The sequence below is a fragment of the Notechis scutatus genome, chromosome 5, assembly GCF_049901735.1.
Source record: "Notechis scutatus isolate UNSWTSFEM ecotype Mainland chromosome 5, rNotScu1.2, whole genome shotgun sequence".
NCBI classification, from domain to species: Eukaryota; Metazoa; Chordata; class Lepidosauria; order Squamata; family Elapidae; genus Notechis; species Notechis scutatus.
The window spans coordinates 30,407,806-30,618,081 of record NC_142013.1 but is presented as its reverse complement, the minus strand read 5'-3'; the positions used below and the strand labels follow the sequence as shown (position 1 = coordinate 30,618,081).

Genomic DNA, 210,276 nt, shown 5'->3' with positions numbered 1-210,276 from the left:
AAACGCAGCCCTCCCGAGCTGTTTTCGCAGGCAGAGGATTGCAGGCGGCCGTTTTCACTGGCAGAGCACTTGGGCAGCCACAGGCACTCTGGACACAAGTGATGTTGAGCTGGCCACGCCCACCCTGCCTCCCCACTCCCAGGCTAAACACAACCCTGATGCGGCCCTCAGTGAAATTGAATTTGACACCTCTGGTCTAGACAGTCATTTGTCTGAAATGGTATAGGTCCGTGATGGTGAACTTATGGCAAACTTGCTGGAAGTGGCACACAGAGCCATCTCTCCAGGCACGCCAGTCGTCACCCGTTGCTCTTCTGGGTTCTGGCGCGCACATGCACACCGTCCAACTGGTCTTCGTATGCGTGGAAGCGCCGGAAATCAGATGAGCAGTATATGTACGCCGGGGAGCTACTCTTCCGGTTTCTAGCACTCCCCCGCACACACGCTCCCATTTCGGCACTGGGTGCTGAAAAGGTTTGCCAACACTGGTATAGGTTCTCCTGCTTGAGCAGGGGACTGGACTAGAAGACCTCCAAGGTCCCTTCCAGCTCATTCATTCTATTCTATTTTCCTGAATCGAGTGCACATTGCTCTCGAGTGCGAGTGTCGGACTGTGTATTAATATACACCATACATCTTTTAGTTGGTGGATTACAGGTAAGGGTAGCATATACTCGCTTGCAAGGTTTTGCTAGATTAGAAGTCCTGGTTGGCATATAATGGTATGGACATGCTTGGTTCTACTTGTGCCATGCAGGCCACAATATTCCAAAACCGATTGTTACTATCTGTATATCTAGTGGGGATGGCAGCATTTGGTAGATTTGTAACTGAGATTGTAACTTGGTCCAATTTCCTGTCTTACTAAAACACATTTTTTTTAAAATTTATTTATTTATTTATTTATTTTGATTTGTCAATCGCTTACAAGATAATAGGTATAAGTATATATATAGCTATGAATACATGAAATGGGTACATGTAAGAAAAATAAAAGAAAAAATAGGACAGGGACAGTAGGCACGTTGGTGCGTTTATGCACGCCCCCTACAGACCTCTTAGGAAAGGGGTGAGGTCAATAGTAGACAGCTACCTGATGACAACCACAGTATCAGGAAAATTGCAATTTCAACTAGGAGGGGAGGGGAGGGAAGAGAAGGGAAGGGAAGGGAAGGGAAGAAGGAAGGAGGAAGGAAGGAAGGAAGGAAGGAAGGAAGGAAGGAAGGAAGGAAGGAAGGAAGGAAGGAAGGAAGGAAGGAAGGAAGGAAGGAAAGAAAGAAGGAAGAAAGAAAGAAAGAAAGAAGAAAGAAAGAAAGAAAAAGAAAGAAGGAAAGAAAGGAAGAAAGAAAGAAAGAAAGAAAGAAAGAAAGAAAGAAAGAAAGAAAGAAAGGAAAGAAAGAAAGAAAGAAAGAAAAAAGAAAGAAAGAAAGAAGAAATTTAGAGCTAGTCTAAATTTCACTAATGCTTAAACTGCTGATCTACTATTCCTAAACTGATTTGAAATAAAGCCAACTTGGTAAATCCCTTTCAGGATGTTAACCCTTTCCTCACTGTGGTCAATCAAGATCTCATTGTGGAAACTCTGCTTGCCACTGCTCCTAATGGGTAGATTCCTTGCTTCTTTATTAAGGATTGAAGGGAGGCATTTCTGCCAGCATGCAGATTGAAATGGCTATATTTGTCTACTTGTACAATGAAATGAGGCACATGCTGCTTGTGAGCATAAGGCAAAAAAAAAAAAAAAAACCCACCACCTTTTGATGCATTGCAGAAAAAGATGAACGACAATTGCCCTTTTGGTGGACTGGGAAAGGTGAAGAATGCTGTTGGGCATTCCAGATTTTAGAAATGATCAGTGGCCCGATGGTTTAAATCTTATGAGGAGGAAAGAGAGATGTAAATAAAATTGTTCTGATCTCCTGGAGTGGAACTGATTAATATTTGCCAGGAAGTAAAATGCTAAAATACATATCAGAAAGTACAGTATATATTGATATAATTTTGGTTATAATTGCATATGAAGGCTGGTTGGTAGTACAATAATGTATGATGAGAAAGAATCAGTTACAAATTTTGGAAAACACTGCCCAATTCTAAATGTGCATAAGAGGATGTAGATGATTTTTAAATAATATATATTAGAATTATTTTTGCAATAAATGATAAAAAAAAATTACCATTATAAAATATCTTCGTTTAAAATAGTTTTACAATTTGATTAAAATATTGTTTCCTATCAAGATATTATTTAGCTTTCCTGCTATTTTTCCTTTGAGAAGGAAATTTCTCTTTAAAACACTGTGCCCTAATGTGATTATATTAATGCAAAAAACATATACCCTCAAAACCCCCAATTGCTGTAATTAAGTGAGGATTGTGGATCATTAAGCAACTATTTTCTCATCATTTCCTACCAGCTTCCAATAAGCAAAGTCCACAGGGAAGCCGGCAGGAAATTGCAAGTCCCAGGCAGCTCACAAGCAAGCCAGCAGGGAGATAAGTGGATGCTGCATGAACATGGTGGGACCAGAGGTGGCTGCTAGGCAGGGTGGAAGAGTGGTGGGGATGGGAGTGACTGCTATCCAATAGAGGAGAGTGCTCAGGCTCCTCCAGGGAAAAAAGGCTGCAGGAGGGTGAGCAATTTCTAGAAGCATCTTCCCTGCTCATTAACTTTGCTTGTGGGAAGGCTGCAAATGTTGATCACATGAAAGTGAGATGCTGCAAGTATTGTAAGTGCAAGCCAGTTGCCAAGCAGCGAGACCACAATCACATGATCATGGGGTGCTGGGGCAGCCAGAACTTCAAGGACCTGTCATAAACACCACTACCTCAGGGCCGTTGTGTTGTGGCCTATCAGGCCCTGACCCCTCCAGCAGCCAAATCAGAGGAGATGGGAATCAGGGTCAGCATCAAGGCAATCTGAGAGCTCCAAGTGGGAAGAGGGAATGGAGTTGGCAGAGAGAGAGAGAGAGAGAGGCAGAGGCAGAGCCTGGGCTGTCCATCAGCCTTCAGATAGACAGCCAATAGCCCCCAGGTCTGGAGGTGACTAATGAGGAACAGGAGGAACAGCTAGGTCTAATGCCTGATGCATGGATGAGCAGAAGGCAGAGAAGCGGAGAGCAGTGGAAATCCATGGGCCGGATGGAAGAGCCACCACTGTTAATGAAGCCCCACCCTAACTCTGGAGATAAAAGGCAGGGGACGATGATGAATAGATGTGGTAGACAACTATTCACCTTCCAGCCGGTCGCAGACTTATTAGCCTGTGTTGAAAGAGAAACTTTTTTGCCAGGACTGCTGGTGCTCCTAATAAAGGAATCTTTGAGTTAACTTCAGGGGTTTTTTCATGTTTGGAGAGCTGGGTCAGAACACACTGTAACTTCAAACAGTTGCTGAATAATTTCCTATGGTAGCTATTCACCAACAACCGATGAACAAGATGTAACTTTTCACATGTAACATTTTCATCATATGGCCAGGGCTGCTATTTTTAGCAACTACTCCAGCATCCTGCAGCAAATAGCTGCTGTTTATGGATTTATTTGATTTTATGACAATATAGACAATGTAACTGGACAGGAAGGGAATAAAGAACAAGTAACTCAACTTTTTTTCCTCCCTGCAACCCAAAAAGTATACGTGAACTCTTCTTTCTCTAAATTTAAAGGATAAATAGAACTCCCTGTGTTCTTCTGCACTTTTTTTATTTATTATGAAATATCTATAGTCTACTTGGGTAACCCCAGAAGGCTCCAGAAACCACCCAGAGGATTTTAATAAATCCAAATTATGGATTATTGGAAAACACCAAAACAATCGAAGTAATGATGTCCTATCTAGTATTGTTGTATCAATTTGTCCCACAATTCAAAAATACAATAATCACTGGCAGAAACAGCAATCAAGACAATTTCTATTACTTGAACAGATAATGTAGAATGATACAGCTGCCATTTCTTTTACTCAGATATTGTGAAAGTCTACTAATAACAGCATAAATACAAAAGTTTAAGACTTTCTTTGGAGAAGCTGAAAAGCCTAATATGACCAATAGAAATTCTCCAAATGACAACCTATTTTTGAATCCCAGGTTTCTGCTTTTGTTAATCATTGCCTGTAATATCAATGAATTAGGATATACAGTTGACACTTCATGAAATCAGCAAATCAGGGATAGCAACAAAAGAGAACTAAAATCTTTAAATTTACCAAAATCACTCTACAGAGTGAAAAATATTTTGATTGCATATACAGAAAGGTCTGTTATACAGAATGTGCAATTACCAAACACGAGCAGTATCCTGCCATGACCAATTGATTTCAAAGGATACTGCTAACTGCAGTTCTATCACAGTGCCTCACAGTTTTAGGCTTTTGAAAGTCAACATATAAAGAACACTGAAAGCATAGCTAGGCTATGCTTTTAAAAAAACCATCATTTTCCATTTACAGTTTTATGGTCTGGATAAAGAAAAAAAAAACCAGAATTTTTTTTTCCTATGTAGACTTTGTCCACAAAAGGCACGTTGACACTATGTTGTTAAATACAACATTCTTACTTATATAAGATGAATGTATTTTACTAATGGATGCTACTAATATAGTACAAATAGAGTAAAATACAATACAGATAGTGGTTTTACAGTAACAATAGTTGAATAAATATAAACCATCATATTTAAAAATAGGTTTGCCCCACCATATATCAAATGAGTTCATACTTAAGTTATGAGTTCATAAAGTTTATAAAGTTCATACTCTAGTTCATATTTTAAGCATCATCTGCAACAGCATCATTTCTTCTCCTTTCCTTTCTCCACAAATTCTTGATAATACTGTATGTACCACTTATCAGGAACAATACTGCTATGACAGCAAAATAGCCAGCATAGATCATGAACTGCAAAAAAAACAAAGATGATTTAGTAAATGGAGAAGTTAATGTTCACTGACTTCTCTCATAGCAGTTACAATCATGAGACAAGTTAAAAATAACTTAATTTGCTGTGGGGGGGGGGGTTTAAACACAACTGGAGGAGGGCACCTTTTAGACCTTCTGTCTCAAGAATCATAATTATTAGATTTATTATAGCCGCTCAATTACAGAAGACTCTAGGTGGCTTACAATATCCCAAAACCATTAAAAATATAAGAACAGAGTAACTGATAACAGATAATCAGAGTTAGAAGGGACCTTGTAGGTCACTAGTCTAACCCCCGCCCAAACAGGAGACCCTACACCATTTCTGACAAATGGCAGTCCAATCTCTTCTTCAAAGTCTCAAGAGATGGCGCTCCCACAACTTCCAAGGGCAAGCTGTTCCATTGGTTGATTGTTCTCACTGTCAGAAAGTTTCTCCTTGTTTCCAAGTTAAATCTCTCCTTGTTCAGTTTCCATCCATTATTCCTTGTCTGGCCTACAGGCTCTTTAGAAAATAGCTTGATCCCTTCCTCACTATGGCAGCCCCTCAAATATTGGAAGACCGCTATCATGTCTCCCCTGGTCCTTCTCTTTACTAGACTAGCCATGCCCAGTTCCTGTAACCGTTCTTCATATGTTTTAGCCTCCAGTCCCTTAATCATCCTGGTTGCTCTTCTCTGTACTTTTTCTAAAGTCTCAATATCTTTTTATAATGTGGTGACCAAAACTGGATGCAGTACTCTAGGTGTGGTCTTACTAAGATTTTATAGAGTGGAATTAGTACCTCTTGATCTTGATTGTATCCCTCTGTTAATGCAATTTAGGATTGCATTAGCTTTTTTGGCTGCTGCTGCACACTGCTGGCTCATGTTTAGCTGGTTGTCCACTAAGACTCCAAGATCCCTCTCACAGTTACTGCTATTGAGCCTGGTTTCACCCAGTCTATATGTGTACTTTTGGTTTTTCTTGCCTAAGTGTAGGACTTTACTTTTCTCTACATTGAATTTCATTTTGTTAGATATGGCTGAGTGTTCTAGACTATCAAGATCCATCTTCTTGGGAATCTTCTTGGGTGTTAGCTATTCCTGCCAGCTTAGTATCATCTGCAGATTTGGTAAGTTCCCCTTCTATTCCCCCATCAAAGGTAGCAGCAGCAGAGACGCTCGCTCTTCTCACACCCACCCAGACGGCCCGGGTTGGCTTCACGAAAAGCGGCCGGGATTTGGCGAGCTGCGCGATCCCTGCCGCGCTAGCCGCTTTTGGGGCTCTGACCCAGGCGGTGCGAGCTAGGCTGCCCTGCAGGGCAGCTGAAGGTAGGGAGGATCCGGAGAAGGGTTTGGGGTTTTGCAGACCCCTCCTCCCGGCCGGCAGAACCCCTTTTCCCAGGACGTGCAGCGGCGGTCCGTAATGGCCGCCACAAAGAAGCTGGCAGCCGGGTAAGAATGCGCAGGAGGAAGTGGAGAAAGTGCTTGAAAGGAGAAAGTTTTTCTTGGCTCCTAGGACTCTAAGACATATTTAACAAAATTCCTGAAAAGTATGACTTTCTGAATGATACCTTCGAGAAGAGGAAAAAGCGGCAGTTTAATGGTGCTGAAAGGATAGCTTACCCTCTTTTTCTACGGAATAAAAAAGTGAATATTAAGAAATCTATTTTTTTTTAGGTGAAAACTGGCTTTAAGCGATGAGTGGGAAAAGAGAGGACTAAAAAAAAATATTTGTATGCTAAGACTTTGTTGGAGGAGATGCCTTAAGGATTGAAAGACTAAAATATATTGCAATAAGATTTTAAGAAACAGATTTGGACTTTCTTTTTCTCTGATTGATACTACCCTAGGAGGAGAGAGTGGGAACTCTGTCTTGGTTTGGACTGACTGATAACTTTGGGATTGTCTTATTTTTTCCTTTGGAATATTCTGACTGTTGTAAGAGAAAAGAAAAGAAAAGATTTATAATGGCTCCTTCTATTGAGGAACTGAGAAAAGATTATGAGCAAGCAAAAAAAAAAATGGTAAAGCTGGTTTGAAAGAAGCCTTCCTTTTTTAGAAATGGCGCTTATTAACTATCAACAAACATTGCAGCAGATGAAGACAGCAGAAGAAGAAGAAGGAGAGGAAACCATCTTTAATAAATCTCAGAACTCGACCAAGAGGGAAGGAAGAGGGAAGAGAAGAGAAATAAAGGACTTAAGATTTAAAAAACATTTAAGAAAGGGAAAAACAAGGTGCAAAATCAATATAAGGATGGTAAACAAAAGGGAAGAGGAATACGACAGAGAAGGGAAGCCAGTAAGGCAGAGGCTAGAAGAAGGGGGGTAGAAAGGTTTGTTGGGAGAAGAAAGAAAGGGAAAAGGTGGAGAAAAGCTACAAAGTTTTGAAATTAAATGGGAAAAAAGGAATTTTTTAGGGATAAAGGATAAGTATAATTTCTTCAAAGAGATTTTGCAAGGTACATAAGATGATATGGTAGTATTGTATTAGAAATAGAAAACTTAAATGGCTTAAGAGTTGATAAGAGATTAAAATGTTGAAATGTTAATAATGATTGGTTTTAAAATATAATATGAGGGAGATTTAGAATATTGAGCTTTAATTAAAGAGTTTAATAAGATTATGGGATTGATGTTATTACAAAATTTTCATTATAGTATTTGTTTTTAATATTTAGATCTATTGTTTAACTATGTATTTAATTATTTTGGATGTATTATTCAGTTAGAATGTACCAAGCAAAATCGGATTGGGTATTCTAAAGATTAATTTGATTAATTTAGTCGGGAGATAGAAAGGCATCATACTCTGATTAGTGATTTCAGGAGAAATTTCTTTTTTTTTTATAAGGAATGAGACAAAGGTACAATAAAGAATGGACAAAAGATACAAATATGATGACTCAAATTAAGATGATTAATTAAGATAGAATTAAAAGAGTGAAATATGGGGAGAAGTTAATATAGAAGATTTAGAATGGTAAATAAAATAAGTAATGATATGTAAGATGAGTATGAATACAGTTGAAGTCCATGAAGAAAGAAATACCTGGGTCCAAGTTACTTTCCAAAAAGATCTTTTTTATGTTTTGTGTGTTGTGTATATATGTTTTTTTGGGGGAGAATTAATGAAACCTTGCAGAAATATAGAATGAGAATAATGGTAACTAAGTCAGAAAGAAATAGATGAAATAATAATAATAAAATGGAATAAGAGTAAAGAGAAAGAAAGAGAAAATGGATAAGAGGTTTTTGTATGTTTATATGGAAATGGTTTAAAACAGAATTATAGTTTATCTGACTTGTTAAATTTATAATGGAAAAAGGTTTAAATATGTAATGGATAATGACGACTTGTGTGTTTTGAAAAAAATTAATAAAACTTGTTTAAAAAAAAAAAAAAATAAGGCCCGGCCTTATTTTGTGAGAAACACGGTATTATGTCCACAGTATTTCGCTGGTCTACTAATTTAGTCACTATGTTTAAGAATGAAATAAAATTGGTTTGGCATGATCTGTTTTTAACAAACCCATGCTGACTGCTAGTTACTACTTTACTCGTTCCTAGATGTTGGCAGATCTGTTTTTTTTATCTTTTCCAGTACCTTCCCGGGTATTGATGTTAGGCTAATTGATCTATAGTTTCTTGAGTCTGTTTTTTTTTTCCTTTTTTGAAGATGAGAACCACATCAGCTCTTTTCCAGTCCTCTGGTAGTTCCCAGAGGGGGGAAAATATTAATACCACAATAGGAGCTTTACTAACCCCAAGTCTGGAAACACAGCCAGGTCATAAGTGTTTCCAATATTCTAAGGGAGGGAGAACCTTACATATGTCTTCAGGAATGCTATTCCAGAGGATAGGGGATCTGACAGAAAAGGCACACTTCCTCACTCCCACAAGATAGCAACATTTAATCTGGAGTGCACCCATTCCAGGTGGACAGAAATTATTGGAGATACTTAATCCTGTAGATAATCAGACCCTATGTTATGAAGGATCATATAAGTGATGGCCAATATTTTAAATTGTACCTGGAAGCTAAATGGCTGCTCATGTAGCAGCAGTAACAACTGGGAACATATTAAAGCCTGTTATTGCTGATACCAATACATCTTAGATCAGCTTCTGATTATCTTCAAGGGTAGTCCATATGGAGCTACGTGGGTCATGAGATGATTAGGGCATACATACCTGTTCCTTCCCATGTAGACATGAGTTACATGGGTCAGAATTTGTGATGACAGAAAGCAAATTAGATTGTATTCTGTTTACCTACTCTATAATTTGTTAATGTATTTCCAGGAATGTTAAAAAGGAAACCAAAGCCAAGAGGCAATTCAATTTTAAACTAAACACAAATTATAATTGGTATTATTGCATCTGTTGAACATCCTAGCAGTTCAATATGTCTAAAAATAGACAATCTGATCTTTATTAAGAATATTAAAAAATATCCTAAAATAGAGGGGGTGATGTACTTTTTACCCTCCAAAAGCAACCTATAAGGCCTCTCACATTTTGAAGATACTCAAAGGTAGCCTTTCTAAATGGTGTTATGTTGATATTAGAGAATATGGAGCATACGAGAACTGAAGTCTAACGTCTCTGCAAGGTAACAAGTTATGAAAAGCTGTCCACTCTCTTCCCACCCAATCAAAATTAATATATCTTACCTGTGTAATTATGTCAAGGCCAAGACCTTTTGCATCAACAACTATCAATGTGAGTACTGTCTGCAATGCCAGTGCAATAAAAGTATTAACACCAAATACAAGGGCATAGCGCTCTACACTTAAATTTGTAGCAATCTGGAACCTTCACAAAAAGAAAACAAAGATCAACTTAAACAACATATTTCATTTATCATCTGCAGATGATCATCAAAATGTAACCATATTGGGGGGATATTGGGGGATATATATCATATTATACATATATATATATATATATATATATATATATATATATATTTTCTTAAGTTTTCACAGGTACTTATATGTATGGTATTCAGCTTTGTTCGGGTATTTTCCCACGTCATTATAGTTGTGCTTTTAAAGTTGTAGCAACGTTTTGGCAGAATCTCATCTGCCATCATCAGGCTTCTGTATTGTGTTCGTCTGTGAGTCAGGCTTTCACAGCCATTTCTGTTTTAAATTTGGGGCTAGCCTACTGCTGTGCCAGAATGGTTTTTTCTTCATCCTGATTGGTTGGGAGTCTTGGTCTGTGTTTATTGGTCTTGGAGTTTGCTGTTTTCTGCTTGATTGGTGTTTCTTCTATCTTCTGTCTGTTTTGTAGCTTTTTTTGTCTTGATTGGCTGGCAACATTGTGTTTCCTGTATTGGAGGCTTTTAGTGCGGCTTGGCTCCGAGTAAATGGACGGCTATCATTTATTAGGAAGCTAAGTTTCATCTGGGTGCCTGGTTGGGGTGTGTTTGAGCTGGAGGTATCAGGGGGGATCTGTTTGCCTGGCTTGTGGTGTGGAGATTTTTTTGTTTGAGTGTGCAGGCTTCCAGATAATTGACAGTATGGTGGAGTCATCTCTTCTATTCATGCTTTCAGGTCTTTTTTCAATCTCTATGGCTTCTCTGATAATTCTGTGGCTGGGGTTTTCTATAGTGGCTAGGATTTTGGTGCCATTGAAGTCGATGCTATGACCTGTGGCTTTCATGTGTTGCTACAACTTTAAAAGCACAACTATAATGACGTGGGAAAATACCTGAACAAAGCTGAATACCATACATACATACATACATACATACATATATTTATAATTATTGAGTTCCATTCATTTCACACACAGACCTTTGTGAACCTTAAATAAAACATATGAGGTAGGAGAGTACTGTTTTCTTTCCTCTTTTGCCTTATTTCTGTAAAAAAAAAAAAAACTTTCTACCCAAAAGTTCTTAAGGACATCAATCCCCAAATTGAGAAAAAGGGAAAAGGTAAGAGGGACTAAGGCAAAGTAACCTACAGGCAAAAGAGTTTTCAAATTCTCATGTGTTTTCATTTTATTTTTAAAGTAGGCATATCTGCAAGCATAGAATCTGTGAATAATGAGAATCAACTATAAAAACTATATTTAATTTTACAAACTAATTTTCAGTTTTAGCCTTCAGATATGCAGCACTCCCCATATTTATCTTGACATTTAAAGGGGTTCCTCATCTGCTTCCATAAAAGTTTAGCGTACCAGTCCTATATCTGCTTAGGTTAGAGGTCCCAGAAATGTGGTTCTCCACAAGCAGCGTATTTACAACAAATGTATAAGATACATTTGTTACATTCCCAATTTCCAGCCCCATTTTAAGTAAACAAATTCACTGCTTTTTGTTACTTTGTAATTCACTTGGTGGTGAAACCACTGTGCAAACCTATTTTAGCTGTTTTATAGCTTCGTTGTGACAGAACTGAAGCTTTCAGACAAACACAGTGAATCTACTCCAAAAGCTATATAGCAACATTCCTCAACATGGTATATTCCATATGTACTGGGATAGCATTCTCATTAGATTATTTAGAATTTTGGGGATTTGCAGCCTCATATATGTATGATATCTGAGCAATGGCAAGATTAAAAATTTATAAAATGAGGAAATATGCAAGCAAGTACTTACGTTGCAATTGTAATGAGTAGCATATAGACAATTCGAAATGCCATATAGGAAGCATAGCACACCCAAATGTTAGGAATAGTGTCCATGATATACACAGCTGCAGCAATGAAAAGGGAGAACATAGCTAAGACTATTTCACCCCAAGTAAGAAAAGATATTTTTATGTGTCCCACAGCAAATACAGCCACAGCACCTATAAATGGAAAATCCAAACAAGTTAGAGTGCAAGAATAATTATGTCCAGTATACTGTATATTTTGAATTACTTTTCAAAAGAATATTCCAGGGATCAAAATCAGAAAAAAGAAGTCAGTAATAGCTTTGCTAAGTATTTGCTAGTTAATTTTCGCATGAGCAGAAAGAAGGAACTAGGATTTGTTGAGTCTGCAATTATAGTCATACATTGTGCTTGGATCCAATTTTACAATTTTTGTGGTGGTCGTTAAATAAATGCATCAGTTGTTAAACAAGCCTACTGTTCATTACTGGAAATAAACACTGGGTTGCTACAAAACCACTGTAAATCATGAATACATGACCATGAAGTGCTGCAAACGGCCATTTGCTGAGTACTCAAAATATTGTCACAGGATTGTGGGGGTAACATCAGAATTTCAAAACCAGGTTGTAAGTAACTTTTGGGGGTGGCTGTCATTACTCTTAATGTCAAGGATTATCTATATGTAATTTCAGTGTGGAGTTGAAATGCAACTTCTGTTATATACTTGTTTCCTTTAGCAAATTATTGGTCGCTTATAACAAGCCAGAATTCAGAACAGTTTATGATGATGGGCATCAGAAGTAAGAATAATACAGATAGAGTTGGATTATGTAGGATACTTCCTAATCTAGCTGGTGAAATCATTACTCAAAATATTGCACAGTAAAGATTGTTTAGCCATAACTGTACTGTTTTAGTTGCCATTACATTGAAAATGTATTCACATGAATATGACCAAACTGCTTTGAGTGTATGTGTATACGTATCATCTCCATATAATAGTTCAAAACTATTATGACTAAATTGCTAAAAACAACATCACATGAATTCACTTAACAGCAACATAGTAGAGTGCTCTTAAGACAAAATGCTCTTTATACAAATTAGTAAATATTAGTTTTGACAATTCCAAAATGCAACAATATGTTTCACTGATCAGAAGAAAGCTAAGAAACAGCTTACCCAACAATGTGGAAACAGCTTCCACAGCACCATTATAGATCTCATAGGTCTGAGAAGGCAGCACAATTTCCCACATGCCTTGAGTATAATTGATGACCTGGAAATAGCCACATGTTGACAGGGCCCACCATACAGACCAGCAAACCAGAGGCCAGGAAGAGTAACACTGTAAGAAGTCCTGCCAGAGTTCTTTGATTACCTTCATAATCTTCACCTTTTGCTCCTATATGGATTAAATAAATAATTCAACTAAAATATATGAGAATTGTCTTTTATGTCTATCATAGTACAACTAGAACAGTACTGATCCAAGTAAACTCTGAGAATATTGTTCCTATGGTTCAGAATAAATCATAACAAATACCACAGAGAGTTTTCATTTCTCCTTAGGTATGTGGCAAGTATGAATACTTTTCATTTGTGAATGCTTGTCCACAGAGCAAATCACTCTGACCATTTTTCTGCTTACGGAAGTATGCTCTTAACACTTCTTTTGTGCTTATTTCCATTACTAAATGAAATATTAGGAAGTAACTTTTAGAGCTTTATATTCCAGTGAATGTGGGAATCAATAATCCTGCACAGGGTATGTTGCAAAAGGGGCAGATCCTATATGGTTCCCTCACCCTATGTGTCTTTCTACTGCCTGTTTATTAAATTAAACTATAAGTACAGTAAAAAAAAATGCAATCATTTGATATTACACTGAAGAATATTTCAAGCAATTGTTCTGAAGTTGGTATTCAGTTCATGCATAAATATTTTTTCTATCAGCATCAGACAGGCTCCCAATTATTCCCAAGGCTTTCAGAAGCATACAGTACAATTAACTACCTTCATATCATAAAAATCGATGCAAGCTCAAACATTATTTTGCGTAGTTCTGCAAAAGCTACCTTTCCTTTTACCACCTTAAAAACAAAGCAAGCAATGGTCACGTTTAAATAAAACTGTTCAATAATTCTATAAAAAATCTGAATAACATGTGATGGCTAAGCAATGCTTGATAATAATGGAAATGGTTCACAAGAAAACTATCACCAATTGTTGCAGAAATAATACGCCATCTGTCTTAACTTGGACTACTTAGAATGTGCAAATAATACTTTGCTTCAGCTCGATGTGGGCAAACATTTACAATATAGTTGGATAAGAAAGTTAATAGCACTCTAAATATGATGGATTTTAACAACAAAGTTTGGTATTCATATCACAGATCTCTCCCATATTAATGACCTTGTTGCTAGGTGAATGGTACTTCTCAGTACCTTAATTACTTTCCATAAACGAAAAACAACCATAGTCTCTCTCAAAGAATCACCATGACTACAATGAACATAAAAAATTCAAGTGTTCTTTCCACACTCAGTTCTGTGTAGACCAAAGAGTGATATCTAGAGCATTTTTCACAAAATCCTTCAGTACAGTGGTCTTCATTTAACAACCATTCAGTCAGTGACCAAGTGAATAAGTGGTATTTATAACCAGTCCTTGAAGTTCTGGCTATTGCAGCAACCCTACAGTCATATGATCGTAATCCAGGACACTCGGCAACCTGCTCATATTACTGGCCATTGCAGCATTCTGCAGTTATGTGATTGTAATTTGTGATCTTCCCTGCTAGCTTCCTACAAGCAGTCAATGGGAAAGCCAGAAAGAATTGGAATGCACAATCACATGAGGTCCTTGCCTAATGACCTCTGAAGTCCTCAAACTGCCATTGCTCAGTGGCATGCTTTATGATTTATGACAGCATTGTTTAGTGACAAAAATTCTGATCCCAACTGCTATTCTAACCCAATGACCTTATGTAATATAGAAAGAGCTCATTAAAAACAGCACAAATTTATCATATATTCTGAGTATACAGCTAGTAATGCCATCACAGTTAGTTGCTTGTACATAATTGTAATATTAAAGCAAGAAATGAATTACAATGAATCTAAGAAAAAAGCCAAAAATTTGCATCCACAATTGAATCAGGCAAGTGTTAGGGTTAAAATTAATCCATTTTTGTATGTGGATTAAAAGAAAGCATATAGTGCAAGGCTGTCCAACCCTTTGGCTTGCCTAGGCCAAAATATTAATATTATTTATTATTAATATTAAAGGTATGTTCTTTATCTCAAAATAGAATAAAAGTATAAATGTGTAAATGTCACAGTCCTTCATAAAACATGACAAAATCCTTACTTTGTAGATATGTAGGTTTCTTGGCAACAATATATCAATGGCTTGCTACAACATTCTTCTGGTTTGTTTCCCACCACCCAACTGTTCTATCTTTTCTTCAATCCTGATAAGGAGCATCTGTCTATGGTTGCTCCATAATTATAGAATGAGGAGTTACCAAAGGTAATTAGCAGGCAGTAGACCATAAATGACCAAATATTACATTTAAGTAACATGCTTTCATATTTGGTTTCAGAATATTATCAAAACATTAACAATATTTCTAGCATTCTACATTAAAACAGCAACCCTACACTTCCTGTTAATGGGACAAACAGGCACATTTATTGTTCACATATAAGGTACATCAAATAGAAACACTAAGCAAGAAAAACTGGTCTTGTCTCAATTATACTTAAAATGGGCTTAGATATACAAGCCAAATAAACGCAAAGCAAAGAGACCACAAACTAATTAGCATTGGATATAACATATTTTGTTATACTTCTTACCACTAGAAACTTATGCATTTGGCAATATGAAAACATATATATTATTTTCCAGTGATCATTTTATTTATTTTGCTTGTTCGTACCTTGAAACTTTATTATTTTTTACAAATAACTCAAGGTGGTAAACTTATCCAAGACACCTTCCTCCTTCTCTTTTCTCCATCGCAACAACCCCATGAGGTGGTTTGGGCCGAGAGAGAACAAGGGCTCAAAGTCACCCAGATGGCTTTCATGGCTAAGGTGAGACTTGAACTCACAGTCTCCTACTTTGTAGCCTAATCTTTATTATTATTATTATTATTATTACCTTTATTGTCAAGAGTACAACATGTGTACAATGATATTGGCTGAGCCTCCCTTCGTACACCAATTATTTCATTTTCATAGCAAAAATGCTGAAGCATTGTGTGATTAAGAAATCTAAGAAATCTGTCATACTGGAGTGCAAGTAGAAGGGGGAGGGAGGAAGTGAAAAGCCTTTCTACCTCTGTTCTAACGATGCCAGCTAAGCATATGTAACTGGCAAGATGACCCTTTAATCTACCCCAATTAATCCTTAATGTTATGTTGATTTTCTAATCTGAATGTTATGTTCAAATTTTCATTAAATGATATCTAGATTGCACTGGGCTAAGACTAGCCATAGCTCTCCTAAACTCTTCTTGGAAGAATCTGTTATATAAAGTGTTTCTCCAACAACACGGCCTCCACCAATAGGAAGGCCCAGCATGATTTCTAGGAATGAGGTGAAATTAAGTCCTGCCCCCAAAATGTAGGCCTATTTAATCCATGCGTTTCCCCGCCATTTCTCACATCCTTCGTTAGAACTACACGAGGTGAAGAGAAATGGGGGGGAAGGGCGGGGGGGTGGGGAGAAAATTTGCCTTTAGGAGTGCCCTGCAGGTAGCCTAGGCTAGAATGCCCCGATCTACCGATAGAACACCAGCCGATAGAAGCTCCCCGAAGGCAGAGTCCCCAGCCGCTTTGGGGCGAGGCATGGCTGCCCGTGTCCCCTCGCCATTAGGCAGTGTCTTTTGGGCGATGGAAGCTCCCCAAGGGCAGTCACCAGCCACTTCAATCAGCCAGTAGAAGCGGCCTCAGGGCGAGCACTCACACACACTCCCCTCGCCGCGAGGCCGCTTCTATCGGCCAACGAAAGCTCCCTTGAAGGCAGAGTCCCCAGCCGCTTCGGGGCGAGGCGTGGCTGCCCGTGTCCCCTCGCCATTAGGCAGTGTCTTTCAGGCGATGGAAGCTCCCCAAGGGCAGTCACCAGCCAATTGGATCGGCTGGTAGAAGCGACCTCGGGGCGAGCGCACACGCACACTCCCCTCGCTGCGAGGCAGTTTCTATCAGCCGATCGAAGTGGCTGGTGACTGCCCTTGGGGAGCTTCCATCGCCCAAAAGACACTGCCTAATGGTAAGGGGACACGGGCAGCCACGCCTCGCCCCGAAGCGGCTGGGGACTCTGCCTTCGGGGAGCTTTCGTCGGCTGATAGAAACAGCCTCGTGGAGAGGTATGTGCGTATGGGCCGCTCTAGGTGGGGGAGGAAATTAAGTCACCTCCGAAAAGACGGCCTAGCCGTTTTTTCAGGGCTCAAAAAAAAAATAAGGCCTGGCCTTATTTTGTGAGAAACATGGTAGCTAGGAATCTGCCTTACGAAGTAAATGGATTGCCTTCCCCTCCAACCCCCAAAAATGTGTTTTCCCCAAAGAACTAGATTTTGTGCATATTGGCATATTTTGTTTGCCTATATTCTGAGATCTCCTTGTTTTGGCAAGTAATAGGATCTCACCAACACAAATATGATTAAAATCTCATCACCAGAATTTTAAATGATCAAACAGATGCATCAAAGGGGAACATACTATTGATCAGCGCAAGTTAATCCAATGGAAAACAAGTGCTCAATGGCAGACTGTATTTTCCACATACCCCTCAATGCAAAAGAAGTAGTACTTACTCGCTCCTCTGCAGGACACTCTTCTATATTTAATGGAATCTTCAATTCCACATCTTCCAACCCAGGAACCTTTTTTAAGGCAGGATCACGTTGGATAATTGTTCCATTTTTATAATTTAAAACTTTCATCTCCTTACTGACCTGGAAGCTTGGGTGATGGTGAAAAAAAAAGCTTTTCTGTGGCATGGGCAGAAACCAAGCTATTGCAAAGGCAACAGATACAGAAGTAAGTGACACCACATTCAAACTGAACAGGGACCAGCCTGCAACAGACACTAGGACTTGTCCACAGACAGAGCCCACAGTATAGCCCACAAGGGCAGCACTTCGACAGTAGCTTGTGACTTTCTGGTACAAGTTCAAGTCCACAACACTATAAATGTAAGAGTAGTAAGCAATTTCTGTTGCAGTCACTAATCCATAAAAGAATTCCAGGAACTGAACAGCTAGAATTCCTTGGGAGTAGAGAAGCATAAACCATGTTAATATAAGGCTTAGTCCTTGCAGAAGGATGACAGGCTTGTATCTGAGATAATCTGTGGCCAAGAAGACTGGGAACAGCAGCACTAAATAAGAGTATGTCCATACTGGATAAATTTCATTGAAGACCTACAAAAAAAAAAGGATATTATCTTTATAAAATGGAAATATCTCTCTCTCTCTCTCCCCCTCCCTCCCTCTCTCTCTATATATATATATATTGAATATTGTAGAAATACATTTAAAACAGAATTGCATAGAAATGAACATATAATTGCTAACATATAAACTTTTATTAAAATTTGAAATGAAAAGACGTGAAACAATGGATGACAAAACAGAGTGGAAATTTTGGTTATAATATACAAATTGTACAATGGGAGAATAAGTGGATGAAAGGGCTGAAACTTGTATGAAATGATGTATCATTGGTATTTGTGACCAGAATATCATCTGTATGAAGGAATTTCAAATTTATGTTGGAAATGTGAACAAGACCTTTTATCAAGTTTGATGTGTGTGTGTGTCTGCGTGTGTGTGTATATGTATATGTATGTACATATGTATGTATATATACACACACGCACATGTGTGTGTGTTTAATTAAAAAAAAATTAAACATTAATACATAATTGAAACCAGAAATGTTTCTTTTGACTTTGATTTATATTCCTTGCAGTCATCTGCTGGTAAGCATTCTTTCCTAAAGTCGTTGAGGCCCCCTTGAAAGTTCATCTGTGCCCTCCACTTTTCCATCCTCCACCAATCAGTCAGAGTGGAAGAAGCGTCTTGGATGAGAAGTGAAACGTCCTCAGGAAAAAAAAAGTCCAGTTGCCTTTTGGGGGGGGGAAAAACATCACTTTTGGGTCAATTAGAGAAAAGATCTCACCTGGGTCTCGGTGAGGTTCTTGTCTGGTCCCAACAAGTAAGGTGTGAGAAAAGGTTCCGACGGTCGCAAGTTGGCAAAGAAACCGTAGCCACAAAGCACAGTCGTCGGCAATAGCCAACCAAAACGCCGCGGGGGCCGCCTCGCGCGGCCAGTAAACAACCGGGACCGGAGTCCGTCCAAGACACCCGGCGTTTCCATCTGACGAGCCCCGCAACGGGGCCACTCAAACTCCCGCTTTCAGCGGCAGCTTCCGGTCGGCAGTCACCTTGCCGCCAGACTACCAGAAACCCTACCGGCAACCCACGTGACCAAAGGCACCTTGGCCCTACGCAGTAAACAGTCCCGCCTCCTTGCTTTCGTTGACAACTGCGATTGGGTGGAAGAGACAGAAGGAAGTCCAAATCAGCGGGGTGGAGGGGGTTACTGGTTGATTGCAGAGCAGCCAATTGGATTGCTTAATTCAGGCCACACCGCCGTTGGCTTTATTTTGATAGGGCGTCTCTTCTCTGTTCGTGCCTTTTTAACCGGTGCGGGTTTTGTGTTTTTTTTGCTTCGGAAGGATTGCATTCAGGGCTGTGACATCAGTGGAACTAGTAGAGATGACTGTTTCCAGGCTAGGAAATATCTCACGTGTAGGGGGGTATTACCAGTTGGACAAGCAAACCAGAATCTAAAAACGTGCTCAACCGCTTTTTTAGGAGCGATTTATTGCGATTATTACTTTCAGCTTTCCGCAGTCTTGAGTTCTTTGCCATGCTTTCTTCTCCTGTTCTCACATGTCTAAGTCTGGTGATGGGCAGATAGATGGGATCAACGGCTGAAAGGAAGAAAGTCACGGTGGGTGCAGTTGAAGTATGCCAGTCTGGACTCCACGGGTGGTAGGAAATGTGTGAGATCAAACGCTTAAGTCTTTATCTGGCTTTCCCAGGGAAAAGCAGACAGCCTGGTAAGAGTCTTGTGTGCAGTGGAGTCGATAGTAAAGGAACTTCTGGACCTGAATCTCGGAGTCACTTGGATTGTTTGTGCCTGACCGATAAGTACCAAGCGATCTTGCGTGAATTTTAATAAGCATATAAAAGAAGCAATAATAATGACCATCCTAATCCTAGGATAACTGGTGGGGATGAGAAGAGATAGGATAAATCAAAAGGCCTGCTGCAGAGGAGATAAAATTTTATTACGGATTTCAGAATAGAATAGAATAGAATTCTTTATTGGCCAAGTGTGATTGGACACACAAGGAATTTGTCTTGGTGTAAATACTCTCAATATACATAAAAGAAAAGATACATTCGTCAGGAGTCGAGAATCATAACGTACAACACAATGATAGTCATAGGGTACAATAAGCAAATCATACTAGGAAACGATCAATATAAATCGTAAGGATACAAGCGACAAAGTTACACTCATACAGTCACAAGAGGGAGGGGATGGGTGATAAGGAGCGATGAGAAGATTAACAGTAATAGTAGTGTACACTTTGTAAATAGTTGAACAGTGTTGAGGGAATTATTTGTTTAGCAGTGATGACGTTCAGGAAAAAACTGTCCTTGTGCCTATTTGTTCTGGTGTGCAATGCTCTATAGCGTCATTTTGAGGGAAGGAGTTGAAACAGTTTATGTCCAGGATGTGAGGGGTCTGTAAATATTTTCACAGCCCTCTTTTTGACTCGTGCAGTATACAGGTCCTCGATTGAAGGCAGGTTGGTAGTAATTGTTTTATCTGGAGTCCTAATTATCCTCTGAAGTCTGTGTCGGTCCTGTTGGGTTGCAGAACCAAACCAGAGAGTTATAGAGGTGCAGATGACAGACTCAATGATTCCTCTGTAGGACTGGATCAGCAGCTCTTTGGGCAGTTTGAGCTTTCTGAGTTGGTGCAGAGTATCTTGAATGTTACTCTACATGCATGTACTTCCTAGTTAATGGGATAGCCATTAAAGAAGCATATTGTCTTGCCTCCTAGCTTGCATAGAATAATATAAGTGTGCTTAGGGTTCTTATGGTAGAACAATCAAGTATTACCAAAACTGACCAATGCTGTCCTTATCACTAGCAGGGAAGGCTGCATGCAACATTATAAGGGAGCTTGCTATCTTAATCTACTTCTGCCTCCAAACATACTTGGTAAAATCTTGATTGACAAAAATATGGGTAGCTGAAATCAGTATTTGTGGGCCATTCTGTTGATGATTATAATGTATGGAGGACTTTAATTTGGAATATAAGAGAAGTACATTTTACAGACAAGGGATGGATGGATGGATGGATGGATGGATGGATGGATGGATGGATAGATAGATAGATAGATAGATAGATAGATAGATAGATAGATAGATAGATGATAGATATGGTTTGTGTCTGTGAAACTAAAGGAAAAGGAGAAATTGTAATAGATCTGAATGGAAATGGTCTGATTTCAGGATATAGTTGATAAACATATATATGGAAGTTAAGGTGTAGGTTTAACTATAAACAAAGCAGCAGCCTAACAGGTATGGTCAGATGGGTCAGTGATGAAATACTGTGTCATCACAGCACATGCCTCACTCCCTTTTACGTTAACTATAACATCACTTTATTAGATTTTTATCTTACATTTATTACTTTATAAGTAACTCAAGGAGGCAAACATACCCAATTCTCCTATTTTCTCCATGACAACAAGGTCATGGAGGTAGGTTGGGTTGAGAGAGAATGACAGGCCCAAAAATATCCAGTTAGCTTTCATGCCTCAGGTGGGACTGGAACTCAGTCTCCTGGTTTCTAAGCCAGCACTTTAACCATTATGCTAACCTGGCTCTAACTGCTACTTTCATGAAAGCAGCAGAAGCTTCCAAGTGTCCATGAATGAAAGGCTAAAATATTAGAAGGTGAATGGAAATAACAATAAAGATAATGAAATTATTTGGAAAGAAACTAAAGGAATGCTGAAAGGAGTACTAAATATATCTCTGTTGTAATAGAGGTGATAATGTGAAAGTTTGGAATTTAAGTTTATGCTATAACATTTAGTTTTCAAGAAAAAATGATGAAAAGGTGGTAAATATTGTGAGATTGTAAAACTGGAGAAATGTTAAAATATGGAAATTTGCAAAAATAACCAGGGGTGTGTTTATTTGAGGAATTATTGGGTATATATTGTGTACATTGGGTTTGGATATGCTTATCATTGATTCATTGGAATTGATTCATTTTTGGTAGATGTTAGAAAGTTAATTGAAATGAATGATTATAAATTCATTATATTATTCACTGATTCATTCTTCAGACCCAAGATTATTCATAGAAACTGTTGAAAGGCACTATTAATATCAGCATTTATGCCTCTTATTTAACAGTTACTGTTATCTGCCTACATTAAAAGTTGCCTTTCCTAGCAACTTTAAGTGAACCATTAAATGCTATTGCCTTTTTCAATTTCCCAATCCATCTTATTAGCATAGATGTTTCAGATAATCATCTATGTACCAACCAGGACCAACTTTAACTTTCTAGATCAGCCGAGTTGACCTAGAGCAGTGAACCTTTAGTGAACCTTTTCCGCATTGAGTGACAAAATGGGAGCGCACGCACCAGGGAGCACCAGAAACTGGAAGAGCAGCTCCCCGGCACGTGCATGTGGGAGTGCCGGAAACCGGAAAAGCAGCTCCCCAGCACGCATGCCACCAGGGAGCTGCTATTCTGCTTTCTGGCGCTCGCATGCATGCAAAAACCAGCTGGCCAGCGTTCATGCACGCACCAGAACCTGGAAGAGCAATGGGCAACAACTGGCATGCTCAGAGAGATGGCTCTGCATGCCACTTCTGGCACACGTGGCATAGGTTCACCATCACAGACCTATCAGTATCTGATGAAATTTAATTAATGTAAATATTCTCATTATAGGCCCTCAGAAGAAAGCGCAACAAAAAAATTGAAATGAAATGATATCTATTTGAGAAGAGAAAAACACAAGGAACATGGAACTGGCAAAAAAATAAGATTTTATTGTATTAGAATGTACATTCATGATTAAAGTGGCACTAGAATTAATCATTGTAAAGTCACTTCAGTTATGATATTTTGATTGATATTTTCAAAGCTATTTGAAAGCTATAGCTGAAAATTGTTTGAGAAGGATAGCTTTTTTGATGCTAATACAGTTTTATTATGCTTTTGTTTTTGTTTCCTTTTAAAAAGCAGAGTTAGTAATAAGAAAACTTGAAACATTGAAGTTGCTTGATTTGATAGTCTTCTGTCCAAGCCTTAAAAAACTTCACAACCAAACAGTTCTATCCGGAGTGCAATATATTGATTCCATGTTTTAGGGATGATACGAATGAACCTGGACAATATAGGAGGTTTGAAAAAATGTTTGACATGACCATCAGTGTTAATATTTCCTGTGAAAACCTAAACATAAAACAAAATAATAAATTAGCATCATTTGCAAATGAATGAACATTTCAAACATAAATCCTCAAAATTCCCACAGAATATCACCAGGAAAATTATTTTCTGTCTCAGATCACCTCAGTAACATGTAATTTGTAGGCCTGCAAAATTTAGATCAATAAATAAGCCTATCAAGTTGCCTTATGATTTCAACTATTGTTCCATTAGTTGAAATAAATATTATTGACTACCAATGAGCTTTGTCAAATTCATTCAAATTGTGAAGCATGTATTGTCCTGACTGATGGCACACTCCAAGTGCTTTTAATTGGAGAAATGTCATATACTGGAATTCATGGAAAAATTCAGCCATAGGGAAAAATATGGGACATGGCTTTGGTGATTACAGTCTTTGCAGGCCTTTTTGGCTTCATTAGATTTCTGGGTTGATGCACATTGCCATCATTTTCTCCTTTGTTGGTAAAACAGTTTGAGTTTAAAAAATACTTCATGATAGAATTTAGCCATGCTTGGAATGCAAGCTAAACCAAATTGATTCTGACAATATTTATGAAGCACTCCAGTATTGGTTTGTAGTTTTTATGGTAAGAATATTAGGGCTATGTCCCACAGGAGACATGAATTATAATTAATCTGTGATAAGATTCCATGATGGTAAGGGTTTTTGAGCAGTGATCTTTCCAGGAAACTAGTCTGCAAATCGATCCGCTAACACATCCCACTATTATCAACCACTGTTCCCACTGTACCCTTTGCTTTCTCTGAATTAATAAAGGGACCTCTGATGCCCACCTAATTACAAATTGTACTATGGCAAACTGTAGAGCTGTAACAAAACCAAATGAGATAGTACAGAGTCACTAATTCCCAAAGCATAGATTAAAACCTATAAAAGGGGTCATGAAGATTTTTTTTGGCCTAATATGTCCCCAATATAATGCCATACATATAGTAATAAATAATAAAGTTGGAAGACATAATTTAGGTAACTAAATCCATCAGTAAGATAAGTAATTGGTACCTTTTCCATGGAAGTGCAAACATCCAAATAAGGCTTCCATGTTGAATTGTCATCAGTATAATGGATGGAGAATGTTTTCACATACATTGCTGTAGACATAGATGTGGCTCCTTGAGTTATTATGCTTGTTATTTTTGTAAGATGTTGCAGGTCAATTTGTAGCCATTGGTCTTTGTTGTTTACCTAAAGGATTAATAAAGGTCACCCTATCATGCTACTCTTAGCAGTTGAACCCTAATTATCTACAACCTGCAACTAATTGAGTCATACAGAAGTGCACAGGAAATCTGAACTCATTGACATGCAAATGAAATGCTATTAAAAATCCAAGAGAACACATGAAGCCTATCTACCCTAAATTTAAGCAACACAAACCCAAAGGTGATCTCCAATCATATAGACCAGTGGTTCCCAAAGTGGGCGATGCCTTGGTGGGGCGCTAAGAGGCAAGGGGGCCGGCAGGGGGGCCGTTCGAGGCTCTGCAGGGTCACCCTATTGACTGTTGCATCGCTCAGGAGCCGAATGCGCCTCGGATGTGGCAGCTCTGATGCACCGCATTGTAATGGGCTCCAGGAGGAGGAGGAGGAGGGGATGGAGTGAAGTGCAGTGAATTTGAGTGTGCTGCAAGGGTGCTGCAAGAGCAGGGAACAGCCATGGAGCCGGCTGTGGTGGGGCCTGGAGGGTGTGCACGAGAGGAGAAGGAGGGGAGAGGGAGGGAGGAAGGAAGCCTCCGCCTCAGCTTTCGCTCATTCCTCAGCCAACCTGGATTTCCAAAAACTCCACGAAGAAAGAAAAGAAGCTTCTCACACTCTCGGAAAGCCCTGCATGCTCTACTCTTCGCTATCCTTTTTTCTTCCTTCCTTTTGGAAATCCGGCCTAGCTGAGGAACGAGCAAAAGCCGCGGTGGAGGCTTCCCTCCTCCCCTTCTTCCTCCTCTCGTTCTTCAGCCAGCCCAGATTTCCAAAAGGAAGAAAGAAAGGGACAGCGAAGAGCCCCAAGGAGAGCGCGCAGGGCTTTCTGAGAGAGAGGGAGAGATACAAAGGGAGGGAGAGAGAGATTCGTCTCAATTCAGCTCTGTCTGCTTCACTCTCTGTGTCTTTGCCCAGTTTTGCAAGGATTCAGCAGCGATCTAAGGCAGCAACTTCGTAGCACTATGAGGTAAACCGCCTGACTGTCACTCCTTTTTGGAATGCAAGGTTTCCAGAGACAGAAAGAACGTGGCCAAATGTCCTTACAGTTATTCCCTGGGTGTGGGAGTTGGGAAGAGTGGGGTGGGGAGTGGGGGAGAAGGAGGGAGGAAGAGGCATAGAGAGAGAGAAAGAGAGAAAGTTAGAGGAGAGAGAGAGAAGGAGAGGGAGAGAGAGAGAGAGAGAGAAAGAAAGAAAGAAAGAAAGAAAGAAAGAAAGAAAGAAAGAAAGAAAGAAAATGAGAAGAAGGAAAGGAGGGAGATAGAGGGAGAAAGATAGAGATGGGAGAGGGATGGAGGAGAGAGAGAGAGAGAGCAACCTGTTCCCCATAGAAAACACAGAAAACCACAAAACCTGGGGGGGGGGGTTCCTGTGACTCAGTGGGAGTGACATTGAGTTGCCACGCCCACCCATGTCGTGGGGCTCCCGGTGTTTTGTTTTCTGTGGGAAACAGGTCCAAATGGCTCTTTGAGCGTTTAAGGTTGCAGACCCCTCACCAAGGGGGAGGCAGAGGAAGCGGGGCTTTGACCACATGCCCAATATCCAGGATCCTGCTCAGCTAAGCCCGCCCCTCTTTGTAGTTGCCGTGCCTGACAGCAAGTTCACAGGGTGCCCCTCCTGCCAGCGATGAACCTCCCAAGCTGACCCCCCTCTCGGGGCACTGTTCCCTCCTTCCTGGAGCAGGGCAGGGTTGAGGTAGCCCAGGGCAGGCAGCTTTGCTTTACTTTCCCAAAGTGCTGCCGCTGTCACGTTCTGTCTGTCTGTCTGTCCATCCATCCAAAAGTTCTGTCTGTCTGCCTGCCTTCCTGCCTACCTGCCTGCCTGCCTGTCTTTCTGTCTACCTACTTACCTACCTACCTATCTACCTACCTATCCATCCATCCAAAAAGTCTGTCTGTCTGTCTTCCTGCTTGCTTGCTTGCCTGCCTGCCTACCTACAAATATATCTATCTACCTATCTATCTACCTACCTACCTAGCTACCTGTCTCTCTCTCTCTCTGTCTCTCTATCTATCCATCCATCCATCCATGTTCGAAGCGCTGGCCCCGCAGGCACATTGGGAAAGTAGAGCAAAGCCAGTCTGTGAGGGAGGGAGGCAGGGAGAGAGAGAGAGAGAATTGAAATATTGAAACATCTTTGGCTTCTATTAAACGTTTTGTGGACGAAACATGGTCAAGACTATCAGGAAGCTCTCACATTTTGTTGAGACTTTAAACAGGATCCGTTGGACCAGATCTGCACCCTAAAAAATTACTTTTCCCCAATGTTTTAAAGTGCCAATTCTGAAGAAGGCAAAACCAAAATGTACTGGTAAATTACAAGGAGCACACACACACACACACACACACACACACACACACATCCCTCTAATCCTGCTGGAGCAGGTGATTGGACTAGAATAGATATCTCATTATCTTTCTCCTCCCTCCCCTCCCTCCCTCCCTCCTTTATTTCTTTTTCTTTCTGTCCCTTCCTTCCATCCCCCCCTCTTTCTTCATCTGTCCCTTTTTCTTTCTTTCACTTTTCTCGTTCTTTTCTTCCTTCTCTCTTTCTCTCTCTCTTTCTTTTCTCTCTCTCTTTCCCTCTCTCAGGCTCACCCCATAGACTTGGTGCACTGCTTCGCTCGGACTTGTTTGGGCAAGTCCCTCCAGTGCAGCGGGCTCAATGGGGTGGACCTGCGGGGCTGGCACCTAAAACACGGCAGTGGTGGCACGTTTGAAAAGTAGAGGAAAGCCAGAGGTCGGTAATTTTTGCTGCAAAGAATCACAAAAGCTTCTGGGTTGTGCACAAGAAGGGACACACATGTCAATGCAATTCAGCAACATAAAATAAAAATAAAAATAAAACAAATCAACAAGAATTAGCAAAGCATCTCTGATTAGATTTTATTCACTACTAGAATCTAATCAGAGATGCTTTGCCAATTCTAGTCCAATGACCTTCTCCAGCAGGGTTGGAAGGGAGTGTGTGTGTGTATGTGTGTGCATGGCTGTCAAAACTCCAGAAACAGATCAAGTAGCTCTGGGGAGGCCAGTCATAAATTAGAACACTTGCTAAACAACTGGCCATTAAGTGAGGACCACTTGTATTTGGTTTGCCAGTCACCTGGCCATGCCCACCCAGTCACATGACCACCAAACCACACCTATCCGGTCATGTGACCAGCAAGCCACACCCAGCCAGCAAGCCACGCCAGCCAGTCACATGACCAGCAAGCCATGCCCCACCCAGTCACATGACCCGCAAGCCACGCCCTCAAATTAGGCCATGCCCACAGAAATTTAAATCCCACCCCAGGTGGGGAGCACCGAGGATGAATTTTTAGCACAAAGGGGGTGGTGGACTGAAAAATTTGGGAACCACTGATATAGACCTTACAACTACTGTAGAATTAATGGACTCTCTCCTCCCTCTGTTTTACTTTTCTGTCTTATAAAAATAGAACACATTTAGTGCTCAGAGCACAAATTTCTTCAAGGATGCTTCTTGTATTAATTCTTGCAATATAACTTTATTCTAATCTGAACAATTATCAGTGGAACAAATCATCTCTCAGAGTTGCGGGTGCTTCATCTCTGGAGGTTTTCAAGAAAAGATTGGACAACTATTTGGGATAGAATAAGGACTTCTGCCCTGGACAGAAGACCTAGAAGGTCCCTTCCAGCCTTATGATTCCATGATTTCATGAATACAATAAGCAATCATTTAAAGACTCCTATATCATACAAGAATACCAATCAGAGAGACAGTATTAACTGACATACAACTCTGAAACTGCTGCCACATAATTGGTGAAGTGACTTTACTAGGGAGAAATAAAAGTGTGGGAAGAAATATTAGCCACTGTGTAAGTAACAATTCAACATAATTCAAAATATACTAATCATATCAGCCATGTTCTCTGCTCTCACTTCTCTTTGATTGATTGATGCCACCGCTTATTAGATGGGAACTACCTTAAGCATTTAATTTAATGGAAACCTAACAATTTAAAAGAATTCAATCACAAAAATAATCAGGTAACTTAGTTTGTTTTGTTTTTACCTTTGGTTGCCAAGCATTTGTTCGTCCTTTCAGATTGAGTCGTGCAAGGGATGGTTCCCATGAACTCCACCAAGTCTTCTTATAAGAAGAGGCTGTAATCTCTGAATTCTTGATAGCCCCACTTTCCATTCCCAATGGCACTGAGCAACCTGTTGTAAGTACATATCCTTGTTAGATTTTTCTAATTCTATCATATTCAGGGAAAGATACCAGAAGGTTTGGAATTATATTTCTACAGATGGTTTGGTCAAGTGATTTAATCTCTCCCCCAATATTTAGCGCTTGTATAAAATTGTTTCTCTTTGCACTTTCAATGTTTTTGATAACATTAAATGGAATTGATGCATGTGTCAAACGTCTGTTCATGTCTTACCTTCAACTTCACAACCTAACAGTTCAATGCGGAAAGTAGGTCTGTTGTGGAACTTGGTTGGATGCAGCCTAATATATCTGGCAATAATAGGAGGATCAATGTGGTTTTCTTTTACTGTGGAACCATCTGAATTACCCTCAAAATGCTGAGGAAAAAAAAGGCCAAATTCTGTAAATTATGTCTCATTTTTAAAAAATATATCTTATTAAAAATATTTGCATCTGGAAAATTAAAGTGACTTTTAAGCCTATTCAGTATTGAGCAATTATTGGTTTTCAGTGAGGTTGCATATCAAAACAATCACTGAATTATTTCAGTGGGAACTGAGGATCAGAAAGTTTCTTTCATATTGCAAGAGTTCTGTTACATTTACTTGCTTTATTCTCTTGGTGCTTGTTTATAATATATTTATATGCAGGCACACCCACACACATACATATATTCAGATTCAGATTCCTCATTGTATCATATAATCTGTCTAATGTTCATCACAAATAATTTGGTGTTTAAAACAGCAATGATACATCATCTGTAAACAAATGTACACAGGTATTCTTATCCACATTCAACATACCTCTAATGTCATCGCAAGCATTCTTTATACATTTGTCAATAAATACATTGGTATTAAAGTACCTTAAATCATACATGTTGTTCCCAGCTACAATTCTCCTTTCAATATTTTTTTTAATTATTTACAAGTTAAAAGAAGGAAGAGAAGAAATTAACTGCCTATAATTTACATTCTTTCCTACCCACTAATTAAATATTTTCCAGTTTTTGCACCTCTATTTCTCATTAAAAATTAATCTGGATTTAGAAACCTACTTCTGCAAAAAGAAAACAAAATGAAAAAGGACAAGACAACAAATATAAGATTTTTATCAATTTAAGAGATGTATAGAGAATATATAATTTTCATACTATTCTCTTTCATATGTTAGCTTTTTCAAGGATAAAAACTCTTAACATTACTTATACATATTTTCAAGCAGAAAAAAAGAATGAGGATTTCAGATAGAGGAAACATGCAAACCATTTGTGTTTCGGAATGTCTTCCTTTAAAAGTAATCCAGTTTTGCCCATCTTTGCTGTAGGTAACAAAATATTCCACAGTATACAAATGTTTCAGTAGTTGCATGGCTCCTTGGGTCTGAATGCCTGTGATGACAACTTGTCTTTGTAGGTCTATCTATACAATAACAAGAAAAATTATGAATCGATATTATCCCAGTTTCATTTCTTCGGTTAAAAGATATTCTGTACCATACTGGATGGAAATACAGGATTGGTTCAAGAACTCTGTCTCAGATAAATGACAAGAAGGTTTGCACCTTCTCTATCAATTTACAAACACAAAACATACTGAAGGTTGAAATCTTTGATGGTAGAAGAACATTCTAATGTAAGCCAATATATGGCATACAAGACAAATGGTATGTTTTACGCTAGTCTTCACCCTCTTGTCTAAGACTACTGGTATTCTCAAATTAAAAGCAGAGCCAACCAGAATGCTCTTGATCTGAAATACAGTGATGTGAAAACTGGATTCATGTATGACACTAAGCCATGGTATGTCAAATTTTATATTCTTTTAATTGCTAAACCTTTGTAATTTCACAATTACATATAGAATGTGTGAACCTACAAACTATAGCATAACACAATGTAGGAACCACATATAAAATTGATTGTATATATGAAATAATATGCAGAATCTGAATATCTTTGTGGCAGTCATGTTTCCTTTCACAAAGAAAATCAAAATAATCAATGATTCATTATTTATGCAAATTAAAATATAACACTCATATTATTGTACAGCTTTGATAAATGTTTGCAGAGCTAATAAGGAAGACTAAACCAATACACTAAATAAGTAAATGACTGATTATGGTCAGAGCTGTAGAGATGAATGTAATTAAATTAAGTGCATATCAAGATTTTGCTTTCTAATTCATCCGCTCTCCCAAGCGGGAAATCAATTTTCAAATATTTCTTATCCTGTACATTTAATTCACAATCTCCCCTAATTTAAGGTGACAAAAGCAACATGTTAATATTAAAATGTTAATATTCTTAATAACTCAAGAATAGCAATACATTCCAAGATGATTTCCACAACCAAATCACATTGTGATGTTGCAATAAACTGTTGTATCGGTGACAATAGATTTATTGTAGAAGGAGGATCGTGTACAGAACGAAACAGAGATCAGCCATTTCAAAAATGGTTTCTTGTTTCTATACACAAAAAAGCATTTACTTGCTTTTAGCTTGGCTTCTTAATTCCATGCCTGGGGGAATAAGATAAAAATTTATTTCCCTAGAATTAAATTCCTTACTTAAATTTAGTGCCTCTAAAATCATATTAAAATTGCATTTAAAAATTTAACAACACTAAAAATCAGATTAAAATTAGAGGAATGTGTCACTTTTATAGTAAGAAAAGAGTTAAATATAGGTTCTAATCATCTCTTTAAACACTGAGAGGTTACACCTTACAGCCCAAATTTGAATCAGTATACTGTATACATAATATACTGTATGTATTTGGTGTTTTGCCTTTCTCTTTTTGCAATCATTTAAAACTCAGAAATAGGACTTGATCTTTTGAGCAGTGATATCACTCTGTTTATAATTTATATTCCTAAATTATCTACATTCACCATGTGGAGGCACTTGCTTATAGTTCTCGCTTAGTAACCACAATTAGATCTAAAATTCCATCACTAAGCATCATGGTTGCTAAGCAAAACATCGTATAATTGCAATGACCATATGATATCATTTTATTTTGGTCATTAGAGAAACATCATGTGACCACAACTTGCAATTTTATTGCCAGCTTCTCTATTAGTCAGAAGCCAGTTGTGAAGTGCACAAAAGGCATTCACGTAATTGCAGGAAAACAGACACAAAGAAATCCCACTAGTTAAGAAGCACCTGAATGTCAGTCGTGACAATGGGGACACCAGTGGTCAGCAATACAAGGAGTAGTTGTAAAATTACTTTTGCAGTGTCATTGTGACTCAGAAAGGTCACTAATCATTAAGCAAGAAGTTAAATTTTCAACTCTAAGATAAGGTTATGTCTTTTAAATGCTTGTCTTTTCTACCCTTATAAATGTGATGGATGGAAATTAGTTTTCTCCTTCCTTGTACCCATTTTTTAATTTATATGTTCTTAATTTGTGTATTTGAAATTTTTCAGTTTTGCTATTTGTACAAATTTTGGGTTATTACACAAAAAATGTTTTCAAATATATTAAATAAATAAAATACTATTTACTCCCTTCCAGGCAGGAATTCTGTCACAATTTCAGATACCTGCATTTTTCTAGCATTTATAAGGTTATATGCTTGTATTACCTGATTAAATTTACATGACCTTTGTCTACAGAGTGAGCAGTTCCTATTCCTCTCATAGCTTTTTTTTTTCATTAAAAAAAGAAACTCCAGAAGAAATAAAAAGTGGGACGAAATTGCACTGTATGTTCAAAATATCCGTTATCAGTTTAAAAATCCGAGTGATCTTGGCAATGCTTTTGAGAGCCTCTGGATCAAAATGAGTGAAGGAACAAGAAATTAAGGCTGTTGTTAGTGCTTAATATCAGGAGCCCAATGAAGAAGTTATAAATGATCCTTTTCAAAAAACAAACTGTAGATATTTTTGAAATATCTACAATTTGATTTGATAGACAGAACTATCTTTGATTTGATATTAGCCAGTAAGGAAGATGGAGGCCATATGCCTTCTTATTTCTAAACCAAAACATTTTTTACATGTGTTCCTGTGAAAGTTGGTTCTGATATAGTTAAGAGCAAAAGGGCAAAAATTAATGATCATGACAGTTAACATTAGAAACAGGTGGAAGCTATTCCTCCTGTCCAGAAAAGAGAAAATTCAAGCCCATTACATAGGTGGAAGTAAAGAGGCAAGAGTACAAATATTGATTTCACTATAATTTGGGCTTATATTTGATACATAGCAGTGTCCAGAATTCTGTAATTAGCTTCATTCATTTTTTACTAATCTTGTCCAAGATTACTGTTCTTGAATGCCTGCTCTCTTGTGCTTCCATTTCTAATGCTGAGAGAAGCCTAAGGCTCCTCAGCTGATGAATGCAACAAGCTTAAGTCATTTTTCTTGGGGTTTCCTCCCTTATGCATCTTAATTCATACCTGGATCCATGGATGTTCATGTTCCTTCTTTATGATGCTCCAAGCATTATATTTTCCAGGATTATTCAGTCTTGCTAGCTTAGGCTCCCAATATCCTGTACAGAAATATGGAAAATACATTTTGCAGAACAATGTCAACAAGTTATGGTTGCTTTCCATGGTGACTTTTGTTTTTTACTAAAACAATTGTAAAATATATTATTTTCATAACATGAAATATTTGTAGTTTTTAATTTATATTTATTTGTATCCCACTTTTATAATTTTTACACATAACTTTAGGCAGCCAATGTACCTAACAATGGTTCCTTCTTCTATTTTCCCCTGCGGAACCACCCTGTGAGGTGGGTTGGGCTGAGAGAGGATGACTGGCCCAAAGTCAAATATTGGAAATTATCGATTATCAAGTATCTGTTATAAAAGAACTGGAACCAAGAAGTAAAAACAAAAAAAATCTGAAAATGTTCCAAAAATAGTTTGAATACTGCATGCTAGGGGCCCAGTATATACTACTAATTAATGTTCTTTCCCCTTCCTCTTGATATTATGAGACAATTATTTCTTGTACCATACAAATAAAATGAAAATATGCCCCAGGTGTAATTTAATAATAATCTATAGAATTTGGTGTTCATTAGAGCCACACAATTCAGTAGATGAACTTCTGGATATAGAATTTCCGAATAACAAGATTTTTGTCACAGCAGCTTTAAAATTCAACCTACCAACATGACCTGAAGCACTGATCTGTGAGTCTTGTATTATCCCACTTGCCAGTCCCATTGGTAATTTACAATCTGCAGAGGGAGAAAGAGGCGGCATCGAAGTGTTTTATTAACTTTTCCTAAATTCTGTCATTAAGCAGAGTACTCCTATTAAACCCAACAGGAGAGAAAGTTATGATTTCTATACTGACTGTTTTCTAGTCTTGCTTATTGTACTCTATGACTATTATTAAGTGTTGTACCTTATGATTCTTGACTCTTGATGAATGTATCTTTTCTTTTATGTATACTGAGAGCATTTGCACCAAGACAAATTCCTTGTGTATCCAATCACACATGGCCAATAAAGAATTCTATCCTATCCTATCCTATCCTATTCTATTCTGTTGTACCTAGCTTAATATGCCCAGCTAGGAAGAGGCAAAGACACAAGCAGATTATATAGTAATGATATTAAAATGGGATATGTACCTTCCCCCAATCTTCAAAATATTTGTAATGCCTGCTAACTGGGGAATGTGCCAGTGATGTCATCTACATGCTATTCATAATAAATAAATAAACAAACAAATAAATAAATGCAAACTTGGGATCTCAGAATAGGCCCCCACCCTTTTTTTTTTTTTTTTGTAGCACAAATTTGTAATGAAGCTGATGTGCCTTGTAAAATTAGTATGGTTAAACTCTGTTACCTTTGTCAATGACAGTAAAGAGAGCCTGCATTCCTCTTTCCCGATTTTCACCAACTTCTGTTTCTAAAAGCCATGTGCCAATTTTGGATGGTTTCATTTTGATGGAGGTGAATGTACCTTGAAAGCAGAGAGGAGACATGCTCATTTTTTAAAAAGGTTAAAATTCCAAGAATTTGAATCATATAGTAATATGGTGAATAGGACAGCATGTTCAACTTAACCAGAGATTAGACAGAAAATTCAGGTTTATAAGTATACTTAAAGTTAATGGAACAAATTGTTGGTTGATACAAGTGGAATTTGGGGAACGTCCGTCCAGGAAGATATGCCCTATATGTTACAATAAGGGTTCTACAGCACTTGTCCCTTAAATATTTTCAGTCTTCCAACATTGGACAGGAGATATTGTAAGAATGAAAACTGGATCTCTATCAGAGGTGGTATTCAACTGGTTCGCACCTTCTTGGGTGAACTGGTAGCAGTTATTTGCCATGGGTCGCCGAACTGGTGGTGACCCCTGGCTGGCCACGCTCCCAACCCGGTCGCCTGGTCGCTCACTTGCGATCGCTTTGCTAGCTTTCCGTTCCCCACGTCCTCTTTCTCCCCAGGGGAAAGGAAGAAAGGCATGGATGCTGCAAGTATCGCTTTCCCCTTGTGAGTTAAAGTGTCTGGAATGAGAAAGAGTGTGGTCTGACAGAGGGGGTGGGGGTGAATCGAGCTTTGGAGCACTTTTGCAACATAAAAGAAATGCATTTTGGAAGCAGCAGGTCCTTTAAAAACTTCTCCAAGGATTCCCCATGGACGCTGAAAGTATAGATTTCCCCGTGTGAGTTTAAAGTGTCTGGAGTGAGAAGGAGTACAATCTGATGGGGTGGGGGAATCCACTCCAGCCTTGGAAAAATTTAAAGGAGCTGCTTCCAAAATGCTTGTCTGTTAAGTGCTCTCTCTCTCTGTGTGTGTGTGTGTGTGTGTGTGTGTGTGTGTGAGAGAGAGAGAGAGAGAGAGAGAGAGAGAGAGAGAGAGAGAGAGAGAGAGAGAAAGAAAGAAAGAAAAAGGAAGAGAGATAGAGAGATAAAACTTTGTGCTATTATTTTTAATTGTTCCATAATTTATCATGTGTTAATATTTTACACTGTCCCTACACCTAGAGTGATTTTTCTGCCTTTCTTTTGCCCAGGGCTACCACATATTTGTCAGGGTTTACATGCATTCAATGTCAATAGTCCAGAGCATAAAATACACATGTGTTTAACAAGAGTTGAAAAGGTACCTTGGAGGTCTTCTAGTCCAACCCCCACCTCAGGCAAAAAACTGAGGATGCCAAACTCTGAGTAGAAATCATGGGAAAGGTGTCAGAATAATACTTAGAAGGGACCTTGGGGTGAACCCTATACCATTTCAGAGAAATGGCTGTCCAGTCTTTTCTCAAAAACTTCCAGTGATTGAGCACCCAGAACTTCTGGAGACAGGCAGTTCCACTGGTTAATTGTTCTCATTGTCAGCAAGTTTCTCCTTAGTTTTAGGTTGCTTCTCTCTGTTCAGTTTCCATCCATTGCTTCCTGTTTGCATTCTGCTTCTTTGGAAAATACATTGTCCCACGCCCACCAAATAAGCCACACCCACAGAACCGGTATTAAAAAATTTGAATTCCACCACTGATCTCTATACAGTCCTAAATCCTAATTTATTAGTTTCTCTATTTATAAAGGTTTATTTTACAGCATAAACAAGTAGAATAAGCCTCTCTCCCTCTTATTCACATGAATATGTTGTCCCATAGGCAGCCATCAAACCTTATTAGAGCTCAAGTATTCTGGGAATAGCTGAATGCTTTTATGATTATTATTTCACATATGTGAGAAGTTTTGTATTGCTAGCCATAATTCTCTCAGATTACCTAGATGGAGAATTGAGTGTCTTAGCATATCTGGGAAGCTACTGGAAGCAAAGTTCTTTGTAAATTTACAACGAACAAATTGCATTGCTTAAAGTTTTAATAATACTTTCATAGAGAGATGGCCAAGTACATCATAAAGAAAATGTATCTTACAAAAGTTAAGGTGCTGTCATTTTGCACATTTCACTATTTCAGAAGTTCAAACATTTGTGTTAATTTTAATGCTATTAAAATTCCAATGTACTGCAGCTGTATAATGTTACTTCAAAAGAATACCTTAAATGAAGAGTAACAGTGTTATGTAATTAATGCTATTATATTTAAAGAATATCCTATTTCCCTTAAGATTGTTTACAACCTGAAATGCATTGTGAATTCCACACTGTTATTATATTTATTTTCCATATTTATTTTGTTCAGTTCAAGACATTATACATAATACTCTTATCTCCTGTTTGGCTAATATATTTTAATGAATGCTTTATATCTATATTCAATGCAACTACTTAGAAATGTTTGAAGTCATTTCAGCAAGAAACACATGTGTGGATCTGAATTTATTTACCAGGAAGAAGAGGAAGGACTCCAAGTTGATTATCTTCCATTCCCTCTTCAGTGAATGTCTGACCATGAAATTTAACAACATGGATATCTTTGGGCCCACCCATGTTCAGCAAATGCCAGTGGACATTCTCATCTTTGTACATCTTCAAGCCTTGCAGCTGATAGGGGATCCCATTAATTGCTAAAAATAAAAATATGACCAGATTAAACAAAAAGCATTGCAGTTCAATTTAATATAGCAGACATCAGATTAAAAATCTAATAGCATGGTGAGAATTTGGAGAAAGCCTATTTTTTTTCTCCTAGTTCTCATTAAGTTTTCAACTGCTTTTAAGTATAGTAGTGCAAGGAGAGATGGAAAAAATATTTATTTTTAACTGTTATATTCACAAATGTCCAGCATGGATTAGTCTTAATAAAATACAACACAAATCATTAAAAAAATAAACCAGATTAAATAAATGTAGGCACAGTAATACCAGAAAGATGAATTACAAATTCACTTTGCATTTTTTTTGTAATAACCTGGAGCCACCTTCTAAACTTCTAAAGAGTATGATATAGCCAAATTGGGAAATTCCAGTGGAAGTACAGTAGATTTATAGTTTAAATATGTATTTTATCAGAGCAAATTATACAAAGCTTCTTGAAAAATCAGTTGTGAGAATCGTGATTTTGACTGATTTTTCCTGCTTGAGCAGGAGGTTAGATTGGAAGACCTCAAAAGTCCCTTCCAACTCTGCTATTTTAGAATTGTGATGCAGCTATAGAAAGGAAGATAAAATAACTGAGCAAAACAATTTAGACTTGAATAGTTCCACAGCTGTTTGTGCTACAGTCAATAAGATACTGGATTAAAAGGAGGAAGACCCAGATTCTAGTCTACCCATTCACTCCACTATGCAAGCTTTGAGCCAGTTATTCTGACAGACCAACATACCTCAACAGATTGTTATCAGAGTAAAATAGATCTTATACTGTGCTTTGATATAACTACCTATCAAATAAAAATACACTAATATAGTTGTGTTAATAAAAAAAAGTTGAAAATCTCAGTCATAGAACTCTTAACATAATATTTGGGAACTTTATCATTATTAGTTGGATTCCACCTTTTATATAAGAGATAATGGAGCATGGTGGCTCATGTGGTTAAGACTCTGGGTAGGAGGTTAGCAAGCCTGCATTTGAGACCAATGTTGTTGTGTGGTAAAATCTTTAACTCCTGCTGGGAACATGAAGAGAGCCTCCAAGTGGGCATCCCCAACAGTGATGACAAGTGCTTTGGTGGTTCTGACACAAGCATTATGCTATAGGAGTTCAAGGCACCATTCAAAGCAATCCCTCCTGTTCCCATCCTCCATACCTTCCCTGTAGGACTGAGCCAAAATCATCTTTAGGAATCAAAGATATATCTTTTGTGCCTCTCATCAAATAGCATCTCTGAAATTTTATTTAAAGAGAGAGCAAGGATAATTATAGAATCTAGGAAGCGGAAAAGAATATTATCTGTATACTATAACGTAGTTGAAAATGTATGGATACAAAGTTGTTTTATTTAGATACAAAGACTAGAAGAGAAAGTAAGATCTAATAGATTTGATATTAACACAAGCAACCAGTTAACAATTGAGCTGATTGTTTTTAACAATGAATAAATACAGGTCTATACTATTATTAGGATAAGAAAAATAGAAAAAAATATAAACAATTATTATAAAGAGTTGTGACGCAGTGGTTAGAATGCAATATTGCAGGCTAACTACATTCCACTGTCAGGAGTTTGATCCTGACTGGTTCAAGATTGACTCAGTCTACCATCCTTCTGAAATCAGTAAAATGACCCATATTGTTGGGGGCAATATGCTGACATTGCAAACCACTTAGAGCATGAGTCTCCAACCTTTTGGACCTCAGGGACCACCAAACTCATAATTTTAAATCCCGTGGACCACTAATATGAATTTTGACTGACGGTGGCTTGCTGACATTGGTGGGAAAGTCGGTCAGACTTTCATCCCGGAGCAGCTACTCCACCAACCGGGTGCACCGGCCTGCCATGGACTGGAGGAGCTGCTCCAGGATGACCAAAAGGCCAGTCCTGTGACTACTACAGCTCTGGAATATGGGACTGACTTTCCCACCAATGTCAGCAAGCCACCCTGGGGCGGATTTCCCTCCCCCGCCATTGGTCTTACCTTCCAGTTGCAGCTCACGTAGCTCTACTCAAGGTTTGCGCTCAGTCGAAGGGTGGGGGCAGCGGGTAGGTGGGCCATGTGAGCAGTGCAGCCTTGTGTTCCAACACAGCCAGGATTAATTGCTTTGGGGGAGTGTTTTTTGGGGGGGACATTTCTCTGTGGACCACCATCCCTGGCCCACTGGTTAGCAACCACTGACTTAGAGAGTGTTGTAAAGCACTATGAAGCAGTATACAAGTCTAAGTGCTATTGCTATAAACATAAAGATAACATTCAGTATTATGTTGCCATTAGCATGAAAATGATTTATCGTAAGTGGAAATCTTATATAAGAGAAATGAAAATATTTCTACCAGGAAATGTGTGGCGAGATTGGACTCCTATAAGTTTCTCTGCACGAGTCCTTTTGTCAGATTTTGCAAAGTACCAGCTTCTCTCCTCATCAAAGACCATAAAAAACAAGACAAATTCCCTTATGTCTATTGTCTTGTTGTACTTGTCAATCATGCCTTTCTGGCAGATCAAAATAGGTCCAATTAAGCCAGAGTGAATATCTTTTTCCTGCAAAATATATTTCAATGTGATTTAATTTTTCATGTTAAAAAAGAAATACAAAAATGAACACTAGTAATATTTAGTAATATTACTAAAATGAACATTTAGTAATAGCATATAATTAAAGGTAAAAATAATCAACCCAAACCCAGTATGAAAAATAATTATTTGGTGATACAAACAAAAGTACATATATTTAATCTTAAAGAGAAATAAACATGAATATTCAATCAATGTTTATTCAAAACAATGTATTAAAAGAGATTATCTGTTTGGAAAAATGTTATTAATATAGCTACTAAATGTTATTAATATAGCTATTAAATTTCTCCTTCATTAGAGTTTTCAAAACTATTTGACCTACCAAAAAAATGATCAGAATCTAGGGAAAAGAATACAAAACCACAATTCATGACCCTACAAACAATACTGAAAAAAATGGTGATCTAAACAGAAATAATTCTTTTTCATGAAAGAAATTGCAAATCTAAGATAATAAGCAAAATGCATATGCTAGAAGATAGATAAGCATATAATCTTTAAGGTTAATTAAAATGTTTTTATTAAGTTTTCTTAATAAAGATTATTAAGTTTTCTTTTTAACAATATTCTATGACATTTATCTTACCGGATTTACACCAGAGTAATAGGCCCATGATTTACATTTTTCTGTATTGTCTGTTGGTCCTGACCGTTGGGGGACATGCCAGACATATGTGTATGTGCCGTTTGGCATGATAGCCTCATCCTTTTTGAACAATTCAGGAGACTGGTCGTCATAGCTTCTGCCTTCAGAAGATTTATCATAGAGAAGGCCATGAGCATGAAGTGAGTATGGTCTAGAGGCCAAATTTTTGAACTGAACCTAGCGAGTTGAACAGTCAATGATTAATACAGAGTTAAAAAAAACAAAACCTATACACAGAAGAATTTCAACTGTTTGCAGTTTTGTAGCCTGAATTTCTGTCAGAGATTGTAGAGTGTTTCAAAGGACTGAAACTGTAAACAAATTATTTTATCAAATATCATTATACAAAATACATTTCTTTTTTATTTTATTTACTTTTATTATTTTTTGAGTGTTTATTCTGTATACACTCAAAATGACCAATCAGGATAAACAAAGATCCAATCAAGAGCCAATAATACCAAAGTAACCAATTAGTATCAAACATAAAAAATCAATCAGAGACCAACCTTTACCAACCTGCCCCAGTCCAAAATAAGCTCCTCCTCAATTGTCTGATCTACACAATAGACCACCTTGCTTTTGAAGATTTCACCACAGTTGTTGGTGAAGCATCAGGAAATCTGTTATCTGCACCTCAATCACAAACTCTGATGCGCAACAATGTCAAACAGACACTGGTTGGGAAAGCCTACACCAGTATATTAAATTAAAATAACTTTTTCTTTGGATCCTGCCATCTAAAGCTATGTGTGACCCTTGCCTCAAAACAGTTTATGTACCTGGCCTACAGGCGCTTTAGAAAATAGCTTGACCCTTTCCTGTGGCAGCCCCTCAAATGATAGTGGCCTTCCAATGTTTGAGGGGCTGCCAGAGGGAGGAAGGGGTCAAGCTATTTTCTAAAGCACCTGTAGGCCAGACAAGGAATAATGGATGGAAACTGAACAAGGAGAGATTTAACCTGGAAATAAGGAGAAACATTCTGACAGAACAATCAACCAATGGAACAGCTTGCCCTCGGAAGTTGTGGGAGCACCATCACTTGAGACTTTCAAGAAGAGATTGGACTGCCATTTGTCAGAAATGGTGTAGGGTCTCCTGCTTGGGTGGGGGGGTTGGACTAAATAACCTACAAGGTTCCTTCCAACTCTGATTATCTGTTATCTATTACCTCATAAGCTGCATATACAATATGTTATTAATTTCACTGGATCTCTCTATATGCGAAAATATTCTATTGAGGCAGTCCTGATTTAAGGACCACTCTTTCAGCCAGCATTCAGTCTTACAAGGTAGTCCTTGTAGTAGCAGCTATCGCAGCATCCCCACAATCATATGATCATAATTCAGATATTTGGCACCTGGCTTGCAATTATGACATCACAGGGTCCCATGGCTAGGTAATTACCATTTGCAACCTTACCTGCCAGCTTCCCACAAGCAAAGTCGGGGGTGGGCTGGAACAAGGTTGCAAGCGGTAAGCACTTGCTCTTAATAACAGTGTAGGGTTTGCTTAATGACACAACCGTGGACTGCCAGAACTGCATCCACTAAGCGTCAGGGTCATATGATTTCAGATTTTATGACCAAGACTCAGCAACGGATATACCAGCCCCAATTAATGTTGTTAACCAGCCCCAATTACTGTTGTTAACTGTACAAGGTTGACTCAGAGTATTATTCAGATGGTACTAAAAATATCTGATATTATATTGTACTTCTGTATCACCATACACAACAGTAGTCGATTGAATTTCCTGAGTGTTGAACTTCTGCAGTAAGAGCTACGCTAAGAGAGATGAGGGAGGGAGGAGGGAGGGAGAGAAAGGGAGGGAGAGAGATATGAAGGAATGCAAGATTTGCAAAAGTACAAAAAAATTGAAAATTTATGACATAATCTGGGGAGGAACAAGAGAAAGAGAGAGAGAATATAATATCTTAAATATTTAAACATTTAAAAAAATGATATTTAAATATTGTTGTAAATATCATATGAATAAGATAAATTAATAGAGGTCTAATTTATTATTTCCTATTTTGCTAGATGGATGCATCTAGATTTTATAAAATCTGCTGATATAACTTTCCAGGTCTCTTAGAGTTAGAGGCCTGTTCTGGCAGTTCTTCCATTTTACATCTAAAATGTCCATTGCACTCTAGCAAGTGCTTCCCTCCTCCTTCCCTAGGGCTTCTCAAATTGGGGACTGAGCTCGATCACAGGTTCATTCAAACTTCAAAGCAGTCTCTGACGAAAGCTCAGAATCCCTGTAACAGAATGGGTCTGCGAAAAAGAGAAAAGAAGCTAAGATCCCCAGCTTCTTACATTTCAAGATGTGTTTCCAGTATTTTAGTTGGCCCTATTTCTGTTGGTGTTCATTCCAAATAATGTGGAGAGCACTATTTGGATTCCAGTACTGTCCATAGTAAATATTTGTTACATTCTTTGTATAAATAATTTAATTACTTAACATATAGTTGTAAGACACAAAAATTGGAAATAGGCTTTTTAAAATCTGAAATTGATTCTATTTATCAAAGTTCAAACATTTTTCGTGTTTAATGTTGTTAAAAATTCAAATTACTCTTTTATTAAAATATTTTGAACATAGACTTACTTCGATTACATCATCCACCTCAGCCCTAATGATAGGACCCAGTATACCAAGATGCTTTTCATATTCTCCTCCAGTGCTAGGTGTCTGGAAAGTATCATCAAGATAACTTCGGAAAATAGCTTTTTTGAATGTGGTCTTGGCTGGGTGACTTCTCACTTGACTAAGAATATGGAAGATTTGGAGAGGGGAAAAACTGTGAATTTTTTAAAATTTGAATATATTGTATATCAAGCACTTGGTGTTTTTGTCCACCTATCAATACTTCTCTAGGATCTGGAATGGGCAGGTGTATATTATGATTACAGTTGGTTGTGGTCAGCCAGATGTTTAGACTGAATTTTGCATTTTTGTCCTTATTAATATTATGGTTCATCATACTATCAGTCAGGTGTTTAGTCTGGATTTGGCATTTTTATTTTTGGTTACCTATTATTAGTATTATTATAGTTTGTCTTAATGTATTATATGAACCCAGCCATTATAATGTATAAATCATAGATTATGAATTATTGTAAGTTGTATGAATCCAGCCAATTGCAAAACAATCAGGTCCATTGTCAGCAGTGACATGCTCAGATGGTTCTATTGTTGAAGTGACTACTCCTTTTTTCTTTTTGCCTATGGTTTGTATGTTTATTTTTATAATATTTATCTTTGAATGTGGATTTTTATTTTTATATATATTGATTTTTGTTGTTTTCTATGACACTCAGAGTCATTTTGTGAGATGAGCAGCTATACAAATTTTACTTCCTTGACTAACAAAGACTAACTCTTTGATAAACATAAACATGAATCTCAGCTAGAGACAATACCCTGTTCCTCTTAGTGAATTTTTAATATCAAGAAAATATTGAATTGATATTTAGCATTTTATTTTTCTTAATGCTAGAAATTAATAAACACTTATTAAACTTACAGTTTAATAAGTTAGACCCAAAGTGCTTTTGGTGGTGGTAATATAAATCAATGTCTTGCCCATTTACAAGGATCTTGTCAGTATGACATCATGTCAAAAAGTTGTCCAGCCTAATTTAACTCTTAACAGGAATTTTAAAGTTATTTAACCAGCTTAAATAACTCCAAAGCAAAACAAAAATCTTATCTCTTGAAGCAATATATTCATTATTAAACAACTAATTGAAAGGTTCTCCTATTTTTTTAATCTGAAATTGCTTCACTATTATTCATACATGGTTCTCAGTCCAACCAACCATTACTCTGGCAAAAGAACAGGAGTTGATAGGTGAGTAAGCCATAATTTTCCTCTGATCAGCACAGTTTTCTTTCAGGCACAAGGAAATGAAGGCAAGTTCTGGGTAATGGCAGCAAGTGTGATGTTATATTCCACACTCATCAAGAAAATATTATTTTTCTGCTTCCAGAAAGCTCCAGGCCTGATATTACCTCACTGATAGGAGGTTTCATAGTCTCTTACCAGATCTGCACTTCTGTTTGGAGGTCACCTGATTGACTGATTAATGATCATTTATGTGTTTGAGTTGGTGTTGACTTTCATTACCACATAGATTTTCTCCATGAGATCTTCCAAAAATGCACCGATCACCAATATAAGCGTCCATCTATGTTGTCATGTTTACTTTCTTTTTCACTTTTCCCAGCATTTGAGTCTTCTCCCAAGAACTAAGTCTTTGTGTAATGTGTTTGAAGTAGGAATGCTTCGGTGGTCGAGAGGAGAGGAGAGTCTCCTCGTCTGACCTGAAGAAAACCCCTCCATCCGAACTAAAAAGAGAACTGCCAGCATGGTTGAATCGAAGCCAGGAAGGCAGCTGAGACGGAAGTGAAAAAGAAAGGAAAGATCTTGTAACAGCGTGCTTAGTCTTGGTAAGAATCACTCCAATTTCTGCACTCCAATTTCTTGGAAAATGGGACTCAAAGGAGGAAATTAGCTGCGATTAATGATTGGGAGTGACTGTCAGATTTAGTAAAAAAAAAAAAGATATTGCAGCTAGAAGTAACTTTGAAAGTAAAGGACAGATTGGATTGGTTACCCAAATTCCTGGACTGTATTTTTACTACTACTCAACTTGAAGAACTTTAGGAAACTATTGGAAAACAATCTTATTCAGAGACATATTGATTGTAGTTAAAGTGTTTTAATTCAGCGAGTTTTGCTCTCTTTCAATAATCCAGCGTGCTTTTGAGCATCTTATTACAGCCTATTATTTACAGAGTAATAACAGCAGCCATCAGAGCAATAAATTCCTCCCACCCAGTAAATAACAGCTGCTAGTAAAACAATTAACCCTTTCCTTGCAGACTCTCAATACTATCTCATTACTTTAATCAAACACTGATTAATTCATTACCTCAAAACTTACAACTTTTCTACCTCATTACCTATATCAATGATTAGATAATCAATTTCTATAAAATAATTTATTAATGGTTTAATTGATTTATTGTTTTAATTGATTAGTGTGATTAGAGCGTTTAGTGCAAATGGTGTGATTACTGATTAGTTTAAAAGATCAAGATTCATGTAATTTAATTGATTAGTAAAATTAGTGATTTAGTGAATTTAATTGAACAGTGTGATTAATAATTAGTGTAATTAATTGATTAGTGGTTAGTGTAATTAATTGATTAGGCTGATCGTTGCTTAGCAAAATTATTTGACTAGAGAGATTATTGCAATTGGTTGATTGGTGTGATATTGGCTATATTGATTACCCAAAATTCATTAAGTAATTTAATCAATGCACCATCTTAACAAACCTCCCATGCCAAGAAAAAAATCCAATGCCAAACCACAACCTAAAGAGAAAGTAATCCCCACCAATGAACCACAAGACTCCTGCACATGCCTTAAATGCTATAAAACTCTAAAGGATAATGAAAATTCCATCAAATGTTCTCTATGTAACAAATACGCTCATCATGACTGCTTGGGATTACCCGAGCAAATGATTCAATACCTAGAATCATCCAATGAGTTTCCATATCACTGCAAATCATGCAGACCCAAACTGGATCTGTTTGACAGAGTTGATACCATAGAAACCCGAATAACATCCCTTGACTCCATAGTAGCATCCCTCGATGCTTTAAAAGAAAGATTATCCAACCTTGAAAAAAAAGACACAATGCAAAAACCTGAACATCCAATAGCTACAAACCACATCTCTACCCAACTACCACAACCCAATCCACAACCCAATCCACTAAAAAAACATAAATCAGACAACTAACGGTATCCCAATCCTCATCAGAGAAGCTGTTGAGCGTGAACGGAAATGTCCAAATGCCATCTTATTTGGTCTAGAGGACATCAATGACAATGATGACATCACAACTGTCCAAAACATCATCAGTGATTATCAAGCATCAACCATCTCCCCTGATGAAATGCTTGACATTTCCCGCATTGGCCGAGAGCTCAAAAACAGAGACGGCTCTGTGGCCCCATGCTTCTGCAGGGTCATTTGCAAAAATGAATCAAGCAAACGTAAATTCATTTATACTATAAATTCACTTGCCAAGACCAACACCAACCATAAGAACCTCCGTTCTTGCCCTGACCTAACCATACAGCAACGTGCCCGCTCCCATGTACTCCGCACTGAACTCAAAAACGTCTAGACAATGGAGAGAAGGACCTGTGCATTGACTACCATGCTGACTGTATCAAAAGTAAGTCACACAATCTGCAACTCAGCTTTAACCTTCAACCACAACCCTACCTCAACCAATCCACCATCACCCAAGACTAGGCACGCACGCCCCTAATTACCTCAATTCCAACTACTGCTGGCCTTAAATGCAAGCTACTCAATGCAAGAAGCCTTGTGAATAAAATACCTGAATTTCTCCTCTTACTAAATATGGCTAAATTCGACATCATATTTGTCTGTGAAACATGGCTCAATGCATCTCTCCCTGACTCCATTACCACAGTAAGAGACTATCATGTTTACCGATCAGATCATGAAATCCATAGAGGAGGTGGTGTTGCTATCTTCTATAAAAAGTCCTTACATCTAAAAAACATCCAAGTTACCCAGGAGCTTGCTCTTCCTGAGACCATCATCTGTGAACTATCCTTAAATATCACATTTTGATTCTTACTATGTTACAGAGCACCTGATTATGACATCGAACATGTACACAAGCTAAATTCACTACTAACATGGGCAACATCCTGCCCACACGCTTTTATCTTTCTTGGTGACTTCAATCTACCTCATATTGACTGGACTCTAAACGAATGTACAACTGAACCCATACACGCAACCTTCTACAATTCTGTCACAAATCTGGGACTGGAACAACTAGTAACCAACTAAACAACTGCCTCGATCTCATCTTCTGCAATAGTTTGAATTTAATTTACGGAATACAAACTAAAGAAACCTTTTCCAACAATGACCACAATATGATTGACTTTTGTCTCAACATACGCCCACATAAAAAACATCACAATGACGTAATCCCCAATTATAACTTTAAAAAAGGCAACTATGATCTTATAGAGAATGATCTCTCATCCCTTGATTGGCAACTTCTATTCACTGGATGCAATACTGTTGAAGACCATTACAACATTTTTTTACTTGAAGTCAAAAGAGTCATCAAACTATATCTACCAACAACAACTCCCAAAACAAAACAAAACAAAAACAGATTACCCATAACAATAAGGAAACTTCAATCCAAAAAGAGATCACTCTGGCAGAAAAATAAATCTGGTCACGTGGCCAACTTCAAAAGCCGATACAAAAATTTATGCCATCAGATAAAGACTGAATGCACCAATTATCACATTAAACAAGAGGAAAACCTTCTACGCACCAATTCCATCCGCACTTTTTACAATTTTGTGAACAACAAACTAAAAGACTCAAGGTCCATCCCACCCCTGATAGGACCTAATGGTAAAGACTGCAACGACGACACCATTAAAGCCAACCTCTTTAACACATTATTTGGCTCAGTATTTGTAAACAGCAATGGATCATGCCCAGTATTTCCTAGTCAAACCACAGACAACTACAATGATCTAATACATATCGATTTTACAGATGACAATGTTGAAAAAGCACTACACAATCTAAAACCATCTCTATCTATTGGACCAGATGGAATATGTGCCTACTTCTTAAAAAAGCTATCCACTGCCATAGCCGAACCTCTCTTTGAAAAATCTTTCAGGACCAGCTCCTTGCCAAAACTATGGTCACAACCCACGGTCATCCCCATCTTCAAAAAGGGAGACTCCAGCCTAGTTGAAAATTACAGACCAATCTCCTTATGCTGCATCACCTGTAAAGTCATGGAATCAATTATTAACCAATCCATTATCCTCCACTTAGAGACAAACAACCTACTCTCTAATAAACAATTTGGTTTCAGAAAAAAAAACTATCCTGTAATCTGCAACTCTTACACTGCAAGAACATATGGACTACACAACTCGATCAGGGCAAAACAATAGACGCAATCTACATAGACTTCTGTAAAGCTTTGATTCAGTGGTACACGACAAACTACTCCTAAAACTAAAATCTTATGGTATCTCTGGACAACTGCATAACTGGATAGAAGCATTCCTGTCAAACAGACAACAAATGGTCAAAATTGGGAGTGTCCTATCAAATTCTATACCTGTCAATAGTGGTGTCCCCCAAGGCAGTGTTCTAGGACCAACTCTCTTCATACTCTACATAAATGACCTCTGTGATCATATTAAAAGCAACTGCGTTCTCTTCGCTGATGATGTAAAGCTGTTCAATACCATAGACAATACTGCTACCCTTCAAAAAGATATTGGCTATGTATTAGAATGGTCAAACAAATGGCAACTTCAAATTTCAACAAATAAATATTCTGTCTTACATATTGGCAAAAAAAATCAGAAAATAAAATACAAGCTGAATAGTTAAGACCTTGTTGATAATCCAAGCTTTGTAAAGGACCTTGGAATACTCATCTCTAATGATCTAAGTGCTAGAGCCCACTGTAGCTACATAGCCAAAAAGGCATTAAAGAGTTGTTAACCTAATCCTACGTAGCTTTTTCTCTGGTAATATCACACTACTAACTAGAGCATACAAAACATTTGCTAGACCAATACTCGAATACAGCTCATCAGTCTGGAACCCACATTACGTATCTGATATTAGCACAGTTGAGAAAGTCCAGAAATATTTCACAAGAAGAATTCTCAACTCCTCTACTCATTATAGAATACCTTATGCCACCAGACTTGAAATTCTAGACCTAGAAAACCTTGAATTACGTCGTCTTTGGTCTGATCTAAGTATGGTATATAAAATCATACATTGCAATGACTTACCTGTCAATGAATACTTCAGCTTCAACCATAACAACACTAGAGCAAACAATAGATACAAACTCAAGGTAAACCGCACCAAACTTGATTGCAGGAAATACGACTTCAGCAACAGAGTGGTCAATGTCTGGAATACTCTAGCTGACTCTGTGGTTTCTTCCCCAAACCCCAAAAACCTTAGCCTTAGACTGTCTACTATTGACCTCACCCCTTTTCTAAGAGGTCTGTAGGGGGCGTGCATAACCGCACCAAAGTGCCTACCGTCCCTGTCCTATTGTTTCTTTTATTTTTCTTATATGTACCCATTTCATGTATTCATAACTACCGTATTTGCCGGCGTATAAGACGACTGGGCGTATAAGACGAGCCCCCAACATTTCCACTCAAAATATAGAGTTTGTTATATACTCGCCGTATAAGACGACCCCCACTTGGAGGCATGTTTTTCAGGGCAAAAAGTCATACGCCGGCAAATACGGTAAGTTGTAACACTTGGGGTATTCTGGATATAATTCTTGATTGACACCCCCGCCCCTTTCCCCCAAACTTACAAAGCCACCAAAATGCTTTAGAGAGGCAGCTTCGCCTTTCTCAGGCTGGCACTCAATTCCTCTCCCTTTCTTTGTGACACCGTTGAGCGATCTGCTTTTTCAGGGAAAATAAATAAATAAAAATAAAACTGGACGAAAAACAGTCGAGTTGTTTCTTAATATCTTTCCACCTCCCCAACCAATTTGTCTCCAAGGGTGCACCACACTGATTGCGACATTAATTATTTCAGAGAGAGAGGGTGGGGGGAGAAATCTTTGCTTCCTACTGTGGCTTTTTCCTGCGCATCGTTTTTTCCCTTGGCTTTGTGGTTGTTACTTCTTACAGGGAGGGATAATGAAATACCCACGCTGGGAGAAAGCGGAAAGGATGTCTATTTTCCTGCTCACTAACTTTCCAGAAAGCGTCGAGTTCCTACCCCGAGACTTGCCAAAAGTCCAGTTCATTCATTTGCTACCTTTCTCCAATGAGATCCAGATCTGTTTCCACAACGCGCTTAGGATCTTATCTTATTATCTTATTATTATCTTATTAGCCTTGCTCGGTCCGTCCAAGAGAGAAGAAGGCAGACGGTTTTGCGCTCAGGGAGAAAGGAAAAGAGCCTCTCGCTCACGCTGCACACTGCCCCCCTCCACCCCAGCAACACTTAGGAAAAGAGTTACACAAGCATCCTTTCCAGAAGTGAATGGGGGGAGGATTCGAGCAAAGGCTGAAACCGGGAAGAGAAAAATTCCCAAAGAAAATCGCAACGAGCAGCATCCCATTCCTGGGAGAAAACAAAAAAACAAAAAACACGAACTCTTCCCGAAGCACAAAAGCAAGGATGGCGCTTTCTCAGCATTGAGCTGCGTCGCTGCTCTCCCACCCCTCCACTCGTCCCCACGTGCGGCGAAGTTTCTGCCACTGGGTGGGGGGGTGGAGGGGGATGGAAGGAGGTGAGGGATGGGGGCAAAGCCTGGAGCCTGCCTGTCCGCTCGCACGAGCGGAGTGGGTGGGTGGGTGGGTGGGGAGGAGGAGGAAGAGAGACTCCGGCTGGGCTTGAAGGGGCTTCGCAAGTTGCGGAGCTCCACCCCCGTCGCTCTTGCACCGAGTGACAACAACGTATTTGCCGGCGTATAAGACGACCTTTGTTATATACTCGCCGTATAAGACGACCCCCCCACTTGGAGGCATGTTTTTCAGGGCAAAAAAGTCATCTTATACGCCGGCAAATACGGTATGTATATACTTATACCTATTATCTTGTAAGCGATTGACAAATCAAATAAATAAATAAAATAAATAAATAATTTGAGCCTGGTCATTTGTTAATTCCATTCCATTACTGACTTTGCCATGTGCAGACACTGCCATCCTGCTACTACTATATAATGCTTTTCCCCCAGTCTTTGATGTAGCTTGTGTCTGTACTTGGGTATGAGCACAAGTCCACCAGGGAAATTGGATATAATAATGCTTGTGGTTGCCTCTTTGCAATTTCTTGTTTTCTTTAACAATTCTAAGAATATACCTTTTTTTCTTAATGTTTTCTTCACTATAAATATATTTGTCTTTTTCAATTCTTTTCCTGCTTTACAGTTCTGATTCTTCTATTTTCGAAAAAAGCTTTTGGCTGGGATCATACAACAATAGTTTATAAATTGTGGTGCCTGGATTCATAAAACACTGTTGTGGTTCTTACATATTGGGGTTTGGGGCTTCTTCAGATTTAGCTCTAGTGTGTTCCCATGCCATTTGTGTTTGACTGCTGAACAGATAATTTCTAACTAAACCATGATGTATTCAAAATTCCAAAAAAGCAATACCAAAAACACAAATACTAAAAAAGAGTATATTTTCATAACACACTATCCAAAAACTTCAGCTAAAACATATGCACTACCATAATAGCAATTTTAAATAGTTAGGTAAAACTATTTTGAGATTATAGAAAATAGAATTTTCAATCTACAATAAACCTCAAATACATTTTTTTAAAATAAATTAAAATGAGGTTGTGCTGAATTTAGATGACATTATAAACGTAAGATTTTGGAAAGGCTTTGGAAAGGCTTTTGGCATGGGATAGAAAAGGAACTTGGAAATCATCAATCCAGATTGGATTCCATAATTCTACATTTGTTGTCTTTCTGTGATAACATCTGAACAGTCCAGTTCTTCATATCTGGCTCAAGTTTTAATAGCATTTCATTATAAAAAATTACACTTGTTCATGGCTAATAGATTCTTTTAACGTCTTAGCTTGTTATTCAGTGGTGGGATTCAAATTTTTTTACTACCAGTTCTGTAGGTGTAGCCTGGTGGGCGTGACAGGGGAAGGATATTGTAAAATCTCCAGTCAGAAGTGGTATTTGCCGGTTCTTTGAGCTACTCAAAATTTCTGCTACCAGTTCTCCAGAACTGGTCAGAACCTGCTGAATACCACCTCTGATGTTATTGTTAAACCAGCAATATGAAACTGAGCAATAATTAAAAATAAATAATTCAGTCAAACCTTTTTCTGATTGGTGAGTAGTCCCACAAAACTTCTTCTGCTGCAATGTAGTACATCCTTTTATTTCCGCTGTTGGTAGTACGCAGGTAGTGTCTAGCTATGTCGTCAGGATTACGTGCACTATTACTGTCAATTCGAGGATCTGTGGTATATGGATTATCATAATACATTAACTCGTACTCAAATGAACCGCTGCTACTCTTATCATTGTCTGTATTATCTATCTCATATTCCTGATAGTCACCATCTTCCACTGGAAGACCTATTGTAACAAGCTTGTCCTGTTTTCGTGTCAATTTGGCCTCATTTAACAATTTTGTGTGGTTGGGTTTATTAGAAAGTTGGGAATGATTGAGATTTCTAGGTAACTCTAGATGCTTGGAAGCCCTTGGAGTTAAAACTTTTGGCTTTTTTTTCTTTCGTTGGATTTTTATAAAAGATTGAGATATATTGATAGTGCAGTTCTCATCTTTCTGGGAATCATGTTTGTTAGTAATTCCTGGTTGGCCCAACTCAAGTTGACCATTAGAGTTATCTGTTTTCTCTTTTCTTTTTCCAGGGAACATGGCATTTTCTTGATAAAATGAGGCATTTCTGCTGCTGTTCTGGAATTTATTGTCAACATCGTTAGTGATATCTGCTAATGTATCGTAATTTTCTTTCTTCCATTCCATGTCTGTGTTTTTAGGAAGGCATTTCTGTCTCTGGTGAGATGAACTGTTCCAAGTCTTTGTAGTCTTCAAAATTGTTGTAGAAACAAAATTATCTAATGTGGCATCTGAAGTCAAATTTTCAGGTTGTGGCATTATAGAAGGTACAGAAGCAAGGTTTACCTCAGATCCATTGTTTTCCACTGTTTTTTTATCATCTGAAATTGTATTTGTTATAACTTTGGAAAACTCAACATTTGCTGCTGCTGTTGCTTCTTCTTCTTTATAATCATAATCATAATCATATGAAAAGTAATTGGCTTTTGAGTTATCTGTGGTAGAGTCATTTTCTGTACTAGAAAGAAATTTCATGTCCTCACTTGTGATGTTGAAAGCAGAAAGATTTCTCTTTTGTTGTACATAAAAAAATAGAGCATGCATCTCTTTAAGAGCATGCAAAGTTGCTTCTGTCAGAATTTGTCTTTCTCCCTGTTTATCCCAAATATCTTTTTCAAATGTATTTTCTTCTTGCTCTTTCAGGGAAGGGATTATTTCAGGGGACATTAAATCTTCTATATCTTTGCTCTGAAGACCTCTGCCTGCTTTTAAATATTCAGCAGCAAGCATTTGCTTGTAGCTATCTGAAATCTGAGTAATATTCTCTTCATTTTGGCTTTTCTTAGATAGCAAGATGCCAATCATTGCAGTGATATTTGAAATTAAAATTTCTCCTGTCGAAGATGTATAATTAGCATAGATTGTCTCAGATGCATTTACATAAGAGTTATTCTGAGTTCCCAATTCTTCATTACCACGCATAGCATCAGTGCTGTTTATCAACACTAGATGAGTGTTTAAAGATAGCTCACCAGAAGTATGGGCATCTTCTTCTAAAGCTAGAGCTGTGAGATTCAATTCTTCTTCAGCAACTGACCCATTAAATGATCGAAGCCCAAGCATTGAAGCTATCATTAGCTGTTCTTCATCATCCTCTGTCTGTTCATTGCTTGACTCTTTTTGATTATCCTCATCATCTAATAATCCTAATTCTTTTGCTATCTTATCCATTTCTGAGTCTGATACTACATTTCTGGGGTCCTTTTCTTTCTTTTTTACTACTTCTGAAGGACCGCCACTGATAATGTTGGCAACAATACCACCATAATGTTCTTCCTCTTTTTCATTTCCCTCGTCTTCATCATCATGTTTGGCATCCAAAAATCTCAATCTCATGCCATTGCTCATCTCACGGGAGCCCCATGATGACAGAAGCCAGGTTCCTACAAATGGAAAATAATTCATATTAGATAGACCACTTGTTTGCTTATACCTGATTACTGATGTTAGTTCTGCAATCCATTAACAATGTTAGTATAGACTAAATTAGTATGGTGAAGCCAAATTGACTAGGAATTGTGAGAGAAGTCCAGAATTACTAGAGAATACTAGGATAGGAAGGGCTTTCTAATATGCCATGGTAATATAACAGATACAAAAAATAGAGCTATAAACACAACAACAATCACAAACATATGATACCCATGACCACCTTTAAGACAGTAATGCACAAGATAGAGATTCAGAACTGCTTCTAGCTCTGATTTTTCTTTTCCTTTTAAGCTTTGCTACTGTTTTATTTTGAGGAAAGATATAAACTCTATACTTAGACATTATATCTGTATGGAACTACTTATTATTATGTAGAATAACCTAGCTACCCTTCTCTTTTCTTGAAGCTCAAACTTGGATGTCTTCAGAACTATGCATCTCCTGGCCATAAAGGACTTACTAAAAAGCAACTTAAAATTAAAATTGAACACGAAGTGATCGTTGATTCCAGGAGCCGGTCTTTGGAACTTTGCTGTCATATGTGATCTGGACAGATTCAGAATCTGAATCTTAAGGTTCATATTCACAGCTTGGACATTACTCCTGAATGAACAGTGATATTGTAAAACCAGAGCACACATATGGTATTAAGTTGTATGGTTCAGTTGATAAAGCCAGGCATGTCATTCATGGAGAATGGTTTGGCATCATTAATACATGAACTGATAACCACAAAGTTGGATTATGAAATAAATTATTTAGGGGGTGGCCTGGAAACTCCACTGGCCTGGAATTCAACAATACAGGAGATAAGTGACACAAAGCACCAAGTTGAATCACTTGCACTGGCTACTGACTGTTTTTCAGGTTTAATTCTATATACAAAGCTCAGGCCCAAATTACCATATTATCTACTGCATCTCAATTGATCATCTTGAGTGCCACAAACATTTAATATAAATAACTAATTCTATTTTCTCCATAATAGATCAGGTATTCTGAGGTCGCCCCCTTGTCTCCTTTCTCCTTAGAGTTAGGAGAAGGCTTGAAACATATAAACTCAAGTCCTTCAGCACTTTGGAAATGTTATACTTGTGGTTTTTAAAATGCTTTTTCTTCCAATTATTAGACTAAATGTTATTGTCAATAGATATTTTTCAAGCTCCCATAAAATGGGAATAATAATTCTCTATGGTTTTTTTAGGCTATTTGATAGAATTTGTGCTTTTCTGTACAATGAATTTTATAAAGTTTTTAATAATGTGACAAGCAATTCTGAGAGCTCAATTATAGAACTATCTATACAGTCTGAAATAAAAAATCAAGCACAGAACTATTGTTGTTTACCTAGATTGTCCATTGTTACAGTAGCTGATTCACCACTCATGGGGAAAAGATTTAAAATATCTTGATGTTTTCCCTTGGATAAGAAGGTGTGACCAGAAAGATGTACTGGAACAATCTCATCCACTGTACCTACGCTGGTGAGGTGCCATTCAACAATTTCAGACTGACGAAACCCCAAAACATCTGTTCTATCTGATGCATAGCCATTGAGTGCTAAAATAAAATTCAAAATGCAATTAGGAGTGCAATCTTAAGAATAGCTACTCGAACAATGAATCTCAATAGTTAAACAGAAGCTATTCCAAGTTAAATGTCTTTAGAATCAAAGACATAAAATTAATATTGTAAAAATAGCATATTTTCCATTTTTATTTTTAATATTCATTTAATCTTAATGATGTTGAGTAAACACAAAACAAAATAGTGACCTAGGTTACTACTCACTGTACATAACATTGGACTTGTAAAATTTAGGGTCATCTTTCTTAACAGTGGAAGAATTGCTACAGTATTTCTTGATATTGTCTTCCAAGTACCAGCTCTTGTTTTCATCAAACACTGCGAAGACTGCATGCTGTTCCACATCAGCTTTATCCTGCACAGTGATAGTAGAAAATAGATCTAGTTCAACTGATAGAATGATATGCCATTTGACATGCACTTCCTTGTTTTTAAAAACAACAGCATAACAATATAATGTATAACATTCAAATGAAATAAAGCTGGAATGAGCAACAAAAGGGGATTATTTGGAAATAGATAAATAAAATAATTATGTTGTATACAGAGATAGCCTGAGTATTATTATCGATGTCTTTGTATATCCATATTATAAGCAAGGCTTTCTTTGTCCAAGGCAGACTGTTCAGATTGCATTTGAAGTAACAGATTATATGAAAGCTGATTTGGGTTTAAGTGTACACTTGGGAGTGCTGTTGGGGTACAGCTTTCCCTGTTGCTCACAGCATTCCTGAATCAGCTACTAGATTCCATTGCTAGGTTGGCAGTAGGGTGTTGTGGTTAGCCAGAAGCAGGTGCAGATGGCTGAGGAGAGTGATGACTCTGATGAGGGGCCAGGACTATCAGGGAGTGAACTGCTGCCTTCAGAGATTGTGGGGGCTGGCAGCAGTGATGAGGAGGTTCCTGAGGAGCCTGTGCCAAGGGCATGTGCACGAAGGATTACTCGGAGGAAAGAACAATTACAGCAGCACAGGCAACTCGGGAGTAAGGCTGCAAGGTAAAGGGCCCTCCGTCAAAAGGATAAAAGCCAGGTTTGCAAAAGCGTTCTTTGCAGACAGCAAAGAAGTTCTTAAACTCAACTTGTGGACATCTTAGTTCGTGTTTGGAGAATTTTGTAAATTAGTTCTTATCTCTGGGTTTTTGGCAGCCTTGACAAACAACTTGGCAAGGCTCTTTCTTGTCGGAGCTAATTAGTGGAAAGCAGCCTTCAGAACAGAATTCATTATTAAACCTTAAAAGGTGGGGGCTGCTGCCTTTGTCTGTGTTTGCTCTTTGGGAACCCGGTTGGGTCAGAACATAGGGTTCTCAAGGCTGTTGGTGCATGGCAACTTCAATATGCCATCTAGGGACACTGAAACAAGGGCAGGTCAGGAATTCATTGGTTCTATGTCAACTGTTAAGATTGATCTGGCAATGGAGGACATCAACACCTGTCCATTGCCATGACATACTCCCTAGTTGCAAGGAGTCAAGACCCAGTCAATCAACCCACCCAATCAGGATTTATAGATCCAGTGGGGTTTCAGAGAAAGTTTGGGGCTTTTTCTGAGTATCATGTAGGCCTCAGCTAGAGCCTTGAATCATATCATGCCTATGTGGCCTCCTCTGGGTGTGCTGATCTTGGGGTGCACCTTGGTTTAATAAGAAGCTCTAGGAAATGAAGCACTAGAATAGACTCCTGTAGTGCTGTTGGAGGAAGATTCGGAGCATGACCAATAATGTAAAAGTCTGTATTAGCAATTATTTATTGGTGGTAAAAGTTCTTCAATTACAATTAAACAATATATTTTATCAGGACCTTGAAAACACACCTTCTATGTAGTAGTGCCTGCCCCCTGGAATTAGGTTCCCCCTAAGATCCAGGTGGCCCTTATTCTGCTGTTGTTTAGAAGGGCCATAAAGACCTAGATCTTTACCCAGGCTTTGGTGAGGGAGAGGAATACCTCATTACACTTGCCGTCTCTTATCTTTACCTTTTAAAATTATTACATTACTATAAAATCATGGTCTGGGGAGCTTGACAATTCATATTGAAAGCCATATTGAAAAGGAAGACAGAAGCAATCTCAAACCCCGGAGTTCCCCAGTAAATGGTAATGGTAGAGCCATACTGCCCCTGAATCTAAGTAAGTTGTGTCAATGTGTCATCATTTTGTTCCCTCAATTGAAACAGTTGACAATACCTGTACCCCCTTGCTGTTGAGTGCCTTGCGTTTACAAACCAGAAGTGGCCCAATAAGTCCTGAAGCAATATCTCTTGTCATGTCCACAGCACTATGATATAATTTAGTAATGCACTGAGAATCCTTTACGGTAGGTTCATCTGTATCCAGCACAGTCCATTTATATGTGTAGACCTGTCCTGGTTCAACTGCTTTGCCATGAGTTATATTCTCTAAAATATAATGGCAAAAAAGATCATGTAAAGCATGGGTAAGGAACTGAAAATCTCTAGTTGCTGCTCAATTTTCTATAGAGAAACTACAGACTGAATGGTCAGTAGTGAAGCATGTTCTCAGTTGTACTTTGACAGCACATGGAGAATTATAGTTCTTTACCATAAGCAAGTAAAGTAAAACTCTATGCAGACCAAAGAATGAAACAATTTGGATCTTGTTATTACATTGTCTTCCATTGGATTATTACATAACAACTTAATTACTTAATCATTTTGTTTTCTATACCTATTTTTATGGATGTTATTTCTTTTTTAACATTTATATTATGCACAAGGGATCACCCCTCATTTTATTTTCACAATGAAAAAATTATGAAAGTAGGTTGAGTACAGGTAGGAGTTTGGTTTATATTTCATTCTAAACTAGTTTGTTTTGATGACAAAACGTATCCATTGCAATGTACAAACCAAGTTTATCCAATCAATTAGATTTTAGCAAAATATTACTAAGGGAACCATGGCTTAGCATAGTAGTGTTCGAACCCTGTTTAGTAAAAAGTCAACCAATGAGCTGCATTGTCTATTGATTTAATGGAATATGGGAAAGACCTTGGATGATTGGCTCCAGAGATGCTGCCTAGAGAACAGTTAAATAAGAAACAGCATAGCATAAAGTGGACGGTGGGGCAAAAGGCTCAGAAGACTTCCTAGTTTCTTGGGCTATAAAAGAGATGGGGAGGGAATTGTATTTTCATACTTTCAAGATTCTGTTAATATAGTTTCACAATAAAGTAGAATTAGTTCATCTGGTCATGTCTCCTGTCTGGTCTAGTTAGTAAGGACACCTGGAGGCTCAATTCTCATTCCATTCCAACAAAATGCCAGTAAAAGCAGTTCAAAATTAGAACCAGCTACAAAACAGATGGTAAGTTCCTTCATTGGATGTATTCATGTGGAGGGTAGGCAGCTGTCTGCCAGAGAGAGTTGAACAAGGATTCCTGCTTTGAGCTTTAAGGGGCTGCTCACCAGAATGATCCCACTTCTCTTTCTGATTCTTAGTACATTGTTTATAATTAATTGAAAAACTCTTAAAATAGATTTCCATTTTCTTTTTATTATTTAAAAGGGAGACAACAGCAAGACCAGACTTTTGCTGAGCCTATTGGGAAGCCACACAAGTAATCAGAAGACAGCAGAGAGGGAAGGTAGAAATAATTCCTAACCAACCTTTGGGATCTGAAGGATAAATAGCTCCTTCTGCATCTTTTGAAACAGAAACTCCATGCACATAAATGCTGTAAGGTCGACTGGCCAGATTTTTGAATACAATCTGTTCAAAATGGAAACCCAATATGTTTAGCATCACAATACTGCTGGTTTTTATACAAAATTTAGCTAACATTGTCATCCCTTTTATATGCATCCCCATTTTCTAGTAGAACAATGAATAAATAAATTATAGTAAAAGTATGCAGCATAAGAATAGAACACAGACAGGATTTCAAAAATGATTTGGGAAAATGCTTTGCCTATCTTGTGAGTGGAATACCTATTAAACAAACTCATTCTTTCAGACTTTCACACAAACTTAAAAAAAGTTAATATGACTCTTAAACCTTCTAAAAAGTTGTGCTGCTTTAACGGATAATAGGTACTACACTTATACAAGTTCTTCCAAATTGTTTTGGACATGAGTACAGACTTATTAAATACCACAAACAATCTTTATGACTAATTAAAAATATATAACCCAAGATGAGTCAAGTTGTACCATGTTAAACATCCGTGAAAACCATGGTTTCAAAGGAAAACCCTAATGAAGTCACAGTTCTTCTCCCAAGTTATTTATTTGACATCCAGAGAGAGGAGCTCTTATATTAGTGGTTGGTATCAAATAGCAAATCCAATGGCTGGAGTGTACCAAGAAAAAAATTCTATTAGGATCATGCTTTTTTCTATTAATAGGTTTTTAAAATAAAAAGCATATATATACATATACATATACATATACATATACATATACATATACATATACATATACATATACATATACATACATACATACATACATATTTGTGTTTTATATATATACATACATAAGTACCTACAACTATTTCCTTTCCAAAAGAATGCTAGTAGAAAACTCTGATATTAGGGTTCTTATATGCTTAGTTGTAGAAAAATAAAGTAAAATTGCCACAAAATGAAGTGTAAAGCATTTCCTGTTTAATTAGGTTTTCATTATAAATACAAAGTTGCTTGCAATGATTAATTATATTACAAAAATATATAATTCAATGTATAATTCAAACTCAGTTAAAGCATCAACAATTGTAGATTTTATTTATGACATTTTCTTCCACAGTGTTTTGTCTGAACAATTATGATTGTACAGACAATATTATATGTGAATGCAGAATATGCTTCTCCTGAAGAGCTTCAGCTTAGGGAAAATTGAGGTAAAATTTAAATGATACTGGAAATTCTTTAAACAAGAGAATTTACTTTACATTTTATATAAAAAGAACAATTGTAGTGTATTACCAGTGCCTAAAACAGGTATGTGTATAATCCAGAACTCCCCAATGCCTGGTAAAGCTTTTATGGTGTTTCTCATTAGTCCTGAGTCTTAGTAGATTTTATAAGATTATGTTGAAATATATCATTGTTTTGTTTTAATTTAGACAGTTATTATTTTTATATAGGCAGTTTATAGCATGATCCAAACAGGGGTGGGATACGACAGGGTTAACTACCGGTTTGGGATTTACGAGCTTCCCTGCACGCTGGGAGCTGCGCGCCTGTAAATCGTCATCAGCAGTCTGCATTCAGAGAAGCAGCCTTTGAAACAGCCCTCTTTTCCTGCTTTTTTAACTGCAGCTGTGCCTTGTTCGGCAGCTGAAGTTGAAAAATCAGGAAATAAAGATCAGGTAATAGCCCGGGTGGGTGGGGGGGCAAAAACATCAGCAGACATAGAACCGGTTCTATGTCTGCTGCTCTTCAGAGCTACCGGTTCTACAGAGGTGGACAGAACTGGTAGAAATCCTCCCCTGGATCCAACCATTTCTGTGACATTATAAGTATCCAGGCTTTACTTTGCCACAGATGATGCCAGATATCACTAGTGTAAAATTTGTGTGAAATATCTACTCAATATTTATTTATTTATTGCCTTTGTTATATTTGGCAAAAATATACCATCCTCTTGCTATTTTCCCCACAACAACAACCCTGTGAGGTAAGTTGGGCTGAGAGAGAGTGACTAGCCCAAGATCACCCAGTTGGCTTTCATGGCTATGGTGGGTTTAGAACTCACAGCCCCTCACTCTAGCCTGGTGAATTCACCATTAGACCAAACTGGGTCTCAGAGTGACCAAACTGAATTGATAGCTGATCCTCACTTAATGATGGTAATTGAGAGTGGCAATTCTGTTGCTAAGCAACAAAGTTGTAAAGAACAATGTCACATGACCATGATGACTTACACAGTAATTCTAGTTGCCATTGATAAGTGAATCCCACACAATAGTTAAATGTGATATGGTGTGGATTGCCTCACAGCTGGTTTGCCCTTTGGCTTTGCATATTGGAAGCCAGTAGTGAGGTCACAAGTGGAAATCATGTGCTCTTGGGATACTGCATCATCAGCTGGTTGCCAAGTGCCTGAATTGCAATCATGTGACCATGGGGATACTGCATTGGCAACCGCTACAGCGATGGTCATAAGCCCCATTCAGCAGTAACATAACTTCAAACAATTACTAATAAAAATGGTCACTAAGCGAGGATCACATGTACTTTATTTGAAGTGAAGGTACTGAAACTCATTCACTTGAATTTACTGTTACCAAGAATAAGACATGAATAACATATGCAGGATAAATACCATAGATATTGAGCAGATAAACTAAAGGCTTTTACAGATAAAGTATTCTGTCAGTGGAGAAATCCACAAGAAACACATGGTTAAAATTATAGAAATTAAGTCTTAACTTTCATAGAAATAAATATGAAAAGTTATTCTTATCCAAGTTCCTTTACTTTTCATTGATAGTTGAATAGCTTAGTCTTGATATCAGTAAAGATTATGTATGCATTAGATAAGCAAAATATATTTAAAGCTAATTCTATTACTGTGTGCAAATGAAATAAAATGGGATTGTAATCTACTTACTTGTTCATCAATACTTACACTTATTGTGTCTCTGACTTCAGCTCTGATAACAGGGCCCAGAATTCCACGTTCTTTGGGCCAAATGGCATAGGTCGGTTTACTGAAACTGCTGTCTTTATATTGCCTGAAAACTGCCTTTTTGTATTTCTTGCCAATAAAATTTGAAAAATTATCCAGATACTGAGCTTTGTATCTTCTTTAGAATTGAGAAAAGAAAAAAAAAATAGACATTAGTAAGATTTCTTATATAGAAACACACACACACCAAAAAAAGCCCCAAATCTTGCATGAGTGGGTAAATCAGTGTTTACAAATCTACATGATAAACAACCAGCATATGTAAAATGTAGTTTAAAAAACCCAGAAAAAGTTGTATACATAGATGTCCAAATAAATACAGAATCAGGTGATGGATCTTAGACCCTCTAATGCTATTGGGTGATGGCACTTTCATTCCTGACTCTGGTCAGACACTTCTCTTATTATCAATAACCCTTGGCTATTCTGACAGGCTTGATGGGTACTGAATTCCAACTTTATTGTTTTAATTGGCTGCAGTAACATTCTCTTCAGTTTCTTGTGATGTTTTTACATTTATGTCAACAAACTCAAAAATAATTCAGTCACCTCCTATATTTGAAAATTTGAGTACTTCCAATAACACACTGCATACTTAATCCAGGACAAGGAAATCATGGAACAGTTTGCCTTCGGAAGTTGTGGGAACACCATCACTTCAGACCTTCAAGAAGAGATTGGACTGCCATTTGTCAGAAATGGTGTAGGGTCTCCCATTTGGGCAGAGGGTTGGACTAGATGACCTATAAGGTCCCTTCCAACTCTGATTATCTGTTATCTGTTAGCTTCAGAATAAAAATGAAAAAGTGCTAAAGAATAGGATGCTTTAATCTTCCTCAAATATCTTCTTTTTCTTTTCAGAATTGCTCTCCTCCCAATGTACAAGGTTTTAAAAACTGAAATAGTAGCAAGAGATTCTTTCTGTGACAATGTAATATCTTGAAAATCTCAAAGATCTTTTGGAAAAACTTTGTGACAAAGAAATTTTATTTATTTATTTATTTATTTATTTGATTTGCCAATTGTTTACAAGATAAGTATAAGTGTATACATAGTTGTGAATACATGAAATGGGTACATATAAGAAAAATAAAAGAAGAATAAGAGAAACAATAGGACAGGGACGGTAGGCACGTTGGTGCGCTTATGCACGCCCCTACAGACCTCTTAGGAAAGGGGTGAGGTCAATAGTAGACCTAATTCCTAAACTTAAGAAGTGAATGAGATGAGGGTTTATTGGAAAAAGAATGGAACTATGACAGTACTGTGAATGAATTTCTATTATGAATTTTTCATTCTTTCATTCTGCCATTTTGTTTTCCCTGCATAATTGTATGAAAATAGAAAGATTAATTAAAAATGTAATATGATATAATATGAAATGACTTCTACATACAGCATAACAATAAACATTTACTTTATGGAATTAAGAAGCAAGAGAGAGATTCATACTTTATAATTTAACATGATGAAAATGTGTTTCCCTTAATTTAAATGGTCTAGAGCAGCGGTCCTCAACCTTTTGGGCACCAGGGACCAGGTCCATGGAGAGAAGTTTTTCTGCAGACCAGAGGGGATGTGGTTTCGTGTGCAGCTTGTATTCATGGGGCTTCACTTGTTTGCATGGTCCAGTTTCTGGCATGCTGTGACCTGGTGCCAGACCATGGACCTGTGGTTGGGGATCCCTGGTCTACAAGGCCTTAGTTTGGGATAAATCCTATGAATTTTTATGAAATCTTTTCATCTATTTAACCACATTCAGTCAAGTTACCTATCAACACTTCTAGGAATTTCTGGAGCATAATCCCAGGTGATTTCTTCTGCAGCAATGAAATATTCCCAGTTCTTAATCATCTTCAGTTCTCTAAAGGATAACTTTCTTGTTAAAGTATCTGGATTTCCACAGTCTTTGATATTTAGATAACCATACATCCCAGCTAAATTAATAAGTAGATGGGACAAGAGTAATAAAATATATTAAAGGTTATAGTACACACATATCTATTTGCTCTTCATGTTGCCTTTCGGACTGTTTAGATTAAAAATAAATATTTCCCAATTTTAGTATATGTGCTGCTGAAGTGAGCACTAAAAATAAATATTTCCCATTTTATATTAAAAATGTATGTTTCCAAGAAGCAACAAGAATTTTTTTTCTCTTAAGCCCACAAAAAGATATCTATGAATGATACATAAATTCTTATACATTTAAACAAGTTGTGTACATATAGAATTGCAGGTCTATGTTCCAAACTACTTTTGACAGCTTAATTTTTGTGTTAAGAGACCCTTTCAGTGACTTGATGTATGCTCACAAAAAAGTATCTTCCAGCAAAAAGCAATTGCATATAAACCAGGTTTCAGGTTATAATAGCTATAGGTATAATTTATTCTTGAGATATGGAAAAAAGTAGAAGATAAAGCAGGCACCCTTAATTTGTTCCTTCTAATGTGTTGCACTCTAACTCCCTTCATCTCAATTCATCTACAACTGGAGATCATAAGTTAATAGTCAATAGATCAAGCATGTCTTCTCTGGTGCCACATCTCCTTATGGAACATGTCTCTCAAGATTTGAATGACCAGGAATACCCTGAAGAACAGATTCTGGTCTAGTATGTTTTGTAAATCTGTTTTAGTTATGGGAGTTACTTGCTACCCATAGTGTTTTATTGATATTTTATTTTGTGCTCTCATGTTCTATTAGTCACCCTAAGTCTTTTGAACAGTGAAAAAATTGATTGATAGATAAATAAATAAATAAATAAATGCCATTATTCAGTGTCTCTAACATTTTCTTTTGTACAATCAAAATTATATATATATATATATATATATATATATATATATATATATATATATATATATATATATATATATATATTATATATATATATATATATATATATATATATATATATATATATATATATATATATATATATTCTTAAGTTTTTCGCTGGTACTTACATGTATGGCATTCAGCTTTGTTCGGGTATTTTCCCGTCATTGTAGTTGTGCTTTTAAAGTTGTAGCAACGTTTGGCAGAATCCTGATGATGGCAGATGAGATTCTGCCAAACGTGTACTGCTAGATACTTCCAATCTTACGTGGAGAAAACAATAACAAAGATCCATATATATATATATATATATATATATATATATATATATATATATATATATATATGTATGTATGTATGTATGTATGTTGTCCGTATATATATATATATATATATATATATATATATATATATATATATATATATATATATATAGTGTTGGCATTCAGTTTGTTCAGGTATTTTCTACATCATTATAGTTGTGCTTTTAGATGAGCATCTGCCGAATTACTGCCATCATCAGCCTTCTAGTGTGCCTATCACATCACTATACAGAAGCCTGATGATGGCAGATGATACATATACATATACATATACATATACATATACATATACATATACATAACTATATGACGTGGAAAATACATAACATAGCATAATGCCATACATACATACATACATACATACATACATACATATATATATATATATATATATATATATATATACATACATATACATATATATGTATGCATGTATGCATGTATGTATGTACATGCACACATACACATAATCAGTATCTGAGGGTTTAAAAGAGAGAAGGTGGTATTACAATTTAGGGTTGGAAACTGGTTTCAGAAAACTGGGTGAAGGCAGGAAAAAGAGATAGGCAAGCCTAAAATGAAAAAAAATAATCAAAGTAAGTACAGTGAATGTGATTAGTCTTTCTATATTTATTATTTTTTCTCTTTCTAGCATCATCCTAGAGCAAAAATAAACCAACATAGTCCACAACCATAGCTTTAGGGGGATATGAAATGCTATGGTTACAGATTCTAGGCATGTAGGATATGGTTAGGTATGGCAATTGTCATGGAACATAGTTCCTGCTGTTCTGGAATCATTTTGCAAATTGTACCTCCCATTCATGCTACTGTCTTTGCGATATGATGATTTGTATGAGTTCTACACAAGAGAATGAATTTTTAAGTGTAATTATACAGCTTGCCTGCTAATAAAGAAAACCTTGCCTTGTAGATGCTTTGCAACCAGAGAAGATATTAGCCATTTTCCTGTCCTGCTCACTGACATTTTGGCTGTTACTGAGGCACCTCCGATAAGGTTGATGGTTGACACTTTGTAATGGTTTTGTTCCAAGGTTTGTCCATTGAAGTGAACAGAGAAGATCTCAGGACTGGAACTCATTCCTATCAAATGCCAGCTAATATGATCATAAGCACAAGCCTGAACATCTGGAAGAAAAGAACAGCTGCTGTAGTTGTCATAGAAATGCCTGTAATTTCATTCTAATCAATAATATGGAAGAGGACATACCAGGCAATGTTCCATTGGCAAACCCATTAATTGTGTATTGTAGTGAGGGCTTTCTGTACCAGTTCTTGCTTTCATCAAACACAGAAAACATCAGCACATATTCTCTGTTGAAGAGTTTTTGTGTACCATTTGCATTCAGGCTTCCTAAAAAAAGAATAGGACAATGACAAGATGGAATAAATGATCAAATACTACAATAACTTCTTGAATAACAAATATATTTTAAATTGTCAGCCTCTAGTGCAACAAAACCTTTCACTATGCCACCTAACTCTTAAGGGAATTGAGGATCAACATGTAAGGCATCCAGAAAGTATCCATGATATCAATCACTCCAAGTCGTTATCTCTCCAATTGATTTATTAGAAACAGATCTGGCATGTCAAAACCAATTTCCCAAATGAAAGTTTTTTCCGTTACACAGAATCCACCTTCTCTCCTCCCTTCTCTCCTCCCACTTCTACACTTCATAAATCATGAGAACCATTTAACTGCAACTGGAAATTCTTAATACAACATACAGAATAACCTTGAACTTTTCAACTCCTCTCTCTAAAAAAATGTGGCAGCTGAATTTCAAAGCTGACACAACATAGATTAAGGATAAGTAAAAGGTTACCAAGGTTACCTATTACAAGATTACCTATTACAGAGATGGGCAACCTTGGCTACAGGCCCTTATTTCTGGTCCTAGAGCCCCCAAGATTATACTACAAAAAATCAGCAAATTGTCTTGTGCTTTAAACAAATAATTATAACGCCTGAAAGGCGAACATTGAATTTACTAATTCTATTAACTTGGTTAATTATTTTGTTTAAAAAATTCATATCATCAGCTGTAAAATCACAAAAGTAAAATCACAACTGAACTAAGGGACAAAGTATATTGTCTGTTGCAGATGCCATAAATTCTCTCCTCTCCAGCAGCACAGAAATAGTCCCTATCCATCTTTGATGACAGATATAGAGACCGGTAGCATTTTCAAGATTAAACAGCTTTATTGAGGTTTATGTTCTTATGAGTTGTGTGAAGTAAGTTGCACACTTAATTCTGAAGGTGGTACTAGGTTCCATTTCATCATTGTTGCCATACATTTATATGGTTCTTACTGCCATCTCTATATGGAGACCTTCTTGGGTACAATGTAAGCTTTTGAAAACTAAGTAGCAGAATTTCCAATTATGTAATAGCCTTTATAATTCTGCCTCAATCTTTGTCAAAAAAAACATCAACAACCCTATGAAACATAAACATTAAGCGGATAGAAATACAAAAATGAACAGAAAAATAGCATATTACAGATTAATCTCAGCAATGATCAACACTTGAAACAGGCTGCAGGTTCTTTACACATTTTGTTACCTTCTTTACATATCAGCAAAGCACCAATGAGACCAGAATTAAAGTCTCGCACCATGTTTACATGTGAGTAGTAGGCATAAGTGAGACAGGGAGGATCAGCTTTCTTTGGCCCAATTTCTGCAGTGATATTCCACACATACTTGAACGACTGGCCTGGAGGCACAGCATCATCCAGTCTTTCCACATCTGATGTTCCATCAGAATATGAAGAACCTACAATGGCAAAGGAAAGAGGCTATCATGGTTCATTACCAACAATCATCATCATCATCATCATCATCATCATCATCTTTTAATGACCCCCATAATCCCTTGTGGGTGGAATCTGGGCAACTGAATGGAGCTGAGTGATTACTGGCCGGAAGTCCTTCCTGTCACCAATACTGAGTTATATTCAGCAGATATATTCTCCTCATGCCTAGACAGAGAAATATCTGCCTCTACCCAGGATCGAACTCACAGCCTCCTGATTGTGAGACGAAGCTCCACCTCTAGGCCACCGCACCACTCATTCATTACCAACAATGCCATTGTAAAATAAATGCATATGCAAGTGAGTGGACATGCATACACTTGCTAATTCTATTACAGATCTGGTTGAAAATTGGGTCCTTCTTAATCCATATTTCTTAAGATCTTAATCCATATTTTAGTTCTCCTATATCTCACTGCTCCTCTTTTTTTTTTGCTACTCATGAGTTCTATATGTGCACAGTCCAAGAGCTCTTCCATTTGGCTCCACTTCTACTCTTCAACCTCTTCAAACTATTTTAAATAATTTTATTTAAATATTTAAAATATTTAATTATAAATGTTTATGATTAATACAGTATAAACATCAAATGTTTAAAACTATTTAATATTTATAATTAATAGTCAAGTCTTAGGATTATCCTCACTCCTGCAAACCCAAAAGAGACATAAAATATTCTGGGCTGATTTAGTGACCTTCCTTCAGCTGACTAATGAGACTGCAAAAATATAATTCCTTGGTGTTCCTTGGTGTTTTTATATAAAAACCAAATAAGTTGTTGGTGTGCCCTTCCATGTTTACAGTACATGTTGAATATTTTTGTCTAATTTTGTGTGTGAGAGATGGCAGAACAAACCTGAAGTTTTTTTTAAATGAGGCAAAACTGACTGAAAGTGGAAGTGACTTTGTGGGCTGGGCAAAGGGATGCTACCTAGGGAGTGATCAGATAAGAGGCAGCAGCCCACAGTCGCAGCATCTCTTAACTTCAGTTCCGAAGATCATACTCAAATACCATTAGACAACTTGATGGAGAGCCAGCAGAGTCGCAAGAGGATCAAATGAAATGATCTGGGTCTGGGAAACTCAAAGTTGCTTTTCCTACCAAACGTGGGAACTGGAATACCCAATTTTGCTGTAAGAGGCTTCACCTAGATTGAAGGCTCACAACCAGGGGTGGGCTGCTGGGGGTTCGCAGGGGTTCGGAAGATCCTCAGTCTAAGATTCTGTTCAGTTTGGAGAACACCCAAATCCCACTCCTGGCTGGCCCCACCCACTCCACCACACCCCTCCCAGGAGTTCCCATGCAGCCCCCTTTGGATGCAGGTAAGTGGAGGGCGCGTGTAGAGCAGAGGTGGTATTCATCCGGTTCTGACCAGTTCTGGAGAACCGGTAGTGGAAATTTTGAGTAGTTCGGAGAACCGGCAAATACCACCTCTGACTGGAGATTTTACAGTCTCCTTCCCCTGTCACGCCCACTAAGCCAGTAGTAAAAAAAAGAACCAGTAGTAAAAAAAATTGAATCTCACCACTGGCATGGAGGCTCGGGGAGGGAGAAAAACTGCCCTCCCAGAAGTTTGGGAAGGCTGGAAATGGGCCCGTTTTCGGCTTCAAGAGAGCCTCCGGAGCCTGGGGAGGCAATTTTCGCCCTCCCGGAGGCTCGAGGAAAGCCTCCAGAGCCTGGGGAGGGAAAAAAACATCCCCTCATCCTGGTGCAGGAGGCCAACTAGACCATGGCCACCATGGCCACACCCAGCAGCTGGACAGAGAACCCATTGCTAAAATTTTTGAAGCCCACCCCTGTTCACCCCCCCAAAAAAACATTCAAGGATACAACTCTGCTAAGCTACATATTTTGAAAGTATTAACAAACCCCTGAACAAGGAAGAAATAATGAAGAAAACTATCCACAGGCAGTCCTTGAACTTATAACAGTTCATTTAGTGACTGTTTGAAATTACAGTGTCACTGAAAAAAGCGACTTACAAATGTTTTTCAACACTTATGACTGTTGTAGCCTCCCCATGATCACAGAATGAAATTTTGGATACTTGGTAACTGGTTCATATTCATGACGGTTGCATGTCCCAAGATCACGTGATCACCTTTTGCAACCTTATGACAAACCAAGTCATAAGAGAAGCTGGCTGAGGAATTCTGGGAGTTGAAGTCCACAAGTCTTAAAGTGGCCAAGGTTGGAGACCCCTACACTAAACAACCATATCACTAAATTAATAACGGCAGTGATTCACTTAACTTTGACAAGAAAGATTGTAAAACTGGGCAAAATTCACTTAACTCTCACTTAGCAACAGAAGTTTAAGGCTCAATTGTGGTTGAGGCTTCAAAGCATCCATAAAGTAGTCAAATTCTATGCCTCAGAAACATTTAGGTGTCTGCTTCTGTCATTGCCAGCTGTTGCCCACATGCACAATCCTAACCACGTTTACTTAGAATTTAACGCCATGTTTCAAATCTACCAAAGATAGAAATGATCAGGATATTCAGACAATATTATGGCAGTGTTTACCTTCTGACCATTTGTTGTACACAGCACTCTGCGGGTGAATGCTCACAGGCTTAGTAGCAAAATTCTTGAAATAAATTATGAGGATGTCTCCCACTTCTCCACGTAGTGTTGGCCCTAGGAGCCCTGCTCAAAGCACATTGATAAATGATTTTAAAGAGAATAATTAAATATAAAAATGATACTTGAAAGAATATTTGTTTTCTTTTTCTTATGGCTTGAACATAAACTGACTGCAGCAAAGGTACAGAAAGGGAAGTGAGAAGTCTTCCTGTAAAATTAATTAGCTACGGTTTAATAGCAAATAAATACCTTAATATTTTCTTCTGAGCAGGGGTTTATTTATTTTGTTCTCTAGCTATCCATCCCTATCTCCCCCCAAGAAGGTCATCATGGCACTTATATTCCAAAATAATCCACCTGACAAATTATACTCAGGCAAAGAGATAGTGGCTTAGCATTTCATCTGTAAGATGCACATTGGCCTATATGCATGAATGGAGAAATTGAGCAGCCACATAAAGAACGTAGCTGGATGAGTAGACCCAAGACTTTAACTTGCTTCCTTTGTCCGCTGCTTTAACTAAACGGGTAGTCCTCGATTTACATCAGTTCATTTAGTGACTGTTCAAAGTTACAACGGCAATGGAAAAAGTGACTTGTGACCATTTTTCACACTTACAACCATTGCAGCATCCCTGAGGTCATGTGATCAAATTTATATGCTTGGCAATTGATTCATATTTATGATAGTTTCAGTGTCCTGGGGTTATGTGCACAGCTTTTGCGACCATCTGACAAGCAAAGTCAATGGGGAAGCCAGATTCACTTAACAACCATGCTACTAATTTAACAACTGCAATGATTAACTGAACAAGTGTGGCTAGAACAGGGGTCTGCAACCTGCGACTCTGGAGCCACATGTGGCTCTTTCGGCCCTCTGCTGGCTGTTGGCTGATCCCACCACTGGCTGGCCCTTCCCCTCCCTCCCCGTCACTCCTCGCCTGGCCTGAGAAGGTAAGGGTGATGGCAGGGGATGAAGACTCAGTCCATATTCCAGAGCAAGAGGTGACTGGGTGGGAGTGAGTGATGTCGAGTTGGCCATGCCCGCCCAGTCACCCCGGTTGTTAAATTATTGGCTCCCAGTGTTTTCTTTTCTGTGGGAAACGGGTCCAAATGGCTCTTTTAGTGTTTATGGTTGCAGACCCCTGGGCTAGAAAGGACGTAGAATGGGGCCAAACTCACATAACCAATGCTCACTTAACAACATACATTTTGGGCTCAATTGTGGTTGTAAGTCGAGGGCTACCTGTATTGAAGAATGTGTGACCAATTTCATAAATAAATTAAACATATTTGTTCAGACAATACAGATATCAAAACTGAAGACACAAGAGATTTGTCTAGACAACATTAGCTACTAGATCAGGGATGTCAAACTCAAGGTCCACACACTGCATCTGACCTGCGGGGTGCTTAGGTATGGCTGTGGGGCCATCCTGGAAACAGCTAAGGGCCGACCCGCTTTGCCTCTACTGGCCCTCCTGAGCTCTTTTTTTGTTGACAGAGAGCAGCAGGACATCAAGCTGGCCATGCCTACCCTGATCATGCCCACCCCAGCCACACCCACTCACCCCCCCTGAGATAAAACACAACCCTTATGCGGCTCTCAATGAAATCGAGTTTGACAGCCCTGTACTAGATCATAGCAAGCTTTTGAAATCCCAGCTAAACCCAAAGTTGCAGCCACTGCACCAGTCTCAAGCAGGACAGCATTCCCATGCAACATTATAGGTTTATAAACATAGAATGATACTTCAAACTTTGTTGGTCTGTCCATCTATTTCAGCTTTGTCAGCGGTATTGCTGAGAGGTAGGATGGTTAAGATCAGGAGTGTTAAAGAAACTGAAGGCTTTACTTTAGTGCCTCAAGAACAGCTTCGACTACTAATTGTAGTGAAAAATCAATATGTAACAAACAACAGTAAATGTCAACTTTGTTGTACAAAGGATGAAACAATTGACCATTTGATCAGTGGCTGCAGCAAAATTTCACAAACTGAATACAAGCATTGACAGAATTATCCATTGGAAATTTTGCCAGAGGCTTGGATTTAAACATAGTAAAAACTACTCGGACAATCAAGTTGAGAATTGCAGTTCATTTGGGTTCGCAATCATAGGTACACTATACATTGAATATAGTCTGAAAATATTGCCTTTACCTGAGAGCTCATCTCTTGGCTTTTCTTGTTTGAAATCTAGTTCATATTCTCTATAGACAATTTTTTGAAACGTACGATCTGACTCTGATAATCTGAAACCATACAAAATAATTTAGTAAAATAATATATTCCAACTCTTTGGCTGAAAATTCACTATGCTAGTTAAGCACATTCCCATACATTATCAATGTCTTTATAATGCCCTTGACCCAATGCAGTGAATGAACCAGAAATACTGTAATGGGGTTTTTCACTGACAAGAGGAAATATTTGGGGAAAAGGAATCCTAAATGGATCAGGCCATGTAAATATCTGGACTTTCAACAATACCTTGACATTAATCTACATCATGCCATCCACTTACACAGTACCTTTAAACACTACTTTGCATTGTGACAACACTTTAATGAAATTAGCTGATGGAATGTCCTATTAATCATCTATATATAGAAGTCAACCCGCTGATTGATGCAAACTCATTTATTAACAGCTGTTGAGACCAGTAATATTGTAAAGAGACTCTCATACCTAGAAATCCTATCAAGGTACACAAGAATTTTTGGATCAGTCAGACATATAGCTATATAGGAGAAAAGAAAGAAGACAGAATAGATGCCAAGTAAAAATGGAATGGAGCGTCTGTGAAAACAGTAGGAATGAAAAAAATATATTCAGAACTTTAACACAAGAACTGGAATATTGAAATTTAACATGCAGCATAACATTAATAAAGCTGAGAGGATAGAATGCTGGTGAGAAGACTATAGTAAGCTAGATAAATGGTGGGAGTATTGGATAAGGAGTTATTGCAAAGCATGTAGAGATTAAAGGGCAAAGAGTAGAGAGGTTGTTAAGCAAATGAAAACATTTGGCAATGGTTAAAGAAAGAAGGATAAAAGCAAACCATAATGTATCTCCTAAATCAAATGGTAAAGCTTCTCCTGAACAGTGCTTATCATTGTTCATTTAAAATGGTTCCCTTCTACAGTTGTTGAGTTATATCTACAAAGTGGTGCACCGAGATAATAAAAACATACATTGGAAATCACAGAGCCAAATTGTCACTGTAAAAAAATGGAATATCCAAGCCTCGCTACTTTAACTATTCCAGTTGAAGATAAGCTTGAATGCTCTGCCTAATATAATTGCAAGCTTCAATGCTCTGCTTAATATAGTACAGCAATTGTTTCAAACTGGAAAATATGACCTATAAAGGAAAATGCTAAGCAATACCTCTTAGTCAAAGCAATGTGAAAGTCATAGCATATCCCCTCTTGAAATGAATCCAAAGCCATCTAATCGATTAGCTCTTCTTTATTAACTGGTTGTGTTCACAAAACACTTTATTTGCTTAATTGTAGATTACTAAATAAGCACCACGGTGGACTAAACTTGGCTTTCCAACCACACAGGTTGGGTTCCCAAAGCTTCACATTGCTCACTAAACAAATCTTCTGAATATTTCCCCCATTACATTCCTTATCCTGCCCCCTAATTATTGTTACCTGGATAGCTCCTCAGGTTGGAGGTTGTAATCCCAGTCTTCCAGCTGAGCAGCTATACGGTACTCCCTGAGCTGAGCTGCATTCACTTGGTAATACTTCAGCCCTGACCAACCCAGGAACATCAGTAGAAGACATTTGGGGACAGGGCTCACACTGTATCTTCCCATTGATGCTAATGTGCTGAAAGATACACGGAAGTCAGTTCTGCCTGCAGCAACTTGCCACTTCCCCACAGAAATGTATTCTGTGGCTGGTGTTGCAAGGGACAGTGGCTTCAGTGACGCTGTGCTCTTTTCCTCCTCCCACAACTGAGATAAGCAACTTCTGAATTTGTTTGGTGTCTTGATTCCCTCTCTGCTGAGACAGGCTGAACAATTTAGGGCAAAGCAGGTGACCTGCTTGGACTATTTTCCGTGTGGATAGAAAGAGATTAGGAGCAGGGACAAAGGCAAAGGCTAAAGCTTGTGAGGATGAATACCTGAAAACTTAAAACACCAGGACAGCACATCATTCAGGAATGTGAGGAACCAATAAAGGAAAGATCTGGCTATTTCTGCTAATTTGGAGGTGGGAGATAATGTCCCCAGAAGCTTAATGTATAAAATATATTTTATTGCACCAATTATCTTTTTATCTCACCCTTCCCGTCCTCCTTATTAATATCCTGCCTTTGTTTTGTTAAAGTAGCATACCTGATGCTTTTTTCTCCTATTTGCAAAGTGTTCTGAGCAACTGCTTAAAATACTGTACAGCTTTGTGAAATTGACTTAAGAAAGAACTCAGAGCTATCTTTCAACCAACCTGCTAAATTCAGAGACAACACAGCTTCATAAAATTTGTTGGTTTTGACCTTTAAAACCTATGTGCCATGGAGACAGGTTACCTATGGAACTATCTTCTTTCCCATTACATCAACCTGTCCAGTGGTGGTATTCAAATTATTTTACTATCGGTTCTGTGAGCGTGGCTTGGTGGACGTGGCTTGGTGGGCATGGTAGGGGAAGAATATTGCAAAATCTCAATTTCTACCCCAGTCCAGGAGAAGGATACAAACCTGCTTTCCAGCTCTGTTCTTCTGCTCAGGGCAACAAAAGAAGACCCAGCCAATCAGCTGGGACTCAGGAGGCAGAGAATAGATGGGGGCAGAGCCAACCAGAGGTGGTATTTACCAGTTCTCCGAACTACTCAAAATTTCTGCTACCAGTTCTCCAGAACCTGTCAGAACTGGCTGAATACCACCTCTGAACCTGTTCCACCTGGTCAGGCAGAGAACGTAAGTTACAGACTCAATTAAAGAATTTCAACTGGCAGAGTCCACAAAAAGAGCCTTCTCTGCCTGCCCTTTAGAATATTTATTTATTTATTTATTTATTTATTTGATTTGCCAATTGTTTACAAGATAATAAGTATAAATGTATACATAGTTGTGAATACATGAAATGGTTACATACAAGAAAAATAAAAGAATAGGAGAAACAATAGGACAGGGACGGTAGGCACGTTGGTGCGCTTATGCACGCCCCTACAGACCTCTTAGGAAAGGGGTGAGGTCAATAGTCCCCACCCCTCTCCCTGAAGTGAGATGGGCTTCCACTCTCGTGGCCTTTCAGAAGAATTTGAAGATCCGGTTCTGCCAACACACAGGACTGCCAACACAGAGGAGCAAGCAACCTTGAGATTGGGTGCTTTGAAGGCCCTCAGCCCACTTTTTTTAAAAAAAACATAATCCTAATTTTAATTATTCCTACTATGTTTTAACTGCCTCCTTTTACAAATATAGTTTTCATATGGCTTTTATGTTTTTAATTGTACACTGTCTAGAGTTGCTCTGAGAGATGGGTGGTCTTTAAATTTGATGAATAAATTAAATTAATACCTAATTTGTGACTTATTTATAACTGCAGGGTAATTTAATGTTTTAATCATTCATTTATCAACAAAGTTGAAAATTATGGCTTCCCTAACTTTGGTTACCTATGGTATGTGCTTCTGGATATATGAATATACTGTATATTCTGTCAATGTAATCATCAAGTTTACTTCACTGAATAATGAACCTCTTCACAGAAAAAGACAATTAAGTTATGCTTTCTAAGGTGTTTAGAAGCCAGTTCAAGCCATGTCCTTGGGCACATCATGTTCTATGCAAAGAAACTTTTAACTTTTATTTTCTTTCCTCCACCCCCATTTTAACAAACAAAAAAGTTAATGTTTGCCGGTAGCAAATAATCCAGATCTTTGGGGAGTATATAAATAGAGAAAGTGAACACAATAAATTGGCTCAAATAATCTGCACAAAAAACAATCACTTCTATAATTTTCATGCACAAATATTATCAAAAGACTGGAACTCCTAAAAATTGAAGGTAATTGTAATTGGCAAGATTTTTGGTAGTTTTTCAAAATAGAAGACATGGTTAATGTGTGCTGTTATAATAACGTGTTTACTGAACAAAGAGGAAATAATGAAAATCACAGAAGTTGTTGTTTTCATGTGGGGCACCACTGAAATATTTTATTTTTTTATTTATTTTGATTTGTCAATTGCTTACAAGATAATAGGTATAACTATAAACATAGTTATGAATACATGAAATGGGTACATATAAGAAAAATAAAAGAAACAATAGGACAAGGACAGTAGGCACATTGGTGCGCTTATGCACGTCCCCTACAGACCTTTTAGGAAAGGGGTGAGGTCAATAGTAGACAGTCTAAGGTTAAAGTTTTTGGGGTTTGGGGAAGAAACGAGAGAGTCAGGTAGAGCATTCCAGACATTGACCGCTCTGTTGCTGAAGTCGTATTTCCTGCAATCAAGTTTGGTGCGGTTTACCTTGAGTTTGTATCTATTGTTTGCTCTAGTGTTGTTATGGTTGAAGCTGAAGTATTCATTGACAGGTAAGTCATTGCAATGTATGATTTTATATACGATACTTAGATCAGACCGAAGACGACGTAGTTCTAGGTTTTCTAGGTCTAGAATTTTGAGTCTGGTGGCATAAGGTATTCTACGAGTAGAGGAGTTGAGAACTCTTCTTGTGAAATATTTCTGGACTTTCTCAACTGTGCTAATATCAGATACATAATGTGGGTTCCAGACTGATGAGCTGTATTCGAGTATTGGTCTAGCAAATGTTTTGTATGCTAGTGTGATAGTGATATTAGTAGTGTGATATTACCAGAGAAAAAGCTACGTAGGATTAGGTTAACAACTCTTAATGCCTTTTTGGCTATGTAGTTACAGTGGGCTCTAGCACTTAGATCATTAGAGATGAGTACTCCAAGATCCTTGACAGAGTTTTGATCATCAGCAAGGTCTTGACTATTCAGCTTGTATTTTATTTTCTGATTATTTTTTTTGCCAATATGTAAGACAGAGCATTTATTTGTTGAGATTTGAAGTTGCCATTTGTTTGACCATTCTGATACATAGTCAAGATCTTTTTGAAGGGTAGCAGTATTGTCTATGGTATTGAACAGCTTTACATCATCAGCGAAGAGAACGCAGTTGCTCTTAATATGATCACAGTGGTCATTTATGTAGAGTATGAAGAGAGTTGGTCCTAGAACACTGCCTTGGGGGACACCACTATTGACAGGTACAGAATTTGATAGGAAACTCCCAATATACAGGTACTAAACCCCAACATGTGAGAAAAGATTAGCTGTATTTCTTTTGATACTCTTTTAAATGTGTTAGCCTACAACTTCTCTCATTCCTCTGCCACTATGGCATTGCTATCTACTGTAGGTTGATGAGGGATGTAGTTCAGCATTTCTTCAGGGCACTATATTAATTACAACTGAAGCAGATTATTATCCAGATTATTATCCCATATGCAACTGGTTTGGGCCATTGCATTATTGTGCTCACAATACTAATATCTGTATAATTTTTATTTTTATTCATCTGAACAGTCTGTAGGGCAAGAAAGAAACAAGGCAAGGTAAAGTCTAGAACAATATAATGCAACATTCAGTCATGGATTACATATATTGCTGAATTTATCTTTCCAGAACCAAAACTATTGTGATCTATCCCTTACGTATCAGTAGCCTAATTTTATCAGTAACTTTTTCCATAAGCAATTGAACATACTGTAGCATGCCGATTGATCAATGAAAGATTATCTAAAAATGTTCACTTTTTGAATATTTGTTATCTTAGTAAACAACAGTAAAAATTTTATAAACTCCTTTGCTTTTTGAATTTAAAAAATGTGATAATCCAAACTCTGGAACACATTTTTTTCAGTTATTATTTTAACTTATTTGAATATTGTGTTCCACTGAGATGCAATATTTTCTTAAGTCCACCACACAGCGAAAAATATTCTCTTAAGATTATAACTGCTCCAACATTGTGATGAATTATGAGCTGTTGGTGCTAAATGCCAGCAATGTACCATCTTCAGTGCATCTCTTCTATAGGATAGGATTACACCTTATTTTCAAAGTTCATCTCTTGATTTGTTTAACTAAATCTGTATCCCAAGCTTCTTTTAAATCTATAAGGCAAGGGGGAGGGGGAATAGCTGTCACTTACTTCCAATTTTAATAATGTATACATTTTTGAGATTGTTTTTGGGTTTGGAAGAGTAATTAATGATTAATTGTTCAAAAGCAGTTAATGATCTCAACTTTTTAATAATCACCTTACTCAAGGATTTAAGCAGGAATCTTGTTAGCCAAGAGAGATTGGAACCTATTTGTAATTTACTCTTATTTACCATGTAATATTTTACTATTATAGAATTACTACTACTGCAACTGAAATATCTCCAAGGCTTCAGTTGTGTTGATCTGTTCATGTCCATATCATAACATCTCAAGCTTCACATCTACTGGTGATATTTTTGAAAGAAATTAAAAATAATTGATTTTAATTTTTGTGAGTGGATGAAGGAATCAATTTAAATATTCCTAGGTGGTTTAAACAGCAACTCTATTAGAGGTACTTGAAGTATCTGAGTAAATTAGGAATTGTAGACTCATTCTATTGGACCTTAAGATATTTGAGGAAGGATGAAACTATTTGAAATCCTCTTCCCTTTTTTGAAGAAGTAGATATTTAAACCCAATCCAATAATTGGGTTTTTGTCAAGGCCTTTCTAACAATGATGTAAATCTGTCAATATATGTCTACTTCTGTTGTATATACTCCATTTATAAATGCCCCGTGACAAAAGGAACAATTTTTCATCATCCTACATCAAGATAGATATATAGCTGGTAAAATATATATAGAATGGTATATGTTTTATATATGTTATGTATAGATATTCTATCTAAGTAAGGTGGTTGTTGGTTTGAGAATAACTCCCTCTTTTTCTTCTAGCAGCAAGGCGAGGCTGTAAACATAATTTCCTGAAATCCTTCCCAGTATTCTTTTTTATGATCTCATTTCCTAACTTTATAGTATACAGCAATTTTGGGGGAAAGGTTTGCAGTGCAGAAAAAGGAGGTAGAACTCAATTTGAATATATTCGCTTCTGATGTTTATCTATAGCTATTTTGTTTCCCTGAAATGCAATTGATTAGAAATCACAGAAATTTCATTATCATATAAGTTATCAACTATACCCATTAACTGCCCGATTATCCAGTAATTTTTTGAAGAATCTGAGCAGTTCTTTTGAAAGAAATTTAAATGGGTATTTGAATATTGCACGTTCCAGAACAATGGGATAAACTGCATTTCAGCATTTTATTCCAATTATATATATATTATCCATCTGTTTATAACACATTTATTCCTACTAATTTTAAAATCCTGGGTAGGTAGGAAAGTTAGAGTAAGAACTTGTCTTTGTCTAGATCTTATTTCATTGTCTCACAACTTCCAACACTTTGAAACAGATTTATCTCCACTTATAGATGTTTCCTGTAGTGGGGAAGGAGGATGGAGGAAATTAAAAATAAAACTCCAGTACATTGGAACTGCAGTTTTAGCCTGCTGGGCCTGTCACAATATTGTTTGATAATGAAATGATTCATTTCTACGTTTGTACTGTTCTTTAGAAATACTTTCAGTCATCTACTTCTACTATATCTGCTACTGGATCCTATGTATTTAGATTTCCATTGTTCCATCCAGTCAGGCTAATAAGAACTATAAGAATATAAGATTCTAGTGTGCCCTGTTTGGCCCTGCTTACATAAAATTCAAAGTTTATTAAAATTTTGTTTACTAAATTAATCTAATTAATTTTACATCACATTGGATTAAAATATAGTAGCCTAATGGACTTCAGATTTCTAAATGGTACTTTTGCTTTTAAATATACTAGAACTGTGATGGAGAACCTATGGCACACATGCCGGAAGTGGCACACAGAGCCATCTCTACTGGCACGTGAACCGTTGCCCCAGTTCAGATCCATTGCGCATGTGCGCATGCCTCCCACCAGCTAGCTGATTGTCAGGTATCTGCCACACATGGGGGGCGGGGTGCACACAGATGTGTGCGCATGCACAGAGGCACGGGGGGATCATGTGTGCATGTGCAGGGGTGGGGGAGTAATACATGTATTGCATTATGGGTGCAGGAATGCGTGTGCACGTTCAGTATGCGACGACGAAAAGATTAGCCATCATTGTACTAGAACATAAAAATTCATTAAGAGGAGTTAAATGCAACCCTAAATCAGAACTTTTGATGTAAGGACCAAAATTGAACACAGTCCCTATATATTCTTAATTAATGCATTTCCCAGGAAATGGAGAATGGGAAAAGGAGTCATTTGCTGCTTCTCTCATTAGAACAATTGGAAGTTTTTGACTCCTGATTCAATCATATAGAGATTTACCTGATGAGTTTAATTCCTGCTTTCCCCATTTTTACAATTAAAAATATGTACTGATATTAACTTAATATTTTCAAAATTCTTCTAGTTTAACTGCATAAACTAGAAATTTTTTTGTTATTTTTTAATTCATTTTTTATATTTTTGAACCACCCATCTACCTCAGAGTGGAACACTGGGACTCTGTATAAATTGTATAAAAGTGTGCATACATTAAAACTGCTTAATTATAAACTTAGATTAAACATTTTAATTATCAGCTTTAATTACTATTATTTTAATTATATAATTATTTTACAGAAATATATTACAACTGATATAATTATGTTTTAATTATTCTTTGCATTATGTAAAAGAAAAGCACAATTCTATAACCAGAGCACAGGAATGAAAAAAGTGATTTATTGTTTTTACACATAAAGATCTTTATTAAAAAGTAAGGCTGATAAGAGGAATTTTGTTTTGATGAGAGTGACACATTATAGAAGTTGCACACAATGGTGGATCAACAAATCAGTGATGTTGGGTTATTCTTTTTAAAAATTAGAACCAATATTTACGATAAGCTTTATTTCCAGTAATTACATTGTAAAGTGTCTTGTGTAATCATACTCTATTGTTGGAATGACGGCTTGTACAAATTTCAAAAAAATCAGAAGGTACCTGAAATTTAATTAAGGAAAATAAACCTAGTATAGTACTAGTTTCACATCCTCTCCTTTGAAATGCAAAAGAATAATGCTAAAAAGACACTTTCCTTCTTCCAAAATCAAATACCAGTTTATCTCTCCTTATCTGGATCTTTCCTAGAATCCAGTCTGATATAATGGTTTAAGACTAATACATTATGTAGCATGTCTTAGTCTGCAGATAATCCTCCTTAACAATTAGTTTTTGTTACAGTCATTGTTACTACTGAAGACAGGAGGAATTTGCTGATCATCACAAATGTTCTTTTGAGTCTTCTATCCCATACCTACCATTGTTTTTGCTAATGCTATTTAAAAACAAATATGCATTAATGTTCTTGTCAACAGATATAAGTGTTTTTTCCATCATATAACTAAAAGTATGTGAAAAACAAATCCACTTTTTCTAAAGTTACCTCTACCTTCATTTACTTCTAGCCTTTGAGTGAAACAATGCAACTAAAACTTGAAAAAGTTAGCTATTGAGAAGAGTTCAAGTCCTGCCTAAGCCATGAAAACTGGCTTGGTGACCTTGAGCCAATCACTCACACCCAGCCCAACTCACCTCACAGGGTTGCTGTGGGGAAAATAGGAGGAGGAAGATGTGTTGGATATGTTTGACATCTTGAGTTATTTGTAAAAATAATATTTTTAAAATTAAAATTAAAATAAAGACAGCAGTAGATAAATGGAAACAGAAAAGTTAGAAATGTATGCCTTGTGCTTTATCTGGCTAAATAAAAAAATAAATTGTTACTGAGCCCTTTAAATTATTCCCTTTGATAGTTCGATTGTAAGAAGGATACATATGAACACCAAGTTCACCCCCACCTTCTGCCACAGTCTCGATTATTTTCTTCATCACTTCTGCATGCCTGAGAAAGTGAAAGTGAGAAAGTGAAAACATGTTCCATTCACCTAATTTTTAAAAAGCATTTCAATTATACCAATTCCATCAAGTTGCTCTTTTCATTGCCAATTGCAGCAAACCTTCATCAGATTATTTATTTATTTATTTGATTTGATTTGTCAATCGCTTACAAGATAACAGGTATAAGTATAAATATAGTTATGAATACATGAAATGGATACATATAAAAAAAATAAAAGAAACAATAGGACAGGGACGGTCGGCACGTTGGTGCGCTTATGCACGCCCCCTACAGACCTCTTAGGAAAGGGGTGAGGTCAATAGTAGACAGTCTAAGGTTAAAGTTTTTGGGGTTTGGGGAAGAAACCAGAGAGTCAGGTAGAGTATTCCAGACATTGACCACTCTGTTGCTGAAGTCGTATTTCATATTATCATAGAAGGAGAAGGATAGGGGATCAAACCATTTCACCAACTGTGTTAAAAGATTAATATAGTATCCCTTATTTTAATTGCGATGCTTCTGGCACAAATTGGCACAAATAAAGAGACACCTTCAGTGTGCATAGTGGAGTTATTATTTAAGAATTAGTTTTTAATTTCAAGATTTAGTGTCTGACCTTGTTCCCCTCTCTGCCCTTTTTCTTTCCCTGGTATACATTTCAGGCTATAAGGCTGAACAAAGCAACTGTCTTTTTAAAAATTGCTTCCTCACGCTACTTCTCAGAAAACCCTGTCATGTATTTCTTGAAACAGGAAACACAGAAGGTCAAGCTAAACAGAAACAACAAAACTAGTACAACCAGATTGACATGCTGCAATCAATAATATTAATGACAAAGTGAAGCTGGAAACTTAAACAACTCTGCACTTCAATGAACCTAGGATTTTCCTGAATAAAGAATTACAGATCCAAACTGCTGGAATTTCAAAATACAAGCTTTGATTTCAAATCCTGCAGATTACACTTCCCTGATGATCCAAGAAGAATTGTCAGGAAGCATACTACGGAAATGATTGCCACACCTTTTAGACTAATATTCTAAAGCCAAAGGAGCAAAGGACTTGTACAAAATATATACTAAGGCAATACTGAGCAAGCTTTTTATACTTTTTCTCTGGTGTTACTGGTAATTTTCCTTAGTTCCTTTTTTGCTATATTGAGTGCAACATGTCTACAATATTTTCGCATGGCCTTTGCTTCTATTTCCAAGAAATTTATCTTGGACGGTAGTTGCCTGTAGGTCAATCCTTAAAAAAAAATAGTACAGATCTCCTAAACTGCAAAAAACAACAACCAACCTATGGCAGATCAGAATAAAGTATATTTATCTAGCATTTAGTTCTAAATGGCAAACGTGCTGAGACAAATTCCAAATTAGAAGAGCAATAATATCATTCTGCATCTCCAAATGTATTGCTTGTTTTTAATGAATTCTACTGTGCTTTTGGTTTGTTTCAAAAATGAAAAAGCAAGGAAGCTGTCTTCCTCTTTTATTCCTTATTTTTAAAATATAAATACCAAAATTGGACCAATGTTGCAATACTTAGGTTGCAATTTTACGCAGACACGAGCCATTTTTCATTTCCTTCCCCTCTTGAAAATGCACTGATTCAATCTCTATGCACCGATCCTATATAACAGGTGGAGACTTACAGCTATTTAGCATGGTTAACCATCATATAAAATCTGGAGGATTTCGGGTTCAAAACAAGCTGCTTGTCAGCCCTGAAGCCATTTTTTAAGTTGGAGCCATTTGGGGAGCATCTTCAGGGCTGCCACAGCAAGACCGGTTGGAGCTGTGAGGACCTAAGAGGGGTGACAGAGATAACTGGGGATGTGTAGCCAAAACAACATTCTTTCCCATGGGAGCTAAGGACGCTCTGCCAGATGTTGGAGATGGGTGGACCAAAGCCAGCTAGGATGGTGGCTGCGACCTGGTTGGACCATGTGATGGAGGTGTGACCTTTGGTTTGATTTGGGTGGGAAGATCTTGGGTCCTTCAGAGTTGGGTTTTCCCCAGATGTGCCAATATGACATGCCTAATAAATTTATACTTTAAGGAATATATCTGCCTTAGAGTTTTGATTCTGTTGGGTGTGTTAACTGGAACCCTGACACTGTTTGCATGAAGTTATTTTCCATCACAATAGAGTCCACACTTTCCATCATAAACCGTTGTGGTCATTAAGCGGGTCACTAGTTAACGTAATTTAATTTTACAACCATTTTTACAAGTCACAAAGCAAGTCACTGAAATCAAGTGAATCACATGGTAAGCAAATCATATGGTCTTTAAATAAATCCATTCCCCTGAATGGACATTTTTCCCCCAGAAACCAGCAAAAAATAGGCTGGTTGACAGGCACTGAAGTATGATTATATGACCACAGTGTGTGTGTATGTGCAGCAGTCATAATTTTGAGGACAGGTGCTAAGTAATTCTCTTTTTTGGAGGGGGAGCTGTTTTAACTTTGAATAGTTGTTAATTTTGTGAGGACTATCGATAAAGTTGACAAACAGCTTTTGTTGCTAAAAGATAATCAAACAGAGAAAAGATACCATTCTAGAAAATGAGTATAGCCATTTCTTTAAAAACAAGGATTGAAAAAAAATACCTGCATGGATGAACTGAGCACATTGGAGGTGGAGGAAGATGGGGGTGATTTTCAATTGTGACAGTCTTTTTGACATGATCTTGACTAATATCTTCATACATACTGTCTACATTTAAAGGCTGCCGTTGCTAAAAAGAAGACAACATAGCTCAGATTCCTCTTTAAATATACACAGAAACATAAAACTAGCAAAATTGAACAACTGTTTATAAGATTGGAAATACTGTCTGGTAAAATCTCAAGCTCAGCACAGAAAGGAGGATGAAGAACATAGAATCTGTAGAATCTATTTAATTTTCTCGTGTACACTTTGCCCTTTCCTGTGATTCAACACAATTATGTAAACTGAATGGGTTTTATGTTTTATGATCAATGAAAGATTTATGATTGATGAAAAATTTAGATTTTCGTGATGCAGCATTTTGGTTACTTTTAGAGGTATGTAAAATGTTTCAATTCAAACCACATCAAACATGACCGATCATGACATGCTTTTTTCTAACCCTATAGAAGTGTTTTCAATCGGAAAGTGTGGTTTGCATTCAAACAGAGCTGCTTCAAAACACCTTGAACCTGGTGAGATTCCATCTACCAAATTGCAGTCAGCCAGCAGTCAGCAGAAGTAGCTTGCAGTACTGCACTCTAACCACTGCGCCACTGAGGCTCATTGATAACACCATGGTTATGGAAATGCCAAGATCATTAAATAAATCAATGGTTCACTATGGGTGAGGTTTATGCCAAAAGCCGGAAGTGCTGGTTTTCAGCAAAACCAGAGTAAAACATGGTCATGTGACCACAGGACACAGTACATGACCATAAATGCAGTTGTGTTGCTGAATGCCTGAAGTTTGGTCATGTGATTACAAAGGAGGCCTGACTGTTGGAACTTTGAATTCAGGTCATAAGGTCCCTTTTTCAGATTGGTTGTAAGTGAGGACTATCTGTAATCAATTGTGAATTTGTTTCATTACTGAATATCTACGTTTCCAAATAAGAAGGAAAATTACCTCATCATAGCCAAATAACCAAAGCCTGGGTGTTTGGTAGTATTTGTCATATGTAATATAAAGGTCATAAGTCCTAGTTTGTAGAATAGCTTCTTCTCCACTTCCAACATCAGTTTTAGTCTTGGCAGCTTCCACTATTTTTCTTGTGTCTAATGTTGCCTGTTGAAGATTTAAAAAAAAACAATCATTCAAGTTCAGTGTTTACTGCCGTCAAATGGTACTGCTGAAATATCATATTATATTATTTCCTTTTAACCCTATGTCACTTTAAAGAATATTCTGTTGAACTCCAAAGAAACATTATTTAATAAATAGATCATACTTACATCATCTGTCTCTAACAGTCCACTCTCCTCATATTCTGAAAGGACAATTTAAAAAAAATCACATCAGTATTTTTGTTAACCTATCTCAGGATAGGGAGCAATGTTTAAAAATTAATCCCTTGGAATTAAACAAATATCCTAATATCTACATGTATGAGAGATAACACATATCAAGAACTTATTGTAATCTGTTTCCTCCCAGCTGCTACACTGGAACATTCTTGGTCAGAAAGTAGGAAGAAACCGGAAAAAATCCAGAGAGAAAAAGACACAATCACAACAATGCTTAAGACCACAGGGGAGAAAGGCAGGGAACTGAGGACTTTTACATTGCTTCTCATGAGTTTCAGAACAAAACGAAATAGGAAATGGTTGTTCATGCCATGTCTCTTTGATTAGTCCCATTAAAAAGAAAAGAAACAAATTGTTCCACATTATACAGGCAGACTTGCCTTAATGGCAGGCTACATACGTATCTTCATCATTTAATGATTGCAATTCTTTAATGGAATATTCTTATTTGGCAAAAGCTTTCTCTTTGTCTAGGATAAATGTTCTGGTTTCTCCTCCTCCACCAAATTTGTCTCACTGTTGAGTATGTCATCAATTTGTTTACTTCCAGATTGTTTAAGTTCTCTCTCTTCCCCACTTTTCTGGCTTGCATATTTCAAAAGAAGACATGTTTCTTAAAAACAAAGTGATGAGCGAAATGGATTAAAACATGCCCCATTACACAATATTGAAAGAAAGCAACAATAGCAAAACAAAGTTTGGTTTTCATTTGTTTAATATGATGCAATATGTCTCCCTGCATATTAAATGTACCTTCCATATCAGCTGCTTCTCCTTCATCATCATCATCATCTTCACAAGAAACTAAGCGTTCTGATAACTTTGTATTGTCCTTAAAGGGCATGAGGGGGAAAAAAAAAAAGCACTTTCAATGATCAACAGATGCCCAGGCTAGAATGTTCATATGGTGAATTCAAGTTATGAAAAAATTCAACCCTAATAAAGTTAAACTTAATGTGGATTTTTAAAATCATTTCATTAGATATGCCATATTGATCATATGAAATATAATCCCAGGTTGTGTCCGAAAACACCTTTATGGTATCCACTTAAGAAGCTATAATATGCTTAAGTGGATACCATAAAGGTGTTTTCGGACACAACCTGGGATTATATCTATGAATAGATATGGCAGATAAATGGCAGACAAATAGTTGCCATATCAGTTCCTGTTGGAAAATCATCAAGGAGAATCTAAAATCAAGGAAAAAGAACTATTCATAGCAGAAGGATGTAATTGTCAAGGGATTTAAAATGAAAAGTCTTACAGTATGGAGCAAAGTAGGTTAGATTTTTTTTAAATAAAATTGTGTACTGATGTTGAACATGTAATTGTTAAAATGTATAAACGTTTGTTGAAATTTGAAACAGAAGATAGAGAACATATGATAAATTGAGCTAAGAATTTTGGTTATAATATTTATAGGGATCAATAGGAAAATATGTTCTTAAAAGAGCTGAAATTTACATTGTATTATTACCTCAAATATATTTTTTATAAAACTATGTACTGTTCGTACATATTACCAGAGACATTGTCTAGAATATATAGAGGCACTTCAAATATATGTTGGAAATGTGAACAACATGAAGAGACATTTTATCATGCTTGGTGGACAAAAAAGCTAAAAAAATTAGATCCATACTTTGAAACAGAGGATTTTAAATTTCAATATTCAATTAAAACCAGAACTTTTCCTTTTAGGATTAAAAGAAAAAAGCTATGGAAGATTATTTCAGTATAATAGCAGTGAGATTACAATATGTAGAAATAGAAAGATTTGACACTACCCATAATAAATAAACTTGTGACATGGTTTTGACGATTAGACAGGATAAATTATAGAAAGAAGATAATATGTAATTTTAGAGAGAGAGAGAGGTCAAAATATATTTGTATTTTTAATTGCTATGAAGAATACTGGAAGCTACTTCTTTATACGTTTTTTCTTTTCTATCTTTAACTTTTTCTTCTCATACTTTTTCCTTTTTTCAATTTCTTTCTTTTACCTTCTTTAAAAGTATTAATTATCCACATATTTTATATGCATGTATAAGACAGAAAGTACAATGCTGAAATAAATTTACTCTAGTATCAAGAACAAGGGTAAAAATATGTTTCTGGTACAATTATTGTATAACTATCATCTGCAAAAATTATGAATTCAGTAACTTATTTAAATATTGTTTGCATTAAAAATTCCTCTTTATGAAGAAGGGTTATTTCGGTGAGTACGCTATATGAAAAGCTCTCTGAATCAGTTAAGTAAATCAATTAATACCTTATTTTCCACTGTGATTTCCTTAATGGCTTCTGTTACTCCTGTAATACCTGTTGGAAAAATTAATAGTCAGGAGTATGGATAAACCCAATGCTAATTTGTAATTCTGTAAATACTTATCACTTTACAAACCAACCATTTTGATAGCAAACTTGACTCTGAATTTTCAAGGTTAATATACAGTATTTAAGAATTCAGTGAAGAATGCCAAAATGAAAATGTGTTCCATAGTTGCACACCTCAACACTTCAGGTTCATGAGAGTAATGGTCACAATGTCAACATAACATAAGCTTAACATATAAGATAAATGCATAAGAAAAAAAAACTAAATTACCTGCATTGTGAAATGTGTCCACCCATCCGCCATCTCCATCATCCTCTTCTATAATAGCTTCTAGCTCATCTGAATATTCCATCTGTTTACATCGCTTGTAACATGGCACTACATAAAAAGTATCTTGTGTTCATTCATAGAATAGGAAATAAAATTCTACAACATTTTAGGACTGTGCTTTAAGTGCAGCAGCCTCTATTGTTGATAAATGTATTTCATGTTGGTTAATATAGGCAGTTCCTGGGTTACAATCCTAATTGGACTGGAATTTCTGTCACTAAGTGAAATGGTCATCAAACATCATGCGACCATGCCACGTAACAGAAGTCATGGACCATCTTCTGAAAAGGCTGTCCCTGAATAATGGAGTCTTAGACAACTATCATCAGGTCTCCCTTGTTAGGCTGTTTAGTGAGACAGTGGTGGCAGACAAACTTCACAGCATACTACATGAAATGGATACAGATCTTCTTCAGATGTGGTTAGTCAAAGTTTTGAAGAGTAAAAAAAAAGCTATTTTATTGAATATTCTGCCTTGAGAGCAATAGCATACCTCCATTTCTTCTAATCCAGCCAAATATATAAAAAACAAAGTATTGCCTAATGATGTTCAAAATATACTGTGCTCTCCATAATTATGTAGCTATAAGAAATATTTGATGAGAAACCTGGATATAAAAGCACAAACCCAGACATACCATTTTTAGTAACCAAAAACTGCTTATCCGTTGGGAGGTACGCCTTAACTTTTAATTCTTCTCCAGTACCCCTTAAAATGTAAACACAAACAATAATAATAGCAACAAAACAGCAAATTATTACTTGTTCAGAACCTTTAAGTTTCTGCGGAAGTTGATATAAACACAGTACAAACAGTTTTAAAAAATAGTTAGTTATTTGCCTTGGAAGATGGAAGTGATGATAACTCTAGAGTTTAACTAACAGACAATTGCAGTTTAATAGTCAGTGTGAAATTTTACATTACACCAATATTTTCAAAATGTTATTAAATGACAACTAAATCTGCAGTTATGTATGAAAGTAAAGCATTATGAATTTGGAGTCAGAACAGTTGTAATTATGTGGCCTTTTTGTCTTATAATTTTTATAATCCTAAATAACATAAAGCTATAAAACATGATAATCACACAGGTAAGAAACCAAAAGCCAAATTTAATTACACCAAAGAAGGAAATATACTGTGTTAGAATTCAGATGATCCTCTCTCTGTTAACCTGTAACTTACTGTAAGAAATACATGCATCTTCATATAGTGAACATACCTAAATGCTCTTAAGAACCAGATTCTGCAGAATTTTACCTACCATTGCCAAGTAGGACAGTGGTGAACTAAATGGTCTCCAGCTGCTATGAACTGCCAAAACAAAACAGCAAATGTTGAGATAGACAGATAGACAGACAGACAGACACACTTTTTATCAACCTTATTATGATGAATTGTACCTATGCAGATTAAATGTCAAATCACACCCACTTCATTCATTTGTTCAGTTCACAAGCAATATGGCTCTTACAACAATTCCTGAAGATGAACAAATGAAAATAGTTTGTCTGGTTTGTGCTAACAGATTATAAAATTATCTACCCAGTTTACATAGACATACTTTTCTTCAAAAAATGATTATATTCCAGATTTTTTTAAAGCTCTGGGATATAATTATAATTATTCATTATTAATATAGTATTATTAAAGCAGTAATAAGGTCATTGAAATATATTAAAGTTATATTAAAGATCTAGGAAAATTATAGAGACCTCTGTTTGGGCCCTAAAATCAAAATATAAAGGGTAAGATACCTGAAGAGCCTCTCTAGAAGCTGTTGTATCTGAGATAAGAATAAATCTGGTAGATCGTAATTCAATTGGCCTCTGCATTCTTAAGAACCAGTATTTGTTTGAAAAAGTGATCCTTCAGATCAGAAATGGGCCATCAACTGTCCATAGCCAACATTTATTTTAATGTGTTTATTTGGCCAGCCCTCATTTAACCTTCACACAGATAGTCATAAAAAGTTATAAAACACATTTTACATCTAAATTATGTAAGATTGTGTTGCTTATGTAATAATTCTAATCATTGGGCAGATTTAGATCTTATTTTTCATGAAATAATGGTAACCAGTATAGTGAAAATAAAACTACACTTTAGTGATTTATCCTCTTGATTTCAAGCACATATCTGAGGCTGTGAGAATTAATTTGCGACATCCGATTATTTGTCCTAAAATCCTCTTCCTCAGCAGTTAGAGAAATAGGGTTCCTTAACAAGTAAGTTTCCCTTTTTTCAACTGCAGAGGGAAGGAAGAATAATTTTATTTAGCCTTCTTCCTTAAGTGTGCCATGTATTTTTCAGTATAAAAAGCTGCACACTGATTAATGTTTAATAAAAGTATTGAAACACATTTTGAGATACTGTACATTCTCACAAGTACTTAAGTATCTTTTAGCCTGATACCATAAAGCTTCCAAACAAGTTTTTTTTTCTTCCATTTTATACAAATTGCCTAGTAATTCCAAATAGCTGGTAGCATTATTTTAAGAAACAGCCCTTCAGCTTTTCACCTCTAGAATCCCCAATGAAGTATATAGAAGTAAAATCTTCCTCAGGTAAACCTCAACAATTGATGATTTCATGATGTCCATAAAATTGTCATCATAGCAATAGAAAAATAAGTGGCAGCTGCTTTTTCCAATATGGCTTTCCAACTTTCTTTGACCTCCTGTCTTAAAACTTTTTGGAAGTATCTACACAGGTTACATGGTAGGCCTATTTAAACCATGTTATCTTCCTATGACTACTACTAAATAATGTAAAACATAAGCAATTCCAAGTATGTTAAATGGGATGTTATTCCAGCAAAGGCCTACATCTACAACATTAGCTGTAAACCTTAGACCTTAGTAATGTCATCATTCTAGACAGCATTAATAGGAAGTAGCAAAACCTACCACGGGAATTCCATTTTATTGTTTTTCAAGGTTTACTTCAACAAATAAGTAAATCATTATATACATACCTCCTCAGGAGTGATAACTCCAGTTTCTTTAAACTTTGATTCCTAAAGAAAAAAAAGATGTCTGTAAACAATTAAAATCAAAGGCTTTAAGATAATGAAAAGAAAATGATAATGTTTTTAACCTGTACTCATTCTATCTGGCCAAATATTTTCTTAGTTTAACTTTGTAGCAGTCTTTACTTTGAAATTTTTTCCAATAGCCCTTCTCTATAATGAAACACATAAAACAAAGTTATCCAAACATACTTGAACCAGAAATAAATTAGCTTTTTGTCTAAGAACCCAGGCAAACAGCAGCAATCACTGCTTTTATTGATTATATAACACATATTAATGAAAAATACATATGACAATTTAAGTTTTTTCACAATGAGAGAATGCTACTTTTAAATTTAAACAAAAACCACTTTCCAGGCTTTACTGCTGTTTTTCTAACTATCCATATTTCTTGAAATTTTGGCTGAGAAGTAGAGTAGACATTTCACAGTTTCAGGTCAAAAATATCTGCTCTCTTGTATTGCCACATAATGAATCTCTGAAAATGCACCATGCCAAGAAAGTGACATTTGATTTTAATGACAGGAGAGATAGATAAGCATATATAAGATAAATATTTTCTATTATCCAAAAGAACTATTTCACATTACAAAAGACTTCTTTATTTTTCAAATAATAGTATGGTAGAAGATTCTAGAGATACATTTGATAGAGAAGAAAAATATGTAGACAACCATTTGTTGCTGAACTACAACTTTCAACATTTCTCACCATTGGCCACCTAGGAGTGCATAGGTTTTAGTACATTTGGAGGGCACCAAATCCCCAATTATGTTTTAGAGCTACTAATAAAAATGAAGTACTTGAGGAATTCTATTGAGAACTGCAAAGTTTGTAAAGGGGGGGAGGACCTAATAAAGTTTGTGAGAAAGTTAAAGGGTAAATGTTTGGTTTTGATGTTTCAAATTTATTTAATTTGTCCCTAAGGCAAACAAAAGAATAAGAGCAGTTAGCAACAATATACAGCAGTACAATAACACATCCACAGTAAAAGTTAAGATCAATATTAAAAATATAATATAGAGACATTCACTATACAATTACAGTATGTTATCTCAGTCATTTTAGCCCTCTCCACTGAAACAATTCCATTTGTAACTATTTCAGTGGGGGGTCATTCCTGATATCCAGCAAGAAACTGTTCCATAGTGTGAGTGTAGCCACCAAAATAAAGACAGCCTTCTTTTCACACTAATAGTGTGTGCAGTGTGTGTATTAAAGATTTCTCCCGAGACACAAATCCCAGGCAGGTTGGTTTTGGCTGGAGTTTTTACATTTAAGTTCCACCTTACTTTGTTTTTTCCTATATCTTTATTGTTAAAATATTGAAATATTGTACTTTGCTACTTAAATAAGCCTTTTTCCCCTCCACTTATCTACCCATTGTACAAGAATCAAAACATTTGTTAATGTTTGAATTAAACTGTGAATTATTAATATATTCAAAATAATTCCCTTAATTGTACTTGTTGTAATTTTGGTCCATATTTAAAGAAACATAAGATGAAAGCATAAATATCTTAACAAGGACTGTGACACAAGAACGAGTAGATAACATTGATGTGCTCACACATTCATGCCATATGCTCACTCTAGAAATATGCATCTTTCTCCACTATTGTATCTTGTGACAAAATCCTGTGATGCCAGCAATGCCTTTAGAGGATTCTGAACTAGAAAATGTTCCTTTATTTTTCAGCAGAAAATGCAAATTTTAATTTTGCCATCGTGTGCATTTGCCTATCAGACTCACTTTTACAGTCATTATTATTTTTATTTTTCCTAGATATAACTACTGCCTTATCACTCTTCTTTAGACACAGTTTCAGTTTGGAAAAGTAGCAAGACCCTTGCCACTATTATAAAGGATAATTGAGCAAAATGGTCTTCCCCCTGAGACACAAAGAGTTAGAGAAATACTCAGACATAAGGAGCTAGTTACTTTGGGCCACAGATCCACGGCTCCTGGACTCCAAGTCTAGTTGGGGAACTCATATTCCTCCAAAGTGGCTCAATTAGAATTCCCAGATTTTTAAAATTTCGTATTTTCTCTTCAATTGCCTGAAATTCTGCAAACTGTGGTCCATCAACAGCTGAAGCCACAGATTCACCACCAAGAATTCAAAAAGTTTGAGAGCTCTCCTCGCTGGCAGAAGAAGCATCTTTCCAAATCCTAGCATTTTTCAGATCCACGCATTATTATTCCTGACCCCTCTCCAGCCTGCAAAGGGACGATACGATCGAGACAAAAAGTTTAGGAACAGTGAATCCGACGGTTCCCTTTTGTCCTCTCTTGCAAAACCTTTACACAGGCTTCAAAACTACTGCTGTCCAAGTCTATCAGACTCCCATTTCCACAATCGGCCCAGGGATTATGGGCTCATTAGTCCAAATCGAAGTGGGCTATATCAGGTAATAGATGTGTCACTGCCTGAGGCTCCTCCCCTCCCCATTTTGTGCTCGGTAGGCGGGGCCTCACCTTTAACACAGGTGTGAGGTATTCGGCCACCTCCAGCGCCTTTCCCTTCACCGTGTTGATGACGTTCTGCATGGTGCCTTGCTCTGCCGGGGGGACAGAGAGGGGTAAAGTGCCTGTCACCAAAAGCGGACCCACAAATTCAACTGCGCCGTCGCTCTTCCCTCCTTTAGCCTTTCCTTCCGGGAGCTGAGAGCCACCAAGCGCTCCCCCCGCTCCCCGCCCACTACCTTCAATGGGGTGTGTTGGGAGGGGGGGGGGGGAAAGAAGCAGGGAGTCATGTGAATTCTCTTGACACGTGACCTACTAGCTATCCGCCCCGCCCCTTTTTTTCGCCCGGCGGCAACCGCCGAATCTGCGCCTGCGTAGAAATAGCCGAGTTTGCGGCTGAATCGCGTCATCCATAGATCTACGTAATTTGTGCTTTGTTTCCTCGGCTTGTGCGCCACACGGGATCATGGTGGTAACTCTAGATTGACACATTCTGTCATTTTTAAAAGTAAGTTCATGCTTAAACCGGTATCCGAACAGCTCTCGGCGGCACTCCTTGTCCCTTTTCCAAAGTATTGAACGCGATACTTTTCTTAGCTCTATGGATGCCGGCTCATTCGAGTCACTGCGCATGCTTCTCCGCCGGGTGCATCGTGGGAGAAAGGAGGCGGCTGAGAAGTGCCGGCTCGCCTTATCGACTCTGCGCGTGCGTGCCTGAGCGGCAGGTAGACTCCTTAGGCAGGGGGCGATGCCAGGAGAAGATCCGTAATTGTCAGGTAACCGAGCCTTTAGCTGTGGGCTTAGGCAGAGGGGATCGAGCGCTGCTCCTATAGGGCCATAATTTTTAAAAGCCTGCTCTTTGGGGAGGAATTACAGCTCCATCAAGAAGGAAAATGGGAGCTCCGTCGTTTGACTCTGGCTCAGTTGTATGGGTTTCCAGAATCCAAAGTCAGAAAAAGGCGGTTTTTTTGGCAAACCATTGCATGTGCCGAGCTCGTGGTAGCGCTTCCAGTTGTGTTAGATTTCAGCCTCTGTTAACTTCCAGTTGGGGTAGACAGCTTTGCATCTGGAAGGCAAAGAATTGGTGCAGGATGTTTTACAGTGGCTAAGGCTTGGTTCACCCATATGAAACCATCGTTTGATTAACTAGCATTTATTTGGTTGATTAATGTACATTTCACTTGGTTTTCACTGTGCATATGCTAAGGTGTGGGCTGTGTAGTTAGCTGTCTTTATTGAATAAACCAAATGTATCTGACAACCCACTGTTAGAAATAGTGTTAGGTGGGATGGCTTGGTATCTCAATTGCCTAAATATTGCATTTCATTCACAATGATATTTGCAAAGCACTGTGGTACAACAAGGATGTGCTATGCCTCTTCACTACCATCTTCATGTTGGATCTTATATTGGCTGCTGCTTTTAGACAGCCTCAAGGAATTCACACCTGGAATATAAATTGACACTGAGCATAAATTATTACATACTACCGGTATTAATTATAAAAACCTATTGAAATTATACAATATGTTCTAGGTACACAATTAACTAGAATAAGTCTAACTTGTTGAGTTTTGATTCTGTTATTGATAGTGGAGAAGTAATTATATTGAAACCCTTGTGTTAAAGAGATTAGTACTTTTATTTCAGTTGATTTTTAAAAGTTGCTATAAAGATGTGGAGAGATTGCCTTTTGAGCTTGACCTCCCTTTATTATATGCTTGGCAACACATATAAGTGAAACGTGCATGAACAGTACGGCATGCAATTCTTGCTTTTTAAAGAATGGAAGTTTATGCTTTTTTTGCACTGACATTTAAAGTAACTTATAGAATGAAAAAAGGCATACATGTTATTGTCAGCAAAGTCACACAAGCTAATATTGATTACTTTTGTATGTGGTTCTAATAACAGAATCTTGCAAGTCTGAATGCATTTCTCTTCCTCCTTCTGTCCCTTTATCTTTGTGCAAACTAAAGAGGGTCTTGTCTAAAACGCTTAGTCAGATTGCAGATCTGGTCTGGACTTAAGTTTCCTTTACCTGACCATTGTCTTCGCTGCAGTTATTCCTTCTGCCTATTGATAAACTCTTCCCAAAAGCAAAACAAGACCTGTTATTGTCATTAAAGATATTTAAGGCATAAATAAGATTTTCCAGCTCTGTCTCAAAATCTTGGTAGAAAAGTTAGCTTCTCCAAACAATGAATAGTTGAGCAGTTGTATCATTTACTTTAGAATGAAACAAGCAAAGAGATATAACTGAAAAAGATTTTTTCTGTTAGATTATTTTAGCATATTTAAATATGATGCACAGTGAAACCAATTCTTAATTTCCTTTTAAACAAAAACTAATATTTCTACTCCACTATTGTGGAAGGTAATACCTACAATTGATAATAAATTTCAAGAGAGTATTGTGGTGTGCTCAGTTGCTTCAGTTGAAATGTATTATTCAGTAAAGACTAAATATAAGATTCATCAAGGTCAGGGAACATTTTTATTAATGTTATGTTGCTAGTACTATATTTAAAGGGTTTACTAAAATAGTACTCAAGCTTACCATAAAGGCCACTAATTGTATATTTAATGCCTTAGAAAAAAACATGCATTACAAAACTTGCTTTTATGCAGTTTGTGAAGAATCAAGCACTAAACAGCTTTCTGAGTAGTCTAAAAGTAATAAATGTTATTTTAAAGGATGTACCTGATATAATATTTTGCTTTGTGGTTCAAAGTGCACTGACAACACAGCAACACCATGGATTCCAAATGTTGCAGTCAGTCTGCTCGATGGTCCAAGTCAGCCATTTATACACTGCTCCTAGGAGGTACCTTTGTTACATTGGGTTCAAGTCGTATCCTTTTGATGAAATACTCTGCCAATGAAGGTATGTTGGAATGCTTATTTCTATATAGATACTACCAGAATTTGTTGGCATGGTGTTTACTGGGTCTGTGACATGAAGTTAAAATAATTAGGTTTTGTAGAGTCTAGATTGCTTTTCAAAAAAAAAATTAAATATGAATTTGGTTCCCAGAGCCATTTTAGAAAAGAATACATATTTCATATAGTCAGAAACTCTTTTATGACATCAAATACCACACTGAAGCAATTTCTGCCAGTAATAAAAAGTGAAAAAACATACAGTACTACACAATTAAGATCAGAACACAAATTATAGTGCAAAGAAGCCTCAATTTTGAATCTCATTCCTTTAACCCCTTATTTACCATCAATCAGAATTGAACTGGAAGAGACTTTGGAAGCAGGGGTGGGATTCTACTAGTTCGCACCTATTTGCTAAAACCGGTTGTTAATATTCTAAGCAGTTCGGAGAACTGGTTGTTAAAAGAAATTACTGGCCTAATCCTGTAAGGAAGGCAGGAAGGAAACATTCTGGTGTTGCTTACAGAAACTGCCTCTCCGTTAACCCTTATTACATTCTTGGCAGGACTAGACTTCCTGTCTCAGGAACCTTTCTGGAGTTTTTTCCCCCTCCTTTGCTGGTACTTTGCTTGTGTGGAGTGACCATTCAAAGTTACAATGGCACTGAAAATAGTGACTTATGACCATTTTTCACACTTACGACTGTTGCAGCATTCTCCACAGTCATGAGAGGCCAGGCGAGGAGATGCGATGTGAGTGATATTGAGTTGGCCACACCCAGCCAACATGACCACAAAGCCATATCCACCCAGTCACATGACCACAAAGCCATGCCCACCATCTAAGCCACGCCCACAGAACCGGTTGTTAAAAATTTGAATCCCATCCCTGTTTGGAAGTCTTCAATTCCCTGCTCAAGCAGGAGACCCTATTACCATTTCAGAAAGGTGGCTATTCAGTCTTGTCTTAAAAACCTCCAGTAATGAAGCAGCCACAACTTTTGAAGGCAAACTATCCCACTGGTTAATTGTCATCACTGTTAGAAAGTTTCTCCTAAATATTAAAAATATTATTAATATTAAAATATTTTAAAAATATCAAATATTTTTCAAAAGAAGAAGATATATAATTCTTTCTTTTTTATGAAAAATTATTATCTGGAAACAAAAGTGGAGGTTTTCTTAAATACATCTAATTGAATGTACATTTCTTCATTGGCTGCCTATTATAGTATTTTTACTTTATTTAAAGTTAATATTTGCAGTATTCACGTGAGTTCTCTAAATATTTTTCAGATAATAAATATGATTATCTTCCTGCAACTGTGAATGTGTGCTCAGAATTAGTTAAGCTTGTACTTTGTTTGATAATGGCTCTCTGGGTAATCAGAAAAGGTAAGCTGTTAGAGCTAAATTATTATGATGTTTAGGTTTGAAGGATAAAGTATATGTAATTTCTAGGGAGGATATTTTCTTTGGGGAGGCTGGAAATCAACAAATAAAGGGGAGGTAAAGTATATTATGAATTATTTCTGGAAAAATGAAATGAGGAATAGGAACAATAATTAAGTTGGAGAAATTAAAAGGCATATTTTGAATATTGTATTGTATTTTGTTGTGACAGAATCACATTAATGAATTTACTTGCAGAAGTAATGTAACTCCCAAATTCTGCAGATGGTTGAGGAAACCTGTATAGAATTTGAAATACTAAATTAAATTAAATATGTTGCTTAAAAATGTCTGGTGTAGGTACGTGAATATAATTTATTTTAATGCTTAATGTTTTTTTTCATAACTTGATTTTTAAATGATTAAATTTAAAATATTAAGAGTATTAAACTATATTTAAATTATTAAGAAAAAATAATTTTAAAAATTAAAGAAAAAAAAGGTTATTGGAATAGAGAGTGTTTATTAGCCTTCCACTTTACTGCACAAGATTTAACACACAAATTAAACATAAATTAAACATAAATTATGTTTAATTTACAAAGAAAAAAGAAAATTATAGCGATCAGAGATTATACAAATCTTCTTAAGAAAGCCTAAAGTTCCATATCTGTGTTTAATAAGGAAGCTTCCAACTATAAATTTCTTAAGGAGTTTGTCGATAGTGCTTTGTTCTTTTTAAAATCAACAATAATCATATGTGATGAGGACAGTGTAGATATGTACTGATAATTAAATACATTGAACTATTTTTCTTCTTTTTCTTTTTTAGGAGGATATTCCCATAGTGGATTTGGCTGCAGCTCTTGGAGGCAATTGTATAGCTACCTAAAGTGGTCAATTCCAGCTTTTCTTTATTTTTTAGATAATCTGATTGTCTTCTATGTGTTGTCCTATCTTGAACCAGTAAGTATCACTTCAGAAATGTAGAATGGTCTTTATGTGTTCTAATGGAAAGAGAATATATTATTACCATCTTAAGTGCTTATATCAAATTTCAGTCATTTTAGGAAATTATAGGTAGGATTGCTTCCAGCCGAATAAAAGTTCAGTAGTTGAGTTGATATTTTAGAGGTGTTATGTTCAGTATAAGCTATAATATAAACAGAACATAAATTTCATGGGCTAAATGACTGTATTCAATTCTTATGTTTTGTCTGTGCTTTCATAAATCTTTCAGACAAGAAATCTATATTGCAAAGGGGTTTTGCAATTGTACATAAGTTTGTGTAAGAAGCATAACATGTAAGTAATGCCAAGGAAATTAAAGTAAATGTTTTAATTAGAGCCGGGGTGCAAAACCTTTAGCTGACCAGAATCCATTGAACATTGACTTGCGAGTGAGAATAGGTAGTCCTTGGGTTATGATAGTTGAGATTGGAATTTCCATTGCTAAGTGAAGTGGTTGTTAAATGAACCATTGCATGACTGCATTGTTTAGTGACGGAAGTTCCTGTAGTCCTAGTTGCAGTTGTTAGGCCAGGACTGTGCCATCGTTAAGCCAGGATCTCATGCTTCTCCTTCCCTCCCATGATCCTTTCTGCTTCAATTCTACCACCTACATATCTCCTTCCCTTCTCTGCCAATTTTGCTGCCTTGTACTCTCACCACTTGCCTCTGCCATCCCCAGCAGGTGGCAGGATTAGGCAGCAGAGTGCACAGTGGCCAAAAGGGCGGAGGTGAGGCAGAGATAGATTGGGGCAGGCAGCGGTAGACTTGAAGTGCACTCAGCAGTCATAAATGCAAGCAAGCTGCCAAACATCTGAATTTTGATCATGTGACCACAAGGGCCTTGCAACAGCGGGAAGTCTGAAGACAGTTTATAACTACCATTCATTCAGCCCTGTTGTAACTTTGAATAGGGTTGGATATAGTTTTGTTTATTACGATGGGAATGAATGCTGGCTGCTTTTAGTATGACTCAGGCTGGATTTCCATTTGTAAAAGAAAACAACCCTTTGACCTTTTCTGGTACTTTCCATCCATTCCCCCACATCACATGTCCATAACCACAGGTTTGCCCTAGAGTAGCTTTGTGAGGAATCACTTCTAATTTGGATTAATCAAAGGATGGGAAACTATTTCTCACATTCTTCTCACTTTCTGTTTCTACTCAAATGGGAATCAAGATTATCTCTATAGAATACCATATAGTGAAAGTCATAAACTGAACCAATTGTGATTATCTCACCAAATGTTCTTTCATTAATTAGAATCTACCGTACAGGAGGAAATACATGAAAAGAGTATCTCTTTTCATTTATGAACACCTCTAATGGCAAAGAACCTTCCATGGACAGAAAGAAAGTGTTAAAACACTGGTCCATAATTTGAGGAATAAATGTTAAGGTTTTGTTTTTCTGCTTGATTCTGTGAAATAAAGGAATGATTGCTTTCAGGACCTCTCTAGACAGCCGGTTCATTTTTTTTAAAATAAAAGTGCTGTTTAGCTCAATAAAATCTGGTTCCACAACCAATACGTATTAAGGAAGTTGCTAATGGATATCCTATTTGTAGGCTGCATTTGACTTGTAACCTAATATTTCTTCTTCTAGGCCATGGCAGTTCTATTCTCAAATTTTGTTATCATAACAACAGCTCTACTGTTCAGAATAGTGCTGAAGTGAGTAATTATGGAAACATAATTTTTTTTTGTCATTTCTCTTTTGTCATTTCTTTGTTTCCTCAAAATTCTCTTCTGAAGCAATTTTAAACAAGACTCTAAAGGTAATGAAAATTAAAAGCACATCCAAAATGATTAATAACATAACCACTATTGTCATTTATTTGTTAATGAATACATAGCTATTGAATTTGGTGTACTTGCTACGGGTTTTTTTTTTTTGTTAATGATTCAGAAGGCAGCCCTAAACATGTTAATCTTATCAAACTGGGTCATACTTGTATTCACTCCCCCCCAAATGGTTGTTTTTAAAGACATTATATTCTAATTTTTACTTATGTGGTGTAGGATATTATTAGAAGAACAATAGCTGTCCAGAGTTGTCTAGAACTGCAAGATGGACAGCATATAAATTTAATAAATAAATAAATAAACGAAAGAACATTGGCACAGCTTCAATAGAAACAAAATAATTCAGTGTGCAGAGTGAATCATCCCGTTAAGTATAAGAGGCATCGTAAGCTTTTAGATTTCAGTATTATTGTCCAAAGAATTTTTCTTGATGCAATACTAAAACAGACTGCTGCCTTACCAAAGAAGTTAACTCTTTTCCCCTCATACTCATTACTTGTGCTTCTCTGAATCAACTTACATCATCTTTTCCTCTCCATGCAGGCGGCAGGTCTCCTGGGTGCAATGGGCCTCTTTGCTGATTCTGTTCCTATCTATTGTAGCTCTGACTGCAGGGACAGGAAGCAATAAGCATAGCTTGGCTGTGCATGGATTTCATCATGACATTTTTCTCAGTCATTCAAACAGTTGCCTACAGTATACCAAGTCAGAAGAAGAATGTTGGGGAAAAGAGAACTGCACTCTTAGATGGTCCTTCCCTGCCTTTAGCTGGAATGTCACAACTACAGCAGGACCCATGAAAACAGTTCGTCTTGGACTGGGACATCTGCTCATACTACTACAGTGTTTTATTTCAGCGTTAGCCAACATCTACAATGAAAAAATACTGAAAGAAGGAGGCCAGTTCAGTGAGAACATCTTTGTGCAGAATACCAAGTTGTACCTCTTTGGAGCTATGTTTAATGCTCTGATGCTAAGCCTGCGCCCCGAAAACAGGCGCCAGATAGAGTATTGTGGTTTTTTTTATGGTCACAACATATTCTCCATGGCCCTTATTTTTGTCACTGCCTTCCTTGGGCTCTCCGTGGCCTTCATTCTGAAGTTCCGAGACAACATGTTTCATGTTTTGACTGCACAAGTTACAACAGTGATCATCACCACCGTGTCAGTTTTTGTATTTGACTTTAAGCCTTCCATGGAGTTCTTCTTGGAAGCACCTGTAGTTCTTTTGTCTATATTTATCTATCACTCCAGCAGCCCTCATTCTACGGAACACACTGTTCAGTGGGAAAGGGGCAAACATAATGGAGGTACATGGGAGCGCTGTAGTGGGGTAAGGTTTGAAAGGTTTCCTTTATAGACATTCTGTGTTATAGACTGATTTCAATGCACACCTCTGATTGTAATGTGAATATAAATGTTTGCTGTTATTGTCAAAATAGCATTATGCTGCTAGTAGGTAGTCCTTGGTTATGATTGTATGTCGAGTTATCCCTCAAACTGAAAACAACGCTAAAAAATAGTTTTGACTATTTTTGAACTTAAGATGGTCTCAGCGTCCCTATGGTCATATAAACATGATTCCAGCACTTGACAACTGGGGCATTTTTACAGTGGATGCAGAGTCCTATAGTCACAGGGTTGCCATTTGCAACCTTCACAGCTGGCTTTCAACAAGCAAAGCCAATGAAGAAGCTGGCAATAAGTCTCAAGTTGAGTTCACATGACATCACACTTAGTGACCGTAGGTGATTCACTCAATGGCTGCAGTGGAGCTGATGTAAATTGGTTGTGGTCTTGTGATGTTTCATTTAATAACTGTGTCACTTAGTGAAGGAGTAGTCAGATCCATCTGTGGTTGTTAAGTGAGGATTTCCTATAAATGTGTGCTGCTTTGTTTGCTTTATTTGTTTGCTTATTAGAGTGTGTCCAAATGATATGCTAACGTTTACAGTTCGCTATGAATGTGTCCAATTAAGTTATGGCCCTGAGTAGCTCTTAGAGAAATCTCTGCATATAACTGGATGCACTCACAACAAACTATAAAGGAAAGTTATTCTATGTTGAAACATGTTGCTGGGCAGTCCTGGTGAAGCCGTTCCTGGGCTCCTAGAATGTAGTAGAAAACGCTGCTGTTTTGTTCTGCCTATTTTGGAAAATTGTTCTTTTTGGGGAAACAATAGAGAAGCACTTCTGTGTGCTGACCCAAAGAGCTAGTGCTCTTTGCAATAAAGGATGTTTATTCAGAAAACTAGAATGGAAAACTAGAATGTGCCCTTGCTGGAAGCTGCTTAGTCTGACTATGATATCCTACTATGAGCCTTTTCTTTCCTTTGCATTTCCTATATTTGTGTTTCCTAATCACTTCACACTAGATTTGGGATGTGCAGCTCTTTAGGTTCCAGAAACATTTGACATCATGATATAAATCAAGGTATTTTGGGACATTCCATTCTGTCGCAGGTTTTCAACTTAGAATCTTAGTCTCCCAAGAAATTTACAATGATATAGTGTGGTTTTAGTGGACATTTTTAAGGAATATTTTGTATTTTTCAGATACATTCCTTATTAACATTAAAGTGTTTTTTGGAATAGCTTTGAATGTATAGTCCTTTTTTTAATGCATTTGTGGCTATTTGCTTAGCTTTCTATTAAATTAAAATGATTTTTTTTTAAAGATTGAACACCAGAGGGCACAATTGACAAACGAGGTGCACTTAATGATGTATTCATGGGTATGCTTCAAGCATCATTTAATAAATATGTAGATTGGATGCAAAAGTTAATATATTAATGTATGTATGTGTGAAAGTAAATACATATAATTTTCATGCGAATTTGTAAATTCATTAAGCCTAAAAAGAAGCAATATTCTTTTTACTAACTTTCTTTGGCTTTACTTGAAAAGATACAGAATTGGACTTATTTGGTTTCTCTTTTTTCCAAATTTTTGCCTGGTGCCATTGCAAAAATTATGTAATATAGATTTAATAAATGTATTTGACAAACATTTGGCAAGGTCAAATTCCTAGTCTTTCTACATGGGTAAATACTTTGCATGGCATATAAAATACATAACAATTCTTATGAAAGAAGAATAAAACATCTCAAAGTGACTGATTAGGAAGGGTTTAATATTGTGCAGATGGTATACATTGTAAGATCAGGCCTTCAGAGTCCACTAAATTGTATTTATTAGTTATGACATGGTTGTATGATAAGGATATAAAAATTGTAGCACATGGCTCATGTATGGCTCACCAGCAACTTTTTTTTTGCAAGCCCCAGGTCATTATACTAAAATTAACAGAACTGCCTTGGGGTAATTTGGAGCGATAATTTAAGAACTCTCCCAGTTAGGATCCTGGTAGAGCTTCTGGTCAACTATCTCCGATATAATTAACAAAGGTAACTTAATTGTAATCCAGTTCCAATGAAAGAAACACTATTATAGGATACAGACTAATGAAGTTCTACTATTGCAATTACTATACGGCCTATACCAAAAGTAGCTATGCTTCAAATTATGGTAAACATTAGACAAATGATGTAATCTATTCGTTTTAAGGACTTGTTTATTAATTTTTCATTATCTTCCCTCTATTTTCTGTAGGATGGAGAAGAACTTGAGAGACTCACCAAACCAGGCAGTGATCATGATTCAGATGCGGAGGCCTTATAGCAAATGGTGGTCACGTCTAAAATTTGGGGGAGATTGCCTTGGATATTCATACCAAGTAGATAATGGGAAGAGGGCTTTGCCAATTCACAAAATATCTCCTATGAGTAACATAATCAGGCAAAAAGCACCAAATTACTAGAATGTAACCAGCGGTCCTCCACCCACCCCAGCCATTCACAAGTTTTCTGTTCCAACTCTTCCATCTGGTTGTGGAAGGTTCTTTCCCAGCATAGAATATGAGGGCAGGAAACTTTTTCACAGTGGAAGCGGTGGAAATCTCTTACTGTTTTTACTGAGGTGGGATTCAAAAAAATAAAATAAAAATCAAGTTCTGCTAGATGATATTTTAATTGCTCACCAAACAAAGGATATTAGGGTGGGATTAGAAAAATCAGCAGAGATTATAATTTCTCCTAATCCTCATGACTATGCACTAATAGTGTTGAAGACCATATACCTTGAGTATTAAATGCAATTGGAATTTTGTGGAGATCTACACATTCTTGTCAAATGGACGATGGCAGGAGGGTTTGCTTATTTACAAATTACTATTCATATAATTCACTGATTCACATAAAGCACTGATTTACTATAATGCTGTCAAAATATTAATTGCTGGGAATTATTGAGGGGCAATCATTGCCCTTCTGATAGTAGACTTCCCATAGGCAACTAGTTGGTCATTGTTGAAAATAGGTTACTGGAATAAGTAGAGTTTTTATGTGATCTAGGAGAACTGTTCATGTTTCTGTGTACTTGATCTTCTAAAATGAAGATTTATTTTTGTAGCAAAAGTCATTGGAATTCAGAGGATTCGGCTGCAGAATTTTGAACCATGTATTTTGAGACAGCTGCTTTTTTTTCCCCACCTCAAATTAAAGAGGCTGGAGTGCTAATGCTGAGATATCTCAGTTCAAAGATGATGTGAGAGAGGAACTTATTGATGGAACTATGAAAGCTATCTTTTTGTGAAAATCCAGGTGCACAGTGCTCAAAATATTGCATACCACAAATACAGAGATGAAATGATAACATTTTTTATATGTAAAATGTGCTTTACCCTTTTAAGCTTTGAAAAATATTGTTGCCATCATGCATTGTATGCCTTAGGTACCATATAAGTCATCAGTCCTTTATATGACTACCCCTGTAATACCCAGTGTTAACATCTGGATATGTTTGAGCCTCACAATTTCAGTAATCATTTGAATATGAAAACCAATATTTGGGCATATAGCATTTCTTCTAAATGCCTTCATCATCACAAATCAGATGAGTTATCCAGCTGATGGAGCCATGAAATGAATAGGAAATTAGTAACATTACCTTCTAGCCCTTTTGCATATTTCTGTACTATTTGGGTACTATTTTTACTTTTGCTACATGAAAATAGATAAATTGTGCATTTAAGCATAAAATTTAAATTACTTCTTTCAAAATATACTAATACAATCATCCTTCTAGGATAATGCAAAACACAGTCCAGAAAGATATATTGTTCCAAGTATTTATTCATTCTTAGCTGGTGTAGCTAATGGGATGAAAGGAATTACACTCCTAACATCTGGGGATTTTGTGATAAATGTTTCTACTCCTAATATAAACCATGTAACACTGCATAAAACTGCATTTATCTTCTTTTACATGCATGTTTTTCACAAGCTATGTGCTTCAAATGAATTACTTTGCCTGGTGAATAATTGATGTGCAACTATCCCAAGTTGGTGCTATACAGATATTCCATCTTTTCTGACTAATTTATCTAGTGACTATCCTTGATGGTGAATTACAATCCAATAATATATGCAAATCAACATTTTGTAGAAGAATTTGTAGGGCATATTGGCCAGGAAAATTTGTAATCCAGTATTTCTAATCTTGCCTTTAAGCGGACATATCTAGGTTATGTACTAGAAATGTCAATTCCTTAAAGAAATGTTACCTACCCTATAAATATTTCCTTAGCTTTCAGCTTGGAACTAGAAAATTGGAATACCTCCCAATCCTTGGGTTGTCTCTGATGTTCAGTCTTTTGTACACATTCATGTTTGTGTTAAGTTCCATAAAAGACAAAAGAAGTACAGGCATAAATGCAGTGCAACATAAAAAATTTGTGCTGACATATATTTAAAGCTGTAACAATGCATGCAACATTTTCTATGGATATGATAGAGAAATCTTTGTTTTTCTAGCATTGGTGATTCCGTTTTGGAATGGAAATGTATAAAGAAAATAGTACGATTGTATTCAAGACATTTAGCAACTATGAAATATAGAGAATTCTAAATTATATTGTGTAAAATAATGCTTGAATTGTGATGTGAAGTTTCACTTCAGTTTTATATTTCAAGTTTAAGATTCATTTGTAAAGATGCCTGCAAGGGCAAGAGTTAATATTGCAAAATTATTGGTAGAGGAATGTTTTAAATGCTAGGCAAATATTCCAATCAGGGTTATTGTGTTGATATAAAGTTGTTCTATTATTTGCTTACATAACATTTAATTGATATTTTTCTGTAATGTAACCACACTGGAACCTGGTAAAATGAAGCATCCCTTTGATCCTTATGTTTATAGCATTTGTTCAGAAATACTGTTTGAAGTAAGGACTTCTTTTACCACCTTTGTTGATGCAAGTATCCATTGTGCTTTTATATTTTGGAAGCCTTGATAGTTTCTGAAGAAGTAGTTCGTCATTCTAACATAACAGTGTTCCTTAACAGCAATTGTTTAAATACAATTGCAAGACAAACTTTGCCTAACTTACCTACTAGTGCCCGGAATAAATTAAAATTTGGGGAGAGTGGGGGGTTGAGTTTCAATTGTTCACTAGACCAGAAAAAAACTAGGTAAATAGATATCAGTTTTATGCATACCAATAGAATTAGAGACAGAAAAATTAATACATTAGTTACCAATATGGACTTTCCATAATTTAGAAAACTGATAAAATACATATTTTTAAAAGTTGGTAATATCACACATATATACTTATGCTTTCAGTAATGTATGAATTTGTGCTAAGCTCTTAATGGAGCCTTTTAAGGGACATCAAACTGTTGCCCAAACTAGGTAACTCTACCCAACTTCAAGGCCTTGGATACCCTAGAAGTACTTGATTAAGCATTCCTGACCTAATATATACATAGGAATTTTTTTTATATTTTTTTTTGGCAAGGGCCTACATCGCTGTTGGGTTGGACATGGAGTACTTGAATGATTTTCCTCCTGTGAAAATGACTTGAAAGGGTGTTTTCTAAATAGAATATAAAGATATGGAAAAAGTTAAATATTCATCTGTTAGCCAGTCTTCTTCAAAGGATTCCCCTTTTGCATTCATGTGGCCTGGCAGAATCACTTAGGGAACATATATTTGTCCACTAAATATGTGGTTTGTCTGTGTTTGAGAAAGAAATCTGCTTTGTTTGGCTTACGTGGAATTTAACAAGAAATTTCTTGAAACAAAATTTTGAAAGTTTTTTGCATTAGTAGTATGTAGCTTTTTTTTTTTTTTTGCAAATATCTAATAACAGAACAAAAATAAATCAAAACCAAGACTGTCTAAGCTGCTGTTGAGCATTATTTTCAGTTGTGTCGTTTGATTGGTTTGGTCTTACTTATTTTAACATTACAATTATTCTTAGCATGATGTTTTCAGGAAATTGTAAAATCACTAGTTTTAGATTACATTGCACTTAAAGATACAAAACACAGAGAAAACGAACTTAACCATTTTGGAAAAATTCCTCTCACAAAACATTTGATAAAACTGCCTAGCATGTTTTGCAAGTTAACTGATGTTGGCAGTGATGGTAATGTATGTGTAGCTGCTTTTGAGGCTTTCTTCCTTTGATATTGGAGGATGGAAAAACTAATTGGATCCAAGTATAGGACACCACAGATTGAAGAACATTTGAATTCCAAGTTAAACTACAGAAATTATTTCCTTTTCTTCTTTTCTACATAGGAAATAGAAACTGGGACAATACTATTTTTTACTTTGAAACTGCTGGCCTTTAGGCCTCATGGAAGTTGCAGCAATTGCTATGACATATTAGGAAAAGGTTTTTCTGACATCCTAAGTTTTTTTTCTAATTGAGAAGAGTATATTGTATCTGTATAGAGGAATGTTATATCTGTTTCTACTTGCAGTTTGAATTGATACATTCAAAGTATAGATTGATTATTTATTTCTACTTCACCTTCATTATTTTTACAAATAACTCAAGGCGGCAAATATATCTAAAGCAATCCCCTCCTATTTTTCACAACACAACAATCCCATAAGATGGGTTGGGCTGAGAGAGAGTGACTGGCCCAAATTTGTTAGGCAAAATAATATCTAACATTAATGCTGTTGCATTAGGATTCTGTGGCTTTCCTTAAATATATTGCTAGCTAAAAAGCTGAGATATCTTTTTAATCAGTAATATACTGAGCCATGATGGCACGGTGCTTAGAATACAGTATTGTAGTCTAACTCTGACCACTGCCAGGAGTTTGATCCTGACTGGCTCAAGGTTGACTCAGCCTTCCATCCTTCTGAGGTTGGTAATTTTGGGGGGCAATATGCTGACTCTAAAGCGCTTAGAGAGTGCTTGAAAAGTGCTATGAAAGTGTATATAAGTTTGTTGCTTTTGCTAAAGCCAAATCTTTCTCCTATATTTTCACTCAGAGTCATAGACTGTATTTAAATTGATAGCTCTAGAAACGCTTCAGATTGGTAATTGTCATACAGAGATGGCATATTATGAACAAAATCATTTTAGTCAAAGCATTTTTAAAAGTCCTCTAGAAATCATTTTCTGTAACCTGTAATAAACCCTCCTGAAAAACTGCAGTGTGAAGATCATATTCTACAACACAATTCACTATTTTTCGTCTTCAATAAAAATTCACAGTTTTCAAATATATATTTCCAAGAACTGATGTCCATTGTATATGTTATATCCTACCTACCATACAATAATCACCATTATAAAGGAGTGTCTTATTCTATATATACATAGCACAAGGAAATACCTCAAATTAAAAGGGCTCTAAAATATAAAGGAGTCTTTATTTCATAAAGCATCAGTGAAATTAATTTCACCTCTTTCAGTTCATGGAAATGTGTGTTACAGAGAAGGCCAAAATTTTATACACTCCCTTGACTGAACACTAAAGCAATAGAAAATGTTCAGGCAATCATGAAGCAATTTCCACATGTGGCCTTTTGTGACTTGAAAGACTAGTAGGATGCAAGCAGTCAAAGGCTAAATTGCTACTTTCTGTAGGGATATCCATGGTGGTAACTTTCATGATGATGATAATCATCTTGGTAACCTTCCTGATAACCTTGGTGATAACCATGGTAGCCATACTCTGCATATTCATCTTCTGGGCATCGCATGCCAAGTGACTGCTGAATGGCCATCTCCTGCCGTCGAAGTTGCATAGAGTCAATTAAATCATATACAATCACCATGGACCACATTGGGGAAGGATACCAAGATTTGACATTCCCATCTTTGCCAACCAAAAGCATGGAAAAATATTCAGGACTGATCTGAAAATAATTGCGGATGTCTTTCACCAAATGAATGGGGACGTCTTCTCTGTCCACACTGGAGCTCCCTAGGGAAGGTCAGAATTGGGAAAAGTGTTAACCTCTTCAGATCGACAGATAAGTTGGTCTTGAAAGCATAACATATTTCATCAATTGTATATATTTTTTACTATTTAAGATAATTGCTATTGCTGAAAATGACCTGGAATTGGATTAGTTGTAGCAGAAATGCTTTTTGATGCTAGAAGGAATATTTCATGATCATATCATCAAAGAGAAAATCCCCCCTTTTTAGTGTTTTGAAATAAAGCCGCATTAAGAAGACATTTTTCCCGTAGCCAGTGCAGTGCAATGGGAGAAATTTCCCTTTATCATGTCTAATTTCCTACAGAATTTCGGTGTAAAACAATCATGCTATAGGTTTTTAAAATGCAAATTTTCCTAATACTATATATTTCTTATATACAGTATAATATATCAAATTATATTTATAATTATACTCAATTATATTCGTCTATGGTTCTCATGTAGAAGTGGTGATGCTGACAGTATTTAAAAAACATGTTGTATAGGACTATGAAAAGTTCCAGAATTCGCAGTAATAGCTATAGTAACAAAACATGGTAGAAGTTGATCTGATGTGTATGGAAGAAATTTTAAAAACCTGCTTTCAAAAACATGTTTAGTGGAGTACTATCTGCTGTTTTGATTTGGAAGCAAACAAACAAACATCCAACAAAATCTAATAATACATATATCTACAAAAAGTAATGGAAAAATAAATGTCAGTACAAACAGCAATAACACTGGGCTTCAATTGGGGCTCACAACCCAAAGACCTAGGGAAAGATGACACCAGAGGTGGTATTCAGCAAGTTCTGACCAGTTCTGGAGAACTGGTAGTGGAAATTTTGAGTAGTTCGGAGAACCGGCTAATGCCACTTCTGACGAGATTTTACAGTATCCTTCCCCTGCCATGCCCACCAAGCCATGCCCATAGAACAGGTAGTAAAAAAAATTGAATCCCACTACTGGATGACACTACTATGCATTTATATGAGGTTACTAATAATATTGTACTGCCTAATCTGAAGAATAATCCATTATTTCTAAATATACACAAATAATGATTCAGCATAAAGAATAATAGACATCATGGTTGTGTTTGGCAATTTAGGACAGTCAAAATCTGAAAAGGATTTCTTACCATTGATTGGATATAGTTCTAGAACACCACCAATCTCTTCTCCCATGCCTAACAACTTGAGGATAATTATATGTCGCAGACCTATAGAAGAAAGGCATCAATTTCTGAATAACAGCTTGATGGAAACAATTGTGATATTGCAAAATATACAATTATAGAATTAAATGCAAAAATTTTGCAAAATATTACTTCAAATATATAATCATAATTTTTATGCTTCACATGTGTGTAGCCTACTGAACATATAGTATCTTGAACTACTTCAGGTACTTCCCCAATCCTGGAGTCTAACAAAGCTAGATACCAGTAAATAGAACTCATGTAGATATGTTATTATTATTATTATTATTATTATTATTATTATTATTATTATTATTATTATTATTATTATTATTATTATTTTAGAAACTCCGTATCAGACATGCTCAAATCACTACCAAAAAATACAAAGGGAAGTCAGTCCATTCTACTATTTTAGTAGTTTACAAGGATACCATAATTTGACTAAATCTTAAGTGAGAAAGGATAGTGGAAAAATTTGTATTCATGATCATTAATTTTTTTCTCTTCATAATTCAGAGTCTGAGATTAATCCTGGAGATGTTTGCTTTGTAAGAATCTAATATGAAACAATCCTATAGATGTCTACTCAGAAATCAATTCTTAGATTTTCCAGGGCAGGATTGCAGTTTGAAACCATCATTTGATCATGATTGTTCACTAAGACCTGAGAAAAAGGAGGATTGTAATTTATCAATCGGCTGGTTTCCAAAAGGAAGAAAATATGAAATTGGCCACATGGACTTTTGATTTGTTAGTGCCATGATCTCACTATTTGGAAGGATCTCAAAATGGTCCAGAAGCTTAAGAAATTCAGCATAGTGGAATTTCTTTTTACACGCATAACTAAAGCCCCAAAAAGAAAACGGAAAGGGGGCAATTATTATTACAGGTAGTCCTCAACTTACAACAGTTCGTTAATCACAGTTCAAAGTTACAGTGGCATGGAAAAAAGAGACCCATGACCATTTTTCACATTTATGATCATTGGAGCATACCCAGGGTCACCTGATCAAAATTCAAACTCTTGGCAACTGACTCATATTTATGATGGTTACAGTGTCCTGGGGTTATGTGATCACCTTTTGAAACCTGACAAGCAAAAAAACTGAGGAAGCCACTCAACAACCGCATTAGCAACTTAAGAAGTACAGTTATTCATTTAACAATTGTGGCAAGAAAGGGCATAAAATGGGGCAAAATTCACTTAACAACTGCCTCATTTAGCAACATAAATTTGGGGCTCATTTGTGGTCATACATCGAGGACTACCTGTAATAATTTTTAACCCACCTTTATTATTTTTATAAATACAGTGGACATACAGATGAAACTCGAAAAATTAGAATATCGTGCAAAAGTCAATTTATTTCAGTAATGCAACTTAAAAGGTGAAACTAATATATGAGATAGACTCATTATGTGCAAAGCAAGATAGTTCAAGTGGTGATTTGTCATAATTGAGATGATTATGGCTTACAGCTCATGAAAACCCCAAATCCACAATCTCAGAAAATTAGAATATTACATGCAATCAATAAAACAGGGATTGTACATAGAACAATATCAGACCTCTGAAAAGTATAAGCATGCATATGTACTCAGTACTTGGTTTGGGCCCCTTTTGTAGCAATTACTGCCTCATAATCATCTCAATTATGACGCATCACGGCTTGAACTATCTTGCTTTGCATGTAATGAGTCTATCTCATATATTAGGTTCACCTTTTAAGTTGCATTACTGAAATAAATGAACTTTTGCACGATATTCTAATTTTTCAAGTTTCACATGTATATAATAGTCCTTCCTTCTCATTTTTTCCCCATGACAACAAACCTATAAGATGAGTTGGGCTGAGAGATAATGAGTGACACAAGAGTGAGAGATAATAAGGGGTTAGGGTTAGGGTTAGGACTAGAACTCACAGTCTCCTGGTTTCTAGCCTGGTGCCTTAACCACTGCACCAAACTGGCTCTTATTACTTACCAAAATTGCACGCTTGCCCATTCAGGGCTGCAAGCTGTTGTGAATAAGCCCAGTCTTCCTCACTGGGAGAGGACATTACCAGTAGTCTCCTTCTCCACCGGAATCTGGAATGAAAAAGAGACACACTAAAAGATGTCCCCACATTACTAGGTAGAATCCATCAGCTAATCATTACAGCTTTCTGTGTAGCTTCTGCCTATTTGTGACAGACACTGAGCAACCAACAGTGCTGAAGATACTGGCAAATTCAACATCTGTAGCCCTGGCCATAATGGTCAATGATGAGGGATGCTGGGAATTATTCAGCAACAGCTGGAAGCTACATTCTCAAAAATGCTTTTTCCCCCTTCAGTTCTGATGGTGTGGGATGATGAACCAATGAAGCTTCTTGGATGAGAAGCAAAACATTTTCTTCTTCTTCCTCAAGGAAAAAACAGTCCAGTTGCCTTTTGAAGGGAACAAAAAAGCACCTTTGAGACAACTAAGAACAGAATGACTGAGAATCTCCACAGATGTCTGAGAACTGCAAGTTATCCACTCTTGTGTAGTAGAGGATGAAACAGAATCTATTTAAGGGGAGGGAAAACCCACATTTTGGCTTCAGCTGGCCTTAATACGTTGTTGAAAAACTCTCCTGCCGGTTTGCTTTATTAATTTATATCCAGACTCTTCATTCCCCTGAACTGCATCAAAAAGATTGGAAAAATTGGACAACTGGAGCCCTGCTGCTTTTTACATGCATGGAATTGCATCTAAGACATATTAAAAAGAGGAGAAGGCTTTGAACACTTGTTTGCACACAACATTTTGAAGCCAGTGATCATTGCTACAAACCCCCTGGGAACACCCCAACACTTGCACCTTAAGTTCATCCTCTTGAAGTACTGTTTTCCATTACTCAGCTTTTGTTGGACTTTCAGAATTCTTCTAACCAACAAAATACATCACGTAAGCTTGAATTCTGTCCAGTCTTGCTCTATACCTTATATCAACACATTTGGGGAGAAGAGTTTTGTATCCAAAAATCTGACTCATTCTGGAGAGTGGGAAGTTCCCTGAGGATGTGCTCCAGCATGAGTCTGAAAGCTTAGAAGAATAAATCTCTGGTACCGATGATTGACTCAGATTGGATCCTGCAACATTATCCTACATTTACAAAATGATTTACTGCGACTGGGAGGAAGTAAGCTTAAGCGATGTTCTCATTAGGTATTTATTTCTGAATATATAGGCTTTTTTGTTTTAAGGGGAAAAAAACCTCAAACTCATCAGCTGGTGGCAATTGCATTCTAACATTTTCCTCATTTTATATTATTAAAAGAAAATAAGATCTCTGAGGTAGCTTTCGGAAATACCTGGACAAAAAGTTTTCCAGGGATTGTTTCTTATTTTCTTTGCAAACAATGCCTTCCCGTTTCTGTTTTTCCATTTCTTTGATACGTGACTGGAAAGTATCTATCAGATCAAACACAGATTTCATGGCAATAGGCACTTCATAGTATTGCTATAAAACAAAGAATTAAGATGAGTTTTAATTGCAAATAAATCTCTTGGCACCTCCCAACAGATAATGACTTATGAATACAAGCAGTTTAATATCATGATCCAAAAGTGTATATAGCAATAATATTAGCTGTTCCTGGTCAGCTCTAGACAGTCCATGAGCAGTAGTTTAACTGGGAGCTTTTTGCATGGCATCTTGAATTCCACCAGGAAAGAAATATATACAGATAGCCAGAGGTGGGATTCAATTTTTTTAACAACCGGTTCTGTGGGCATAGCTTAGTTGGTGGGCATGGCTTGGTGGTCATGTGACTGGCTGGGCGTGGCCAACTCAACATCACTCACATTGAGGCATGCATCTCCTCGCCTGGCCTCTCATGACTGTGGGGATGCTGCAACAGTCGTAAGTGTGAAAAATGGTCATAAGTCACTTTTTTCAGTGCCATTGTAACTTTGAATGGTCACTCCACATAAGCAAAGTACCATCAAAGGAGTGGGAAAAAACTCCAGAGACATTCCTGAGACAGGAAGTCTAGTCCTACCAAGAATGTAATAAGGGTTAACGGAGAGGCAGTTTCTGTAAGCAACACCAGAATGTTTCCTTCCTGCCTTCCTTACAGGATTAGGCCAGTAATTTCTTCTAACAACTGGTACTCCAAACTGCTTAGAATGTTAACAACCGGTTTTAGCAAATAGATGCGAACCTGTAGAATCCCACCCCTGCAGATAGCCTTATTTGTTTTGCTAAAGGCGACGTGGTGAAAACCTTAATGACATTGTTAGATCTTTCTGTGGTATTTTAGAATTGTATATGCTGTAAATGTGTCAGCCTGGTACACAAAGGTGCTTTTTAAAAGGCAATTGGACTTTGTTTTTCCTTGAAGACATTTTGCTTCCCATTTAAGAAGCTTCTTCAGTTCTGAACTGAAGTGAGCTGAAGGTGCTTCTTGAATGAGAAGCGAAATGTCTTCAAGGAAAAACAAAGTCCAGTTGCCTTTTAAAAAGCACCTTTGGGACAACCATGGCCTGGATGACTGAAATCTCCATAGACGTTTAGCCTGGCACAGTATTTTCAAATGAAATGAGACATTTAAAAACATTATTCCTGCAACTCCACTTTCCTCTTGAAAAACAACTCAGTTTTATGCTTTGTACCCTGAACCATATCTCTCATAAAACTCTCCTTTCAGCCCTTCTCACCTCTATTCTTAGTTGGTCACACTAGTTAAAATATCATAGTAAATTGTAATCCAGACCATCCACAGAACATCTCGACTATTCATTACTTTTGCTAATATACTTCCTCCTACCTGGGCCTTCATATCAGAATCTGTCAACACCATAAAGAAGTCATTATAGGTCATTCCATATTCTCTTCTCAGCTCATTAATGAGATTCTGGTCCACCAGGTCTTCATCCTCTATCACCTTCATAGGATTCTCATTATCTTAAAAGAAAACAAAATGGGGATGAGCAGATGTCTGTATCGTCCTCTTCAAAGATACCTATCAGATTTCACATTAATTTTCCTTAATGCCAGCAATAATGGTAAAAGTTTGCTACCTTCTTGTCAAGCAAGTGTGAAAATTATTCCTTAGATACTACTAATAGGCAAACCAGAAGCTCAAACAATAGTGCAAATCATAATGGTATCAAGTGAAAGACAGATACAGATATAGACAAAGCAATATTATAGATCATAGAGTAAAGAATCTATGAACTTATCTAGGGAAGCAAAAAATGAAATATGGTGGAATCCAGACTGTCTCTGATGTGTATCTTTCTTTAAAAGAAAACTTATTAGAACTATCTCTGTTGTGAAAACTAGGCAGCTCTTCCTCTCCATCATTAAAAGAGGAGGGCTGCATATCTTTTAGCTATGTTATGCCCTCCCAAGAAAAGAGGTTTGGATTTCCGGTGGTGTAACATTAAAATTAACTGAGATGTATCATCCAATGGCATGTTTTTCATTCTCTTTCTCTAAAGATCTGATTTGGTATTTTTAATAATTCTTTATACTTTAGATATCACTGAAACATTTTAAGTATTTTTGTATATGCAGCACAACTTAAAATCAAGAATGAGCAATTCAAAAATTTACCCAGAAATGGAGTTTGAGAAGACTGGAGGGATCACCACATCCATAGGTAAATATGCTAAATTCCAAGATCTGTTTAAACCACTTTCCTTATTTGTGCATTTATAAATATTAAATTAATCATGACATGGTATGTGGTTTTGTTCATTCTTATATAGCGATAAAATTTGTTCTCATAAAAGAGATTTCAAGAAACTATTTATTCTAATAAAAACTTCTCATTATTCAATTACATTCATTCTTAGGTTTCCTAAATGGAAAATAATTCAAGCATATTATTCTCCTGTCTGTGACTCTCAAAGCAAATGAACAGACTTGCTACAAAATGAATGTATTTCCATGCCATAATACTGATGGCTGTATGATGTGTGGTTGTTTTTTAACCTAAACAAATTAAAGACTCTCATATACTAATCTTTTGTTTGTGTGTATGAAAAATTGTTTATGTGTCACAATCGGCTATGTTTACATACTGCCCTCAGCCATGATTCATATAACTTCAAACCAAGTTACATGGTTTATGTAATGTATAGATTCAGGCTTTCCCTTCACACACCTTATAGTTTCATTTTGTAAAACCACATACAGTTTTAAACATTGTTTATTGAATTAGCCAGAAAAAAACTGACTTCATCTTGTTGCTTTTTGAAATAATACCTTGGTAGTTACTGTTGTTGTTATTATCTATCTTTTATGGGATACCTTAACTGGTATATTCCCACAACCCCAGCATGAGACAATGAGAACTCCTACAATCTGTCACATTGGCAATGGAAAAAGTACAAAGGAAATTGTCTATATATAATATATCCTCTTAACCATAGCTTAGAAATTTCAGTGCTCCTTGGCATATGGACTAATCTCACAAAAGTTAAGCAAAAGCAAGCCTTATAAAAAGATGGAATTATACAATGGATCAAATATAAAATCTCCTTTTAACTGAAATGAACACAAATAGAGTCAATGTCCAAGGCAGGCTTCAGGATCATGCTGATTTGCTACAAATAGTTTAATTTCCTTTGAGAAACAAGAGATGTTTTAATTTTATAATACAGATTAAAAAGAGCACTCTATAAAGTTAGTGATTTCACACCAAATCTGAACAATGACTCAATAACATTCAATAACCAAACACACTTAGTGCCACACATTTAAAAAGAAATAAAAGAACCCAAGCTTACCTTCCAGCCAGACAGCTATCAAGTTTAATAAAAATAAAAGACCCTTGAAACAGTTCTTTTTATTACTTTTCCCCCCAGAAAGTTCATTTTAATCAAAAGCTGAAGGAAATCACTCCTAGAGCATTCATTTTTCCTGCCCCAATCCACTTTTTCTTTTGGTTCTCCTTGGAGTTCTCCCTTTGTTTTTAACGCTATCTCCAGCCCAGAGAGAGGTTGGGACACTTGTCTGTGTCCTATGTGATGGGGGGCACATCACTCTCCTGTAAATGTCTTGACTCTATATCTAGCCAATGGACCATGAATATTTTAACTTGTCTGGGTTGCTAGCTAACCTTTACAGCACAAGCCCAGCATCCCAGTTCTTTGTTCTCCTTTTTGAGTTTGTTGGACTAAAAGATAACAAAATTAGTGAAACTCAAAAGCAAATCAGGTCATAACTGGGAGGGACAGCTGTAGGAGAGGAAACAGAATTTTTTTTTTTGCTCCTTTCCCCTGGTAGAAAATCAATGCACGCTCTTCAAATTCACAAAACAGCTTCTTTGGATCCATACTAATACTTTTAAATTTATCAATCCATCAGAAGCAACTAACAATTTTTCAACACTAAAAAGAAAGCAATGAAATTTAACATTTGTATTATGTCTATACAGTATGAACTTTCTAAAATAAAAATGTTTGTAGCCCTAAAGTATCACAATACTTTAGTTGATAAGAAGGAAAGTGGTTACGTAATTCTTACACGTAATAAATAAAACTAAGAAAAAGTAAGGCAAATCTTTCTTTGAATCACAGAGCTTGTTTAGAAACAGACTTTTTCCTGCATTTTCAATTAATTGTCAAAAACTATTGAATATATACTCACCTTGGCAGTGTAAGCATACACTCCCCCTTCACCTAGTATTGCGTGCAAATAGTCTCACAAGCCCATCGAGTTTCAGGATTGGGGGGAAATTACCCTAGTAGAAGTCTTTGTAAAAAGGCTTTCTTGCCCTAGATATCCATGCTGATTACTGGACAATGAAGGCATTGCTAGTAGAAGCTAATTTAATTTTGAGGACAGAACAAATGGGATGGTTTTCTTCTGCTCCCTTTCACTGTTGTCTGGCCCTTCATACAAGTAAAAAAATTAAGTAAACCTCAATTATATAAATAATTAGATATAAAAATATGGCTAATCACATATTTTATGAGCTAAAGAATTTTGAATCTATTTTGTGATTAATCACACTTTGGAACTTTCAGTTGTTTTACTAGTTTGTAAATTATTAGAGAGATACTCAATAAATCTGAATATAATGCTTAGGGGAAAAAATCCAAAGGACATACTGGAATCACCTGTATACATATAAAGAGGGAATACAAATACATAAGGGAATCATGTTATCTAAAAAAGGGTTCTTGTATTCTTCCCAACCAGAGTTGGGTTTATTTATTTATATGCTTGATTTATACAACTGTCCATCTCACATTTGTGATTCTTGATGGCTTTCCACACACACACACCCCAATCCCTTTATATGCATACATATATTTATATATTTCATGGTTGCTAAACTCCTTGAGCATTCTATGTAATAAAATTAAACCAACCTAGCTGGAAATGATCGATCTTCATATGACTGTTGTTCATTGTGCCAAAGATGGTGATAATTGAAATTTTTCTAGTCGCCATTTTGCAAAAGCTCTCCAAATATTCATCCCTCTGTTGCACATACATGTTGTTGTCAGCTTTTGGTGTTGTGATCAGCTAATAAAATGACAGAGCATTAGTTTCAGAAAACTAAACACAAGGTCCAATAGCTCATATGCCACCCATCAAGGCTTTTCCTTTGCTTGTATTTTAATAGTGATAAGAAACAATATTTTTTTTTGAAATTTTAGATAAAATTTGTGACAAGTCAATTCTCATATCATAATGCTCTGCAAGAATCAGTTCTGGGGAGAAAACACAACTAGACACAGTGAGTCTAATGCCAGGAACCAGAAAATGAATGAAAAGTTTATTAGCTTATCATTCCTAAACCAATAACATGCCCAAAAAGTAGTCAGTATCCAGAATATAGGCAAAACCATTGACTGTGGAATTGGACATGGATGGGGAGGAACAAAAAAATATGAATTAAAAGACAGTATTGAGACAGTTACAGTTACTGGCTGTCTAGAGCAATGGTCCTCAAATCTTCTGGGCATCAGGGACCACCACTTCCTTGGAGAGAGGTTTTTTCCACAAGGACCGGAGGGGGCATGGCTTCTTGTGCTGCCTACATCCCACAGAGGGGGCTTCACTTGTTTGTGGGCCCTGGTTTCTCATATGCCGCAGACCCGTGCCAGTCCACAGACCGGGGTTTGGTGACCCCTGATCTAGACAACATATAAGGCTTCCAAATAAAGAAGACAATAGGCCAGTGATGACAAACCTATGGCACGCATGCTGGAAGTGACACACAGAGCCATTACTGCCGGCATGTGAGCTCTCGCCCAGAGCAGGTCTACTATGCATGTGCGCGTGCTGCCTGCCTGACAGCTGATTGTCGGGTATCTGGCATGCATGCGCGGGGGTGCATGGGAGAAGCACACGCATGCGCAAAAATGCACAGAAATGCATGGCACACTTGCGGGGGATCGCGCACACATGCGCAGGAGGTATGGGGGGGCTGCGTGCATTGATTCTGGGTACTGGAATGGAAGCGCAAGCGTGCACACAATTTTCATCACAGGAGCCCAAAAAGGTTAGCCACCACTGCAATAGGCCATTTTCTAACAATAACAGCTTTGGTAAATTCTTGAATTCCAACATATCTTAGACAGAAGCATCTATCAGTACATATTAAAGTATCAAATTTTATTTTATTTTGGAAACAGAAACAGCTCTTAGGAAGATGTTAGGTAGTTCAAAGTCATAAATATAAGTTCAATTGTTAATTTATGTTCTCGTAACAAAGTCTGTAAATTAGGTTCGGCTGAGAAATGATGCTTTGCAGATGAATGCATATTTGAATCCAAAGTTTCCTGGGCCAACATTCTAATCAATAACATGATAAAATGCTTTGATAGTTTGTTAGCTATGTGTCTAGTACTTTAATAACCTTATCATATAGTGAGAAAATACTATGGCATCAAGCAAAACATCTTTTCTTTCAGAATATTTGTATAGTTCAGAAGTGGTATTCAGCAGGTTCTGACCAGTTCTGGAGAACCAGTAGCAGAAATTTTTTTTCTGAGGATTTTTTTTTTCTGAGGATTTTTTTGAGGATTTCAGAGAACCAGCAAATACCACCTCTGACTGGCCCCGCCCCCGTCTATTCTCTGCCTACTGAGTCCCAGGTGATCGGCTGGGTCTTCTTTTGTTGCCCTGAGCAGGAGAACGGAACTGGAAAGCAGGTTAGTGGGGTGGGGAGGGAATGGGGATTTTACAGTATTCTTCCCTGCCACGCCCACCAAGCCACGCCCACCAAGCCATACCACGTCCACCAAGCCATTCCCACAGAACTGGTAGTACAAATTTTTGAATCCCACCACAGGTACAGTTGATAGTGGATTATAAGTGTCCTCCTAAATAGAATTTTTGATGCATTTGAATTTATGACATATTGCAAACCTACATGGTAAAAATGGTCAGTTTGAAAATACACAGAAAAGGAGCCCTTTTGAATTTGTAGAATTTGGATCTTAATAGTTAATTAAGCACATTTGTCTCTAGAAATTATGCCTGATTATTTTTTTCAACTAGAGTCCAGTTGTAAAAGCAAGCTTGTTTGAAGCTAGCATTGTTTGCTTGCCTGATTATTCCCATGATGAAGCAAGGAAATATGACTTGATAAAAGCCTTGAATTTCTATCACTGAAATACAAACTATAACTATAGTTTAGAATGTTACATTGATGAATGTATGACCCACTTTTCTTTAAGAAATATAAAATAAATAAAATTTATTCCTTTTTATATCATAATCCAGTTAGGGTAGACCAATTTGATTTACACATACCTTACTAAACAAAAGGTATGTGACTGGTTAGATCTGCTACAAAATCTGAATTGCAAAAATCCAGATAGCCACTGGATGGCAGTCATGCAATGAAGTATGTGTTATGTCTTTATTGCCGTTCTAGATTTTTCAGCCCATATTTAGTAGACCTATTTCTGGATGAACATATTATATGAGTCCACATATATGGGGTTACAAACCAAAGACTTTTGTTGTACAAGTGCAGAAAAATATGAATTATTTAATAAACCATAGTTAAGTTAGAGTTGCTACATCAGGAACCTTGAGATAGCCACCCTAAATTACATAAATCACGGAAATTTACTGTCTGTACCCAGTCAAAGAATAATTATTTCCCTTTTAATGAGTTGTCTTCCTTATTCCAGATTATTTTCAATGAGTTGCTATTTCACTCTGCGAAATATATAAGTAAATTTTTAAAAGGAATGATAGTAGTTAGGGTATGATAATGGAGCTCTTCTTTAAAATCAAAAGTTTTAAATCAAATATAATTATTTCTGAAACAAGCATACTTTGATTTAAAATGGTCAGTGGGTTAAATTTATTTGGTAAAAATGCTGCCTGGCTATGAATTTCTTTTATGTTTATGTATTAAAAAAGCACCTTCAAGATTTCAGACTGTACTTCCACACCACAGAGTAGCAAACAAATATAACTTGGCCAAAGTAGAATAAACGAGCCTAAGGCAAAACCACAGACACAAACAGGAGAGGGGAAAGCAAAGCCAGAGTTTGCAAATGACCTCATATGTTATCTACAAGCATCATTATTATATCCAGAAGTCGGTAGTCTGAGAACTGAGTAATATCAAGACCGTCTTTCTCCTCATAAAAGAGCAAACTTGGATTGGTTGGTCATGCCTTGGACCCATTCTTCAAAAAGCACCTCCCCACTTCTCTGCCAACGTGAGCTTCTTCATAAGCACCCATGGGAATCAGAATACACTTCACCCAAATATGTTAACTCTACTCTGGAGAAATGCAACTGGATATTTTTAACACATTAAATAGTTAACAGACATACACAAGCAGACAAAACCCACGTACACATATATACTTTAATAAAATTACTCCCTTAGATTTTCAACGTGTATCTCCCAACTAATGGTTTTTTTTGAGGGGGGTGGCAAGTCAGGCTTCAGAATGAGGGAGTTGGCTGCAACTATCACCATTTTTATTTTCTAATTCTAAGGATTCCTCCGGGGTTCATATAGAATAATATTGTACCTGTATTCCAATGTTTTTTTTTTAAATTAGCAAGAAAGAGATACAAGAAATCCAGAAGGTTTATTTGTTAGTGCACAAACCACTAACAAAATATGGCAACAAATTAATTGCCTAAAGAAAATTGGTTCTATAAATTTCTAATAATATAAAACATGACAAAATAAAATTTGTGTTTCATTTATCATGCATAATCATGTGTTTTGTTTTGCATTTATAGTAACCATTATTTGCATAAATAATAACCAATAAAGTAAATATGAATTGTCACAATATGACATGAAATGAAATGTTGTTTGTCAAGGAAAACATCTGAGGAGGTTACCATGTTTCTTTTAAATAATGTTTGGTGGGAGTTTTATGTTATATATAATTGTTAAATTCTGGGAAAGGCAAAAACAGGCAATAAAGCATTATAGTTTTAGACATTCATCACAACACTGAAACCACGTACTTTATATAGAAAAAGAACTCTATTCCTCTTGCTGACAACGTGCTAAAATATTGCAAATATGTACATTCATATCCTAGAAAAATTCCAGAAAAAAAGTAAGATCTAGAACAGCGGTTGTCAACCGGTGGGTCGCAGCAAAATTTTGGTGGGACGCAGAAGAAATGGCCCCTGAAAGCAATTAATCTGGGCCGTGCAGTTCTCATGCCTCCCAGCTCTTCAAGGGACCCCGGTGGCAGCTCCTTGAGATGCATGCACCAACCAGCTCCCACACACGGCGGGAGGTGGCAACAACAGTCCCCTCCCTCGGCGCCCACTGTTAGCTCTCCCCATTAGTTCTCTAGTTTTGAATTGCTCCCGCCTCTCTCTCTTTGCTTCTCCCTCCCCCAGGAGCCCACGTGCAGGCAGGCAAGGAAAGGGAGAGGGAGCCGTGTGCAGCTCTCCACTTTTCCAGCCCTCGCTGCCTCTCCCAACATTGAAGCCTCGGAGATGCAGGTAAAGCCGCTGCAGTGGTAGTGCCCTGAGTTGTTTACCTCTCCACTATTGCCTCCTCCTCCTCTAGCACCTCCTTCTCTGGGTAGGGCAATTCTGAACTAACCAAGCATGCTAAGGCAACTTGGGCACTACCACTGTGGCAGCTTTGCCTTGCTGCACGTAGGGAGGCTGCCAGTGCTGAGCAAGCCCATGCCCATGCCGCCCACCCCACCTGGGCTGAGGACAGAGCAGGCTGAGCAGGTGCCCAGCGGGTAAGGATTCTAGGACTGCATGAGGTTGGGAAGCCCAGGCTGGTGCCGAAGCGGGATCAGAACCGAACAGCCAATCACAGAAGCCATCCGTGATTACGAATTCCAAAAAGTGGGGGGGGGGAACAGAGAGAGAGAGAGAGAAAGAGAAGGTGAAAAGAGAGGAGGCGGGAAAGGCTGGTTGGCCTGGGGCGCACCGGGGGCAGAAGCGCACAGAGGAGCCCAGCCCCAGCCTGGCTCCGTGAGAAGAGCGAAGGCACCAAAGAGTGTCCACCACCAAGACCAGAAAGAAGCTCTGCACGCCTCCTGATTGGTGATAGGTGTGGGAGCCCTTAAGGCCAGGTGACTCTGGAGGAGAGTAAAGCAAAAGAAATGGAGCCTCCTCTAAATGATCGCTAGGCCTGGTGCCATTCCAGCCCAGGCCCTTGAGTGCCTCACAGTTGGGAGAAAGCCCGTCTCCACTGAGCACCAGCAATTACCAGCGAGGGGCATTGCCGAGGGAACACTGTGTAACGTGGACGGCTGGAAAAAGGCCCAGAAGCAGCAGGAAGCAGGAAGAGAAGTGAGTGGGGGGCTTCCCTGGCTAAGCAAGTGGGGGAGAGAAGTGGGGAGGGGTCAAAGTGAGGGGCTCCTCTCCCCCCTGTCTTCCTTCAGAGGGGAAGGCAAACGCTGCCTGGTCGGAAGGGCGCCCAGCCACTGAGGTGATTTCCTTTCAATTCACTATTTCTGTTCACTGTTTCTCTATTTTGATGGCTTCCCTGATTATTCTCTTGTTGAAGTGTTCAGTATTGGAGATTAATTTGGTTCCCTCAAAATTAATTTCATGTCCTGTGAGAAACACCCCCATAACATGAATAAACAGGACGATACCTCCCACCTACCAGATATCTGGAAACTAACCCTTATCAACAAATGAATCCCAGCCACGAAAGCCAACACTGGACCCAAAACAACACATGATGCCACCACCAATCTCCCTCCTCAGACTCAAACCCAAACCATCCCATAGATGAAAGGCAACCACCATGCAGAAACCAGACCACGGCTGCATCACCAGCTCTCACACACCCCCAACCCCCAAACTAAGCAAACTGACACACACCATGAACATATAGCCAGACCTCAAACTCGGAGCCAAACCAAAACCCCAAACGTTACATCACAGCCATCCGCTCAGGATATCACATCACGGAACTCAGGAGGTTACACCACAAAACCTCAGGATGTTTCAACACAGCCAATGACCCAGGAGATTACAGCACAAGACCCAGGATGTCACAACAATAGAACTCAGAAGGTCATCACACGACCCATTACTCAGGTCGTTACAACACACGAGGCTGATAGACACACAGCCAGTACCTCAGCCACACAGGTTCTTACGAAAAAGCCAACCAATCGACAAACATCAACTCCATCAACCAATCAAGAAATAACAACACAGCCAACCAGCCCGCTTACAACAGAGCCAGCACACCACACCTCCCCACCAATATTTATAGAGAGACGACAGCTCCGATCACGCTTTGCTCGCACAAGCACAAAGCCGAAAGCACCAGCCTGAAGATGGCGAGCGGGACTTCGTCGAAATATCGCCAAGATACTCCCAATCTTACACGGGAAAAGACCCAAACACACCAAAACCTGCATACACACACACACACACACACACACACATTCATTTATATTTAACATAATTTTTATATTAAATATATTAGCTTTTTAAAAAATCATATTAGTGGTCCTCAGGATTTAATAGTATGAGTTTGGTGGTCCCTGAGGTCCAAAAGGTTGGTGACCCCTGATCTAGAAGATGTCACCAATATGATGAACAAAATATCAACTAGAAAAGCTGGAAGTTGAAATATATATAAATATGTTTAACATGAACTGTAAAACAATAAACATACAACATCTTGTTTTCAACTATTGCTAATTCATTGCCTCATATTACTGGCTTACAGATTCTACCATCTCTGTTTCTTGTTTTCTGATAACTTATGCAAATTACTTAGAAAATATTTAATGATTTGCTCCAATAGATTTATAATTACATTATTAGAAACGTGTCCATGCTAATGTCAAACTAAGGTAGGGATGGAAAACTTTATCTTTCAAAATTTTATCAATCACTCTTATCAAGTATATTGATTTTGAAGAATGATGAGAACATGTAAGGCCACATATTGTCCTCCTCTATCTTAAGGTACTATGATAGGCAATATTTTGGGTCCCAGTGAGCATTATGATCTTTTCCTAAGTCACCCATGAACAGGGAGAAGTCTTTTTTCTATTTTTCATATCTCATAGTCAAGTTGACTCATTTGCTTGAAAAGGGAACAAATGGTTAGTTTAATTTGCCTGACATTTAAGAACACGAAATAATCTGTTTCTGAAGTTAAGAGAATGTGAATAGTTTACTGTCTTAAAACTAGTGTTTATATTTTAAAAACCTCTATGACAGCAGGGGATTATTAAAAATATAAGAAGTAATCATATTAATTGTACTTTATTAATTCCAGGACCTACCCACTTTTAAATGCAGCCTGTATCTCACCACTCTAAATCCTGTTCTTACTTGCAGTTTACACTGGCACTCCTTGGCAATCTGTGTTCCCTCTTAATCAGAGGATGCTAATGTTTCATATGCTAACATCTTGTCCTCAGTCCAAAAGCGTTTTAAATATTCTTACACTAATTCATTTTGTTAGAGAAACAACTGGTGTTCAACAGCTGGCCAAGGAACTCAAGTAACCTCTTGGAGGATGTGAAAAGTGTGGCTTGACTCCTTGCCCTTAGCCCCCTGTTTTAAGATGCATCAGCCATGCCACTGACTAGGCAGCTTGAAAATATCGGCTCCCAATTAGGAAGCACGAGGCATTTGGTTAGCAAGGCACTATAAACCCAGTATGGAGGCCATGCCCCAGATTCACCATGGCTCTTATTTTCCTGACTGAGAGCTAAGTGGCAAAGTGAGCTGTTAGTGGGGGGAGGCCAAATGCACCTGACCTAAAAATGTTACACCTAAAAATATTGCCCTAAAAGTTGTCAGCCAGAAACAAAATACGAAAGGAGGATGGTATAATTCTTTTTTAAAATGTCAGGTGAAAATAGAGGGTCCCCATCTATTCTGAGTCTCATCCATGATTGGTAGTAGTTATAGTTCCTAGTTAATTATTCCAGAAGGTATGTGGCCCAAGTATAAAATTGAATATGGAAAGCCTTCTTAGATATGGCAACGTAAGACATCTTCAGAAGAAGGTAGTATTTCTGCTGACTGCCGGCTGCTTGCAATTTGCCAGTTCGAATCTCACCAAGCTCAAGGTTGACTCAGCCTTCCATCCTTCCGAGGTCAGTTAAAATGAGGACTCAGATTGTTGGGGAAATATGCTGACTCTGTAAACCACTTAGAGAGGGCTGTAAAGCGCTGCAAAGTGGTATATAAGTCTAAATGCTATTGCTATAGTAACATCTGTTTCTGTGAATTCAATAATTTTTTTAAATACCCTAAACATTGGGGGATATGTGCAATATTTCATGGGTGAAGCTCCACTCATGCAACATGACTTTGTGGCATTTTTCTGCCTCAGGTCTATTTTGAAAGGTCCTCCCCCTTCAGCAGGAGATTTGGCACTAGAGAACAGTGAAGAGATATTGGTAAGGAGTTCCAGTTCAGCTAACTAAAAGACATGACTAATTCATTACTATATTATTCAACAACATAGACAGCAAAGATTGATGTATAAAAACATAGGGTTTCCCACACACACAAAAAACCTTTTCCTAAGAACTGTACTATCAATGCACAATTTTTGGCTACTATGGTGCAATTGAATGCAGATGGCTGAGTGCAGATCTAGATTTTGCACCAACTAAGGGCCCCTTTCTCATGCTCTTTACCTTAGCAGCTCTCTGCAGAAATGTTTTGTAGTAAGTTCTTTAAAAAGTTGCACACTGGTGAAAGGAAGGTTCCCAATACTTGTAAAAAGGAATGAAAATAGAGAGAAGGCTGGGAATATATGCAAATAGGAGTGAGAAGAATGCGGGGTGGAGGATGCAAGGATAGTGTGTCTATATAACACTCAAATATTACTCCCAAGGACTCTTCCATTCTAGCAGCACCTTTGGTTCACAAGAATAGCATTGACTTTCTCAGAAGGCCATTCAAGCAGAGGAATGCAGTCCTTCAGATATCGCTGGACTTCAGTTTCAACAATCTCAGCCAACATGATAAGGGGTGATAGGACCTGAATAACAGAATATCTAGAAAATTATAGGTTCATCATGCCTGAGTAAGAGGAAAGTTAATATTCTGGTACCATCAAAATGAACATGTCAAAATACTGGCTGCTATCAAAAAGTTTCAAAAGCCAAACTAATGCAATAGATGCCTGTTTAGAAAGAAAAAAAATATATACTTATTCATAATTCATAATGTGAGTGAAGTATGTTCAAGGATCTACTTACCAAAAGTCGTCTTTTGCCTTCAAAGAAGTTCAGAAGGTTTGTCACAGATTTCTTGGAGGTCTGTATGAAAGACTTAGTGTGAGGTTTCAGGCTTCCATCATTTTCTGTCTTGCGTCCTTTCTTGTTTTTCTTGTTGCGCTCTTTTTCTTGCTTTCCTTTCCTTTCAGCTCTGTCTTTTTTAGCCTGCCTCTCAATTTTCTTCTCATACCTTTCTTTCTTCTTGTCAGATTTATTTAAAGGGATGCGTTTCTTCGACTCTTTGGCTTTCTTGGGTGGAATATTTCCTATGGGGATGCTTTCCTCTAAATGAGGAATGGCAGGCTGCCCTAAGTCATATTTATCCTCGTATTCGTTGCTCAGTATCTTGTCCTGGGCTTTCTTTTTGGGCTGCTTGCTTTTAGGAGGCTTCTGCTGGCCAGCTGTGATGCCAGAGCCCCGACTGTCCTTGTCTGTGCGATTGTCTCTGAACCTGCCAGCATTTGCTCTGGTGTAATGCTCTGAGGTGGCCCTTGGCATTTCTGTGTAAGTGTCATAATGACTGGCTTTCCTGGGTCTTTTAGTAGCTGTTGGTTGTCTTGGTGTGTGGCCTGGATGCTTTCCTCTGCGGTTTTCTCTCCATGTGGAAAGGAAGGTCTCTGTCTCGGGAGCAATAGTTGTCTCAGGCTCTGTGGGAAGCTCTGTGAGTGACTTTGTGGTCCATGTTCTTTGTGTAGTTGGAGTTGTTGTGATGGTGGTTGAGGGTCTGCTTGGTATTGTCGTTATTCTGGCAACTGGCCTGAGAGTTGTGGTTGTTGGAGGGAAGGTAGTGGCTCTAGATGTAGTGGGGGAAGGAGATGGCACTGTGGCTGCTGCCACTTTCTTCACAGTTTTCACTCTGGTTGGTTGCATTTTGCCTTTTCTTGTTTCTTCCTTTCTCGGGAATGGCGGGACACGACCACCACCGGGAGCCGCTCTTGTGTTGTTGCCCCCACCGAGCCCTTCCTTGATGATCTGGCCCTCCCCTCCAGCTGCTTTACATTTCTGTATGAAGCCTTTTTGCCTTGCTTTCTCAATCTTCCTGACGGGACTCTGGTCAATGACTTCATATATAGCTTCCAACCTTACTGGGTAAGGGTACCGTTCCTCAACTTGCAGTGTCTTCTTTAACAGCACCATTCCAAATTTCCCCTTCTCTAGTTTCAAAAAGCTCATGAGTTTGGGAATGAGGCTTGGATCTAGACGCTGCTCCAGGATTTTCCCTTCAGGGGATATCTTCCTAACTTTACCCTCTTCTTCACCTTCCCCGTGGAACAGTATAATCTGCTGGACATGCCTTTCTGCTAACTCACAATAGACATCGTCCTTCAGCAGACTCATCATGAGCCGGTAATAGCCGTCTGAGGCATGGGGAACTGAAATGATCCAGACTCTATTCTTGCCTGCAAAGCTAGCCAGAATATTGGGAGAACTGGACCCTGATGAGAAACGCACAATTCGTGGTTGGACTGCAGTGGATGTTCCTTCATCTTTAATCATTTCCAGCTTAGGTCTTTTCATCTGCTGTATTTTTATTTCACCAGTCCTGATCCGAACCTGAAGCTTATTTTTTGAGGAAGAGGCTGCTGGGTTTTTAGGTTCCAAAGAATCCCTTTTAACAAGGGGACGTTGCCAATACCTCCCAGGAAGGCTTACATGTCTCCGAAGCACCTTGCCTAACCTGGGCTGGGTTGAAGCAGATCTCCTGATACCGCTCCTGTAGGCCACAGGCTCTTTTCTGACTCCAAGACTCGCTCTCTCAGCTTGCCTCAGTGGCTTATGTGAGCCACAAACTAGCCACGTTGCCCACAGCACAGTTAAGCTCACCAGTGGTGTCCAGTTCATCGTGACCTTAAAAAAAAATAAACGGGAGGAGAAACACACTATTACTGGGATCTTAAAAAAGACCAAAGATATCCAACATTCTTAGAGTGAGTCATCATCAAGAGAAATCTTGGCGATCCTCCCAAAACACATTTTAAAAAATGTCTTTACACATTTCTGCTGATTTTTGTGTCACTTTTCTCTTTCGAAGTGAGGTTCAACCTTAACACTTGTAGATGTGTCAACAGCAACCCCTTCAGTGAAAAGAAAGCTAACCGGATTCTGTTAGAGGGACACAGCTGAGATTTTGGAGTTGAACTATGAACTGAAAGAAGAAGAGCACTCTTGTCCCTGGGAATGGATGGGGGGCATTCTTCAACAACAATGACAGTTTCAATACTGGGAGTACTTCATACAAAAAAAGGGGAAAAGATTTGTATAATCTACATACTATTAGTACCGCCTGTCTGACTCCCACAGCTACACACACACACACACACACACACACACACACACACACAGGACGTCAAGAGTCTCAGAACAGCAGTGAAACTTACTCTTGTAGCAAACTTCTCCAAAACTTTCTTTCAGATCCTCTCTTTCAGACCGCGGAGGCTGCCATACAGCTCTGCCGGGGGCAAAACAGATTCCACCCGAAAGGTTTGTTCGTGTTCAGGGAAGCGGATGCAGGCAAACAGACGCTGCCGCCCGGAGCTTTTCCTCTGTCCATCTAGCCGCAGCTCTGCCTCCTTTCGGGAGCAGCCCTAGAGAGGCGCGTTTCGCCGATTTCCCTCCTGCTCGGCGCTTTCTCTCTCTCCTCCACACTTTCACGGCCGCTTCCACCTCAGTTCCGCTCTCAGTTCCCTGCAGCCGGGCTCCTTTGTCTCTCCAGAGGCGAAGCATCAGCGCTAATACATTTTCCAGACAAAATGGTTTAAGCGCGCCCTAAGCGAAAAAAAATAGCGCGCTTCTCTTTACCTTCCTAATCTTCATTTCCAAGACAGCCTGCCCGTCTCCCTCCCTTTCTCCCCTCCTCCCACCTCCCCCTTTTGGATTTCCTCCCAGAAATAATAGTATAACTTCAACCCGGCTCCAACCCAAACGGGGAAAAATAACAGCACTAGGATTGGTGTGGGAGTATGTGGAGAGAGGGAAGGGAGAGGGAGAGAGAGAGAGACAGAGATTGAACTGATAGAAAACTCATTACCTTCTTTCCTCACTTTTGACGTAGAAACGAGGAAGTTTTTTATGGGACTGTTATATTACTCAGGATAACTCTAATGGCTCCTTCAGCCTCCTCTTTCTAAAAGTCCTTTTCCTTCTTAAACCTTTCATGTTTCCAAATCAAAAACATGAAGAAAACAGTAGATGTGACTTGGGTCAGGACCAGACCTGCTGAGGTTTAGTGCAGCCGATGGGAATCATCTGGATGAACTTCTCACAACCAAATTTGGACCTATTGATTTGAGGAGTAACAGTGGACTGTTTGATTGATTTCTAATGACAGCTTTGTTACCAATTTAAAATAAAAATACAGATATTATATTTGGTTATAATGTTCTTCAAAGCAACAATGTACTAAAAACAAGACTTTTATGATGTTTTAGCCTGTGTTTGGACAGTCCATGTCCTTAATTTAGATCAATCAATTTTGTTTATGGCCAAAAAGTCCAAAAGCAAGTTATAAATATAATCTAAATTTGACACTGGATAAAAAAGTTTAATAAATAAAATGTTTAATAAATATTACATAATAGTCTTAAAACCCCAGCTCGTTGATTTGTTACTAAAAGCCTACTAAAAAGGTCTCTGGTCTACCAGTGTTAATATGCCAACAACCCTGTGAAGTAGTTTAGACCCAAAATTTCTTAATCAATTTCACAACAGAAACTGAAGGAGATTCTTAGACCAACACCCACTATTTGTCTTAGAAGCTACATGCTTGTAATAAAATTATTGATCCATCATAAAGCATATTTCCCCTCCTTTTTTTTTTTACAAATAAACAAAGGAATCTAAATTTAACAGAATATATATACCCAATGAATCAAGATCTAATCATAGAGACCATATATGTAATAATACTTTGCAATCTGTTATTGTTTTTTAAACAGTCCTAAAGGAAGATTCTACACTATCATGTTAATATCTGCTACCCCCACAAAATTATAAATCATAACCAAGTTGAGCAATGCAAGAAATCATTTATCTTCCAATTCACATTCACTTCTTCCTAAGCTAGAAACTTCCCAGTATTTTATTTATTCGGCCACCACCTATTATACATTTATCATTTTATTAATGCTACATTAAAATTCCTTTTGATTTACAAATATCACAACAAACAAGGAACCTTTTATTTAAAACCTACACTTGTTGATACAGCATTAAAAATACATGTCCTACTAATTTTAGTAAACCGGTATGTTATGCTAGGTGAATGGAACATATGTCTGTAGCACCCAAAATGACTTAAGAGAAATACAGATGGAATACTACCAAAACAAACAAACAATATTTACATCAAAGTCTTTCTTCTAACAATTTAGAAGATGATCTACACATGGATATCACTGGACTAACACTACAAAAATCAAATTAGATACACTGAAAGCAAAGATGAAGAAGAGAGAGAGAGAGAGAGAGAGAAGAAAGAAAGAAGAAAGAAAGAAAGAAAGAAAGAAAGAAAGAAGAAAGAAAGAAAGAAAGAAAGAAAGAAAGAAAAAGAAAGAAAGAAAAAGAAAGAAAGAAAGAAAGAAAGAAAGAAAGAAAGAAAGAAAGAAAGAAAGAAAGAAAGAAAGAAAGAAAGAAAGAAAAAGAAACGATGTTGACATGCAACTTAGCTGCTCCTTGCAAAATCACAACTTAAGCTTAAAAAAGCAAAATTATCCTTTTCAACTTCTGTCATGTTTAGGGTGTAGTGAGCACTGATTATTGCACCCTATTAACAGAAACTATAATTGTGGTTGCTCAGTTTCTTCTATTATTTTCTTGTATGTAGTAGCCACTCTTCTGAAATAAAGTAGCCCATTTATTCCAGAATGTCAATGTTAGACCTTCTTTTTTTTTTCTCAACAACTTCAAGTTTGCCTTTATTCACAGTTTTTATTTTATTTTATTTTATTTGGTTTGTCAATTGCTTACAAGATAATAGGTATAAGTAAAACATAGTTATGAATACAAGGATATATGTAAGAAAAATAAAAGAAACAATAGGACAGGGACAGTAGGCACGTTGGTGCGCTTATGCATGTCCCCTACAGACATCTTAGGAAAGGGGTGAGATCAATAGTAGACAGCCTAAGGTTAAAGTTTTTGGAGTTTGGGGAAGAAACCACAGAGTCAGGTAGAGTATTCCAGACATTGACCACTCTGTTGCTGAAGTCGTATTTCCTGCAATCAAGTTTGGTGCAATTAACCTTGACTTTGTATCTATTGTTTGCTCTTGTGTTGTTATGGTTGAAGCTGAAGTATTCATTGACAGGTAAGTCATTGCAATGTATGATTTTATATACCATACTTAGATCAGACCGAAGACAGCGTAATTCAAGGTTTTCTAGGTGTAGAATTTCAAGTCTGGTGGCATACAACGAGTAGAGGAGTGGAGAACTCTTCTTGTGAAATATTTCTGGACTTTCTCAACTGTGCTAATATCAGATACATAATGTGGGTTCCAGACTGATGAGCTATATTCAAGTATTGGTCTAGCAAATGTTTTGTATGCTCTAGTTAGTAGTGTGATATTACCAGAGAAAAAGCTACGTAGGATTAGGTTAACAACTCTTAATGCCTTTTTGGCTATGTAGTTACAGTGGGCTCTAGCACTTAGATCATTAGAGATGAGTACTCCAAGGTCCTTGACAGAGTTTGGATCATCAACAAGGTCTTGACTATTCAGCCTGTATTTTATTTTCTGATTTTTTTTGCCAATATGTAAGACAGAGCATTTATTTGTTGAGATTTGAAGTTGCCATTTGTTTGACCATTCTGATACATAGTCAAGATCTTTTTGAAGGGTATCAGTATTGTCTGTGGTATTGAACAGCTTTACATCATCGGCGAAGAGGACGCAGTTGCTCTTAATATGATCACAGAGGTCATTTATGTAGAGTATGAAGAGAGTTGGTCCTAGAACACTCCCTTGGGGGACACCACTATTGACAGGTACAGAATTTGATAGGACGCTTCCAATTTTGACCATTTGTTGTCTGTTTGACAGGAATGCTTCTATCCAGTTATGCAGGTGTCCAGAGATACCATAAGTTTTTAGTTTTAGGAGTAGTTTGTCATGTACCATTGAATCAAAGGCTTTACAGAAGTCTATGTAGATTGCATCTATTGCTTTGTCCTGATCGAGTTGTGTAGTCCATATATTTTTGTAGTGTAAGAGTTGCAAATTACAGGATAGTTTTTTCCTGAAACCAAATTGTTTATTAGAGAGTAGGTTGTTTATCTCTAAGTGGAAGATAATGGATTGGTTAATAATTGATTCCATGACTTTACAGGTGATGCAGCATAAAGAGATTGGTCTGTAATTTTCAACTAAACTAGGGTCTCCCTTTTTGAAGATGGGGATGACCGTGGCTTGTGACCATAGTTTTGGCAAGGAGCTGGTCCTGAAAGATTTTTCAAAGATTATGCTTAGAGGTTCAGCTATGGCAGTGGATAGCTTTTTTAAGAAGTATGCACATATTCCGTCTGGTCCAATAGATAGAGATGGTTTTAGATTGCGTAGTGCTTTTTCAACATTGTCTTCTGTAAAATCGATATGTCTTAGATCATTGTAGTTGTCTGTGGTTTGACTAGGAAATACTGGGCATGATCTATTGCTGTTTATAAATACTGAGCCAAAGAATGTGTTAAAGAGGTTGGCTTTAATAGTGTCACCATGGCAGTCTTTACCATTAGGTCCTTTCAGGGGTGGGATGGACTTTGAGTCTTTTAGTTTGTTGTTTACAAACAAAGCTGGGTGGAATTGGTGCGTAGAAGGTTTTCTTCTTGTTTAATGTGATAATTGGTGCATTCAGTTTTTATTTGGTGGCATATATGTTTGTATCGGCTTTTGAAGTTGGCAACGTGACCAGATTTGTTTTTCTGCCAGGGATTTCTTTTGGATTGAAGTTTCCTTATTGTTATGGGTAATTTGTTTTTTCTGGTTTTGGGAGTTGTTAATGGTACATATAGTTTGATGACTCTTTTGAGTTCAAGTAAAAATATGTTGTAATGGTCTTCTACAGTATTGCATCCAGAGAATAGAAATTGCCAATCAAGGGATGAGAGATCATTGTTTATAAGATCATAGTTGCCTTTCTTGAAGTTATAATTGGGGATCCCATCGTTGTGTTGATTTTTGTGTGGACGTATCTTAAGACAAAAGTCTATCATGCTGTGGACACTGTTGGAAAAGGGTTCTTTAATTTGTATTCCATAAATTGAATTCAAATTATTGCAGAAGATAAGATCGAGGCAGTTGTTAAGTCTAGTATTGTTGGTTACTAGTTGTTCCAGTCCCAGGTTTGTTACAGCATTGTAGAAGGTTGCATGTATGGGTTCAGTTTTACATTCGTTTAGGGTCCAGTTAATGTGAGGTAGAACAGTTAATGTGAGGTTGAAGTCACCAAGAAAGATAAAAGTGTGTTGGCAGGATGTTGCCCATGTTAGTAGTGAATTTAGCTTGTTTACATGTTCGATGTCATAATCAGGGGCTCTGTAACATAATAAGAATCAAAATGTGATATTTAAGGACAGTTCACAGATGATGGTCTCAGGAAGAGCAAGCTCTTGGGTAACTTGGATGTTTTTTAGATGTAAGGACTTTTTATAGAAGATAGCAACACCACCTCCTCTACGGATTTCACGATCTGATCGGTAAACATGATAGTCTGTTACTGTGGTAATGGAGTCAGGGAGAGATGCATTGAGCCATGTTTCACAAACAAATATGATGTCGAATTTAGCCATATTTAGTAAGAGGAGAAATTCAGGTATTTTATTCAGAAGGCTTCTTGCATTGAGTAGCTTGCATTTAAGGCCAGTTGTAGTTGGAATTGAGGTAGTTAGGGGCATGCGTGCCTAGTTTTGAGTGATGGTGGGTTGGATGAGGTAGGATTGGATGTGGAGTTGTGGGTTGTGTGACTTACTTTTGATACAATCAGCACGGTAGTCAATGTAGAGATACTCTCTCTCCATTGTCTAGACGTCTTTTGAGTTCCTTGCGGAGTTCACGGGAGCGGATTCTTTGCAGTATGAATAAGTCTGGTCTTGAGCGAAGTTTTTTGTGGTTGGGATTGGTTTTTGCAATGGTGTTTATTGTATGAATGAATATGCGTTTGCTGGACTCATTTCTGCAAACAACTCTACAAAATTTTGGAGCCACCAAGCCATTATTGTATTTGTACTCAGGGCTATCTCTGGTTACTTCAGTGATATCTTCAGGAGAGATGTTTGTTGTATTTGAGTTGCTTATGATATTACGAACTTTGGTGATGTCATCTGATTCGTTGGTGTCTTCAAGACCAAATAAGATGGCATTTGGACATTTCTGATCATGTTCAATGGTGTCTCTGATGAGTTAGGAGATATCATTTATGAAATTATTTGATGGGATAGTAATTATTTGTGATTGTGGTTTGGTGGTTATTTTTGGTTGTAGTTGTGATTGTATTTGAGGTAGTTGTGGTATGGTTGTTGGGTTGGGATTTGATTTTGAGCTGATAGGTAGTTACTTATCAGTGCTGTATTTTTTTTTGCAAGAGAAATTAGGCTTTCTTGTATAATTGTTTCAAAACATGTTGCTAAGTGTTTTTCTATTGAGTGCATGAGTGATTCTATGCTATCAACTCTGTCAGGCAGGGTACTTGGTTTGTTTAGCTTAGGTAAACATGGTGGACATAGACAAGGGAAAGTATCTGATGCTTTTAGGAGATCAGCTTGGTTTTTGTTTAAGTTTAAGCAGGCAAGGTGGGCTTGATTGTCACATAGGTAGCATTTGATGTTATTTTCACTTTCATTTATGGTTTTAAGACATCTGAAGCAGGTACAGGAGTCTGGGAGGTCATTGGTAGAGGTATTTTTTTGTTGTTGTTGTTTGGTAGTGGAGGATTTGGAGTTTCTGGAGTTTCTGGCTGGCATGGTCAATGACAATAGTACACTAAACAATTACAATAGCTAATTAATGTGATAGGTAGAAAGTTAATGAATATTGGTAATTAATAAATGTTAATTGATAAGTTAGAGAACAAATCAAAAATAAGGTTACTTATTACTAAAAATCAATCAATCAACTTATTACTAAGAATCAATCAATCAATAGACTAGATAATCAATGATACAGTATTAAATCTCTATCAGTTCAATGAATCAGTAAATTAGTGGTCATTTAACAATTAATTATTATACTATTATATGATAAATCAATTATTATAGACAAAGCATTATCTATAAATATTTGGTCTTGAGGTACTGAAATAGTGGAGGTAGTGTAGTATTGTAGGTTTGTGGTGTAAAGTTCCTTTGTTTTTCCTTAAAGCCAAGTTTTTTGGTTTTTGTTTTGTTTTTGTTTTAAAGAGGAAGCGTTGCTGTTTGATAGATTTGAATGGAGAAGATTTGAATGAGCTCACCAATCATCTACTTTGGAGTTTGGAAAGGATGAGATTTGGGTGGGGGTTTAGTGGAGATTGTCCAATCAGCTGAGTGGGAATTTAAATTCAGGCTGACTAATCAGCTGGATTGTTTAAATGGGGCTGGGTGATTTATATGGAGACTATCAATTCTCCGTGAGTCTCCTTTGTTCTCCCCAATTGGTGGCCGTTTAGAATTATTTTTGGTGATTTGATTTAAATGGAGACTGTAGACATCATTCCAGTTCTTCTATCATCGAAATTCACAATCAATCTCAGTTTCAAAAGGCAGTTTTCTTGAATAAAAACCTTCTTCACACCTCTTCTTCTCGTCTAGTCCCCCCCTTTTTTCTCCTTTAATCACTCTTTTCTCAAGCTGCCATTTAACTTCCAGAGTTAGAGAGTAAAAACATAAATTAAGCCACTGCCACTTAATCTCCACACTCACCCCTTCCACTCTGGAGTCTTCGCTTTTTAAGTTGTTTCTGACTCGGGTCCACAGTAAATCTTCGAGCCATTTACCCGCTCCTTCCTCCCACTGAAAAATGCAGATCTATAAGGAGCCAGGGGAGACACTTCTGACATTCCATGTGCCAATCTGGAATTTGCAGTCCTAAACTTTTCCTTTCCCTCTGTGACATCAGCAGCTGGACGTCCTTTCAGCTTCCATCCACCCATCCATCATAAATACTGTTTTAAAACATTGAAAACTTCAGTGTACTCCAGAGCCTGGAGCTCAGTGGTCAGATGTCCAGTTGAGAGGTTTTGGCTGATTCTTTGCCTGAATTTACAATTGGTGACCACTGTAGTGTTTTACTGTTTCGTAATATTAATTTTTATTGTTTTTAGATGTAGATCTCACATTCATTTGTGAGATGAGTGAACCATATAAGTTGATGAAAGAAGCATTAGTACTACTTACATCTGCCCTTGCTCTTCCCCAGTAAGTCATTAGATACTTTCTTATCTAGAGGGTTCACCCCTTATTATATTGACATTGGTCTGGTTGCAAATGTTTATGTTTCCTCACTGTATAGTGAAATGGGTTGCCATTTATTTCCTCCATGGATTGTACAGTATTTAATCTAATCCTTATTCTATGATCTGCCCTTCTGGGAGTGTGCATTTTCAGTGCTTATAACATCATTGTTCATTCATCTTACCTACTGCAAGGGATGAATGAAAGATGTAGTAGAGTATGCAGTCTATATTAAAAAGACGTGAAACTTAGCACACATATCTTGGTCCAAGCTAACCTTGATTTTCCCTTCTAGTTCATGAAGTACGCAAAATACTCTTAACTTATGTGTTTCTAGCAGAAAGGGGAGGCTGCAGTATTATACATACTTAATTTCATTTTTCTTTTGAGTTGAATAAACTGATGCTGAGTTTGTGGACAAATCACATACTGACCAGCAAGCTCCAGCACAAGTAGACAGTTTCCTGACAGTTAGAACAATTAATCAATGGAACAACTTGCCTCCAGAAGTTGTGAATGCTCCAACATTGGAGGTTTTTAAGAAGAGATTGGACAACCATTTGTCTGAAATGGTATGGAATTTCCTGCCTGAGCAGCAGTGGGTTGGACTAGAAGACCTCCAAGGTCCCTTCCAACTCTGTTATTATTCTTATTCTTAAGTACAAATCATTGACTATTTTTCAAGGGCAGCAATGCACAGCATTGACTTCTATCACCCTTAACTCCAGTATGGAAGGCAGAGGAAACCAATTTTTGCCCATCTTTTTCTGCTACATGTCAAAAATAGTGTTTTCTGGCATGTGTAATTAAAGCAGTACTGTCTTTTCATCTGCCCCCACTTCAGTTTATTGTAAGATAACACTTTCACTGCTATTGATTATTATGCACTTCTGGGGCAGGAATACCATGTCCTGTCAGTTACTGTTCTCTGCTCTCCATATGAGTTTTATTTCCAAGTTCACAAATTGAATGGTGAAAAGTTAGGAATTTTGTTTGCCTTTTTGTTTATAGGTTCACTAAAATGATGGACTGTTTTTTCTTTCTTTCTTTTTAAACTGGGTGAAGCTGATGAGACTTCTGCCACATTCCTCCGCTAGCTCAGGAAAAATGATAAAACTGTGGTGTATCCTTCTTCTTCCTCTATCACTCCAGGAGGTAAAGCTATGATAAATATGCTCCAGACAGAACTTCAGCTCATCCTTTGGCCAAAGCAGTGAAAGAGGTAAAATAGAGAATTCTTAAGCTAGCTTTATTTACACACAGGCATCCAGCAGCTTATAGCTACAGTGCAGAAACCTCTAAGAGTTGCATATTAGCCACAAAAGATAGACCTTTCTCTGTAGTCAAATGTATGCTAAATCAAGATTATTAAATTGTGAGGATCAAAGGTAGGTAATTTAAATAGTTTAAACCCAATAGAAAAGTTTAGATATCATGCTGTTGGAAGAAATGTCCATCTGGGTTCAGTTCCAAGTGGGAAGAAAGAAACTGGAAACATGGAGGATGACCATATGGAAGAGAGAGAGGGCGGGGGAGAGAGAGAGATTTATACCCTCTTGGGGTTTGAATTGGAGCTTCCTGTTCCTGTGGCAAGGACAGGTAGCCTATTGGCTGCTCTAGGGGTCATGTGTCAGGTTTCCAAGTGATGAAATCCATTTAAAAAGAAAAGAGCAAAGTCTGTCTTCCTAAACAATTTCTTTTATTTAGGAAACCTCACTATCTCCACTCCTTCCCACCTTAGGAATGTGGCAAGCCCAAAACCTTCCCCCCATAACCAGCAAAGAGAAAGAAAGAAAAAGAAATATATACTAGGGCTAAATAAAATGGCTACACATATGTCAGTTTTGGGCTTGACATCATGTAAAATCCTAGGGATTTGTCTGTGATAAGTCTGGTTGAACTGTGGGATGATGTACTGTCCCCAGGTGATTTCACAATGTAGTGAGCCCTGCTGTTAAATGGGTAGGGGGCTAATCCTATCATGTCCTGGGGGCCAGGTCTTAATCTCATCACCCTGGAGCTGCAGGGAGCTGCTTTGTCTTTAAAAACATGTCTCTCCTTTTCTCATCCAGGGAAATATAATATTCTGCCTTTTAATATTTCCTAGAATATTTCATTCTTCTAGTAGAGGGGTGGGTGCTGACTTTCTACAATGCTAAGATTAAAACAAATTAATTTAATTGAAATCACTCCCTAGCAATGTCTACAATTGGTGGTAGTACTAACTGGCCTTGAGTGATATCAAAATGCTAAACAGGAATAGCTAAGATTAGTACTTGGAAGGAAAGAAATCCTAAGGTTAGAATCTGGAAAAAATGTATTAAAAGAAGACAGTGGCAAGCTATTTACATACTGTTGCCAAGAAAAGTCACCAGGATTTGAACTGCTTTTTATGGTATGCTAATTCAGAGCTCACAGCTATTTAATCCTCTATAAATTGTCCAGTTCTTTTTTTACACCACCTAAACTTGTGTCAGACCTCACAGGTGATGGCTACAGCTTCCCAAGTTTATCTATGGTCTTTTTCATATGTAGGAACTGCATTGATTTAATACAAGTACTTCCCTTATGACTCACATAGCATAGTTTCTTGGATGAGGGAAAGCCAAAGCAATTATCTATTTCTGCTTCAGAAGAAATTTTGCAAAGACATTTTTATTGGCACATGAACTCTGTATAGTACAGGAATGGTATGACAAGAACTTAGTAAAGACATTGAAAAAGTTGAACACTCAAACACTCTCTCAAAAATGTAATAGAAAAACTAGCAGCAAAGAAAGGAAAAATGTTATGAATATCCAGATGTCTGAAATAGAGTGAGCTTCAAAGGAAGAAAATCAGGAAAGACTTAAGAGAAGGAATACACAAATACTGAGTTTTTGTATATTGTACCTTATTGGACTAGTTAAGTCATTTTAAAAAAAACTATATAAATGTGAAGTTGTATTGGTGTGATAAAAAGTAATCTGGAAGGCCTCTCTGTCACACTTTTGTGGTCTACAAACTAAAAGAATGTAAATAGATTAAGTCTGGCAGGATGTCTGTTGGTTTATTTCCAAAGACACTTGTCTGAATGTGAAAGGGAGTATGAACTGACAGGTAGAGAGATCAGATAATCTCCAAGAAATAGAGGGTATGAATCACTTGTGGAGTCATAATAGGCAATTCCTATCATCACCCAAAAAGCTGTTTCCAAGTACTCATGTTCATAGTGCATGATTTTATAGTCTGCAGAGGATTTAATAGGGGTTGTTGAAAACTGCCTCTGCAAATCATTCTACATATTTCTTGGATCAAATGGTATTGTATAATTTTATTAATGCCATAGTCCCGTGATGGCGAACCTATGGCATGCGTGCTGGAAGTGGCACGCAGAGCCACTTCTGCCAGCATGCGTGAAGTCACCCAGAAGAGCCCCACTGCACATGCGCATGCCCCCCACCAGCCAGCTGACTGTCGGGTATCTGCCGTGCGTGTGCAGGGGAGATGCATGCAGGGGGTTGCGTGTGTATGCGCAGAGGCATGCGGTGTGGGTCACGCACGCATGTGCACGGGGGTGGGGGGAGTCACATGCACATTGCATCATGGGTACAGGCAAGTGAGCACGCATACAAGCAAACTTTTGGCACGCAACATGGAAAAGGTTCGCCATCCCGGCCATAGTCTTTTCTCTAATAGTCATGACTATCTCGGTGTCAGGAAGCAAGCAACTGCATTCATTCACAATATCAGCGTGTAATTATTCTACATCTGTTTTACAAAAACTAAACATATCTTTCATTTGTGAAAACTGTAGTTTTGAAGAATGCTAAAGTTACATTATACTCCCAATCCCACTCAACTGTTGATCAATAAGCAGCAGAGACCTGCCAGGTACTGCAGCTAATTCTACCTGAAGAGAAACTGAGTGGAGCATGACCGCGCTAGTTTGAAGTGGTCCATAGAGACTAGGCTCTTCCCTTCCTCTACAGAAAGGGCTTTTGCTCACAGAATAGTTGGCTAATATCTAGCAACTTATGGGCCAAAACACTACTTTTAAAACAGAATAGATCAAGATGATTTAAATCATCCTCATTTGCGGGGTGACGATAAGATTAAGGCAGCATCATGGAGACACAGCAAAATAAGTATGTTCATTTTATGGTTAGATGCATGTGAAGAAAGGCTTCAATGTATTCCGTCTAGAGCAGGGGTCCCCAACCAACGGTCCACGGACCGGCACGTCCGTGGAACAAATCCTACCGTCACTTCATGCCGCCATCTTTTGATGAAAAAGTGCTTCTGGTGAGCTTTTCCGGTAGAAAGCTCACCGGAAGCACTTTTTCATCAAACAAGATGGCGGCGCCCAGCTGATGCCGGGCATGGTCAGGCGCGCCCAGCTGATGCCGGTACCGGGCCGCGGCATAAAAGGTTGGGGACCACTGGTCTAGAGCCTTTGTGGCTTTAAGCAAGCAGATTTCAGGGCTGCATCAACAAGATTAATGTTAGGAATTTTCTGTTCTTTCTCCCACTTTTTAAAAAAACATATATTTGTCCAGTGAGGTATATAATCTGGCATGTTCTTTCATGTCATTTTGATATTACCCAACTACGAATTCTGATCTTTTTTTTTTTTTTTTTTTGGTCATGGGAAAATATACTAACTGATTATTATTATTTTTAATATGCACATTGCTGCTGCTCATGCTGACTGACAAAGTTATCATGGTCAAAAAATTGAACTGGAATCTTCTGCATGACAGAGATAGTTTTCTCTAACCCCTTTGGGGAGGAAATTCCAAGTGACTGATAACATTTCCACTTCTTTCAGCATGAAACAAAGAAGCAAAAGAATGAAGCTTCCGGATAAAACAGGAAACAGAAAGTTCTGGCCTCTGCAATCTTAGCCGATAAATGAATACTGGAATCTTTGCAGATTCTTGTGAAATCATGTAGGCCTACCTCTTATCTTTAAGTCTATGAAAATTTGACATTCACAATCTGTGTTTATAATAGTGACCATAACATTTGGCAGTGCACATGTATAAAAGTGCACTGGGAACTCAGCTAAATGATAATTATGCCATAAATTTTGGAGCACACTTAAAGATGTCTGAAGTCAGAGTGGTTTAAAAACAAGGATTTGGCTTTTTTTTGTAAACAGTTAAAACAAGTAATTAGATTAGAGCACTGACTTATGAGAATTGATTAAAAGAACTAAATATGTTTAGCTTGGCACCTTGACAAATAAATAAGAGATGAACTCTGAATCTAAAAGAGGCAGAGGAATTTTTTTTTAAGTTGAGCCAAAGATTAGTGGTAAGAAATTGAATAAAGGCAATCTTACATCAAAAAGAATTAGGGGTTGTAACTGAAGAATAATAGACTGAGCTTTTTTCCCCCCTATAATTTTCTCTCGTGTGGATCTGTCTAGAAGTTATATTGTATTAATATAATGCTAATACAGATCACTTATCTGTTGACATAACTGTGGACATTATATTGTGATAATGTATTCAGGTTCCTTCTGACTGCTTTTATTGATATTGGCAGCAAATACCAGTTTTACATGCAATGTGCTGCTTTGGGGAAAGGGTGCAATATTTATATCAGCAGGGAAAAACCAAACTAGGAGACTTTTCATGTTCTAATGCTCATCCATTGATTTCCCCAATGTTCTTTCATCCATATGTGAGTTAGTAGAAAACAAAACAGCAAAGATTTTGCTGTCCCCGTTGCCAATCACAATTGCCTCACCTGGTAACATCTGTATGATGAGCAAAGCAGAAGGACTGATAACTTTGACTTGGCTACTTTTTTCTCCTTCTCCTTTTGTCAATATCACCAGGAAAAGCCATCCTTCAATCATAGCAATGCTGTGATTGCGATGGTCTGGGCAGATAGTTGGGCCTCTGAGATTAACCATTTGTTAGAACTTCGTTAGTGTAGAGATGGATAAGTTATAGAAGAAGGATATCGTTTAGAGTAAGATATCATTTGCAGTACACTAATCTATAAAGTATAAGTCCTTGGCTTATAATGTTTGTTTAGCAACCATTTGAAGTTACAATGGCACTGAAAAAAGTGATGATGTTGGATGGTCATGAGATCAAAAAGTGGGTACTTGGCAACAGGCAAGCATTTACAATAACTGCAGCATCTGGTAGTCAGGCAATTGCTATTTATAACCTTCCAAGCCAGCTTCTGACAAAGTCAATGTGGAAAGCCAGACTTGCTTAACAACTTTATGATTCACTTAAGAACTGCAGTGAATCCCTTAAGAACTGTGACAAAAAGGTCATAAAATCAGATACAAATAATTTAACTATCATCTTTCTCAGCCACAGAAATTCTGCTCTTAATTGTAGTTATAAGTCAAGGATAATCTGTAACATATTGTGAAAATTCACTATTCAGATTTTTAAATGATGTTTTATGGCAGAGTGTGTTGTACGACTCGATTTGTTCAGTAAAACATAATTAAACAGTGACTTAGTACAAACCGTACAAGTCTAGTCTTAATGTATAAGTTACCAAAATAGAATATTATATATGTTTAATTTCAGTTATGCTTCTTGTTCAACTGTCCACATTTAATATTTATTTTTCTCACTAAAGGACTATCAACAATTAATCTGATATTCCAGATTCTTCTCATACATTTACTTTTTGTTGGTAGAATGTCAGATTCAATATAATGCAATCTTTCTCAGGAAGACTACAATTTCTCTTGACAATGTCTTGCAGAAATAAAGCCAGGAAACTCTGGTTTTACATTAGCTTTTTGCTTCCTCTGTGCAATTTTGTTTACATCATGTTTCCACCTATATATATATATATATATATATATATATATATATATATATATATATATATATATATATATATATATATATATATATATATATATGATCTCAATTAATTATTATTATTTATTAAATTTATTTGCCACCCACTTGCCCTGGGGCTAGTCTTGGTGGCTTACAACAGTAAATATGTAAAATTGTAAAAAATGCAAATATAACAATAGTAAACAATGAAATAATAAAAATAAACAATGAATGCATAGGAATATGATTAAAAGATTAATATATGGGTTTATATCACAGTTGAACTCAGAACAATGAATAACTGAAACAGATGAATTAGGGTTCATCAAGAAATTCATTTCTATTACATTAAATTGAAAAAAACCCCTCTGCATTCACACATCAAGCTCATTCAGTTTTAACTACTATTTGTTGAGCAAGCTAAAAGACTGCTTCCTACATAAACCTAAGCAATAAGCTGGATCCATGCCAAAATCAAATAAGCAATATTATATTTACCAAGTTATGTGAAGCAAGCCAGAATAAAAATCAGCTTAGCTCACCAACAAAAGAATGCCAATACAACATCCAATAATTGTCATCAGTGGTAGGCAATTATAACCGGGGTTTTTGCATTTCATTTATGTGTATCTTCCTTTAGATTAAGTTCCTGTGTTTCTGCTGAAGTGGGTCAGTAGAAATGTTTGTGATGATAAAGTGTTCTTAAATTCTTTGGGCCTGAAAAAAATGCAGAAGTTAAGATATATTGAAGGCAGAATAGTAATGTCTGAATCCTTTCACAGAATCCCTTATTTTTTAGAACTAGGTGAATTATGAAGTTCATCAGCAATATATATGGTGGTGAATTTATTTTTTTCTAGAAACTACTTTCCTCAAAATTGTGAAGTCAAGCTATAAAGCATTAGTTGAAAATTTGTGTTTAATATAGAACGTTAGATAACAAAATTTTGTATTTGGATTTGAAGCAGTGTGACCTGCAGCTTTATTTTGAAGTGAGACTGTGTATTCAGTAGCCTCATCTAAGCTCCTACACATAGTATGCAACCAAAATAGTGTTATGATTTTTGATTTTCCAACTATGGTGAACATGTGATAAAGCAAAAAGAAATTTGACCTATGATTCATATTTTAGTACAGAAAATCCTGAAAATGGAGATAAATATGAACTTTTCTTCTTGGGTCTAATGGGGAAAAATGGAGAAAAAGTTTGGAATTTTGCTACAGCAGCAAGATTATTATATGCACAAAAATGGAAGGACATTTTGATTCCTGCTATCGAAGAATGGTTGCAGAAGCAGATGGAGTTGGCTGAAATGGCAAAATTGACAACTCTGCTCAAAGAAAAGAACATAAATACTTTCGTTTTCCACATGGAAACCGCTTCTGAACTTCGTGCTTGATGTGGAAAAGAATGAAACTTTGATTTTGGGGTTTCACAGATTGACTGATAGACTTTTGTAGAAATGACTGGTTCAAACTATTATGATAAAAGAAAAAGTTGTGATTTGTTGTTAATGCCTTATTCTACTGCAACAGATAGAGTCAGAAGTCAATTTTTCTTTTTCTTTCCCTACCCTTCTTCACTTTTCTTCCCCCTTTTCCCTTCCCCTACATTGTCCTCTTATTTGATTTTGTATTTTATAATAATTTATAACCTAATAAAAATGGACTTAAATAAAAAAATATTGTTTTTTCACATAACATCACTCAGTATCCAAATTAAAGTTGCACTCTGAAGAAACAAGATAGAGTATTTAAACTTTTGAACTTTAGTTTTGGAGAAGACTCCTGAGGATACTGTGGACAGTCAAGAAAACAAACAAATAGATGTTTGAACAAATCAATCCAGAGTTCTCATTTGTGATACAAATAATCAGACTTAAATTATTGTACCGTGTTTCTCATATAATAAGGCCGGGTCTTATTTTGTTTTGAGCCCTGAAAAAATGGCTAGGCGTCTTTTCGGGTGACTTAATTCCCCCCTTGCATCTTTGGGTGGGCGGGCGCGGCAGCTTGATGTTGACCTCGGCGTTGGTGGAGCACTTCGTATCGGGGTCAACGTGGGCAGCACCATATCCAGGTGTGCAACAAAAGTACTTCCTAATGGCAAGCCCCCCACCATTCCCCCATTTTGCATGTTTGAATATAGGCCTTAATTTGGGGGAGGGGCTTAATTCATTTCATGCTTATAAAACATGCTGGGACTTCCTATTGGGGAGGCCGTATTGTTGGAGAAACAGGGTACTTCAGACACATTATATGGAGAAAGCTCTAAAGATGGACAAAATGCAAGGAAAAAGAAAATGTTGACCTTAGCAGCAAGGTAGATGGTCTCAGTGGCAATGGATATATCATTAGAAGACATGAAAGACCAATTAAGGACAGTCTTGGAGAAAAACCTATTTATGTGGTTGCTAAGAATCAACAACCACTTAATGGAACATAATTAATCAGTAATCAAAAATAGGGAAACTACAAGCAGGCTTCCAATGATTCAATATCAGACTATATACTTAGAGTATCCAGAGACTAAAATCATTGTGTCATTTTAATGTTTAATAATTACTGCTCTATGTAAGAAATAATGTATATAATGGAATAGAAAGAGAATTTGATTAACTTGGTATTGAATAAAATAATAGACTGACAAACTTACAATGCTATAAGTCAGACAAAACTGCAGACATATTCAGAGAACTTCAAAATCATTCTGTTCTTGGTAACCAAAATGATAAAGAATATGCTGAAAGTTAACCTTCCTACAAATAAACAAGCTAAATCTTAAATAAATTTCTTCTCAATTTCATTTTATAAGTTGTTTATATAGAGGTGAAGTTATAAAAAAGTAAAACTTCACAAGGACTTTATAAACTCTTTGTGTAACAGAAGGCAAATGTTCAAAAAATTATTAACTATTTAATTACTCATGATTCTTTACTTACACACCTGCCAGTATAGATCTCACCCAAGGACAGGGAAAAGAGTCCATTTACACATATGATTTCTTTTCATTTACACCATTTGTTATCTTTTTAAAGAAATAATAATAATGTAAAAGATTGGAAAAAGATAAGTCATTTCTGTGCAGAAGCAGAAATGTTCTTAGTATCCTGTTGCAAGACTAACTGAATTCCCCTCTCTCAATATGTTTATATTTCTACTATCATTTATCTGTTACCTTGTCAAGAAATGGCTTCAGGTGGGATTTTTCCCCTGATCCCCAAAGGAGTTACAGCATTGGAGAAATACATATTTGTGCTGTTGCTTAATGTGAGGAATGGGAAAGGAGGTGATTTTCAGTTTCTGCTTGTTAGACTGTCACCATCATTGCATTTATTTCTTAATCAGAAACAGGCAGAGCCTTTAAAAGTGAAATCATAAATGTATTCCACTCTGTAGGATATAGAAAGGAGTTATATTCTCCCTCCATTGATTATATTGCAGTCATTGACTTCATCCAGCACTTCTGTAAGCCTTCAGCTTGCTTCGTAACTTAATAACACCTGATATTTTAAATCTACAATTTATCAAAATACTCTAGAGAAGTAAATAATTTAAATGTAGTAGATAGGAATGCTTGTAAGACTTTAGGATTCCATAGTGCCTCCATCGCGGTCTTCATTTTGACAGCCAGAAAGAGACTTGCTCAGCAGCTATTTTCCTTTTTTTTTTTTGCTTGTTCCTGGAAAATTTCACCCACTTCTAATCTTTTCACATTCTAATCAGATCTTTTTTTAAAAAAAAGAAGTGGGTGAAATTTGAAGATTTTGGTAAGAATAAAAGAGATACAGACATTAATGCTTTCCTCATTCTAAATAATGGTTGAGTGGAACATTGAGTTCTCTGAAATATGTGCCAGAATTTGGATCTAAAGATTTGGCCAAAAGTTGAGCATTCCATGCACTGTAGTAATGCATAATTTTCTTTGTCCTCTTTCAGCATTTTCTTTTTCCTGTTAGTATGTACAACATATATGAGTAAAAAAGTAGCTTTTATGTACAGAGGGTTTTGAGCTTTAGGTATCTTTTATGGTGCATTTCTGGGAATACAGTAGTTGTCAGTTTTAAAACTTCCAGGAGACCTACCATGTCCCTGATTGAAAACAGATGTCTGCAATTGACAGTAGTCTAATCCAGTAAATAATTTCTTTTTATAATAAAGAAATTCTTTTATTTTAATAATTTCTATTATGTGTACCATATGCAATATTTGTTGCTTGGAAGTCTGCTAAAACAAAGAATATCAAAGTATAGGGAGGATATAAATACATGGGTGTGTGCTACAGGCCATGGGTGGGTGGGTGGGTGCTACAGAGTACGAGATCCTTGGGATCTCATTACTCCATAATGGGGCTTCCTCAGAAGAAAAAATGGTGGGAGCAACTTAGGGGGGTAAACTGAAATCTTCCCTGCTGGCTTCCCCCATGACTTTGCTTGTGAGAAGCCAGCAGAGAAGGTCACAAATTGTGATCATGTAACTATGGCTTGCTATGATGTAATTGAAACCTGGGTAGCTGAGCACCCAGCTCACACAGTGATGCTGAGATGGTCACCACTTTATAGATCATCTGTAAATATCTTGTTCAGTGCTGTCATAATTTTGCTCGTAAGTCAAGGGCTTACTTGTTTATTTATTTTATTTTATTTATTTGATTTGTCAATTGTTTCCAAGATAATAAGTATAAGTGTATACATAGTTGTGAATACATGAAATGGGTACATATAAGAAAAATAAAAGAATAGAGAAACAATAGGACAGGGACGGTAGGCACGTTGGTGCGCTTATGCACGCCCCCTACAGACCTCTTAGGAAAGGGGTGAGGTCAATGGTAGACAGTCTAAGGTTAAAGTTTTTGGGGTTTGGGGAAGAGACTACAGAGTCGGGTAGAGTATTCCAGACATTGACCACTCTATTGCTGAAGTCGTATTTCCTGCAATCAAGTTTGGTGCGGTTTACTTTGAGTTTGTATCTATTGTGTGCTCTTGTGTTGTTATGGTTGAAGCTGAAGTATTCATTGACAGGTAGGACATTGCAATGTATGATTTTATATACCATGCTTAAGTCAGACCGAAGACGGCGTAGTTCAAGGTTTTCTAGTTCTAGAATTTCAAGTCTGGTGGCATAAGGTATTCTACAACGAGTAGAAGAGTGGAGAACTCTTCTTGTGAAATATTTCTGGACTTTCTCAATTGTGCTAATATCAGATACGTAATGAGGGTTCCAGACTGATGAACTGTATTCGAGTATTGGTCTAGCAAATGTTTTGTATGCTCTGGTTGTTCTGAGACTTCTTCTGGCTCTCAGTAATGATATATTTTAACCAAAGAATCCTTGAACGTCAGTAATCTTTTGAAGCTTGTTTTAAAAAGACCAGCAGATCCAAATGACCAAAATGGTTATGATAAGCAGGATTATTATTGAAGCAGCAATAACCCCAGCAAACCATAATGATGCCAAAATGGCTAATACACCATCACCCAAACGCTGCAATTATATACTTGCATCAGAATATTTGACACATGTAGATAGAGGCTAGAACAGCATATTTGGGAGATCAAGTTACTTCCCAACAAGTCACAGATATGGAGGTATATGATATATGGGATGAAGTGGTGGTGGGGGGGAGATCTCCAAATACTCCTTTTCAAAAGGAGGCATTTTCCAGGTCTGTGACTTATTGTCCTAGCAAGAAAGCTAGGCATTGTCTTGGAAGCAAAGTCAGATGACTAGTTATGAGTATGACCAGAGGAGTGTTGAGAGGTCCAGGCACTCTTGTTCCCCCTGGTCACCAGGCAACCTCTATTGAAGCCATTTTTCTTCTGGTGCATGCCCTCTGCTAGCACTACGTTTCCAGGGTTTCTTTAAGAGTCATCTTCTTTCCCCTTTTGAATTCAATTTCTCTACAGGCTTCCACTCTGGTAGAGAAAAGGAGAGCAGTTTTCCACTATTTCATTTGGGTAAGAAAAGGGAACACATTTACACAATTCTATAAAGCACTATTCTGAAATTAGCTGATTTCTGTTATTTGCAGAAGAAAGTGTTTGTACAGTTCCAAATTAATGTTACACTATTCTAAGGTTATTCAGGAAAACCCTTAAATTTGGTTTTGTCAGCGGACTGGATGATCACATGGAAATAGGAAACCCACAAAATGGTCATATTGTATGTAGGATTTTGAATGCACTCTCCTGTGGTTTTGTATATATTTATAGTTTTGATGGGTTTTTTAATGCTCTTGTTTTAATGCTTTTGTTTGAATTGTGTGCACTGTCCAGAGTCACATATGTTTCAGACATGAGATGGCTAGATGAATTTGATAAATAAATAAGTAGGTCATTCTCTCCACTCTACTTCATTGAAATTTCCCAGAAGTTTCTCAAAATAACTTGTCCCTGCTTGCAGAACTTACTTAGTGGTAAATTCATGGCAAGCTATGCCTCCTATCCTTCTGAAGTATTTCAGTGTGGTATCTTCTCATATTTTTCTCTTGTATCACATTATTTGATGGGCACACAAGCCATCCTTCTCCACACAGGGTCCCAAGTAAAACCTTACCATTCATGTTTCATTGCTGGTGGAGAGGAACAGCAAAACACAAGAAGAAAAAGAATCACTTTGCTTGTAATTCACAAGGGATCAGGCTGGTGTAGTGGTTAAGATATCAGGCTAGAATCTGGAAGACTGTGAGTTCTCGTCTTACTTTAGGCACTACTAAGCCAGCCGGGTGATTTTGGACCAGTCACTCTCTCCCAGCCCTATGAAGCAGGCAATGGCAAAAATACTTTCAAGAAAACTGCAGGGACTGGTTTCCAGACAATGCAGAGGTGGTATTCAGCAGGTTCTGACCAGTTCTGGAGAAGCAGTAGTGGAAATTTTGAGTGGTTCAGAGAACCGGCAAATACCACCTCTGACTGCACCCCCATGTATTCTCCGCCTCCCGAGTGCTAGCTGATCGGCTGGGTCTTTGGTTGCCCTGCAGAGTAGAACGGAGCTGGAAAGCAGGTTTGTGCGGTGGGGACAGAATGGGATTTTGTAGTATCCTTCCCCTGGAATGGGGTGGGAATGGAGATTTTACAGTATCCTTCCCCTGCCATGCCCACCAAGCCACGCTCACCAAGCCATGCCACACCCACCAAGCCATGCCCACAGAACCGGTAGTAAAAAAAATTGAATCCCACCCCTGAGGCAATGGCAAGATTGACTTGAAAGCACATTTTTAAAAAATCACAAATCATTTGTGGGAAAATTAGGAATCAAAGCAAATGGAGAAAGATCTTTCATTGGCATCCAGAATAGGGTTACATGTCCACTGAAAAGATACAAAAGATCCACTGAACAGATACGTATGAAAGCAGTGTAAATTATGACATGACCTCCGATGCAAGAATGTAGGATCTGATAATAACATGGACTGACCTTACTATGGGCCAATCTAGCACCTCTTATTTTGCTTTTTTAAGGAGACAAGAAACCTATCTTTTCTACTAACATTGGCTAACATAAACAATGTCTTTTATTATGCCCATGCTCCCTTCTCATCGCAGAAAAGATAACAGCCTGGTTCTTGTTATCTCTTCCCTTCCCTTCCAAGGTCATCAGGCCACTTCAGTTTGCCTGCTTTGCTTAATAAGCACTTCAGCCTCATGTATGCAAAGGAGAATGTTATTTATCCCACACACAGGACACCCTATTCAGCAGTAACTTAGAACAGACACAACTGAGGCAGGATAGGGATTTGCAATGAAAACAGTTAATTTTGTGACAATATTGGTTTTTTGCTGACCCAGGAGAAGGCAGATAATACTTTAATTCCCATAGTGGAATAAACTCTGTGACCAAACTAGTAGTGAGATCCTGGGAAAAAGGTGTGTTCTATTTCTGTGAATGTTCTGCTTCTCTTTGTTGTTCCTACCTAGATCGATCTATTCATTTCACCATCTCCCGCATTCTTATTTACATGTTATCTGGAATACAGCAAATCAGAGCTCCATTTCCATTTCTGTAGTGTATTTAGCAAATGTAATGTGCTCTAAAATAGGGTCTATATTTAGTGACATGAATTACTTTTAAAATTATTCTCCAGTTAGAAGTAGATACAACTAAAGAACAGTACATAACTTGGTTACATAAATGTCATAGAGATAGTCCTTGACTTATGACTATAATTGAGCCGGGAATTTTGGTCACAAATCGTTGCAGTTATAACCTGAAGCATCATGTGACCAGATTCAAAGTTATGATTGTTTTTATGGTGATCATTAAACAAATGCTGCAGTCATTAATTGAATGCAGTGGTCGTTAAATAAATCCATTTTCCCCAAATAGGCATTTTTTTCTGGAAACTGGAAGTAATTACCACAAAGAGGTAAAAAAGAGTGCATATCACAGCCATATGACCACAGGATGCTACAAATGACTGTAAAGATGAACCAGTTGCCAAGTGCCAAAAAATGTGATCACATGACTGTGGGGGTTTGTGCCACCATTGTAATTCTGAAAATGGGTCCTAAGTAGCTCTGGGGAGGTCTGTTGTAACTTTGAAGTGTTGTTAAGTGACCACTCATAAGTCAAGGATGACCTGTATTGGGAAAAGATCTATTCATTTCTATACTCTTAAACATACAAAACATATAACTACTTATGCATTAATCCTTTGTCAATTATTTTCTCTTTTTACATTGGTCCTGTGTATTTTATCAATATTTTAATTGATTTTTGTATATAAACTAGCCAACTAGCTAACTGAAACCATTTGCAAATCATGTTTGTATTGAAGAGAATTCACAAAGAACAGGAAAATTTGAAAACCATGTCTATATCTCTTTCACCCATTCAAATTTTTGTATATACTTCCATAATCCTATATATCAGGTATTGCTTATCTTTTTTCTCTATAAATTCTAATATAGTCTCAGTTAAAATAACTCACTGGTGATATTGATATGCAGTTCTTTTTCCATGTATTTACTACTTGTTTGTTTTATCTTTTTCAAGAAAAAAATATGTATAATCCATTAGTTAAAGCAAATTCCATTTCCACAGCATCATCAATATAGGACAGTTTGTTTCTTAGTCTTCTTATTACAGTATTCCAGCTCTACAAATGTCTACAGAAGCAACTCAGAAAAATATACTATCACTTATTTAGTGAAAAATATAATTCATAGTTTATGCAACATATTTCGATAAACTGCTTTCCAACCATAGAATTTTCTTTAATTTCTTATGGAACAATCAATTTTAATCTTAGCTGTTGTATATATGGGAAGACATACAGTTTAGATTAAGACGTCCAAATACAGTGGAACCTTGGGTCGCAACCGTAATCCACTCCAGGACTAGGGTCCCAACCCGATTTGGTCATGACCGGAAGCATGACCATCTGCGCATTCACAGACCAAAAAAAAAAAAATAGCGCCCAAGAGAAAATTGCCACAGCAGGGCAAATCGCCACAGCAATTTTGGGGTGTACTTGGTCACTACCCGAAGATCTGTTTGTGACCAGAAGCACAACTGTTCTGAAAATTCTGATCGTCACCCGATTTGGTCACGAACACATCTGTTCGCGACCCAAGGTTTCACTATATCTACAAAAAGATACTGGAGAAGTCAAGTGTCTCTAATTTTATCTTGGCATATTGGTTTGTTGAGCCTTGTGTGATTCAGACTATACATGGCCATTAGGAACATAACTGCTTTAGTAAGGCTACTATAAATAGTTTTTCTCAGGCCAACTAAAGAAAATAATTGGCCGACAAGTGAGGGCTACTTAATCTAGGCTGCAGAAATGTCAGAACTCATGAGGTGGCAGACTTTATCTGTTGGCTACCATTTTGTAGTAATCCAAATTTTTGCAGCTCAGATCTGGTAGCTACTACAGGACACCATCATCTTATTCAATGGGAGACAGAAAAGATCTAGACTGGGTTGAATGGAATGGAATGGATTTAATGGAATGGTGTATATCATGCTACAATATAATATATTTGAAATTGTTAATTATGATCCCACAAATGCATGCATCTTGGAATGAAGAATTCTGAAAAAATGATATAATCTTATTCTATTTGTGTTAATACTTTAATATCCATTAAAATTCATTGAAATATGATTTCTAAACCACCGATAATTAAGGTATATTTTTAAAGCATATGAACTCTATAAAGGAGGCATTCTGGGGAAAGATATCAGCTGCCATCCTCTCAGAGTTCTATGTTGCAATTAGTTCATAGACCTACTTTCTTCTCCTGCACTTTCAATAACACCAGTGTAGTCAAAGTAACACAATGATGCTCCATGAGCTGATCCTACCCACTGCTGAGCCACAATCATGTAGCATCCATAGCACAATATCACAGAGCCAGCAGAGAACTCAGAGAGTACCAAAGATCCCATAGAAAGTCATTTGATGGGCAAACCTCCAAAGGCTATCCCCATACAAATATGCCTTATCATTGTTTTTGGCATGTCTCAGGCCATGTCAGTTATGGATGGGCAAAGCTTACATATATGTTATCTTTGATTGTACTGATATCGAACTCCTTAAGTAAATAGAATCCATAGATAATTACTGGCTATAAAAAAAAAGTGCCTTGGGCTTCAGCACATCAGGGTAAATTCAGATGGCCAGTAGCAGATTAGGCCAGAGAGACTATTATGGTCCACTTTCAATCCATTTTTTTCAATTTCATTGTACACATATTGTGTATGGACAATAAAAGTTTGATTTGATTTGGTTTTATTTGACTTCAGACCAATGGTAGCTCCTGCCTCTCCCATCCAGTCTGTAGTCTGCCTTGTCTGATGCTATTGTGCTGCTGTCTCCTAGCATTGTGGAAAATGTAATGAAAACTGGAAGTCTATGGAGATTCTCAGTCATCATGGTTGTCTCAAAAGTGCTTTTTCAGGAGACAACTGGACTTCGTTATTCAAGTGCTTCTTTTTTCAAAAGAAAAAAACAAGAAAGTCCAGTTGCCTCCTGAAAAAGCACCTTTGGGACAACCATGACCTGGATGACTGAGAATCTCCATAGACTTTTAGCTATGTACTTTGGGATGAACACCCTTCAAATGGTGTGGGAGTATCAACAGATTTCTAGAAAAATTGCAGAGTAGAGAGTCTTTGAGATGCAGACAACCACAGACTCATCCCCAACAATCCGCGCCTGTCTTCGACAATGAAGAGACACAAGGCAGAAAACATCCTGCAGTCAAGAAGCCCCCACAACCATTTGCACTACATGGATGACCCTGAGGACACAAATAAACCTCCAAGTGGTCTCAATGATTCTCTAAAAGAATGCAAATGACCAGCTGTCTGCAAGAAATATAGATCCTTCCATTCCCCACCATCCAATCAGAGCTGAAGAGGCTTCTTGGATGAGAAGTGAAATGTCTTCAGAAAGAACAATAACAAGAAAATCCAGTTGCCTCCTGAAAAGGCACTTTTGGGGGCAATGAAAACTGCTTACCAGTATAATATAGGTAGTAGTGACTGCCTCATTTAGTGATTGTTCACAGTAACAATAGTGTTAAAAAAGTAACTTTATGACCAATCCTTATACAACATTTTCAAAAGTATGTAAAACAACAGAAAGCTGAAGTAACATCATAAGCACAGTTGCAGTTTCATTCAGCGGTTGCTTTACTTAATGACTGTTATGTTTGGAGAATAAGGAGACCAGACATCTGACCAGTGACTTCAACTCTTTAATAATAACAGGAATCAGAATGGAACAGAGCAAAGCTATGGGCAGCAGTAACCCTTTTATAGGGTTAGCTGCTACCTTATTAACCAATGAACTTGCAACAGGTTCAAACTACTAACCAATAAGAAGTATTCCCAAAGTGGCCAATCAGGGTCTAGTTCTGGCCCAATCCCAAGTTGTTGTACAAGGACCAATCAAGTCTGCAGGTTTTCAACCCCTGATTTGCATTTAGAATATCAACTTTTATTGATTCACAACACCGACCAAATTGCTGGTCCCAATTGTAGCTGTTAAATGAGGCCATTAAAATCACACCAACTTTGCCTGTTTTGTCAAAACTGAAGCCATTCATAAACATATTTACCTATGTTTTATTTTTTCCCCCTTTCCATCCCCTCCTTTTTCTGTGGTGTCTTGTTTCTTCTATGTTGTTAAAAGCAAACTTTACTGGAATGCTGAAATTATTTATAGATTTTCATGATCTACTTTTCAAATGTCTGGAGAAGAAAGTGTTAGGTGAACATAGTATTTAAGCAAGATCTGCAAGAAAAATTACCCTAGTCCCTAAAGTGCCTTTTTATTTTCATTTTCTAGCTATGGGGAAGAAATAAGGTGCACCCTAAACAATAATGTTTTGCTAAATATCTTTTTTTAAAAAAGGTCTTACAGCATTTGTATTTTTAAGTTTCTTTCTATGTGAGTGTTGGATGGCTGTTGTTATTCAGCTCCTTTATTGTTTGGCCTCAGACTCTAAGTCATGCATTTATTTTTTGTCTATCCACAATAATGTTCTCTAGTTTAAAAAAACAACAACTCTATTCTTTAATGTGGGTTCTGTAACCTGTATCCCTTCACTTGTGGAGAAAAGTTACCTCAAAACATTTAAAATGGGATACTATAATAAATTTTGTGTTAAGTTTCTACAAATCTTAGTGGTTTGGGAGCTACATTAAGAGAATTATCACAGCCCTAAATATATTGCAATGTCATTTTTGTAATAATCTTTACTCAGGCACAAGGTCAAAATGTTACCTTAGATTTTGGAAAGAACAGAAACAACCTTAAATTCAATTATTTATTTATTTATTTATTTATTTGATTTGCCAATTGTTTACAAGATAATAAGTATAAGTGTATACATAGTTGTGAATACATGAAATGGGTACATATAAGAAACATAAAAGAAGAATAAGAGAAACAATAGGACAGGGACGGTAGGCACGTTGGTGTGCTTATGCACGCCCCCTACAGACCTCTTAGTTATTGCAACATCTTATAAAATATTTCATAGCAGATATCTTTTTCATTCTTGAACTGTGGGACTGCTTATACTGCTTACCCAAGTGTTCCACTTTTCATCCGAATCATGGGTTTTCCTGTCATGTGTGTTTCACCCTTTCAAAAAGCTGATATGATATACAGCGCAATATGAGAATTCACAGAAAATCCTCTGTGTTAATTGTACATATTTATGACTGCAGCCTTAGAATTACACACACACAGTACTAGGAAGGCATTATAGGGACATGATTCCATGTTAAAAAGTCTCTTCCTTTACATATTATCTACAGACCTACCAATGAATGTAAGCTGTGAAGGCGCACCTCCAAATATGATTACCCAAATTGATCAGGTTTCATTTAAACCCAATAGCTTCCTCCCTTTAGTCTCAAAATTTGAATTATTAACTAAGCCCGAGCAACTAAAGTATTAAAACACTTCTACATGCTTCTCTGCCAGTTTTAATTCATGACTGCCATGAACCTGCAACGTTAGCATTATTTAAGGGTGGAGTGCATTTATTCCTGGCAAGTTGTAGGGTGGGGTTTTTTGTTTTTTTTTTGAAACCACAGTAAAAAGCTATTTTTGCACAGAATGGGGTAAGACAAATTTATTTTTCCAGGATTTACAGCAGTGAGCAGTGATTCTATGCTTTTTGTTTTCAAGACTATGAGGTTGGTGGAAAAAAAGACAATCACAGAGCATCTTCAGACTGCTGTTATTATGCTACAGTTCTTTCTTTTATCCCAACAAGAGCTGGATTCCATCCAAGTTTATAGGAAAATTCTGCAAGTACCTTATAAAATCTTAGTGGGCTTCCAGTTATTGGACTGTCAGTGCTATCCTTTTCAAATGCATACATGCAACTAGTTTGTATTTGTCATAATTAATAGATTATATTTAATCGTCCTCCAAGTGGCCTCAATGACTCTCAGAATGAGTGCTAATGACCAGATGATTGCAAGAATATAAATCCTTCCATTCTCCACTATTCAGTCAGAACTGAAGAAGCTTCTTCGATGAGAAGTGAAATAATTCTCACGGAGAAACAAAGTCCAGTTGCATATTTGGGAAAATCATGACCTGGATGACTGAGAATCTCCATAGACATTGTATTTAAATATGATGGAAAAACACAGGCAATATCAAATGGAAAATTATGAAACCTGAATTCCACATAAAATTGTATGACAGCCAGGGTTATACAATGGGAAATGTTTTCTTTAGAAGAATCCTTGATGGTAAACAACAACAAAAAAAGATTACTCTCATGAACTTCTTTTTGGTCTAAAGGACTCGGGTAACAATATGAGAGAGTTATCATGAGTGAATTCAGAACTACAATTCCCAAGTTCAGCCTCCTCCAATCTGGACCTTGTAGATGCTATACTAGTCAGAAATTCTGGAAATTGAGGTAGACTATAACACATTTTGAGAGTAACACAAAGGGGAAGACAGCATTAGCTGATCTTTCATGTGATAAACTAGCAGGGCTATAATTTGTAACATAGTACGAACTATTGGCACTAGTTTGCTTAGAAACTTTCTTAGGTTAGTTGTATATGTTGAAGATGGGGTAGAGTGATATAAGGAAGAGGGAAAAGAAGGTGACTAGCCATAACTCTAACTTTCATATGTTGATCTTCCTTGTGCAAGAGATGCTTCCTACCACTTTTCAAATCTTTACCTTTCTTTGATATACTGTATTTATTTGTATTGGGTTTTAGAATATCGTCAAAACCATGCAGCTGTTAACAAGAATAAATGACAGTGGCTGGTAACAGCAAGTCAAAAGTGGAAAACCAGGCTATACTTAAGACGATGTACAAATTTATGTCTTTTCAAAATGAAATAATAAATGTGAACAAAGTACCACGGTTCCTTCACTGAAAGTAAGAAAAACAGGCACAAAATATTTATTTTAGAATGTCAGCATTTAAAAGTGTTCTGCCTTAAGAGGTATTTGAATTAAAATTAATGCAACATTCTTTATTGCAGTCATATTTCATAACTGCCAAGTAGAATCAAAGCAGCATTTCAAGCCTGAAACAAGAGGTACTTTTTCTGCTGTTTATTTTTTCAGGAAGTATTTGCTTTCACTATTAGGCTAAAATTATATCTACCCAACACCCCAAATTCTGGAACCACCTAAGAAAGAAGTGAAGATTTCTAACAGCCAGCAACTGAGAATGCCAAGCCTCAGAGTAAAATTAAATGGGTGAATTCAGAAGATCCTACTACAGAATAACAAACCAGCAAAATTATAATTTGCCCATCTGGAGGATAAGCATAGCTACCTTATTTATTTATTGCATTTCTTTATGTGCTTTATAACAAAAAAAAACTTATTGAGTTGCTGAAAAATAGGGAGACTGTGACACTCCTTGCTGTTGACCTACAAGGGAAAGGGTAAAATAAACCCAAGTTTAAAGAGTATTTATTATTGTGACCATGAAGACACTCTTCCTGGTTAGTACTCATTCTCACATCCTGCATGACCTGACATGAAAATGCTCCATCACTGTTTGTCAGTGACATGAATGCACAACATCATGCTCAACCCACACTGGCCCACCACAAGACTGGCTACCACCAGGGGTGGGATTCAATTTTTTTAACAACCAGTTCTGTGGGTGTAGCTTAGGTGGTGGGCATGGCTTGGTGGTCACGTGACTGGGTGGACATGGCTTGGTGGTCATGTTATTGGCTGGGTGTGGCCAACTCAATATCACTCACATCGAGGCACACATCTCCTCGCCTGGCCTCTCGTGATTGTGGGGATGCTGCAACAGTCGTAAGTGTGAAAAATGGTTGTAAGTCACTTTTTTCAGTGCCATTGTAACTTTGAATGGTCAATTGACACGAGCAAAGTACCAGCAAAGTACCAGCAAAAAACTCCAGAGAGGTTCCTGAGACAGGAAGTCTAGTCCTGCCAAGAATGTAATAAGGGTTAACGGAGAGGCAGTTTCTGTAAGCAACACCAGAATGTTTCCTTCCTGCCTTCCTTACAGGATTAGGCCAGTAATTTCTTTTAACAACCGGTTCTCCGAACTGCTTAGAATGTTAACAACCAGTTCTAGGGAATAGGTGCGAACTGGTAGAATCCCACCCCTGGCTACCACCCATTAATGGTTCTGCATAATTATTATTTTTTTCAATTTCTGCTAGCAAAAGTGGTCTTTTTGTGGCACTTTACCTATTGTGAGGGGTTATAGTGGGATAACAATAGGAGTTTGCCAGTAGTTTTCATTAGTGATGCCATCAAAGAAAACAATCAAAAATTTATGTGGTATAGATATCATAGAGAAGGGATATCAAACTCAATTTCATTGAAGGCCGCATCAGGATTGTGTTTGACTTCTGGGGGGCGGGACGTGGAGCATGGCCAGCTCGATGTCACTCATGTGATCAAATGTCACTTTTGCTAATAGTTTGTTTTACTAGCACTCTGCCAGTGAAAACAGAGCTTGTGAGGGCCACATGCGGCCAACCCAGGCTCCATTTTTGCTGGCAGAGGCACTGTGGGCTGGTCCTTCGATGTTTCTAGGGTGGCCTCGTGGTCCAGATCTAAGCACCCTGAGGGCCAGATCCAGCCTGTGGGCGTTGAGTCTGACATCCCTGTCATACAATAATGCCAGATGTCATATGATGTTTTTACCTATCAGATATGACATATTACATAATCCTACGGTATTATGGAAGACTGCTTGCCTGCCTCAAATTTAATGGATCTCCAGCTCTCTACATCCAGTGCAAAGCACAGAAGATAAGAAGGTAAACATTCTTGATGTATTTTGTTCAACTGAAAAAAGGCTTAAGGAATCAAGTATGTAAATGTATGAGCAGAATAATTCATTCTTTTCTATTAGGAGGCATGGGATGATTTAAATGCTGATGAGTTTTTGAACTATATTGAAGGCCTGTCACACTTTGGATATACTTACGGTGTTACAGTTAATTGTGACCATTGTTAAAAATGGTCATAGGAAACTAAACTCCACACAGTTCAGCCAAATTGACCTCTTTCATTTGAGAAAGGTCATTTTTCATATTCATCAATGAATGGAAACATTTGTGGACTTTTTTGTAAAAAAGAAAATTATTTTATGATTTATGGCCTTGATATTTAGAAAGAGTGGAATATAGAAAAAGGGAATTATGATGTAATATTAGAGAGAGAGAGATTTAATTAGAATTACATATACTGCATAACTTGCTGAAAGGAAGATAAAAGTCATTGCTTTCTACTTTTTCATGTTTTCTGTTTTATTATTTTCTATATTCTAACTCCTTTTTTATTTTCCTTTTCTCTTTTGCTTTCTTTATCTTTGATATTTACTATATCTTTTAACAAAAACTACTTTTAAAATACATAGAAAGAATTCCCCCAGTATGATGGAAATATGTTTTCTCACCTCAAATAAGCTTTTATAGAATTATCTGAAAATGTTTTCCATTACAGCTTGTCAATTTCTTCTTTTATAATGGTAATTCTTAACCACTAATTATGCATCAGTTCTGGTTATAGTAATGAAAAAAATTCTGGTTTCGTAAAGATAGGTATCCTCTTTGTTGATTTGAGTAATTGCATTTTTTTTACCGTGAAAAAAATATTTTTGAAATATTTTCTAAGCAAGAAACATTTATATACCATGTTAAATTTACCAAGAATTCCTCAAAGAAGTTATGTAAAATATATGTTTGGACAGAAGTCTAGCTCCTTGCAAATAAAATTAAAAATTAAGCAGATTTGGATATAAATAAATTTTGCATTAAAATTAACTTATCCTATGTATGTATATGTGTTGTTTGTATATACATGTATGCAGTGGTGGGATTCAAATATTGTTGCGGGAGAGTGGGAGTGGGAGTGGCTTGGTGGGCGCACTTTGCACACGTGCACACACTTTGCGTGATGCGCACATCAAATGCACACTTTGTGCAGGCACAGAGGCATTTGCACAGGTGCAGAAGTGTTCTAACTCGCCTCCTGCAAGCCTGCACAATCCCAGCCACTTCAGCAGCTGCCGCGCGGCACTCTGCTGTGGCACGCAAAGCAGCTACACTTCAAATTCAGAGGATAAAGGTTAGTATGGGAGCCCGGGGGGGCGTGGAGGCCCAACAGCAGAGTGGCGGAGAGAACCAGTTTGGTTTCCGCTGCTCATCGCTCCTACCGGCTCACCAGAACCGGGCCAAACTGGTCAAATACCACCACTGCATGCACGTGTGTGAGCATGTATGTATGCATATAAAAATTCCCTTTCCACCCATATGGTTAGTATGTGTCTTTCTCAATCTCAGGTCCTCTATCAAAGACCACGAGGTTTGAGGGCGCTGTGTTGTATCTTAGCTGTTCCTAACACTGCCCTCTTCTGGACAGATTGTTCTGATGTTTTTCCTGGGGTCTGTTCATATGAATGGCAGTTTGGTGTAGTGATTAAGACATCAGGCTAGAAACTGGGAGACTGTGAGTTCTAATCCCACTTCAGGCACAAAAGTCAGTTGGGTCATCTTGAGCCAACCACTCTCTCTCCTAACCCTAGGAAGGAGACCAAACCAGTTCTGAAAAATCTTGCCAAGAAACTGCAGGGACTCAGGCTAAATATTTATACTATCTGAAGAGAAATCATAATTTGATTTACATTACAATAAAAGAAGAAAAATGCCGGGACTTGTAGCAGTTCCCAGGACTCAAAAACTGACTTGAAGGCTAAAGAGTAAGATTAAATACATTCCATTTTTTAATTGCAGAGGAGAACATATGTCTAAGTAAGGTTAAGATTAAATAAAGGGCACACACAGGATCTTCCCTCTTAATATTGAACATGCATTCTTAAGAAAAGAACTACAACTGAATTGGATTCTGGGTTATCGAAGTTTCAGAATTCAGCAGAAATGGAAGCAAATGGAAGATGATAGCTGGGCCCAAATATTTGCAAGGTTTATATTGTAGAGCAGGGGTGTCAAACTCACATTGTCATGGAGGTGTCACGTGACATATCAGGACTTTTTCCCCCTTTGGTAAACCGGGCATGGGCGTGGCCAGTGTAAGGTTAATATTAATTAGGGTTACATATACTGCATAACTGCTGAAAGGAAGATAGAAGCCATTGCTTTATATGTTTTCATGTTTTCTGTTTTATTTTTTTCTATATTCTATCTCCTTTTTTATTTTACCTTCCCCTTTTACTTTCTTTATCTTTGATATTTACTATATCTTTTAATAAAAACTACTTTTAAAATACATAGAATAAGAATTCCCCCAGTATGATGGAAATATGATGCATCCAGCCTGTCGTCGGCTGGGCGGTTGACAGCCCTGTTGTAGAGCAAACAGCAGCAAAATATTTTTTCAGGCTGTCCCATTTGTTTTTTCTGCTCCAGCTGAACAGGCAGATTCAGTGCACTGAGAATAGTCATGTTATCCAAGGATATATTGGTGACAAACAATTATGGCTAGATGAATCCAGTTATGGGTCAGGTCTCCTATATTCCAGATTTATAGCTTAACTGTGCCAACTGACATAGTTTGTAGTGTTCAAACCCATAATCTCTTAAAGCATCTTTAAAAAAAACAACAAATGAAATTTCATGAGAATAAAGGAAGGGGAGGAACTGAGAAGAGCAAATGGGAACAGTTTTAATGTAGAAGAAAGCTGGCCTGCTTTCCACAGCACTAGGCAGAGTTTTGATTTATGCGTCATTTCATTTTTGCTCTTATATAATTATTCCGTTCTTACTCAGGAGGGTTTAACTTCAACAGTTACCAGAGAAAATGGATTTAGTTTACAGAAGTCTATTCTCAAACTTGAAAACATTTTGGCAGCTTCATAATCCCAAATGTATGTTTTTTTTAGAGTATAATACATTCCAGTAGCATGAAATATATTGCAGAGAACGTGGTCTGCTTGCTAACCATGAGAGATTGCCAGCTAAGTTTATCTGAAATCCTTGATTAATTGTAAGGAGAATTTAGTAAAGATATGTGTATACAATCTAAATTATCCATACTGCTTGTAATAGTAATCAAAGTTCTATTACTGTATGCTAGGGGCTAATTAATATTTGAATGATTGAGCAATTAAGTCATAAGGTAATTTACTTCTTCATCCTCAATCATACCAGATAGATTCACATTAGGAAATCAATTTTACAGGAAGGCTAAAACTACTTCTATTAAGATTGGCTATAATAACGATCTTATAAGTCTGAGCTTTTCCCTTCTTCCTCCTCTTCCTTTTCTTCTTCTTTCTCCTCCCTTGAATTAGAGGTGTGTGCCTAAGTATTTTCTGAATTTTTCTTGTTCTGGATTTAAACAATATTTTGGCCCCCTTTTTGTCTAAGTAGCAATTCCTACATATTTTTTATTGTCTTAGAATTGCTGTTCCAGTGACACATCAACATTGGGGTAGACTTTTAAAAATTGTTTTACCCTGTTTGGTGCAATAATATTAAATGTTTCAATATCTAAGGGGTTACCACAAAGAAGAGGGAGTCAATTTATTCTCCAAAGCACCTGAAGGCAAGACAAGAAGCAATGGGTCAAGGAGAGAAGCAACCTAGAAAAATTAACTAACAGTTAAACCATTAATCAGTGGAACAACTTGCCAATAGCAAGTTGTGGGTACTCCAACAGATTGGACAATCATTTGTCTGAAATGGCATAGGGTTTCCTGCCTGAGCAGAAGGTTGAAGTAGAAGACCTCCAAGGTCCCTTCGAACTCTGTTATTCTGTTAGAAATACAGTTTTGATTCATGTACTCTTTAAAAAAATATTTTAATCAAATGGTAACATCAGATTAATAAAATATATTTTAATTGATGGTAGCTTTATTTTACTTCTGTGTAACTATGGAATGTTAAGAAAAAGGAGAATTTTAATGAACTATCCATTCTTTCTCTATTTTACTTTTGTGTATCTATCTATCTATTTTTTATTTATTTTTTTATTTAGTCAAGCAATTATAAGATAACAGGTATAAGCATAGACATAGTTATGAATACATGAAATGGATACATATAAGAAAAATAAAAAGAAACAATAGGACAGGGATGGTAGGCACGTTGGTGTGCTTATGCACGCCCCCTACAGACCTCTTAGGAAAGGGGTGAGGTCAATAGTAGACAGTCTAAGGTTAAAGTTTTTGGGGTTTGGGGAAGAAACCACAGAGTCAGGTAGAGTATTCCAGACATTGACCACTCTGTTGCTGTAGTCGTATTTCCTGCAATCAAGTTTGGTGCAGTTAACCTTGAGTTTGTATCTATTGTTTGCTCTTGTATTGTTATGGTTGAAGCTGAAGTATTCATTGACTGGTAGGACATTGCAATGTATAATTTTATATACTATACTTAGATCAGACCAAAGGTGGCATAGTTATAGGTTTTCTAGGTCTAGAATTTCAAGTCTGGTGGCATAAGGTATTCTGCAAAGAGTAGAGGAGTGGAGAACTGTTCTTGTGAAATATTTCTGGACTTTCTCAACTGTATTAATATCAGATACGTAATGTGGGTTCCAGACTGATGAGCTGTATTCAAGTATTGGTCTAGCAAATGTTTTGTATGCTCTAGTTAGTAGTGTGATATTACCAGACAAAAAGCTACGTAGGATTAGGTTAACAACTCTTAATGCCCTTTTGGCTATGTAGTTGCAGTGGGCTCTAGCACTTAGATCATTAGAGGTGAGTATTCCAAGGTCCTTTACAGAGCTTGGGTCATCAACAAGATCTTGACTATTCAGCTTGTATTTTATTTTCTGATTTTTTTTGCCAATATGTAAGACAGAGCATTTATTTGTTGAGATTTGAAGTTGCCATTTGTTTGACCATTCTGATACATAGTCGAGATCTTTTTGTAGGGTAGCAGTATTGTCTGTGGTATTGAACAGCTTTACATCATCAGCGAAAAGAACGCAATTGCTCTTAATATGATCGCAGAGGTCATTTATGTAGAGTATGAAGAGAGTTGGTCCTAGAACACTGCCTTGGGGGACACCACTATTGACAGGTTGTTTATTATTGATTAAAGGTTGTTTATTATTGAGGTTGTTTATTATTGAGCAAGCTAAAAGACTGCTTCCTACATAAACCTAAGCAATAAACTGGATCCATGCCAAAATCAAATAAGCAATATTATATTTACCAAGTTATGTGAAGCAAGCCAGAATAAAAATCAGCTTAGCTCACCAACAAAAGAATGCCAATACAACATCCAATAATTGTCAGATCTTTTTGAAGGGTAGCAGTATTGTCTGTGGTGTTGAATAGCTTTACATCATCGGCGAAGATATATGCCAAACTGCTTTGACAGCTTGGGTCTTTTGTACAATTCAGCTTTGCAGTCATAGCTACTATGGTTACAAAGCTGACTTCACTGGCTAGGAATTATACACTCTGTAGTCTCTTGACATTTACAGGCATTTAAGGCAATTGCTCTGGAAGAGTACTATATTGGGGTTTTTAAGGAGTGGGTAGAAAGGCAAAAAAACCTGTTCTTATAAATCTATTTTAGCAAAAGTTATTATTGTGTGAAGTCAGTGCCATGAATGGTGATAGAACTACAAACTTCTTCCTTAACATATCTGATCATGGCTGTTAGTTAAGAGATTGAAATGTTCTCACAAAATGGATGCAATATAAATGTAGATTGCCTAGTACAAGTTTAAAGCTTTTAACTGAAGGATACATTAATTAAAAACAATATAGGTTTATATAAGTTAAAGGAAAATGTCTCTATCATGTTTACTTTATTTGTCTTAAATTTATTTAACCAAACAAGCAAAGTTAGGTATAGATGTAAACAGTTATGAATGAGTCAATAATAATCACAGACTCCCATATCTATAGTAGTTTTCACTACTATCTTCTACTCTTGTTTTATACAGAGTATTCAAAAATTAGGAATCAATAGTTTCCTAGTGCTTTTTATTCCTTCACTGATTTTTTCATTATTATGTATTCACGATTTCTAATCTTCTGAATACAATCTTATTCATAAGAAAGTTATGCTTGCTAATATAGTAAACCCTTCTTCCTAAATAAATATTCAAAGAATTGCAGTGCCCTCCCCAAACATATGTTATAAGGATGTCAATATAGCTCTGAATACCAGAAAAGACCTTGGTTATGAATTATGAATTATAATATAGCTAACAATGTATATGGAGACCACCAGAGTATTTGTGCTTTGGTTTTTAAGTTAACACGACTAGCAGATTCAACAAATTTGTCAAACTGTGAATAAATCAAAGATATTATCAGGTGGAATGCTTCAATATATTCCTATGCTTTGGACCTAAAATAAAATTCTTACAGGCTGAACAAAAAGGAAAAAATATATAGAGTGCCTATTGAATTTTTATTTCTAAAAGACTCACACTGCAGTTGGCAGAATTCCTTCTGGTTTAATTACCTCATACCACAGAAATCTGACTAAATCCATCAGTGAGCTTAACTTTTCTTCCTCAAGGGAATAATATATCATAATTACAACAGACACCAGTTTTAGAGCTTATACCCTACCACGTATCTATAGCAAAAAAAAAAAAAAAAGGTCATCTCTAAATAAGCTGACCCAGGCATATTTAAATGGAATATCAAAAATGTGTTAAAATTGCAGAAGCAGCTGAGATAGATAGCTCAAAAGAATAACATTTGGACAAAATTGCTTTCTCTGTAAAACATGCCTATGCTTTTAGCCCAAGAATGACTAAGAAAAGTTATTTGCTGTTGCCTTCTTCCCATTCTTTTCAATTCCCACTCATCTTGCTTCCAAAATAATCCAGATCCAATTCTGCTTATTATCTCAGTTCAGATGTTACCACTTGCAGAAACAATAAAAAAAGATCAAAATATTTTACAAATGAAGACACTGTGTACTATGCACAAGATGGTGTTTTCTTAGGTACTCATAGTGAACTAAACCAAATCCAGCTCCATTCATTTGTTTGTTTATTTGTTTATTAGATTTATATCCCAGTTTCATTCAGGAGCTAAAGGCAATTCTCTGTCTGGAATGCAGAGCCTTAAAATCAAATATTATCTGGTTTTTTAAGTGTCTTTTTCTGTTTTTGTCTTGGACTGTCTTCACAATAGAAGTCATTCAAATGTTTGTGTAAATTGTAAATTGTCTGCTTCTTTTTGCCCCTTATCCATTGACAAACAGCTAGATTTTATTTATTTATTTCCTGATTCCAGCAATCGACTTTAATCCAACCCTTTTAAATCTATGATCTTTAGGAATCAAAAAGACCAAAACATATCCTCTCCAGCAACCAACCCATAAATGAACAGGATTAACACCAGATAAACAATCAATCAGAGAACAATACCCAATCAAGGAACTACCAAGGACAAAACAACATCCCAGCAACACTGGCAGAAAAAGTTACTGTACTGTAAATAGGAAGTGTTAAGTTTGAGGCATGGGTTTAATGAACGGAGACCAGATTGTAAACCGTGAACTTCAGCTCTTTATTCACGAGCATAACAGAGACAAAAAACCCCGGCTAGCAGTCACTCTTTTATAGAGTAAGCTGCTATCCGGATAACCAATGGATAGTGTTATAGCGTTTGAATCTTGGCGCGGCCTGCCAACAGCCAGTCAGATTGCTCGGAATGAACCAATCATAACTTGCCATTATATGGGCCAATAGGACGTACAGGATTACGATCCTGCTAGGCAAATGAATCTTTATTAATTACATTTCTTTCGTTCACAACACCCCTCCCCCCTGGGTTTCGTTTGACGGCCGTGGTGACATAATCACGCAGGTATGCAGGTCGTTTTACCTGTCTATTCGATTTTCGCTGTTCCACCGGTTTTTGTTTAAAGTTCGGTTCCGGTGGAACGCAAGGCTCGTCTTCACCCGGGGTTGATTCCGCGACACTATCAGAGTCCCTTAAGTCCATTCCTGGATCGGGCGGGCATGTTTCCGCTATGGTGTTCCTATGCGGGGAGGATGCCCCCGATCCCGGACCTTCCTCAGGTGGCGCGAGCACTCGGTTTAGTGGCCGTCTGTCCCCGATTACATCGTCGTCTATGCGGTCTTCGTCCCCCTCGGTATTCCCTCCCCCCTGAGTTTGGAAGTCCGGAGGGTCGCGAATATTTGATTGTAAACGAGATCGGAGTTGGTCTATGTGGCGTTTCCATATCTTGCCGTCTGTCGTCTTAAGGCGGTAAGATCTAGGGCCAGTGAGGTAGACTACGGTGGCTGGGACCCACAGCGGTTCGCCGGAAAGGTTTTTTGCGTAGACCAAGTCGCCTACCTTGAATTGGCGATACGTTCCGCTGGATCCACAGGGTTTCTCTGGCGAGTAAGACGGGTGTAGTCGGTCGAGGTGGGAGCGAAGCTTCCGCCCCATTAAAAGTTTGGCTGGGGTCTTGTTGGTGACACTGTGGGGGGTAATGTGTTGTAGTAAGAGTATTTTGTTCAATCTAGCATCGATGTTCCCCGGATCCATTTTTTGGAGTGTCTTTTTAAGGAATTGGACCATCCGTTCAGCCCTACCGTTTGCCGCAGGGTGAGCCAGCGAGTTAAGGCGTGGCGGATGCCCCGGTCCGCCAAGTATTGTTCGAAGGTGAGGGCCGTAAACTGGGGTCCATTGTCGGAAACTAGAACGTCCGGGAAACTGTGTGTTGCAAATAATCTATCTAGTTTTTTAATGACCGAGTCAGTAGTTGTGCTTTTCATCTTGTGGATTTCGAGCCAGTTGGAGTAGGCATCCACGGTTAGGAGAAAAGTGTCCTTTCGTGGGTCCCGCAAAATCAATGTGGATGTGGGACCACGGGCCTCGAGGAGTTTCCCATTCGGTGGGAATTGCTCTCGGTGGGGCGTTGCTGACTTCTTGGCAGTTTCTACACGTGGTAACCCAGGCTTCAATTTGTTTATCGATGCCTGGCCACCACGCATAGCTTTGAGTGAGAGCCTTCATGCGGATGATGCCCGGATGTCCTTTGTGTAGGGTTTTCAACACAAGTCACTGTAGTTTCTCTGGCACCACGACTCTATCTCCCCATAGGATGCAGCCCTTCTGGGAGAATAGTTCCGTTTGCCGGTGTTTCAACAGCGTGAAAATGGCGGGGGTTTCTTTGACTGGCCACCCGCGTTCGACCCAACTGAGAACTTTTGCTAGGATAGAGTCTCGTTTTGTGCCGGCAGCGATATCTCTTGCCGTTAGTGGCGGCAAGTTGAGGGTTTCAATTTGCAGCGTGGTGAGGGTTGGAGCTGGGTCGCTGACGGTTTCCGGAAGTGGGGAACGGCTCAAAGCATCAGCGTGGGGAATGGGTTTCCCCGAGCGATGCTGCAGTACGTAGCTGTAGGCTGCTAGGAATTCTGACCAGCGAGTCATTCTAGGCGATAATATGTATGGGGTTGGTTTATCACCTGCTAAAATGCCAAGCAAAGGCTTGTGGTCTGTAATTAGAGTAAAGGGCCACCCGTAAACATATTCGTGGAATCGCTTCATGGCCGATACAATAGCAAGAGCCTCTTTGTCAAGTTGGCTATAGTTTCGTTCAGCCTTCGCTAATGTCCGCGAAAAGTATGCACTGGGAGCTTCATGCCCGTTTGGTAACACGTGACTCAAAATGGCTCCAACCCCAAATGGTGATGCGTCACACGTAATATTTAGTGGCAAAGTCTCATTGTACTGCATTAGAACAGTATCGGGTGTTAATAAATCTTTCACTTTTTGAAAAGAGCGTTCTTCTTGATGTCCCCAGACCCAGGTGGCTTTCTTGTCGAGAAGTCTATGTAGGGGCTCAGCTACGGTCGCCTTCTGGGACAAGAAGATGTTGTAAAAGTTAATAAGTTCCAGGAAAGCCTGGAGATCAGTCTTATTTTTAGGTCTTGGGGCATTCTTGATTGCCCTGAGTTTGTTTTCGGTAGGGTGAATACCGTGTTTATCGAGGAGGTATCCGAGAAACTCTACCCTTTCAGTGCATAGTTGACATTTTTTTTTTTAACCTTGAGGCCGGCGTCCTTGAATTTATGTAAAACCAATCTGAGACGCCTTTCAAGCTCTACTCTATTTGGGGCAGCAATTAACACGTCATCGAAATATGGTACAACCCCTTTTATTCCCTGTAAAAGTCTCTCCATTAGACTCTGAAATATCCCTGGGGCTACACTCACTCCAAACTGGAGTCTGTTGCATTTGAAGGCACCTCGGTGTGTAACGATAGTCTGTGCCTCTGCTGTTTCCGCATCAACGGGTAGTTGTTGATACGCTTGCGCTAAGTCTAACTTTGCGAAGATCTTCCCGCCGCCCAGGGAGTGGAGAAGATGTTGAACCACCAGCACCGGATAAGTGCTCTGTTGGAGTGCGTGGTTCAGAGTGACGCGGTAGTCTCCACAAATTCTGATCGACCCATCTGGTTTGATGGGGGTTACGATTGGGGTTTCCCAACAGGCGTGGTCAATAGGCTCCAACACCCCTTGGGCTATTAACTTATCAAGTTGCTCGTCAATCTTGGGTTTAAGGGCGAACGGCACCCAACAAGGCTTAAGGCGGATAGGGGCTACTTCTGGATTGAGGCTAAATGATATAGGGGTCCCCTTGTACTTGCCTAAGTTGTCCGAAAACATGTCGTGGAATTCCTGGACGATGCTCTCTTCCCAATCGTCGCTTCCGGCCTGGTGAATGCCGGCCACCTCGATCCCGAGTGGGGCGAACCATTGTAGGCCTAGTAAGCTGGGCCAGTCACCATCGACGACAGTTAATGGGAGAGACACGGCACGATCTTTAAAAGATACATGGACTTGACTCACTCCGACGACTGGGATCGAGTTCCCCTGATAATCTCTGAGGATGATTTTCTGTGTCCTGAGGTCTTGCCGACGGATGGTAGGGATCAGCTGTTTAAGGGTCTTCCAGGAAACCATTGAGAGGGACGATCCGGAGTCGACTTCCATCTGGCAAGGTTTGTTCTCGATGGCCACTTCCACTCGGATCTTTTGTTTGTCTAATGACGAAGCGTGGCCGATAATAATAGTCTGGTGTGCCTCTTCTCGTCTTGCTGGAAGAGCAGATGTTTTGCTTCTGTAGGCATGGTTGTTCCATTGTAGGCATGGTTATTCAAACGATCCCGATTTGCAGGGAGGTTCCCTGTGGTTTGGCGGAGGTTGTTCTCCTTTCTGTTCGTGTTGGATTCCCTCTTACATCTGCAGACCCGTGCGATGTGGCCTCTCTTCCCACAGGAACGGCAGATTGCATCGAGGAATTTGCAACCGGATCGCGGGTGGTTTCCCCCACAACCCGCACATGGGCGCTGAAATTTTAGAGTTTGTTGATCTCGTTCCGCCCGAAGTCTGTTAACCTCTTCTTCATCACTCTCGGACTGGGACTCGAGGTCCTCATGGTGCGCTGTCGCTGAGTGTCTTTCTAGTTGAGGCGAGGCTTCATGGGCGAACTGACGGAGCGGTGCATTGGTGCGGCACATTCGAGCGGCCGACTTCTTGGTTGCCTCTGCTGCAGTAGCGTCAGCAATGGCATCTGCAAGATCGATGTCCCCCTTTGCCATGATCTTGCTCTGTACTGCGTGGTCATCTAACCCCAGAACTATGCGGTCTCGCATAGCTTCTTCTAGGTCTGAAAACCCACAGAGGCCTCCCAGGTTTCTTAGGTCAGCGATGAAGTCTGCAATACTTTCACCCTTCCGCTGATCCCGTTGATAAAATTCGTGTCTCCGAACCAACGTTGGTATGGCGGGGGCATAGTGAGCCCGTAGGATAGGCTCGAGGTTGTCCCAATCCATTGCTGTCACTTCAGCCTGTTTCGCGAGCGCCTTCGCCATTCTAAAAACGGCTGGTCCACAATGGGTCAAGAACACCGCCCGCTTATTTCCGGCTGTTGCGTCTTTCAAATTGTTGGTTTCTAGAAACATTTGGAACCAATCCATATATGACTACCAGTCTTCCTTTTCCGGGTCAAAAGGAGCGGGTGGTATAGCGCCACCTGACATCCTGCCGATGTAGATGCGCTCTCAGCCACGTGCTTCGGTTGGTGCTCTGTAGGGTTTATTCAGCTCTATTGTCTCCGTATCCCATCCTCGTTGCCAGTGTTAAGTTTGAGGCATGGGTTTAATGAACGGAGACCAGACTGTAAACCGTGAACTTCAGCTCTTTATTCACGAGCATAACAGAGACAAAACCCCCGGCTAGCAGTCACTCTTTTATAGAGTAAGCTGCTATCCGGATAACCAATGGATAGTGTTATAGCGTTTGAATCTTGCGCGCCCGCCAACAGCCAGTCAGATTGCTCGGAATGAACCAATCATAACTTGCCATTATATGGGCCAATAGGACGTGCAGGATTACGATCCTGCTAGGCAAATGAATCTTTATTAATTACATTTCTTTTGTTCACAACAGGAAGCAAACTCCACATTCCCAGCACTGCTGAAGTTATGTAGTTGGATAATTAAACATCTGCAAGCAAACAACCAAGCTCAAAGAGCACAAAAAAAGAGCAAAGAAAAAAAGAGCAACATTAATATAAAGCAAGGAATAATTGTGGTTGGAAAAGCATTGTTTTATTATTGTTCTTCATCTCCTCCTCTTCTCTGAAGACAAAAGGAATCTACCACATCATATTTGCTGGCCCATCTTTGTGAGAGTGGAAATAGAAAAAAGGTGTTCTACTAGCTGTCAAATTATTCTGGAAGTTTATATACAATAGTTTCCCCCTGAATAACAATCCCCAGATACCATACTGTTTGGCAATGTATGCTTGAGAAGGAAAGCGATAATTCCCTATTGCATTATTGCTTGGGAAGTATTATGTACAGACTCATTGTTTGCTTAAAAAATGGCTTATTCAGTTCTGTTTAGCAGTCATGTAGAGTCTAAGAGTCAGTCCAATTTTGAATTCCAAGAAGAACAGCAAATATAAAGCATCTGGAATAATTTGATATGTGAAGGAAATGCTAAGTTCATTTCATTTGGTAAAATTTTTTCTTAAACATGAGATCATAAGTGTTCCTTACTTTTCACAATTCAAAGCTTTTTTTTACTGGCGTTACAAATAATATAGCTATCCTGTGAATTGTTCTTTTCAGAAAACTATACACTTCCTATACACTTGTCAAATTTGTGGATGCAGCAAATTTAGGTGATGTAAAATTATTTAGCACAGATGGATTTTCCTTCAAATGACATAAAAATAGCTCATCTATTACACTGTAAGAACTAAAGACTAGGGATACTGAACTGTAACTCCCAAAAGCCGCAACCTGAACAACAGTGAGGTACAGGGATGGCAATATCTGGGAGCCACTGATTCCTTCTCCAGCAATGTGACAGTTTATCCTGAACTTCCCAAACTTGCTTTAATACTAGGGGTGCCTCTGAGTTGGAAAAACTCTTCCTTCTTCCTATTTAACTAGTTCATTTGTTAATTAGTCAGACAATCAGTCAGTTAGGCCAGGCCTAAAATCCAGGAAGACTCTTCTTTTATTTCCATGTTGTGGAGTTAAATAATGCATTTCTGAAAAAAGTTCATTGACCTGATTAATTTTCAGCTGCCTTTGCATTAGAGAACTTAATTATTGTACAGTAACTGTTTCAGTTAAAGGCTTCTGAAATTTATGTCCATCTGTTTTTGCTTATAGCCATTCCGTGGTCATACTCTCATATCCATGTTTTACCCACAGAAAGAGAGAGGATCTGGACTCTGGCATGAACATTTGAAATAGAATGAGAATACAGATGGTTTGGCTGTCATGCATGCATGTTTTAACCACAAAAATGAAGTCAACTTGGCATACATCAGATTAAATTTATGAAAATACAGATGGCTTTGTGAGACTGGAGATGCTCTATCATAAAAATACTTGAAGAATGCAGATATGGGCAAAATACTTATTTAATATTTTCCAAAATGCCTGCCAAAATGTTTTTGCTATATTTCAGAAGTAGTAAAATCAATAACCTTGAACCAAAAATTTACTTCTCTTTCTCCCTGAATTTTGAGAAGTCTGGTTTATTTCTTTTCCTACTTTACGAAGGAAAATAAAAATACTGAAAAGGAATACCCACTAGATTTCTCAATTCTGAATCTAATTTTTATGATATATTGTCCAATTGTACAAACTTGTGTCCACAAATTCCTCTTCTCTTTACCGTAAAAAAAGCCACATTTATTTTCTACATTTATTTCTTCATTCATCACTTTCTTTAGGAAGAACCACTGTAGTAAATAGGTTTTTTTTTTAAATAGTATTTTGGAGTGTTGGAGTGGGTTTGGAGTAGCAAAAAAGCTAAGAAGCCACAAGGGCAGATCATCTCCAAATTCTGGGTTTCCTTTGCATAACTATCCAAACTATATTTTTATTAACATTTCTGAGTTTTAGATTCAATGGGGAACCATTTTTCAACTGAAAAAAAATCATAGTAATAAAATATATATAGAAAACAGAGATATGTCACATAGCTCTGCAACTAACCTTGCAATATGAAAAAGCCCTATCAAGTCCATATGTATTGCAGAAATACCTGCAAATTGAGTTCTTTGCATAGGCAGCCAGGGGTGGGATTCAAATTTTTTAACAACCAATTCTGTGGGTGTGGCTTAGTTGGTGGGCATGGCTTGGTGGTCATGTTATTGGCTGGGTGTGGCCAACTCAATATCACTCACATCGAGGCACACATCTCCTCGCCTGGCCTCTCGTGATTGTGGGGATGCTGCAACAGTCGTAAGTGTGAAAAATGGTCGTAAGTCACTTTTTTCAGTGCCATTGTAACTTTGAATGGTCAATTGACACGAGCAAAGTACCAGCAAAGTACCAGCAAAAAACTCCAGAGAGGTTCCTGAGACAGGAAGTCTAGTCCTGCCAAGAATGTAATAAGGGTTAACGGAGAAGCAGTTTCTCTAAGCAACACCAGAATGTTTCCTTCCTGCCTTCCTTACAGGATTAGGCCAGTAATTTCTTCTACCAACCAGTTCTCCGAACTGCTTAGAGTGTTAACAACCACTTCTAGCGAATAGGTACGAACTGGTAGAATCCCACCCCTGTAGGAAGCTGTATGATAGACAGTGTATGTAGCAAAACCAGACGACACATTGGACAGCAAAGATAATGCAAAGAACAAAATTGAAGGATGTCCTGTTATATAAATTACTGCCATGCAATATATGAGGTGGTCTTTGAAGACCACTCAAGCTACAGCTAATCAGACATGAACGTTTTGTTGGGTACACAGCAAAACAGTTACCTGCACTGGGGTGCAAATTTAAGGTGTTGGTCATTGTCTACAAAACCCTTAATGGATCAGGGCATGGATATCTACTTCTCCTCTCCAATTGTTTCTGACTATCCTATAAGATCTGGCAGGATTGGTATGTTCAAGATCCTGTCAATAAAGCAATGCTTTTTCATGACACCTCAGAGAGGCATCTTCTCTGTCACTGACTACACCTAGAATTGCCCCCAAAGTCTGCATATCCCCAACCCATTAATTTTTCAGAAAGCTCTAAGAAGTTAAATTTTCTAGCAAACCCATGTGAAATGTATGATGTTTTAATTGTTTGTACTCCTTGACATGTATTTCTTTGCTGAGTTTTATGTTTATCCACATTTTTAAATGTTGCTTTGTAATTTGTTGCTTTATAAATTGAATAAAATAAATCATGTATGGTCACACTTACTCCTCATGTGTAAAGGAGGTCAGATAAGCTTGATTAAATTTATGATACTTCCATCACACCAGGAATTTTACTCCCTGTGCAGAATCTGAAGCCAACCTCCAATCTCTCATCATCTTTATTTCCCTAGGCCTCAAAATGCTGAGAAGAGACGGAGAGCAATAAAAGCCAATCCGGACTACTCCATATGACTAACAAGAGAGGCAGAGAAAGTAATTCAATCCATGCCATAATCTAAGTTTCATTGGAATAACAAGAACTGCACATTCCCATTACATTTAGGAATTATAACCCATGTATCTCTCATTTTGGGAGATGAGTTTAAAAAAAAATCCTGAATCCTATAAATGGAGCTTTCTAGTTTCAAAGCCAAAATACCTCTTGCATTCAAAAATCTGTGATGGTGAAATTAATTTGTCAGCAATTATTTTTGTGATGGCATGTTATCTGGATTCCAGGAAGGAGGGAGTGCATTTCAGAGGTATAAGAGCCAGTGCAACTAAGATAGTTCATGTAGGAGAAAGAGGGTGAAGATGGCTCCTCCCTAATAGTTTCCCAGAGTATATGTTTTATGAAGCAAGTTGTCTGCTTTAGTTTGGTAAGATTTCGTCTAAAAGTGAAAAATAATAAAAGAAACTACTAACAGGAATCTCAGTGTCTTTTTTTTTTTTTTTTTGAGCCTGACAATTCTATAATCACTGTAGCCATGGTTGATTAAATATTGCTCAGTGGATGAAGAAAGGAGAAGTTAAATTCTAAAAATACCTTCAAATTGGCTTTTTGTATACAATGTTCTGAATCTGAAATGAATCCAAGAAATAGAAAGCAGAATGAGACAAGAGTTCCAGCCAAAGGAAATAGACTACCTGGTAGAAGTCTGAGAGCCAAACCTTCAAAGAAGAGCAAACAAAAAACACCCCAAAACAGTTTTGGTTTCAATGCATGAGCCAGAAATAAATCCTTTCAGTTTTCAAAAGTAGCTGATCTGCCTAAAACTAACTCTACGTTAGAGTAAAGTCATAGTGTAGACATGTCTTTTGAGAAACTACAGGTAGTTCTCGACTTATTACCACAACTGAGCCCAACATTTCTGTTGTTAAGTGAAACATTTGTTAACTGAGGTTCACCCCATTTTATAACATTTATTTATTATTTATTTATTTATTTGATTTGTCAATTGTTTCCAAGATAATAAGTATAAGTGTATACATAGTTGTGAATACATGAAATGGGTACATATAAGAAAAATAAAAGAATAGAGAAACAATAGGACAGGGACGGTAGGCACGTTGGTGCGCTTATGCACGCCCCCTACAGACCTCTTAGGAAAGGGGTGAGGTCAATGGTAGACAGTCTAAAGTTAAAGTTTTTGGGGTTTGGGGAAGAGACTACAGAGTCGGGTAGAGTATTCCAGACATTGACCACTCTATTGCTGAAGTCGTATTTCCTGCAATCAAGTTTGGTGTGGTTTACTTTGAGTTTGTATCTATTGTGTGCTCTTGTGTTGTTATGGTTGAAGCTGAAGTATTCATTGACAGGTAGGACATTGCAATGTATGATTTTATATACCATGCTTAAGTCAGACCGAAGACGGCGTAATTCAAGGTTTTCTAGTTCTAGAATTTCAAGTCTGGTGGCATAAGGTATTCTACAACGAGTAGAAGAGTGGAGAACTCTTCTTGTGAAATATTTCTGGACTTTCTCAATTGTGCTAATATCAGATACGTAATGAGGGTTCCAGACTGATGAACTGTATTCGAGTATTGGTCTAGCAAATGTTTTGTATGCTCTGGTTAGTAGTGTGATATTACCAGAGAAAAAGCTACGTAGGATTAGGTTAACAACTCTTAATGCCTTTTTGGCTATGTAGTTGCAGTGGGCTCTAGCACTCAGATCATTAGAGGTGAGTATTCCAAGGTCCTTTACAGAGCTTGGGTCATCATTTTATAACATTTCTTGTCATTTTATAACATTTCTTGTCACAATTGTTAAATTAATAACTGAAGTTGTTAAGTTAGTAACAAATTTGTTAAGTGAATCTGGCTTCCCCATTGACTTTGCTTGTCAGAAGATCACAGGTGATCATGTGATCCCAGGAGATTGCAACTGTCATAAATATGAATAAGTTCTGAAGCATCTGAATTTTGATTAGGTGACAACGGTCTACAACAGGCATTAGTGTGAAAAACTGTCATTTTTTTCAATCCCATTGTAACTTCGGACAGTCACTAAATGAACTGTTGTAAGTCAAGGACTACTTGTTATGCCCCTGTCGGAATCTGACTCAGTGGAGGAAGCCGTACAGCTGACTGGGAGTGGGAGTGTGGTTCCGTTGGCTGTGGAAGAAACTGGGGAAGGGCAAAGTCTGGCTGGGCAGAGCAGGGAAGAGGTAGAACAAGGGAGAAGGAATTCAGAGGAAGACCTGGGCCCACCCCCTCTTCATCCTAGGGCACGCAGAGAGGAATGGAGAAGAGAGCAACGTGGGTTGTGTGGCTTACGGGGGAGGAAAGGGCCCTGATTCCCTTCATTAGCTGCAGCTGGGAACACAGTGTATTAAAAAAAGGTAAGCTGAGTGCAGCAAGCTGTTGGGAGCAAACATGACTTTATCTTGTATCGTTGTGGCTTATCTGTGTTCCTGGCATCTTCCCAACTGTGTGAGTTTTGCCGTGCTTTCAGGTTTGAAATTCCTGCTCCTGCCCTGCCAAACTAATTACTTCAGTTTGGTTTGTTTGGATTTTAAGTTACAGTTTGTGCGTACCTTGTTTCGGACTGAATTTTCAACAGTCAAAGGCTGTTCCTGGGAGAGTTTTTCTCCAGCGCGAAGGTAACCTGGACATCGGGGGCAAGGTTGGAGATAATAAAGGAACTCTTATTGCTTATCTGACTGTGTTGCCTTTGTGCCACACCCCGGGTCATCACACTACTTGTATATGAAGCTCTCTCTTTGTATGAATATAATTGATATACCTATAAGGTTCACATTTTCCTTGTATTAATCTTTTGATACTTTGCATGGATCCATTGCTATTGATGAGGAAATAAATGATTATCAAGTTCCAATGAGATCTATTTCCAAGGTTAATCATAATAATAAATGTATCTACATGGATATGAAAACAAGACATCTCAGTTTCTAAGGTAAAACTGAATTCTCTAAACTCTCGCCAAGAAATGTTTCTATCTTTGAAAATCGAATGGAACTCAAATATTCTCTGTATCTAGCTCTTGAAATATAATTTCACAAATACCTCAGTCTACATCTCATTTAAGCTACCAGGATTTAACAGAAAAGTGCATTAATCCTCAACCACTAGATTGGGATTGTTTGTCTAGCTCTTCTGAAAAGCTTTCTGAAATTTAGCATGAAGCATTAAATAAAGTCCTTTGGTTTTTCTTTCAAGCAGAACGGAAGTATATGCATTATTCTTTCTTGGCCAGAAAAATGAAAATCTCTCACACATCTGTTTTCTAGCCACCTTCCTTCATGCTGGATTTGTTTATTTAGTTATCTTCATGTAGGCTGTACTGGACTAGGTTTTTCTGTCAAGCCTTCTTTAGTTTATTCAGATATTGTGTGAGCCTCAGCATAATTTGTTTGTTCCCAGCACATTTTGAATCTGTGATCTTATAAGTCTTTGCACCGAATTTGCATTGCATAACAGTTCTTGTTTATGGAGGCTTGCAAATAAGGTTTTTACTGTTAAGCTGCCCTCCTTATATACACAGTTGGAGGGGGAGGGGTCCAAAAAATAAAATGTCCCATTACTGTATATTTTATTTCCATACAAAAATCTTAAGAAGGAAATGGCTGAGTAGTTGCTAATAAATACATAACATAACATAACATACATACATACATACATACATACATACATACATACATACATACATACATACTGTGTTTCTCATATAATAAGGCCGGGTCTTATTTTTTTTGAGCCCCGAAAAAATGGCTAGGCCGTCTTTTTGGGGGTGACTTAATTCCCACCCCTTGCATCTTCGGGTGGGCGGGCAGCGATGGCTTGGATGTTGACCTCGGCATTGGTGGGGCACTTCATATCGGGGTCAACGCAGGCAGCACCATATCCGGGTGTGCAACAAAAGTACTTCCTAACGGCAAGCCCCCCCACCATTCCCCCCATTTCGCATGTTTTAATATAGGCCTTAATTTGGGGGGAGGGGCTTAGTTTCATTTCATGCCTATAAAACATGCTGGGACTTCCTATTGGGGGAAGCCATATTGTTGGAGAAACAGGGTACATACATACATACATACATACATACATACATACATACATACATACATACATACATACCATAATATATTTTGTTCTATAATATAATATAAGTTTATTAGTATATAAGTCCATTCACAAAGGAAAGGAGTATTTTTATTTGTCCTTAAACTATTAGCTATAATTTGATCAGACTTATTTAGAAGTATGAAAACAATAAATTTAATACAGTTCAGTCAGTTACAATAAAGCAAAGCTGTCTATTATTATTTATAAGAAAGCAAAAACTAGATTTAAAAAATAATGTTATCTCTGTTGGCTCATTAAAATGTAGAAACCTAAAGCTAAGCTATGGTCCCAGCTTTCATAAAAACAAAATATTTTTACTTCAGTGATGCAACAGAAGACAAATAAACAAGCTAAATTTGATACCCTCTATTCTCTTTTGGAAAATAATGAAATGACATACCTACTTTATGCTAAAACTGTTTGGTGATTTCAGATAATATCACTGAGCAAAAAAAATGTTAGAATTTCCTCTATATAGTTTGCTACATTTGAGAGCTATACTTTTTTATAAATAAAAAATCCAGGACAAGGAACACATCTGCCGAAATGAAATACTTTAAAAAATAAGGAAAAAAAAGAATATTACTTAAATACAAACTAGTAATATTTGAAAAAAATTGATCCATTTACTAAAGAGTGGTTTTTAGAATTTTTAGTTACTAATGTTTACATTTGTTTCAGAAAAAAATTGTATACGTAATACAAAATTGTGAAATGAAACCATACTGTGTTTATAAAATAAACACTGGAAAACTAGTACAGTTTTTTTCTTCACATAGGAGGCATTTTTATTTTATTTGTCTTCCCCACAAATTTCCACAATTTTCCACTTTTCCTTCTTTCCGTGAGATGAGGATGTGACCTGCTTCAGACAGTACTCTGGAAATGGGATGCTAGTGGTGCAGAGAAAAATAAGACTTAATGCAAAAATTTTTTTAAAAAAAACATTAGCCCTACTCAGCATGATACAGGAAATGTTTTTGAGACCAGTCTACCATAAATTTATGCCTCTCATAGGTAGCCTAAATGGATTATACTCTTTAATTCAGATTTTGTCTATTTGGAGTATTCTAGAATCTTTTCACAACCTATATTAAAATTTTTGCCCTTCCCTCTAAAAGATGTGGGAAGTTTATTGTTTTCAGTAAGTTTTGGTGTCCCTAAAGAAGGAATGGCTAATGAATAACTGTTGTGACTGGGAGGCTTGAGCCTGCTGTGCGCTTTGAGTCTGATGTGTCAGAAGACACAGGTTCGAGTGATGAGGAGGGTTTGGCATTGGGATTTGAGCCTGCTTTAATGGGAGATGCAGACGTGAGCCAGGAGGATGAGGAAGTGTCGGAATCACCATCCTCTCCAGAACCTTCCTCATCAATTATGCCTCAGGTGTCAGCAGATGATCGACAGAACGTGCCGGAGTCCTTGGGTGATGATCAAGCCAATGAATGTTGGGTTGATGTAAGGATGAGACGTAGGCTGAGACGTCAAGCACAAATTGAAAGGAAACATCAAATCAGGGACTGAGTAGAGAGACTGACACGCCCCTTTAAGGAATATAAGGAGGCGTGTTAGCTTGGAATCCCCATTCGGGTCAAACTTTGTTATTTACGTTCGCAGTTTGGAAAAAGTTTTCTGTTTGCCGTTTGGCTCTGATTTATAGTGCTGCTCGTTATCTGGATTTGCAGACAGCTTCTGGGAAAGCTGCCAACGACGTCTTCAGCCAGAGGAAAGTTAACTCTGTTGTTCCTGATATTGTCTGTTCGTGTTTTTTCCTTTGGACATTTGGACTCTCACCTTGTGGCCACAGGTGAGACAGAACAAATAACTATTTTGGATATGCAGTACTGTAAGGTTTATTAACTACATCATCAAATAGAAGTTCAAGATGTAGATTTTCCTAGTCTGTAATAGAAGTTCTCTGTTTCAAGACTCTTTTTACCTTGGATATTCTGATAAAGTCATATCTACCAAGTAATGTCCCTACTATTTAGGCCCTTGGGTTACTTAATGAATGAAATAAGTTCTGTGCAAGGCACTTTAAAAGATTCTGGACATACTTCCCTGAATAAGCTGCTGAGAATTATGAGAATAGGCAACATCCAATATACAAGCGACTATACAGTATATAAATAAATAAGTGTAATAAGATATATTAATTCCAAGACAAGATGAGAATGAGATGGTGAATCCTATGTAATAGATCCCTATGTAACTTGTTGACATTGGGATTATAAATATTTATTCAAATGCTCAGATTATAGCTAAATAAAGGAAATAACCTTTCACACAGAACCAGACAAATATGCTTATCAACAAGTAGCCCTCCACTCTACGAATGGAGAAACTTTCTCATTTGTGATTCATGGTAGGCATGCAGATCTCAGGAACTAATTTAAAGCATTTTCATTATGGTTTTCTTCTCTGAAATGTGAATTATCCTGTTCAGTGTGAAAGACTGCCTCTGATTGCTTTGAGATGCAGAATTAAACTATCCTAACAGGATTATTCAATTAATCATTTTATAAGAGTGTCTTCATTTATACTTTCAACTCTGAATGTTCATTCTAACATGAGCACTGTTCTAAAAGCCATTTTTGAATCTATGTCAAGATATTTTTCTGCAAACCTGATTTCCCAGTTATACCAACTTATGCTTTGGCAAGTTTGAAGAACTTGCACAATGTTCATGGCGGTTAGTTATGGTCCTGTACTAAGTAACAGTCAAATCCAACTTCTATGATTCATTCCAAAATAAATATTAGATTCCATAAAGCCCAGGAGACCTTCCTAATTTTTGCTCCAGTTCTTCATATTTTAAGGATGTAAATCATAGGTTTAAAGCAAAAATATATATATATTACTCAGATGTATAGATGCCCTGATATGTTTCGTCTTGCATATGTTTCATCCTTTCTAAACCATGAGGAACCCCAAATCCATGATTAGAGAAAGACTGCATAACTGTGATTCAGTCCTAGCAGAAGTAATAGCAATTAGATTTATGTACCGCTGCTCCATAATGCTTTATAGCACTCACTAAGTGGTATACAGATCAGCATATTTCCCCCAACAATCTGGATCCTCATTTTACTGATTTCGGAAAGGCAGAAGGCTGAGTAAACCTTGAGCTTTGTCAGGATCGAACTCCATGCTGCAGAGTACTGCATTCTAACCACTCAAAAACCAGGCTTTTACCCTGATGTTTTCAGTTGAACCTTGCACCAGACTTTAAGGAACAACCACAAGCTTCCTTCGAAATTTAGTTGAGTTCATTAGGTTCCTGGGCAGTTAATAAAATAGGACCAGCCTGCATGTGACAAGGAGCAGTTACAGAGTATTCGCAGGCAAACAAAAGTAAACTAATCATATCAAGGGGGGATTAATAATCCAAATCATGTCATTATTGTCCCCTCATAGAAACCAGATCCAGCATGTGCTTATCCATATATTTTGAACCCTTGATGACATGGATCACATCCATGGCTGCCATCTTGGCCATAAATTCCTGAGCTGTCACTGACTGCAGCTCCAGAAAAGGCAAGTTGAAATGCCCCATGACAATAAGCTTATGGGACTCCATTGACAAACTAGCAACAAAGTGCAAAAATTCAAGTAGAGGAAGCTGCTATGCATCTAGGAACTGTTGCATTATATTGTTAGTTGCTGGTTAGAATATCCCAGTAGGCTCATTTTGATTTTATGCTGTCATAGATTAATATATTTTCCTCCTACAGCATATTTAATTCCATGGTCAAGCACAAATCACTGCCCTCTAGTGGTGCTAGCTAGCACATTAGCAGTCAGTTTGTAAATTATAATATAATTTACACATTTGAATTAGGACCTTTTGAGTTCAATTTAATTTATAAACCTTGAAATCGGAAAGGTTCATCTTTAGATAGACTCTGCTCTGCTTATAAAGTGGCAATGATATTGGTTTCCTTTACAGGATGATTTTAAGAATGACAAAAAAAAAAATATTTAAGTGGATTTTTTGCCACAACAAAAAATGAGTCAGACTGTCTTTCTTTTGCTCCATATAACTACGAAACAGACATGTATATACAGATATTTTAATTATTTTATTTATCAAATGTATATAGCCTATGGGCTCTGCCATGCATTCAACTGTATTTTTGTTGCAATGCCAAAATGTGCTAGAAACATTTTAAACAACTGTCTTTAAGAGTAAATCTGATCCAACATGATGGTACCTATGTTTTTAACCCTATCATCTTAAAAAACAACTTTAATTTGTACCTATCACATTCTGCTTGTTTTCAGCTGGCCGTTTCGGAGCTGACAGTACCCTTATAATCTTATTTGAAGCATTTAGTAAAAATGTTGCCTTTATAAGAGGATTTAAGACTGTTCATGTCACATTTTAATGGACAAAAGTGGCATAATTACACTGTTGGAAATTGCTATTACACTTCACCCTATTCATCTTTCAAAATGGGGGAGACAGAGGATGAAACTGGGTTTTCCCTGAGAAATAAATTGTTTAAAATGTAGAAAGTATATTTTTGTGCAGTGCTCAAAATGAGTTGCTTCCATTTGAAATGAAGTCAGGCCCAGTTATTACTGTTGAAATGAAGTGAGTGGTATGAGGTTCCCTTGAAAGAATCAGTGCAATATTCCAATACATTTAACACTATTTCCAGCACTCCTATATTTCTTTCTACTGCTACCTTATATACTTGCATACAGACCAGTAAATTTTCCAGAAGTATCATCAATTGCCTTAAGAATAAAAGAGTGAATGTCTTCCAACCCTTCTGGTTAATAACATTAATTACATATTTCCCCTTGACTTATACACAAGCTCGTTTTAACTAAAATAACTCTTTAAAGAAAAATAAACTTTTCTTCTAAAATTGCAGATGGAAAAATGCATCAAATATATATTACCTCAGCATGTATTCAGATACTGTTAAAATAAATTGTTCTCTTTCAAGTAAAACTAAGGCTTATTCATTCATACATGATGATGGAGGGTGGAGAGCTATCCCAAAAGGTTTGGGAAAGAATTAACTTGTTGTAAGTTCAAATACTAACTTAATTTAAAATTCATTTATTTTACAAACATGGCAAACTAACCTCCAGGAGAATATAAAAGAAATGGATCAACACGGATTTCACTTTCAGATATTCTTTAGAAGAAGCAGTTGTGTTTCTAATCTGGTGATGAGAACAATAAACTGTTCAGGGAATAGCTTTATTATACGGTTTGCACATTTTGTACGAACAGAAATGGGGAACTTGTGGCTCCACAGAGGCAATTTTATCATCCCAGGCCATTATCCATGTTCTTTTGGATTAATGAAATTGGACATCCAATGACATTTGGAGGACAAGATTTCTGCCTTTGCTTGAGCTAACAGAACTGCAGGAAAAAGTCAAAATATGTATTGCTGGTTAAAGTTGCCAAAATGTTTCATCCCACCCCCTGTTACTTGTGGTAGATACAATAGTACTAGGAAACTGTTTTTAGACAGGAAATGTAGACTTTGCTTAATCCTGGATATAGATGATATGTAAGCATCGCTCTCTAAACATGCAAAAGAGTCTACTGTTTCCAATGGTTTTATTTGTTGGTTAGTATACTTGTTTCAGAGTGAAATACTGGCTCTTGCTGTACTACGTTTTGTTGTGAAATGCGTCTAACCACCCAAGTACAAATAATAATACTTACCAAGGAGCATAGGTTGGTATGCAATGTTGCAAGAGCACCAGACAAAGAAATAAAAAAGGCATTGGAAGAATACCTGAAGGACAGTGAAGAATATGCAATGAAGTAGTACACCATGAAAGCTTATTGAATATCAAAGAGACCAGAATGACCTACAAGAAAGACCAAATAAAGTGTAGAAAAGAGATATGGCAAAGCGAAGTATTACATGGCCACTACATTAAAAAAACTACCAGGCAAAGCCAATAACAACAAAACCTGGCAATGGCTAAAAGGAGGAAAGTTGAAGAAAGTGATGGGGGGGGAGTTGATGGTGGTGTTGGAGAGGGCAGGAAGGGAGAGAGAGAGGAATTATGGGAGTGAATGTGATCTGTGTGTGGATGGACGAGAAAGAGGATTTGGAGCATGAGCCTGATACCGAATTGTGAAGTTGGATTGCATTTGGAACTCAGACTCTTCAAGAGTTTGCTTTTTTAAATAGCTTTACTACCCTAGTTTATTTCTGTGCTTGGTTGCACCCATGTTGGCAGGCATTGTATGAATGAGCGTTCTCACAGCAGTGGTTTGTTATAGTCCCTTCTGATTAAATAATTCCTGATTCTGTACTTCATGTGAGTAGCTCTCTCAATATGAATGCCATTCTGTGGCAACACATCTTAAATAGTAACAAGGCAGTTAACCGCAATTAATCTCCTTGTAATGTATTCACTGAGAGCTAAGTTAGACATTGCTAATGGGCAGAAATTACTCATTCTTTCTTCTCCCACTAGACAGGGGAAAGAGTGAATCCTTTTTTTGTAGCAAAAAGTCACCCTGTGAGGGATGGTGACTCAGAAAAGGAGAGAAAAAGCTGACATTGTTGAGATGGCAGTAAGGGGTTGTTGTTTTTTTAAATAGTCTGAATCAGGAATCTGTTGAACTATTAATTGTGAGAACTTCCCTCACATGGTCAATCACCTTGTTCAATACACATGCTCTAAAAACACCATGGTTATAATCCAAATCACCAAACTATTACCTAACCACGCAGATTAGATTCATAAAAAATACAAGACTGAAATATAATTGGCTAATTTGTGATTCAATATGTCCTGTGAACCAGCCACCATATCTCCAAAGATGAGAAAATGAACCTCAGGTTTGAATTTGTAAATCTGAATGTTTTTCTATCATAGGTGGGATTACAATTTTTAAAACAGTTTCAGGGAAGTCCCTTTTCACTATTGTCCAAACCAAAAATGACATACAAAACATTGTATTAAAATGTAGATATGACTTTATATAAATATTGAGTAAGCTTTCAAATTTGGTCAGTTGTTAAGCTCTTAGGATTTACAGAAGTGACAGGATAAAAATAGGTTTTAGTGAATGAGTAGACAGAATAAGTTATTAACAGGGATATCACAAAAGAGATGTTGGTTCTTAGCTGTTTACTTTGTTAATACTCTATTTTTACAACTGGTATTAGACTTGTACTTATGAGATACACTGATGTTCAAAAATTCCATGGGGCCATTTTCTACTCAAGCTTATTATCCAATCAATTGAAAACTATTTCTGCCTTTAAATAGAGCAATAGATTTGTTTTTTGTTTTTGTTTATCTAAATTTGCTCCACCGTGAACTCACTCTGGTGACTAGCAAAGGAATACATTAAAGACAAAGGAATACAAATAGTAAAAATCAGAAAAGAAAAATGACACCACAGAATAAGGAAAAGATCTTTAAGATCTTTGTATAGGTCAGCAGGATTGTCAACATTTTGATCTCAAAGATGTGGGTCTTCTGCATAGCAATAGAGAAGGCATGTCTAATGCCATTGGCCCTATCCATGAAGGACTTTGCATTTGACAATCCAGCACCTTGAACTGCATTCAGAAGTCTACCAGTAACTAGTGTAACTCATTTAAGAGTGGAATTACATGGACATACCCTAACGTTTTCCCCCAACTAATTATATTACTAGATTCTGGATCATATATAACTTCTGAGTAGTCTTCAAGAGCAGCCTTATCCACAGCACAACATAATAATTCAAACAAGAAGTCACCAAGGAATAGTAACCTTGAATAGGGCCCCCAATACAAAAATGGGCATAATTGGTATACAAAATGAATTTGTGCTAAAATCTTCTTAGATATGGCTGCCCTTGCTCCTTAGCTGGGAGCCACGAGTCCAGGAGTGTCCCCTAATTGCACACCAGTTCTGATCAGAGTAGCGCTGCCCTCTCCACTATTAAGGATGGAAAGTATCCAGGATCTTGTAGCCCTCAAACTCCAGCTACTCCATCTTACCTGTTCCTTCCCATCCAGACCTCCCAAAACTTCCAGATATAATCCTGAATTTTACTGAACATTTTTTTAAAAATAGATTTCCCTCCCTTGTTAAAGGTTTTGGTTTGAATGGAAAAAATATTAAAGCTATGTAGTGAAAAGTCCTGAACAAAGAAATATATCTATGGGGAACAGGGAAAATCATGAAAAAAATGCATTTGGAAAATGATGCTATTAATGATAAATGATTAGAGTTTAAAGCCAGTGGGAAGAAACAAAATGATACATATGTTTGAAATTAGAGCCAACTTTCAATAAACTGATGCTGAACTTTTCAGTTAAGGTTACAGAGAGAAATGTAGACAAGCTAGTTCTTAAAGGGGGATTTGGGGATCACGTATTTATATAATAGCACAAAGAGAAGCATAAAAATGGCAAATACCATTTGGGATTAGTCTTAAAAAGCAAAAAGATTTCTGCAATTATAAACACTATTAATAGGTGTAACACTTATAGGCTAAAATGTTAGGAAAACGTCTATCAAATGCAGATTCATTAAATTAACATTAAGCACAGATCTCTAGGTGAATCTTAAAGTTACTATTATGTTTCTTCCAGACAGTATTTTCTGTTTGTTTGTTTGTTTGTTTGATTGATTGTTTGTTTGTTTTCTGACATTTTTACAAGGAGGATATGTTATTCTTTTATGTACAGTTTATCTTAATCATTTTCACTGATCCCATAAATTTTAACAACTCTGTACAAAATCATTTTTTTTTCAAAAATTGCATGAAATAGTTGGGGAAAAAAACACCTTTGCTTAAACTTTAAAAAGCCTGGCATGCTTGTGGTACAGCTGTATTACATACTTGGTATGCTGGCTTCAACTTTCTCTGGCATCTCCTGGACTATTCATCTGAATTTTACTTCTTCATATTGTAAATCCAGAAAACAGAAAAAAGCAAGCTGTGTTAGAGTTTCTGCAGCTGTGTGCTTAAAAATATTTAATGGCAACACTCAGGCAAGGAAAGGGGAGTTACCACCTTTGCTCACATTCAGATTTATACAGCCATAAATTTCACTGGGCTAAAACCAGTGTCCAAAATAATTCATTATGACATCTTTTTACATCTTGTGTGTGCCTATGTGTACCTCAGTGTTCCAACAATTTCATAAAAACGGTTAATCTTTGCAAGGATTAAATTTAGTGTTCTGTTTTTCAAAAGGGCAACAGTCTTACTGAAATTTCACAAGATTCTGAATAGACTGCCTAAATAAGCACATTTGAGCTAAAGAAGAGTTTGGCGCCAGTGAATTACTTACAGCTTTCTAAAGATTTCTTTTCATGCTTTGCCAGAGCCCCAAGTACAACAAATATGCATTGCTACCATTAAAAACAACTTGACAACACGCAATAGACTTTGGATGGTTTGATGCACAAAGTCTTAAGGAACAAGCAAGCATAATGGGAACTATGTATAACCCCAAAAGCAGTAGGAAGGCAAAATTCCTGGTAATTTCTGAAGTGCTCTAGTAGTAGGTTAGCCTGAATGTCATTAATTGGAAGACTATGGTTACTGACACACTACATGCAAATTAGGCAGAGGCCACTTTTTGTAAAGAAGATCTGTTTTGAAAGAGATCCTTTGAGGCATAGAATTGTAGAAAAAGATGTATTGGATATAGCTTGTCTTTTAAGTAAGAGGTTGGCGTTTTTTTTATTGTCCTTAAATGTGAACTTACTTTAATTCTATGTTTTAAAAATGTGTAATGTCCCCTTTAAACTTTGCAGGAAATTGAAATGCAGTTCTCCAATTTAAAAGGAAACAAAGTAGTAGACAAATTATGGGTAATCCTCAATTTACCACCACAATTGAGCCAAACATTTTTATTGCTAAGTGAGACAATTGTTAAGTGAGTTTTGCCCCATTTTACAACCTTCCTTGCCACAGTTGTTAAATGAATCATTGTAGTTGTTAAGTTAGTAGCATAGTTATTAACTGAATCTGGCTTCCCCATTGACTTAGCTAGTCAGAAGATCACAAAAAGTTAGTCAGTTTCTTCCTGGTAGCTATGCTGCTCTGTAACAATGGGATTTCTCCTTGTTTCGTCATGGATAGATAGATAGATAGATAGATAGATAGATAGATAGATAGATAGATAGATAGATAGATAGATAGATAGATAGATATAGATATAGATATAGATATAGATATAGATATAGATATAAGATATAAGATATAAGATATAAGATATAAGATATAGATAGATATAAGATATAGATAGATATAAGATATAGATACACACACACACACACACACACACACACACACACACACATTTATATTTCAAGAACTGTATACTTTTGTTCTATGATTAAACATTTCTGTTTTCCTTTCAAAGCAATACAGTTGAGTTCCCTAAGGATCCTTATTTATCTGCTGTCTTGTTCATATTGGTCACCATTGCTCCTCCAGGCCTCAATAACCCTTAAAATATATTTCAGGTTCTAATGTATATTTCGGAATCTATAGGCCCTGGTTCTTCCACAGACATTTGTTTGAGTTTAGCAGAACCACTCATCATTTATTTCATTTCCTCTAAAAAGTAAAAACAAGAAAAAAAAGTTCAATGTCAATTTGTGGTCATACATTCTCCTACAAAGCATAATGCTTAGTAATTTTGCAACTGCAATATATTTCTTTTAAAAAGCAACTCAATTTGAAACATTTTGGTTTCCATGAAAACCATATAGTCATTCACTGATTATAGCGATAATGTGAATGATCACTGCTGTAATCTTCCTACATCACATAGGAGAGGTTAATGGATTTGCTAACTAATACCATCAAAAAAATGTTGCAATGTACTAATAACCAATATCACCATGACTGAAACAAAGCTACTTTCTAAGTTCAGCTTTCATAGCCAAATGTGTCCAGGATGCGATGGAGGGAAATGATGGTGAAGGTTAGGACAAATATCATAATCCCTTCTCAAAAGTTCTGTAGGAAAAAATTTTCCCAGCCTTTCTACATGGAGAATTTCCCACAATTTAATTGAGCTTTAGGGTAATATGCCATCTAGTGGCTCCTAATAATTTGAAGTTCCTAATGGTGATTTATCACCGCCCAATCTGGAGAGAGAGAGAATGGTGGGGAGGGAGGGGGGAGAGAGGGGGAGAAAGAGAGAGAGAGTGTCAGTCAGTGGTCAGAAGTCATTTGTGGAACCATTTTGAATAGTGTATTTGAACAGTGGAGGAAGAAAAGTACAAGTTGGTGAATCTACATGCTTTGTTTTCTTTTGATTTTTAATTTTCCTGCTATAAATTTAGATCATAGATAGCTGCGCATTTATCATATGAATTATATGTGCAATTTTCCTTACTGTGTACACTTTTTGCAATCAAATTAACTGATCGCATTTTAAAACAACTTTTATAGTTATATATCTGTTTGTGAAAATGTTTTTCTAATAGACTTTCCTTTCAAATTGGTGAGCTATTTTGAAAAATTCATTTAAATTCTAAATCCAAACAAATCTCATTGTAAATCCTCCCTTAGAGCTCTCTCTATAAACTTTCTGTACATTCAAAATCACATTCTGTCAAAACTGATCTCACAAAGGGTGGCAATTAAGGTTTATTTATATGTGTTTACATACAATGAGTAATTGGTCTAAGCCTTCCTGTTAACCTAATTTAGTTTTGTGTAATTATGTACACTTCAAAAATGCCAGAACAAGACCAAATATCAAGGAAAATGTTTTGACCAAATTCTGCTTTCTTTCCACTATCTTCACTTATTCTGACTGTAAATGTCAAGTCATTTAGAGTATACTGTGTGCTTTTTGAATCACTTCAAATATTAATTTCATCCACTGTGAAACAGCAACAACAACAACAGGCAGTCTGTCCAAAAGTCTACAAAATCTCGATAAGGCTTTTTTTCCTGCCTTCTGAAAGACAACAAACTAAATTTAATGCTTAGAAATGTTCGATTGCAGTGTGTGAGTATAGAAAGCTAGACATATCCATAGAGAGGAAGTAAACCAGGTTTCAATATAAATACTTCCTGAATAATCATCTTGTGGTTACTTGATTTCCAGAGTTTTTCAAATTCAGCTCACTCTTAGACAGAATGATGGTAGAAGAATATCCACTTTTTATGACTTTCATATCAGCTTTCTAAACAGATGTTCTAATTGTTGTGTCCCGCCAGCGACTGCAGAAGATTCAGACAGTGAGGAGGTTGGGGAGAAACCAGTCCTGGAGTCTGGGGAAGGCTCTGACGAGTGCTCTGCATCAGAGGCAGGGAAGGGGCCAGGGCCGTCTGACAGTTATCAGCTGCCTTCGGAGTCGGACATCAGTGAGGCAGAAGAACAGCTGGAGACTGTTCCCAGTATGCACATGCGCAGAGCTGCCAGAAGAAGGGAACAGCTAAGAATAAGGGTCAACTTGGGAGTAAAGCCACAAGTGGACAGTGAATGGCCCCTCCCAAAGGGAATAAAAGAGGAGCGAAAGGGGAGTGGGGAGCAGGAGACAATTAGTTCATTTGGGTGAAGATCTGTTCTTGCATTCTTGCCAAATATTGTCTGCTACAGTGTGGCATCTAAAAGATATCGGCCTGGCAACTCTCCAAGCCTGATAAAGGTCTGTAATTGTGAAATATCTTGAAAGACTGTTGGCCTGGACTTTGCTGGAGAGGAATTCACTGTAAACTAAATAAAAGGAGTTTATTGGGACAAGGAGTCGGCTTCGTGCTGTTGGGGAAGCCTAGGTCAGAAAACTAATCTTTGTGAGCAAAAGTAAGTGCCTGGTATGGAAGAGCCAGTAAAGTTGTTAGAAGAATCTGTGGTGATTAAAGAAAAATAGATACTTATTTATGCAAATGTCCTCATGTTCAGTGGAAAGATTGGTTTAAAGTTGCTGTCATTGCCATTCACTTTGAGCCAGTCTGATGTAGTGGTTAGGGCATCATGCTAGAAACCAAGAAACCAAGTTCTAGTCCTGCCTTCAGAATAAAGCCAGCTTGGTGATCTTGAGAACATGAAAACAGTCATGGTAAACCATTTCTGAAAAAATTTGCCAGGAAAACTGCAGGGACTTGTCCAGCAGTCTCCAAGAATTGGAGAAAAAAATAAGTTACCATTCACTGTAATTAACACATTTTGCCCTTACGTACTTCTCACAGTTCAGATCTGATGCTGTCTTATGACGAAGATGAAAGATCATACGTGTTAACCTGATGAGAAATTACATGCTTTATCATATATTACATTTTCCACTTGCACAAAGATAGCATATGGCTCCACATCTTCCTATAAAACAAGAAAACATTTTGAGAAGAAAAGGCATTACATCTTTTGAATATAGTTTTAAATTTTAAAAGTGAAGCATTAATAACCCTGTTTACACTGTTTATATTTCATTTATACCTGATGGGAAAAATATGGCATACTGCAAATCACCTTTACATTTTGCATTACATAACACACTGAGATACTAATCAGTATAATTGGTTACTGAATCCATGTTTATAACACAAGTGACATTTGGCTTCTCATTAAACATCCCCCAGCCCTACAAAACTACACCCCCATACCTTATGTACAAGCAGTTATGTTACTGTACATATTGTGGGTAATAGCATACAAATTTCAATTTTGCTTTCTTTCTTTCTTTTTTTTACCAAAAGAGGCTTATTTTTTCTTTCGTTCCTTTTTAATCCTAGCATTCTCAGATCTAAAAGCAATTTTGTTTGGAATATTTGAAAGTATAGCTACTCTGAAATTGAGTTGTAGATGACTTTGAAAATGGCACCTTACAAGAAGATACTGAAATATATTTTAAACATAAAAGGTCTTCAGATTGTTCTTTTCTGTCACAGAGCTTTGTGTTACTAATGGCAGATTAACTAGAGTGGATGGCAAGTTTGGAGGAATAGGGAGGATCATTTGGGAATTAGAGACAAAAGTTAAGCCATAGATTCCTGAGCTGTGACCCTTTGCTTATTATCTAATATTGTAACTTGGTTCATTTAAAGTAAAAGTAGACCATAATTCTTTTTCTCTTTTCCCTGGTGTGTGTGTTTTTTATTTATTTATTTGTTTATTATTTATAAAAAGAGCAAAAATGTCAATGTCTATATAAACAGTGTGGGTATAGTTATTTTGAGTAATAATCATCATCATAACAATAGCATTTATCACATTAGTAGTCATCATATAGTAACAATGATACATCATCATAACATTGATAATAAACATATAGTGACAATATTGCTTATTTATATATTTAGTAAACCGTTTTTACAAAGTTAGTCATTCTCTTGTATTTTTTAAAAATCTAACTTCTGTTTCTGTGTGTATTTTATTTTGGAAGACAGCCCAGTCATCTAACTGAGTCCAGTATTACCATGTTAGAAACAAGTTTTATGGGTTTTTTTTTTCATTTTTGATATGGAGAAAAGGGAAAATTACAGCAATAGCACGTATATATCACTCCAAGGTGCTCTGCAGCATTCTCTGAGCAATTTGGGGGCACTATGTCAGCATATTGTCCCCCAAAATCTGGGTCCTCATTTTACTGACCTTGGAAGGATAGAAGATTGGATCATCTCGAACCCTGTCAGGATTGAACTCCAGACTGTGGGCAAAGTTAGTCTGCAATTCTGTATTCTAACCACTGTACCACCAGGGCTCAGTTATGTGTATGATTGATAACATGATTAAAACATTGGAGAATAGATTTATGTATGTACTGTGCCCACCAGTTTTGACTTACTGTTGTTCTCCTTTTCTAATAGAATACAGTTTTCATGTGATAAGTAAGAAATTTGGTTGCAATAGCTAATTGCTATTGTGGCATGCTTTAAGCATAAGTTGTGGTAAAAGTGACAATGTTGATTTAATAACTAAACTGAAAAAAAGCTGAATCCAGCATTCAGAGTTGATCAGGAAGGAAGTAAACATATTGAAGAAACTTCAACACATAACACTAATTAAGTGAATTAAAGCAGCATCTTAACCGCTTTCATGTACTAATTTCATGTTATTATTCTGCATTACATTTATAGCTTATTCAAACTGTTTATTATTCCCTTTTTATATGCTGAGATGTAAAAATTAAATTGGGTTCCATATTCAAATACTGTCCTGCTGGTTGAAGACGTATTATTAGGATAACTATCTCGTTTGCTTTTTGTTTGTTGTAAAGGGCATTACTACTGATAATTGGTGATTATTAGTTATTATTAATGAGCAGGAAACCAGTGATTATTGATGAACAGGAAAACACTGGATGCAAGAACTTCCAAATTGGATGGAGAGAGAAAGGAGAAAAGTCAGTAAGAATCAAGACTGATATTTCATTGTCTACAATGAAAGAGTTAAAAGCTATTCTTTCAAATCAGATGGAGGTTCTTGAAAGTAAAACAAATAAAAATGGTGGCATTATCCAACAAAAATTGAAGCAAAGAAAAGAAATGCAAAAACTGTTTATCGCAAACAAGGAAATGCAGATATTTAATTACAAGAAGATTTTGGAAGGAAAAGCTTATTTGGTGATATGAAAAGGCAAAATGTAAAAATTATTTGAATTTTGATGCAGATGAATTACAATGATTCAAAAAATGTTTAGAATTAATTCCATTGTAGACCAAAGGGGAAATTTACATTTTTAATAAATAAAATGGCTGAAATGGCAAACTATTTGGTTAAGAATGAAAATACTTAAATTATTATCATGTGCTTAAAAAATAACATGTGCTTAAGAAACAAAGACTTAACATTCTTGACATCATATTTATAAAGCATAACTAAAAGTCTACGGCTACATTCCATTTGAAAGTATTTACGATGGGAGAAAAGTATTCATTTATTCAAGGAAAGATGCTAAACAGCAGGGAGCAACCTCAAAATCCCAATAAGCAAAATCAAGCTTTATATAACTGTAATCTATAAAATACTCAAACTGTAAATTAAGGATGACAGGGCTAAAACTAAGACATCAATAAATATTAATAACTTGAACAATTCATTTCACAGGAAGCTGATTCTTTTAAAGATTGCTATTGATTATTCAGCCTTGATTACTTGTTGCACTTATTTCCTTTATGAAACTTGGGCTGACAAGGCATATCAGATTCTGTATTTAAATTTGAAACTTGTTACAAGAATTAATAAAGGATATTTCATTAAAAAGGAAGGAGGAATGGGAGGGAAGATTAAGAAGAATGTTTAAAAGACAGCTAATAAACATGGCAAAATATTTAAGTCTATTGTTTACTAATATAACTGTAAGCTTGGGTCTTGTTGTTGCTTTGGAAAGGGCATCATCTTGCCAAATACTTGTTTCTGACTGGTGCCTACACTCCAGTACAAGTAGTTCTTGACTTACAACCACAACTGAATTTATGTTGCTAAATGACAAATTTGTTAAATGAGTTTTGCCCCATTTTATGACTTTTCTTGCCACATTCGTTAACTGAATCACTGCAGTTGTTAAATTAATAACACAATTGTTAAGCGAATATGGTTTCCTTACTGATTTTGCTTATCAGAAGGTTGCAAAAGATGATCACATGACCCTAGGACACTGCGGCCATAAATATGGGTCAGTTGTCAAGCATCCAAATATAAATCATATGATCATGAGGATGCTGCAATGATCAAAAGTATGAAAAATGGTCGTCAGTCATTTTTAGTGGCCGTTGTAACTTCGAACGGTCACTAAATGAAGTGTTGTAAGTCGAGGACTAACTGTACATCTCTGACTCAGAAAAGGAGTTTGCATCTTAAGCCTTACAGCTTCCTTTCTTGTATCTCACCATCAGTGGTCCATCAGATAAGGCCTTTGAGACTACAAGTATTCTCTTGACTGAAACTGTATTGCTTGCAACTCACAGAGCTGGATGTGACTCAGCATCTCCAGGCTTTGGTATTAGACTTGCTTGACTACTGCCTGCCATAACTAGGGGATGGCACTTTGTCTTCAAGCCAAGAGTCATTTTTATCTGTTAAACTGCATTGCTAGACATTGTATTCCAAAAAGATGGCTAGGTCAAGGCGTAAACAAATTGTGATTGAGATTATTTTACAATAAATCTAAGTACTGAAATTAACTAATAAATTATTAAAGATATTTAATAGTTTTCTCCCCTGCATCTTAATATGATGACAATCCTCCTAACAGTTATTGTGAACTTTACAATGCCAACAATCAATTTAAAAAAAAAAAAAAAAATAAAGGCTGGTTTGAAACAGATCAATTATTGTTTACTTGGTCTTACCTGGATGGTTTGTCCTGAAATTGTTTCTATATTTGTAGTTGCATTGATTTTTCTTTTGCTGCTATCACAGGAGGAGGAAGGAAAATAATCAGATCTCCTTCTCTCAATAAATGCCACAGCAAATAAATTTTGTTAAATAAAAAAATGCCATTTAAAATGCATTTCACTTATAACCAAGTATCTTTTCAGTTGAAGCATCCTTTCCTCATAAGAAAAGATGCAAAGGTTGCAGAATTAAAATGAAGGGACAGTTTACCACTTCCTTTGTAGATCTGAGTTCTATCTCCTGCTTTAAAATTACCCTCATTCTGCCGTAACTCCTCCCCCTTTTGCTTTTACCCTCATTTTACATTTCATTGCACAAACAACACAGCAACATTTCAATGAAATGGTTTCACTACTGCAGTAGTACACCGAGCTGATGCTCATGGTGTTCTGGCAGTGTCTGCAAGGGGGTGGGGGAAGACCAGGCAGAGTGACATGATGCAAGCCCTGCCCCTTTTGTGTGGGTTCTAAAGGGGGAGGGGCTTATTGCAATGCTCTGCCTGCCATCTTGCCAATGCCTCTACTCCCACAAATGTTGCTGTGACCAACTCTGATAAATAATGAAAGAACCATGAGATGATTTAAGTTAAAACCTAGTATACTTACCTTCCACAGAACCTCCAGAGATAGATGGAAAGTGAAAATCCAAGTATTCCCAAAAGACCAGTAAGACAGCTATAGAGAATTATCATGATATAACTTTCCTTTTTTTCATTTTCACCTGAGAATTTATAAAGTGTGAGAAATAATAAGTAGGAGAGATTAAAGCCCTAATATATTAAATAAACAAAAAGGTGTCAGAAAAGAAAATAGAATAATTATAATTTAGGTATATTCCTAGACAGATTCGTGTTTTCTAATTAAAAAGTTATTTAAAACTTTGTATACAAAGTCACACAAGACTTTGTACTCATTGTGAAATCTTTATTGCTTTAAGCTATAAGAAGTCATGGCAATAAATACAAATAGGAATGCAAATATCCAACCTTTCCACAAAAGTAATTGGAATTTTCAATCTGTGCAATTTAGGCAAAGATGGAATCACTATCTAGCCACCCTCACTGTTTAAAGAAAATATTAAAAAGTATTTCTAGTATTAAGAGCATTCATTATTATTTCTAACTTACTTTCTGAAATAATTTCATAACTAGTACCTATATCAATAGTTTAATAATAAGCACACCCTTTCCTCAATTCCCATGGCTTAATCAATTGACACAAAAATAACTAGAGAAAAATGGAAGTCTGTTTTATTAACATGCAAAAATGATTGAAGGAGGATCAGTCCAGTTAGAGAAAAACCATAGCCCAGCAGTAGACCATGTGTGATGATAGGAAAGACCCTAAAAACCTTTCTCCATCACAGTAAATAGCACTGAGCTAAATAAGCCTGATATATTATTTAAAATGTCAGCAAAGAACAGAGACCTCCAGATTACTATAAACTGAATGTGACTTGGCAGGTGAAACTGATGATTAACTTTTACCTGATTGAGTTAAGATAAGTGATGTTCCCCAAGTTGGATGGGAGATGACGCATGTAAGCTTATCCTTATTAACATTTTTCATATTATATGTACTGATGACGGTCTTTGTGCCATTTGGAAATATTTCAGTTACATTTTGAGAGTCTCCTGGTGGATTCCAGGATATCCCTGCAGCTGGCTTTCCTGCAGCCGCCTTGCACACAGCTGTGCCATTGGCATGAGTCAAGGATACTTGTGGAGGTACTAAAATGAAATGGGACATATAAGAAATAATTAATTACATTTATCAAGCTAGTACCCATTTAATGTGAAAGACATCTGATTATCAGAATTCCAGTCACATTTGCTAATCAGTAAGCACAAGAGAGAATAAAACAGGAAAATACCCATTTATTTTCCAAGGAATGCACCAAATAACCTTGAGAAGTAGGGGTTATTACAAAAAAACATGTATTTGAGCAATCAGAATTGCAGAGTTGGAAGGGATCTTGTAGGTCATCTAGTCTAATCCCCTGCTCAAGCAGGGGACTATACCATTTCTGACAAGTGGCTGTCTAGTCTCTTCTTGAAAGCCTCCAGTGCAGAGGTGGTATTCAGCAAGTTCTGACCGGTTCTGAAGAACCGGCAGGGGAAATTTTGAGTAGTTCGGAATATCACCTCTGACTGGCCCAGCCCCCATCTTTTCTCTGCCTTCCAAGTCCCAGCTGATCAGCTGGGTCTTCTTTTGTTGCCCTGTACAGGTGAACGGAGCTAGAAAGCAGGTTAGTGGGGTGGGGAGAAAATGGGGATTTTACAATATCCTTCCCCTGGAGTGGGGTGGGAATGGAGATTTTATAGTATCCTTCTCCTGCCACACCCGTCAACCCACACCCATCAAACCACGCCCGGCAAGCCATGCCCACCAAGCCAAGCCATGCCCACCAAGCCACGCCCATCTATTCTCTGCCTTCTAAGTTCCAACTAATCGGCTGGGTCTTCTTTTGTTGCCCTATACAGGAGAACGGAGCTGGAAAGCAGGTTAGTGGAGTGGAGTGGGAATGGGAATTTTACATAATCCTTCCCCTGCCACACCCGCCAAGCCACGCCCACAGAACTGGTAGTAAAAAAATTTGAATCCCCCCACTGTTCCAGTGATTAAGCACCCACAACTTCTGAAGGCACTAAATTGATTGATTGTTCTGTCAGATCATTTCTCCTTATTTCTAGGTTGAATCTTTCCTGGATTAGTTTCCATCCATTGTTCCTTGTCTGGCCTTTGGGTGCTTTGGAAAATAGGTTGTCCCCTTCCTCTCCTTCTCTTTACTAGATTAGCCATGCCCAGTTCTTGCAACTGTTCTTTATATGTTTTAGCCTCCAGGCCCCTAATCATCTTTGTTGCTCTTCTCTGCATTCTTTCTAGAATCTCAACATATTTTTAATAGTGTGGTGACCAAAACTGGATGCAGTATTCTAGGTGTGGCCTTACAATCAATAATATATACACTCATGTTGCTGCCACATACTTAGTTTTGGATGAGTTTTTCTTTTCTTAGCTTGGTTTTCTGTCTGTGAATATACAAAAAAGTATGTGTTTCCTTCCTCCTTTCCATCCCCTCCTCTTATCAAGTTTTCCATTCTTGCAACATCACAAATTAATCATCAGTCAACCCTGTGTTAATCCCCTTGGTCAATTGCAGCACTGATAATAAAATTGCTTTATTGCTCATAAAAACCATCACGGAAAGCCTCTCCCCAGATAGTTGAAGGAAAATAGCACGAGAAAAGATGGTTTGGAGGTTTTGCCAAATGTTCCATGTTTGAGCATTGCACGAGCAATAAAAGAATAATATCTGTGGGGTCTAGCCTTGCTTCAGGAAATGATAGACTGATAAATATAAAAGCTTTATGATCCCATATTCTACTGAATCCATGCTGTACCAAAATATTCTAAGAATACCTAGAGGAATTGGAATGGTACAGCAAGATTGGAACACTGATAGCAGTGTTCTAATATCTCAGAGGCTGCTTCAAAGAAGAGGGAGCCAAGATATTATCCAAATCACCTGAGGGCAGAGCAAGAAGCAATAGATGGAAACTAATCAAGAAGAGAAGCAACCTAGAACTAAGCAGAAGTTTCCTGACAGAACAATTAATCAGTGGAACAACTTGCCTCCAGAAGTTGTAAATGCTCAAACACTGGAAGTTTTTAAGAAGAGATTAGATAATCATTTGTCTGTAATGGTATAGGGTTTCCTGCCTAAGGAGGGGGTTGGACTAGAAGACCACCAAGATCCCTTCCAACTATTCTATTCTATTCTATTCTATTCTATTCTATTCTATTCTATTCTATTCTATTCAGCGTGGTTAAGATCTGTTGAAGAGTATAACAATGGCTAGATGACAAAATACGATAATAGAATATTTAGAATGTTAGACAGCAAGGAATACCTTTATTTTTTCTTTCGCCTTTGTTATTTGACATTATATCTATAAAGTGTTTCTAGGATAGATTTGGTATGATTATATGATTTGTTATAGAATAAACTGTTTAAAGTATTGTTATCTCATAAAGCATGAATGATTAAAAGTATAGTCAAATGATTTTTTAATAGCGATATTAGGATATATAAGTTTGGATTGACAATATGAGTTGTTATGTAACATAACTGTAATTGAGACTACGAAATGAATGCACAAAACTGATGAACCAACCGACACACTGTATGTACATAAGAGAGTTGATGTTTTAATGTTTTGTTTGTCTTGTTTGTTTGTAGAAAATCAATAAAATTGTTTTCAAAAAAAAAAAAAGATCTGTTGAAGAGTTATAGGAATATTGCATGTATGTATGTATGTATGTTAATGTATGTTAACATTTAAAAAATATGGAAGATCAAACTTCAAATTCTTTATGTTTTCAAAAATTAGCAATTCATTTTGCCAGGTGTTTAAATTAAGATAATAATTCAGAATAAAGTAAATAAATACTTCATAACAATCTGCAGTTATTCCTCCCCACTTCTGAAAGCAGAAGAATAGTGGAAGTTTCCTAGAAAATGCCTGGAAATGGGATGGCTGACTGCAAACATTAGCAATAAATGTAAACAAAGACTGTTGAAACACCTGAGAGAAGCCTACCATAATAAGTGCCATCTTAGATTAATAATGCTGAAGGTACCACTGTGCCTTAAGCACATCAATGAAACAGGATATTATAAGAACAGGTACAAGCAAATGTATTAATCATAAAAATATATTTTATAAGTTTGCATTTTAATATTATAAACTGTTTTGAGATATCCTGAAAAATTACGTAAATGTATGAAAAAGGAATAGTTTTGAGTATAACAATCCAAGACAATAATTTTAAATATGTTGTTTCTTACCTGATAAAGATAGTTCATGTTCATGATTTAACATTCCTTTAGCAGTAGCAATGAAACATCTATATATTCCTTCACTGGACATTTGAAATGATTTTATCTGAACAGCAGAATCTTCTTCCGGTCTAGATACCCAATCCATGATGTCCTTACTGCAGTTTCTGGCTATGGTATTATTCTCTCTCTTAAATGATAAATGGCAATGTAGTCCACTGTTAAAATTCACCTTCCATATAACAAGATTATATCTTTCTGGAGGACAATGCAATTCAATGGTTGTTCCAAGTATTGCATATTTACTGAATTTATCTAGAAAGATATAGAGAGAAATGTTATCAAGAATTATTATAGATAAACAGGAGGTAAGGGAGATGTTGCAGACTAACTTGGCCTGGTAGTATCCACAAAAGATAATTTTAAAATATGATTTTGCTACTAGCATAGCAACATTTATTCACTTAAGGGTACCAATAGGCTAATATGTATTTGCTTGTTTATTAAATTGATTTATATGGCCACCCATTTAACAAATGAAATTCTGAGTGGCTAGCAACACATTTAAAAACAATGGTTAACAAATGGCCTAATCCTCCAGTGACCTCTGAGAACTCAATGTGTTATACCCTATCAGTATAAACTAAATTATGAAAAACATAGAAAAATATGAAAAGTATGAAAAGAGAAATTTAAAAAAAGAAACAGAAATCAAACTAATTTGAACTTACCTTAAACCATTCACTATACTTCTCTCCACTTTTCTATGCCTGCAAAACACTCTTGCTTCTATCACATTGATGCACTGATTCATCCATAGCTGTTTTCTACATTAGCCTTCTCACTCGTCTTTTTCTGAGGATCTCACCTACTCTATCCAATCATGGTTTTCTCCATCAGCCCTTTTTCTCAATCCATTCATTCTTCCCTCATTCGTTTGCTTTCAAGTTCAATTATCAATCAATCTCTTTATACGGCCAAACTACTTGAATGTACCTCTTTTGTATTAGTCACTCACTTTTGTATCATTCAGCACACATTTATTTATGATATTACATCTTCTAGTTTTACCATATAACTAATTTTTCACCATTTATATATAACTCCCAAGTATCATTTCCTGTCAAAGACAATGGCCTTTGATGCAACGTGTCTAAAATTTCCTAAATATCACTCAGGTTTTCAGTAACAAACATATTATCTTCATATAAGAGCACACACATTTGTTTTCATGATGTCAGGACAGCTGGGGCCAGAAAGCGTTGTTTATCAATGATGCAACCTCTCTCCAGAAGTAAGGCTCATAATAGCTTTCCAAAAATCATCAAAGGCTAAACTTATACAGAGCGTCTACAGGACATAATATTTCATCATCACCCCTTTTTAATTAGTTTTTTTAATTTTTATTGTGACTATTATTTTAAGACTTTTTTAGTTCTTTATGTTACATAGGATGGGGCGTTATTTCTTATTTTTTTATCACAGTTGTTTTATTATTTGGTTTTGACCATGAACGATGTTTTTATTGTGTGTTATTTTGTTGTAATGTAAACCAATGGACGTTGGAATGATTTAGCGGCCTATGCATTCACTAAATATTCTCCTAACATTTTCCACAAACATTTATTTATTTATTTATTTATTTATTTATTTATTTATTTATTTTGATTGGAATTTGAGAACAAAAATAAGAGAGTAAAAATACAATGACAGGGACAATGGGCACGTTAGTGCACATATGCATGCCCTCTCTACTGTACATTCTTTATACATTTATCAATAAATAAATTAAAAACTAAGTTGGACTAGAAGATCCCCAAGGTCTTTTGCAATTCTTTTATTCCTACTTTTTAATAGCATGGGTTGGTTCAATAACTATCTTAACAAAGGAAACAGAATATTTAACATAGAACAGCATGCTTGGCCTGCTAAATTAATAAATTTTGCATTACCTCCTACAAGCAGAATAGCATCCTTGAAGAACATCTTTGATCTCAATAAAATGTTTGTAAAACATCACACTCTTTTGAACAATTTCTCCTGATAGGGATAGCCCTATAAAACTGATAATATGAAAGCATAAATTTATACTGTTTACCGTAATGTCCAAGTTATATTACAAAACTGAATAAATTATTGATTTTGCAAGCAGCATTCAGAAACTTATTTAACAAGGCACCTAAGGACAAATTTGAAAGTGGCTTCCAGAATCATTCAACTGGATATTGTAGGTTTTACATTAAATCGTCATGCATCATTAGGCATGTATACATAGCGATGCAAAGTCAATATGGCATGGTGTTTAGATTACAGCTAAGGTGATACTTTTTAATTCCTCACTATAAAGTTCATAGCATAAACTGGCCATTTCCCATCTATTAACATAGTCTGGATGACTGCGGATATAAAATGTGTGAAGGAAGAACAATATGTACAACTCTGAACTCTGAGAGAATTATGGAATAAAAATATAAACAAACAGTAATATAAAAAATAATGAAGAAGTAAAATAAACTACTAAATTTATATATTACTATAACCTAGAATGATTGCCCATTTTTCTCACTCTATTGCAATTCTTCAAGTTATAATATAAACTTACTTTCATATAAGAATGTCTCTTCCTTTCAACATAATAAAGCAAGGGCCATTGCTTTAGGAACGTAGGTGTTGACAACTACTTACAAAATGTTCTTTAAAATTTGTTTAAATGTATCCCAGATCTTTTGCTAAATATCTTACTCCTTTGCAAAACAGAGAAGCAATGTTCCAGGGAAAGACAACATCTTTACTTACTTTAACATGTTGAACTTACCAGATACTGCCATGGTCATCATAATAGTGAGAAGGATCCCAGCACCCCAAATCTTCATAATAAAATCACTGCATTTTGCTTTCATGGTTCACACAATTGTTTCTCTATTTGACCCATTCTATTATACAACTATTTATTGTTCTAATCAGCATCTTTTGGTGAACATTTTTAAAATTCCAGATGGCATTTCTCCTGCTTTTAACATCCTTTCATTACTGCAGCAACTGATTAACAATTTTGCTTCTGTCAACTGCCTTTGTACTGTGCAAGACTTCCTGTGCTTACAGTCAAAATGTGATCACTGAGGAAACTGATCAAGCATTTTTCTTATTTTTTCCCTAAACAAAGCTGCTGTCTTGCGAAGATAAGTTTTTCCAATAAAATTCAAAGAAAAAGAAGAAGGCGGCTAGCTGAACCCAGGCACTGTCTCAGAACAGTCTGCTTCAAACTTCTCTATTTGATCTCCACAAAAATTTTCTGTCATTCTTTTCATGTAAATTGAAAAGCTGTTACATAAGAAATTGGCTACGGCTGAATACATAAAAACATAGAAATCAATCATAAATTTACTACCCGTTTAAAAAAAACAACTTAAACCAAACAGATAAGGAACAATCATTTTC

General features: G+C 37.1%; 6 protein-coding genes and 3 long non-coding RNA genes across 24 annotated transcripts; 3 read left to right on the top strand and 6 right to left on the bottom strand.

Annotated features, from left to right (window-relative positions):
* Positions 1 to 4,537: 4,537 nt before the first annotated feature.
* Positions 4,538 to 19,052, bottom strand: SLC19A2 (solute carrier family 19 member 2). The gene is made up of 6 exons (XM_087966432.1): positions 18,722 to 19,052; positions 17,353 to 17,961; positions 12,708 to 12,930; positions 11,525 to 11,717; positions 9,582 to 9,723; positions 4,538 to 4,900 (listed from the first exon to the last, which is right to left on the bottom strand). The coding sequence occupies exons 1-6, from the start codon at positions 18,917 to 18,919 to the stop codon at positions 4,772 to 4,774; spliced, it is 1,494 nt and encodes a 497-aa protein (XP_087822558.1). The 5' UTR covers positions 18,920 to 19,052; the 3' UTR covers positions 4,538 to 4,771.
* A 3,633-nt stretch (positions 19,053 to 22,685) lies between these two features.
* On the bottom strand, positions 22,686 to 74,949 carry F5 (coagulation factor V). 2 transcript variants are annotated; one of them, XM_087966431.1, is made up of 26 exons: positions 74,702 to 74,949; positions 73,197 to 73,288; positions 70,975 to 71,097; positions 68,195 to 68,407; positions 66,832 to 66,975; positions 66,528 to 66,749; positions 64,207 to 64,372; positions 62,376 to 62,553; positions 59,411 to 59,513; positions 57,969 to 58,180; positions 55,990 to 56,140; positions 55,546 to 55,758; positions 53,739 to 54,149; positions 52,220 to 52,361; positions 42,864 to 43,023; positions 40,189 to 40,425; positions 39,359 to 39,566; positions 36,809 to 36,988; positions 34,347 to 34,463; positions 33,655 to 33,726; positions 32,930 to 33,024; positions 29,782 to 29,937; positions 28,746 to 28,890; positions 28,373 to 28,521; positions 24,140 to 24,322; positions 22,686 to 23,115 (listed from the first exon to the last, which is right to left on the bottom strand). In XM_087966431.1, exons 1-26 carry the CDS (start codon positions 74,866 to 74,868, stop codon positions 22,969 to 22,971), a joined length of 4,386 nt encoding a protein of 1,461 aa, XP_087822557.1. In that variant the 5' UTR covers positions 74,869 to 74,949; the 3' UTR covers positions 22,686 to 22,968. The 2 variants fall into 2 exon arrangements, with proteins under 2 accessions (XP_087822557.1, XP_087822556.1); XM_087966430.1 differs by having other exon boundaries at positions 52,220 to 54,149.
* A 2,030-nt stretch (positions 74,950 to 76,979) lies between these two features.
* LOC148130429 (uncharacterized) lies at positions 76,980 to 84,954 on the top strand. Of its 2 annotated transcripts, XR_015749787.1 has the most exons (3): positions 76,980 to 77,067; positions 80,992 to 81,126; positions 83,731 to 84,954. It is a non-coding gene; the product is annotated as an uncharacterized LOC148130429 (long non-coding RNA). The 2 variants fall into 2 exon arrangements; XR_015749786.1 differs by lacking the exon at positions 80,992 to 81,126.
* On the bottom strand, positions 81,888 to 95,416 carry ATG3 (autophagy related 3). Of its 4 annotated transcripts, none has more exons than XM_026681735.2 (12): positions 95,284 to 95,416; positions 92,748 to 92,789; positions 91,035 to 91,084; positions 90,408 to 90,478; positions 89,710 to 89,817; positions 89,374 to 89,423; positions 87,845 to 87,923; positions 87,020 to 87,054; positions 86,694 to 86,852; positions 85,684 to 85,811; positions 83,003 to 83,071; positions 81,888 to 82,170 (listed from the first exon to the last, which is right to left on the bottom strand). In XM_026681735.2, exons 1-12 carry the CDS (start codon positions 95,353 to 95,355, stop codon positions 82,089 to 82,091), a joined length of 945 nt encoding a protein of 314 aa, XP_026537520.1. In that variant the 5' UTR covers positions 95,356 to 95,416; the 3' UTR covers positions 81,888 to 82,088. The 4 variants fall into 4 exon arrangements, with proteins under 4 accessions (XP_026537520.1, XP_087822554.1, XP_087822553.1 ...); XM_087966428.1 differs by lacking the exon at positions 95,284 to 95,416 and adding an exon at positions 94,952 to 95,255; XM_087966427.1 differs by lacking the exons at positions 92,748 to 92,789; positions 95,284 to 95,416 and adding an exon at positions 91,528 to 91,661.
* A 221-nt stretch (positions 95,417 to 95,637) lies between these two features.
* Positions 95,638 to 109,607, top strand: SLC35A5 (solute carrier family 35 member A5). Of its 8 annotated transcripts, none has more exons than XM_087966421.1 (7): positions 95,638 to 95,740; positions 98,008 to 98,160; positions 99,455 to 99,553; positions 100,383 to 100,516; positions 102,166 to 102,233; positions 102,909 to 103,698; positions 105,979 to 109,607. In XM_087966421.1, exons 2-7 carry the CDS (start codon positions 98,031 to 98,033, stop codon positions 106,045 to 106,047), a joined length of 1,290 nt encoding a protein of 429 aa, XP_087822547.1. In that variant the 5' UTR covers positions 95,638 to 95,740; positions 98,008 to 98,030; the 3' UTR covers positions 106,048 to 109,607. The 8 variants fall into 8 exon arrangements, with proteins under 8 accessions (XP_087822547.1, XP_087822551.1, XP_087822548.1 ...); XM_087966422.1 differs by having other exon boundaries at positions 95,722 to 95,743; XM_087966420.1 differs by lacking the exon at positions 95,638 to 95,740 and adding an exon at positions 95,926 to 95,996.
* A 617-nt stretch (positions 109,608 to 110,224) lies between these two features.
* CCDC80 (coiled-coil domain containing 80) lies at positions 110,225 to 133,052 on the bottom strand. Its single transcript, XM_026681788.2, has 8 exons — positions 132,918 to 133,052; positions 130,522 to 132,387; positions 121,222 to 121,378; positions 117,663 to 117,799; positions 116,205 to 116,353; positions 114,850 to 114,953; positions 112,803 to 112,883; positions 110,225 to 111,663 (listed from the first exon to the last, which is right to left on the bottom strand). The coding sequence occupies exons 2-8, from the start codon at positions 132,379 to 132,381 to the stop codon at positions 111,311 to 111,313; spliced, it is 2,841 nt and encodes a 946-aa protein (XP_026537573.1). The 5' UTR covers positions 132,382 to 132,387; positions 132,918 to 133,052; the 3' UTR covers positions 110,225 to 111,310.
* A 32,627-nt stretch (positions 133,053 to 165,679) lies between these two features.
* LOC148130428 (uncharacterized) lies at positions 165,680 to 181,044 on the top strand. The gene is made up of 2 exons (XR_015749783.1): positions 165,680 to 165,841; positions 180,526 to 181,044. It is a non-coding gene; the product is annotated as an uncharacterized LOC148130428 (long non-coding RNA).
* A 3,771-nt stretch (positions 181,045 to 184,815) lies between these two features.
* Positions 184,816 to 210,051, bottom strand: CD200R1 (CD200 receptor 1). Of its 4 annotated transcripts, none has more exons than XM_087966419.1 (6): positions 209,654 to 210,051; positions 206,848 to 207,153; positions 203,483 to 203,725; positions 202,602 to 202,716; positions 201,951 to 202,008; positions 184,816 to 185,592 (listed from the first exon to the last, which is right to left on the bottom strand). In XM_087966419.1, the coding sequence occupies exons 1-6, from the start codon at positions 209,736 to 209,738 to the stop codon at positions 185,488 to 185,490; spliced, it is 912 nt and encodes a 303-aa protein (XP_087822545.1). In that variant the 5' UTR covers positions 209,739 to 210,051; the 3' UTR covers positions 184,816 to 185,487. The 4 variants fall into 4 exon arrangements, with proteins under 4 accessions (XP_087822545.1, XP_087822544.1, XP_026537546.1 ...); XM_087966418.1 differs by having other exon boundaries at positions 201,951 to 202,011; positions 209,654 to 210,050; XM_026681761.2 differs by lacking the exon at positions 184,816 to 185,592 and adding an exon at positions 196,279 to 197,979.
* LOC148130427 (uncharacterized) lies at positions 185,642 to 194,847 on the bottom strand. The gene is made up of 2 exons (XR_015749785.1): positions 186,511 to 194,847; positions 185,642 to 185,874 (listed from the first exon to the last, which is right to left on the bottom strand). It is a non-coding gene; the product is annotated as an uncharacterized LOC148130427 (long non-coding RNA).
* Positions 210,052 to 210,276: the final 225 nt, after the last annotated feature.

Coding starts and splice junctions, on each gene's coding strand:
- SLC19A2 (XM_087966432.1), bottom strand. CDS start 18,919: ATGGAAACGCCGGGTGTCTTGGACGGACTCCGGTCCCGGTTGTTTACT. Junction 9,724..11,524: donor CTACTCATTACAATTGCAAC/GTAAGTACTTGC, acceptor CTTTTTGTGAAG/GTTCCAGATTGCTACAAATT. Junction 4,901..9,581: donor GCCTTGACATAATTACACAG/GTAAGATATATT, acceptor TTTTTTTTGCAG/TTCATGATCTATGCTGGCTA.
- CD200R1 (XM_087966418.1), bottom strand. CDS start 209,738: ATGAAAGCAAAATGCAGTGATTTTATTATGAAGATTTGGGGTGCTGGG. Junction 207,154..209,653: donor GATGACCATGGCAGTATCTG/GTAAGTTCAACA, acceptor ATATCTTTCTAG/ATAAATTCAGTAAATATGCA. Junction 202,012..202,601: donor CTCTGGAGGTTCTGTGGAAG/GTAAGTATACTA, acceptor CTCCTGTGATAG/CAGCAAAAGAAAAATCAATG.
- F5 (XM_087966430.1), bottom strand. CDS start 74,868: ATGGGAAGATACAGTGTGAGCCCTGTCCCCAAATGTCTTCTACTGATG. Junction 28,891..29,781: donor GACATTCCGAAACACAAATG/GTTTGCATGTTT, acceptor TTTTTTCCTCAG/CATTTTGAGGGTAATTCAGA. Junction 23,116..24,139: donor TTTGCACTTCCATGGAAAAG/GTACCAATTACT, acceptor TTTTATGTTTAG/GTTTTCACAGGAAATATTAA.
- SLC35A5 (XM_087966421.1), top strand. CDS start 98,031: ATGGATTCCAAATGTTGCAGTCAGTCTGCTCGATGGTCCAAGTCAGCC. Junction 99,554..100,382: donor TCTCTGGGTAATCAGAAAAG/GTAAGCTGTTAG, acceptor TTTCTTTTTTAG/GAGGATATTCCCATAGTGGA. Junction 100,517..102,165: donor TGTTGTCCTATCTTGAACCA/GTAAGTATCACT, acceptor TTCTTCTTCTAG/GCCATGGCAGTTCTATTCTC.
- ATG3 (XM_026681735.2), bottom strand. CDS start 95,355: ATGCAGAACGTCATCAACACGGTGAAGGGAAAGGCGCTGGAGGTGGCC. Junction 91,085..92,747: donor GAGTTATCACTCCTGAGGAG/GTATGTATATAA, acceptor TTGTTTTGGCAG/TTCATAGCAGCTGGAGACCA. Junction 82,171..83,002: donor GGTGAACTTGGTGTTCATAT/GTATCCTTCTTA, acceptor ATTAAATTTCAG/GTACCTTCTGATTTTTTTGA.
- CCDC80 (XM_026681788.2), bottom strand. CDS start 132,381: ATGAACTGGACACCACTGGTGAGCTTAACTGTGCTGTGGGCAACGTGG. Junction 121,379..130,521: donor AAGGCAAAAGACGACTTTTG/GTAAGTAGATCC, acceptor TCATTTTATTAG/CTGATCACAACACCAAAAGC. Junction 112,884..114,849: donor TGGGCAAGCGTGCAATTTTG/GTAAGTAATAAG, acceptor TTTCTTCTATAG/GTCTGCGACATATAATTATC.